This window comes from Cupressus sempervirens, chromosome 2, assembly GCF_028749045.1.
Source record: "Cupressus sempervirens isolate cs-2001-9-10 chromosome 2, ASM2874904v1, whole genome shotgun sequence".
NCBI classification, from domain to species: domain Eukaryota; kingdom Viridiplantae; phylum Streptophyta; class Pinopsida; order Cupressales; family Cupressaceae; genus Cupressus; species Cupressus sempervirens.
The window spans coordinates 436,574,482-436,862,839 of NC_143119.1; the positions used below are offsets into that span (position 1 = coordinate 436,574,482).

The following is a 288,358-nucleotide window of genomic DNA, read 5'->3' on the forward strand; positions in this document are numbered from 1 at the left end:
CAGTGACATCTTCCTCTTGCGTCTCTTTCCCAAAAGCTTGGTCGGACCAGCTCTTGAATGGTTTTATAGAATCCCATATGGCACAATTAAAAATTTTGCTGAATTATCTGAGGCATTTGTAGCCCAATATGCCCATCTTGTTGAAACAGAGCTATCAGTAGTTGATCTTGTCCACACTAAGAAAAAAGGTGGAGAAAGCCTTCCTGAATATCTGCAAAGATGGAAAACTCTTACCGCCCGCATATCTTGCACCTTGCCAGAGCGCCATTTGGTGAAAATGTTTATTGATAATGCTCATCCCAGCTTGGCTCACCACATGACCATGAACTATTTGCAGACCTACAAAGATATCAAAGAGAAAGGAATGATCCTTGAGCAAGGACTCATTAAAGATGGTGTGGTCAAGATTTACAAGGAAGCCAACCAAAATCAAACACATTCAAATGACAAGTCTAAGTATTGGGAAAAAAATAAGCACGTTGCAACAGATGGCATCACTAACACCAGACATGTGAATATTGTTGGTTCTTCTCAAAATCAGTCCAACCCACCATATCAACCAAACAATCAACAAGCTATCAACTACCAACAGTAGAATCACCAAAGCTATCAAGGCCACAATCCAAGACCCAACTTTCAAGGGTCTAGCAATCAAGCTAATGCCATCAATGTAGCTGTAGGACAAAAGCCCAGATTCCAACCTGCACCTATAAACTATACACCCCTTGGTGAGCCATTGGATGTCATTTTTTGAGAAATTAGTCAAGGAAAACCTCATCAAATTTCCTCCTACCCAGAAAATCGACCCAAGCCAATCCAAAGTTGCATCGTACAAAGACAATGAGTACTGCAAATTTCATAGGGTAAAAGGTCACACTACCCTCAGATGCATGAAATTGAAAGATTATTTGCAGGACTTCATTGATCAGAAAGAAATCATCATTGGTGCCCAAAGCTCTCCCAATGCAGGCTTACAGATCTATCAAAATGCTTTTCCTCCTCACAACAACCAAAATCCTGGAAAAGCACCTATCCAAACCAACAACAACAACACCAACAACCACCAGCCAAAACAACATCATGGGAAGAACAATGACCACACTTCATCCTATATAGACTATGGTAGCCTCATAGGTTGTATATCCGAGAAAGAGCCTTCTGTCAATGTTATCAATATCCAAGGCCCAAACAATGAGTGTGCAGTCACCACTCGAAGAGCGCAATTTAACATCGCAGGCCCACTAGTTTCACCAGCACCATCAGCTCCATCCAAAAGCCAATACAATATCTTGGAACACCTTGGGAACATGCCAACCCAAATCTCCATTTTAGACCTTCTCCGCACTAGTCCTATGTACAAGAACATCCTTGACAGTGCTCTCATAGAATTTTGTGTCCCTTCAGATATCAACACTACTGATTTTCGTAATCTTGTTAGACATCTTTCATACTCATGTGCTCTATCATTCAAACCCACTGACATATCCGTGGTCGAGCCAGATCACACCCTTCCGATTCGCATAGCCATTATGGTATCCAATTTTGCCGCAAAAAGAGTAATGATAGATAATGGATCAGCCTTGAATATTTGCACCCTAAAATTCATAAAACAAGCTGGGTATACTGAGGCAAATATCATCAGTGAGGTTATCACCATCAAAGCTTAAGACAACTTGGAAAGAACCATAGAAGGAACTATTTTGCTGCCAATCAAGGTTGGGCCAGTCATCGAAGAAACACTCTACCATATTATTGATCTAAACCTACCATTTAACATCCTCCTTGGTCGCCCATGGATTCATGCCATGAAAGTCGTTCCATCCACTTACCATCAATGCATCAAATTTTTGCATCAGGGCACTGAGGTAACCATCCATGCCGATCCAGAACCCTTTGCTTACTGCAATGCAGTTGAAGCTTCATATGCAAACCATTGCCCAGGAATTAATATCAGCACAGCCATCGCCAGCTCATCCCACACTTTTAATGACCCAGAAACCATCCTTGCCTCCACCCTATCTACCGTGAAGATCGATAAAAAAGGCTATGGAGAGTATACTCTGTCAGATGGATTTGCTGTCGTGGCACTCCCACTTGATCCACACACTCATGGATGACCGACATATCACAAAGCTAAGGAGATTCCACCTCCTCGATACAAACAGTTTGGCCCAACAACCTTTGTATCCTCAAAAATCCCTCTTCATGAGGAACTCACTCTAGATATCAACAATTGGTTACATAAGGATGCACCTCCAAGAAATCAAGCACGCCTTGATCACTTCAGCCAGAAGTATCCCCAAGAACATAAGCTCATCACTGAAAAATGGAACTATCAAGGTGGTGGTCTAGGACCAGAAGAAAGAGGCATGTAGTGCCCCATCGACGCACACAAGTGGGAATCGAAGTTAGGTCTTGGCTTTGGTATACCCACAACTGGGGGCACCAATATGGATGGTCACACTTTTTTGAACATTCACCGCGACCTTGTTAAAATCGAAGACATTCTTGAGGAACTTGAAAAGAGAGCCTATGAAGATATCCCAGACCAAATCTTCCTTGGAGACTCTATTCTCCAAGAACTATCCATCCACCTCATTGATCTACCACTTGCCCATCCACAACTCATAGATTGGGACCAACCAAGCGTCATACACATTGATGAATTCACATCAGAGGAAGCGCTTCTAAGATTCATGGGAGCTGAAACACCTCACAAGAAAATAAAGCCAAATTCTGCCTATATCTACAAGCTAGATCCCAAGGGGTATTTTGGAGAAAATCCCCAACCTAGTTCCGATACACCCAAAACTGGAACTAAAGTGAATTCGGGACTAGCTAAGGTAGTGAAGAGAACCCCTCAGCAAGAAAATCCAGAGCCACAAGCAGAACATGAGGATTTAGCATTGCCTCCTCAAGATAATTGACCAGAGGTGTCTTCTATTCTAATTTAGGATACTAGAGAAGTCAACATCGATTCTTTAGAGATCCCCAGACTTGTTCACATTGCTACATCCCTATCACAAGACCAAGTTGACCTCCTCTTTGAGGTCTTAAGAGAGAACATTGGACGATTTGCATGGTCATATCAGGACATGCCAAGACTTGATCCAAAGCTTGTAGTTCATCATCTTGCAGTCAATCCAAAGATCAAGCTCGTTAGACAAAAGCTTAGAAAAATGCACCCCAAGGTGGCATTACTGGTCAAAGTTGAATTAGAAAGAATGTTAGCTGCTAAGGTTATCCGACCTCTCGACTACTCAGAGTGGATCTCCAACATGGTCCCCGTCACTAAACCTTTCGGTGACATCAGAATCTGCACTAATTTCAGATATCTTACCAAAGCTTGTCCAAAAGATGATTTTCCCTTGCCCAACATAGGTATGATTGTAGATCTTACAACTGGACATGAAATTTTGTCCCTCATGGATGGATTTTTTGGGTACAATCAAATCAAGATTGCAGAAGAGGATCAGCATAAGACAGCATTCACTACCCCTTGGGGAACCTTTTGCTACAACATGATGCCTTTTGGCCTAAAGAATGTAGGGGCTACCTATCAAAGAGCTATGACAACCATTTTTTATGATCTCATCCATAGCATTTTGGAGGATTATGTGGATGATATCTTGGTTAAATCTCACACCTTCATGGATCATCTTGCTGACCTGGAGAAATTCTTTGATAGGTTAGCCAAATATCATCTCATGTTGAATCTCAAGAAGTGTGTCTTTGGGGTCACATCTGGCAAGCTTCTAGGATTTATAGTTTCTAAACGAGGTATAGAGATCGGCCCCAAGAAGGTCAAGGCTATCTTAGACATGCCTCCTCCCCAGACACTACAATAGCTTTGCTCTCTTCAGGGAAAGCTTCAATCCGTTCGACGCTTCATCTCCCAGCTTGCAGATAAGTGTACACCATTTGCACATTTACTAAAGAACGATGAGAACTTCAGGTGGGATCCTTTATGTCAGTGCAACTTCGATCAGCTCAAGCAATATCTCACCAATCCCCCTAGCTTGGTTCCACCAGTTCGTGGTCATCCCTTGATCTTGTACATATCAGCAATGCCTACTACTCTAGGGGCACTTCTAGCACAGCACGATGACTACGGCAAAGAAAGAGCCATCTACTACATTAGTAGAACCCTAGTTGGTTATGAACTCAATTATACTCCTATGGAAAAAAGCTTGTTTGGCAGTTGTTTTCTCAACTCAAAAGCTTCGCCATTACATGCTAAGTCATACCATCCAACTAGTCTCCAAGATCAACCCTCTCAAGTATATGCTCTCTAGAACAGCACTTACAAGCCGTTTGGCCAAATGGGTTATGCTCCTTAGCGAATTTGACATCCAGTATGTGGACAGAAAGGCAATCAAAGGGCAAGCTATAGTAGATCACCTAGCTGATGCGCCTCTAATAGATGCATATCCTTTGATCACAGAATTTCCAAATGAGCATATCTGTCTAATTGAAGAACAGCCCCCATCGAAACTTTATTTTGATGGCTCATACACATCTCATGGATTAGGGGCAAGAATATTGTTGGTCACACCCCAAGGAGATTACATTCCAAAAGCCTTCAAGCTACAATTCCCTAGCACCAACAATATAGCTGAATATGAGGCTCTCATAGCCGGATTAAAGATAGCTATAGAATGGAACATCACTGAGTTACAAATCTTTGACAATTCTCAGCTCATCATCAAGCAAGCCCTAAATGAATATCAAACCAAAGATGAAAAGCTATTACCCTACAAAGAGCGAGTTGATCAGCTAACCCAGCATTTTGCAAAGCTTCAGTTTACACAAGTGCCTCGAATGCAAAACAAAGCAGTAGATGCTATGGCTACTATCAGCTTGCTCTTGGAAATTCCTGAAGCAACTACACAAGATGAGTTTTTAGTCGAGCAGCTCCTCACACCTGCCTATGTGAATGAGGATTCAAATCGTGTTTGTATCTTGGTTGATCCCCAATCCCCTTCGTACCATGAAATTCACGCTTACCTTAATGATGGTATCATATCCCCTCACCTCACACGTACCCAACACCAGAACCTCATCCGAAAATTATCCCGCTATGTTATCATAGCCAATACCCTATATCATCGGGGTTATCACGATACTCTCTCTCGATGTTTAGATGAAAATGAGGCCACGATGGCGTTAAAAGAAGTACACTCCAAAATTTGTGGTGCCCACACGAGTGGTATTGTCCTAGCAAGACAAATCCTTAGAGCAAGCTACTATTAGCCTACCATTGAAGAAGACTCATGTGACTTTGTCAAAAAATGTCTCCCATGTTAGCAGCACGCAAATCTTGTGCACACTCCAGCACAAGATCTACAGCCTACTGCACCACCTTGGCCTTTCGCTTGTTGGGGCCTTGATCTAGTTGGAACTATCACACCTCTCTCATCTGATGGACATAAGTGGATAATAACAGCTACAGACTATTTCACTAAATGGGTGGAAGTAGTCCCCCTAGTCTCAGCTACAAGAGTTCAGGTCTCCAAGTTCATCTTGTACCACATTGTTTTCCGCTTTGGCATCCCATCCACCATCTTCACCGACCACGGAGATAACTTTGAAAATCTCAACATGGAAGAATTATGCACTTCCCTCCGCATCCATCACCACATTTCTAGCCCATATTTCCCACAAGGTAACAGCCAGGCAGAGGCAACTAACAAAACCCTCCTCAAAATCCTAAAGAAAGTTGTCAATGATTCTGGCCGCAATTGGCACCTACAAATAAATCTAGCCCTATGGGCCTATCGAACCTCCTTCTGTACATCCACAGGAACAACTCCATACTCCCTAGTCTATGGTGTCGAAGTAGTACTACCCATAGAGGTTGAACTTCCCTCCTTGCGCATATCTTTGCAAGGGAAAATATCAAATGAAGAATACAAAGTGGCTCAACTCACCCAGCTAGATCTCTTAGATGAGAAGCGACAACAATCTATTAAACTCGTCTCAAAAAGAATTTCAACAAGAAGGTGCTCCCACGACACTTTCAGCCAGGTGACATGGTCCTCAAAGAAAATATGAAAGTCCAAGCCGATCGAGAAAAGAAAGGAAAGTTTGAACCTACATGGCTTGGTCCTTATGTTGTCACTGCCTCCTTTGGCTCCAGAGCCTATTAGCTATCTACACCAGAAGGAGAACTCTTGAATGATCCTACTAACATCATTCATCTCAAGAAGTTCTATGCTTGAAGATCCTTGGTATACCCAGCTTTTGAAAAATACAAAAAAGTAGTAAAGAGAAATAAGTGTCCAATGGTGAAAACTTGGCAATTCAAGCGTGTTGGATAGTTACCTTGGTGAAAACCTGGTAATTCAGGCACCTTGTGTACTAAAACTAATCCATTATCTATCACTATCCTATCCCTCATCCATTCACCCACCATCCCATAAAACACCTTCTTGTTCCCTTGGTGTTCCGACCAAATATCAAAAATCTAATGGAGCTTGTAAATACCTCTTGTACAACTTGTAAATCTTGTACCCCAGCTTGTAAATCTTGTATTAGCCCTTGTATCATAGCTTGTATATCCAAATCTTGTCCAACGCTTGTACCATATTCCAGCTTGTAAATAATCTTGTATCCTAGCTTGTATCCTATCACATGCACACAAAGAATACCATTTTCTTTAAAGCTTTTTGCAAACCATCTACCTATCCGCCTATCAACTATTGCAAACATCCCACCCTTCACAAACATTTCCATCTCACAAAAAGAAAAACATGAACAACCTTGTACATTTGTAACATATCTTGGTCCGTCAGCTTGTACATCCTCTTTAGCTTAGTACCATTGTATCTATCCAGTTTTCGTGTCAGTTCCTCCTTGATCAGCATCTTGCACACATCGCACAACCCTTGGTTAGCTATTCCAATGCATCCTTTAGCTAGATCTCCTGTCACCAAAGTGTTATCCTTCTTCATTCAGCTTGCCAGACGCATCACTCATCCTGGTCCATCAGCTTAGGTGCTCTCCGATAGATCCTTGTAGGATATAGCTTTCCTCATGTCTGATCTTGGTCTGTTAGTACCTTGTCCTACCCATCTCATTGGCAAACGGTCCTCTTTTGGATTTTTTCTTTCTTTTGATTTGGAGTCTTCCCTTTTGGATCTTGAAATATCTTTTCCAAGTAATCCTTTTGTTCCCTCATCAAGGTTGCCACGATCTTCCATATCATGGTATACTGCGAATGGGGCAATTTGAGCGTAAGGTCTTGATTAGGTCTTTTATTTTTTTTTATTTTTTGCTTGTGGGTTACCCAACATCGATTCCACGCTGCTTCCTTTGGGAATCATGTGTGATGCTGGGGCAATCTTTGTGTGTTTGTTTTGAGTCAGTTCGTCAATCTTCTGGACAATTGGTGAAAAGGCCTTGATGTTCTTGGTAACCTTGGCAATTAACCAACAGTCCTATAGCAAATCTAGTGCTCAACTACATGGTGGTACTTCTCTTTGAAGTATCCCCTCGCTCAATAAGCTTCAATGGATTCCCTTCATCTCCATTATCCCCCATCCATATCCATCATCTCTCTCTCCTACCCCAGCTTATGCATCAGTATCTCTTGAATCAATCTTCACTTTTAGCTTTAGGGATCCACAATCCTAGTCTTAGGGATCCACCCATCCAATCAATCCACCAAGCCTCATCTTTCGAGATCCACAATCCTAGTCGTAGGGATCTCTGGAACCCATCTTCCGCCAATCTAACTATTTAAAATTCTGTTGCATTAGCTTTATAATCCCCTCATCCATCTCCCTATCTTGGATTCCTTTTTATGGCGCTCCGCTCCTTCATCCTCCACCTTCCCTAAAGTCTTAAGCTTGCTTCCTCTTGTGCCTCTGATAGCCCTTTATCATTCTCCTGTAGTGAGAGTTTGAGCTAATTCAGCCCCTTCTCTTTGCCAATCTGAGTCTCCTCACTCATCCCATCCCAGATTCTTGTTTTTTTTTCAAAAAGTCGTCGAGCCTCGCTTTCTCTTCCCACCGCCTTCTTGAGGGGGCATCTCGCAATCCATTCTCTCCTCTTCTGCTCTAGCCTTGGGCATCTTATTTTCTTATCTTTGATGCTATGCCACTTGCGGCATCACATCAAAGAGGGGCAAAATGTAGACACCTAAAATCTTTTAGAAAATAAAGCATTTTTATTTTCTGAAAAAGTTTCTGATGACATCACCATTTATTAATTAATTATTTATTTATTTTTATGCCATTAAATCCCCTTGTCTTAATTAAAAATATTTAATTAAGGAATCCCTCCCAAAAATGTTTAAATCTTATTTAAACATTATTTCCTTATTTATTAATTATTTAATTAATAAATTGATCAAAAATTCTAAAATAAATATTTAATTTATTTTTTGCTCAAAACTTGGCCAATTTCTTTAAGACCACTAACCTCTTCCAAAATCTTCTAATCCTTCTTTAATTTTGATTAAAAGCTAATCCCATCATTTTCTACCCCTAATCCCAACTCAAAATATTTAACTAAGGTTAAATATCAATCCTCATGTTTATTAAAAATGTTTTAATAAATATTTCCTCAACCCAAACCCTTGAGATAAATAAACTTTATTTATCCTAACCCTAAGCCTATCCCTAAACCCCTTTTTTAGCCTAATCCACCCCATCCACCCATACTAACCAAGCTTAGCTACTAACTCACCCACCCTCATTGAATGCCATCCACTTGCATATCTCTAACAAGCTTAGTCTAATCTTAAATCACCTCTAATCCCCCCCTAACCTTGTCACATTCCCTAAGCAAGCTTAAGACTTTCCTAAGCCAAGCAAAGTTAACAATCTCAACTCCCTCCAAAATATCCCAACCACTAAGCCTTCAATGCTCTTACAAAGCCATAAAGACTCTTACAAGCCCATTCATTGCTCTTACAAGCCATTATGAAGGGTCTTTATGAAAATATTATCCCTCGAGCCTCCTTTGTTAACTCATCTTTGCCCTTCCTTCCATCCACTCACCCTATGACATGTGTCACTCCCTGATTGGCTGTAAAAAAGCACAATTCATGTGCTCTCCTCTCATGCAATCTGAGCCCTCCATAAGATTTTCTCCATCCTTGCATCTTAGCCCTCAAACCCTCAAGCCTCTTGCCTATAAATTGAATCCCCTCCCAAGCCATTTCATCACAATCCTTGAGCTAAAGTTATAATGCCATTTTGAGAGCAAGTTTTACATCAAATCCATTCACCCAAGCCAAAATCCATCAAGAACACCATTGAAGCTAGTTTGAGAAGACTTGAGCATACATACCAATCCTCTACTTAGACTCATCTACCAAGCAAAGAGCTAATTCCTATTGGGAGAGTCCATTCATTTGGCTCACATTCCTAATTAAGGGTTCCTCTTTTAGTCTCTCTTATATGTTATATTAATCTTTGTTAGTTAATGCTTTGTTTCTTTAAATAGATTAGTATTTCTTGCTAACATATTAGTATACACAAGTGCTAATAATGAAGCGAAATTTAAGATGGCTTTTTGGAGTAGATTTGGCACAAAAGCTTCAAGTTGAGAATCTGCATCTGGAGAGTGAATCTCAAATAATTGTAAATACCATCATGACTAGAAAACCACACACATGGCGATTACTGAAGGTAGTCGAAGTCTTAATGAAAAAACTAAGTACTCTTCAAACTTAAAAAATCTCCCATTTCTAATAAAGAGGAAATACACTAGTGGACTCATTGTCCAAACTAGCAAGTGACGTACAAGTAACATAACATATGGAGGATGGTGAACAAGAGATGTAATAGGACAATTTTGAGTTTGCGAATGCATTGAAGGAAGAAAAAGGAAAACCGTTATTCCATATATTGGAAGGTGGCGCAAGAAAAACTTACTTGTGGTGTCTTCGTACGTTCTCCTATGGGTGCATTCAATGCAGGGTGTGTGGTACCCAATATACATTGTACCTTCTGCATTTCCAATGACATTCTAAGTGAGCGGCAAGAATGGTTGATGGTTGGAGAGGGTGGGGAGAGAAAGGAAGAAATGGAAGCAAGCTTTTCTTCCAAGACCATGAAGCAGTAGATGGTGTCCAAGGGGCCTCTGACAAAGGAACAGGCTGAGAAATTATTTTTCTTCAACCCATCCTTTCTTCATCAACATTGTTTGGAATCTACTTCTGGTCGAATATGCAGTTTTAAATTTCAAGGACCAATTTGGACATTACATCACTTTTTTTTGTGTCCGAGTCTACATTTTGGCTCCAAAGATGTGAAGTGTATTGTTAAGAGGTGTATGCGAACTGACAGGAGAGTGGGGCTTGACAAAAGGCTAAATTTAATGCTTGGTCAGGGATTTGTAGCGCCAAGGATAATGACTGATATTTTCTGTGTTATGCATGTATGTGCACCCATTTCTTTTTCAAGGAAGCCTTGTGGACATTTTGGCAAGGAGGCAAGGTGCAATGAGGCTGTGGGCTCTTCTAGTGGATTTTGTCTATGATTAGGAGCTCGAGATGTCAGTAGGAGACCCTGAATCTAGATGAACCCTAAACTGTTTCGGTTGCACTTTATGAGCACTTAGGAAGAAATGGAGTGAAAGAGGCAAAGAATTGGACAGGGTCACGACCGAAGAGGAGCCAGTGGAGCTTAGAGAATTGGTTAGACTCGTGGGCGTAGCTCACGTGTTAGCATCGATGGTGCCCATTCTGAGGTGGTCGAGGTTGTTGGGGGTTCTCCTCTTCATATGGAGAAGGGTGGCTGTTCTTCGGAATGGTGGTGGTGGTGGTGATTGTGTAAGTGGGCCACTTTTAAACATCACATATTAAGGAAAACAAACTAAGGAAGAAATTTAGTTTGAAAAAATAAGTCAACTTTGATTATTTAACATTATTAGCATAGGAATCAAGCATTAGTATGTGATGTTTAAGTTATGTCCACTGCAAGATAGATAGATAAAATTTTAACATCCACGAGGCCAAAAATAGCCTATGGGACAGCAAGACAACTCAAGCAGACTTAAGTAGCGCTGTTCGCCTCTTGTGTAGACTAATGATGAGCCCCCCCAATTGCTCAATGTACTCTTCGTTGAACAGGTTATGCCAAGAACTGTCACATATAGTATCCGCAAACTTATCCCTGCTATCCTTGTAGGCCTCACATTCTAGAATAAAGTGCTGTTCAGTTTCCACTTTCCCAGAATTGCAAAATCTGCAAATTCTCTCTTCCCAAGCCTCCTTTGGCCTCTTCCAACGCCCGGTCTCACAACGAAGTTGGTGAGAGTTGGTTCTCAGCTGAGCAATAAGAATTTTAGCTCTCCAAGAAATGTTGGCTCCTATGTACACTTTTTCGAGTTGATCACAAGTGGGGTTGAACTCATTTATATAATATAGTTTCTTCCTCCCAATCTCGCTTCCCCAATTTCTCTTGTAGAATTTCTCCATAACAAAGACCTTTATTTCTTTATTACTTGTGGGGCACATATTGAAATGAATATTCCATTTACTCATCCACTTGATGTTTTGTTGCATCCATGTCCTTTTTCGCTTACATAGTGTGTCACTAAAGACAACTTTCGGCCATCTATCCTCTTCCATTTTTTCGATTCTTTTTAGATAGCTTAAAAGGCGAGCCATAGCAAGTGCCTCAATAGGCGCAGCCCCCATTTCACTTAGCATGATGTCATATGGAACAGTGCTTTTAATTTTAAACTTGCTTGTAATCAAGCGCTTTTGGATTCCTTCGATTTGTTTCCATTGTGCTATAGTAGTGCTGCTGGCCCATAATTCACACCCATAAAGAACAACTGGCAGCACAAGAAGACCAAACAAGGTTTGAATAGTTTTCCAATCCCACAACTCCGCTTCACGGCACCTATTCTGAAGAGCGTAGAAAGCCTTCCATCCACCTAATGTCCTTTTATACCTGCAGCTAGACCAGCTTAGTTTTTTGTTGAAATCGATGCCAAGGTATTTATATTCCGCAACTTCTTCGAGAACACTTCCATTGTAATAAAATTCATGTTGATGCTGTTTTTTATTATTAGAGAAAATCATAACCTTGGTTTTGCTGATATTGACTTGCATCCCCACCATTCTACAAAAGCGCTCAAGAGAAGATAGATGGTCTTGCAAACCACAAGCAGATTTGGCAATTAAAATGAGGTCGTCCGCATATAGGAGTAGCTTTATAACAAATTCTCCTAGCTGAATGCCTTCACGCTCTTGCGTCTTTAACCACTCTTCCAGTTTGTCAATATATAAACCAAATAAAGTAGGGGATAAAGGGCAGCCCTGTTTGACCCCGATATCGCTCCTAAAACATTCTGAAATGCCATCTGAAGTTCTGATTTTGACTTTCACCTCTTCGTACATTCTATGAGCAGCAGCTCTGAGATGCCTAGGAATCCCCAATTCTTCCATCCTCAACCAAAGCTTGTCTCTCGGAACGGTATCAAAAGCCTTTTTGAAGTCAACAAAGCAACAAAAAACCTCTTCTTTTTTCTCCCACTCTTTTTCAATAATGTGTCTCAGAGTGACACAGTGATCCACTGTCGAGTGCTTTGGCCTAAAATCAGCTTGCCCTTTAGCACGTTTATGATTTTCTTCTGCCCATTTGCTGATCCTAGTTTCTATCATACTGCCAAAAAGTTTAGCAAAGAGGGGATTGATCATTATAGTCTTGTAGTTGGAGGGATTGTTAACATCACCACTCTTAAAAAGTGGTATTGCAAGGTTGATTGTCCAATCTTTCGGAAACCCTTCCTGGCAGATTTTGTTGAAGATTTCAGTGATGTGCGGTGCAAGAGTTTTCATACCCCACTTCAAATATTCAGCTTGAAGCGCAACAAGGTCTTTTGCTTTGCCTCCACCCAACTTCTTAATCCCTGTCTCTATCTCTTGCACAGTAAAAATATTTGTGGTATCATTGACCAAAGGTGGCTGTCCCACTCCACCCTCTTGTTCATAAAGTTTCTTAGCATAATCAAACCATTGGGTGGCAGTAATATTATTTTCAGTTTGCTTCCTCCTTGGTTGGAGTTCTTTCCAAAAACGTTTGGGGTTATTTCTGCCCAAGAAAATTAGCTCCTCTCTCCTTGTGGACATAAAATCGATTTTTTTCTTCTTTAGGATCTGTTTGTAGGTCTTAATGTCAAGGTTAGTTTTATTTGACTCCCTTAGATTTCTCCTAGCCCTCTTGCATTCCTTATCAAACCATGCATTGGCTGGAAAACAATTAGTTTCAGATTTTCTATTTTTTGCTCTCTTGCATTTTGAAAGAGCCTTGTGAATCAAATTTGATAAATCATGACTATTAACACCATGCTTATACATAGGGTGTCCCATACAAAGTTCCTCAAGAGCAGCCCTGAAAGTGTTACTATTTTCTGAAGTTAACAAAATTCTACCCTGAGAAGGTGGGTGTTGAGGGCCTTGGATTTTTGCCCCAATCCGTCTATCCTTTGCCCAATACAAATTTACGTACAGTGGTCTATGATCTGATTTGAGATCCCAAATGTGCTCTCCAATTTCAACTTCTTCAATATTGTTATACAAATGCTGCGAACAAATTACATAGTCTACCACACTTGCCCCATTGTATGTGTTGCAAGTGAAATTGCCCGACTTAGCCCATCTAGCCAAACCATTACAGATTATTAGATCAAATGTGCCACACAAAGTGATCAATTCTTCCCCAAAATGATTGCAGCCTTTAGCATCTTCGGATATTCTATCCCATGGATGATTTCTCTCTTCTGTGAGCCAAATAGGGTTATCATTTACTTCGGAGCTGAAAATACTTGCTTGCCAATTTGTTGTCCTAGCATTGAAATCTCCAACGAGAAGGACATCCCCACGTTGTGAAAAAACAGCAACATCTTTCTTTAACGTAGCATAAGGGTCATTGTGATCTAAACCACACTTTTTATAAATTTTAGATACTTGTGGAGCAAAGTAACAAGCTGCAATCCTGAGAAGAGTGTTATTTTCCACGATTTTGAGCCATATAAATTGTTTATTAGAATCAGTCTTTTCCAGCTGAATGACACGACCTTCTTTTTCTTTTACTAGAACCATTATACCTCCATAACCTTTACCATTTCCCACTGCCTCATTCCACACTGCCATCTTCCAGTAGCCTTCAAACAATGGGGTCTTACATCCCTCATGCTCATGTGTCTCTATGAGACAAATAATGTCTTTGCCTTCCGCAATAGGCCCTAACCCAGGCCCACGTCTCCACGGATAACCTCTGCAATTCCAACAAACTAAACTTAAGGACGCCTGGGTTAAGCTTGATTGCTATTTATTTTGATGTGAAAGACTCAAAGTTGAGTTATTATCGCTAGGTGTGATTATGGATCTTGTTGTATCGCTGCCTGTTAAGGTGTTTGTTGTTGCACCTTTGTTGCCTTCTTGCTACCCTTCATTGTAGCGGTGGCCAAAATGAACAATAACTGCTTTTCCCTTGAACATCCAAGCTCTTTTGCCTTCATTTCTAGCTGTTCTGATTTTTTCCATTTCCATCCTTCTTTCTACTTGCTGTCTCATAGTTAAATCCTCCTCTAAAACGAAGCGAGAACCCCACAAAAGCTGTTTTTTGTTAAGTAGATTTTGTTTGTCGCTAATGCTGAGCATGACTACCTTGATTGGCCTATTTCTCTCAGCGTGTGGTTTGCCAACCCTCCAATCTTGGCAGATTTGTCCTTGCCACAACAGCACATCTTGTAGGAAATCCCTCGTTAGGTCAAGGGTATGTTCGCCTTCCCCATAGTCTTTTATCCCCTTGATAATTATATTGGATGCCCTAAGCTGCCTTTCCTTGACCTCTTTGTCTTGCGTGTTCACACGAATCTTTGCCTCTTCTCTTGCCATATCAGGGTGTTTGTTGTTTTTGTCCCAAGTTTTGGTGACTTCTGCAAAACTCCTTCTCTTCTCTTCACCATCTGCCTTTCCTGGCAAACTAGTGTGAAGAATCGTTTTCTCCTTATTATGAGATGACTCAGTATTTGCTGTGACCTTGTTTGTTTCCAATGTCACATTCAGGTTTTTCCATTCATCCTTCATATTCTGCCATTCAAGCTTCCCGGCTAAAAGTGTTTCTTGCAACGTTGAGATTTGAGCTTTTAAAGTGTTGTTATCATCTGCAAGAGTTTTATTTGTTGCAATTAGCACCTGTATATTGCGGTAACTTTCTTGCTCCTTAGCCTCTAGGAGCTCCAACCTCCTCTTGGCCCTCAAAAGTTCTTGCAAGTGAGACGGGTGGTTCATCACCCCCACATAGCTACCCCCACCATTTTCTCTAAAAAATGCTTAATATATAGATAAGCGTAGGTGATATGGATAAAATAAAATTTTAACATTATATATCAGATGAATGCGAAATATTTTGGATTGTAAAAAGAGCATGTTTGTATAGTTTACCTACCTAGGTGGAGTTATGAATGACATCTCACTTGTGATGATTATTTTACTCTATTAATATTAATAAAAATAGTCTCTTATCAATAAAAAAAATACTTTAAATTTTATAGTGTATTTCTAACTATTTATTGTTTCATATGGAGTTTATCTAACACTACTAAGGTAAGTTAAATAACAATAAGATATTGGGCAATTTTCATCTGATTTTTTTATCCTCTTAGTTTGTTTTATTAAAAATTACTCATTTTTTCCTTCACAAACCATTTGTTGAGGAACTATGGTACATATTTTTTAATTTAAAGTTGGATACCTTTTTCTTGCCCAAAAATATCATAATGCACTAAATATGAAAATCTCATCTAATCTTGAACATTGTTAGAGAAACTCATAGAATTTAACTTTTTAAATATCTAACGTTCATAAAAACTAAACTCTAAATGTTAATCAATAATTTCATTAATTATACCTTTGGTATTTAAATCTTAAAGAATTTTCTCTTCAATGTGATCAGTTTGTTGATTCATCAACATTGTCTTTCTTTCAAGAAATATACGAGCCAAATATACAATTGTACTACTTATGTAGGCCCAATGATTCAAAGACAAGTAATGCTTATCTATTTTACACATTATGTAAAATTTTTACCTTTTGCATGTTTATCTTACCTTTGTGTGATGCACTTCAACATACACACTCCTTTAAAAAGGTGAAGGATATACAAATAATAGTTCAATGTATATGTCCAATATAGTTTATAAGAAGCCAATTAGTATTATCAATTTATTTTGGTAAGTTTTTTATAATAATAGTTCTACAATTCAAGGCCTATGTAATCTTAGTATTAGAGAATTGTTTGTTAAAAGTTCATATAAAATGGAGATCTTACTTAAGGCAAGAGCCTGCAACACAATGGTGAATTGTGAGCCTCTTAATTAGGTCGTCTTGAGTTCAAACCTACTCAAGATTAACTAATAATTGAAATAATTAATCACAATAAATAATAATAACTAACCTTGACTTCAGCCTCTTACCAATAAAAAAAAATAAGAGATCTTTGGAAATCTTACTTAAATTTATATAAATTATTAAGAATTGCAATAATTATATTATTTGTTATGCGATTTGTTTTGGATGTTAACTTAGTTCATAATAATATAAATAAGATAGAATATGATGAAAATTATAAATCATTTATGATAACATAGATAACACGTTGAAGTAATTGCTAATCTATTGTCATAAATAAATTTATGTATATCTAGTGACTCATTAAATGATTTATGTATATCTAGTGACTCATTAAATGTGTTGTGTTTTTTTTGACAGTATAAAATTTTCACTTTAGCATGTCCACTTTCACTTTTCTCTTTTATGTAATTCAATGTACAACGCATGCTCCTTCAAAATGATTACCGAGAACTTATTGGTGTAATGTGTGTGTCTTCAATGTATGTACAATGTAGTTTTTTAAGAGCCAACTAGTATTAAACATGTACAATCAATGGTCATCTCATGTTAAAAAGGGTTATTCATTAAGGATTTATTTCGATGAGGATCATCACCCATATTTATATAGGATGATTCTCTTGAAACATTAAAAATTGTGATAATATATATTATGATTCTCTTGAAACATTAAAAATTTGTGATAATATATATTATTTGTTAGTTGTGATTTAATTTGTATGCTTCTTGTTTATCTGCTATGTCATAAACATATGTTTCAAAAAGATTTAGATAACTATCAACTCATCTAGACTTATAAACATTCCAATCATTATTTTTTGTCACAAAATCTTTGAATAGAGTAATGATAAAATCCTTTAATGATAAGCATATGTAAAACTAACAATTGATTTTAGTAATTGTACAAGAATTTTATAGAATTCCATTAGTCTAATCTAAAAGCTCAAATATATAAAATTTAGATGGTTGATTCACAAATGAATTATTTTCTCCATTATTGAAAATATTAAATTAATCATTAATTGATTAATTGTATATGCCCAAACAACAATCACTTCAATGTCACTATTGCAACACATTTTTATTTGAGATCTTAAAATACCAAAAAGAAATGTACTATATTTCCATTTTATCATCATCATCATACCAAAATTTGGGAAGACACTTAGACTTCTTTATCAGATATTTGAATTTCCAAAAAAAAAAATGGAGACTGCTAGCACAAGAGTCTATTGGCCTTCATATATGCAATTGCACCACCGATATTTAGGTGTTACAGTGCTCTACTTTATTCAATTAATCATTTAAGAACAATCAAAGTAACTTCAGATCTCCAGTTACTTCATCAACAATGTCACAGGGCCCTGCAAGCACACGTTGAAACTTGTTACAAAAGCTCTATTTCCTCAAAACATAATATTAGGAAACTATAATCAGCATCTCTAAAATTATGAGAGAACGAAACACACATGCCAAGTCCCCAGCATAATTACTTTAAATGTACGGACCAATATAAGATATCAAATGCAACCAAAATCATATCAATCCTCTTTCACCTATGAATGTATGAACGTTTTCCCATCAATAATCAGAAACAAGTTACCCGTCTACATAAACTAATAATAATAATGAACTATCGCACTCCAAATAGAATTTTATAACGAGCAACCAATCTATTCTTAAAAGAAAATTAGCAATGATCAAGATATCTTATGCACTCAAACTCTTTACCAGTCCGAGTTCACCTATTAATTTCTGAACGTTTACTCTAAACCAAAGTCACGGGTAGCAGAGTTGGGCTGGGCCATGGGTTTGCATTTTGGTTTTTCAGCACCTTTACTGTTTGTGTGTCGTTAATGTAAAAATCAGCACCCCCGCTTATGTGCTTTCGTTACCTTCGATGGTATTGTGGTCTTGCCAGCCCCTTTACTGTTAGTACATTGTTATTGTAAAAGCCAGCACCCCTGTATTAGGCTGTTGATTTTAATAAACGAACATTTTACATCTTCCTCTTCCCTGGTTTAGTGGATACTTAAGGAAAGGTATCACTCTTAAATCTTTGATATTGATAGTATAAAACTTCATCATTGATCAATTATATTATGGTAGTGATAAAATTTAGGTGTCTAGGATCTCATGTTGGTCTCCACTCCCAACCCCCCTCAGTGCAATCAAATTTCTTATATGATCAGATATCTCAAAGTCCAGTGGGGCTTTGAGTTGTCCCTAATGGGTTTGAAACTTTGAGGGGCAGAAATGAAAAAAATGCATTTATAGGAAAAAATTGTGCTTTTTCAGGACTGTTCTTTCCCACTTTATCTGGCCCAACACCCTTTTATACCTACACAGCCAAGCTTTTTTTAATTTCAAAATGAAAAAAAGAATGGAACTTAAAGTTCAAATTTTGCCTAGACACATCTTGATCTGACAACAAAATGAGATTCCAAGCTCGAGCCTCACCAATCTGAGCCCGAGTCTTGATATGCTTTTGCCTAAGACTTGACTGAGTACTCGACCGGACTCCCCTCATGAGTCCTAGGCAACTGGAGGAGTCAACTCAACCAGTCTCACAACTCTCAAGTCTCAGAATCCTGCCAAGTGCTCAGCAATTCCTCAAATCTATGATGAGCTTAAGGGGCTTAAGGGGCTTTCTAATGAATGGTTCGTAAGGCACAACACTCGGTGAAGGTTTTGCAAATGGGGTTACAAGCTTTGGGTTTAACCATGGAGGAAATTCCATAGTTAAGCGCGCTCAGGCTGGAGTAGTACTGGGATGGGCGACCTCCTGGGAAGTCCCGATGCTTCACCCCTGTGAGCATCACCTAGATCCAATGAGTGCTAAGTGTTTCATTTATTCTCATGAGAGATGGATTCATGTTGAATCACTACTCATAAAACATGGGTCAATGAGTTTGACTCAAAATCACACAATTAAATCCTGATAGCAAATATCACAATTTGACTACTTGTGGATATTATCTCCTACTTATCAATTGATGAGCTTAAGAGGCTTTCTAATGAATGGTTCATAAGACACAACACTTGGTGAAGGTTTTGCAAATGGGGTTGCAAGCTTTGGGTTTAACCATGTAGGAAACTCCGTAGTCAAACGCGCTCAAGTTGGAGTAGTACTGGGATGGGTGACCTCCCGGGAAGTCCCGATGCTTCACCCCTATGAGCATCACCTAGATCCAGTGAGTGCTAATTGTTCCATTTATTCTCATGAGAGATGGATTCATGTTGAATCACTACTCATGAAACATGGATCAATGAGTTTGACTCAAAATCACACAGTTAAATCCTGATAGCAACATCACAATTTGACTTGCTATGGAAATTATCTCCTACTTATCAATTGATTTACCAACAAAACTTTCATCACAATGTGAAACCTGGATGATTCCACTTGCAAATCAACTAAGGTAGTGTTGTGACCTTTCCACATATTGCCTCATTGTAAATAGAAATCCCCTTTGTTTTATGAATAAGCTGAGTCTTTTTTAAGATCAATGTCATCTCCCACCCCTTGAAATACATAGATGATTCATGCTAAATATAGAATTGTGTGCCATTTGCCTTTGAAAATGGAAATTTTAAGAGAATCGATGAATTTGGTCAAGTATGATAAGGAATTGATCATCACAGAGAGTGCGAGTCAGATTTTGAGCATTTTGATGTACTTACTAGTTTTAGACATTTCCATTTTTAGTAAATTTCGTTGTGTCCCAAATTGGCCTTATTTTGAGTATGGAATAACTTACAATTTTTAGCACTGTCTATGTTAGTAAGTTTCATTGTGTCTCTGTTTGGCCTAATTTTGCATTTAAACTATTTAAGCCTATTTTTGGTAAATGGTGAGCACCAATAGAGGAAGAAACAAAGGATATTCAGATCTATAACTAGAAATGTGATCAAATGAGGCAGTAATCCAAAATGACCAAGTCTGAGAGCATCTCTGAAAATGCATCCAAAAGTCAAAAGGATAAAATAGGATGGAATAATGGCTAAGTTTGAAGAAAATCTTTAAGAAACCATCCAAAAGTCAAACAAGTCTGGAAAAGCATGAAGTTTGCTAAAGTCTGAAGGACATCATTGAAAAAGCATCAAAAAGATGAAAAGTCATGAAGAATCACTAATAAGCATGGAAAATTGTAATCAACGCCTAAAGGAGGAAATTGAATCAAGGAGGGAAGAAATGCAAACTATGGATACAATGGCTACAGATCAGTGCAAAAAATGATAGTGTAGTGAAGATCCTTCACCAAGCTCAAGGCCCATGGGCACTCATACTACAAGGTCAAATAATTTCTTTGAAAAACAAAAATCCTTCAAATAGTCAAATTTATGCCCAAGAAATTCTTCAAAACTTCAAAAATCCATTTGCATACCTCAGATGTGCCCAAAGTGGTGTTTTCCATAGGGTTAACAAATTTGTTCACATTGTAAAATCCTCCTCAAGGATTTGATCTACACCCACAGGCATGAAATTGCTCATGCTTTGAAATTGTTGCAAAATTTTACAATCCTTCTCAAGGCTTAGAATGCACTCAATAGCACTAGACCACAATGCTTAAGGAATCCCACCCAACTTAAAAAAAGAAATCTATCATCATGCTTTAAGTACGCCTCATAGTGCAGATTTCTCAAATGCCAAGGAATGTTACAAGTCTTTGAAAATCCTCCTCCATGCCAAACATGCGCTCAAAAGCACTATCCCTAGCATATCATGAAATTTGTCCAAACTACGAAAATTTCCTACCTATTTGTGGTGCACCCATGAGCACTAAAACTTAATGGGCAAGGAGACTAGTTTTAAACAAAAATTCCTCTGCTATCTATAATTTGTACCCATCACAACTAATCCACCGGGGGAATGAGATTTGTTACAAAAGCTAAAATCCTTCACTAGGTCTTATTTGCACTCTAATTTATATTGCCCAAAGAAATTTGTTTTAAATGTTGAAAACCTCAACTATACTTCATTTGCACCCAGAACAATATTGCAAGGAAACAATAGAAAGTGCTCAAATATTTAAAATCTGCCTATGACTATTGTGTGTTAAAGCAGGGGTTGAAAAATAAGAAATTGAGTGACAAGAATTGAAGTCAAGATTGATGGGGACATTGGAATATCAAGATCTAGCCTAAGTTGGAGAATTATGTCATGATTAAATTGGTGCCTAAGGTCAAAGATGGGGCAAATACGATTTAAATGGAAAATCCAAGTTTGATGTTGCATAAGCAAGGGAAAAATATTGAAGATTGAATTAAAAGTGGAAATCCCCTCGTGTTTGAACTTTGAATTGGCACCAAAGGTCAACGTGAGAGGTTAAAAGGAAGAGGTCAATTCGCGTAAGTATGAAAATCCAAGATTAGTATTGAGCCCAAACATCCGAGATTCTTGAAATTTGATTAAATTTGGAAGTTTTCTCACATGCCTATGATCACAAAGATTGATTTGAATTGGCCAATGCATTAATTTCCTATTTTTTCTTGGTGAAATCTGTGGAATATTCTTGTTCCCCTTGCTGAAAGGGAGTCTCAATATCAGGGACCCTTCTACTTGCTAAAATACATATTTCATTGGGATGGATAAATATGAGGTGAAAGCCCTCTATGAGAAGTTGTTCTTTCCCCTCATAGGAGTAGCCAAGGTGGACATCATATTGAGAGACTCTATGATGAGCACTTTTCCACATGTTTATTTCCACACATTGGAGTAGCCATGGTGGACATCATGTTGAGTGACTCCACGACGTTATCACATTGACAGATTTCAGGATAAACTCTTTTCCACAAGTGGGTATTGCTGTCATGTTAAGAGACTCCATGACATTAATATCAAGAATGATAATTGCCTAGCTAAGACAAAGTGTTGATGTTAAATAGGCAAGAGTTATCTTTCTCCCCTAAAATCGAAATAAAAAAATATAGGTTCAACTCAAGGGCAGTGACACTTCATTTCAACTAATATTTTACAGAAGTTGAATCATCGCAGATGACACCTCAATTTATAACATCATCTTTGCATGTAAGAGGCCAACCATTCATTGTCAAGACAACAAAGGGTCAAGACATGTTTTATATTCTTCAACAAGACATTCACATAGATACACAGATTGATGTTTTTCGCTCAAAGGGAGATGGATACTAAGACATTATAATTTAGTGCTCTACTCTTTCTTTATATATATAAGTGATATGTTTGTCATAGGTTTTTCTCCCTCAAGTTGGAGGGTATTTGTTGTGTCTTTGTGTTCATTATTTTTGTTTTGTTACTTATCTTCATTACTGGTATAAAATCAACACAAGGAAGACACTAAGTCCCAAAATCCCAATTCTAGTGTTTTAGACATCCAAGATTCGAGGGATCCAGTTCAAGGCATTCAAGGTTTAAGGCCTCAAAGATCAAAGTTCAAGTATAAATCATCAAATGCAAGATCAAAAGTCAGAAATTTCAGTGACAAAATCATCGACGAGGGAGTCAAATCCATTTGAAGAAAGTGAATTCTTATGCAAGTGCGTGTAAGGATGAAAATCTGCAAACAGAGATAGTTTTAGAGGAGTTAATCGAAGTTGGACCTTGGTTACAAAATGATGCAGTTAGAAAATGCTCGCATCTATATGGCAACCAACAAGTTGAAATGGCATTCAATCATCTTCACCAGCCAATCACAGGTCTTCAAGTCAAGATATCCAAATTCATTATATTTAAAGAAGGGAATCAAGCATAATCTATTCTCGGCAGCCAACCATTTAATGCACAATGGGAATCTTGCTTCATAAATGATCGATTTGACCACTTTCTTTGTGTTGAATGACTTCTCATCTGATTCGTCCAATGGACCTGCTTAATTATGATTGAATCTCTCTCCATTACCTAACCTTAATTAGGGTTGAGGTGGCAAAATCTAGGCCCTTGTTGTTTCAATCTGAGTTCTACCTTGTAATTTGAAAACATGTTTAGAGGCCCTGCCTTTTGATTTGTAATTATATCAGATAGGGAGATAAATAGATAGCGTGCTTGTTATAATTAAAGAGATCTTGCACCTTACAGTAGAAGTAGGATAGATCATAGGAGAATACATTGTTGTAAGACTTGGAGAAATAAAAAAATGATTTCATTGAAGATATGGTGGGTTCATGTTTATTTGAACATATTGCATATTATTCCAATTTCTCAATTGTTACAAAAACTGTTTTGGTTTCAATGGAGAATGTAATGGTATTTGATGAATTTTCATGACTCATACTTTTTGCATCTTAATAATTATAAGTTGCAGTGTAAAGTTAGTTTGAGCCTCTATTATATGGATGCTTAACTTTGATCATTAAACATGCATTGTTTGTTATGATTGTGTACTTTCTGATAGGAAAAATCTTTGCATAACCCTCAAAAGGTTACACTTAGTTCTTGTGGAGTTGTAGTTGATCATAGCAAAGAAGAACTTGGTTGTTTGGAGTTTTTCCATTGGAGCACTATGCATTGGTATCGTTGTCCTTAGTAGTAGATTTAGATCTCTCTAACCCTTTCCCCTTTTAATTTCAGTTCATTTCAATTGTGTTGATTCAAAGAAGAAGCATCACAAGATCTCCATATCCGATGAAGAAGTTCCAGCTATAGCATTGCAAAGGAGGTGTAAAACGATTCAAACGTATGTCCCTTTGTGTTAGCAACATATCACAATGACCATAGAGCTAATCTGCACATAAAAAGGAACCTTGGAATTATGTAATGTCCCCTTTTTAGCATTCATAGCATGATTTTGTCGTTAGCCTATTTCCCCACGGTCCCGTAGGCTAACCAGGACATTAAAGGGGCTTAGAGGCCATTTGGCCTAGATAGTTTCAATTGCAGGTCTTTCTAAGGGGTTTTGAGGCAACCTTGGGCATACTTACTATTTATAGTAAGTCATCTTGGACATGGTCGGACATCCACGGGCAGCGGTATGTTGATGGTAATTGTTTAAAATCGACAAGAAGACTTGTTTATCATTGATAAGATTTGTTATGCATTGATAAAGCTATTTTATAAAGTTAAATTTAAATATTTAACTTTATTAATGCATAGACTATAGTTTGTGGGAAATATTTAAATTAAAAGAGTCCCCTTTATTTTATAACACATTGGAGACATAAGTTACATAAAGGGAGTTATGTTTTATCCCACATTGAGAAAATGAAGGACGGAGCTCTTGTGAGAACACTATAAAAGAAATGGAAGAGCTTCTTTTTAGCATGGTTGGAAATATCAAAGAAATTGGAGAATTTTCTGGAGGTTATGTCTCATTAGTTTGAAGGACGAAATCCCTTCAAGCTGAAAATCTTGACGCCATTGAAAGATATGGTCTTGAGATTCAACAGGGTGGCAATCCGAAAAAGCAGAAACAAAAAAGCAGTCCGAAAAAGAGGAACCGAAAAAGCAGTCGGAAAAAGCGGAATCGAAAAAGCAAGCCGAAAAAGCGAAATCGAAAAAGCAAGCGGAAAAAGCGGAACCAAAAAAGCAGGCGGAAAAAGCGGAATCGAAAAAGCAAGCAGAAAAAACGGAATCGAAAAAGCAAGCGGAAAAAGCGGAACCGTAAAAAAAGGCCAAAAAAGCAATTCAAAAAAGTAAAGCAGAAGTGGCAGCATTGAAGGAAAATTATTACAGCCATCTACAACCAGGGTCCTTTGTTAGTATTGTATTTTTTAGGTTATTATAAGTTTCAGCTGTAAGTGTGCATTATACCAGCATTGTCATTTTGTAATCCATGTAAATGCCAAAGTCTTGGCCATATTTCATGAGCATTGTATTATAAATTTGATTGCGATCAAAAAGATAATAGTTGCTGGTGTCATTTAAGCAATTCAATCTCATTATTTATCAGCTAGATAGTTTGCATACCAACTATTTGCAAAAATGTCAGTTGGCTGTAGGTGTTCTTTTCTCATGCTTAGATCATAATATATGCATTGAATATTGTCAAAATTAGGAGCACACTCATGTTAGGTCATTGTGTAGTTCATTGTAATCTTCTATCACTAGATTCTCATTGATGCAAATTGGAAAAAAGTCATTTAAAGCAAGCTGAAATACTATATCAGTCATATGTCTCTCGCATGTGAATTGTTTGACAAAATTCTTTGAGCCTTCAATCAGCATCTTTGAGAGCAGATTTGAGGAGGGTTATTACAGTGGTATCAGAGCTTGCTTGCAAAGTGTTTGACGAAATGTCAAACAACTGAAGTATAAAGATTTTTGGTGTTTGAAGAAATTATAACCTATTGGGGTTATTACAAATTACCTATATGATTTTTCACGATCTTAGCATTCTTGGGACCTTGTCATGTCCCCTATTCAAATAATTAAAAAAAAAATAAACTTTGTTAAGGCAGGCAGGCTCCAAAAAGGTGAAATTTCGAAAAAAAAGGCTAATCTTTGGAAACCAATGGACTAATAAATAAAAATTATTATTAAATTATATTTTATTAACCCCTCTTGGACGTGAGTTAGGGTTATGCCCTCTTTAAAAGGGGTTTGGAGGCATTTTGGGCTCATTCTACATCTTGATTCTTGCTAATTTTCTTGTTGTTCTTCAGAGGCTGCCAAACCTGTGGAGAAGGAGACCCAAGAACGGGAGTTTGCAGGTTTCCAGGAAGGCTAAGGACGGGAGTTTGAAGCCATTCCATGTGCATGCTCATACAGAGTTTGCCTTTGTGCTAAATAGTGCCGATTTGGGTGTTTTCGGGGTTGTTTTTTATTTGAGTTTGGGTTTTCAGTTGAGTGTTTCATATCAGTTTGGTTTGCTGCTGTATTTCAGACTTTATGATGTTAAAATAGGGCTGAATATATGTATTGGGTCGTGATTAAACTTCTGAGATAGTTTATGAGTGTTTTGTGGTGTTTCCGGGCATTTTTTGTGTTAATTTCGGGAGCCCGATTGAGCATAGATTTGCCCTACATTTGTGGGTTGTTGTGTAAAGGCTATACAAATCTGGAAATGTCATTTTGTAGGCTGTTATGCTGCTGAAATTTCTGTAAAAATGTCCATTTTCAGATTTATTAATAATTTGTGAAGTTGTGAAGTTTTTGGCACTAATTTGGACATACCCGATTTGGGTTTTATTGGGAAATTGGCAGATCTTTGTAATATTGGTTGTTTGATTTTAAAGTTCTGATTTGAGGCTGAAAATATCATAAAAAAATCAGTAAAGGGACATTGCAGTGGTATCAGAGCCGTGATCTTGCCAGCCTGAGGGTTTGTAGAAGTTGCATGTCAGTTTTAACAACTACCCAAATTTTGCATGTCAAGTTTTGATAACTACCCAGATCTTGCATGTCATATTTTATGATTGCATGCAACTAAGTGAAAGAGAAAAAAGATATTCGCAACGAGAAAAGAATAAAGAAATTTTGATCAAACCCCCAGTTGAAAGCAAAAGTACAAAATCCAAGGAAAAAAAAAGTATGGCTGATCCAGATGAGATGGCAAAGAAATTCTTCCAAACATCCAAAATACTCAGAAGCAAACAGTGGATGGTTTGGCGGAAACTAGAGAGGCTTTGCGAATATTGACAGAAAAATTACAAGGAATTGCATCTATTAATGAGAAAGGGAGCACTTCAGAGGAGCCAAGAAATGGGAGATCTACACCATCTAAATCAACCAAATCTATTTTCTTGCCTGCAGATGAGCCACCAGTACCAAATCCAGCCATTAATCCAGTGGAAGAGGTTACAGGTAATTTGATTACATTAAGAGCTACTTACAATGGCTTAGATGATGACTTTCGTAGTTCAGTTCCTTTTAGAGAATATGTGGATATGATGAACGCTTTGATGCCCAAGAAAGAGAACAGGAGAGAGCATGACACAAGTGGAAGAGAGCTCAAAAATAAAATAAGCAAGTTTACAGCACCTACTTTTGATGGAACAAATAAAATTTCAGCTAGAGCATGGCTACAAAAATTACAAACTTTCTTCACACTTAACCCCATGAAAGAGAGTGATGCTATTCAATTTGCAAGTCTACACTTGGAAGATGCAGCCTATGATTGGTGGTATCATGGAATGACTACTCAAGGTCACGATCAAGTAACTACATTTGAAGATTTCAGTCAAAGGGTGATAGATAGATTTGACCTCAAGGATGATGAAGAGTACTTTAAAGAATTGTCAAAGTTGAAGCAAACCAAATCAGTTAATGAGTATATAGAAGAATTTCAAAAAGTGGCTGTTATAGTACCTAATATGAGTGAAAAGAGGATCGTTTATCTTTTTCTTGATGGTTTATCTGTTAAGGGTTTGGTTAAGGCTTTCTCACCCTCAACCTTACAGGAAGCTATCAAAAGAAGCTTGCAACTTGAAACTTGCGTGCCTATGAAATCAATCACTAATAAAAAACCCCCAAATCTTTGGCAACATAAGGGAAATTTTCAGAAAAAGACTTTCCCAACACTACCACCAAAAGATGTGACAAATGTGGCAAAAAAGAAGGTAGATGAAGAGACTAGGAGTGAATTACGAAGGAAAAAGCTTTGTTTTACTTGTAGAGAACCATGGGTTCCAGGACACAGATGTTTGGGGAAAGGTCAAGTGCACTATATTGAAGTTGCTTCAGAATCTGATTCAGATGAGCATGAGGAATTTCATGATACTAAGGAGGAGGTAGAAGAAGAGAAAGTAAAAGAAATCAGCAAGGATGGCACTTTAGCAGCATTATCAGGAGTCCCAAGATACCATCCCTTCCGAATTCGAGGGGTACTAGCAGGGCAAAGGTTGACTGTTCTTCTTGATAGTGGGGCAACTCACAATTTTATTGATGAGGGATTTGTCATGAAAAGAGGGCTTAAAGCAGAAGATTTTGAGGGATTCAATGTTACTGTAGCTGATGGATTCACTATGCCTTGCACATGGGTGGTGAAACAACTCAAGATGACCTTAGGAGATTATGAGTTATGTGATGACTTCTATGTGGTTGGTATTGGGAAGACAGATCTTGTATTGGGTGTTCAATGGTTGCATCCTATCGGGGGCTATTACATGAACCATCAAACTATGGAGTTTAAATTTCATTCCAATGGGAAAGAAGTCATATTGAGAGGGTTATCGAATGGAGCACCTAAGGCGGTCTCTGCAAAGAGGATGGAGAGGACTTTTCGAAGAGGACAAGTAACATGGGCAGCAGGAGTCATAATCCAACCAACAAGCTCTCCAAAGAATCAAGGTAATTTCCATTTTGAAATTCAAAATATTCTTGATAAGCATAGTATAGTTTTCAATGATTTGCCTCCAGGATTACCACCAGATAGAGGTTTTGAGCATGTTATAGAGTTAGAACAGGGTGCCAAACCAGTTATAACAACCCCATACCGCCATCCAAGAGGTTATAAGGAAGAAATTGAAAAAACTATTAAAGAACTCCTGGACATGGGATTCATAAGGCCTAGCTCTAGTCCATTTGCATCATCTATGGTACCTGTCAAGAAAAAGGATGGTACAATGAGAATGTGTATAGACTATAGGGCTCTAAACAAGAAGACCATAAAAAATAGGTATCCCATACCACGCATAGATGAACTCATTGATGAGTTACATGGTGCTGTATACTTCTCAAAAATTGACTTAAGATCAGGCTACCATCAAATCCGAATGAGGAGTGAAGATGTGGAAAAGACTGCTTTCAGATGTCACTATGGGCACTTTGAATTTCTTGTTATGCCATTTGGACTCACTAATGCACCTGCAACATTCCAATCTTGTATGAATAAGGTATTCAGTCAGCATCTTCGAAAATTTGTTTTAGTATTTTTTGATGATATCCTGATATACAGTAAAACATGGGAAGAGCATCTAAAGCACATAGACACTGTTTTGGGAATCTTGGAGCAGCAATCCTTCTATGCTAAGCTATCTAAATGTGAGTTTGGTTTGACAGAGATCCTATATTTGGGACATCTTATAAGCTCTAAAGGAGTACAGGTTGATCAACAAAAAATTCAGACAATTTTGGATTGGCCTCCACCCACTAATCTTACACAGTTGAGAGGTTTCTTCGGGTTGTGTAGCTACTATAGGAGATTTCCCAAGGGATTTTCTCAGCTTGCTGCCCCCTTGACTGATTTGACAAAGAAAGGAGCTTTTGTTTGGACAGAAAAGGCACAAAAAACATTTGATAAGCTTAAGGAGGTAATGAGTTCATACCCTGTGCTTGCAATTCCAGACTTCTCTTTACCTTTTGTTGTTGAATGTGATGCTTCGGGAGAAGGTATAGGGGCTGTCCTAACTCAAAGGGGACATCCAATAGCATTTGAGAGTCGAAAATTAAATCAATCAGAGAAAGGGTACTCCATCTATGATAAGGAAATGTTGGCAATCATGCATGCACTTCATAAGTTTAGACAATATTTGGAATGTGGGAGATTCATTGTAAAGACAGACCATAATAGCCTCAGGTTCTTCTTGAACCAAAGGGATTTGAATGATCGTCAACAAAAATGGGTAAGCAAATTGCAAGCTTATGATTTTGATATTGAATACATGAAAGGAAAGAATAATGTGGTTGCTGATGCTCTCTCAAGAAAGCCCACTTTGTGTTCCTTATCATCTATCTCTGTTGATTGGAAAGTCTCCATAATTTTAGAGTATGCTAAAGATTCATATGCCACCAAGATTTTGGATAAGTTAGTGGATGATAATGGGTACAAGGTTGTTGATGAATTGATTTATTACAAGAACAGAATCTTCTTAGTGCCAAGGTCAAAAACTAAGGAGAGGATATTGAGGGTCTTTCATGACACACCTTTGGCTGGTCACCAGGGATACTTCAAGACATACAGGGAAATTCGAGAGCGGTTTTCATGGAAGGGTATGAAGGAGGATGTCCTTAAACACATTAAGGAATGTATGATATGCCAACAAAGCAAGAGTGAGCAAAATTTTCCTGCAGGGTTGTTGCAGCCGCTTCCTATTCCCGAACAAAAATGGGAAAGTATTTCCATAGATTTCATCACTGGGTTGCCCAAGGTTCAAGGTAAGGATTGCATATATGTGGTGGTAGATAGACTAACTAAGTATGCACATTTCTTTCCTATCACATCTGATTTCAAGGCATCACAAGTGGTCGAATTGTTCTTCAAGGAAATTTTTAGATTACATGGTTTGCCTAGAAACATTGTTAGTGACCGGGACAGTAGATTCCTCAGCTCTTTTTGGAAGGAGCTCTTTCATTTGGCAAGAACTGAACTCACTCCCAGTACTAGCTATCACCCTCAAACAGATGGACAAACAGAGATAGTTAATAAATGGATAGAAGGATATTTGAGGAACTATGTTTCAAATCAACAACATGCTTGGGTGAAATGGTTACACCTAGGGGAGTATTGTTACAATACATCTCATCACATGTCTATTGGTATGCCTCCTTTTCGTGCTCTTTATGGTTATGATGCCCTTTCCTTTGTTGATCTAATACTTTCCGATAGCAGAGTACCCGCAGCAAGTGATTTCATCAAGCAAAGCCAAGACATAATAAGGTCCCTCAAGGATAATCTACAACATGCACAAAACCAACAAAAGATATATGCTGACAGGAAAAGGATTGAAAGATCTTTTGAGGTGGGAGATTTGGTATTTGTTAGGTTGCAGCCATATAAGCAAAGCACCTTGAAGAGAAGTGGGGCAGAGAAACTCAAGCCAAGGTTCTATGGGCCTTATAAAATCATCAAGAAGGTAGGAGAGGTAGCTTATGAATTGGAGCTCCCACCAAACAGCAAAATACATAATATTTTTCATGTATCTTGCTTAAAGAAGGTTTTAGGCCAGCAAACCATAGTATCTACAGAATTACCCCCTCTTGATGATGAAGGGAAATTAGTTTTGATACCAGAAGAGATTTTGGATACAAGAGAGAAAAGGTTGAGAAATAGGAGCATCATAGAGCATTTGGTCAAATGGAAAGGATTACCACTAGAGGATGCAACTTGGGAAGGAGCACATATTCTTGAGAATTCCAACCTTCATTGCTTGAGGACAAGCAATATTTGGGAGGGGAGGACTTGTCATGTCCCCTATTCAAATAATTTTAAAAAAAATAAACTTTGTTAAGGCAGGCAGGCTCCAAAAAGGTGAAATTTCAGAAAAAGGGGCTAATCTTTGGAAACCAATGGATTAATAAATAAAAATTATTATTAAATTATATTTTATTAACCCCTCTTGGACGTGAGTTAGGGTTATGCCCTCTTTAAAAGGGGTTTGGAGGCATTTTGGGCTCATTCTACATCTTGATTCTTGCTAATTTTCTTGTTGTTCTTCAGAGGCTGCCAAACCTGTGGAGAAGGAGACCCAAGAACGGGAGTTTGCAGGTTTCCAGGAAGGCTAAGGACGGGAGTTTGAAGCCATTCCATGTGCATGCTCATACAGAGTTTGCCTTTGTGCTGAATAGTGCCGATTTGGGTGTTTTCGGAGTTGTTTTTGGTTTGAGTTTGGGTTTTCAGTTGAGTGTTTCATATCAGTTTGGTTTGCTGCTGTATTTCAGACTTTATGATGTTAAAATAGGGCTGAATATATGTATTGGGTCGTGATTAAACTTCTGAGATAGTTTATGAGTGTTTTGTGGTGTTTCCGGGCATTTTTTGTGTTAATTTCGGGAGCCCGATTGAGCATAGATTTGCCCTACATTTGTGGGCTGTTGTGTAAAGGCTATACAAATCTGGAAATGTCATTTTGTAGGCTGTTATGCTGCTGAAATTTCTGTAAAAATGTCCATTTTCAGATTTATTAATAATTTGTGAAGTTGTGAAGTTTTTGGCACTAATTTGGACATACCCGATTTGGGTTTTATTGGGAAATTGGCAGATCTTTGTAATATTGGTTGTTTGATTTTAAAGTTCTGATTTGAGGCTGGAAATATCATAAAAAAATCAGTAAAAGGACATTGCAGACCTTGCTCAAGAGATAATAAGATACCTTGGTATCTTATTTTGTGTTAATGTGGTCATCAAACTCCCATCAACAAGTATATCTTTCATTAACGAATCCTCAATTATTGGGTTCATCTATTTAGACTTGGGTCCTGCTACTGGTATGGCTCTAGTACTAATTCTTCTTGGGTTCTTCTTGCATGCTTGGATTCTCTACGGGTTCTCCTATGAAGAACCCACAATGAACCTAAGCAACTAGGAAGAACTTGAGCATAATACCCAAGCAAATATACTACAATATGTGTATGCATATGAAATTAAGTATGCATTGCTTTTAAATCATTATCAAATCTTTGTATGAATATACCAAGCAAATCTTTGTAATGAGCCTTTACATTTAGAAGCAAACTATGAAGTAGATTGTGTCTGATGCCTTTGATGAAGAAAATATGAATATTCTATGTTAATTGTAATTTGAATTTTCATTGTGTAACGACATTTTGAGACTAGTATTTTCATTTTTGCCAATTATTAATATGATATATAAGATATTTTGTTTATAATTTCATTGGCAATTATGGATTTACAAGTATCACTTTAATTTATGTTTTTTATGTTGAAACATGTATGTATGTAGATACATCAGAAAAACAAAACTCGGAATTGGATCGAAACCAGCAAGGCTGACTCGACTCATGAACCGGCCATGAATTGGCAAAGTGAAAAACCAGTGAAATTTAGAGATTTTAATTATTTAAAACTTACTTCATGCACCCATTATTCAATATAACTTAACACACTAGAACATCAACAAATAGAAGCTATAGTCTAACATACATAAATAAGGAACATAAACAATGAATCCATCACATACATAAAAACTTTGGTGATTCTTGGTGATTTGTAACCAAATTGCCAATTTTTGGGCCGATTTAGTTGATTTTCCAAATGATTTTAGGTGGTTTTTGGAGAAATTGCCCAATTCGACAATTCATGGCGATTCAAGGCCAAAAATACCAATCCGATTCAACGGGTCAGCAAAAATCGGCCAGGTCAAGCGAAATCGCCTAAACCAGATGAATCACAACGATTTTTAATACTCTGATATACTTATATATATATATATATATATATACACACACACACACACAAACATATGTACGTATGTACGAACCCGACCTGTATCCAAGAGGGAAAAATTTGTCATACCCACATACCCAAACCGAAGCCCAAAGAAGTACTTAAACCGAAACTAATCTTCACCATAAGAGTTTCCATGCCAAGGCTGGAAGGCTGAGCAATAGCTTAAAGTCCCATTAAGATTTTTCACCAAAGATGAATAGACTAGAATGAAAGAAAATAAGCCTCTTCAACCCTTTTATAAGTCTTCTATGAGCAATTTCATTTTATAAACAATTTTAAATAAATAACCCTTTTTTGCTCCATAAAAAGTGATTTAATTTAATTATATTTTTTTGGCACCAAAGTCACTTTCAACTTCATCTTATTTATTAATTTAACTTGCTTTTTACTTTATAAATTTATTCTTTTCAACAATTTAATAATTACTTATTTAGCCACTATATAATTTCCCACACACCCAACTAAAGATACAAAAAATTCAAAGGTCTTAAAGTGAAATCTAAAGGTGCCAACATACTCAAGAACTCACCACAGATCCAACTTACTAAAAAAAGATATTTTCCTAAAATAGAACTTTCCTTGAAAAAACTAAAGTGTGCCGAAAAATACAAAACTAATCTTGAAAAGCATCAACAGACTCATGATCCCCAAAACTCAATGTTGATAATTTAACACCAATCTAATAACAATGTTTTAGATTGAGGTAAAAGAAAGTTTTCAAGGGATCCGAAAATCTTTACAAAAAAACTAGAGATAAACATTAAAGCACCACCAGGTTTTACAAGGCCCTGAAACCTAAAGTTTTAAACATCAAAGCCAGGTTTTACAGGGACCTGAAACCAAAAATTTAAATCATAAAACACAACCAAGTTTTACAAGGACCTAGAACCTAGAGTTTTTCTTTTTTAAAGTTGCAAAAGCAAAAAGTAAAAATTAGTAAAACCGCCCAGTCCACCAACCAGCACACCAACTTTGCAGCCAGCACCTACAGCAGCTCTTTGATAATGTTCGCCACCTCTTTACCTGCTTCAACAGTACTCTAGATTATGTCAACCGGAGTAAGAATAGGAACCTCAAGAGCCTCAGAAAACTTTTTTCGCATGCTCTACCTAGTTCTCTTACTAAGTCCTCCTGGACTCCCCATACCTACATTACTAGGAGACATTATCTCCTCATTACTCTTCTTACCCAGACTAGCCGCCGCAACACAAAGACTAGAAGTGGCCTATTCCATTTTTCGACCACTTTCCTTAATTAAGTAACGAAGCTCCTGCTCATATTCTTTAAGCTTATTAGGGATGTTACCAATTTGCACTTCCATCTGAGCTCTCTTAGTGCATTCAACGTCCAACTCTTTCTGCATAACCTCAATTTTCTTCTTGAGAACCATTATTTCATTATACAACCAAGAATCACCCTGAAGGGAAGCCTCCGCTTTAAGCTTAGCAGTGTGAAGAAAGGAACATTTAGCATCCTGAGGGTCATCCCTCCCATCTACCATAGCCTAGGCTCAGAAACAATTGCAATAGTCTCAGTATTGATCTGGGTATTAGTATTGATATCCAGCTTCTCCATCCTCTCCTCCTTTTCTTCTTTACTTTGACTGTTGTCCTTACCGGTCGGGCTTTTATCAATTTCCTTACCAGTATCCTCCATTTTCTCCTCACTAGCATTACTCTTCATGTGAGAGGGATGATCACTCTGTTTTTCTTCACCCTCCCCAAGGGCTTCCAACCCAACATTTGAATCAGTATTTCTATCCTTACTCCCCTCTACATTATCTTTACCAATTGACACCCTTTGCTCCTAGAGTAACCATCCAAGTTAGAACTATGATCCCCCATTTCCGTATTCTCGTCATTATCAAAATTCTCAGATTTTGTAATTTCCTCAACATTTTTCTTACTACTATCTCATTTGAAAACCTTTTTGGTATCACTAGTCCCTTCTTCCACCTTTATTCTCTTAGAGAGGGGATTATTACCAGATCCTTTCCTCTTCTCCAGAACCGGAGAGGACTTTATAGCCTTACTTTTACAAAAGTTTTCAATAAGTAATATTAAACCTTCATGAAGCACAGGACAAGACTCTTTCTTCCTCTGAGCATAAAGGCTTTGAAGCAGAATGTATTTAAGAAAAAATGGAAAGGAAATCCTATCTTTGTGCCTAAAATGATTTAGGAAAACAAAGTGAAATTTATGGACTCTCTTAGGCCTACCATCAAGAATAAAATACTCACGGATATATGACAACACATCCCTCCAAATAAACTTTATTTGATTCTGTTCGTAAAAGTTGCCATTCTTCTCCAAATTCTTCTCTTCATCTTCTGTCTTTGGAAATTTCTTAAAAGCCGCATTGGAGATACTAGTCTCCTTGCTAAATTTAGTCCCTTCCATAGGAAGCCCCATAATCTCAACAATAAATTCTTCAGTCAATTTCACCGTGACCCCATGCAAAGTGACCCTATCTTCAAACTAGTTTTTAAAGAAGGAATCAGTAATGTGAGGTTTATACCCATGGAGTCTCTCAATGTAGGTCGTCACTTTTCCTTTCTGCAAAATCGCCCACATAGAGGCCTTTGTCTTCCAAACCCTGCAATTGCTTGGCTCTTGCTTTCTAGGTTCCCCTACCATCTCGAAAATTTGTGTTCCCCTACAAATCACTAGAGTAGCGAAAACCAGAAAAAAGTAATAAAGTTTTGAAGATTACCGAGGACCTATTAACCTTACTTATGTGCCAAACGCAAGTCATATTAGTGCAAAAGTATTTTCTAGGAAATTTCACACTATCCTCCATAAACCTATCACTCCTCTTCATAAATTTTCCAATCTTAGGAAATTTTTCCTTCTCTAGCATGTGTCCTGTCATTATTAACTATCATCGTCAACTCCACATCCTTGCATAGGTCAACATGCCACCTCAACTTGCTTTCCCTATAGCCCACTTGGTTGGCAATCCAATTAGCAACTAAATTACCCTCTCGAAAAATATGAGTAAATAACATTATCAAATTTATAAATAAGGTTTTTGATTTCCATTATACTTCCCTCGATAGTCCAAGTAACTAGGCTCTTGTTATTAAGCATATTAATAATGTTAAGAGAATCTCCTTCCATCCAAAGATTCCAATAACCAGAATCCACTGCCAACTTCATAGTATACAGCATTGTCGTAGCTTCAGCTTTATGGCTACTGACTAGTAGTAATCCCTATAGGGATGGCAATAACATCAACAATTCTCCTAGTACGGTCCCTCAAAACCCCTCCACACCCAGCTTTGCCAGGATTGCCTTTAGCAGCACCATTGAAGTTACCTTTAATCCAACCCATAGGAGGAGATTCCCGTTTTACATTCTGCCTCTGGTCATCAATTTTAATTTTATAACCTTGAGTCTGCATAGGGTTATTGATTTGGATATCATCACTCAATTTTCTATGAGAGTTGAAGTTTTCGTTGATAGCTCTAATTATATTATGACCAAGAACCCACTCAGGAATTTCTTTGTCTCTAAAAATTTTGTTATTTCTTTCTTTCCAAATTTCCCACCAGAGATGGGGTGGAGTAATTTTCCACAAAAAACCAATATTAACCTCGTTAGAAGGATATGTCCAACTCTGGAAACATTGATCAATATTATCCTCCTGAGCCCAATCTAAATTCTAGTGGATTGGGATATAGCTCCACACTTTTTGATTGTAACTACAATTTAAGAAAAGATGATTCCTATCTTCAAAATCCCTTTTACAAAGACAGCATCTGTTAACCACATAAACCCCTCTTTTATGCAAATTGTCCACGGTTAAGATTTTGTTTTGAAGCAAGATCCAGAAAAAAATGTTAATTTTAGGAGTAAGACATTTAATCCAAGCTTTAGTCTATAAAGGTCTAATTCCCTTTTCCTCAGTTCTAAAAACAGAAGAGACTTTGAAACAACCTCTTGGTTTAGATCCCCAAACCATTTTATCTTCAATATGAGGATATAGGCTAAAAGCATTCAAGATTAACTAGATACTATAAAAAGTCATATTACTTTCAGCTAGATTAACCCATTCATTATTAATCCAGTAATTCTCCACAAAAATACCAAAAGTTTGTTTACATCTGTCAACAAGAGATCTATCCTCATAGTCCTCAATAAGAGGATGATCCAGAAGCCACACATTATCCCAAAACCTAATCTACCCATTAACCACTTTTCATATACAACCTTTGATTAAAAAAAATTTAGCTCCCTGGACAGCTCCCCAAATAGCAGAGGGAGATAAAACATTAGGATAAGAAAGAAAATCAGCCAAAGGAGCATTAAAGAGGCATTTATGTTTCCAAATAGAACTCCACTCCTTATTGTCATGATAAACTCTCCAACCCTGCTTAACAAGAAGAACTTTATTCATACTCCTGGTAGACCTTATCCCCAAACCACCATCTAGCTTAGGTTTACAAATTTGATCCCAAGCAATTAAAGTCATTCTCTTCCTATCCTCAGAACCAGACCATAGGAAGTTCCTTTGGATTTTGTCAATAGTATCTGTGAATTTAGCTAGAATCCTAAAGAGACTCAAAGCATACGTAGGAATACTTTGAAGACAAGCCTTCAGAAGAGTATTTTTTCCAACTTGACTCAATAAAATACCTTTCCAACCTGCCAATTTCCTGTTGAATTTCTTAATAAGATCTTCCCAAAAAGAATCAGAAGGATTAGGCCCCAGAGGGAGTCCTAAATAAATACAAGGAAAAGACCCTATAAAGTAACCAAGAATATTAGCAATCTTATTTTGTCTCGAAACAAGGGTATTGATAAAATACAAAGAACTCTTATTCTAGTGAATCAATTGACCTGAAGCAGAAGAGTAGAGATTAAGGGCCTTTTTGAGGTTCCTCGCTTCCCTAACCTCAGCTTCTCCCAAGAAAATTATATCATCCACAAATTGTTCATGGGAGCAAACAAGAGGATGAGAAGAGGGCCGCAAACCTTTGATATCCCCTGAAGAAACCTATTTCTCAATATATCTGCCCAAGCAATCAGCCATAATAGTGAAGATGATAGGAGATAAAGGATCTCCCTGTCTCAACCCCCTAGATGGTTTAAAGAAATCAAAGGAACGCCCATTAACCAGAACAACAACCGTAGTAGTAGAGATTATCTGCATTATTAGCTTAACCACATTGACACTAAAACCAAACAATAATAAGATCTTATGAAGAAAGGACCATTCTACTCTGTCATAAGCTTTAGCAATATCAACTTTCAAGAACTGGTTATTTGAAGGAGATAAGGAATGGATATTCTCATGCACAAAGATAATAGAATTAACAATTTGTCTACTAGGAATAAAACAATTTTGTTGCTCAGAAATAAGAGAAGCAAGCAGAATCAACAACCTCAAAGTTAGGACTTTCGAGATGATTTTATAAAATGAATTGCAGAGACTGGTTGATCTAAATTGATCCGAAGAATCTGCACCAAGCTTCTTTGGAATAAGGCAAAGGAAAGTAGAATTAATTTCCTTCAACATCCTTTTAGCCCCAAAGAATTCTTTAACAGCATCATAAACATCTTTCCCAACTAGTTTCCATTCTTTCTGAAAAAACAACATAGGAAAACCATCCGGTCCTAGTGATTTATCCCTTCTTAACGAGAAAACAACTTTATAAATTTCCTCTTCCTTAGGGATAGCACACGGCATTATATTTTGATCTTCAATAACCAAAGAAGGAATAACATCCAACAACTCAGCCTAATGAGTCAAATCAATACTAGAATCTAAGGACATCAAAGAAGAGAAAAAGGAAACCATTTCCTCCGAAATTTCCTTTTCCTCCGTTAACTTCATACTTCCTTTATTAAGACTTGAAATTTGAGTTTTTGCTTTATGTTTTAAAGTAGATAGATGAAATTTTTTTGTATTTCTATCACCTTCCTCTAGCCAGATAGATCTGAATCGGTGCCTCCAGTAAATCTCTTCTTTAGTAACAATATCATGATACTCCACCATCTTCTCATTTTCTTCCATCACTAAATCCATAGAGTACCCTTCCCGCTGAGTTCTATCTTGGATAGTTAGCAATTCCTCTTTAATTTTAGATTTGTTATCAAAAATGTTCCCAAAACATCTTTTATTTCAAACTTTAACTTTCTTTTTAACATTTTGAGTTTAGAAGCCACGTGAAAAAGAGCAGTACCTTCAATATTTATGTTCCACCATTCAACCAATCGATCTTCAAACTGTGGATGCTGCAACCACATTTTCTCAAATCTAAAAGGGAAATTCTTTCTCTTATGAATAGTCTCAGCTGTAAAAATCAAAGGAAAATAGTCCGAACCAATCTTCTGGATAGCCTTAAGATTACGCACAAAATATTTAGTCCAATCTGGAGATATAAGGACTCTATCCAAGCAAGCTTGGATACATTCATCACCAACCCTTTTGTTACTCCAAGTGAAATCAATCCCAAGAAGATCAACATCCATTAAACCTTACTTGTTTATAAAATCCAGTCTACCATCCAAATGACTGACATTTCCCCCTTTTTTTCATGCTCATAAATTAGAACATTAAAATTCCCCAAAAATCCATCTACCATAGTAATCTTTACTCTTTATGTTAGAAAGAGTATCCAACAACTTTTTCCTTGCACTCTTAATATTAGGTGCATACATATTTAACAATATACCATTCATTATTCTGGGCAATACTCTTTATCATGACCACCATAAAATGTTTATTAGCATTCAACAAGGTACCTGAGAACAATGATATCTTCCACATAATCATTATTCCCCCTGAGGCTCCTTCTGAACTACTAGCCATAATATAGTAATTAATAAAAGATTTAAGCTTTTCAGCTTTCTTATTATCCATTTTGGTTTCCTAGAGCACTAAAATATCCGATTTGTGCTCTCTAACAAAATTTCGAATAATATCTAATTTATGAATACTATTCAAGCCCCTAATATTCCAAGTAATAATATTCATCATAATTTTGTAGGGGTAAAATCCAGAATAGTTGCCTGTTTCCCATCAGCAATATTCTATAAACTTTCACTTTCTCTAGTTGTTTTTAGATGTTTTCCTTCCAGGTTTTTCTGGAGTACCAACATTTGGTTTCAATTTTGGAAAGCCCATTTCCAATTTACTACTTCAAGTCTCCACTCCTTTAGATAAAGTGTTACCTTTCTTCTCTATTTTCTTTCTTTGAGTTTGTTTCTATTTAGGTTCCTTCTTATTTGAATTCAAATCCACTCCTTTGGATTCAAGGACATTCTCAAAGGATATTATCTCTTGGCAAACGGGGGCGGCTCTTGAAATTGAGGTTCATCCACCTGTTTATTCTCTAAATCTAGAGTACGACTCCTTTCCTCAAGAATTTCTTCTTCCTCTGTCTCTTCTAAATCTTCTAAACCTTCCCATTCTAACTCATTTTTCTAATAGACAACCAACTAATTTATAGGATCTACAATATTCTCTTTAACCTGCACACTAGAAATCTCTTTTGTTAGAGTAAATAATTAATTAATTATTAATTATTTATTCTATTGCTTAAGCTTACTTAAGTTAATGCATGTAGTTGAGGTTAGTTGTTGACAACACGGGAGTTTGTTCCTTTTAGGATACTTATCTTTTCCACCTTTGTGGATGTGTGCTTAGTTGTCAACCTTATCTCCTACCTCATTCCAGCTTGTTCTACAAGCTTCCATGAGGCCTTTTTATTTGGTCTCTCACTCATTGTAAATTCATTCCAATTCCATTTTCACATAGCAATTCTAATTTCCTATTGTGAAATATTCTTGTGCGGTATTTGCTTCAAGCTCTTTGCTCCTTAGGTTTCTCTTCAGCAAGCTATTTGCATTGCAGGTGATCTTGGCGCATTATCGGAGTTGGATTCTCAACTCCTACACGGTATCAGAGCCTCCCTGTTGCTTCTTGTTCGAAAGATTTTTGAAGCTGTAATTTAGAGTCACAAACCCCAGTTTGTTTGTGCAATTTTTCTTCAAATCGGGGGTAGAGCAAATTTCTAGAGCATTTTCAGCCCAAACGGACACTGCCATTGGATCCGGAACGCCGTTTACAATTAAGATTCATATAAAACTTTTCGTTTTTGGCTTCAGGGATTTTTTTTGGAAATTTTTTGGCCTCCCAAGTAGCCGTACAGACGAACAGAGCAAAAATAATTTTTAAAAAATTATAAAATCGCACGCCACCGGCTCCAAGCTCAACCAGCGGCTCCCGCTGCAGTGCCACATGAAGCCGCCGCTGCCAGCGCACTGTCGACGCTCCACCAAACCTCCGCCAGGGAGCCACCTGCACCAGTGGCGCCGCCGGGTTCTCCCGAGCACCACCGCCATTGGCAGATTTTTTCGCTCCACCACCCTGCGGCCACTCCGGCAAAGTGACGTCATCACTCTGTCGAGTGACGTCATCTTTTAGGCACGCTGACATCATTCTGGCCGATAACGTCATTTCTCGATGACTTTTACTGACGTCATTTTCCATTAGGTGACGTCACTTTCCAACTGCTAATGTCATCATTTCATATGCTAACATCATCTTTCCGGTGACGGTCTTCTGACGGCCATACGGGCATCAAATTTAACCCAGTGTCTAATTTTTCAACAAAGTGCAATTTTGGAGCAGCAGTCAGTTTTTTGGCCATAACTTGAGCATACAAAGGTCTTTTTCCGATACGAAAGAAGCGTCGGAAAGCTGGTTTCGTAAGATTCTGAGTTCGTTTGAGCTCCCATTTTTGGCATCAAAGTAGAGGCTTGTGTTTCCTCCTATTCTGCATCAACAAATCCAGGTTCTTTTCCAGTTTTTTGCTTTTCATAGTTGTTTTTGTGGTATTTGGGAGATATTCTTGTACATTTGTGGGGGGGGTGTCTTTCTTTTCTGTAATTTACTTCAATTAAGACCCTTCTACTTCCATCTTCTTCTTTCTCTCGATGGCGGATTCATCTGTGACCCGTCTCACACCACACAACAACCACACCTAGAAGGCACAAATGACTAGGCTTCTCATGTTAAGAGGTCTATGGTCTTGTCCGGATGAGAATCAGCCTGCTCTTACGCGACCTTTTGAGGTTCTACAGCACAGGAACAAAATGGATGAAGCCATGGGACTGATTGCACTCAACATTTCAAACAGTCTGCTGTTTCACCTGGATGGTTTGACTACTCCACAGGCTTATTGGCAGAAATTTCAGACTTTGTTTGGGCAGGTGAATGAGTTCCGAGCACTTCAGTTGGATGCAGAATTAACTTCTTTGTCACCAAGCAACTTTCCCACCATCAAGGACTTTCTGATGAAGTTCAAATCTCTACGTGCAGTTTTACAGGATGTGGGAAGAACAAAACGGATAATGAGTGCATATTTTTGATACTCTCAAGCTGAAGGGGCAGTATCAGGTTTTTTCTTCTACTTTCTACTCCACCATGGATGCCCTTGGAGACAGACATAGGATGCCTACATTTGAGACATTTTGTGACAGGTTGACTAGGGAACAGGCAAAGATCTAGTAGGTGGATGGCTCTGGCTCTTCCAACCAAGCATTGGTTGCTCAAAATTCTAAGGGGAAATCAAAGAAGAAAGGCAAATTGAAGAAAGACACATCAAAATCTGATCCTAAGCCTCCAGCTAATCCTCCAGCAAACCCTCCCAAGGGTAAAGATTCTTCAAAGTCAGGTGAGTCTACCTCCAAGACCAAGAAGAAATCGAGTGAGAACTGTAGTTTTTGTGGGAAAGATGGACATTCAGTTTCTAGGTGTTGGAAATGATTAGAGGCTTTAGAGGAAGCCATGAAGGAGCATCACATTTCAGCTCCTCAGTCTTCATCTCCACTTGCAGGGAAAGGTCATGCTCTTTCTGCACGAGCTACGACTTTAGCGCCTTTATAGATTCTTGATTCCGAGGCTTCTCACCACTTAACAAACACTCCTAAGTTGCTTACTTCACTTGCTCCTTGTGCCACCACACAAATTGCAGTTGGGAACTCTTCACAACTTTCAATTTTGGGTTCTGGCACTGTTGCTTTGGTCGGGGGCTCTCTTCAGGATGTACTTTGTGTTCCTGATATTTCGATGAACCTTCTGTCTATCTATCAGATTTGCCACTCTGGCTCTGGGAAGACAGTTGAGTTCTCACCACATGATGTGGTTATTCGGGACTTGCATGATCCGGAGATCATCGTAGCTACTGGGAGTGTTGACTCTGCATCTCACCTCTATAGATTTGATGGATTTGAGTCTTCTGATGACACAGGTTCATGTTTAGTTGCACATGCAGATTCAGTAAGCAAACTTTGGCATGAACGTTTTGGGCATGTCAATTACAAATATCTTAAGCAGATGAGCAAATAGGCACTTGTTCTTGGGCTTCCCAGATTTCCTGTCCAGATGGTGTTTGTCAGGGATGTGCACTTGGCAAGCAACATAGGGATTCTTTTCCACATGGACGAGCCACTCATGCTTTAGCACCTTTGGAGTTGATTCATAGTGACCTCATGTCATTTCCTACTCCTTCCTTTTCGGGTGCTAGATATGTGCATACATTCATTGATGATTTCTCCAGACGCACATGGGTGTACTTTCTTAAGTACAAGTCTGATGCCTTCGACTCATTTCGAGTTTTCAAGGCATTTGTAGAGAAGCAGTCTAGACTTTCTATTCGGCGCATACGCACGGATGATGGGGAGGAGTATGTGAACCAGGCTTTCAGAGATTTTTGTTCTGAGCATGGTCTTCAGCATCAGCTTTCAATGCCCTATACTCCTCAACAGAATGGTGTGGCCGAGAGGAAGAACAGAACCCTTCGAGAGATGGCAAATTGCATGATTCAGTCTAGGTCCATGGATTCATGTTTTTGGGCAGAGGCAGTCAATTGTGCCAACTACATTCAGAATCGGATGCCTCATAAGGCACTTCGACATATGACTCTTGAGGAAGCTTGGTCCCATGTCAAGCTTGATGTATCGTCATTCAGAGTTTTTGGGAGTACAGCATACGCATTTGTACCTGATGCTCAGAGGAAAGCAATGGAATCGAAGAGCTGACCACTGATTTTTGTTGGCTACTACGAGGATGTAAAGGCTTATAGGTTATTTGATCCTGATTCCAGAGAGGTCCTATTTCGACGGGATGTCCAATTTGATGAGAGCCCTCTTGCAGTTCATTCCTCACCTCCAGTGCCTCCTCCAGCTCCCACTACTCCCTCTTCATCTCCACTTTGTTTCACGGATGATGAGGATGATGATCATGGTGATCCCAATATACCTCCACCACAAGATCCTCCCCAGATGCCTAAATGGGCTCGAGCTACTGTTGAGGCTGCAGGATCTCTAGCTGGTGACCCATCCACATCCCATCGCACCCGTTCTCACACTGCAGGTTCCAATCTACTCAGTCATGCTGTTAGTACTGATCCTCAAACATTTGCAGAGGCGACAGGACATTCAGAATGGGACAGTGCAATGGAGGAGGAATATTCTTCTTTGATGAAGAACCACACATGGGATCTTTGTTCTCTTCCCAAGGGGAGAAAACTAGTGCGTTGTAAGTGGATTTACCACACTAAGTATGTTGTTGATGGTTCCATTGATAAGTATAAGGCTCGTCTTGTTGCGAAGGGTTTTTCGCAAGTCGAGGGTGTTGATTACTCCGAGACATTTGCCCCTGTCGCCAAGATGAATTCTATCCGCCTTGTCTTATCCCTCGCAGCTTCACAGGGATGGTCAGTTTATCATATGGATGTGAAAAGTGCCTTCCTCCACGGTGATATCATAGTGGAGATTTATATGGAGCAGCCTCCAGGTTTTGTGCAGGATCCCACCTTGGTTTGCAAGCTTCGACATTCATTATATGTTCTCAAACAAGCCTCTAGGGCTTGGTATGAGAAGATGGACTCATTTCTGCTGTCTACAGGCTTCACTCACTGCCATTCTGATCCCACAATGTACATTCAGCATCTTGGTGATGAGATTCTGATTCTTGTTTTGTATGTTGATGATCTTATCCTTACAGGTAGTTCGTCATTCATGCTCCAGGATGTTAAGCGTGCACTGATGGACCAGTTCGAGATGACTGATCTTGGTTTGCTGCACTACTTTCTTGGTCTTCAGATTCATCAATCTCCTACTGGCATTTTTGTGTATCAGCAGAAGTATGCTCTTGACATGCTTCGTCGCTTTCACATGCTTGATTGTAAGGTTGCTCCTACACCATTTCAGTCGGGTGTTACTTTGTCTACCTCCTGCTCTTCATCTACAGTGGATGCTACTTTGTATCGGCAATTGGTTGGCAGCCTATTGTATCTGACACACACCCGCCCTGATCTTTCTTTTGCGGTTGGCCTAGTCTCTCGATTTTCTCAAGACCCTCATGAGAGTCATTGGCAAGCTGCTAGGCATATTCTTCGCTACATTCAAGGCACACTTATGTATGGCATTCATTACACTATGGGGACTCCACACATTGTTGACTAAACTGACTCAGATTGGGCCGGTGATGTCGATGATCGGAATTCTACTTCTGGCTTTGTGTTTTGCCTTGGCTCCGGTCCCATCACATGGTCGTGCAAGAAGCAGCATGCTCGAGCACTTTCATCTACAGAGGCTGAGCATAGGGCTGCAGTTCTTGCTAGTTAGGAGGCATTATGGCTTCGTCAGTTGATGACTGAGTTTGGATATCCTCCTGATCATCCCACTGTTTTGTGGTGCGATAATCAGAGTGCCATCCACATTTCACGCAACCCGGTGGAACATCAACATACCAAGCACATTGAGTTGCATATGCATTTCATCCGTCAATTGATCCAGGATGGTGTTATTGCATTGGAGTACATTCCTACCACTGGTCAAGTTGCAGACATCTTCACTAAGCCTTTTGCATCACCTCACTTTCTTCAGCTACAGTCAATGCTTGGGGTTACGGAAGTTGTCCTTGGGGGGATTGGTTGAGGCCTTCCATCCTTCACTTCATGTTTTTTTTTCAGCATCATGTTTTACCTCTTTTTGGGGGAGAGTTTTTCCCAAGTGGTTTTCTCTCTTTCCCCGTTTTACAGAGGTTGCATTTTCTTGCATTGTACTTGGGTATCTAAAATGGCCTCGTTGTCGAGACCCATTTTGCATTTTTTCCTTGTTTTGGGAGCTTAAGGCATTCCCCTAAGTTGCACTTAAGGGGGAGTGTTAGAGTAAATAATTAATTAATTATTAATTATTTATTCTATTGCTTAAGCTTACTTAGGTTAATTCATGTAGTTGAGGTTAGTTGTTGACAACACAGGAGTTTGTTCCCTTTAGCATACTTATCTTTTCCACCTTTTGTGGATGTGTGCTTAGTTGTCAACCTTATCTCCTACCTCATTCCAACTTGTTTTACAAGCTTCCATGAGGCCTTTGTTAGGATAAACCACGAACAGAAATAAAAACTACATGCAAATATAACCAATAACAAAAAATAATAGATCACACAGAAATGAACACAAGGCACCAAGATTTAATGTGGTTCACCCAATCCCTGGGCTACGTCCACCAAACAGCAAGTCCAATATTATTACAATCCAGTGATTACAACCTGATTACAGTCCGTAATCCCTTACAGCTCAATACCGCCGCAAGAAGCAATTTCGCATCACAACATAATGAAAAATACCCAACCCTAAACCCTTTTATACAAGTATTAAACCGCTTTAGGGTTATAACATGTCGGCCATAATTAGCCATAACTTTAGTGGCGAATCTACGAATGGTGAATAGTACCAAAAAAAATTATGAAGTATGTACAGTACTTTTCTGATTAGTCACCACAATCTAATAGCCTTTTTATCTGGTCTCTCACTCATTGTAAATTCATTCCAATTCCATTTTCACATAGCAATTCTAATTTCCTATTGTGAAATATTCTTGTGCGGTATTTGCTTCAAGCTCTTTGCTCCCTAGGTTTCTCTTCAGCAAGCTATTTGCATTGCAGGTGATCTTAGTGCATTATCGGAGTTGGATTCTCAACTCCTACATCTTCTAGTTCCATCTGCTTATTTGAATCTTGAATATCAAGGATATCTTTATCCTTAATCACCTTCTTAGGCATTGCTTTAGGTTTCCATACCCTTTTTTGGATCTTAGATTCTTTCTTTTTCTCTACATTAGCCAACTTAGGTTGATTTTTACTTTTCATAGGGCAAATTTTCACCAAGTGACCCTATTTTTTACAAATAAAACAAGCATTTGGAAGATCTTCAAAGATTATCTCTTGCATCCTTTTACCAAGTTTTGAATTCAATTCCACTTTCTGGGGAAAGTTCTTCAAATGAGCAACTTTCTCATAGATTCTAGCACACTGAAGTTTTGATTTTGAAGCCATGACATTGTTAATAGCAACAAGTTCACCAAAAGATCCAGCTATTCCTTTGAAATATCTTCATGCCAGAACTTTAAGAGTAATCCAGGAAGTCTTACCCAAACCGGAGTGGCTAGGAAGAAGGCATCACATAGATCCATATTTGGCTCCCATTTTTTTATTGTAAGAGTACTATTACTAAACGACCAAGGTCCACCACACAGCACCATGTTTAAATCTTCCTTACAAGTAAAAACAAAGGAAAAGAAACCATTCATCATAGAAGCAATGTCTATTTGACCAGGAATAACCCATTTCCTTTGATCATATTTCTCAAAGCATCAATATTAGGCCTAGCCCCCAAGAATTTTCCAACTAGAGTAAAGTCCATAGTCGAGACAGAGAAATCAACAATAGAATCCAGAATAAAGATTTGAAACTCTCATTTCTCCCAGCAGGATTTCGATGTAACTAGGGGAAAAGATGATTTTCCTCCAAGTCTTCTCCCAAACAAAGAAGACCACATCCGTTGATCTCTTGCCACCTTCTCCTTCATCTGGTCCTCTACCCTGCACATATTTGCATTCTTATCCACATTCTCCCAAAAATTCCTTTCTTGCAATGGGTCACTTTTAAGCATGTGACAGTCGGACAAGGGAACAGAAAGAACATTCCCGTCCCCACATCTTGTGGAGCAGGATCTTGATAGTTTCTGTTTTTCTTCCAAGGATCCATCAGACCCCGCAAAACCTGTCGAAATCCCTGCTTTCTGATTCTCTACCCCTCCTAGGTCAGTCCCTACCGCTAAGTTTCCTCCTTCCAGAGCTCCAACCATTTCAAAATCCAAAAACCTTTTAAAATATTAATCTAATAAGGATGTTGCTTTCCAGGAAAGTTGGAGCTCACTAAGAATTCTGAGAAGGCTAGCAAGGGGAAATCACAAAAAAAAAAAATCTGTACTACTCACCACGAACATGACAATGAGAGATTAAACAAGATAACATCCTTGCATGGTAACTTTTATTATTTGGTCAATATACTTCAGAATACATACAAGAACCAATAACATGTGGTATGGGCTTGAAAAATGCTAAATACTGTAATGAGAATTAACACAGACAGGGAAGCAAGCATGGTTGAGCTGTTGAGGCACAATCTTCAATATTACTGAATACAATGACAGTGACAACAGAATTCATACTCATGGTGCCCAAGCACCACTGTATTACCTGCAGTTAAGCATCAAGAAAGAAATATTTGATCTTAGCTATCAACATTAAAAAAAATTGCACCACTGAGTGTACTCTGAAAAAGTGATAGCATGGTGTTGATGAATCACTATCTTCAGACTTTTGACTGTGTATAGATGAGAACAGCAATGACTGATTTGTTTCTGCAATTTTTAGTTTGATATTTGCGTGATTATGAGAAATACTATTTAATACATGAATGTTAGTTCATAACAAATTTACATGATGAATTTTAATCAGGTTCCCTTTGTCCTACATTTAATGTCTTTACTTCTCTTAATGTCTCCTCTTATCCATAGCCATAGCCATATACTTGCACCATTATGATCCCCCTTGCTCTGTTTAAATTAGAACCAGAATTACACTAAGAGAAAAGAATTATCCTTGGAAAAACCCTCTTCACGGAAGGAAACAACCCAGCCCACAAAACCTGCAGTTTTATTATCAAAATAGATTGTTACAGAGCTCCAAAATCAGAGTATTTCAATGTCCAGAAAGATAAAGACAGAGACTAACACAATAATCTCATCCAAGCACTAATACATTTGATAATGAGTAATAAGATCAATTGAATCAGGAAATCCATCGATGTACAATACTCAGAATAGAATATCTAACAGATACTGTTCAAACTTCTGAAACATATCGAACTCCACACCTAATACTCCATCTTAAGTCATCAAAACTGAGCAATAGCTATTCTCAATTATGGAGAGAGATTAAATCCCATACGATATCTGGATGCCGACAAAAACAAAGCACAATACTGCCAAATGACCAGAGCCTAAGCCAAAAACTCATAAACCAGATCATACGGATCCAGGGATAACTCCATTCAATGAGTGTCTTGCAGATGGAATCATGCAACAATAGATTGGAACCGCAACGTTTTCAACCATGCAATGCACCTGTAGTCGTAATTGTTGTCGGTGACTCTTTGTCTCTCAAGGAATCCAACGTTCCTACATAACCATCAACATGAATCCAACCATAACGTCTCTGAGGTATACGGTTACTCAGCAAAGACAATAAATGCCATGCTAGCAATTTCACCTCGTAGAACACAACATGAGCTATGCCAGCATAGCACTGCTGAAGATTATTTCATTTAATCAAACCACGATAAACATTGACCTGTCTAGATGATATTTGAGCCGAAGTTGTAATACAATGAAGTTCTTGACCAATAACAAAATGTTGAAGTTATCATTCAATGATTCAGAAATAATCATCTCATGAACAGTAATATAAGCAGACTTATTTGAGTTAAACCAGTAAGGCTTAGCCTTTCATATGAAACTACTAAATTTAACACTCCCTCTTAGCAAATATGAAAAAAGATAAGCTGTCATGAACTCTCTCAACATGACAATACAAGAACACTTCTAAAAAATTCATGGAATCACTCAACATGATAGATAGAACAATTTATTCACAATTAATAATCATGGAATCACTCAACGTGATAGACTTGTAAGAATCATAGATAAGCCTTTAATCACGGACTCTCTCAACATGACATCCAACTCCCATCACAAAATCTCTCAACATGGTGTACACTTCCTTAGAGTGAAGAAGTTATCATAGCTCATCTTACAATCTTATTAATTCACACAAGAATAAACATATCCACAACAAAAAATGAGACTTAGTTCCATTTAAGCCTCAAAGTTAACCATACCTAACTTGCCTCTAAAATAAGAGAACTTCACCTTTGGTAAAGGCTTGGTGAGAATAGTAGTAGTTTGTTCATCAATGCTGATATATTCCTCCTCCACAGCCTTTAGTAGCACCATGTCCCTTAAGGAATAATATTTGATTTCTATATGCTTGGACTTGTCATGAAAGACAAGGTTGATAGAGAGCTTAATGCAACTTTGAATACCACAAAAAATTATTGTAGAATCCAAAAACTCTCCAAACAATCCACTAAGAAGCTTCCGAAGCCATACAGCCTCTCGGGTTGCTATACAAGCTGCCACATATTCAACTTCAGTTGTGCTTTGGGCAATACATTTTTGTTTCATGCTGCACCAAGAAACCATAGCAGATCCAAGGCTGAAACAAAAACCTAAGGTACTCTTTGTCCAAAATGCAACAAACCCAATTAGAATCAGAGAACCCAAAAAGTTGAAGATCATTAGAACAAGAAAACTTCAATCCATACTGTAGAGTGCTCCAGACATATCTCAAAATATGTTTGGCAGCGATGAGATAAAATTTCCTTGGCTCACACATAAACTGACTCAAGGTGTTAACTGCATAACATATCTTAGATTTTATGTTGACAAGATACATAAGAAAAACAATCAGCTTCCTATAAAGAGTGCAATCAATCAAATCTGAACCAACAACTTCTTGTAGTTTCTCCAAATTTGCCTTCATAGGAGTCACATTTGGTTTACAATCAAGCATACCAAATCTTTTAAGAATGTCAACAACATACTTACCTTGGCTAAGAATAATCTCATTAGACTTTTGCCAAATTTCCAAACCAAGAAAGTAATGCATTAAACCAAGACCTTTCGTCTCATAGTCAGAAGTGAAGTCTTTCTTACATTCGGGAATCAACTTAGCATCACCAATAATAAAGAGATCATCAACATAAAGAACCAGGATCAGTATATGATCATTATACCTTTTGAAACAAAAATTTGGATCAGTCTTATTCTTCATAAAACTCAAGCTCAAAAGATAACCATCAATACATTCATACCAAGTAGGAGCTTGTTTGAGACCATACAAGGCTTTTTTCAGCTTCCATACATGAGTTTCTTTGTCATGAATTATGAACCCTTCAGGTTGTTCTACATAAACTTCTTCATCAATCACACCATTAAGGAAGGTTGCCTTAACATCCATTTGATGTAGCTTCCATCTTTCAATGTAACATGAGGATGTGTCCCCCCACCAAAACTGGGCCACACCCGAGACGAGGACGCACCCAAGACAGGGGGACGGCATCTCGGGTGGCACCACTCAGAGCACCACCTCCGCCGAAGACGATGAGACATCTTCACATCCCCTGTGGGTGTGGGGCGATGCGACCACATCCCCTAAGTGCGAGGGGACGCCAGGACATATCCCGCAACAACAACATGGGGGACATTAAAAAGGGAAAAACAAGGCATTATTTTAATATTTTTTTGGTTATATTTTTGTTATAATGGGATGTAGGGCCCATTCCTTCCACCTCCTTTGTTCAAAAGCCTCCTATTCTTCATTTCTATTTACATTTGCATTTCTCATTGTTTGCAACAGAAAGAAGAAAAAAAGTGAAGAGCAGAGATAAGGGTTTGTGCAAGAGTGAAGAAAATGTTTGCAAGTGAAAAAGGAGAGCCTAGGAGCAAGAAGAAGAAGACAAGGGTCGTTTAGCACCTTGTTGAAGGAGTATTTCAAGAAAAAGGTAGGTTTTTTAACTTGTTTTCCTGATTTTCAAATGCATGTTTATAAATTATTGCTCAATGTTTTTAGTTCTAAATGTGTATTGTTTTATTTTGTTATAGTTATCATTCATTAATTGAATCATCTATAGATAATAGATTAAGATTCTTGATGTTTTATTTTGCAAATTATTGTTATTTAGTTTCAAATTTTAAAAAATTTAAAGTAGGGCATAGGCTGAAAGTTTGTTTATTAATTTTTTTTTTTCATTTTGTGAAATGCAGTGTCAAAATGAGCTCCCACATTGATTCTCATAGTGATGATGAGATGGAATTTCATTCAAATAGTGACAGTGAATTATAATATGGACCTAAGCCTGAGGTTGGGGCTGAGAATGATGATGATGATACCATTGAGAGGGGTGAACATGAGAGTGACATTGGGGCTAGGCCAAATCAGCAAGGGGCCCAAACTAGTTCCACTTCCATGGGTAGTGCATTTCAACTACCTAGTACTCCATCTATTGATTGCCCCTCCCCATCTTTGGCACAGTGTGCTAGGGGTAAGTTTAATCCAAAATCTCCTCAAAAACAAATTTCCACTAGAATAACAAGTGGATCAGCATCAGGTGGCACAAGAAAGTGGAGATGCAATATTTGTGGTTATGAATGGTATGGTAGCATCACTAGAGTGAACGCACGCCTCTTTTGGACAGGTAAAGGTATTGGACAATGTAAGTTTTTGAGTGAATACGAAAACATGAACTTGAGAATTGAATTCAACAAGGTTTGGGGAGTTCTAGAGGACTTGGGTATTCCAATGCCTACTACCTTAGATGGTAGGCAGCAGGTTCAGACTATACAACAGGTGCATGAGCAACAAATACAGGGGCAACAAAACCACCATATATCTTCTTCTAGACCATAGTATAGAGCTTCAGCTACTAAATTGCTAGGGGCAGCCTCAAAACCTTCCTCTACTTAAAGCTCTATGGGTGTAGCAGCAGCCCAGTCAAGCAAGTGGAAATGCAGGGCACAGTCTAGTGACAACAACCCTATAGCACATTTGTTTGTAGCCCAAATGAGAGAGAAGTTAGATGCATGCATTGGGAGAATGTTATTTGCCAATGCATTCCACTTCATATTTCTCAGTCTCTTTATTTTGAAACATTTCAAAATGTAGAAAAGGCGGGGTTACCATCATATGTGCCACCAGGTAAGCACAAATGGAGGACTAAAATCTTGGAGATGAGTATTCCAAGATTAGTGAGTCCATGGAGAGCATGAGGGTTGCTTGGGAGGATTTAAGGTGCAGCATTATCATGGATGAGTGGACGGACACTAGATACCATCCACTCGTCAATGTCATAGTCACATGCACAGAGGGCCCATTCTTTTTCAAGACGGTTGATTGTTCAAGGCATTGAAAAGATGTTGATTTTCACTTTTAGATTCTTTGAGAAACCATTGAGGAGATCGGGCTACAAAATGTGGTCCAAGTAGTGACAGATGCAGCTCATGTGTGCAAAGTTGCAGGGAGGCTTGTTGAGGCCACATATTGGCATATTTGGTGGGCTCCTTGTTGTATGCATGCTATGAACAATGCTCTAAAGGACATAGGGAAGATTAGCTAGATAAATGGAGTGGTGAGTGATGCTAGAGATGTGGAGATGTATATCTGCAACCACCACACCTCACATGCACCATTTAGAAGCTTCGCCAAGGAGTTCCTAAAGCTTGGAGAGGTGTACGAGTGCATTGATTCTATGCTTGAGCAAATGAGGGCAGTTGTGCAAGAGAAAGACCCCAAATTAGCCTTCTACAATGATCATATTCAACCTATTATTCAGATGGGACATCCTTAACACACCCTTACACATGGCTACATATGCAATGAATCCGAAGTGGTACATAACTAGGCCTAGTAGAGTTACACCACTTCACAATGATGAGGTCATTTATATTATTAATTTATTATATAGCACTACCCATTTTAATCATCTTTAAGACTTTATGTCTTAGACTCTTTATCATTTTATAAATTGAAATCATTTGCATTACTAGCATCTTGATTCTTATATTTGCTAATAATTTGTACTTTTTATTTTTTTCAGGTGAAGGAAGGGTCTTCAAGTGCATAGATAGGATGTATGACCTTGAGACAGCAGCTATGGTTCGCACTAAGTGGACCAAATTTGCTACTCTTAAGGGTTACAATCAAGTGGCAAAGGCAAGACTATGGCATAAGAGGATCCCATTTTGTGGTGGTCAGCTTATGGAGGAAAATCTACAACCATCACACTAGCTATTCATTTGTTGTCCCAAGTACTTAGTTCCTCAACTTGAACCTATTTAAGTTTTCAATGATCATTGTTCAACTTCTAATTCCCGAGTCTCACATTAGCCAATTATTTTTCATCTCAAGTTTATAATTCCTCAACTTCTGAGAGGAATTGGTCTACACATAGCTTCATCCACTCTCTTAAGAGGAATAGACTTACCTCTTAGAGAGCGGAGAACCAAGTGATTGTACACAGTGTGTTGCGTATCGATGACCGCAAGACACATGTGCACAAGGAGAGCCCAGCATCACGATGGGATGTAAAGCCCGAGGAGCTATTGCAAATTGATGAGGAGGATGCTTTCGATCCAGCCACGGGGCTAGTTGGTGTTCCCTTTTCGGCTCTTGATCTTGGAGAGACTAATAGTTCTAGTGGCGATGAATTTCAACTTCCAGCCTCCAAGGGATGATCATTGATCATTCATTTGGCAATTTGATTTAGATTCTTGGAGACTTGTAGGTTTTGTTTGCATTATATACTTATTTTGATATCAAGATTCATGGCACATGATACTTATTGTAATCATCTTTGTGTCATGACACATATGATCATTGATTACTATTAGATAGTAGATACTCATACTATTGATCTGATATATAGTATAAATTTAAATTTATATATTTTGACACTCTTTCATTTGCTGATGTTCAATGTTCATTGTTTGTCATTTGATCATGAATCATGATGTTCCAATTCAAAACTTCAAAGCAACGTTCAATGTTTAAGTTTTTTACATCTTTATATTGTACATTGTATAATTGTAGTACATCTTTTCATAACTAACATTTTAAGTACCATATGTATAGTATATACACCCATGCTCCCCCGCCACCCCTCCCCCCTCCCTGGTCCTTGTCGCCGTCCCCAAATCAAGGCCCCTCTGTCCCCCTGTCTCGGAAACTTGTCCCCTCGTCCCGCCATCCACCCATCCCACAGAGCAATGTAACTATGGTTATAATAGAAGTTTATCTAGCCACAGAAGCGAATGTCTCATCATAATCTATCCCTTCCTTTTGAGTGAAACCTCTGGCTATAAATCTAACTTTGAATTTCTCCACCCTCCCATCTACGGCATGTTTAATTTTGATCAACCACTTAGAAGAAATAACTGATATACCTTTTGGATGGGGGACAATCTCCCAAACATCATTTTTCATGATAGATTCATATTCTTCCAACATAGCATCTTTACAAACCTGCTGTCCTATAGCCGAGTCAAAACAAGAAGGTTCAGAGTCGATGATATTACACATTAAAGAAACATAACCATCAAATTTTTGAGGCCTTTTACTTTCCTGAAAAGTTCCTCGAGGAGCTGAATAGTTTTCAAAATCTTGCATAATATTTCTTGCCCACAAGGGTCTTTTCTTTTCATTCATTTTGACACTTTGACCAACATCTGAATCAATCTGATTTTTGGGAGGAGGGCAATCTAAAGAAGGATCCTCCCTCTCTAAGTGGTAGGGAGAAGATGGAGCAGCAAGTGGAAGATCTTGAGAATTGACTATAATATCCATTTCAAGATCTAGAGAAGGTTCAATAGAACTTTTACACTCAATATTTTCTTCAAAGGATACATCTCAGCTTAATTCAATCATCTTTTGACCCAAAATGTAAATTCTACAAGCTTTAGATGATTCACTAGAACCAACAAAAATTCCCTTCTTGCATGATGGTTCAAGTTTAGATCTTTGGGAACATGAATATAAACCGATCGACCAAATACTTTAAAGTGAATTATATCAGGTTTAGAACCCGTAAAGGCTTCTTCCAGAGTCATGTCATTTAGAACTTTGTGAGAACATATGTTTTGAATATATATTGTTGTCCTGCAAGCCTTAGGCCAAAGAACAATCTGCAATCCTTGACCATGAATCATGGCTTTAGCAGCCTCAAATATGGCCCTATTTTTCCTTTCAGCATTACCGTTCTGTTAAGGATTGTAAGGGATGCAAAACTCCCTCTTAATCCCTACTTTAACACAAAAAGATTGAAATGTACCTGAAATGAATTCACCTCCATTATCAGATTTAAGTATCTTGATTTTCTTTTCTGAAAAGTTTTCAATTAAGGCTTTAAACTCCTTAAACTTAGATAAAACCTCATCTGATTCCTTGGATTTAAGAAAGTAGATCCAAGTCATGTGAGAGAAATCATCAATAAATGTTACATAATACCAAAAACCATTTAAGGAGGCAGAAGACATGAGACCACATATATCAAAATGAATCAATTATATAATGTTCTTGGCCCTACTTTCACTGGAATGGAAAGGACTCTTGGTATTTTATCCCAAAGCACAACCTTTGCAAATACCATTAGGGGAAGCACTAAGCTTAGGAAGTCCTACAAGCAGCTTATTCATTGAAGAAAGAGATTTCAAGTTGAGATGACTGAACCTTTTGTGCCATAACAAATTATTATTAGAAGCATCATGACTTAAAACTTGAAATTGATTTGTTGAGAGTTTGTAAAGACTTTCATGAAGAACTCTAATCACCTAAGCTGAACTAAAATCAGAATTTTTGTTCCAAGCAAAGCACCTTTCCATTAGTGAAAGCCACATTAAAACCTTTATCCTCTAATGCTGAAATGAGAATTAAATTTCTTTTGATTTCCTACGATAAACAAAACATTGTTAAGATGTAAAGGAATACCAAAGTTTAATTTAAATGAACTGTTACCAGCCCCTTTCACAGAGTAAGATGCATCATCACCAATAATAACTTGCAAGTGAGAGTCCTTTTTAATCAAATTTGAAAGGTGTTCCTGAATTATGATGAAGCGCCACTATCTATCAACCAGGTATTGCAATCAGCTGGAATATTGCTAGATAAAGCTGAAATGAATAGAAATTCTTCTGAATAGTCGCTAGAGTTCTTGGATGGAGATGAATCCTTCACATCTGTTTGGATGGAGATCAATCCTTCACATTTGTGACAACTACTTGATGATTTAGTTTCAGTGTCCAATTCTTAGAAAAATGACCATTCTTTTCACATCTAAAACATTTCACCTTGGATATATCTCTTTTCCTTTTAAAATCAAAAGAAGAGGAAGGATACTTATCATCAACCTTCTTAAAATTCCTTTTCCTACATCTTTTGCTTGAAATATGAGCAGCAAGGACTTGATCCTCCACATTATGAGATTTACAAGAATTTCCTCTTGCCTCCAGCCTACATTTCTCTTGAATACAATTTGATCTTTTAATCTATCAAAATTTGGCAGCTCATTTCCACCACCAATGTGTAATGTTTCGTTTCCCTTCCAACAATCTAATCTATCAAGTATTCTTCAGATGCACAATGGGGAAGCCGTATGGAGTCTCAATGCACAATATGAAAGGTCGTACAGTAGCATTGAGGCCATACGGTGGAGTTTATGTAGGCTAGGTAGAGTGGAGGAGACTGTATGGTGGTAGTTCAAGTCGTATGTTAGCAAGAGATGAGAGGTCGTACAGTTGAAGAGAGGAAGCTATATCGTGATGTGTTGACATAGGGAGTCGTACGGTAATGGTTGGGGTGACCATACGGTCTAAAATGGCAGTCTGTACGGTAGCGTTTGGGAGATGTATGGAAGTCGTAGAGGGTCGTCAGGGGATCTACTCAAAGATGCCAAGACATATATTAGCCAAATACCTCGATTAATGCCAGTGCAAATAATTCAATCCAATTCCAGTGATATAAATATATATAGATGAATCTGTAACAGAGATGGTGTGCGGATTTGCCAAATCCGAGCAAGTAATACAGAGACGAAATAGGGTGAGGGTTTAATCCCACATAAACCAGAATAGCCAAGTAGTGAAGGTTTTTCACTTTCGAAATAGTGAACAATACAAAGAATCCCAACATGAATTTGCAGTACAAAGAATAATAAGCCAAATCGCATAACAACTACTACCTACACGCTGTGCATAAATACCCTTCGAAAGAACTCCCGAGGGTCTACAAAGATAGTTGAGGACAACACCTACGAAAAAAATTAAAATAACAATGGGTCCGAGATATACTAAATCAATCTGAATCACAAATACAAATATTATTAACTTAGGCCCCATATTAATTAATTAAACTAATTAAAGGTCCTTTTGTTATATTATTTAAATTATGGGACCAGTTAATTAATTATTCAAATTAAATTATTACATTAAAATTTGGGGACATGACAAATCCTTGCTGCCCATCCATCGTTGAACAAAATGCCAACACCTCCAAGGTCCCAAATCAAACATGCAGGCAAGACAAGTGAAATGACATCAATCCTACGCAACACCACATTTCACTCAAACTTTTACTGCGCCACTCTAATATAAATATTGTCATGTCTTGAGTCACCAGGATCCCAAACCAAACACGCAAGCAAAATGAGTGAATGGTCATCAAACCTCCCTTGCACCGCACTGTCATTAAGCATTTGTTGCGCCACTCTAATATAAATATCATCCCATCCTGAGTCACCAAGATCCCAAACTTGAAGTTCATCTGTGTAATTCATCATGATTGCCACTGGAGAATAGACTTTCATAATTAGCCAACTGTAAAGATTACTCCTGCAAATAATCCTTGATCGAATCTGCATCCACAGGAAGCTGAACAACTTCCGATTGAGCTTGCTTATTCGGAGGCTCACTAGTAGAACCCAAATTTCCATTAAGTTGATCGTCGAGCATTGGTTCAATGATATTTGTGCAAGCACCTTCTTCCAGAATCATTTCCTTCATCTTGGACTCAGGTACCAAGTAGATTTTGTCTTTGTGGTAAATGATTTCACCAACCACCTTGTATCTGTCATCATGTACTTGACCATCCAATAGTTGGCACGCAAAAGTATTCTTGGAATATTTGACTAACATATGCGCCCTCCAATCGGCTCGAAACTGAGCCATAGTGTAATCCAAGTCAAAGCTCTCTATTCTCCCAACAGGTTGGCAGAATCACCAACTCTAATACCACTGTAATGTTCATTTCCAGCAATAACCAAGGATGCCCTTCATCCACTCCAAAACTAGACCTTTCAAATCGACTTTTGCTGGGCCTAGAGGCGAAACCAATGTCCGTACGATTGATGGGGAGGATAGTGGTCGTATGGTGGCCACAACAAGGGTCGTACGATGGCAACAGGCAAGGTCGTATGGTAGGGAATGCAGGCAATACGGTGACAACTAAGCAGGGTCGTACTGTGGAAATAGTAAGTCGTACAATTGGTGATACAAGCCAGTACGGTTGGTGGAAGGCTATACGGTAAGCAAGGTAGAGATTGAGGGTCCATACGGTGTGACAAAAGGATGTCATACAGTAATGGTAGATTACCCGTACAACAAGGAATTAAAGATGTCACACATGACGAAGTTGATGCAGTACAGCATTGATCTTTAGATACGCTCAAGCTAAGTCCTCCAGGATGGATTGACAACTCAAGGAAATTGTACAAAAAGACACCAAAGTATATTATGATAACTACAAATAGATATATATATTCCAAACTAAAATGGTGTACTGGATTTGCCAAATCTGAAGCAAAGTAATACAACAATGGAATAGGGTGAGGATTGAATCCCACCGAAACCGGAGAAACTAAGTAGGGAAGATCTTTCACTTCCGAAATGGAAAACAATACAAAGACGAAATCGGGTGAAGGCTGAATCCCATCGAAACCGAAATAGCCAAGTAGGGAAGGTCTTTCACTTCCGAAATGGAAAACAATACAGAGAATCCCAATGGGAACTCATTGCACAAAGAATAATAAATCAAATCGCATAACTACTACCTACACGGCATGCTTAACTACCCTTTGGAGGAACTCCCGAGGGTTCACAAAGATAGTTGACGGGAACAGCTACAAAAACAATTAAAATAAAAATGGGTTTGAGATATACTAAATCAATCGAAACCACAAATACAAATATTATTAACTTGGGCCCCATATTAATTAATTAAAGTAACTAATTAAAGGTCCTTTTGTTTTATTACTTAAATTCTCAGACCAGTTAATTAATTAATTTAATCTAATTATTACATTAAAATTTGGGGACATGACATGATACCTTGGATAAATGATTCCCAAGAGTGGGTGACCATTCATGGAAAGCATTACAAGTTCTTTGTCATTAATGAAATCTCCATTGGAACTTAACTGATCCTTTAATTCTATTATTTTCAAAAAGAAAGAAACAACGGAGTCTCCTCTGTTCATTTCGATATGGAGAAGTTGCCTTTGGAAGGCCAGGGCTCTGCTTGTGTTATTAAACTCATATATGTGAAGATAATCACACATTTCCTTAGCAGATTTTAACTTGGAGATTGCAGCTAGATGATCTTTCATAGAATCAATAATAATACTTTTTGCCATGGTCTTATTCTTCTTCCAGGTTTCTTTCTCTGCATTATCAGCTGGCTCTGTAACTTCAGATTCCACATAACTGAGAAGATCATTTTCTTCAAGAACCAACAAAATTCTAGACTTCTAGGATATAAAATTTGAGGCTCATTCTAGTCTGTCTTCAACTTCCAGACCAAGCACCATAATGAAGTGAATGAAATTATAGGAAAAGGAGAAGGATTTTGGTTCAAGCTTGATGGCAAGAACCTTGCTCTGATACCATGTTAAAACTAGAACCAAAATTAAACTAAGAGAGGAGAATTATCCTAGGAAAAAACCTCTTCACAGAGGAAAACATCCCAGCCCACAAAACCTGCAATTTTATTATCAAAATAGAATGTTTACAGAGTTCCAATATGAAAGTATTTCAATGTCCAGAAAGATGAAGACAGAGACTAACACAATAATCTCATCCAAGCACTAATACAATTGATATGAGTAATAAGATCGATTGAATTAGAAAATCAATCAATGTATAATACTCATAATAGAATATCTATCAGATAATGTTCAAACTTCTAAAACATATCGAAACTCCAAACCTAATACTCCAGCTAAGTATTTAGAATTGAGAAATAGCTATGTCTGACTATAGAGAGGTTAAATCCATGATGATATGTGGATGCTGACAAAAATAAAACACAATACTGTCAAATGGCGAAAGCTTAGGTCGAAACCTCATAAAACAGATCATACGGGTCCAAGGATAACTCCAGGCAATGAGTGTCTTGTAGATTGAATGTAAAAACCCCTATCCAGTTATAGTTCAGCAATTAAGCCTTAACACATCAATTACCTTAACTAATCAAAAGTTTGATATTTTGTCAAACAATTAGCAAGCAATTCAGTTATCATAATATTTTATCCAATGTTACACCAATATGGGGCTACTTCGAGACAGCAAGACACCAGGGCGAGTTTCTGAGATGCGGGGAAAATGGGCCTCATTTTCGGGATGGCCAGGGGACGGTGACAAGGGGAGGATGGGCCAAAGAGGGATGTTGTATAGTATACATACAGAACTTGAAATGCTAGTTACGAAATGATATTTCAGTAGTTCACTAGAACATACCAAACTAAAATACTTGAACATAGCAAAATTGCAACATGATTTAAAACCATTAACATTCAACATAGTAACGTATTACATACCCAATAGTAACATTCAAAAATCAAAATTCAAATAGAAATTTAAGTACACATCCCAATGGCAGCATGGTTGCGGAATGGTGAAGGTGAGGGTGCTTGGGTACTCAAGTACCCGGTGCGGGGACGTCTCAGGGACGGGTACTTCAAGGTTTGGGAGGGGGGTGCGAGTCTCCAGGTTACACTGATTTTATCACAATTGAAAATACTAAAATTTCAATATTGAATTTTGGCTAAATAGACAATATTGAATCTCTTTCCTTTATTTTATAATTCTATAAACTTCTACTTGGGATTTGTAAGCAATTTGGAACCTAGCACATAAGTAGGAATGACGTGTTGACTTCCCAACTACTAACATTGCCACTGGCTGGTCAAAACAAGACCTTGACGATGGGATGCAAGCCTTGCCAATTGAAACGCAGCCTCTGCTAATTGGTTGACACACCCAGGCTTAGCAACATAGCCTTTAATTCTTCAGCACGGCCTCTAAAACAACCAATCACAGGCCCAGAATCTTGGTTGCAGGTCTGCACCATTTCAAACGCTTGATTGTAGCTATACATGCATCCAGATTATAGCAATCAAGGCACCCCTATTAGGTGATAAATGGCTGCCTTAAATGACAAATGCTCCCATAGAAAATTTGCTTGCATTTAGAAATAAACTGCCCCAATACTGTGAATGCATAATAACCAACTCAACAATGCCCTAGCGTGCAATGAATCAAATACCTGGGCACTTATATTTGCTAGTAAAGAGTATTGGATTTGCAGCAATAGATCCACTCTGCTGTCAATTATTGGACGCCAAACCTTGACAATGAATCCCAAGTATGCAAAGAGATATTTGAAATTCACTTTCAGCAAACAAGTCTTACAAGCAACATCCAATATAGTAAGGAAGACTCAACCAATAAATATTCATTCCTCAGCCACAGTTCATACAGTAAGAGGAAACAATAATGATTCTGAAAACTAAATCCACAATACCTCAGCTGTGGAAGGCACAATCAGCTTCAAACCCTTATACCTCAGCAAGGGAAAATAAATTAGAACTCATGAAAATAGCCACAAAGGCACAAAAAGAAAATATATAATCAAGTGTGATTTTCCAAATGAAATGAGCTCTCATTTATAATCCTTCGTTGGCCAAAGTTTCCTAAAAAACTTCACTTCAAAAATTGTGGAAGATTCCCAAAAGAACTCAACACTAGAAACTTTTCAACACACTTTTTAGAAATATCACTTAATGTCATTATTATAATAATATAAACATTATTATAATAATGCAACTTAATAATTAATGAATAAATAAGAGCTCAAGCAATTATTAACTTTATTTATTGCAAGTGACGACCAATTGCTAAAGCCACCCACTACACTGCCGAAAATAGCAACTGTCAAAAATAGACCTACTAAAAATAGTAAATCTACAGTTGGGACCCCTAAAACACCATGTCAGTTCACAAGGATCGTTATGATGAGCTAACTCCACCAACTACGTAGACTTGCCAAAAACAGGGGCATTACATTGAAGCATGAAACAATAGATTGGAAATGCAACATTTTCTTCAACCACGCGATGCTCCTCTAGGTGTAACTGTTGTCAGTGACTCTTTATCTCCGAGAAATCCAACCACATTGCCACACTAGCAATTTCACCTACGAGAACACGACATGACGTATGCCAGCATAGCATCGCTGGAGATTATTTCATTTAATTGAGCCATGACAAAAGTTGACCTGTCTAGATGAGATATGAGCTGAAGCTGTAATACAACAGAGTTCTTAACCAATAACAAAACGTTTAAGTTATCATTCAATATTTCAGAAATAATCATCTCATGAACAGTAATAGAAGCAGACTTATTTGCATTAAACCAGTAAAGCTTAGCTTTTCATATGAAGCTGCTACTAAAATGCCCTATCCTTTATTCCACCCCAAACAATTTGGGGGTATTCCTATATACCACCAATTACACTTTAGAGGATCAAGAAACACAGAAATACAGAAAGAGGACACCTAGAGGTACACAATAAACCCTAAAATTGATGCTTTGACAGCAGAATTGCACATAGATTAGAATGGTCGGAAGGGGAATTGACAAGAGGACTAAGAGGTGCAGATGTATCCCCAAGAAACAAGGGCTAGTGTCTTGATATGCCAAGAAGTCCTATTCTCAAGCATGCTTGATTAATGGGCCCTCTTTGCATATTTTCAGCCTAGATGAATAGCAACTCAATTATAGAGCGTACAAACTTCTCAAACATGTGAAATGAGTTCTTAGCATAAGCATAAAAGTTGTCTTGTTTCAAAATATAGTGGTTTCCATTTCCACTCCCCCTTTTCATGCATGGAACATTCCAAATAGAAAATAATACCTTTAACAAATACACTGAGAATGCTACCTGTTCATGCATGGAACATTCCAAATGGAAAATAATACCTTTGACAAATACACTGAGAATGCTACCTATTGAACATATAAAACATTTAAATCAGATAAATGAGCATTATACTTCAATATATCAACTGTGGACCAATATTTCATATTCCTACAAGAATAACTCAGGGGGTGAACAAAACTGAGAAGGATTAAGAAATAAATAAGCTCAAGTAAAGAGACGATAAGAAATGTATTGGAAATTTTTGGAACGAGGACCTGTGATAATATTAGGCTTAAGAGACAAAAGTTAAAACCTTACCAAGGATTGCCATTACAGTTCTTGAATCTGCAAGCAAAAGTAACATCAAATGAACAATTATTAGAAGTTATTATATCAAGTTTTTGACAATCAAAAGTAATTCTTTGGCCCCTCATATGGATATAAACGAAATATTTCAGGACTAAATGAGCAACATTCAAATATATAACACCAAAAACAACCAAGAAATATGTGTTTGCAAGCCTATTTCAGTTTCTTATGTCCACGGACCTAACACCCTCATTGTGATAACCAATTCCTATTTTCCATTCGTTCATGTGTTATTTAATAAAAAACATACATGCCAGGAATACTATAATAGTCTACAAATGTAGGTATTAAAGTAACATACTGGGAGCAATTTGTGTTTTGCCAGCATCAATTGTAATATGTGTAGGCAACTTTAATGTCTTTGCTCGATTCTGTTTCAAATCACAGGCCACACATATCTCGTGAATAAAATACATGCAGCATAACACCACTAGAACCATAAAAATTGATTTTAATTGAACAATGAAACATGTGCTACGGAAAACCAGTGGCAATTGACATGTTTCATCCATCCATTTTTTTAATCTATTTAACTAATAGAATTTTTCCTAGCCATGGAGAGTGCTAAAATAGCTTTCCAGCCCTTCAAGCCTTTCATTAAAGAAGATGCCAAAGCGTTATCCATTCATAACTGTTGATCTGTTTTTCCATTACATACGTACCAGGAAATAACTCGGTGAAAGTTATCAAATAATTGTTTTACCATCTAATTCTCTATGTTATCAGATGCATACTCATCCATCTTATATATGCATATCCAATCTTAATATGGATGTGATTCTCTAGAGATGCATCCGTATCTAGATGTTGCTCAAGTGCAATCCTAAGAAATAGTAATATTGAATTCTATAGACATCCAATAGATATTTTCAAAATATCAAAAACAAATTACAAGAAATACTAACGAAAAGTAAGACTTACACGGAAAGGCACAACATCTATATTTTTCACACATATTGCTCATGTTTGTATTCAGACATTGAGGATGCCCTGATAAAAAATTATTTTTCTTTTTATATTTTAATAAAAATTTCTACAAATATCACGACTCACGTGAACTCTAAAAGCACTAGAACAACATTATGCTAGCTCCATTGAGCAAATGGATCAAAAAAACAACCAAATAAGAAAAAATAACTTAGAAAGGACTAATACAAGAGCGTAATGTTAGCTCCACCTGTACAGATCTGCAAATTCGTGAGCCTTAAAACAGACTCAGAGTTGCTGAGAATGATCTTTCCAGCAATATGTATATTCAGATTTGAGAGGCAGATATCCTTATGTGCTTACCACAGGTCCAGTCCTCTAAATTCAAACTTGTGTGATTGAACAACTTTGCTATGTATCCGTGGGAAGGAGAATGCTTGTAGATCAGACTGCTTGTATTGTGTGTGTTCTCCAAACTACATTCTCAACCCTACATATATCCCATCTAGAGGGTATGTTCCTCAAGGGACATGACCATTAGTTTTGGTAATAACATAAAATTATTCCTAAGTCGCCAATTTCAATCAGTCTGAATATATTTAACAAACTAAGCATTAGTTAAGTTAAATGCTAAACAAGAACACCCTTTGGAAATCACCAGCTTCTCTAGGAAAGATATAAATGTGTTAATTATCAATCATTGGATATATATTATCCATAAAAGAATGTACAGCCCGTACTAACAGACCTGTAGCAATATTCAGGTTACGTTCTTAACACTCCCTCTTAACCTGATAATTCTGCAGAGAGATATCATATCTAGCAACATCAATACAGATGTTAAGCAAAAATTAATACTCTATATCTGTCTGTCTCTTCTTAGTACGTAGTATCATAGAACACATGATACAAATCACTGCTACTAGTGATAAGATACATGTTGTGGCTCATAGAAACTGGTATTTCTATATCACAACGAGATCTTGAGTTGAAGATCTCCCATAATACAGGATAAACTTGGAGAATTTCTAAAATTCTTCCTTTATCCAATTTGTGACCCATGAACATAGCAATGTCAATGACACAAGATGATCTAAAACTCATCTAGATCTTACAGTAAAATCTACTGTTTAATACATTATCTAAGAGATTGTCATCTCTCATAATGTCTTTTACACAAGTATTCATTATTTCAAAGATCGTCACTTCTCAAATAATGATTACACATGGTGGAGCCCATAACAGTCAATAGCCTAACAAAAATAAAATTATTTTATTAATAATCAAAAGAGTACAAATGAATTACAACTCAACCATACCAAGTCTCTTCCTGAAATGTTATATCTTTACTCTAAATATGGGTTTGGTAAATATGTCTTTTGTCTGATCTACAGTACAAATGTATTCCAATTTTACATAATTCCTATCTACCATATCTCTTACATAGTGGTAAAGAATTTCAATATGCTTGGATCTGTCATGTAAAACTGGATTCACCGAGAGCTTGATGGAACTCTAATTATCACAATGAATGATTGTAGGATTCATGGCTTGTCCAATGAATCCCACAAGTAACTTCCTCAGCCATACTGCTTCTCGAGAGGCTATTGCTGCTGCAATTTATTCTGCTTCTATGGAGCTCTAAGCTACTAAAGGCTGCTTTCTGCATATCCATGAAATCATAGTTGATCCTAAACTGAAACAACATCCTAAAGTGCTTTTCCTGTCTTTAACACTTCCACCCCAATCTGAATCGGTGAATCCATGCAAATCTACAGCAACTTTCTCATATTTGAGTCCATAATTAAGAGTGCCTTGTAGGCATCTCATAATGTGTTTAACAGCAACTAGGTGAATCTCCTTAGGTTCACACATAAACTGACTTAAAGCATGAACAGCATAGCAAATATCAGGTCTTGTATTTACTAGGTACATCAGGGACCCAATCATCTACCTGTAGAGAGTAGAATCTATTGGAGGTGATTCTGCAACTGCTTTTTTAAGTTTATGCAAATTGGTCTCCATTGGAGAAGACATAGACTTGCAATTCCACATTCCAAATTTCTTCAAGATATCTAAAGTGTACTTTCCTTGATTCAGTATGATACTATCAAAATTTTGTCGTACTTCCAATCCTAGGAAGTAATGGAGAAGCCCCAAGTCTTTCATCTCGAATTCTCTAGTTAAATCTTTCTTGCACTGATCTATAAGATGATCATCACCTGTGATTAATGAATCATCAACATACAATATCAGTATTACCATACCATCTTTATCTCTTTTATAATATAAGTTTGGATCGGCTTCATTCTTGGAGAACCCTAAGCCAGTGAGATATTTATCAATCCTCTCATACTAGGCCCTGGGAGCCTGTTTAAGCCCATAAAGAGCTTTCTTGAGTCTACAAACAAAGGCATTAGGATCACGGGTTTCAAATCATTCTAGTTGCTCCAGATAGACTTCTTCTAAAATCTTTCCATTGAGAAATGTTGTCTTTACATCCATCTGATGTACCTTCCATCCCTTAGATGTGGCAATTGCTAAAACAGCTCGAAAGGTAGTATATCTGGCAACAGAAGCAAAGGTTTCTTCATAATCAATCCCTTCTTTTTGAGAAAAACCTCTGGCTACAAATCTGGCTTTATATTTCTCAATACTCCCATCAGCAGCATGTTTTATTTTGAATATCCATTTGGAAGAAACAGCAAATTTTCCTTTTGGCCTTGGAACTATTTCCCAAACATCATTTTTCATAATTGACTAGTATTCTTCTGTCATAGCTTCTTTCCAGGCTGGATGTTTAATAGCATCAGAAGGATTGATTGGCTCTATTTTCGATAAATCAATCATATTTGTTGTATGACTAGAGAATCTTTTAGGTCTTTTACTTTGTCTGACTAATCCTGAAGGTGCAGCAAAGTCTTGAGCTGCTTCAACTGTTTTTATGGCCCAAAGTGGTCTTTTCTTTGAACTTTCCTCAAGGCTTATTTCATCTTCGACCTCTTCTAAGTTCTCCCTCTGGGATTCAGATTCACTAATTCTTTCATAACTTGATAAAGGAGAGGGTTCATTGGAACTTACTACTCTTTTGCTGCAAGATCTTCGTCAAAGATTACATCTCTGCTAAGTTCAATAGTTTTTTGTCCAGGTATGAAAATTCTATATGCTTTAAAAGTTTCACTATACCCTACAAATATACCTTTCCTCCCAGATGGTTCTAACTTGGTTCTCTTTTCTTTTAGAACATGAATATATATAGGACATCCAAAAATTCTGAGATGACTTATATTGGGTTTTACTTTAGTAAATACTTCTTCAAGGGTTTTATCTTTAAGATAGGAGTGAGGGCTTCTATTTTGAATGTATACAACAGTACAAGAGGCTTCTGGCCAAAGATAGTATTCTAGATTTTGGTCAAAAATCATAGCCCTAGCAGCTTCTATAATTGTCCTATTCTTTCTTTCAGCTACCCCGTTTTGTTCTGGGTTATAAGGAACAGTGTACTCCCTCTTGATCCCTGATTCTTTACAAAACCTTTTAAATAAGTCTGAGGTATATTCTCCTCCATTATCTGTTCTAAGGGTTTTAATTTTATGTCCTAAAAAATTTTCAATTAATGCTTTGAATTCTTTAAATCTTTGTAGGATTTCTTCTGATTCCTTGTATTTTAAAAAATAAATCCATGTTTTGCTAGAGAAGTCATCTATGAACAAGATATAATACCAGTATCCTCCAAGAGAGGGAACGGACATAAGTCCACATAAATCTAAATGAATTAACTCAAGTACATTATTTGCTTTCCTAGTATTATCATGAAAGGGGCTTCTAGTACTTTTACCCAGAGCACACCCTTTACAAATACTAGGGTGATCTTTATTTAATTTAGGTAATCCGGTAACCATCTTTTCCATAGTTGACAAGGTTTTATAGTTTAGATGCCCTAATCTTCTATGCCATATTTCGTTTGAATCTTCTGCTTTGTAAACTAGGGCTTGAATGGATCTACTGGGTTCTATATTCAATTCATACAAATATCCCTTTCTTTGACCAATTACTTTAGCTTTCTTGATGGAAGAGTTCTTAGCCCAAGTTAATACTTTGCCATCCACGAATACAACATTGTGTCCATCATCTTCTAACGCTGTAATTGAGATTAGGTTTCTTTTAACCCCTTGTACATAGAGTACATCTTTAAGAAGAAGAGTATATCCTGTCTTTAGTTTCAAACTACAGCTACCAATTCCTTCAACTGAGTGTGCAGAGTTATCACCAATAGTAACTTCACAGTTGACTTTCTCCGATAAGGAGTCTAGAGTTTCTTTTATATCCCGTTATATGTATTAAAGATCCACTATCGATTATCCATGCCTTATTTGAGATTTCATTTGATAGAGAGGAATACAAAACATGATTCTTAAGGTCATAAGTCTCTTCTTCTCTAATAACATTAGTATAATTTGCCTGTTGTTTGGAGTTTTCTGGACAATTAGATCTATAGTGTCCAAATTTTCACATTTGAAACACTTTATTTTAGATAGATCTTTCTTGGGCTTTCCATTCTTCTGATTTCCCCCTTTCTTTTTGAAGTTCTTTTTCTTGCCTTTATAGGAGTTTGCATTAAGAACGTGAAGTTCTTCATCTTCTACTTTTGGTTTTCCTCCTTTCTTTAGCTTTCTTGACTCTTCTTGAAGACAATCATTCTTGAGCTTATTAAAGTCCGAAAGTTGATATCTAGCACTTATTCCTTGTGCAAAAGTTTTCCATGATTCTGGCAATCCATCTATGGCCATGAGTGTTAGTTTGGTGTCATTAATGATGGTTCCTATGCTTGACAATTCATCTCTAATGCCAGCAACTCTTAGGAAATAAGAGTTTATTGATTCTCCTTTCTTTATTTGGATGTGATTCAGTTGCCTTTTTAATGCAAGGACCCTGGTTGCATTGTTTATTTCAAATGCATTCCATAATGCGTTCATCATATCATAGGCAGTTTGGTGTTTCATAAGCATAGGTACGATATCATTCTTAACTCCATCCAAGATGATTTGAATGGCTTTTTTATTTCCATTGGTCCATATGGATTTGTGAGGTTCAACTAGTGGCTGTTTGGATGCTCCATCAACAAATTGTTTAACATTGTTTTCTTCAAGAATCATCAAGATTCTAAATTTCCATGCTTCAAAGTGTTCCTTCCTATCGAATCTGTTCTCAGGCCTCATTGTATATGCCATTGGAAATGGAAGACAACTACTGAATATATAAAAGTTCTGATTATTGAAAAATTTGCAGAGCCCTAGATCTGGTAACTTGGCTCTGATACCATGTACAGATCTGCAAATTCGTGAGCCTTAAAACAGACTCAGAGTTGCTGAGAATGATCTTTCCAGCAATATGTATATTCAGATTTGAGAGGCAGATATCCTTATGTGCTTACCACAGGTCCAGTCCTCTAAATTCGAACTTGTGTGATTGAACAACTTTGCTATGTATCCGTGGGAAGGAGAATGCTTGTAGATCAGACTGCTTGTATTGTGTGTGTTCTCCAAACTACATTCTCAACCCTACATATATCCCATCTAGAGGGTATGTTCCTCAAGGGACATGACCATTAGTTTTGGTAATAACACAAAATTATTCCTAAGTTGCCAATTTCAATGAGTCTGAATATATTTAACAAACTAAGCATTAGTTAAGTTAAATGCTAAACAAGAACACCCTTTGGAAATCACCAGCTTCTCTAGGAAAGATATAAATGTGTTAATTATCAATCATTGGATATATATTATCCATAAAAGAATGTACAGCCCGTACTAACAGACCTGTAGCAATATTCAGGTTACGTTCTTAACACCACCGAGCAAATATATCAAAAACCAACCAAATATAACTCTTAATCTATGAAGAGTTGTCATCCCTGATAGAACAATGGAACTAATGACTAGTCATATATAGAACTTTATTTAGACTGTCAAATTCCCATAGATTTCAATCTTAATAGCAAAGCCACCATCTCCATCAGCATGACCAACCTCATCATCAACAAGTCCACGTCCCCAGTCAGTCATCTCTATCATTGCATGTTCCTCCCTCTTAAATAGAAGCATCTTAGGTCCCTTAATATCAGAATCCTCTTTGTAAAGACCAAATTCATTATTTTCCTAGCCTACCTGTTATATTCTCCACCCATCGTTATAGCATTGAACAACTATGATGAATTTACAGCCCTTATTGAAGAATTGATATTATGCAAAGACCTCCATATTGAAAATTTGGAAATTGAAAGAGATTCAGTCTTAGCAATTAATGCAATCAGATGGGTGAACACCCCAAATTTGCTCTTAGTGGATTAATTAAGAGATCCATGGAAAACCTTAAATTCTTTAGACATTATACAATTACCATATTTTCAGAGAAGGTAATGAAGTGATGCATAAGCCAGCCAATCAAGGGGTAGATGGGGTATGTGAGGGTAGGTGAGATTTTAGACTAGGGGTTTAGAGGTACCGGATCGTAGTTTCTCCTCTTCAACAGAGCATTACAGTTTCTTAGACCTTATCTGCAGGGGTTTTATGTTTGATCTTGGTATGGGTACGTTTCTCATCCTTGTAGATGACTTTAGGATAGATTCTTTGCGATTTGGTATCTTTGATGATATACTGATGGTATGTTATGTCCATATACCTCTCCCCTCCTCTTCTCCTTTCTTGTGTTGCGTTGGTTCTACTTTCTTTCTTCCTTCTATGCCTTTCCTTTATGTGGTTTGTCTCATTTTTATATTTATTCTATTATTCATACCTTTTTTGTCTTTTCATTGCCTTTATATAATTTTATATATCAATATTTATCTTTATAGAGAGAGAGAGAGGCATAGATATAAATATATATTTATTTATATATATGCACGTGTGTGTGTATATTCTTTCCTTTTTTGGATGCTTCGATTGATGTTTGGGCTAATTTTATTTCTTAGGTTGGGGCCCTTTTTATTGATCTTGCTTTCTCTCCCTTTGGCTTTTAGTTTGTCTTTTTTCCTCTTTATTTTTGCACTCTTTGTTTGAGCCATGCCTCTGGGATCCCTAGCTACTAGAATATCCCACTATGGTTTCCTAGGCCCCATTTTTTTCTGTAAGATTATTTATTTTCTTCTTCCACTCTCATATTTTTTTGCCATTGTTTGATATAATTGTTTGGCGCTCCCATTAATTTATCCAGAAATGATGGTATGATCATTCATGAGCATAGTTCACATGTATCTTGCAGTTATTTTTATTGATATCTTAAACCTTTTATACTATTTTTTATCCTTGTATAAGGGAATCTTTGAGTGTTCATTTAGGAGTAGCTTTGAAAATGGATTCTTAGGATTATAGGTAAAGAATTCTCCCTAATTACTCATAGGGCAAAAATGAATACTGAAGTTATAGGTATGTTTATTGCAATGATCCTCCATGTTGACTAGGATAAGGCAGACTTGGGAGAACAGTGCAGAAGCCTTTTCAAGGGATTCCTTTTGGAAGAGTTGGATGATGTTTTAAACAACACTAATGACAACCTACGCATTCCTAAGAGTAACTTTGGGATAAGAGATCACCCTGCGGAAGTGTATCCTATTTAAATTATAGAGAACTACAGAGCCTTTGTTGAACGAATTCCCACAATCACAAGGAATTTGCACTTATTAATGAGCATTATGCATGTCCAAGTGAGCAAAGCTTGGAAAGGGTTGAGGTGTTCATGGAGGAAGACAAAGTTGGCCACAGTGACGAAGAAACGGAGGTTGAGCTGTCCAAGTCTATTGTAGCTTGTTCAAGTGCTAAAAGCAAAGAATATGTCCGCCAAGACATATGGCATATGCCTTAGTTTGTGGTATCTCTAGTATTTGGCTGGTATCTTGTTGCATAGGCTAGGATAGGCTTATGATCATCATCCATTTTTTTAGGGATGTCCAGTATTATGGCATATGCCTTAGTTTATAGTATGTATAGTCTAGTTGTATAGGCTACGATAGGCTTAGGATCATCATCCATTTTGTCTTTTAGGAAAGGGTTGGAGATGTTCATGGAGGAAGACAAAATTGGTCACAGATGAAGAACCAAAGGTCGGGTTGTCCAAGTCTAATGTAGCTCCTTCAAGTGCTAAAGTGTAAAGAACCCTATTTTACCCCTGACTAAGAAGTGCTGAAGGATGTATGAATTTTCTGCTTTTTTCAGTTTGCTCAGTTTTTTTGTAATTTTTTGAGAGTATATAAGTCTGAATTGAATGAAATGAAATTACAATTACAATTAGCCGAAGCAAACTATGTAACTTAATTTCCAGATTCTATTGAAACATAAACAATAGCTATGATAGCTGATTTCCAAAATACAAATTCAAACTAAAGGAACCTGTCATTCACTCCTGATTGCAACTATTAACAGCTCCAGAATTTGATGCCTGATTTTGGTCCAAATTCCCAGTGTTGTATGACCAATTGCATTCAACCAAGTTGATCCAAGTACTCACGCAAGCTGGAATATTGAATTTACTGCCCCCACATGACCTACTTGCTTGCCATGATTCTGTTCATAGACAATGCTGCTCCAACAATAATGATTTGCATTTTGATATGGAGGAGTTCGCACCTAAACTTATCAATGATGGGACCTTAGATTCAAACGCACCCTTTCAGATTCAATTGCAGACTCATTATACAGCTAACAGCAGGTCTGGAAATGATTTTCAGATTATTTGTAAACCGCCCAACTCATAAACGCAATCTCCAAACCTTGGATGAGGCTGTAGTCGATATTGAAATGTGAATCACTAACTTTAGGAGCTAGACATCAACCTTCAGACCAGATTCGAATTCCAGTTTGCAGCAACAAAGTGAAATGGGAAATTCTTCAAACTCTCTCCACAATTCAAACAAGTCTCACAAATTCCATTCTACAGGATGAACAGTAGGAGATATGCAAAATACAATACCACAGCAGCAATTTGCAAGCCAGCCTTCAATGCAATTCTTAGAATCACTAGAACTTCTCAAGAAAACCCTCAGCCAGATTTTAAAAGCAATTAATATATTCAAGATTATTCTCCTTAGCCACAGCAAATACAATAGGAGATGTTGGCCAATTGTATACTTGAGCACAATTGCCAAGAACTTCTTACAATCTCATACTCAACCCTTATACTTCAGCAAAGGTCACAAAATATCAGAACTCAGAAAAAGCCACAAAGGCAACAAAAGTAAATAAATTATCCTAGTGTGCTTTTCTCAACTAATGGGTTTGTATTTATAACCTACAAATACCTTTTTTGTTGCCAAAATGTAACTTCACTCAAAAAGCTTCACCACACAACATTAATTAGAAGCTTCCAATATATTCTTTCACTTGACTTAGCTAAACTAATTAATAAATGGCTCTTTCGAATGATAACTCAACCCTCAAGTTAAGTGAAATTATAAAGTTAAATTATAACTTGATAATAAGTCATTTAATTATTTTATAATAATTTGGCCACTAAAAATATAATAACTCCCAAAATAATCATCTGTTAAATATGTCGTTTGAAATAGGAGTCATACCTACTATTTCTCCATGTGACCAAATGTACTTTCCAAAAATAGAAAGGGTCCATCTCAATCAACACCAACTTACCACAAATAGTAAGTGCGCAAAACTAAGCCCAAACTAAGTCCAATCTAAGCAAAATGAAAACCAACATGTAGCTTACTAAATTGTGGAGAAGATAAGACCCTCCCAAGCCAAGCCACTACCTCAGAAGATCCTCTATCTACAATAATTAGCCTACAAGGATCACAATAATAGGATAATCCCTAAAACTCTAGTGCTAGAAAAAATGGGGACATTAAAAAAAGGCAAAGAACATGCCCGCTGAGGCATATGACATATGCCTTAGTTTATACTTTATAGTATGGCTAGTATTTGGTTGTATGGGCTAGGATAGGCTTGTTGTCACCATCCATTTTATTTTTTAGGGGTGTCCAGTATTATGGGACTAGTAATTGTCAATATTTGTTGTTTAGATAAACATAGGTCCTTACAGTTTCAGGGTTATGGTCTATGGATATGACGTGGATCTATACTATTTTATCAAGTTTTGTTTGTTATTTCAATGTCTGTTTTTTTCTCCTACTGCAAGGCTTTATGTTTATTTTATTTTATGGTTCTCTTACAAAGACCTTCCCATGGTGGTTTTTGTTATTATTCTCATCTGCTTTCTCGATTGATTTCTAGTTAAATTATAGATATATAGATAGATATATAGATAGATAGATAGATACACGCCCACGCGCATATACATATCTACATTTATTTATATAGACATTGTACCCTCTTGTTATATCTTGTATATTAATGTTATGGATGGATCTGCTTCTTTGTTCTTATCCTCCTTGTTTTATTCATGTAGATATTAATGCTGTTATAGTTAAGCTTAGTTGTGTTGATGACTCGGTGAAGTTGTTGAGGGGTTTTTACACTTTATGGTATCAGAGATTGAAAAGATTTTTAATTTAAATAAAAATTCAGAAATGGCATCTTCAATATGCCTTTGCATTCCACATCATTTTATGAGGTTGATATGTTAATATAAACTGGTATAAATATGGTATCTGTGATATGAAATTTTTGTCAATATACTTGTATATATTATGGTTGGGAGTTTGATGTTTGTTTTGGAATGTGCTGGAATTATTAATGAAATATATCTGTTGGTATATGAAATATACAAAATGAGATATATATAGTTTATGTTAATGTTTTATGCCCAAAAATTAAAATAAACAACATAAGTAAATAAAATGCACAGAAGACACAAAATATTTATCTTGGGAAAACCCTTCCAATTGAAAAAAAAAAATACAGCCAAACTAGCAAAATAACTCTTTTATTGAAGATAAAATGTTTGAGTACAAGGCTATTCACTTAATTAATTTACAATATACCAAGCAATCACATAAATACATCGCATAAGACTTTTCATCTTTCCCATCAAGGTCTCTTTGAATCCCAAAAATAAGACCCTTCATATTTCGACATACTCAACACTTATATTTCTAGACGCATGGCTTTTCGTATGACATATGACACATGTTTGTTATTAACATAAATAATCACAAATATCTCTTTTATCGAAGATAAAATGTTTGAGTGTTGCCCAGATTTCCAATAGAATGTTGTTGGGAGAATGTTCTTCATATGCTTGCTTCGATGCTCGGAAAACCAATTGGGCCTTCAACACAGACCCTTGGTAAAAAAGTAATGACTTTTGCCTAAATTTGTGTGGAAGTGGATTTGAGCAGACCATTGCCAGATGCAGTGGAAATGAGTGCAGGTTCATATTCTTGGGTGCAACAATTGGATTATGAAACCCTCCCTTTCCAATGCCGTCTGTGTCATGAATACAGCCACCTAATATGTAGATGTCCGAAGGCCAAGGCAGTTGAGTAGTAAGCTCTGCCTCCTCCTCAGAACACTCCTAGTATAGATAAAGGGAAGAAGCCTGTTTCCGGCAAGGGTATGGATGCTGAGGGTTTTGTTCAGGTCAAGGCTCGTAACCGAAATAGAGGACAAAAGAGGACTCTAAGGGAGAGACAAGATGAGGACACATTTAACAAATTTGAGGTTCTAGATGAGTTGGGTTAGCAAGAAGTTAATCCAGGATTTACCACTGTTGATCAATTTGTGGTGGATTCTGGCATGGAGATTGCCTCTTCCATTCCTGTTCCTGTTACACATGTGGAATCTACCATGCCTATGGTCACGGATGGGCAGGCAAGTACGCAGATGATTCTAGAGTCAAACGTTGACTTGAGACAAGGAGGAGAGGGCTTGGCTCCTCCTACACAGACTATTGTCTTAGAGTTGGATAAGCGTGGAAAGTCTTCTCCTCATCTAGGTATTCTTCAGAAGGATGGCAAAAAGGGGGTCTCAGAAAAAAAGTGGTAAAAGTGGTCGTAAGAAGGACTTGGAAAAGATCAAGATGATAGGGGAGACTTTGGTGGAGTCAAGGTCTGTTAAGACATTGGATTCCCACTTTTCAACTCCCCCAAAATGATCATTATTTCTTGGAATGTACGGGGCTTGAACAGTGGCCCTAGACAAAAAGCTGTTCAGGAATTGGTTAGGAATCATTCTCCTGATGTTCTTTTTCTTCAGGAGACTAAAGTTTCTATGGAGTGCATGATGAGTATAGCTCCTAAGTTGTGGCAAAATGGTCAATGCCAATGCATTAGAGCTTAGGGATCTTCGGGGGGGTGTGGCATGTCTTTGGAACCCACGAAAGATTCAACCATTGTGGTGGATATCCTTTAGATCCTCCTTATCCATGGTCTCTCTATGCTTTGAGTCGGGAGAATCTGTTCTTTTTTCCAATGTCTATGCTCCCATTGAGTTCCAAGGTAAGCTTGTTATATGGAATAATATTCATTTTGTTCGTAGACGATTTCCTTACTTCCCATGGATTATTGGTGGAGACTTTAATGCTATTCTTGATTTATCTGAAAAATGGGGGGGTAATGCAAGACTTGAGCCCTCTTCTGTGTTATTCCGGGATAATATATCAGCACTCAATCTTGTGAATGTCAAGCCTAGCAATGGTCAATTCACTTGGAACAATAGAAGGGTGGGTGACAGCTGCATTGCTGAACGTCTTGATCGGTTCATGGTTTCCTGCTTTTGGGTGGGCAGATTGTGGTCTTCCAGCTCTAAGATTTTAGATTGGAGAGGTTCAAATCATTGGCCCATTAAGCTAGTTATTTCTTTTGCCCGGTTGCCTCAGAAGCCGCCCTTCAAATTCCAGCTCATGTGGTTGAGGGATCCGGACCTGTATGGGTGTGTGTCTGATTGGTGGAAGGATGGTAGACCTACCTTTGGTACTGAAATGTATACTTTTGCCAAACTCCTCCAATTTGTTAAGTGTTTACCGTACAGGTAAAGAAAATGAACGCATACAGACAATAGAACATGAACAGCAAAACTTATATTATTATTCGTAATAGTAGATGAATGATTCCTTTACAATGATCCCAGACGGGATATAAATACTACCGTTGAACCTTCTCGAAGGAGTCCGTCGGCCACAAATATTTTATTCGCTACAAACTATCTACAGAAACACCGCCGGACCGTCGACTACAGAATACAGAAACACCGCCAGACCGTCAGCTACAGAAACACCGCCGGACCATCGGCTACAGAAACACCGCCAGACCGTCAGCTACAGAATACAGAAACACCGCCGGACCGTCGGCTACAGAATACAAAAACACCGCCGGACCGATCCAGTCGGCTAACATTAAGTATTAGCTCAAACGGTGGAACAGGCAATGTTTTGGAAATATTTTCCATGCGAAAAATGTGGCCCAAGCAGAGTTGAATGATATCACTAGGATGATTAGGGAGGATGGGGTGTCAGAGTATTTGTTGCGAGAGGAAGCTAGGGCTTGAAAACCTTGGAGGAATGGGAGTTAAGAGAGGAAATCTTTTGGAAACAAAAAGCTCGGATTGAATGGCTTCAAGAGGGGGATAAGAATACTGCTTTCTTCTTCAATTCGATGAAGGCCAGACATCATGGTAATGTTATATCTACTTTGGTGACAGATAAGGGAGAGGTTCTTTCTTCTTCTCAGGATATCTCTAATGAAGCTGTACAGTATTTTGCTTCTTTATTTAGGGAGGATTCAAAGGGGAACTCGATTGAAGAAGCTCAAGTCCTTTCCTATATTCCTTCTTTGGTTTCTCTGGAAATGAAAGAGCACCTTATGCGGGCCATAACTTTGGAGGAGCTTGAGAGGACTGTCTTCCAGATGAAAAAAGGTAAAGTTCCCGGCCCAAATGGCTTTCCAATTGAGTTTTTCCAAGAATTTTGGGACATTATCAAAATAGATTTATTAGCAGTTGTTCAAGAATCCCAGCAAAATAAGCAGATGCTTCAAGCCCTGAACTCTACCTTTCTTGCTCTCATTCCTAAGGAGGACGGTGTTGATCAGTTAAGTCACTTTCGCCCTATTTCTCTTTGCAATGTTATATATAAAATTATATCTAAGTTGATTGCTGATAGGTTTAAAAAGTGGCTACCAGTGCTAATTTCTGAAGAACAAAGTGGATTTGTGGCGAGACACCAGATCTTGGATGGGGTGGTGGCGGCTATTGAGACTATTCATTCCATGGCCAACTCTAAGGACAAGGCTATGTTCATCAAGCTAGACATGGCTAAGGCTTATGACAGAGTTCGTTGGTCATTCCTCCAAAAAGTTCTAAGGGCCTTTGGTTTTGAGGACGAATGGATCCGATAGGTTTTGAGCTGTGTGACTTCGACTTCTTTCTCAGTTTTGATTAATGGAGAGCATTTTGAGCTTTTTGGTGCCTCTCGGGGTTTACGGCAAGGCAATCCCCTTTCTCCTTACCTATTTCTTCTTATGGTAGAAGGTTTGGGAAGATTGTTAAAAAGGAATGTTGAAGGGGGCTTCATTCAGGGCTGGCATTGGGGAGGGGGCCTTCCTGTTTAGTCACAATTATAGTTTGTGGATAATACGGCTTTGATGGGCATGGCTACCATTCAGGAGGCTTCTAATATACGCAGGGTGTTGGATGTCTATCTTGCTGCTTCAGGCCAGCTAATTAATGAAGGTAACTCTTCCATTTTTTTCTTCAACACTCTGCCTTCAATTCAAAGGAGAGTTGCTCATATTTTCAGATTTCAAATTGGGAGTCTTCCATTGGTCTACCTTGGGATTCCTATCTCAGTGGGCAGACAGTCTAGGGATTCTTGGCAGATCATTCTGGACAAGTTCCGTGTTAGAGTCACTCATTGGACCCACTGATGGCTATCCTTTGCGGGTCAAGTCCAGCTGCTCCAATCTGTGGTTCAGGCTCTTCCTCTATATAGGTGTGTGATTCAGGTGGCCCCATTGAGTTTTGTTAGATACTTGGATTCCTTAGCTAGACAATTTTTATGGGCTGGCAATTTATCTTCAACTAAGTGGAGCCTTATTAAATGGGAAGTTGTTTGTAGCCCAAAGTAGTTTGATGGTCTTGGATTACAGCAATCAATGCTTACTGGTACTGCTTTGGCAGCCAAAGTGTATTGGCGCTGGTGTGTGGAACATGACCAAGTATGGGCTAGAATTTTGACTTAGAAGTACTTTCCAGGAATCCCCCAGAAAGATATCCCCCAGTGTAGATTGTCGGGGAAGGGTTCAGCGATTTGGAATACCCTCAAGAAAGGGGTTGCGCTCATTAAAGGTGGGCTTTTCTGGATATGCAAGAGTGGGTCTGAGGTGAATTTCTGGCACAATGCTTGGGATGGCTACCCTCCCATAGTTTAACAACATCCTCATTTGCGCACATTGTCCCAGAGGTTGTGTGAAGCCGGATGGTCAAAGGTGAGCGACTTTAAGTCCTTTTCCCTTCAGGGGCAGATGGTGGAGGCAAGATGGAGGAGCCCAAAGGAATGGCCGATTTTAGGTTCGGAAATGGAGCGAGCAGAGCTACACTACATTCTTTTTGGCCGAAACTATAGCGCCCTTATGGATGATGATGTATTGGCCCGGTCCCCTAATCCCAAGGGCTCTTACACTGTTTCTTCTAGGTATCAGGAGTTGCTCTCACAGCAACTTGTGGGGGGGGAGGTTCAATGGTGGAAGAAAATTTGGAATAAGTTTTCTTGGCCAAAGTGTAACTACTTTATTTGGACTTTGGCTTGGAATAGATGCTTGACTTGGGACAATATCTGGAAGAAGGGTTTTTCTGGTCCTTCATGGTGTGTTCTCTATAATAGGGGGGAGGAAGACTCTACACATTTGTTCTTCCGTTGCTCTTTCACCTCACAGCTTTGGCATTTCTGGTGGAGTGTTTGGAGGTGCCCCTGCATTCATGCCTCATCCATGGTGGAGTTTTCGATGAGTCTTGGGAGGCCCCCCTCCTTGGCTCCCTTCTTGCAGGATATTTGGTATGTTGGACCTATCTTTCTGCTATGGCAAGTCTGGTTGGAAAGAAATCAAAGAATCTTTCGGGGTGAAAAATTGGAGATTCAACAGGTTTGGTTTAGAATTATGGGAATGATCCAAGAGACTGTTAAAGCTAAGAGTGAGATTGTGTTGCCACTTGAGAAAAGTGACGTTGAGATGGTTGATAGGTTGGAAATACAGGAGATATCTCCAGCATCAGCATGTGTCAGGAGAGGCAGACGTACAAAGCAAAAAATTCAAAGGATGGGGAGATGGATGCCCCCTCCGGTTGGTTTCTTGAAAATTAATACGGATGGCTCTTCCAGGGGTAATCTAGGACCAGCTAGGATTGGCGGGATTGGTAGGGATTCCTCTGGATCAATGGTTTATATCTTCTCAGCTAATAAAGGAGTGCAGACTGTTAACAGAATGGAAGGTTTGGCTATTCTATATGCTTTGAAACGGGCCTATGCTCTTGGGTGGCGCAAGGTGGTTTGTGAATCTGACTCTCAAGTTCTGGTTAATCTTCTCCTTGAGAGGAAGATCTCGGATGTTAGCTGGCAGTTGTCTACGATAGTGCAGCAGATATTACAGGTTAGCTCTTCGATGGATTCAATGACTTATGCCCATATTCCAAGGGAGTGGAATAGGGCGGCTGATAGTCTGGCAAAATGGGCATCTGAGAATGCAGATGGGGGGAAGATTGATGACTGGGAACAGATGGCTTGCAAGTTAGGTCAGGATTTGGAGAGGATTCTTGCGGAGGATGTAAGTGGAATTAGGGAGACATGATTTAGTTCTTGTTGTTATGTAATCTTTGGGGGTTCCCAGGGCTTCGGCCCTTTGCTGTTTTGTAATTCGTTGTTCTAAAGTTCAATAAAGTTTTTACCCCTTTTTTCTAAAAAAAAAAGATAAAATGTTTGAGTACAAGGCTTTTCACTTAATTAATTTACAATATACCAAGCAATCACATAAATAGATTGCATAAGACTCTTCATCTTTCCCACGAAGGTCTCTTTGAATCACAAAAATAAGACCCTTCATATTTCCACATATTCAACACTTGATATCTCCACATATTCAACACTTGATATTTCTATACACGTGTCTTTTCTGGTCTCGTGTTGCGGTTGACATCTCAATGGGATCTGCTTTGTCTCCCACCTTGCCTAGCTTTGTTTCTGTGCTTGCTTCGACTGTTGTACCTACTCCATCATTGACTTACCAATGCTTATACAATAGAATGTTGAAGGTTGAAGCCGAGAACCAATTCTTAAGAGATACAGTCACATCACTTTCAGATACCATAGTTGCTCTCAAATTACAGTCTAACTCGAACTCATCTACTCTTAGTAGTCTCTCTACCACCCTCATTGCAAAAACTACTGACATCAAAACTCACTTTGGCATGGTTACTGAACAGTTGGGAGATCTTGATACTTTCAGAATGCAGCAGAATGAGCTCATGGCCAAACATACTACTCTTTTATCTAAGACAAAGCAAAAGGGCAAAACTTGGGCCTCTGTTTGCACCAATCCCGATTCCACTCCTTTTGCTGGTGTCGATAAGATCATCTAGGGGCAGATTACCAACGAACATTGGAGATGTGCACGTGAGCTTAACCTTAGGGTTAGGGGTCTCCCAATCTTCACCACCGATCCTCTGATAGTTGGGCAGTCCTTTCTCTCTGACTAGTTGGGCATCTCTAATATCACTTTAGATAGGTGTTGGGTAGGACCGAATGGTATCCTTTTCCTGCGAATCCTCTCACTCACCGACAAGCAACGGGCTCTTAGATTGAAGAAGAAGCTTTTTCCTCTTCCTTCTAAGATCTTTTTGGATGAAGACCTTACTAGAGCACAAGTTGTCACATTGAGACACTCTAGAAGTTTGGTAGCTGATGCAAGATGAGTCGGGAAGTGGGCCTTAGTTTGGAACCTCAGAGCTATTATTCGAGATCCCTATCTAGTGGTTAGGAAGCAATACCAGCTCTCCTGGCTAAATGACAATCTCACCAACAGTCACATCAAGAGAAACCATCCTCCAGTTCTCTTCATGTCAACTGCTGGAACAGTAATTGCACCCATTGGTCGTTACTTGGTCTGTTTACGGATGCGATCGGTTCAACAGATATTTTGGTTGTCACAGAGACTCATGAGAGTCTGGTTTGCCCTCTTCCAAGGTTCTCTGGTTATCAATGGCTATCTACTTGTAGGGAGAAGGTTCAAGCTTCAGGTGGTGTCCGTGGCTCGGATAGCATTGCTTTCTTGATCAGGGACGACCTCGTGGATGCCATAACGATGGTTTACTCTGATACCTCTGCTAGATTCATGTGGATTCAGATCAACCATACCGGTCACTGTTCTGGCGATATCTTTCTTGCAATCTGTTATTTCCCGCTGGCCACCTCTTCTTATGCAATACACAGTCCGATGGATGGAGACCCCTTCTCAAATCTGCATGAGTATATTGCCAAGTTTTCTAGCTTGGGCAATATCATCACTTTGGGCAACTTTAATGCACATACTAGAGACCTACAAACCCTTCTCCATGACCGTACTTTAGACTCGACTTGTACTCAGGAGACTGATCCTGCCACTATGGGTCTACAGTGCCATTCTCAAGACTATCTTGGGCCCCTTTCTTGCCATGGTTGCCACCTCCTCTAGCTCTGCGAGTTCTCTAACTTGGTGATTTTGAATAGCCTCCCCTGCTTCCTGAGCTCTGATCTTTTCACTTGCTAGCCCCACAGTGGGGGTGTGGATGTTGTTGACCACATCCTTACATCGGCCTCTTTCATTCACTCAATTAGTCGCTTCAACATCACCTGTCCCCCTTTGTCTAACCACTCGATCCTTAGCCTTGTCTTCCGCTTCACCCCCCTCTCCTCTCCCCCTCCGCTCCACCCCCCGCCCTTACTCATGAGCCCCTGCACCACTTTCTGCTTCTCCGAGTGCAGCTACTACCTTTATAACCTTCACCTAAGACGGCTTCTCCCCCTAACCACTTTTCAGACTCCTCTCAGGCTTCGACCTCTTAGCCAATAGTATCTAGGAATTCGCCTTCCTCTCCATCCCCCACCGTACTTCCTCATCCCCCTTGTCCCCATTCGCCAAAAGTCCTACCCCATGAACCAATGGTATGATGAAGATCACAAGTCTTCCTATCTCTCTCTACGTGCTTCCTTTGTTGCTCGTTCCTCTTCCTACAATCAATTGTGCTCCTCTTATCACTGCCTTTTTCGCCATAAGAAGCGGTTGTTTGTTGCTTCATGCTGTAGGTCCCTCTTCAACTTGCTCATTAGGGATCTAAAAGCTTTCTGGCATATCATTTTCCCTTGCCTTCCCCCTTGACTAGCACTTTTTGGTGTCCCATGCCTCCACCCTTTACGATATTCCTGGTCAGCCCCCCATTCACCCTACCCCTCCCCCTCATTGTCATCTGTTCACTCCCTCCACCATTGGTGAGGCTATCAGATTCTTGAAATGTAGTAGAGCAACCAATGAAGAAGGATTCTAGGCAGATCTTTTTAAGCTCAATACTCCAATTCTTTGCTCCTTTCTTCCGGTACTCTTTAGCAAAGTGGTCTGCACGGGGCTCCTTGATTTGTGGTCGAGACATGTGATTTACCCGATATACAAGTCCAGTTTGGTTTCAAACCCTAGCAACTATGGGACCATAATGATTGGGCACACCTTTGCCAAGCTTTATGCCACAGTCCTGAACATTATTCTTTCCAGACAACTTGATACAAGACAGTGTTGTGCTAGAGGAGAGGCGGGGTTCCATACGAACTACTAGACTATGGATCACATATTGACTCTGCCGACTATCATTGAGGAGGCCAAACATCGTGTGGCAAAAGTCTACTCTTGTTTCGTGGCCTTTCGCAAGGCTTTTGACTCCGTTCCTTGGGGGCCACTTTTTCAGAGGGCCAAGGACATTGGTACTTCTGATATTCTCTTGACGGCGATCATGAGACTCTATGAGATAGTGATTGGCAGATTTAGGACTCCTGAGGGCTTCTCCACTCCAATTCAAAGCACTATTGAGGTGAAGCAGGGCTGCCCTCTCACCCACTTTATTTAGCATTTATATTGATGAGCTCATGACCTTTCCCAATGAGATCTACCCAGATCATTGCTGCCACTTGCACCAGCTTATGATCTCCATTCTCCTCTTTGTTGCCAATGTAGTTCTTCTAGCCTCCTCTCTGAAGGGGCTCTAGAGACTCGTTGATGGGTTGGCCTCTTTTTGCGATCACCGTCAGCTTGTGGTGAACCTGAGTAAGATTCGAGTTATGGTCTTCAACTATTTGAAGACCTCGCATCTTCACTTTAGCTTCCAGAGTTGGCCAATTGATATTTTCTCTTCTTATACCTCTCTTGGGGTCAAGTTTTCTAACCCTTGTTTCAGCATGAGACTGACTCACCTACCAAGGGTTGCTAAGGAAATGGTTTCCCTTGACCTTCTGGAGAGATAGTGCTTCCAACACCACTTTCAGGATACCAAGTCCAAATTATCTTTTCTGGACTCTTTGGTTAGACTGACAGTTCTATATAGCTCAATGGTTTGGGGGCCTTCTCTCCTTGACTCGGATTGGGCCTCGATCAAGCGGGTCCAAACTCTTCTCCTCTGCCGGATCATCAGATGTCATCGGTATACTCCACACACTATTATATTAGCCAAGTTCGGGGCTCATCCATTCAGGCTTAGAGATATCTTTGATTTGATTTGGTTCATTCACTACCTCAAATGCTTTGCAAACTCCGTTGATAGTCGCCACAAATACTCTTACCTCACCTACTGCTCCCTAGTTGATATTGCCAGATCAGTTACGTGACCAGGGCTCACTGCTGGTATACCCAGACCACTACTTCATTGAGCTAGAGCAGGATTGACATCAAGCATCTCCCGCCTTACCATTTCTCTTTAGGTGACCCCGCCCATCCTCTCCCCTCACAGCAAGAGTTGAATGTGTTGGAAATAGATGGAGTAATTGAGAGGGGGGTGAATCAATTACCACTAAATATTTCAGATCCCTTGGATGTTAACAATAAAATTGATAGCTACTATTATTCGTTAAACATACAAAAAATGTTGTAACTCAGTAAATGCAAAGTATGTTTTACTTTAGCAAATCTACCATCAATAGTAATAGTTTGCAAACATGAGAGAAAGGAAATGAACACAAGAGACACTAGATTTAACATGGAAACCCAATATGGGAAAAACCACCAGTGTAACTAGTTACTGTTTTTCACTCTTCTGACGTGAGCCCTGTTAGGTGTGACCTTGTTAGAGGATTTAATCACCCTGTAAGGAGTGGCCTTGTAAGAGGTCTTAAAATAATTCAATGAAACTGTCACCCTATTAGAGGATTTGCAACTGGTTGTTAAACCAACTCTGTTAGGAGATTTTTGATCACTACTACAATGGTAAGAAAGTAACAATGAAATGACTTGATTGAGATGCAACTAAATTGTTGATTATAGATCTCTATTCTGCTTCACAAAAGATTGATCATTTTTGATCGAATATTACTTTGCTGCTCCACAAGGATATCTGAACATCCTTCAAGTTTGCTCACAAACTTTTCTTCTCAATCAATCAATACACTTGCATAATACTAAAAATCACTTGACCTTATATTTATATCGTTCAGATTGTCAAGTCGGCTCAATACAAATTGCAATGACCAATAATCATTACCATAGTCAGTAGGAATCAATGCTTGAAATAAATAAACTTCATATCGCAAATCAACAAAATCCTTTAATAGCCGACCTAGCCCGGTAAACACCGGTCTTGAAATGATTTCCTATGTTAACCAACAGAAGCTTGGTTAACACTGCGAACTTGCAAAGTCCTTTGGCAACCGAGTTAACTCGGTTAATACTAACTCTGACCAACTTTCCATCGTTAACCATGAGAACTCGGTTAACACTACTTTTTGCCATAATTTCCTTCAACGCCCGAGTGAGCTCAATAAACACTGTCTTTGCAGAGTAATCTCTAGGAATGCTCGGTAGACATGCAAAACAGTCTTACTGACCAAGTGAGCTCAATAAGCATTGACTGACAACTGATATGACATTTGTGTAACATCAAAGACAACACAAAATTAGTCAATTGTATCCAACAATCTCCCTCTTTGACATTGATGGCAACACAACATGTCATAGCACAATGAAATTTGAAAACAAAACTTTCTCTAATAGAAAGTTTCTCCCTCTTAGATTTTATACCACAAGCTTCTCTTTTATGCAGTAATCTCCCTTTGTGAAGGAATTACATAGCTTCTTTCTGAAAACAAATTCCAGAAAGATATGACAGTAAACTTCTCCCTCTTTGACAACACATACAAAATTAGTATCAATGTACCTTGAGTATTGATTCATATGCAATATTCTCTTAACTATGCTACATCAACTAATCGATCTTCAACTTGGTTCCTGTTGATGCACCACTAAAACTTTATTTAGTGAGCTTCAGATAGGGGAATGACCCCTAACTTACCTCTTAGATACACGAATGCATCCTTAGGAATGGCTTGGTAAATATGTCTGCAATCTGTTCTTTTGTATGGACATATTCCAATCTGATTTCTTTGTCCTACACCAATTCTCTGACAAAATGATATTTTATAGCAATATGTTTGGTTTTGGAATGCATCACTGGATTCTTTGATATGTTAATTGTGCTTGTATTATCACAAAACATGACAACTAGTTCCTTAATTTCAATCTTCATACCTTGCAACAATTGTTTAAACCAAACAATGTTAGAGCAATTTACTGCTGCTGCAACATATTCTGCTTCTGTGGTGGATTGGGATGTGCAGTTTTGCTTCTTGCTTGTCCAAGATACCAACCTTTTACCAAGAAAGAATGCTCCACAGCTTGTGTTTTCTCTGTCATCAATATTTTCTGCCCAATCAGCATTAGTAAATACTTTTAGGTCCAGATTTCCTCCAAGTTTACACCATAAACCATAGTCTTCAGTGCCTTTCAAATATCTCAAAATTATTTTGATTGCCATCATATGATTTTCTCTAAGTTTAGCTGAGAATCTTGCCACTATACCAACTGCAAGAGCAATATCAGGGCTTGTATGAACTACATACTGTAATTTTCCAATCATTGCTCTATACAAGGTCTGATCTACCTCTTTTGAGTCATCATCTTTGGTAAGCTTTAATCTAGTACACATGGGGGTTCCAACTGGTTTTGAATCTTTCATACCAAACTTCTTGAGTATCTCCTTGATATACTTAGACTGAATGATGTAGATACCATTCCTACTCTGCTGTATTTGAAGTCAAACAAAGAACTTAATCTCACCAAACATAGACATTTCAAATTCTTTGTTCATTTGCTCTGAAAATTCTTTGCATAGATCATCATTCCCGGTAAATAAAGTATCATCGACAAATATTTCTACCAATACAATCTTGTTATCTAGTCCTTCCTTGATGTACAAACTACTGTTATCATTAGTTCTTTGGAAACCAATCTGTATAAGATAGTTGTGCAACCTCTCATACCATGCTCTAGGAGCTTATTTCAGACCATACAATGATTTGTGTAATTTGCAGACCTATCCTTTTTGTCTGGATCAACAAAACCTTCTAGTTGTTCAATGTAGACTTCTTCATAAAGAATACCATTGAGAAATGCAAATTTAACATCCATCTAATATGCCTTAAATCCTTTATATGCTGCATATGCAAGTAAGGTCCTAACACCTTCCAATCTTGCAACAGCAGCAAAAGTTTCACCATAATCAATGCTTTCTTCTTGAGAGTAGCCTTTACATGCCAATCTAGCTTTGTTTCTTGATACCTTACCATCTTCGTTCAATTTATTCTTGAATACCCATTTTGTGTCAATCACATTTTTGTCTTTGGGCCTAGGTACAAAAGTCCAAGTTTTGTTCTTCTCTATTTGTTCAATTTCTTCATTCATAGCCTCAATCCAACTTTCATTTTCCAATGCATCTTTAACACTTCTAAATTCAAATTCAGCAAGTAAACATGTACCTTTTAGCTTACTCCTTGTTATAGTACCTTTTGTTTTATCTCCAATAATTTGATCAGGTGTATGATGCCTTCTAACATACTTGGCTAATATAGGTTTCTTGCCTTTTGAATGAATTGCATTGTCTTCCTCTTGAATTTCAACTTGAGACTCGAGTTGTTCTGTCTACGACTCAAGTCCTTCAGACTCGGTAGGCATTGGCTTGGTAGCTTCAGATTGTAACTTGGATTCCTGCGACTCGGTCTGAACTATTTGTGACTTGGTAACTGTACTGGGCTCGGCAGATGTAGTCTCCTTATTATCAAATATACCTGGCAAAGTGTTAGATTCATAGCAGACAAACCTTTTGTAATCTTCTGGTCCTTTCTTGCTTTCTTGCTTTCTTCTTTGGCCTTTTCTGCAAACTCATCAATTCTCACATGTGCACTTTCTATGATTTTGTGAGTAGACAAATTTAAACATTTATATGCCTTGCTTTTGCCGGAATATCTTAGAAATATACCTTCATCACTTTTTACATCAAATTTTCCTTTTCTAGATTCTTTCAAGATATAACATTTACTTCCAAATACTTTCAAGTAGCTCATATTTGGTTTATAGCCATACCATAATTCATAGGGAGTTTTATATGAATCCTTCTACAACTGTACTCGGTTCAAAGTATGAACTACGGTGCTGATAGCTTCCTTCCAGTATTTGATAGCAACATTCTTTTCAATCATTAGTCCTTGCACAATCCATAATAGATCTATTTCTTCTTTTAGCTATATCATTCTACTTGGGAGTTCCAGGGCCTGATACGTGTCTTCTAATTCCTCTTTCAATGCAAAAGTTGTTGAATTCATTGGAGATGAATTCACCACCTCTATTTGATCTTAAACATTTCAGTCTTTTCCCTATTTATTTCTCTACTCTTGCCAGATACAAATTTGAATTTTTCAAATGCTTCTGACTTCTCTCTTAAATACATAACAGTCATCATTCTAGAATAGTCATCAACAAAAAGAATTAAAAAAATTTCTCCACTATAGCATTCTACTCCAATAGGTCCACAAAAATCAGTATGCACAATTTCCAAGATATCTTCAAATTGATAGTTTTTGCTTTTAAAACTAGTCTTTCCCATTTTGCCAATTTGACAGTTCTTGCATAGGCCAACATCTAGTTTCTTCAAACTAGGAATACCTCTTACTTTCCTGAATTTGCTTACTTTCACCATGTTATCAAAATTTGCATGACATAACCTTCTGTGCCATAACCAACTTTCTTCAACTTGAGCAATAAAACATGAGCAATCGCCAAGATCAAGATAAAATAGGTTACCTTTTGTTTGTTTGCTTGATCTAATCAGTTTTCCTTTGTCATCCAGTAGTCTTGCCTTGCCATGCATGAATTCTACCTTGAATCCAATGTTGATAAGTTGTGTCACACTCAGTAGATTATGTTTTAGTCCTTCAACCCAATACGCATTGTCACATACAAGTTCTTTGGTTAATAAGATTCGGCCTATCCCTTTTATACAACAAGGTTCATTGTTTCCAAACCTTACACTACCACCATCATAGTCTTCAAAGTGTTCAAACTTTGTTTTGTCTCCAATCATATGATGTGAACATCCACTCTCTATGATCCATGTATCATTCTTACTGACATGAGAGATAAGTGCCATCTTATCTTCTTCATCATTAGATTCATCTTTTACAGCAATGTAAACTATTTCATCTTCACTATTATTAGAATCCTTAGCCATAAAACAAGTTTTCTTACCTTTGTCCTTGTATGATTTATGACTTTTGAAATCCCTTTTGTCTTTGTACTTGTGACTCTTCTTTTCATCCTTATCTTTGTTTGGGCACCTAGCAACAATATGACCAACTTTTTCACATGAAAAACAAATTAGGGGAACTTTACCTTTGTATTTTCCTCTGCCTCTAGAATATTTCCTTGCAAGTAAAGCTTCAACAACTTCAAGATCACTATCAGAACTTTCCTGTGATTCTTCTTCACTTTCTGACTAAATGTCCTTTATTTTCTTGCCTTTCTCCTTAAGTGAAAGCTTGGCCTCAAATGTAGATTCAATATTCTAGGAAGCTAGAACATAATTGTCATAGTTGTCTAGCTCAAAAGCTGTCAATGTTCCTACTAAGGTATCCAAAGTTATCTTATGATTTGTCTCACACCTCCTTTCTTGAATAGCAGATACTCTAATTGCATAGATAGGAAGCAATGTTCTGAGAACTTTACTTACAACAGTTTCTTCCTTGATTTCTCCTCCAGATGCTCTAATTGCACCGACACTAGCTTTAATTCTTTCCACATATTTGGCAACATTTTCATCTTCTCTCATCCTCATCTGATCAAACTGTCCTCTAAGGCTTTTTGCTTTGGCTCTCTTCACATTGTCATCACCACCATATCACCACCATAGATGTCCTTTAGCTTATTTCACATTTCAAAAGCGGTTTTGCAGTCTTTGATTTCATCAAATTCATCATAGCTAAGAGCAGATGCAATATCTATCATCATGGTGTTATGGTTTTTTTTCTCAGCAATATCTCCAACAGATAATGTACCAGTAGGAGTTGTGTATTCTTCATCAAGGTATTTCAATCTTGAATCACTAATGAAAGCCAAATGAAGTCTCATGAGTCCCTATCATGCTGAAAATGTAACGTCCCTTCGTTGGCTACCCCATAAATTTGGGACAATTACCAATTTTTAATTACTTATTTTCCTAAATGATCCAAATTAAATTCAGACAGGGTGTTATTTCATATATATAGATATCAAATTTGTTACAAATAGGTCAGAATGTTTGATATTTAATAATTTTAAAGTGTTATGGTGTCATCAATTCATTGATTTAGTGCTTTTGTGCAATTACTATGTATTAGTAATTGGATCTTTATGTTTGTAGATATTATTTTAATCAGGATGAATAATTGTTGCACTACTATGATGGACAGGGGATTGGATTTGTAATTTCCTTCCTATTACACAAGATGCAAGTCTCTAAAGAAAGGGTGTTGGATAAGACTAAACAAAAGAAAAACCCCCTTATCAACTTTGTATCTTATTTTTTTAATGATGATGTCTTTCCTTTACTTTTCAAAGAGACTTGACCCGTGACCCGTGACTGATATGACTGGAATGATAGACGAACTCTAATGTGATTCTATGGCTGCTTCTCTGAAATATAATTCATGCACATTCCCTACTAGCCGTCTCAACTTTCTAATGAACTTTGAATTATACACTTTTGTAATAGGACGATCACGGGCAATATGTTGACTCTGATGTTCGCTGAAGTGTATTTGCAATCTGTTGATTCTTTGGAGCAATATATGATAGAGTTATAAACATACTCTTCTTGTGTTGTCTTTGATAAAACGGCTATGATACTTGCACTTCCATTAATATGAAGGTGGCATCAACACCCGATATGCTCAATGAGAAAAGAGTTTACAAGGGAACATATATAATAAAAATTCTTAATACCCCCTTCATAGCCGATCGGCTCTGGCCTGATATAATATGTGAAAGGGCATAGTGAATTGACTCCACCTTTGATTATTAGTACTGCCTTGATTAGTATAAACATAATGTAGTATGGTGATAATAATGATAAGATTAATGCAAGATTAGAACAACATGTTATGTAATAATAACAATACAATTTTAAGGATAAATAATATAGAATAGCCAAGTGCTGATAAGTATGCATTCCTTAGACTATATGATTACTTAATCCCCGATGATTATCCGTTGTCAATCACAAATATCCTCCATATAGAAGTCTTTGTATTTATTAACGACATGGATAAACATAATGACTATTAAGTATCGACCATTTCCTACTTGCGTAGATTTTATATGTAGTTGTTTGACAATGGGTTTCTGCCCTTGGGCGTATTTCTATTATTGTGCACGAGAGGTTCGAGCAAATTATGTTTGCTTACCAATCTATACTATTTTTAACGAAGTATACTTTATTATTTGTCAATTTATAATACAATATTGTATTATTATCATTGTTATATGCTAATTTTATTTTAGCAACATATTATTAATAGTTGGTCAAAATATATATATTTTTATTTGTTATTTAGTTATTAAGATGTAAAAATTATTATTACACTAATAATATATTATTATATTATATTATTACTATTTATTAATCATTTAGTTATTGTATGTATTATTTAATTAATTTGATCTTTGAGATTGGGGATATCACAAAAACGTTGTCTCTGAAGCTTTGGAATTTCTCTCTTGCAAAACATCCTGATCTTTAGCTTAGGTCCTTGAAACCTTTCCTACAAGCACCAAAAGCTCTGATACCAATTGTTGGAAATAGATGGAGTAACTGAGAGGGGGGGTGAATCAGTTACCACTAAATATTTCAAATCCCTTGGATGTTAACAATAAAACTGATTGCTGCTATTATTCAGTAAACATACAGAAAATGTTGTAACTTTGTAAATGCAGAGTATGTTTTACTTTAGCAAATCTACCATCAATAGTAATAGTTTGCAAACATGAGAGAAAGGAAATGAACACAAGAGACACCAGATTTAACGTGGAAACCTAATATGGGAAAAACCACCAATGTAACTAGTTACTGTTTTACACTCTTCTGAAGTGAGCCCTGTTAGGAGCCAACCTGGTTAAAGGTTACAAAACACACTGTTAAGTGTGACCTTGTAAAAGGATTTAATCACCCTGTAAAGAGTGGCCTTGCAAGAGGTTTTAAAACAATTCAATGGAACTGTCACCTTGTTAGAGGATTTACAACTGGCTGTTAAACCAACTCTGTTAAGAGATTTTGGATGACTGCTACAATGGTAAGAAAGTAACAATGAAATGATCTGATTGAGATGCAACTGAATTGTTGATTATAGATCTCTGTTCTGCTTCACAAAAGCTTGATCCTTCCTGATCGAATATTACTTTGTTGCTCCACTAGGATATCTAACCATCCTTCAAGTTCGCTCACACACTTTCCTTCTCAATCAATCAATACACTTGCATACTACTGAAAATCACAACTTGACCTTATATTTATATCGTTCAGATTGTCAAGTCGGCTCAATACAAATTACAATGACCAATAATCGTTACCATAGTTGGCTAGAACCAATGCTTGAAATAAATAAACTTCATATCCCAAATCAACAAAATCCTTCAATAGCTGACCCAGCCCAATAAACACTGGTCCTGAAATGATTTCTTATGTTAACCAACAGAGGCTTGATTAACACTGTGAACTTGCAAAGTCCTTTGGCAACCGAGTTAACTCGGTTAATAGTAATACTAACTCTAACCAACTTTCCTTCGTTAACCATGAGAACTCGGTTAACACTACTTTCTACCATAATTTCCTTCGACGCCCGAGTGAGCTCAGTATACATTGTCTTTGCAGAGTAATCTCCAGGAATGCTCGGTAGACATGGAAAACTGTCTTACTGACCAAGTGAGCTCAGTAAGCACTGACTGACAACTAATATGACATTTGTGTAACATCAAGGACAACACACAATTAGTCAATTGTATCCAATAGAATGGGCATGTCAGATTGGACATTTATAGACAATACATCACAATGACTTGGATTAACCCCCCAAGGGATCTTCGCTCGTAGATGGCCTTTTACTCGAAGCATCTTTTGGAGATCCGAGACGGGATTATTGTTTGTCCCTTTTAGCTATCATTGGTGTCACGCCCTCCACATCTCTTTGGGTTCGTTCAAAGTCGGCTCCCACTGGCTTCATTGTCAAACGGATCACCACCTTGCCAGAGACGATCAAATCTGTTGCCTTTGCACTTTATTAGACACTGAGACTGAGATCCATTTTATCTTCAAGTGTCCCATATACTACGAGATCAAAGGTAGGTTCCATTGTTTATTTAGAGATTGCAAATCCATTATGGCTTTTTTTAGCTATTCAGTTCAGTGGTGCTTATTGCTCTATCTCTGGGAGGCTTCTCAACTATGTAATAGTACTCTTCAGCTCATGTTTCCCCAGACCCAAACCTTGGATCAGCCAATCACTACCTTTTCTCCACCCATGTCCCCTTCCAAGGGCATGAAACAACCACTCACTATGCCAGTCTCCGCATATGCTAGATATGTTAGACCTTGTCGTGGATTCACCAGATAGCGGCACTCTAGATCCAGCTTTTGACAGCTGCGAACTCTTGTTCGCTCGGGGGTTACCCTTCTTTGCTTGATCACTTTGTTTTGAGAAAGGATACTTAGCACTTCTCCGTCTGTTGCTTTCTTTCTTTTCTTTCTTGCTGCTCTTTCCTGGACATCGTTTGGTGCTCCTATTGGGTTTATTTCCCTCTGTTGTAATCTTACAGTCCCTTAGAGCCTTTGTTGGTCTCTTGTTGGAAATTATCTTATCTATCTATCTATCTTTCAACTAAAGATGGCCATAACCCTCATAACAAACTTATTTATATCTCATAAAATCAGAGATAAAGATCTCTATCATAGCTACAATCTTCAACACTCCCTCTTAGCAAGAAAGAGATCTTTAGCTAGGCATGCACATGTAGTTGCAACCAAAGATGATAATTTCACATAACATATGTCATCTCAACATAACATAAATCGACCATAGTTACTTCATAAGCACATAGAATGGAGTCACACGCATTACTTTCACCATGCCTACTCGCAAAGGGTAGAACGAAGACTTTTACAATTTTAACTAAAAACTTCTAAAAGAGAAGGATACATTTCCACCATGCCTACTCAAAGAGAGTGGTCCACTATGGAATGAGGGTTTTCACCTGAAACTACTCCCAAAGAAGAATGCATTTCCACCATGCCTACTCGCAAAGGGTGGTCCACCATACCTACTCGCAGAGGGCGAAACAAGAGATTTTACCTCAAACTTCTCCCAAACAAGAATGCATTTCCACCATGACTACTCACAGAGGGTGGTACACCGTACCTACTCGCAAAGGGTGGAACGAGGGCTTTCACCTCAAACCTCTCCCAGAGAAGAATGCATTAATAACTAAGATTTTCTCTTAACAAAGACTCCCTCTCAGTATGGACAACTTTAATCACCATAAAAAGGAAGTTGATTCCAACTCTTTGAGTGTCACACACGATTTGTAAAGGGTTGGACCTCTCCCTCTATCACGTAACCTTCCTCTGAAGCTGAATAGTCTCTCTCTAAACATGATCTTCCTCTTTTAATGAAGATAATGTGCCACTAATTTAGCATCAAGACTACAAACAACATCGCAACATCTCTCACTAACCCATCGCACCCTGCAACCAAGAGAAGTTCTAACAACTCATAACTACACATTGATCATAACTTTATGAATGCAAAGTATCACAATACATACAATCAATATTCGTAATTAAAAGCATAAAATATTTATAGCAAATAAAAGATATTATCACAAGATACTCATCTCCAGAGAACATCGTACCATCTTGACATCACCGCCTCCCGGCCAAATGCTCACTGCCATCCTTCTGCTCAATGAAAACTCTTGATGTCATTTTGACAACACTCGATTCCTCAAACTCTGGACACACCATTACGGTGAGGAGGTTTATATTGTTGTGAGATTATTTTATTTAATTGAAGATCTTCACCTAGACACTTATCTCATCGATCACCAGCAGAGACTAAAGAAAGATCAGAAAAAAAAGCAATCTCTCTTGATGAATACATCTTTAGACAGGCCTTGGACGTCAATTTCATCAATGGCAATTAGGTATCGTCTGCAAAGGAACTAATCCGAAGAGAAAATCGAGCATCTAAGCCACTCTTATTCCACTTGAAGGATTGATTCAAAGATCAAAGGGAGAAAAAAAATTGCAGTCTAGGATCATGCAAGAGAAATGGAACTAAAGACTTCTCCAATCTCTTATTCCCGCAAAAAAACAAAAAATGCTCTATATCCATTTGTCCCTTCATGAACATGAAATAACAATGTAGAAATTTAAATTTCTTAGAATAATAGATAGAGCAATATTAGATGTCAAATACTACAAAATCGTGACATTGAAAACTTATCTTTCAAACTTAAGAGTTTATGGTGCAGAAAAGAGGATGAAGCTCTATGTTTCCCGCTACAACGTCTCTCCACATTGAACAAGAAAAAAAATATTCTAGTTTGGGCCAAATCAACCTCAGGATCATTTTGACTATGTGGAGAGTAAGCACACCAACCGAGCAACATAACTGACATGCAATACACCTTAGATCAGCTAAGCTGTCCCGGTCAAGTTGTTTGGGACCACAAAGACCAGCCACGCTTTTCAAGGTATTTTAAACATAATTGCTCCAAGATTGTACACGCCTGCCTATGGACTAGCCTTCTCTGGCTCAGGAGCTAAATACCCCAACATACCTCAATATTTCCAAGTTAAAAAAACAAATAAAGACACCTCTCGTGAGATATCAGAAATCCACCATTACATGAACCCACTGAGTTTCCATGCTCCTGAAGTTGTTACCAGGATCAGCGCTCAATGAGCACATAAAACATGAACTGACGTAACTATACAGATCTAGACGACATTAAAAAATATGAATTGGATGAAAATCTGATTGACTTGAGTTTGCCACGGTCGTCAAAACTGACATTAAGGATGAACTCGAATGCATTTTCATCTTGCCCCTACGTGATTACTCACAAAATCCATGTTGGGAAGATCCGACAGCCAACGGGTGCAACACATGTTAAGAGGAACCAACCTCACCACTTTCCTCTTGATTTTTCTTCTTCGGCCCTTCTTAGAATATTGGGGAAGGAAAACCGACAATTATATGAGGCAAAGATAAAAGACTCTTAATGATAGTCATAAAAGAACTTTCTTCAACTGATAATCAAGAAAAATCAATGCAAAGATATTCAAAACAATGCCAAGTCATTAAAAGAGAGCCAATTTGACATATCATCTCAAATATACGATGAATAGATGAAATACATATCACTCGAACATTCAAGAAGGCAAGCGAACAATAACAACAATTAATCGACCACTTAATTCGAATGAATCTTATAACACAGGCAGTGACGATTGAGACAGAGAGCCAGAACACCCCATGCAATAACAGTCATAAAAACAATGAGAGCAATCACAAATGATAGAACTGATCATTCCAAATTTGCATTCCTATGTCATGCGAATGACATCCAATAACAGAACATAATGACATGCGAAATCACAAAGATGCTAACAGAATCGAGGGTATAGCTGAAAGAACTTAAAGAAAGACAAATGATATAAATGAATGAAGGAGCTCTCTCAAAGCTGCTAGAAGACCATAAAAGAAACATAAGTCATAGCATATACTAAAGCTTCTCCTTTCACATGAGTTCTTATTGCTGTTATCCAATTAGGCTTTGATACAATGTTAATGTTTTATGGCCAAAAATTCAACAAACAACATAAGACAATTACATAACATGCACAGAAGACAAGAATGATTTATCCTGGTAAAACCGTTCCAGTTGAAGGGAAAAACCCAGCCACACCAACAAAATAACTCTTTTATTGAAGATAAAATGTTTGAGTACAAGGCTTTTCACTTAATTAATTTACAATATACCAAGCAATCACATAAATAGATTGCATAAGACTCTTCATCTATCACACAAAGGTCTCTTTGAATACCAAAAATAAGATCCTTCATATTTCCACATATTCAACACTTCATATTTCCATATGCATGCCTCTTTGTATGACGTATGACACATGTCTTTTTACATAATATTAACTTAAATATAATTACAAATATCTCTTTCAGCTGAAGATGACCATAATGGTCATAACAAACATATCGCTACCTCATAAAATCAGAGATAAAGATCTCTATCACACAATATTCAACAATTTCAACATTACTTCCTTTCTTTTTTTGTTAACAGTATGTTAGCATGATAAGTAACTTGTGGAGGATTTTATATAATTTCAATGGTTTCACCTTTGACGTGAATGTTTCTATAATGATACATATAAGGGATTCTAACCCATTACCATGTATAGAAGTAGTTGATGTTCTGGATGTCTACAGGTATGACAGGTTTATATAGCTTAAGGTAGAAAATCAGGTTCCGAAAGATGCCTAAAGGATGAGGGAAGATTCCGTAAAAGAAAATTCTGTTAGGTGCCATGTATTGGCAGCTAGTAAATACAACTGCTATGATTGTAATAGGAGGATTGTAATTGAAAGAGGATTGTTATGTTCCATATCACTATCCTATCTGTTTAGAACAGGGGTGAAATTTGTGAATTAAGCTGAACTTTCATGAGTTCTGGGCGATCCTGGAGGTTTTCTTTCCTGCAGTGGTGACACTGAACAGAGGTGTAATTTTAATCTATATTAATAAAATTTTGGCTTTAGCCTCTTACTGATTAAAAAAAATACAAATAGAAATTTAAAAAATGTATACAGAATCATCTATCTGTTGTTTTTTATTTTAGTTATTTTCTTTGCGGGATAGGGATGTCAAGGAGTTATTTTAGTAAAAAATTCAAATTTGTTTTCGATTTGTTCGGTGACAAAACCTTAGGTCAAGCTTCTTCATTTGGTGAACAAGGATAGCATGTTAATAGGTCGCCTCTATGAAGCCACAGATAGGGTCATAGAGGCCATTTCACATCATTATGATAAAAAACTAGAAACAAAAGAAAATATGAGATCATTTCCTCGCAAATTGATGAAGCAATTACACCAAGCAATATATGACTTGGCCTAAAGCCAAAACCCAAAATTCCAATTCTCGAATACATTAAAGGTTAAAGAGAAGATCATGGTAGGTGTTGTTAGCTAATTGTTATTGATGTCAAAGCTTGATAAATGCAAAAAGATATAAGAACCTGCTGTCAAGGGGGAGATTGTTAGATGTGGTGATTGATGTCAAGCTTTATACATGCAAAAATATATAAGAAACTGCTGCTGCATTAGAAAGAATTTGTTTGATACTGGAGCATTATACATGCCTACATACAGAAGAAAACCTTCTTGTGTTCGATAAAAGGAAAGCTGGCATGTAAAAAAAGACAGCAGCATGGTTAAAGCAGCTAAAAAACAGAGTGCCACCTTTAATAGGAAAAAGGGTGACTTCATAAAGAAATAAACTTAAGTGATTTCATAAAAATAAGCATTGCCAAGTAAAGAAAAAAAAGATGATAAGGTTTAAAGAAAAGTTAAGATTAAAAAAATCAGAGTTACCTGCATAGGATGGAAAGATATTTATGAAAATCAAATCAGATAAGTATCACGTTGGCCACCTAGGTGGATATGGTTTAGATAAAACAATATCAGTTTTTACAACTGCCAAGCAAGGAAAGAAAATTGCATAGAGCTGGCCGCCACTTTTAGAAGACGGCAAGAAAAGCAAGTTTGAGAATAGGACAGGATAAGCCTAATCTGATTTATGTCATAAAAAGAAAGGTTCAATGTGACATAAAAAGAATGATTTACTGTGGCATAAAGAGAAAGCCTTAACGCAGATTTAAAAGCGGACCTGATAAGGTTTCATGAACAAATTTGATCACCAAAGATATTTTAGAAATATCCCATTATGAGAATCCAAAAAGCAGTACCATTTTTCGTAGGTTTTATTCTTGAAGAGTATTGTAGATATTAATGAAACAAAAGGACAGTGAAAAAGAAAAAGAAAATATCATAAAAGATTGGCACCTTATGAATGGACTTTGTTTTTGGGTTGCTGAGCTATGTTCCAAAGCATTTTGGGGACAGGGGCAGGGGAACGGCAGAGGATGCGTTTCCAGGACATTTCCTAAGCAGCCAAAAATAGGGACTTCTAGGGATGGCAGTATACAATTTTTTTTTTTTAAAGAGCAAATATGTCTATTAATATACACGTGAAATTTTCAAAATATATTAAGACATTAGAGAGAGAGAGAGAGAGAGAGAGAGAGAGATATGATTAATTGATAACAAGGCGATATGCAAATAAATCACGGATTCACAAGTAATAGCATTATTATACCAACATAAATGATAATAGCAGCAGTATAAAAGCAATTTGTCTCAAACATCAAAACATGCCCTATCAATATAAATATCCCAATCAAACGGTTTTAAACATGTATCTAGAAGTCTCAAACATCAAAATATAACAAGTTATAGGGATAGCCTACTATTTTAACCTTCATTATTTAGTATATAAAATTTAACAATTTTATTTTTTTGAATTACCATTTTAAAAATATTTAACTATGAGTTGTTTTCCTATGCCGAACTTCATTCAAATTTTATCATCCACTAAAACCATGATTACCCCAAGTTGCCGAGACGAGGATGGCAGGGGACTGGGGGACAAGTTTCTTGGACAGAATTTTTTTCGCCACTATTAGGACAGCTACGGGATGGCAAAGTAGACAGCTATTAAAACAAATAGGGAAAATTCAAAATATTTGTATGAAAACATGGATCAAACATGCACTTATCCATTATAAGATAAGATTAAATTTATTAATGTCCAACGAAAGACCATAAAGGGTCAAAAGGACTGCCAAATACAACAAGGAGGGGACCAGCCCATAACAAGGACACCAAACGCTATCCAAGAGGAAATAACATTAAAAAAAACAAAGAAAGAGAATAGGAAGAAAGAGAAAAAAACTCCCAAGCCCAAAAAAAACCTGCTAAGGGTTTTGAACAGCTGTGAAGAGCTTCCAAACCAAAGGACAACCAATTGAATCAATCAAAGCCCTAGGCCGCCTCAAAGTGATCCTCGAAGAAGACAACTACAACAGATGGAACACAGTCCTAGGCCTCATACATTTGAAAGAAGGGGCAGTGCCAAATGGCAGCTTGGTACTCCCCGTAGAAATAATCCTTTGAAGACGGAAGTAATAAGCTAACAAGGCAAAGGCAACGTGGAACGACAGTGTTGGAATGTGTGACCCCAAAGCCTAGAGCTTCCTAAAAATATAGGGCAATGCAACTCTGGACCATGTATCTGAAGAAAGTGGAGAGAAACCGAATCTCCCTTAAGAGGTAGAAGAACCTCCCTCCCTCTGATTGTATAACTAGTTAATATATACTCTATATTTAAAATACGTCAAGATGCATTGAGGTGTTGAATTTTCTTTTAATGTATATTAAAGGTGAATGATGAAAAAATTCAATGCCTCAATGCATCTCAATGTATTTTAAATATAGAGTATATGTTAGCTAGTAGTAGTCACAGTGCACGTAACATTTTTTAATAACTTATATAAATAATTATATAAAAAAATTTATTAAATATTATTTAATAAAATACTATTATAACATAATTACTTTTTAAATGCCTAATTGTATCATGCACTACTTAGTAACCATGAGATACATTTGGGATATGGATATGGTTACACTTTATTTAATGATTAAGGTTAGGATAAATAATACTATTAGGGTTTTGGGTTAGGGTTAGGGTTTATTTCATAGTCACGGTTAGAATTAGGTTTTGGCTTTATGATATAGTTAGATTTAGGGTTATTATTAGGTTAGGGATATAGTAATAGTTAAGTATAGAATTAGAGTTTAGGCTAGGTTAAAATCAAAGTTAGGATTAGGGTTTTGATTTAGTGTTATGCTTAGAATTATGGTGGGTGTTAGCACTTCCATGATATTTAGGATTAGGGTTAGGGTTTTTATTGGGATTTAGATTAAGGTTATAATTTTGGTTATGAGTATGGTTAGGGTTTATGGGTAGGAAATAGGTTATAGTCATAGTTAGGATTTACATAATGGTTAGGGCTAGGGTTTGAGGTATGGCTGAAGTGAGGGTTAGGATTAGGGTAAGGGTTTATGGTTGAGCTTATAATTTACATATTGGTTAGGGTTTGGGTTAGCTGTATAGTTAGCTTTAGTGTCATTCTTAGGTTAGAGAAACAATTAGGATTAGGTTTAGATGCTAACAAAAACCACAATCTTAAATACTAAACCCTAATTCTAAATGTCAAATTGCAGTCCTAAGTGCAAGTATAAATGTTAATCCCTAATCCTAAATGCTAAACCCTAATCCTAAATCCTATTCCTAATACAAACCTTATCCCTAACCATAATACTAATAATGATGTAAACCCATACCCTAGCCCTAATCATGATCATAAGCTTTAATTTTACATAGAAAACCCAAATTCTTAGGCAGATTGGGAGATCAAATAAAACTCAAATTTTTTCAACCTTTAATTTTTATTAATGGTGAATGACGTAGAAATTAAACACCTCGATAAATCACGGTGGATTTTAAATACAAAGTATATATTAGCTAGTAGTGACCGCATACATATAACACATTAAATTAATTAATTTGATTACGATTACGATTACAATTAGGGTTTGCATTCAAGGTTAAGTATTATATCATTATTATGGTTTATATTATGGTTAGGGTTTAGTTTAGGTTTATTATAATGATTAGGGTTAGGGTTTAGTATTAAGGTTGAGTTTATTGTCATTGTTAGGGTTAAGTCATGGTGTTTTAATTATGTTAGCACTAGGGGTAGATTTAAGGTTACGGTCAGGAGTTGGTGTTAAATTTTAGTGTTCTATGTTTTGTAAGTTAATATAATTAGAGTTAGGGTTTAGTGTTACAATTGGGTTATAACTTTATAGTCATCATTAGGGTTTCATATCGATGTGAGACTTCTATTAGGGTTAGGGGTAGAATTATGATTAGGTTTAGGCATAGTGACACGGGGACACATCCCACCCTTTTTGCCCCATGCACCAGAAATGGGAATGCATCAGGGACTTGGAGACTCCGTTACCCTGTCCTCAATGGCGCCACCAAATTCCACCAACTCTGTCAATGGTGAGGGGACGTCCTAGTGTTAAATATTTGTTGATTTGACTATTTATGTTCAATGTTCGATGTTCTAATTCAATGTAAAGTTCAAGTATTTACTCTTTTACATATTTATATCTTATATTGCAATACATATTTTCATAACTAGCATTTTAAGTACCATATGTATGGTATATACAACCCCCTCAATCCCCTGCCATCGTCCCCCTGTCGTCCCCAAATTAAGGCCCCACTTTCCCCCCATTCCCCCATCCCTTGTCCCTCATGGTGGTCTAACTATGGGTTTAGAATTCAGTATTACAATTTAGTGTTATATGTTGAGTAAGTTAATACGATTAAGGGTTAGGGTTTAATGTTAGGATTAAGGTTTATCTTAAGGTTATAGTTATGGTTAGGCTTAGAGTTAGGATTATGGTTAGGGTTCAAAGTTATATGGTTAGAATAATGGTTAGTGTTAAGGCTTATATAATGTCAAGGGTAGAGATAGGGCTTACATGAGGGTTAGGGTTAGTGTTTAGACTAGAGTTTAATTAGGACTCATATTAGGGTTTTGTTAGGGTTAAAATTAGAGCAAGGATTAGGGTAAAATTTATAGTTTTTGTTCACATCATGGTTAGATTTAGGGTTAACTTTTGGGTTAATCATATACTTAGGTTTAGGGTCATACTCAGGTTAGAGAAATAGTTATAGTTAGGCTTATGGTATATGTTGTGGCTAGGATTAAAGATAGGATTATGGTTAGGGTTTAGAGTTTAGGGTTATGGTTAGAATAAAGTTCATTGTTAGGGTTTGTATTAAGTTTAGGGTTTGGGTTTGGGATTAAATCTACATGAGGGTTAGGGTTGGGTTGCATGAGGGTTAGGATTAGGAATATGGTTAGATTTAGTTTTTTAATTAGATTTTAATCAGGGTTATATTTTAGGGCTATAGTTACCGTTTAGGTTAGGGTTATAATTAGATTGTAAATCATTGTTAGGGTGAGAGTTAAGGTAGGGGTTGGTTTTAGGATTAGTGTAATTTTTATTATTCTCTTCATGGTTAGAGAGATGGGAAGGTTTAAGGTCATTATTAGGTTATACTTAGAATAATGGTTAAGAGTTATTTATGATATTAGAGGTAGAATAAGAATTATGAGAGGTGTTAGCTAAGGATGACAATTAGGGTTATTTCTGGGTTAGAGTGGTACTAAGGGTTATGTTATGAGTAGGGTTAGATTAGTAATTATGGTTATATTATCATTACAGTTACAATAATAATTTGGTTAATGTTAGGATTAGGGTTTAAGATAGAATTGGTATTAGGATGAGTGTTAGTTTTTGGACTATAATTAAAATTATAATTAAGGTTTTGGTTGAGAATTATAATTTAGGTTAAGGTGAGAATTATGGTTAGGGTTGGGGTAAACATTTAAATCATAATTTATTTTCGGTTCATTTTAGGGTACATGGATAGGGCTAAGGTTAGAGTGAGGGTTAGGTTTAGTGGTAGGTTTTAAATTGATGGTTTTAATTGTGATTAGGTTATATATATCGTTTGGTCAAAGTTAAGATTAAGGGAACATCTAGGATTATGGTAAGTGTAAATGTATACATTAATTCAAACAAAATACTATTTCTTTATCATTGTTTACCATCATTTTTTTCAATCATATCATTATACTAAAATAATGTAGCGACAGAATTTTTTTTTAAATTGTTATAAAATCAATCTCACGTACTTCTAGATTCATATAATCTATTATTATATAAATTTATGTGGCATATATAAATATGTGCATGTAAAAATATCGCATAATTTGCGTAGACCAATTATTTTAATTCAATTCTACTCTACAAAAATTTAGTATTGTTTGCGGTTATAATTATAGAAAGATAATTATATATCTCAATATTTTTGATAATTTGAAATTAATTAAGTCAAATCTTTCTTTATTAATAGTTTCTTTCAAATATTTCTTTCATCGGGTATTGGATAAATAGTTTCGTTGATATTATTGCCATTTATTTCTATTGAGTACTTGAGAACTCTCAATGATACCTTCGGGAACACAATCTCTCTTCAAACTTTACATAGATGGTATCTCCTGACTGTAATTGGCATACTTCAGTGATCCGAGTGGTGGATTAAAAATATTGTGAAGAGCTATGTTTGATAGGCACTCCTATTAAGCATGTGTACATAATTTGGTGGAGTTTTGTGAACCACAGTCCATCTGCAGACTGTACCAGCACTGTGTATCTGCAATGTTATCTTGAAGCAATATATCCTTAGAAGGCATGTTTATAAAGAGTTGGCCATTTCTTTTTTGTTAATACTTATGTAATCATTTCCCTTTTTAAATTAGAATCTTCATGATGTCCACTGTTAGCAAGTGTACTATATGGTGCAAATTCTCTTGTCGACTGGAGAATGTTAAATTTCTCTTGCTGGGACTTGTTGATTATCATTATAAAGGGTAGTGACTATCAAATGAAATGATAGAACAATGTATTGTAACTATTACCACTTCAAATTTGTTAGGCGTAACCGGAATGAAGATTTATTGGGCTATGTACAACTAGTATGGTCATTAGGTGTGGCACCTTCAAGATCATTTAACATATTCTCAAAAATCATCAAAAGCTCCATTGCTCGGGCTTGTTTAGATTATTCCATCTACACATTATTGTTGGCCCCTAGTTTATGTCTATTTTTCCTCTTCACTTTCCATACATACAATCCTCAACAATTGGTGTACTTCATAGAATCTCCAACATTAGTTCACAAATGGAGGCCTTTAATTTGCAAAAGTTTGGGCTTCATCACATCCAACTTGCATAACACTACCCTATTTCAAAGCTAATAAAATATTGATTTTATTTTTAAAAAAATTCAAATGCATCAACAATAAGTTTAGAATAAATTAAAATCTTATTTTTTTATTAGGCTGAAGCCAAGATTAATTATTCTTATTTGTTGTGATTAATTAGTATTATTTATTAAGCTCGAGTAGATTCAAACCCAAGACCTCCTAGATAAGAGGCTCACAATTTACCATTGTGTTGTAGGCTCTTGCCTAAAATCTTTTTTTTTTTTATATATAGAATATTTTTATTTTTTAGATACATAAAATCTTTCTAACATTTTCTACATACATATAACTAACATTTAACATTTCTGTTTTCTGTTTACTTTTAAAATTTTAATTGTTTCAATCCGAAAAATCTAGAAATATATAGAATCTTTTTTGTTTTCTTATACCTAAAATCTTTCTAATTTTATTCTACAAACATAAAAGTAACATTTTTATTTTCTATTTTCTATTTTCTTTTGGCATTCTAATTATTTCATCAAAAAATATTTCAAAATTAAGTATCTTGTAGATTGATTACTAACATGAAAATTTTAGCTATCTTAGAAATTGATTACTGATAAGATTAAACATTTTTTCTTGTTTGTAAATCAGGGAACTTCACATGAAAAAAAAAATTGATTGCACAAACATTTTTATTTTGTGGAAATGACTCCACAGAAATTACATCGCACTATATACCTATTAAAACAATTCTTATTTTGAGCAACTAAATACATAAATAGTTTTTGAAAATTCTACATTTTTAAGTACTTAGTTTTTTTCAAATTTTTGAATGAATTTGATTTGTTGGAAGAAAGTTGTGTGTTGGATTGAATGGGAGGAAGCATTTTTCAGACGGGCAGCTTTGAAATTCCGTCAAAATAGAACGGCCGAAATTAAAGTTGAAATCGAAATTGAAATCAAAATCAAAAGGCTCTGAAAATTCAATGCTTGAATTTCTTGTGGAGCTTCCCAATTCTGTAAAGATTTCAGTGCGCCTAGACACATGAAGATCACACGAGGAAAGAGTCTCCTCCTCGGATTCACCATACCCATATCCAGAACCAAAAAACTTCAATGAGTTGTGTTGGGGTTGAAAAAGGCCAAGCAAGTGCAATCGGCTAATGTGAAAACCAACTCCCCAATCATAGTTGCAATGTCTCTCATGTACAAAAGTAGAGTACAAAACACATTAAAAATATATTTTAAAACAGATTTATGGCATTCATGACATTCACTAAACACAAAAAAATGTCGTTGATAGCATGAGGAAGTGAGAATATGGGAGAAAATGCAATATGGCAATGCATCGGCAATGCAATACGGCACATCCGCAATACAAAGCCAAATTGCAGAGCCAAATTGTTGTAATAACTAACAAGAAAATTGCACCAGAAAATGACAACAGATTTTTGCAACATGCATGTAACAAAAAGCCTACAAAATAGCAACAAATAAGGAAACAAAATCTCATCACCTGAACCTTCTCTATAGGAAACAAAATCACTAACCGTCAAAAAAAGAATGAATCTGGAGAAGTGGAGGTTGAATTTTATAAAAGCTATTAACCTTTACACTACCGTGCGTTTCAAGTTAAAATTTATTAAGACAATCAAATTTATTTCGAAAAATGTTTATGTTTCCACCTCCATGCATTTCAAGTGAAAATATAATTTAAACCAATAAAACTTACTTTGGACAAGTGGTGCTTTTTACATGCTGGCAAGGGAATATGTAAAGTTTCTTTTGTTCTTACAACATTTTTTTTTTATGACCTCCTATACAAGGGTATGATGCCATTGCAGGGTTACACCTCTTGGCATAATAAAGAGGACAACAAAAGATGAAGTCCTCCATAGACTCAACCTTTCCCATACTACGAAGCTAACAAATCCTGTGCATGGTCCATAAGTGATTAGTCTCACAACGGAGCCCATGTGAACCCACCCTAAAGGAGGCAAGCGGGATTTCCCAATGGAGGAAAAGCTAAGAAGGTTAAACAGTAAGTCCATCCTTTAGCTTCAAAGAGTGCTCTACATAGAAAGTCGTCTTACAGCAAAGCCCCCCATGGGGGTTCACCTAGACAGTGTGAATGAACTACTTGTAAATGTCCTCTCTAATGTACCGATTCAGTTCTTGTCAAGGAGGAAGAAGATGGGAGGGTGCATCAAGCGAATACTGGAGGGCAAGGAGGCAATCCAACTAAGTCCCAGTAGAGCCCAAAAGGCCACAAGTCTTAGCAAACCATTTGCGAGCCCAACCAAAGGGGGGAAGTAGAAGCAGCAATAAACTCTAAGAAGCACTAGGCTAGAAATAATATTTGCAATGACCTTCTGACAAATCAACAAAGCCCCAAATGTACTTAAGGTACCAAACCAAATTGAAGATGGCTTCAAGCCTAATGGGACGAGCCTCTAACTTTGTGAGAATATTGTTGTGCGGGATGGATTGCTTACATCTGATAATGCATCAAAGGAAGAGAATATGAACTTTCTTGCCAAAAGCCCAGTCATGGTCCAACAAAAAAGGACCCCATACAATCGAGCCACAAAGGATCGTAGGTCTAATGACTCTATCCATGAGTGTCATCTTCGATAGTGTCCTAAAAATGGCGTCGGAAGCATTGTTGCTCAAGGACAGCCAACGAGCCATAACCCTTGTTGATTGGCAGAAGAAGGGCAATTCTCATGGTAAAGCGAGACCTAGTAAACTTGAACCCCAACTACATAAGAGGACGAGATATCCATCTCTATATTCTAGAGAAGAAATGAAGATGAGATTGTTGGCAGTCAAGTTTTGTCTTTGATGTCAACATATGTTTTAAATGTGTCAATTGCTTTAAACAAACTATGATTTTGGATGTTACAAGTAGTTGTGTAGAGTAGTATGAAAAGTGTACGAAACTTCAGAGTATGTGAGCATAGTTATATTGAGTGAGTATAGACCTTATGTCTAAGATTGCATGGTGTAATGTGTTGATCTGTGTGAGTTACAATTATTTTGGTGAGGATTGGTTACAAGGCAGCGATAGGGAAATATGTCGGAGATGGTTGTTGTGTTTTGAGTATAAGTTGGTTGCAAGCTAGAGGTGTGGTATGCGAGCATTATGCATGATAGAAAACTTGTACTAGAGTTTATTGTGGCATTTATGCAAAGTTGTATGGGTATGGGGGTACTTAGGTACTTTGGGTATGGGTATAGTTGTTTATCACAACAGGGGAGGGGGATATGTGGGTATGCCTAAAAAAAAAAATTAACATAATTTTGATTTTTTATAAAAAATCTGAAAATATGAGTCACAAGTCATGACATTGAGCTTTCAAAACAAGAAATCTGAATATATGAGTCGTGAGTCATAAAATATATGCTAAATGTTTAAACTTTAGATGCATAACAAAGAAGGTAAAATTTAAATATGAACAAGAAAATCACAAAGTGTATAACAACATATTGTAAATGATAAACTTCTAGTTCTAACTTGAATAGTGAAGATCAGAAAAATAAAAATTGCAGTTTACTGTTAATCAATATTATATCAAAGTTTCAAACCGATTACCTCTTGAATTAAGCTTGATAAACAACAGGCTGATATGCAAATGAAAAACTCAAACAAAAATCAGACATCATAATCTCTGTGGCATTTTTTTAACATTATGCAAGGAAGAAAAGTTTGTAAGCTGATGTGGCATTTTCAGCTACAAGGTACATACCTAGGCAAGTACTTGGTATGGGATATGCATATTGTTGCCCTGTACATGTACCAAGCGTCTAGGTACATGTACCCGTGCAACCTTGGATTTATGACTTGATTAAGTCATAAAGTGTGGCAACTGCATATTTACTCTTGGGAGCCAACTAGGTGGTGAAATGTGTGATGTGGATTGGCAAGCATTGATTGAGGATCATGGCACATGTTTTAATGATTGTAATTGTTGTACACTTATATTAGGTATCGTGTGTACCTTAGCATTGGTTGATGTAATTATTTGTGCATTGGGAAAGTCCTAACAGGCCAACCTAATTACATTTTGTAGCTTGTATAAAGGAAAGTTATTCCTTTGTTGCACTATATAGAATGCATGGAATGAATGCAAATATAGATGCAAGCCTTGATGCTCGATATCAGAGCCGAGCTAAAGGATTGGCCAAATGCTTTAATAGAGGTATGAGTAGAATCTATGATTACTTCTTATGCACTTCAATGGAATTGTAAAGGCAATTGAGTTGTCATCAGTCAGTTAATACAAGGTGGATTTGACCTTCCTCTTTCAAACAATGAGTCTTTGAAGGTGGCTTTAACATTCACCCTTCAAGCAATGTGCTCAAGCAGTCAACCTTTTGTTCTCATCAACTGTTAATAAGGTATCAGAACCTTTTAACAAGGGTTTTGTCCTTTAATAGGGATTAATGTACTAGATGAATTGTATAGACTCTTACCAGGGTTAGGTCTCCTAACAGGGACATTATTACACTAGCGCATGATCTTGTGGGTATCATCCCCACTAGAGTTTTCCCCTAAACAAGGTTTTCCTCATGAACAAAAATCTTGTGTCTTATGTTGTTGGTTTATGACTTGTTCATCTTGTTTTGCACTGCTATAACTTTCATTGGTGATTTGGTTGAAAATTATAAAGTTTACAAATATAGTACACAACTAATTCAACCCCCCCCCCCCCCCCCCAGTTGAGTTGTGTGGAGTGTTATTCCTAACAAAGATGTCTTAAGAGTAATAAAGACCATCAACTTGGTCTTCCTCAAATTAATAGTCAAATTTTGTAACTCACAAAAAGATTCAAGACTATCTAGTTGTCATTGAAAACCCTTAAGCCCTGGCTAAAAGAACTACATCATTTGTGAAGAGCGGAATGGAGATCATAATATGGTGAAGATGACAACCATCCTCTAGAAGAGTGCGATTTTGAAGACACCTCTCAAGTTCGTCAATGTAGATCCTAAAGAGAGTGGGTCATAGGAGGCAACCTTACTTTACCCCGATAGTGCTCCTGATAAAATCTGAAAACCCGGAAGAGGTCTTGATGCGGCCCAAAACCATCTTGTAGAGTCTCATATAGTCTCTGAAAAACCAATATCCGAAAGTCTCTGAAAGAGTCTTGTCCTAGGACAAAGTCAAATGCCTTGTGGAAGTCCACAAAGCACCAATACACCTTCGAAGAACGATGACACACCTTAATAATGCCCCAACGAGTCAAAATGAGTTCCATAATATGGTAATCCTGCCTAAACCACGCTTGCCCCTTGGTAGGGATATGATAGTGATCTAACTCCCTCAAAAGAAGAATCTGAAGAGCGTGGTATACAACGTGGAGAAGGTATGCCCAACCATTATGTTTTTGAAATTGTTGGAACCCAATGTAGAGTTCATCTTATGAAATGGATGAATAATGTGATGTGACCAAGAGGGGGGAACCTATTCAAACAACCTAGTTGAAGAGATGATCCCAAAACTATGACGTGTTTGAAGAACTCGGTTTGAAAGCCCTCCTCATCAGCAGCCCTACTAGAATGCATAGATCTAACCACCTCCCTAATGGTGGTGTAGAAGAAAAGGTTACAATGAGAGGGGGGTGCAACCTGGAAAGTTAGTTGGACAAGGATGTTGTAAAGCTTATAAGGTATTGAAAATCACTAAATTGCGATCAAGAGCAAGGGTAAGGAGGGTAGTATGGCACAAGAAGAGGGTATGCAATTGGCTGAAGGAGTACATTGGCTGAAGCAATTGATACACATGGAGATAGTGTTGTGGGAAAACAGGGGAGGAAATTACCATTGGAATCACTGGACGTGCTCAACAGTAAGTTAGGAAAAGACAATCAGGTGTTGAGGGTAATGCCAACGTTGGTAATGTTTGGTTAAGGCCGACATGGAATTAAAGAAGCAACCATATTTCTTAATACCGTTGAAGTTCATCCTAAAGAAGCATACTGGCGACCAGGCACCTGGGAGCACACCGTTATCGAAGATTCTTTCGTTCCACTTTATTCAAATACAAGGAGTCAAGAGTTTGCAAGTTGGTAGCAAACACTACTCTCAGTCGTAATTTTCAAGAGTATTAATGGTTAATCAGCAATTGTTTTAACCATAGAGATCTTGTTGTTGATTTGGTGCATGTATTGAATTTATTATTGGTACATTGCATGAGCTTTTAAATCAATCCTACATATTTAACACATTAAACCCTAACCAATACAAAACAAAACAAAACAAGCATCAAGCATGCACTTAACAAAAAACAGTTAGAGTAGTATTGCGGAAGTAATAGCTTATAGCCATACCAGACTAATCAGATCATTTCGGTGGTATCAGAGCAGTGATTCTTGCCATCCTTGTGGAAAAATAATTCAATTGATTGGGAACTAATATGAAAGATTGGATTGTCCAGCTATTGACACACCATCACAACTTGAGGAGAACTAGAGCACATATTAACACAGGTCAAGAAGAGGAAAATCAAGAAGAGCAATTTGTTGTAGTTGAACAAGTTGTTGATTAAATGGGGGACAGGAATGATAGGGATCTAGGAGAAGAGATGTTTCTGCAGTTATTGTATACCATTGCACAAGGACAGCAATTAGCTGAACAACTAGCATAGGAACAAAATCAGTGAATGGATGTTCTAATACAAATGACGGCTAGACAGATGGGCATTAATGTGAATGCAGGTGAAAATAATAAAGGAAATGAAGAAGGTAATAATGCTAGAAATAATGGTGGAAATAATAGTGGAAATAATGCAGGTCTGAATGGGAGCAATAACGGACTACACAACGGATAAAATGGCGGAGGAGTACAAGCTGGTGATAATTTTGAGCAAGTACCTAGACCAGCAAGGATTGTTTGCTCAATACCCACTGTAACTACCTTTCAACCCCATTTTCCAATTTGGCAATGATAGGAACCATAGATTACTGAGTTGCATGCTCAGTTTAGGAGAGACTGAGAGAGTGGTGGAGAAGAGATTATGGCAACCATTACTTTCAGAGAGTACATGGATGTGAGACTGAAACACATGCCACAGTTGGTATACGGCAGCACTTTGACTTACAAAAATAAGTCAGTAAACTTTATTTACCATACTTTGATGATTTTGATAAGATGACTGTTACAGCATGGATGCAAAAAGTGGATATGTATTTTAAGCTAAATCCTATGTCAAAGAAAAGTCATAAAATTTGTTGCATTGCATTTGGATGGTCTAGCACACAATTGGTGGTACCATGGCATGGTTACATTGGGCCATAACCAGATTAGTTCTTATATTGACTTCAATGAGATGATTCAACGATTTGATAAATAAGACCCTGAATTACACTTTAAGGAGTTAGCTCTACTTAAACAGTGGCGTACAATAGACACTTACATTGGAGAATTTCAGAGAAGTTTTGGTTACAAACATTTCTCAAAGGAAGTTGTTCGTGTTATTCATGGATGGGCTTGCGGAACATCTTAAGGGATGGACTAAGAAATTTAAATCCGGCCACCTGACAGGAAACATATAAAAAGGCTAGAGACATGGAGCCTTCATCATCTCAGGATAAACTTCAGTTCAAGGGATCTACTTCAAAATAAACAAAGATAAGAAACAAATTCAGAAAGACCTCTACCTAAAAATGAAACAAAAAGGTTGGATAATGATCAGCTTAATGATTTAAGAAGATAGAAATTATGCTTCCAATGCAGGGAACCATGGGACTTATCTCATAAATGTACATTGAAGGCCAAGGCAGCTCAAATTGAGTATTTTTCAGCAAAGGAATCACTCTCAAAAGATGCAGATATACAATCCAATTTAGAGGACAGCAAGGAAACAAAGGCTACAGGTGACGAAACAAGTGATAAGAAAATAATTGCACGACTCTCAGGTGATGAACAAGCAATAACATTTAGAGTGAGAAGTGTAATACAGTGGCAACGAGTGACTACCTTGGTTGGTACAAGTGCTAAACATAATTTTCTATCAAAGAAGTTGGTCAAGAGGATAGGACTTTAGACAAAAGGACACCGCGGCTTTATGGTGATTGTAGCTTGTGGCCATACATTGCATGGCACTCATGCTATTAATGACATGCAGTTACAAATAGGGGCGTATGACATGGTTGTGAGATTTTATTTTTTGTTGACAGAGGATTATGATTGTATTCGTGGCATGTCTTGGATGAAGTCACTACATGAGTTACTTTCAACCTTGATAGAACAGATTTGAAGCTTGAACATCAATGTAGGAAGGTGGTGATTAGAGCACTTTCAGATGGAGGCCTTAAGGTGGTGTGACACAGACGGATGGAGAGGTTGATTCAGCATGACCAGGTACAGTGGGCAGCAAGATTGTGATGATGCCAGAGTAGAGTGTGCAGTAGAACCATGATTATCACCTACAAACTCAAGAGCTTTTGACCAAACACTCTTTAAGTGTTTGAAGATATACCATCTAGGAGACCACCGGACAAGGGTATGAAGCATGTGATACAGCTGGAGTAAGGAGCTAAACCAATAATAATTACTCTTTATAGGCATCCAAAGTGGTATAAAGATGAGATTGAAAAGATAATGAAGGAGCTTCTTAAGATGGGACACATCAGGCCTAGCAAGAGACCATTCACTTCAACAGTTGTTTTAGTTAAGAAGGATGGGAATTTCAGGATGTGCATAGATTATAGGGAACTAACAATTTGTACCTGATTCCCTATATAGATGAGTTGATTGATGAGTTACATGGAGCCTTCTGATTTTTGAAGATAGATTTGAGGTCAAGCTATTGTCAAATTCGTGTCAAGGAGGATGACATAAAGAAGACAGCTTTAAGATGTCATTTTGGGCATTTTGAGTTCTTAGTCATGCCTTTTGGTTTGACTAACACGCCACCTACCTTTCCTTCATGCATGAACATGATATTTAGGGATCAGCTGAAGAGATTTGTGTTGATAGTTTTTTATGATATACTAATGTATAGCTAGACTTGGGAGAAGCACCTGAAACACATTGTTATTGTGTTGAGTATCCTTGAGCGGGAACCCTTATACGCTAAAATGTCTAAGTGTGAATTTGGGATGACCGAGTTACTCTATTTGGGACACATCATATGCGTTGAGGGTGTTCGTGTGGGTCCAAAGAAGATCTGAGCTATTATGGATTGGCCATCACCCAATAATCTTTCGCCCTTTAGGGGATTCATGGGTCTATGTGGTTTCTACCGCTGCTCCTCTTATAGATTCGACTGAAGGATGCTTTCAAGCTCACAGATAGATCGTAGCGGTGTTTTGATAGATTTAAGGAGTTAATGAGTTCTTGCCCTGTTTTAGCCACCCTTGATTTCAAAAAAGCATTTGAGCTATATTGTGATGCTTCAAGAGGAGATGGGGTAGTTTTGATGTAGGATAAGCTCCCTATCGCTTTTGAGGGTAGGAAGTTGAGGTATGTCGAGTGGAGTTACTACATTTATTAAAAGGAAATGTTAGCCATTATGCATGCATTAGCTAAACTCGAACAATATATAGTGGGCAGAAAATTCATGATTAAAACAGATCACAACAGCTTAGAACATTTCCTTGGTCAGAAGGAACCAAATGATAGACAATAGAAATGAGTCAACAAACTACAGGCATATGATTTTGACCTAGTTTTCATCAAAGGGATGAAAAGCATAGTTGTTGATGCATTATGTGGAGACCTCATTTATGTACTTTGGGAGCTATACTAGATGATTGGAGAGAGTTGATTTCAGCAAAGTATGCCAAGGATGAGTGGGCTACAAGCACCATTGATGGTACTACACAGGATAAGGAGTATTCAGCAATAAACAATTTGATCGTGCACAAGGGTTGGATTTGGTTATTACCTAGATCAGCAATTAAGCAGAAATATTGAGAGCTTTCCATGATTCACTTATGACAGACACCGGGGATACTTCAAAATCTACAGCCAGTGAGAGCGCTTTATATGGAAGGGGCTTAAAACTTATGTACTACAGCATGCAAGGGAATGCCCTATTTGCCAAGAGAATATGCATGAGCACTTATTTCTAGGTGGGATGTTACAGCCCTAGCCCATCCCATTGAAGAAGTGGAACATGTCGATGGATTTTATCATGGGCCTACCTAAGTCCCAAGGCAGAGATTGTATCTATGTGGTGGTGGATTGTTTGACAAAGTTTGCACACTTCTTTGTCATTCCATCTACACATACAATGATACAGGTGGTCAAATTATTCTTCTGGAAAATATTTAGATTACATGGATTGCCTTGGACCATTGTCAATGATCAGGACAGCATGTTCATAAGTCTTTCCTAGCATGATCTTTTCAGATAATGTGGGATTGAGCTCACTCCAGCAGTCGCATTGCTCATGTTTGTGTTTAAGCTCAACAAGGAAAAAATTAGAACAAGTGCACCAGCTGATAATAAGTGAAAAAATAAATAGTGATTAAGCTCAAAGTGCATAAATTGTATTTTTATTTTTTATTTTTCAAAAGAAGTATGTAAACAAGAATGTCAATTTAATAGATTTGAAAACTTAGGATTGCCAACAAGAATGTCAAGAATGTCTAAACAAGAAGAAGTATGTAAACAAGAATGTAGGAGCATCCTAGGATGTCTAATGTCTAATGAAGGATTGCCAACTACCCTAGGATGCTCCTTCATTAGACACCCCAGGTGCAAAAAGATGTTCTTAATAACTAGAGGAACATCTTACAAGATTCAGCACATAAACCCTGAACTGGTTCTTCACATACATGTCCCTTCAGTCTTCAACTTGTACACTCTTTCCTTTCTTCCACTTTTATCAATCATTTTCTTCAACGAACAACTGTTTACTCTGCCTCTTCACATCTTTCCACAGTGTACCACAGATCTGTTTTCCACGCTGATCTCTAACCCATTGAGAATCCTTCAACTCAACTCGCCTACCAAAACTCAGGTTCCTCCTACCAAATTCTACATCTTGCAATGAAATCAATGAAAACTTCCTACCCACCTTCACAACAGTAAATACATTATTTACACAATCATGCACTGCCCTGCAATCATACTGCCGAGGTCTATCAAGTAAAATGTGACAATTACTCATGTCCACAATATCACACAACACTTGATCAACGTATTGTGTCCAATCTGAAAATTAACAAGACACTACCCCCTTACTTCCAAAGCATGTTCATCTTACAACCAACCGATCCTATAAAGACAAGGACGTCTCACTCTCTTCAAACCAAGTTTCTTAACCATCTCCTCAACAACTAAGTTATTAGTACTACCACCATCCACAATCACCTTACAACATTTATCTCTAGACTTGCAACAAGTTCGAAACACACTCCTCCTCTGACAAGGTTACACCTTACCGAGCAACACTCATTGAACCCATAAGTTATTCTCCTCCTTCTCGCATTCATTCACCGAGTGATCAGCCTCATTTACCACAACAATTCTTTGATCACCAGCCTTCTGGAACATTCAAAAGATTTATGTCCTTCTCTGCAAGAAAAACAAATACCCTTAAATCCACCTCTACTTGTTCTTCTCCTCTATTTAACAAGTTTTGGTTCATACTCAGCAATCTGTTTATCCTTCACCGAGAGATCCTACTCCTTCCTTCGAGAACTACCTTGATGTCTTCTCTTCAATTTATCTTCTATGTTAAAACCATACTAAAGAGCATACTCAACCGAATCAATCTTCAACATTACCAATCTCATCCTAAATATTGAATCTCAAACCATTAACATATCTAGCCACTTTTTCCTTACAAAGTTTTCGATGTCCAGACCGAATGGTCAACTTGTAAACCTCCTCAGTATATTCCTTCACAGGCATATCCTTTTGTTTCAGATTCTGCAACCTTTATACAATTCAAGTTCATAATCAATAGGAATGAACTTAGCCTTCAACTTCATCTCCATCAATCTCCACCTAGTGATCTTCATTTCACCTTCCTCTTCTCTATCTCTCTGCAATTCTTTCCACCAAAAAGCAGCATGTCCTTTCAAATTAATCTGTCCCAACCTCACTCTACGCAAATTTCCAATATCCTCTAACTCAAAGAAGTCTTCTAACTCACCAATGCAATGGATCAAGTCTTCAGGATTCAAAGTACTTGAGAAATTAGAAACATCCATGATATGCTTTAGTTTCAACTGAGCGCTAGATCTATCCAATCGACCAATTCTATCTTCCATGGATCTCTTCATCCAATTGGCCCTATCCTCACCACTAGATCCAACAACCTCAAAGTCTTCAGCATCTTCCTCATAACCATCTTCTGTACCTACATTCCTCAGTACACCAGATATAGCTCTCATGGTCTCGGTGACCATATCATCCTTCATCAACTCCATCTCAAATCTGAAATCTGATCTAACCTTTGAAATTTTAATCTCCATATTATCACAAAGAACTACAATTGCCCTAGGGTCCAATCTTCTCAGAGGCATCCTTGAAGATCTTTGTAAACCCTCTGCAACAAATCACCACTAGATCAACCTTCGCTCTAATGCCACCTGACGTCACGCAAGACCTAGAGAATCCCCAAAGGAGGTGTCCAAGCCCCCAGCTAACAGCCACACAACAAAAACTCAACACAAGATACAAAATTTGATACCAAACTCAACTTCTTTATTCATAAAACAACGGATTACATGCAATGTGTTGAGTTGTAAGGCCTTCTCGGTTTCGGCCAAATACAAAGCAAGTAAAATTTCTGCAAGACCTTGCAAGATCCAATTCAATCTAGCTAGCCCAAATGTGTAACAGAACAACAATATGGTAGAAACTCCAAGCAAGACCTAAACTTGTGCTCGCAAGCCACCAAGCAACCTTCTTGTCTCCTAAGCGCACACTCAGCTACTAGCTTTGCTTACAAATCCACAACTCCAAATTCCTTCTTGAATCTCTACTACTCAAATGTCTTCACTCACTTTCCTCCTAAAACACTACCCAAACCCCTCTTTTATACTTGCACGGCCATAAGTTGGCCTGTTGCAAATAGAATCATCTAGAAACCAAATAAACATAAAATTCCTTAGTCGGCTTACAACAGTCTTTAAATGCACATAGGAGAAAGAACCAAGACCTCAAATAGGTCCCAACACATCTCACAATTGATCTATCTCACGATCATGCGCAACACATATTAAATGCACCAAGTTGGTCAATCAAATCTCCCAAGAACATCATTCAATGAGCCAAACCACTGAGCATCATACAAAGCAAGTAAAAGTTCTGCAAGACCTCGCAAGATCCAATTCAATCTAGCTAACCTAAATGTGTAACAGAACAACACTCTAATAGAAACTCCAAGCAAGATCTAAACTTGTGCTCACAAGACACCAAGCAACCTTCTTGTCTCCTAAGCACACGCTTAGATACTAGCTTTGCTTACAAATCCACAACTCCAAATTCCTCCTTTAATCTCTACTACTCAAATGCCTTCACTCACTTTCCTCCTAAAACACTACCCAAGCCCCTCTTTTATACTTTCACGGCCACAAGTCGACCTGTTGCAAATAGAATCATCTAGAATCTAAATATACATAAAATGTTTTAGTCGGCTTACTACAGTCATTAAATGCACGTAGGAGAAAGAACCAAGACCCCAAATAGGTCCCAACACATCCCACAATCGATCCAAGTCACGATCATGCGCAACACATTAATGCACCAAGTTGGCTGATCAAATCTCCCAAGAACATCATTCGGTGAGCCAAACCACCAAGCATCAGCAAAAACCACTAAGCAATCCAAGCATCACCGAGTATACCAAGCAAGCACATTCACCGAGCTCCTACAAGCATCACCGAGCACAAGTTCCACTAACCAAATCATCAACCGAGCACTTTAAGCATCACTGAGTTCCTTCAATCACCGACTTCCTCAAGAAAAACTACACCCAAGAACTTCCCAATAATGACCAAGCATTGCCATCTTTCAACTAAGTCCACTCAATAAAAGCACCTCAGCATGCAAGATTTCCAACTACGCTAGGATGCTCCTGCATCAAATATATAACTAAATATAGCAAATTTTAAATTAAAAAATCATCAAAAACTAACTTAAAGGATTTATTATAACTAAGAGATTAATCCAATAAAATCTGACAACTAATGTATTTTACTTAAAATTTAAAATAAAAATCTGTACTGAATTTCAATATTAGAGTTTTTCTGGAATTTGATTGTGTTTAAATTTTTTAGCGTCAACGTTTCGGATCACACACAGTGATCCATCATCAGGATGAAGAGCAAGAGAATAGAAAAAATAAGTCTCTAACAATAAGTCTCTAACTTATTTTTTCTATTCTCTTGCTCTTCATCCTGATGATGGATCACTGTGTGTGATCCGAAATGTTGATGCTAAAAAATTTAAACACAATCAAATTCCAGAAAAACTCTAATATGGCTAATGGATTGTGGAAATCAAATGACACTGTACTGAATTTCGCTTACCGTGATGGTATAGCAAAAGCAATGTGGGAAAGAAAAACAGTTAATGATTTTGGCAGCTGCTAACAGTGACCAAATTTGATTTTTAAAATGCAAAAGTGAAAAATCATAAAAGCAAGCACCAAATTCTAGATTGCAGATACCAATTGCAGCAAACAGCAATTGACTCAGAAAGAAAAACCTGACAGCAGGGAACATATATCAACTTGCAGAATGCAAAACCCGGAAGGAAAAATCTTTGCTGAAATCTTTGAAACTGCTGCCATTGCCCTTTGAAATAGTGATCAAGTTGTAGCGAAAACCAGAGCCTTCTTCTTTGGAATGGCCAAAAGGGAGCAACAATGAGTGCACTCATGGTTTTAAATAAAATGAAACAAAACCCTAACAGAATCCCTAAACATTGGGAATCCCGTGTTTTATAATAGGTATAAAAAGCCACATTGACTATTGTTCAATATGAATTTCTGGGTAAACTTTCACAAACAATGAGTATAAAAACTGACTTCAAATATTTTTGCTTGTCTAAAAGGAATGAAAAGTCACAAACAGAAATGGTAGAAAATTAACAAGCCTGGAAGAAGCACTGCCATTTAATCTTCAAATTCAAAAATATTACCTGCAGAAGCAGTAATTCCTCCTCACTGTCAACTCTTGTCACTACTTTAACTTGACCACACATCTCCCACCTGTATAGACAGCAGCAAAATCTTATCATTTCATTTGGCTTTGCTATACTTATTGGATTATGACGATATTATGATTCCTGATAGCACTTATTAAACTTGATGAAACAGTATATGAGCTATAGGAAATAGTTCAAATGTAAAACTTAATTTGCAATTGGACCAATTCAAAAGGTGTGGAAGAGCATACATTCAGTTTCAATAACTACAAGAATTTTACTGCCTGCCGCACTTATTAATCTAGTGCCAAACATTATGTTATGTTGGAAAAAGTGAATGCTAAGAAATCTTTAATTGGAGCATTCAAGTAGATTTTCAAAAAAAATGAAACACATAAGAGTGATTCCAAGAACATAAATCTCCTAGTGATGTTAACATTAACGAGCTAATATTATTATTTATTCATATGAATATCACTGATTACTTGATATAATTAGCAGCTTCAAATACACCAATGATACCACCAAAATTTTGCACAAATTTCAGTATATTTATACAAAAGAAAGAGCTGCAAACTGTAAGAAGGATTACACCAGATATTCAAAATAAGTTTCATATTTTAAAAGTAATATTACAAATTTTAAATCTAAAATGTATATCAAAACAATACTATAACTGAATAAAAACAAAACAAATATATATAATGAATTAGTGAACCCTAAATGAGTGTGGGATATTTATTTAAAGAAAAAATAAGGGATTTATAGAACGAAGCATTACATTATCATTCTAAAAGTGTTAACTCTTAATTCTGTATTTCTGGTTAACTCTAATTCACATAAAACTTATCTAGGTTCTAGCAATTTATAGTGTTGTCCACTAGACAGCCCTTGGTATCGAGATACATTGTACAAATGTTGAAGGACAACTGATTATATAATACCTGCTATTGCTAAAAATTAATGTGAGAGAGAACTCAATCATAACACAAAAGCCTAGAAAGGTCTAATTATCATACAGACAACTACGATCTGCTTGATGTAAGTTCTATGAAACCGCCTAACAGGTTGCAAGACCACAACATTTGATGCCTAATATAAAAAGTCCTGAAGTGGACATGCCCAAAATAAGCTATGTTTGGGATTCTTATAACCAGCATTTAGCTTTCATAAATCCCATATTACCAAGTCAAGTTGAGAACCATGATGAATGATGAAGAGAAAATAGTGGTTCATATTGATGCTGACAAAATAAGAGCAATGTTATGATAGAAACAAGACAGCACATACAACTGAGACGGGGGGTTGGGGGTGAATCAGTTGTATCCCAGAACTCAAAACCTTAACCAACTCCCGACCTTAAATCTCAGATATGAATGATGAATATTAAGAAAAAGATCACAACACATTAATCAGCACATAACACCATGACTTTTGGTGTGGAAACCCTGTTAGACGGAAAACTGCAGTAAGGATCAAACCCACAAGATGATGTACTCCAAAAGGTATTAAAAGGGAATTGCACATGCATTCAAGCACACTGCCTAGAGCTGACTGCTCAAATACAAATGAGGACTTCAACCCTAAGAAATTGAAATATCCCTAACTAGATATTTGCTCAATCTTTCCCAAAAATATATTTCGAACTAAAATATGTAGATATATTACCAAACTCAAACAAGACCAGTAGAAACTCCAAACAATATGTACCCACCTACTTCTTGAATATAATATTCAAGACTCAAACATAAGCAGAAATAATACGATACAACAATAAAACCAGCAGATTCTCCACAAGAAAATAACCGTTCTTTCCAAGTTACTATTCAGGATTTGAACATATGAAAATGCGTTACAAACTAGTAATATAAAACCTATAAACTCTTATACAACTCCATAAACTTGTTATTGCATTATACAACAGCAATATAGTAACCAGCACTAAAAGACTCAATCTTAAATACAGATTAACAGTCAGATTGGAATACTAGAATAAGAACCTGTAAGCGCATATGAAACACCTAAATTGATGTCTCCCCGAACAATGGGTTTGTGTCCACTGTTTGCCAGCACGAGGGGCTACGTCCTCACACTAGTTGAAAGCTGAAGCTTTCCAAATACTCTTGCAAGAGAGAAGCTGAAATCTGAGATAATAAATCCAAGAATGTCCAAATGAAGGAGTCTCATGTCCTTTTATCTTTACAGCTGTGACTCTTCGATTCCCCTTCCTAGCCTTTTGTCTTATCTTCTTTTGTCCTGTTTAGCCAGCTTTATAATATTAAATTGACCCTTTTATAATTTGAGTCTACGCTCTCCAAGTCAATTTTAACATTATACAATTATGTCTTTAACTTTTCTAATGTCCCAAAAAGGGGACATTACAAATCTCCCCTCCTTAAAATTTCTTGTCCTCAAGCAATCAATACCTGGATCCCATACAAGTCTGCAAGTAGCCTTGTAGCCCAATCTGAAAACAAATCCGACCATACTGCAAAGCAAGGTGTCGAACTGCAATCCATTCATCAACCAGATCCCTAGGTCCCATGTTAATCCAATTAATGTCACTGCACTTGAAAGCTGTAAAACTATGAATGTCATTGTATTCAATCTCAAACTAAGTAGAATTGGGACCCAACTCTCAACAAGCCATAGATACATACGGCCAACACCTGGATCCCAAACATTGATGGCATAACTAGATGATATGATGAGACAAAAATGTATCAACAAGCTATGTATACCCCAGTAGGTGGTGATGACCCATCCTATATAGATAATGTAGGAAACAAGCTGCCTCAAAGCTGAGATCAACACCAAGGGCGCATAAAAGATAATACTGCCATCATCACTCTGAAGAATCCCTAAATACATAGGGGTCATGAGAAAGAATGAAGCTAAAAAAGCATTCCCTATGATCAACACATAACTCTCCTCAATCCTTTGCCAGGACCTGTTTAACTGCTGAAATAAGAAATCCATCCAACCTATATATAAGTTAGAATTCAGAACCATGTAAAGGTTGAACGAAAGAGGGGCAGTAGTAGTCACTTTACCACACCAATCTTGTGACCAAAGTTCGATGCTAAGAACTATAGCTTGATCCGAATCTCTGAAATTAAGGTCATCCTCTTCTTGGAAATCAAGAGGAACTTTCTCCTCTACCTCAAAAAGTGGATCCAAACAACATCTACCTCAAACAAAGAATTGTCTATAAACTGCAAGTGATCTAAAGTAATCTAACTTCATAGATTCCTTCATAAGTAATCTGACTTCATAGATTCCAAGACTGTTTTGACCACCTACAGATCAGCAACAAGCCAATCTCTTTTGTCTTCCCTTCGTGCCCTCCTATAGAGATCCTCAACTATCTTTTGAGTGCTGTCATAATGTACTAGCGATGCCACAACTCTATCTTCATTAACCTTCAACTGGTTTTTTAAGCTATGCATTTCATTATTGTCCTGTTGAAGCGTTTCATCATCTTGTAGTGTCATCTTAGGTTGTTCTTCTAAATTCATGTCATGGGTATCAGAAATATATGGTTCATCATACAAAGACTCCAACCTACTATTACCTTGTGTGCAACCGACTTCATCAACCTGCTTGTCAACACTAACCTTCAATTCACCAACACAGAAACTTACACCCTGAGTAACATCATCTACATGATCACCAGAAGGCCGTAAATCAATGGTAGTTGATTGCTCCTCTTTAACAAGAACCTCTATTTGATGATTTTGATCTGCTGGAAATTCCTCATACACATTTTTGCCTTAGTCTTTTGCAAGGAGATCCTGAGCTAATTCAAAATACTACCTTTTTGCCATATTAGTCTTATTTTGCTGCTCTAGATGAAGACCCAAGTAATCACTGAATGATAAATCATTCTGAATTCGTGTAGGAAGTTTTTGGTACTCCTTGTAAATTATGAGTATTTCTATTCTTATACCTACTGATTGTGGCACCCATGGTCCAGAATATTCAGCTCTTTCTATATCTCTTTTTGCGTCTTCGTGTTTCGGACTGTACCATCTACGTTCATCAAATTCTATGCTACCACCTCCAACCTTCTTTACATTAGAATTACTTCTTGGCGACAATCTTCTTGTATTTACATGTCTCTTGGAATAGTTGTGAAATTCTTGCTCTGAATTTACTTCTTCACACTTATGATTTTCTAGAGAACCCATTGCCACAGACTGTAAACATGACTGGGTTATAACAATTTTTTGGTTTGTTGTTGCTTTTTCAAAAAGACTAATTGGTACCATCATTCTATGCCTTGAGCTTCATCTGTTGAATATTTTGCAGATGTGAAGGTTCTTGAAACAGACCCAAGTCTTCAAAAACATTGTTCTTATGTTGCATAACATTCAGGGACCCGTATCGGAATCCTTCCATATGCTCATTATCTGCACCGCTTAGCATTGCATTTGGCAAAAATTTGTGGGATCTGGTCTGCTCAGCATTGTTCTGCATATTTCCTCTTGCAAAGACTTGAAGATGGGTGTCCATGTATGTTTTTTGTCCACCACCAATGTCATTGCTTACATATGCTTCCTTTGCAACACTTCTCTGTGTTCTTTGGATATCCTCGCGAGTCATAGATTGCAAGCAAGGGGCCTTTATCTCCTCAGCATTAATTGGAAAACCTATTTTGGACAGCTCAAACACACTTGTCCATGCACGTGGATTGTTCTCATGCCCATTGTTAATCCTGCTACCACCTACAACCACATTCTTGGTTTGCATACTTAAACCATCAATTCTTGTGGTAACAATTGGAGAGAATATTTGCCTTCCAGAATATTCACCTTGGCCTAGTGTTAGGATTGAGTTTTCTCTATTTCTATAAGGCCTCAAAGAGACTTTTTGAAAAGGAATACCCAATGGACTGTCTTCAATTTGCTTAGAAAATTGTCCTTGTAATGGTTGCTTCATGTAATGTCCCCATTTTTAACAGGTTCCTGCAGTTGGCCAGGTCAATTCACCATTGCGACCTTCATGAGCTGACAATAGGATTTGAGGGTCTTAGTTGTGTGGTTATAGGCTTTCCAGCAGCCTATGGTGTGTTTTGGCTTCGTTGAGGGACTTACTATTTATAGCAAGTCAATCTATTGGTTCCAATGAGCTTAGTTGAGTTAGAGGAGTTGGAGGATGCTCTCAGTTTTTATTTTAGGCTTCCAATTTGGGCTCCAAGAATCTTAGAGGGAGCGTCTATTTATAGTAAGTCACCCCGTCAGGTTCATTCATCGTCTTTCATCATCAGGATCACTTTGGTTGTCAGATTTCGATTCTGATGCTTCTTCAATTGTTTTCGCAAGACGGGTGAATTATTATTATTATTCATATAAATACGCTAAGGTTGCTATTTTTGATAGTGTTGTTGGTTGGTCACCTCAGTATCATAGCTCCTTGGAATTGAGACAAAAAGTTTAAAATCATGGGAACAAGAAATAGTGGCCTTATGTGTCAGAATTTTAAATTATGGTGGAAAAGGTCATTTTTGAAGCCAAAAGTAGTTAATAAATCAGATTATAATGGCACTTTATCATATGTTAATGTTGTGTGGGACACTTCTTAAGTGAAGTTCATTAGGGAAACTTTGTGCCATTTGGAGATTATAAATATGAGCCCATTTGATGAGTAAAGCATCCAATTATCTGATTATCTTATTTTGCTCTTGTTGTCTTTGTAACATTTCTGAGTCTGAAGTTTGTGCCCTTGCTGAAGTATAAGAGTTTGAGATCTACAACTAAAGTATTGTAGATTTAATTCTAAGAATCCGCAACTAAGGTACTGTGAAATTTTGAGTTTTATTATCGTCTCCTCTTTCTGTATTAACTGTAGCTGAGGAGCATTTATATAATTGAATATTATAATTTCTCTATTGATGGACAAGGGTTTAGTCTACAAATTGGAGTTTGGTAATTATGGATATCCCAGTTTGTTCATTTTGCATCATAACTAGGGTGTTGGATTTACAACTTGAATGCCAAGGGTTCTTATATTTGGCGTGATTTCAATATCAGTTTTTGGCAGCATTTGTAAGGGTAGACTATGAACGCCAAATTGAAATTGGACCAAGCGGCTTTCAATTTGACTTTGCAATTACATTCTACAGCAAACACTAGGATCTTAATTTGTAAAATTCAGTTTATATTACATAGTTTGAAAGCAAATAGGCTGGCTTCAAATTCTGATTTATAATCAGCCAACAATTAAATTCCCTTTGCATTATATTGCTAAATGGCTTGTTGATGAATGAATTCAGAGCCTGGTGTGAATCATTTCAAAATTGTTTATTGGCATTTGGTATTTATTTATGCAAAACTTATAAGGCCAAAATTAAATAAATTTGTGATCAATTTCCTGTACATCCTAATCTTGTGTTTGAAAATTTAAAACATCATATATTCAGTGGTAATTGGGTTACTTGCCAAGTTTGACAAAATGTCAAACCATTGAAATGTGAAAGAAATTGATGCTTGATTTAGCTATAACCAGACAGGGTTATTACATTTCAGTCCTAGGGGCGGATATTGCTCAAGGCCAAATTCACTTGCATTACGTGGACTGTATCCCATTTTATCAAAGTGCAAAATTTGCAATTATCTTCTGATGTGTACAAGGTTGATATTTTGAAGAATCCACAACCAATTCCTCATTTTCACTTAGTCGTCTTAGAATAGATTTTTGGTTTGAAAAGGCACCACCAACATCATCTCCAGATTCACCTTCTTCAAATTCAAATGAATGAGTTTGCCCATTCCATTTAGATGGGCTAGCACTTGAAACATAGGCTGTTTGTGCCAACAAAGAACTCGTGTGTGCTTGATTTGGATATGGAGCTATATGTCCCACCAAATTTACTGCTTGTCCGCCTCTTTCTATATGTCCAGAACATGGAGCTCCACCTCTGTTACCCTCTTTGACTTCTCGATAATGAACAAGAACAGTATGCTCATGTCGTTCATCAAGCATCGTCTCTGAAAGTTCTCATTACCTTCACTATGGGCATAATAACAATGAAGGACATCAATACTACCAGGCAGGGCGGTGTGATTTTTTGAATCCTCATGCCACAATGTATTTTGAAGATACCGTTGTAGTGGCCCACTCAAACTATTAATATTTCTAGCCACATTTCTCACAAACGACTGTAGGTAAATACTGACACGTGTTTATATTTGTTCGAGAGTGACTGACTTAGTAGGCATTACAACTTGGGTATGCTCCATTTTTCTTTGAACATTAAATGGCATATAATGGCTTCTACTATTACTCCTAGTACCGGCAACCTTCTATATCTGCACAGGCGTTACTCCGGCATGTAACGCTCCTCTGTTGCACCAATCCCATCCATCATTTTCAATTGATCAAAGCCGTACTAAGCCAGTGTTAGGAACCTGTGTGTTCCTTCTGTTTATTTTGTTAGAGTAGTGTTGTTGGACGCATATGCTTTGTAAGTCGTCCCGTGAGTATATTTTATTATCCCACATGCATAGGTAGTATTACTTTTCTAGATCGTACCCAGTATATAAGAATAGGTTGAGGCCCTTGATGGGCACGGACGAATTTATTGTATTGAGCTTGCTCAAAGGAGGTTACCCCCTCGAAGTGGCCTGCGATCAGTAGATTCATTCTGAGTTCTGCTATCACTTTGTATTCTGTTATTTCGAGCATTCTCACAATATTGCTATAAGGAGGTTCTTCACATCTGGTATCAGAGCACTCTCTTGGGCTCGCTGGGTGGAAATTACATCAAATTTTTTTTTCTGTCGTGACCTTCAGGTTCCTCTCACTTCTAATATCTCTTGTTATTGCAATAACTCTTTTCAGTTGTTCTGTCTGTGCGTGAATTTTTCTAAGTCGACTGTTCAAAAAAAAATTTAAAAAAAAATTTTTAAAAAAAAAAAGAGTAAAAATTTTTCTATTTTTTAGTCGTAGCTTCCTTGTTTGCTTTCTGTTTCTGCTCATACTTCCGCAGAACGTCTGCAATATCATTTCGCATACTTCCTTCCTTGGCGACCCAACCCCAAATTTTACATATCAAAGCCCTAAATCCCTCATTTATCTAATTTTAGGGTTTGCCCTATCTTTTTCACCTCTCATCCAATCGCCACCAAACTGAGCCACAAGATTCAATTCCTCGTTTTGCTTTATGATAAGTATAATTTTTTGCTTTTCAAACTGAAAATATGCTATCGATAACCACCAGGTACACTTCCGTGGAGAATCGTGAATGCAAGAACTCCTTGCAACTATGGCAGATGTTGTAACCTATGGTAAGAGCATCTACAATGCCCGATTTTTAACAAACTCTGCAATTTGCCTCCCCTAAGATGCTTGTATACCAACTATAATCCTTTGATGTATATGTTACAGGATTTTTTCGTTACTCTCAAAAGATTCCTCATTTTTTACACTAATTAGCACTTGGGCTAAGAAGATGATACGACTCAAACAGCTACACATAACATTGTGAAAAATGTTTTACAAACAAAGTCGTTTCCCCACAATTGTTCTCTACTTCCAACGTCTTTCTTTTACTAATTGCCTCTCCATCGTCAGTTCACTGTGTTTCGATAAATGTATCTCGTCTTCAATTAGCATATTTTGAATGTTGCAGTCCAATTTCAGCAGTGTTTTAAGTGTCAGTCATTTGATTTTACGACACAAAGTTCAGAAAGAATAGCAGACAATAACAATAATAAGTTACACTTCAAAGGGCATAGCTAATTCATTAGTGTTTGTAAAGTTTTACCACTTGCTAATTCAATAAAACAACTAGTCTTCTGATAATGAAACATCTAATCACCAGACAATACTTCATATTTTCTCAAGGTTCAAAATTACAGATGGATTCTAAGAAATGTTTGTTCCGCAATCTCACTATCTCAAAATGCACCACCTCTTAAGATCTCAATACAGGATAAATATGAGAATTGTGATACCTGCTTTTTTTTAAAAAGTAACCCTTCTAATATCCTTTCTGTTACTTCAATCTGCACAGTTTCCGGATATTTTTCATTGAAAGTCTCCACCTACAAATTCTGACTGCTTAACTGGTCCATTAAATAATCAATTGTTGTCATTGCCTCAGATGCTACACCAATGGAAGCTTCGTAAATTGTTACCAAAATGAAAGCTACAGTCTACACGTTAATTCCACCTTCACGTCTATGGGTGTCAGCTTTATCCCCTTCTGGTGTATTTTGTATCTAAATAAAACTTCACAGGCTAGCAGGAAAACCAGCTCTGATACCACTGAAATATTGCTAACCAAATATTTGCTCGATCTTTCCCAAAGATATATTCCGAACTATAATATGCAGATATATTGCCAAACTCAAACGATATGTACCCAAAGACTTCTTGAATATAATATTCAAGACTCAAACATAGGTAGAAATAATACGATTCAACAATAAAACCAGCAAATTCTCCACAAGAAAATAACTGTTCTTTCCAAGTTACTATTCAAGATTTGAACATATGAAAGTGCATTACAAACTAGTACTATAAAACCCATAAACTCTTATACAACTCCGTAAACACGTTATTGCATTATACAATAGCAATACAATAACTAGCACTAAAAAACCCAATCTTAAATATAGATTAACAGTCAAATTGGAATACTAGAATAAGAATCTATAAGTGCATATGAAACACTTGAATTGGTGTCTCCCTGGACAACGGGTTTGTGTCCACTATCTGCCGACATGAGGGGCTACGTCCTCATACTAGTTGAAAGTTGAAGCTTTCCAAATACTCTCACAAGAGAGAAACTGAAATCTGAAATAATAAATCCAAGCATGTCCAAATGAAGGAGTCTCATCTCCTTTTATCTTTACAGCTATGACTCTTCAATTCCCCTTCCTGGCCTTTCGTCTTATCTCTCTCTATCCTATTTAGCCAACTTTATAATATTAAATTGACCCTTTTATAATTTGAGTCTATGCTCTCCAAGTCAATTTTAATAGTACACAATTATGTCTTTAACTTTTCTAATGTCCCAAAAAAGGGACATTACAAAAATGAAGGTTCATTTCCTTACAGCAAATACATGGAATATTATCCACACTGGACAAACAATCCACAAATCGTGAGCTTATTGATAGCATCTTCCTTATGTCAGGTTCAATCCCATTGGAGTACAATTTGTCAGATCTGTACCTGAATTGCTGGTTCCACTTATACCTCTTCGCACACATCCACAAATGGATATTACATTATCGCATTTAAACAATTCATGGACCTTGAGAAAGCAAGGTCAGCTTCACCCTTAATACCCAATTATAAATATTTAATCAAATATATTGCAATCATCAATGTGATCCAAAGTATGTCGACTAAGACATGGCAATGATCCACTTCTCCATCCTCAAACATGCCACAGCTCCATAAATCATGCCTTGATCCATCGCAATGCACTACTTCATCATGTCATTCATGAACATGAAGAACACCAGCACACCACAAAAAAATCACCAAACACAATCACACCAATCAATGCGATCCAGCAACACGAATAGGACATGATCTATAAAGCACCATGAAATGCCACAGAAACATCCATAACAACTGTTTCAAAACTCACCACCATCTCTGCACTGTTCATAAGAAACACTAACAAGAACCTCTATCACTCTAAGAAAGATAGTTTGCAATCCTTCAAATCATGAACCAGTCAGGTTGAGAACACACATCCATGTCCCAAACACCTCACTAGCTTGGCAATCAAAATTATTGCATAATTGATCCACACCAATCCAAAAACCGTCACTTTATCTCTTCCTGAAAAACCAAAATATCAGTCTTTGATCAATCATCCATAGCTCACTCAGATCATAATGCTAACCTCTATAAATTGACATAAGTCAACAAAAGACATCCTGAAACTATCTGTATGTTTGCAGCATCTGATCTTCAATACAGCAGCCCTACCAAACCAATCTTCTCACTGAAAATCACAGGAATCAACATAGGAACATTGTCTCAAATAGCAGAAATCTATTGACATCAATGACAAACCATCAATGTCTGTGCACATATCCATAATATTCCAACATTTTATACTTGCCTAGAAATGGTAAGTCTATGGATGTTAAGAGAGCTTTCAATCAGTTTAATGATAGCAATGATTTTTATGAAATATGTTGTATGTGGTGCTTGAATCACAAGCATACATAACAACATATACTGTCATACACGGCAGCTACTATCAACAGGAATATGTTTGGCAACATAAGCATGATAATTATGTTTGTGTTAAAGAACAGAGCATATCTGCATTAGTTCATTATTCTTACAAAATAGTGCTATTGTTTTTAATAAGCTAGACATGTGGTCAACAATTACTGCAGAGAAAATGTATTTACAAATGACCAATTTCTGACCTAATAATGAAGTCTAGTATTATTTTGCAAAGTTGTATGGCACAAATACAAATACATTATCGAATACAACTACAGCAATTTTGACGACCCCAATATGGGTACGGCTGGGTATGACATTTATACAAAATACATACACATAAATTTAACATAATTTTTGAAGTTATTAGAGGAGATTTTGACTATGTCAAAATCAATATAGGCACCTAAATAATTACAAGTTAATTTAACAATTTACGATATGAAAAAAAGTAGTGGAGTTGTATTGGAAGATAACCCAAAAAATGGGCTGCTAATATATGAAAACATTTCATTTGTCTTTCTAATTTGGTGGGACCAAAAAATAAATAAAAAGTTGCATTTTTAAAAATTGAATGGCATGATATTTTTCAGAATTGGATACCAAGGTTTTCTAGGCACACATGGGTACAATATCTAACACATATCTGGGTTTGAATAATACACATGCCCGAGAAGGGATAGAGGAACATCCTACTATTCTGTTATTTTGTTGTTGATAATTTCTTGAGTCTCAAAAGTTCAATTAATTAGGATGGTTGTGGATCCAACACAAATCTACAGTGCCCATCAATGAGGGAAACAAAGTGTCATTGTAGAAATTCATTAAAAAAGAGTATAAGTTATTTGCTTAGAGATATTTGACGAAAGTTAATGCACAGATAATCTATAAAACTATGCCAATTTTTTACAATAAGGCAAAGAAGAAAATGTATCCCTAGGACCATAAAACATTTGTCAATTGGTTTATGTTAAGGTCAGAATTTTACCTCAAAGCATTTTAGTTGGCACTCAAACATAGGCTTTGCATGATTTGTGGACAACAGGACTACACTTAATTTTTGAAATATATTTTCAATTAATTGGTTAGTCAAGGGTGGTAGTACCCACAATTGGATGAATAGGAAACCGATAAACAAATGCAAAGGATTCCCTCAAAGGAAGCTAGCAAAACAAACTATATTCAACAAAAGTGTAGTTTTATAGTCAGCTAAGTACATATGGTTATATTTTGTAATTAAAGAGATAACTTTCCAACTACAGGTGATTGATAGTTGCAATTACCACTAATTGGTACCCTTAACCAACCCGATACACTACTTATTTGTTGTTAGTTGTAGCCAGGATATCAATCTCTTTATTGATTATAATTTTTGCATATCAATAGAATGGAATACATACTCTATCTTTCTAAAAACTACATTTGTAATTAATGTTCTATGTCTTGTAACATGTCTTCTTGTTTAATCTACATATTAAATAACATAACCTTATTAGATAAAACATTTGGTGTTTTCGCCGATACAAAGCCTGGAAAAATAAGTCACAAACGGGCAAGATGCCAATGTAATGGGCCGAGATGTGGAAGAACTAGAAGCAACTAACACTAAAGAGGAATACACATCAGAAGATGAACTAACTCAAGACATGGTGTACTTGTAAACTCATACATTTGAAGGGAAGCACTCTTGCTATTGATGTTAGTTTGGTGACCACTCCAACATGCAAAATAAAATAGTAATTATCCTATCTTCTCTAAAACAAGGAAATTTCATATGCTAAACAACATAAAAAAATGTGTGATCAAATGAAGCAACCCTAAGTTTATAATGTGTACTTGCGACTTTATGTTGGATATAACTCAGATTATAAATCTCCATGAAATCGCTGGTTTAGCAATTCGATTCATGGTTCCTGATATTTTTGGAACCGGTGAATCAGTTCAGCGATTTCATGGCATGAATCACTAATTCATGTGATTCATGCAAAAAATCGCATGAATCACCTCTGTGAATCACGAAAAAATCGGCTGCACAAGTAGGGAAAATGTCAAGTCAAATTTTAATGAAAACACATTTTTTTAAATGTTTTTTTTGCCTTTCCTCTTTGTTTCAACCCTAAAGGGTCTTCTAATTGTTTATCATGAGTAGAACACAAGAAAAGTGAGAGAGAAGAAGAGAAATGAAAAAACCACAAGTTTGTAACCAGCAAGAAGGAAGAGCACGAAAAAAGGATATATTTACAAATACTAATAGACGTACATTTATAGATACTGCTAGACATACGTTTCATGGATCTTGATTCTTCATCTTACATACATTTATGATTTGATGTCTTATGGATCTTCATCTTACATACATTCCATGATTTGACTCATTATGATCCTATGATTCTATTTACTTCAGCTACAATTTACATTTTACGTGTAACGTAGTTACGTATGTGATGGATTTATCATTTATGTTCTATGTTTATGTATGTTAGCTTCTATTTGATAATGTTAGTGTATTTAAGTTATATTCAATAAAGGGTGCATGAAATAAGTTTTAAATTGTTAAAATCTCTAAATTTCAAGGGTTTTTTTAATTTGTCAATTCATGGCCGATTTGATTCCAATCCGTGGCTGATTTGCAATTCAATTCAGCCTTGCCGATTCCGATTCTCGTCACTTTGGTTTATATTATGTGATATTGTTGGTCATACACAATAGGACTTATGTAATTGTTCCTAGACTTAATCGATTCTTTCCCTTCTACGCATGAAAGATCATGTACAAAGCGATATCCTACAAAGGGACTTACGTAATTGTTCCACAACCTAATTAATTATTGATTTATTTTCCTTCTAAGCATGAGTGATCTTGCACACAATCACTAGAACTTCAACTAAATTGCCTTGAACTTCAAAAAAAGACAAAAAGGTAAGGGTTTAAAGAGTCTAAGCTACTTCCTAAGGACAATGATGATCATGGATGATGTTTGGATATTAGCATTCCTTAAATTGAGCTTTACTTCACCATACGTTAAAAACAACACAAAACATTAACCAATCTCCAGAGGTAATAAGGGATTTTTATGTTAGATATAACTCAAATTATATGATGTGATATTGTTGGTATCACACAAAGAGACTTATGTAATTGTTCCTAGAATTAATCGACTCTTCTACTTCTATGCATGAATAATCTTGCACAAAGCCAATGGAACTTGAACTAAACAGGCTTGAACCTGAAATAAAGGCGAAAAGGAAGGGGTTTAAAGAGTCTATGCTACTTCCTAACGAATGTAATAACAATGGATGATGTTGGGAAATTAGAATTCCTTAAATCAAGCTTTGCTTCACCATACTTTAACAACTACACAAAACATGAAGCAATCTCCAAAGGTAACAAAGTATTTTCATATTGTAAACATTCATCTAAATACCCAATATTGGTGCAATCCAAATGAACATCCACAATCAAACTTGTGCCTAAGTGGGGTTCAAACTAACCCTACACTACAATTTGCAATCACCAAACTACAAATGGTATGAACTAAAGAATTCAACACATTTCTCCATTATAATCAATGAACTTCAGCTAAAACCTCAAAAGTAGAAGCCATGCAAAATGTAGAAGCAACACACAAAGATCCACCATATCTTAAATGAGAAATTGTATATTAACTTTAACATAATCTCGGCAACAAGGTATGATCTCTTCCTACTATCACTTTCTCCTATCTAATGACTAACTTCCTACAAATAAGAAGGTGAAGCCTTTTATAGACCTCTCAATTACAATGAAGGGCCTAGATTGATTTGAAATCCATTGCCAAGATAATTTCAAACAAACCCTAAAACAACCACCACATATAAACATTACATGTCGTCTAACGAAATTACAAATCTTTGATACATACCCTTTCAAGGTGAACCAATGAAAAAATTCATCGAAGTAATACATTAAATGCTTTCCACACGTCAACTCGTGAATAAGTTTGATTCAATAAACTTGGACATGACAACAAAGAATCCCTTGATTGATTAAAAAAAATTGGATGCCCCCTCATATTGTGTCTTCTAATCTATATCATTCCATCACAGAGAAGAGATACTCTTGATACTCAATATCTTCAAGTCCTTTGACTAATTGTGATCGCTCCTATTGCCAAATTGTTTCATCTTCACCATGTTATTCTTCATGTTCATAGCAATCTTTTATAATGATGGCATTCCTCCTTGATGACTTGATATCTTCTTGATGCCTTTATGTCTTGCCTTGATCTTCAATTTTCATGTTAATAACTAGTTTCCTTCATGATCTTAGACTTCCAATGGAAATCCAAGAATGTAATATCATTTGTCAATTATAGTGCAACTTGCCTCAAAGTGGGAGACTTGTCTTGAACTTGAAATTGCTTTGAATCCTTCTATCTCGCCTTCTTTTTTGCCCATCAGTCCATATGCCTTTTTTACCTTCCTTGTGTCAGTCCACAAAAAGAAAGGAAAACATTTTGGATTAGGGTTATGAATAAGAATTGAAATGCAAGATTTGAAGAATCCTAAAACATTTTATTATAAACAACTCTTCAATGATGTCATGTACTGGAACATTTTGAATTGGATTTGGAAAGTTGCATATGGATTTATCCTCCTCTTTTGTCAAATATGGATATGTACTTTTGATTCTGATTTATCATTTTCTTCACCTGATTTTGATCCTGAAATTGCACTTCTAATTTGTTTTGTTTCCCTATTGGAAATCTGTCTCAATCCATGACAGGTTCTGATCTTGATAGCCCTGGTGAATGGTCAAAGCAAATGAGTATGGAAGATCAATTTTGACTTGGGTACTTGTTTCAAGTCAAGCACTAAAGCCAAGCACTATTGTTATGCATTCTTTTCTCTGGTGATCTTTCACATTTATTGATCCTGTATTCACCATTTCTGGTTGCAAAAGAGTCAGAGGCAAGTAACTTGATAATGAGATCCTCCCTTTCATCAAGTATCGATAGCTTAGAAAAAATAAGAGTTTTTGCATACTCAATGATAAAGCTGTCGCTGACTGTATTATTACAAAACTTTTTTAAGCAATTATAGCTGACAAGGGTGATAAGATTGTCTATTCTCAAATATATCTGAACAAAGAAAAAATTACATTTCTCAAGTAGAGTTGTATGCTAAGTGTTCATCTTTGCCTCTGCTGCAAATTATGAAATGATTTAATTTTTAAGATTCATCAAGTACCTTTGATGCATTTTAAATCTTCTTGCATACTTGTTGCCATATTAAGGATTAGTTTTCATTCTAAACTCAATCATGCATTGAAATAAATATTTTCTACCATCTGCATATATTCATGCTGTATACTTTGTTCTCATACTCTGAGTAGTATAAGTTTTATAGCGTATCCCATTATAAATGAAGGTTAATCTGTGCTCAGTGCTACATGAATTAGTATATCCGATGGTCTCACAACATTTATACCTACTCAAGTATATTCCATCTTCTCATAAGCCAATTTGTTGGGTCACCTTTAGCAGTTGATCTCAATCCTTTGAAAAGAAATAAAAATGAGAAACAGTGATAACGCTAAAGGGATGTGAAATCCAATTTAAAGCATTGTAGGCATGTACTAGAGCATGTATACATTGCAAATGAAATGAAATATGTAGATTGATACTGAAACACAATGAACATAAGATCAGAACCTCCCAAAGAATTGAGGAGTTAACTCCTAAGTTACCGGTTTGGATCCAAGTACAAATGCAGGCACGAGAACCCAATGCATAGATACATGGAAAAACGTGCATGCGTGCGTGCATGCGAGTGCCTATGTGCACATGCATGTGCGTGTGTGTGTCTTTTACAAGAATATATATATATATATAAGTTAGAGAGATATACAGAATTAAATCATTTAATAGTATGATATTTCATCATTGACCAATGCCAAATGCCAAAGATAAATATTAAATGTCAGTTCATAGTTCAAAAATAATATCATATATGTCTCTTCACAATTCCAATGAAAATCATTACAATTAGAAAATGCAGTTCATGATTCATCAATCAACAAAAGCATCATCAAAAAAATCATCATCTATTGGATTTTCATTTTCAGCTGCTGCAAGTTCAAGATCATTTCAACCCAAAGGAATTCCACTTAGACTAGATGCCTCATGTGTAGGGATGTCATCATCATCATAAGCCATGTAAGTCTGGTAAGATCCTCTTACAAGGCTGTTTTAAGGTGTTAGGAATAAAAATATAAAATAAACATATATAAAAATATGTTTTTTAAGTGAAGAAGTGCTTATGGGGCCCAGATGTGCTCTGAATGCACTTGATGTAGATCCACAGGCTGTGGATGTGCATCCAGACTGCAACCGGCTGCGCATCTGCATCAAATGCGGGGGCTGCTGGTATGAATCTGGTAACTAAGTTTAACATAGTGACACTCAATGCTTACAATATTGATCTCAGATGGGTAAATTTGGATTCAGTGAGTTTTTATTCTGGAAACTTACTGACCACTTATCATCAAATTGCTACATGTGCTGTGAGAAGAAAGTATTTTCAACAGAGAATGTTTTATTCAGCTCAACTTATTCAAAAAAAGATGGCATGGTTTGGATCTAACCAGCTCAAATTATTCAACAGAAAATGACACGATATTTATCTAATTAGCTCAATTAATATTGTCAACCTTGTAGAGAAACATCTCTATACTGAGTGTCCCTTGTATGCAATTCATATTTGTTGCTTGTTTGGCTATTTCTTACCTACCTGAAATAGTATAATCTTTTCTATTTCCAACATATGAATGCTTGCATATGTTATTGCATAACCTCGTTGTTATATAAGCTCAAACACTAGATGCCAATTCAAACAGATACACAAAATGAGATAACATATATGTTGATGAAATGTAACCATCATAGGTATCTTTCTATCTCTTCATTCATTGTCCATATCTATGGTTAATAAACTTATATTAGCATAAAGCACCTTGAACTTCTTATGGTAACAGTACAATAATTTGAAACAATTGCTTATCCCCTGGCAACATCAAATTCAATTTCAAATATTTTAATATTTGTATTTCTTAGATTTTACAATGTCAATTGGCAGTGAGGTCCTATAATCTCCAATTTTAAGAATTCTGAACCTGCAACACCACAAGTATAAGAATACTAGCCCTCCTGTTTGAGGGAGTCTTGTAAAGCTTGTGCAGGCACGGAGGTGAATTTAAAAAATCCTAGGAAGAGAGAGAGAGAGAGAATCACCTTTGTAAAGCTTTTGGAGCCCTGTAAAATAGTTTCTTATACAAGCCTAGAGTTGCATGACTGCAAAACAACATACAAAAACAATGTTGAAATTGATTACTTTTCATATATCTGCTTAATTTCTTTACAGGATTAGTATAACTATTTTATTACAGCAATAGTATAACTTTCAATCTGGCTACAAAATGGCATCACTGCAAAAATGCTACAAGATCCAAAAACGATTTTGATATGCTCCAACCTGGAAATCCCATATGGACACTCAATTCAGGTTGAAACCAGAGAACACAGTGTAAAGAAGAGAAATTGAAACAATTAGCCAGATAACAGATATTTAACTAACAATGCAGGTGTCATGAAATTCAGATCACAAAATCATTATACATCGCACGCATATTACATGATAACCTGTATGAATAATGAAGATCCCTAGAATCAGTACAATAATAGTACATAAAATGTATAAAAAATAAATTTTCACAGCAGGTCTCAATCAAAAGTTAATGCATAATTCTAATTGAACAGGAAAAAATATCCCTTACTGAAGATTTGAAGAATTGATAAAACTTCTCAGTTAATGCCAAATGGCTAAGTTACTGGAAACATGGGAAACATTTGAATTATCAATTTCCAATACCTTTAGCGAATACCAAACATTATTATGAATGCATAAAATAGGATGATTGATGGATTTATAGTTTCTTTACAAAGAAAACAATTACAATAGCTTTTGTATGACAAGGGAAACAGAAACTAAAAATAGACTGCAAAGAAAGCACTAGAACATGGTTAATTTTGTTTTAAGACCCCCTGGGAAGAAATTCAAAGAAAATAGCCAAATACAGCTTGCATTAAAGACCAGACAAGATAAATCATTTTCTTATTATTGCCTTACTTCAGTATTGGTTGTGTTGCAACAAGATTTATTGTCTACATTCAAATTGTCCTCATCTCCATCACTTTTTCTTAACCAAGATAATGATGAAAAAAAATTCATTTTCTTTCATCTATTTATTTGGGTGCAATTTAAGATACAAATCCAAACACTTAATGTCAGTGTGTCCATTGCTGTCATAATGTGTCAAAATTTAAGAATGAGAAATAATGTTGCAACTAACGACATGCAATATATTGAAAAGAATACGAGACACCAAAGGTTACCCTATAGAAAAAACCTCCTCACCAAGGGAAAGAACCCAGCCCACCAAACTACAATTCCTTTATTCAGATAATAATTCAAATACAAAATGTTCTCTCTGTGATTGACACCAACACTTAGTCAATTATATAAAACAATTCTCACAATCCTATATGCATATGAAAAACTGAGAATGATACATAACAAAGCCGATAATGAAAGCTTAAAGCTTTCTTCTACACCCGCAGAGAACTCAGATACAATAATATATATGTTGAGCAAATTACCAAGTATGAATATAATGCTCTCACGACACACACGCGAACTCCTCTGAATTCACATGAAGGAAAAAAAGAGCCCCAAAGGCAAGTCTGCTGAATAACTTTACAAAAAATGATGAGAATGGGAAAGAAACCAGGGGAGAAATTGCACAGAATACACATGCTGCAACAGATACAAAATTATAACTCAGCACCATACACAAGTTGAAGAGACGGATAGGAACCAACGGTCAAGAAGAGATAACTGATGCTGTTTAATGACAACTGGCTCAAAGAAACAATAAAAGGCAATCATAAAGTTACGATAGACTTATGAATCCACTATGCCACTATTATGGAAGTCATTGGTAAAATATTTGCTTGTTATTAACAAAGACCGAAAGGTCATTTTATACAAAAGAATAAAACGATGTTTCCTTAGGAAACGATCGTAAAGAATAGAAACATTCCATTCTAACAGAGAAAGCAAAAAATGAAAGCAAACTAGAGCTAACTAGATATTTACAATAGATAACCATTAACTAATAATAGACGACTATCTATTATCGTAATACCCTCTCTTAATGGCTAATCTATCTAGAACATCAAGCTGTCCTCTTAATTCGACAAACTTATTAGGACCAAGAGGCTTGGTGAGAATATCTACAGTCTGATCTGTGGTAGGAACATACTGCAAATCTATAGTCCCGTCTTCAACCAGCTATCATATGTAATGACAGTAAACATCCACATGCTTGGTTCGTTCATGGAAGACTAGATCTCGTGCTAACTTGATAACACCTTCGTTATCAACAAACAGAGTAGTCGGTCCTGCTAGTGACATATGCATATCCCCAAGCATCCGACCAAGCCAAACAGCTTCACATCCTACCTTAACAGTCCCTCTATATTCGGCCTCCGTAGAGGAGAGAGAAACCACCTGTTGCTTCTTAGTGGTCCATGTGACTGCACCGGATCCCAAACTGAACACATATCTAAAAGTTGACTTTTTATCATCAACAGAGCCTACCCAATCTGAATCTGTGAACCCACTGAGTTTAGGATTAGAACTTTGAGAATACAAAAGTCCATAATTTGAAGTGCCCTTCACATAACAAAGCAAACGCTTTGCTGCCATCCAATGATCAGCCTTAGGAGCTGTCATAAAGCATGAAATATAGCTGACTACGAAGCTGATATCAGGCCTAGTTGCAGAGAGGTAGATGATGTTGTCTACTAGTTGCCTATATGTAGTATCATCAATAGAAGGAGAATCAGACTTTGCGGATAACTTGAGACCTTTCTCCATAGGTGTAGATGTGTAATAACCCCTATTGGTTATGGCTCAAACAATCATCAATTTCCACACTAATCAGTGGTTTGACATTTCGTCAAACATTTGGCGAACAATTCAATGATCACTGTGCATATGATTTTTAACTTTCTAGTACAATACTAGGATATGTAATGAGCTACTCATAATTACTAGATAAATCAAACATTGAAGGCTCTTGTATAAATGAATACCAAACAACTGATTTACAACTTCTTCCTTATTTGTTTGCATACATAATTCTGAAAGTGTTCTATGACCACTGATATTGAATGGACAATGCAATAACTAGAACAATAAGACCAAATAATAATTATGCCATTATTAAGTTATATTGCAGTGAGAAAAAGCACAATAACTTTTGGAACCTATATGCAGGAGTAGATTTATTAACCCCAATGGCCAAATCGCTGCCAAAGTGTGAACAGCTATCCTCAAAACACCAGATTGCAGCCTGTAGGATGATATGTATTTGCAAACATGCAAAAGACAGCCTCTTGGAGAAATCGCAGGTGAGAGAAAAAGGTAGAATTGCTTTAGATTTCCCATGTGGTGCCTGGAAATGAAATCTGCACTTCTCCAAAATACCAAACGCTCCCCAAAATACCAAATGTTGCAAATACTAGTAACGGCTGCCTCTAAATAACTCGTGAGGATCCTCAAATGTAAATCATAGCTATTAAAGAATCCTCCAATTCCTTCACAAATTCATTCAAAAGTAATTTCTCCCTAGCCACAATAAAGAATGTTAGAGTAAATTATTATTATTTACGCTTTTACTTAAGTTTACTTAGGTTAATGCATTTATTTATTAGTTGTAATCTAGGAGTTGTTGACAACACGGGATTTTGTTCCTATCTAAGTCATACTTATCTCCTCACCTTGATTGAAGACATTCCACCTTTTGTGGACGTATGCTTAGTTGTCATTCTTATCTCCTAGCATCTTCTAGCTTGTTCTAGAAGTCTCCTTGAGGCCTTTATATTCGAGCTCTCTCATTGTATTTCTCAACTTATTTTCAAGGCATATTGTATAGCAATACATTTTTTTTTGCTTGCAATATCTTCTCTCTCGGTCCGTTTAGTTTCTCCAAGCTCCACCTCTTCCTTCTTTGGTTTCCCTTTAGCAGGTTATTTGCATGTAGGTGATCTTGGCAAGCTATGAAGTTGCCTTTCATCAATTTCTACATAGCATCAGAGCCTCCCTGCTGCTTCTTGGTTGAAGGATTTTTTAAGCCGCGATTTGGAGACACAAACCCTAGTTTGTTTGTGCATTTTTCTTCAATCGAGGGGTAGAGCGATTTTTCGGAGCACTTTGGGCCGAAACGGACGCTGCCATTAACAAAATTCAAAACCTCAGAAAAAGCCACAAAGGCAACAAAAGAGAATAGATTATTCAAACATGTTTTTCTCAACAAATGGGTTTGTATTTATAACCTCCAAATTCCCTTTTGTTGCCAAAATGTAACTTCACTCAGGAAGCTTCACCACGCAACATTGATTAGAAGCTTCCTCTAAATTCTCTCACTTGACTTGGCTTAACTAATTAATAAATGGCACTTTCCAATGATAACTCATCTCCCAACTTAAGTGAAATTATAAAGTTAAATTATAACTTTATAATAAGCCATTTAATAATTAATAATAATTTGGCCACTAAAAATATAATAACTCCCAATATACTCATCATTTAAATATGACGTCTAAAATAGGAGTCATTCCTATTATTTCTCCATGTGACCAAATGCACTTTCCAAAAATAGAAAGGGTCCATCTCGATCAACACCAACTTACCATAAATAATATGTACACAAAACTAAGCCCAAACAAAGTCCGATCTGAGCCAAACGAAGACCAACCTGTAACTTATTGAAATGTGGAGAAGATAAGACCCTCCCAAGCCAAGCCACTGCCACAGAATACCCTCTATCCACAATAATTAGCCTACGAGGATCACAATAATAGACTAATCCTTGAAACTATGACGCCAACAAAATTGGGGACATTACAAGATGCAGGCTTGCAATCCTACATACAGAATTTGTCTAACAAGGCCCTAGCATATTTGGACTGAGAGATGAATATACCAAAAGATTGTTGCCAAACTTCAACACCTAGGCGATAATGCATGAGCCCAAGGTCAGTCATATCAAAAGATTGACATAAATTATGTTTGATTCCCTGAATCAAAGATGTCAAACTGCCAATGATGATCAAATCATCCACATAAATAACCAAAAAGATGAAGTCATTGTCAATAGTCTTGATGTACAAATTTGAGTCTGGAGAACTCCTCTTGAAGCCTTAATCAAAGAGGTACTTATCAATTTTTATGTACCATGCTCGAGGGGCCTGATTCAAGCCATAGAGGGCTTTTACCAATCTGAGAACCTGATGGTCTTTACTAGCAACCTTGAAACTAGGAGGTTGCGTCATGTAGACCTCTTCATAGAGATCACCATTCAGGAAAGCACTCTTAACCTCCATCTAATGGACTTTCTAGCCAAACTGTACTGCCATGGCTAGGACTAATCTGATGGTGCTCATCTTTGCATTAGGAGCAAAGGTCTCCTCATAATCAATGCCCTGACGCTGAGAAAAGCCCTTCGCCACTAAATAAGCTTTGTACTTATCCAAAGTACCATCCGATTTGTATTTGATTTTGTAGACCCATTTGCAGCAAATGGGTTTCTTCCTTGGTGGAAGATCAGAAAGGACCCAAGTGTTGTTCTTTAACAGGCTCTGGTGTTCAGATGTCATGGTCTATTCCCACTCTGGAATTCCTTTAGCCTCGAAATGTTTGAGGTTCAAACACACTGTGAATGTTGGCCATGAGAGCAAAGTTAACAGAATCTGTAGTTTTGCTCTTTTTCTGAGCAGTTCCCCCATCAATGAGCTCATCATCATGAAGATCAGCAAGTGTCTTAGCCTACCACTTAGGCCGAATAGGAGAATGACCAAGATTAGTACCAAGAGATGCTTGATCAGTAGGATCCTCATCAGAAGAATCTGGATCAAACTCAAGTGAAGCATCTATAAAACGAGGTGATCCTACAAGAGAGGTTGGAGGTGTCTGTATAGGCATCACTGGTATAACTAGAGTTGCAAGAGCTATCGGAGCCCTCCCATCAGGTGGACCTAATGGAAGTTGGACTCCCAAATCATGAGCCTTCATAGGTTGGTCTGTCGGATAAGAAACAGGAGAAATAGGCATGAAAGGTCCTCGTTGTTCATCAAAGACTACATCACGAGTGTAGATGAGACGAGATGTCTCTACATCGATGAGGTGGTAGGCTTTGCCAAGACTACTATATCCAGCAAGCATGAGTTCCTGACTCTTGGCATCCAACTTGGTGCGTGACGCATCAGGGATCCAAACAAAAGCAAGGGAGCCAAAAACCTTCAGGTGACTGATTTTGGGCTTGCAATCTAACCAGGCCTCTTCTGGAGTTTTACATTTGACCACCACTATGGGTGACCAATTCAACAGATAAACTGCAGCGTTAACTGCTTCTGCCCAAAACTTCTTCGGAACATGTCTTTGTTCGAGCATGGATCGAGCCATCTCGGTGATTGTCCTATTCTGACGTTCAACTACATTGTTTGGTTGTGGCGTGTCGGGTGTGGTTAACTAGCGTTTGATGCTATGTGTATCCAAGAAGCTAGAGAAAACATTAAAACAAAATCCCCCCCCATTGTATGATATAAAAGTAATAATAGATTTCCCAAATTCTTTTTCAACTAAAGGTTTAAACTTCTGAAATACAGGAAATGCATTTGATTTCTTTTTAAGGAAATACACCCACATTTATCTACTGAAATCATCAACAAACAATAGAAAATACCTAGACCCAAGAACAGGACTGGCCATAGGGCCACAGATATTGGCATGAACAAGTTCAAGTACTTGAGAAGCTCGCCATGAATTGCCACTGGTGAAAGGTGTGCAATGTTGCTTCCCAACCTGGCATGCATCACAAACTCCAAGTTGTTAAGTCTGAATCTCTAGCAATCCAAGAACAAGCTCATCCCGAGCAAGCTATGAGAGATAATGCACATTTAAGTGCCCATATCGTTGATACTAAAGTGTGTTGATATAAGACCACCGAGTAGCCATAGCTAAGTCCTAAGAATCACCAAAATCAATAAGTCTGAAAAGACCATGATCCTCAAGACCCACTGCAATAGTAGACTTAGTCGCCCATTCGGTGATGGTGCACTAATGTGAACTGAACGTGACATCCAAGTGTGGAGAATGTCACAATAACTGACTGACTGAAAGTAAATTTAGTTCCATCCCTGGAACATAGTACATATCGAGGAATATGAGATTCCTCAAGCAGACTGAATCTAGATGTTGCTTTTTCCGACAACCGTGTACTCTTCTCTACCACCAAAAATAACAGAGTCTGAATAAGGCTAGTAGTCAATAAACCAGTCTCTGTGGTGAGTGAAATGACGAGAGGCACCTGAATCAATGTACCAGGCAGATAACTTGAAATGATCTATAGATCTTTTAGCCATGAAGGCGTAAAAGGTAGATTTTACCTACTCAATGTGCTTTTCACTATTCACTTTGGGCTGCGAACCTGATTGCTTAGATTGTATAGCTAAGCGTTTTCGACATTCAACCTTCATGTGTCCAAACTTGTGGCAGTAGTTGCATTGAATGTTCTTTCGGGAACCATCTGATGCCAGAGCAAAAGACTTCTACTAAGATGGCTACTAAAACTTGCCTTTATTCTTCTGAAAGGATTTCGCAACAAAGGCTTGCTCTGTGGAGGTGGAACTAGAGCTACTACCGAACTGTTGTTCCCATTGATCTTGTTGAAGTAGCAGGGTGCAAAGATCAATGAACTTCAAATCAACACTAGAAGATGTGATATTGAGAGTCCCAATAAAATGCTCATAGGATTTTGGTAAACTTCGAAGAGTGATAACCACAAATATCCTCTTCCTCCATCTTGCGACCGATGGCAAATAACTGATCACGGATTTCTTGAATCCAATTTAGGTGTGCCTAGAGCAAGGTGCGCTCATCCATGACAATAGAAAATAGAGTGTTTTTCAGAAAGAAAGTTCTGCTTTTGTCAGAAGTCTCATGAAGACCTTTGAGATGTGTCCAAATCTCTGCAACTATCTTGCAAGATGGAATCTGAGAAAGTTGATCATCAGCCACGGATAATTTGAGAAGATCACTGCCTCTCAATTATTCAAATCCCACGTATCTTGATTAAGACCAGGAGAAGTCGAACGCTTCATAACACCGAAAACAAGTTGATCGGTGTTTTGATATTCAAAAATTGGGATGATCCACTGCTTCCAAGTGCCATAATTTTGAACATTGAATTTGGAGTTGTGCTTGAGCAAAATGTTTGTTAGAGATGCCATGACACGTTTTTCAATGAAAAACAGTGAAAATCTGTGAAGGCATGTTCTTCGAGGCAAAAAAATAGAAGACCCAGAAAAACGGAGAGTGACCAAGAGAGCTTGAAAAACCCAAAAGGAATATGTTGTCATTTTCTAGATCTGCTGGCTCAAAAATTGAGGCATCCAAAAAAATCTGACAACAACCTAGTTGAGCTCTCAAAAAATTCACCAAGAAAATATAAAATATTTTGGAACTAGTATAGAAAATTAGGGTTTCGATCAGAACCCTAGTTGGCTGCAAAAACAACTCCAAATAATGGCAGATTTGGAGAAAATGAATGCAGAACTGAACCAAAACAATGGTGGAATTAGTAGGCGACCATAGCTTGATGAAGATCACAGCAGTTTGAAGAGAAAACCCAATGAAAAAATGCAACAGATGCCGTCCAAATTTGAGAAAAAATGAAGGCCGACATGAGGAAAAAATAAGCGAGTTTGAGGTCACGTCTTTTAGTCATTTGAAGCCCTTTTTCTGTGTTTTAATGGACATCATTTATCTATAAACTAAGGTCGAATAGGCAAAAGATATTTGCTGGTCGTGAGTAGGAAAAAGATGTCACATTTAGACACCTTTGACATCACGATTCTATAGAAAGAAACTCGCAATTTAAAGACTAAACCACGATTTCCAATCCCAAGTTGCAAATTCTTTTCATCCCAAACCCTAGTCTGAACTAGGTATAACTAAGAAAAATAATTTAGGGAAAAAAAATTCGAAAATAAGGTTCAAATAATTTCAATGAAAAATTATTATTTTCAAAAAAATTCAACCTTGCTCTAATACCATAGTATGGAAGCAATTGGTAAAATACTTGCTTGTTATTAACAGAGACCGAAAGGTCGTTATATACAAAAGAATAAAACGATGTTTCCTTAGGAAACGATCGTAAAGAATTAGAAACAGTATATTCTAACAGAGAAAGCAAAAAACAAAAACAAACTAAAGCTAACTAGATATTTACAATAGATAACCATTAACTAATAATAGACGACTATCTATCATCATAATAGCCACATAATACTTGGGAATATGTGAACCGAGTCCCTTGTCATCATTAATAAAATATGTGAAATACTATAGGCACGAACAGTCTTAGAGCACACACGAGCCAAATGCAAAGCCACTTCAGCACGCAGCATTTACACAATAAGATATGGAGAAGAGGAACTAAGCTTCATCAAGAGCTCTTACAGAGACATACAAACACAACAGGATCAGGAAGAGGTAATATAACTGAACACACATTATCTGTAGTAGACAGAGGTAGCATGATCTCTATTACAGCTACCAATTTTCAACACTCCCTATTAGCAAGAGAGAAATCTTCTGAGTGTCATCTCATGGCAAGTGCACATAGCTACAAACAAAAATAATGTCAACAAAAAGATTGCATTAAAGATTTTTAAATTAAAATGTTGTCATCTCAACATAACAATATTCACCATGGCTACTCCTAGAGGGTGAATCAGTAAAACAGCAAATTAAGTCATGGAGTCACACGTATGATTTCCACCATGGCTACCCCAAGAGGGTGGAACAAGGGATTTCACCTTGAACTTCTCTTGTAGAGAAGAACTCATTAACAAGGGATTTCACCTCAAAATTCCCTCACAAAGAAGAATTTATTAACAAGGGATTGCACCTTGATCTTCTCTCATAAAGAACTCATAATCATATGTAATAAACCACTGAAGCTAAGACTCTCTCTTAGCAAGAGCATCATTCTCAACAATACCAAGCTTTTCCCGAAAATAACAGAGCTTCACTCTTGCAAGTGGCTTGGTGAGAATGTCTGCAGTCCACTCCTCTATAGAAATGTACTTGAGTTCAATTGCTTTCTGTTGAACCATATCTCTCAAGTAATGCTATTTAATTTCCATATGTTTGGTTTTATCATGAAAAATTGGATTAACCAAAAGCTTCACACAACTTCAGCTATTGCACATAATCATTGTAGGTTCCAAAGGCTTCCCAAACAACCCTGCAAGCAATTTTTGAAGCCACAGAGCATCTCTTGCAGCCACACAAGCTACAACATATTATGCTTCAGTTGTACTCTGAGCAACACAAGATTGTTTCTTGCTACACTAGGAAATCATGGTTGAACTTAGGCTGAAACAACATCCTCAAGTACTCTTCTTCTCAAGCACAAACCCTACCCAATCTAAATCAAAGAGTCCTAAGAGTTCAACTTTATCACATGAAGAATATTTCAAGTTGTATCCCACTGTAACACAAACATATCTCAATATATGTTTGGCTGTCACAAGATGGATTTACCTTGGTTCACACATCAACTGACTCAAAGTATTAACAGCATAACATATATCAGGCCTCATGTTAACCAAGTACATCAAAGAGTCAATTAATTGCCAATACATGACAAGATCAACTAAATTTGAAGAAGTTGCATCCTCCTGTAACTTTTTCAAATTTGCTTCCATAGGAGTCAGCATAGATTTTACATTCTAAACATATCAAATCTCTTCAAAATATCAATTGCATATTTTCTTGCTCAATATGATTTCATTTGATTTTTGCCATACTTCAAGTCCAAGGAAATAATGAAACAACCCAAGATCTTTCATTTCAAATTCAAAAACTAAATCCTTACATTTGACAATGAGATCATCATTACCAGCGAGAAATAAATCAACATACAATACTAAAATTAACACTTTATCATCTCATACCTTTAAGTATAAATTTGGATCAGCATCATTCTTTAGGAAGCCCAAGCTCAAAAGATAATGATCTATCCTCTCATACCAAGCACAAGGAGCTTGTTTAAGGCCATACATGTATTTTTCCAGGCTACGTACATGTCAGTCTCTATCATGAATCACAAAACCCTCTAGCTGTTCAATGTATACTTCCTCTTCAATTATACCATTTAGGAATGTTGTTTTCACATCCATTTGATAAAGTTTCCAACCCTTAACTACTTCAACAATTTGATGAAGCTTCCAACCCTTGACTACTTCAACAGCTATGATAGTCCTGATGGAAATGTAGCGTGTCATAGGTGCAAAAGTCTCTTTATAGTCTATGCCTTCTTTTTGTGAAAAACCTCTAGCTACAAATCTGGCCTTATATTTTCTACATTCCCATCAGCTACATGTTTGGTTTTGAATAGCCACTTAGAATAAACCACCAATTTATATTTAAACCTTGGGACAATGTCCCATACATTATTTTTTATGATGGATTGATACACCTCCAGAATGGCATCCTTCCACTCTTGTTGATTTGAAGCCTCTTCAATACTGAAAGGCTTGGATGCTATAATGTTACTCATCAAAGCTACATAACCAGAAAAATTATGAGGCCTTTTACTCTCTCTGAAAGTACCACGAGGGGCTGCATATTTTTCAGCCTCTTCCATAAAGTGTCTGGCCTACAAAAGCCTTCACGTATTAGCTGAATTATTACTGTGACCTACTTAAGTGTATATGGAATCAACTGGATCAGCAGGGTCTTTTAAATTTGTATTCTCCCTTTGAAACTCTGAAGGTGGATCTAGAGCAGTCATATCTATTTCTTGAGGATGCTCAAAGTCTTCTCTATCAGATTCCATGTTAGATTCTTTGGATTTCTTAAAAGCTACATCTTCATCAAAAGAAACATCCTCGTTGAATTCAATATGTTTTTGACCTAGAATGAAGATTCTATATACTTTTGAAGATTCACTATAACCAACAAAGATGTCTCTCTTTGCCGAAGGTTCTTTGTTCTTTTCTCTTTTACAACATGAATATAAATTGGGCATCCAAAGATTTTGAAATAACAGATATCTAGTTTGAAACCTGTAAAGGCTTCTTCTAGAATCATGTTGTCTAGAATCTGGTGAGGACTACAATTTTGAATGTGAATTGTTGTCCTACAAGCCTCGGCCCATACAAAAGTTTGAAGGCTTTGATCATGAATTGTCCTACACTTTCTTTCAGCTACTCTGTTTTATTGACAATTGTAAGGGACACAAAACTCCCTCTTAATCCCATCTTCAACCCAAAAGTTATGAAAGATACTAGAAACATGTTCTCCTCCATTATAAGACCTTAAAATCTTAATCTTCTTGTTAGATAAATTTTCAACAAGTGTTTTGAATTCTTTACAATAGGGCAGCACTTCATCAGATTCTTTAGACTTAAGAAAATAAATTCAACACTTACAAAAAAAGTCATCAATGAAGGTAACATAATACCAAAAACCACTAAGAAAAGCAACTGGCATAGGACCATGTAAATCAGAATGAATTCAATCTAGAATTTATTTTGCTCTGCTTTCACTACTTTGAAAAGTACTCTTAATGTTCTTACCTAGAGCAAATCCCTTGCAGTTTCCTTCATGGTTTTGGTTCATGTTAAGTTTGATTAGATTTATAAACTTGATCTCTATAATAAATTATCTTATAAGAACTCACTTTGTGCTTGGTATATGTTTTATGAATTAGTACTTATATCTTCCCAATATCTAATCTCCTTCTTCCTTTAAAGTTTTCGTGTATCTTATATCTCGTTATATTTCTCCCATACACCTAAACTCCCCCTATATATATAAGATCGAAGTCTTATCCCTTAAAAAGTCATATCCCAATTTGAATCGGCAAGTTTAAGTAAACAAATCAAAAAGACAAGGATTTCGGTTTAGAAATGAAAACTAAGTCAAAACACTAACAAATGCCGCCAAGGTTAAGAAGCTTAAGACCAAAATCAAGGAGTAGGGGAATATACTACGATGCTCAAGAACATAGTAAAGCTAAGGACATAGGGTAAGATAATAATATAAGACATGACAAAAGACGATATATGAAATTATATATTAATATATGAGTATACATGAATACTAATATCTACATAGAATTAGGAATCCTTTTAATCAAGTTAATTCATTTAACATCTGAGATGTCCTCTTAAAGGTATGTTAAAGTTTATCTGATCGACGCTATAAACATTAACACTCCCTCTTAGCTAGGGAAGATAAACATGGTTCATACACAATATGAATAATAACCTTCACATAATATATAACAGGGAATGTCAACTCATTTGACTTTTTTTTTTTGAAAGCCAACTCATTTGACATTTGAAAATCAACTCATTTGATTTTGAATATCAACTCATTTAATATTGAGAATGTCAACTCATTTGACATTCACTAAGAGCTTAAATGTTCATAAGGTACGTGCACTCGCATTCTCAAAATGCATACCATATAAACATCCACATACAAAACATAATCTATCATGATCTGCATAGATATCATAAAATATCCATCATAATAGATTAAGTTATTGAAAGATCGTCACCTTTCAATAACTTCTGCAAATACAAGTGATGATCATAAGGAAGTCGTCACTTCCTCACGATGTACATAGGGGATAGGCCCATATAGTTATAAACAATATTTATAAATTGTAGTTCTCTTAACTATTTACAATTTATAGATCATAGTAAGTCTATCTCAACATGGCTTACTCCCTCTTAATCTGGAATATATACAAAATTTAAGAATTAGAGTTTTAGAATGGACGTTCTTCTGATTTTAGGTCTGAATCATTTGCTTCAACAAAGGATGCTTGAAGTTGGAGTCTATCAGGACATCTTATTGCAGTGTGGCCATATTTGTCACATCTAAAACATTGTACATGAGAGAAATCTTTTTGTCTCTTGAAAGGAGGTTTATCATTCTTCCCCCTTTTTCATTTAAGATTTGTATAAAGAGCTTGATTTTCTTCATTTGAAGACTCTAAATCAACTCCTCTTGATTTTCTATTACACTCTTCTTGAATACAGTCAACTTATAATCGATCAAACTTAGGAAGTTCAGGACAAGCACCAATTCCTTGTCTGAAGTTCTCCCATGAAAGAGGTAGCCCATTTAATGACACCATAACTAACTCCTTGCTATCATAGGTGTGACCAACCGCTAATAATTGGTTTCTTAAATCTGTTATCCTCATGAAGTATGAAGTAATCGTTTCTCCTTTCTTCATCTTTACATTAGTAAGTTGAATTTTTCAAAGTGAGGATTCTATTAGTATTGTTGATTTCGAACATAACTTCTAAAGCCTTGAACATTTCATATGCAAAGTCTAATTTTGTTATAATAGGTAGTAGATGATCTTTTACTCCATCTACTAATATTTCCATAGCTTTGATGTTGTCAGCTTCCCATTCATCCGTCTTCTTAGATTTAGGAGCATTTTCCACCACTGTAGTTAACTTTTGTTTTCTCAGTATCATCAACATACGTAGTTTCCAAGCTTCAAAATTTGAAGCACTTTCAAGTCTATCTTCGATCCTCATTACATTCATCTTTAAATAAGTAGGTTATAAGATAAATCTAATCAAGATCGTCTTTTAACGAGACTCCGATACCATGTTAAGTTTCATTAGATTTATAAACTTGATCTCTATAATAAATTATCTTATAAGAACTCACTTTGTGCTTGGTATATGTTTTATGAATTAGTACTTATATCTTCCCAATATCTAATCTCCTTCTTCCTTTAAAGTTTTTGTGTATCTTATATCTCGTTATATTTCTCCCATACACCTAAACCCCCCCTATATATATAAGACCGAAGTCTTATCCCTTAAAAAGTCATATCCCAATTTGAATCGGCAAGTTTAAGTAAACAAATCAAAAAGACAAGGATTTCGGTTTAGAAATGAAGACTAAGTCAAAACACTAACAAATGCCGCCAATGTTAAGAAGCTTAAGACCAAAATCAAGAAGGAGTAGGGGAATATACTATGATGCTCAAGAACATAGTAAAGGTAAGGACATAGGGTAAGATAATAATATAAGACATGACAAAAGAAGATATATGAAATTATATATTAATATATGAGTATACATGAATATTAATATCTACATAGAATTAGGAATCCTTTTAATCAGGTTAATTCATTTAACATCTGAGATGTCCTCTTAAAGGTATGTTAAAGTTTATCTGATCGACGCTATAAACATTAACAGTTCAGCTTTGGAAGACAAACTACAACTTTCTCCATAGAAGATAAAGTTCTAAAATTTAGATGTCCAAATCTTGTGCCAAAGTTCACTTGAACTTGAAGTATCATGAGACAAAGCTTGAATGAGACATGATGAAAAAAATTTCATACAAGAAACTTTCCATCAGCAAAGGTGACTTGATAGCCTTTTTCTTCTAATGCTGATATAGAAATCAGATTCCTCTTAATGCCAAGAACAAAGAGAACATCACTTAAGTGTAGAGGAATTTTGGAATCTAATTGAAAGGAAGTGAAACCAGCACCCTGAAAAGAATAACTTGCAACATGACCAATAATGACTTGAAGATGAGAATTCTTTTCTTTGAGGTTGAAGAGATGCTTTTAGAACAAGTGATATGACAAGATACTCCACTATCAATCAGTCATGTATCAATGTTTGTAGGAACATTACTAGAGAGTGCAAAAATAAATAGGAAGCCTTCAAAGTTTTCACTAGACTCTCTTTGAGGAGAAGAGTTCTCACCATTTGCAATAGTTGCTTAAAGCTTTCGCCTTGAAGTACAATCTCTAGCAACGTGTCCAATTTGGTCACATCTAAAGCACTGGATCTTAGAAAGATCCCTCTTCTTTTTCTTGGAGTCAAGAGCTGATTCAAGATTCTTATCTTTGAATCTTTTCAAATTCCCTTTCTTTCCTTTTCCTTTTGAAGTGTCAGCAACAAGTACATGATCGTCTTCATGATGATTTTAACATCCATTTCCTTTAGCTTCAAGTCTGCATTCTTCTTGAATGCAATCAGCTCTATACCTATCAAATTTAGGAAGTTCATATCTCCCACTAATACCTTAAATAAATGATTCCCAAGAATGGGGAAGTCCATTCATAGCAAGCATAACCAAATCATTATCAGCAAAAGATTCTCCAATTGCACTTAACTCTTTAATCTTCATAAAATATTAAACTATTGACTCCCCTCTAGCCATTTTAACATGTAGAAGTTGACGCCTCAAGGCTAGAAATCTGGTAGTATTGTCAAATTTGTACAGATTCTTCACAGTTTGAAACATCTCCTTGGCTAAACTTATCTTAGAAATAATGGGAACCAGATGATCCTTAACCAAATCAATTAGAATCTTCTTGGCCATGACCTTGTTCTTTTTCCATTGACCTTTCTCAACTTCATCGGAAGGATATGCGGGATTAGAATTTACAATAATCAAGAAGATCATTCTCTTCAAGTGCAATTAGAATCCTAAACTTCCATTAAGAGAAGTTTAAAGAGCCATCTTATCTATCTTCAACTTACAGATGACCCTCAACCAAATCAATTAGAATCATCTTGGCCATGATCTTGTTCTTTTTCCATTGACCTTTCTCAACTTCATCGGAAGGTTATGCAGGATTAGAATTTACATAATCAAAAAGATCATTCTCTTCAAGTGCAATTAGAATCTTAAAACTTCCATTAAGAGAAGTTTGAAGAGTCATCTTATCTATCTTCAACTTACAAACCGTTCACAATGAAAGTGCCTGCAATAGTCAACTGAAAGTAGACCAAATAGAAAAAGGTAAAACAATACTTCTAGTTCTAAATCAATTCTTCAGAGCCGCTCTGATATGTAATGTCTCCATTTTTAGCAAGTTCCTACAGTTGGCTAGGTCAGTTCACCATCGCGACCCTCGTGAGTTGATAGTGGGATTTGAGGGTCTCAATTGTGTGGTTGTAGGCTTTCCAGCAGCCTATGGTGTGTTTGGCTCCGTTTGAGGGACTTACTATTTATCGTAAGTCAATCTATTGGTTCCAATGAGCTCAGTTGAGTTAGAGGAGTTGGAGGATGCTCTCAATTTTTATTTTGGGCTTTTGGTTTGAGCTTCAAAAATCTTGGAGGGAGCGTCTATTTATAGTAAGTCACCTTGTCAAGTTCGTTCATCGTCTTTCATCATCAGATCACTTTGGTGTTGTCAGATTTCGATTCTAATGCCTCTTCAGTTGTTTTCGCAAGATGGGTGATTTATTATTATTATTCATCTAAATACGTTGAGGTTGCTATTTTTTGTTAGTGTTGTTGGTTGGTCACCTCAGTTATCATAGCTTGTTGGAACCAGGATGAAAAGTTTTAAATCGTGGGAACAAGAAACAATGGCCTTGGGTGTTAGAATATTGAGTTATGGTAGAAAAGGTCATTTTTTGAGCCAAAATCAATTAATAAATTATATTAATGGCACTTTATTACATTTTAATATTGTGTAGAGAAAGCTTCTTAAGTGGAGTTCTTTTGGGAAACTAGTGCTATTTGTAGATTATAAATATGAGGACATTTGATGAGGAAAGCATCCAATTATTTGATAATCTTATTTTGCTTTGTCATCTTTGTGATGTTTCTGAAGTTCTGATTTTTCTATGCCCTTGCTGAAATATAAGGGTTTGGGATCTACAACTAAAGTATTGTTATTTTGCTTTGTCGTCTTTGTGACATTTCTGAAGTTCTGATTTTTTTATGCCCTTGCTGAAGTATAAGGGTTTGGGATCTACAACTAAAGTATTGTAGATTCAATTCTGAGAATTATCCTGAGATTCTTAGCAAATTGTGTTGAGGTATACAATTTGTCATTTCTCCTACTATATTAACTATTGCTAAGGAGAAGTTTTATTTTTCTTGTTGTTGGAGGTTGGTCTCGAATTTGTGGAGGGATTCGCTAGAATTGTTATATCAAATTGTTTGCTAGTTAATTTGGATTTGGTGGAGTGTCATTTATATCTATTGTTGGGCATTATTTTCTATATGCACTTTGGGAGCAGCATATCTACAACTGCATTTATTTGTTGGAGAATTCTTTTATTGTTGTTAGTCTTCATTTCAAAGGGTTTTCAAGGCATGTCTACATGTAAGTTCATGGACTGTAACTTCTAATTTTTCTGAGTATTGTCGATTTAGATAATAGGGGATATTTTATCAACTGGGTTGTTGATATTTTGTGAAAATATTCAATATCTAAATTGGTATTAAAATCTGGAATTTTCAGTCGTATATTCCCTATGTAATTTCCAAATATTTGAATACAAATTATTATAGCAATATCTTTTGTTTTGCTGCTATATTGTTGTATAAAAAATTGCAAAACATCAAAAACAAAGAAATCAATTCTTCATAACAAATTTTTTGAGAGCCAGCAAGGCTCATTACAGTGTTATCAGAGCTTGCTTGCAAAGTGTTTAACGAAATGTTAAACAACTGAATAATAAAAGAATTTGACATTTGTTGAAGTTATAACTGGTTGCGGTTATTACAGCGGTATCAGAGTTGTTTCCTGCCATCTTGTGGGGTTGACAGTTATTTCATTTTCAAATCTGTTGTTGTTTGCGGAGTAACCAGCACTCTAGCTTTTCCAACTATGGACATATACTGGAGGCCTAGTAGTTCTAGGAGTTGGCGAAGTAATGAGGAAAATAGCAAGAAATTAAATGCCTTGAGAGAGAGTATGGAGAAACTTAAGCTTCATTAGCAGAGGTTGACGAAGAGCTTATCGAATCTTGAGACAGTTGAGAGAGCCGTGAGATACATAGTTTACACCTTTAGAAGGTCGGCGGGAAGAAGGCTTGAGTTTTCTCCGAAAGGTGTCCATGAAGCAGATGGATTTATATTTGGTACAACACCTACTAGTCCTATCGATAATGTCGATGATGGACTTATTTCACAGGGACATGTGGTTGTGTGTAGAGCAGAGGATAGTGGCATTGAAATTCAGCAAGTTGAGACTCCTAGAGTTGTTGTTGCAGTTAGTGTAGAGACAGTTGATATAGTCGTTACTACTGATACTTCAAACTCTCTCAAGGGGATTATTCTTGGAGATTTATATGTGAGTTGTCATAGTGTTGTTCCAGTGCAGGAGGCAGCTACTTCCTCGGGTGGGACCAAGGCATGTATGCAGTCACCAAGCTTTGATGTTGGTGATTTGGGTGATGCAACGGAGTTAGTAGATGTGGGTTCATACTCTAGCATTATTGATTCACAAGTTGACATTGAGTCATGTGTGCATGTTCAGGTGTCAGCAATTGAGGCTTTATTAGGAGATGTGGATGCAAATATTATAGACACATCCGATGATACATTTGATGATGCTATGAGTTGCACCAGGTATGATATCCCTTGCCAAGTATCAGCTCATGACTCCAAGGAGGTTTTGGATGGGTCTCACGATCAGTGTTTACAGGATCTATCTTTTGAGGTAGAAGCTGAGACATGTGTGGACATTGATATTGCGAGGGCTTTCATTTCTTTAGATGAGGAGTTGATTGAGGTACATAGTAGTATCTCGGATGCAAAGTTGTGCAAGGTTGATAGCACACATGCAGTGAGTGATCTTATGGCGGGTAGTTTTGATTCGGTTTCCTATCACAATGCAATTAGTGAGACAAAGAGCTTGCATAGGAGGCAAGGCTTACAAAGGCATCATTTGACCAGTCAGTTGAAGGTGAGTAAAAGTGACATCTCTTCAGCTTTCGAGAATTATGATGTGATTTGTCAAATGTTGGGTAGATCTGGTTGGGGTGCTCCTATGTTTGATGAGCACGATGATAGTATTCTTTCTCTAGCAGGGTTCATGCGCTTCGAGAGGCTGTCAGGATCTTGACGCATAACTATTTACAACTAATTGCTGACAAGGATTACCCTCTTGAGTGGGGTAGCACTTGTTATGAGACATTGTTAGAGAAAGAGGAAACTCATAACACCATGATTTGTTTCCGAGGAAACCCTGGCCAAGGGAAAACCCCTGTAGGGATCTTACCCACAACAATGCACTAATATGAAGTTCTTTGTTAGGAGATTTGACCTTGTCAGGAGTCATTACATGCATTTAATACATTAGTCCTTGTGAGAGGACTAGACCTTGTTAAAGGTCTCAACCCTATTAGAAGTTGTATTGCAAAGGAGTTTAGTACTCTACAAAGATATTAGATCTATACAACAGGTAATAGATACAATACCAAAATTACTATACTAATATCTACTATATCCATAGTAACATGGGGACACCTCCCCCCCCCCCCCCCCTCCCCAATTTTGCCCCACGTACCGAGGACGAGGACGCACTGGAGACCAAATTCTGCTACCTCCATCGGGGATGGGGAGTTGTCCTAGTGTTGACTATTTGCTGATTTAACTATTTATGTTCAATGTTTGATGTTCCAATTCAATGCAATGTTCAAGTATTTACTCATCTACATCTTTATATTTTCTATTGCAATAGATCATTTCATAACTAGCATTTTAAGTACCATATGTATAGTATATACAACCCCCTCGGTCCCCAACCATCCCCAACTTAAGGCCCCTCTGTCCCCCTGTCTCATAAACTTGTCCCCCATTCCCCCGTCCCCCAGAGCAATGTAACTATGACAAAATCTTATTAGTCCTTTGCATATTTTGCATCTAATTCTGATCGCATATAACCATCAAAATACCATCATAGCATCATCAATAAAGTTTGCATACTATGTCCATACCAACTCCATACTTCACATGATAGAACTATCTTCATTATATACCTTTTCAATTATGCTATCTAGTTGGCCTTGATAATGAAATGTGTAACACTCCTCCAAAACTGATTATCAAAAACTTACTAATTGAGAATTAACATCTAGGATGTCATTCCTACATTGCCAAGTAATTGAATTGACAAGAGAATTCAATTCCTTAGGCCGAAATACCCGATCTCTGTCTCAAATCCTGTATTATGCAATATTGACCTACCTTCACATTTTCCAACCAAAACATATGCTATCTAACACATTAACTCTAGCGAACATATATGAATCGTATATAGACTCCATACTATCAATATCGAAAATTGTGGCCAATAATACTAATCCAGACAAGCTCGTTGATCAAAACATTACGTCTACTGACAGTTTTCCTAAACTGTACTTAGGCAATTTTTATATTAAACCAAAACCAAAATTAAGTGCAAGTCCAAGTGACCTTACTATCTAATAGTGTTGCCATCAATGACAACATCCATGCCTTCATAATTGACCACTTGCCAACAATTTGATGATTGGATGGATAGGCAAAATCAAACGTTATTGAACTCACTTCTTTTTTCCTTAGGTGGTATAGTTTTCCTCAAATCCATTAGTCTAGTGAAAATGAAAAATACAAATTTCCTCCTTGAGATTTTTGTATGATTCATTGCTAAGTTAGGTGAGGCTAACATTGCGCAAATCATCACAATACAACAAATTATAGAGTACTCATGAAAAAGCATCCATTTACCTTTTGGACACCTTGTGTGAATTGCCTTGACCTTATATTGGAGGGTGTTGGAAAACTTTCATGAATCAAATCAGTTGTAAATCATGAACAAAATATTAGAAAATTCATATATATGTTGGAAAGGTCTCAACCTTGCCTGCTCGATGCTGGGATATCCAACCGGTTAAGACCAACTTGACAGGATTGATTGATGTGATCCAAATCCCCTGCGCTTCCGACTCTGCAAAATTGAGGTTGGTGTACCTGATCCTAGACAACAACCTTAAATCCAAGATGCTTAAAGCAAATTGATTAGAACGCAAATGTATTTAAAGTTTTCCTAATGGAAAGAATTAAAGAAAAACTTTAAACTTGAAAATTATGAATTAATGAATAAATGTGATAATATTTTAAATAAAGAATGAATGCAACAAATGAGTGTATTAATTCCTCAAAGGAAAGAAATGAATTAGTTGCCAACATATGGATTATGAATCAAGAATAAAAAACCAATGCTTAATTAAATGGGCAATCAGAGTCAGTATTATAAGTTGACACGTACAACTTTATAAAGTCTAATATATTTAAACTATAAACAATTTTAACAATTCAAATGCGATGGATCAATTATATAAATGCAATTTTAAACTAGTCTAGGATGCACTTTAACTCCTGCGGAGACAAACTTGACATAAATACGGAAACAATAAAATATTTCTCAGTATTTATGTTTATCAAATTTAAAATGCAATAATGACCCAATCCATTTATCCGAATATTAAAATACTTATAGAAAATAAATAAAAATATTTATAAAGGACACAACTTAATAATAATTTAAAACTCCAAAATTTAAAATAAATAATTATGTCGGAAATAAAATCACAATAAAGACACTCCTTACAGATGATCTACCTATTGCGCTTCAATTCTGGAATTGCATATAAATTTGCTCGGTAATCCAGAATCCATAGGCTTAGTTCAAAACTTCATTTATTTACCATTGAAAGAATAAAATATATCAAGTGCATTTAGTATATGTAAAAATTTTAATATGAATCATGAATCGTCTTTTGTATATGGAAAAAAGATTGTTTTTTAAAATGAATTGACCATATACTTATAGACTATGAAAAGGTGCGAGTGAAAGAACACAATCATTCGAGCACCTAATCCTTAAAACTATCCAATAATGTAAAGGAATTAAGGATATAAAACTTCCTTAATATGATTTTATATATATGATAAAACCCTACACTAAGCGTATGCGATGTATCACATAAGCGATGATAACACACTTTTTATATCTCCAAACTTCTTTGAATTCAACATTTTCCTCATATGCATCCGACGTTGGACTCTATCATTCCATCTGTTACACGGTTCTTCAGATATCAAGTCTTCCAGTGGAAATTATTTTCATTATGCATGCATATGCCCAGAGCTGCAAAAACAAATGGCATCGTTAGATACAGATCGCTACAGAACATCCGCCTATGATTAACGAATAAGACTCATGGCTTTTATTCAATTGCTATGCTCAGAAACTGATCCTGATGCGTGCCATCTGGAAACATTCACAAGCGGGAGTCCATCATTACGCATATGTAGATCTCAAGGATATTACTGCTTCATTGTGTCATATCAATACACCTACTCTTCTGAGAAATAACAAGGATTTTCTGAGATTTATATACCATCAAACTGCCCTTCTGCTATCAGAGATGCACAATAACGGGTTGTCCGAGTCAGATGCTTTCAATGGTATTCTTATATAATGATACATGCCCTTCATTTGTTAGCAAACAGTGATGAGAAATTTCTAGCATAGCTGTAGAATTACCCGACAATCCTCTCTCTCGACTTCTTCTATTCAACGCAATTTTTCAGAGGTTTATAATATACCACATTGCTATATTGAAGATTGGATGGCTACCAGCAAACAAGTAATGTTCTAAGAAGTGGCTTGTACTTCTTAGTGTATTGTATTATAGGTGGAATATGAAAGATGGATGAGAGGCATAGTCTCTAGGTCGCGTGGAAAAGACTCTTCTGGTCACTTCCTTCAATCAGACTGATTCTCTATGAACCTTCATCTCTATTACAGTGCACTCACATGCTGAAGTAAATGACTTGAGCCATGCCATACTCAATGAATCAAATGAACTTCTATCTGCATTCAGGACAGAAAAATGCAAGCCAATGCAACAGTAAAACATTTATCTCTGTTATCCATGAGCTGTTCATGATATCCTGCTTGCTATCATATCCACTGCTCACATATGAAGCAATTTCTTAGTTCTAGATATGTGATATTTCAGCTACCAGCATAGTCTGATTTCTTGTTGACTTTCTTTGTATTGATGTTCTATTGTTGTCTTCCATCAAAATAAATCTACACACTGGGCCATTATACTTATTACTCTTCTTATTCATGTGTCTTCTTTCAGAAATATACCATGTCTAATTTCCAAAATACTGGTTTAAGCCTTTGATTCCAACATTATTTCTCAAATGGAGAATCTAATCCTTGCAAAAATTAGAGCTCCATCACCAAGAACACAGTGCTAGTACATCTGCAAGCAATCCATGAAAATCAAAAAGGTATCAGAACCAGTTCCCCCCCCAAGCTGCGAGATTAATATAACTGTCCAAATTTCATGAAGAACCCACCTCAAATAATAATATCTCTATATATGATATTATTTGAGACTGAATAATTTTGAAACATTTACAAAGCTGAATCTAGATATGCCCAAGTCTGCGTAAAACTTCTTGTGAGACCAGTCTTTCATGTGGCTATTGTTTGAGCTATCACGCTTGGAAAGATTATTGCACTGTACATTTGCTGTGGAAGAATTCAATTCTTCAGAGTTGTATTTAAATTAATATTTTGTGCTTAGAGGAGCAAGGGTTGTCTTTACAGGCAAATATTATCAGACCATCATTTCCAAGTCTGGTAGCCTCACAGTCAATAACTTCTGTCTGGAGTGGGCAAGGGATGGTGAGTGGCAGATTCTCCTCTAATTACATGAGTTTTCTCTAATCATGTAGCACGGGTCTTCTCAGTGCTGGAGAGTAGCAGATAGCCTTTTGTTCTTTGGTAGCACTGCTTTGCTATGAACCAGCAGTAACATATTGTTTAAAGGTTGCGATTATAATGGTGCAACTTCTGAAAAGTATGCAACGATATTTGTTCTACAAAACAACATGTTATTAGGAACATCTAATATGCAGTGATATAGAAATAATCAAACGACATGAATTTGTTAAAATTTAATCCTTAACTTGTGTGCAATTTCATCATGAGATGCGACTTAAATGTCATACAATGAAGATTAGTTCAAAATGAAATTGCTTGAACGTCTTGTATTTGGTGCAGCAGTTAATGGAAAGTATTGTAATTAATGACGACAATAATATTACTGAAGCAGAAATGTTATAAAATACAGAGCCGACAACTTATTTGATTACGGCAGAAAATACATTCCAGCATATAGTCTAAATTATAGACAGCGAATAAATGTTTAACAAATGAATGGTTAATATTCCAAAGGTTGCAGACTATAACAATAAGAAATGGAGGAGGCAGTTGAATGGTCATTGGTAACTAATACTTGTTACCAGGAGATACATGAATGACATATGGGGAGTCATCAAACTGATATTCAACAGCGTCCATGAGCATTAAGCAACAATCATTCCTTGTGCATGCCGTATGACAGTAATGATGGAACTCTAGTCACAGGGCTCTTTATGGCACTAAGATTTACAATGAAAACCTATTGCATTCAGTATTTGAGAGATCAAGGTTTGGAAATTATCTGCAACTTGTGAAGAATGTATAGGATTTCCAACCCTAAGATAAATATTTATTGGGTGTTTGATATTAATAAGGGAAAGCCTATGGAAGCCAACTTTCTCCTGCCACACAGAATGTAGAAGACATTTACCAAAGCCATGAAAAACACTCTTTTACCATTATCATGGGAAATAGTACGTGGCTGAACATGTCGCATGGTTATAGAGAGTGCCCTCTAAATGAATAGGCATGAATATTAAAATATATGATACAATGAAGAAATAAAGAGTGGTATTGAAATGCCATAAAAATTGAGTAAAGGATTTAAAGCATCTTGCATTAAGGACGATGATGTACAGATAAGTATTTATTACTCAAATATTACATTATAGTCTCTTTCTTATACGTACTATTAGAGATATTTGCCTTAATTTTCTTTTCTTTTCTTTGGGATGATCTTGTAGGAAAAGGAAGATTGATATCATATTCAGAGAGAGTTTGACACTTCTTCAAAGATAAAGGAGCTCTAAAAATTGATGTTCACAGGGAGTCTGACACATCTGTCTAAAGGAGTGGATAGAGGATATGTTCCAGTTGATCTTTGAATATTTTGATCATATCAGAATAAGAAGAAATTTTGACTTTACGTAAACTTTTGGTGTCATGCGTATGACTACATAATTTAATGGGCTTACCCCTAGTGTACATCATGAGGAAGTGACGACATCTAAATGATCATCACTTGTATTTGCATAAGTTATTGAAAGGTGACGATCTTACAATAACTTAATTTTCTATTATGATGGATATCTTACAATGTCTATGCAAATCATGATAGATTATACTTTGCATGGTTGATGTTTATATGGTACGCATTATGAGAATGTGTATGCACATACCTTATGAACATTGAGTACTTGGTGAATATCATGTGTTGATATTTAGGAAGACCAATCTCATGACATCATATGTGATATCAAACCTTATTGAGTACATGGTGAATATCATGTGTTGATATTAAGCAAGCCATTGCTCAAAGTACTTGGTGAATATCATGTGTTTATTTTCTAGAAGACCAATACTCATGATATCAAAATGTTACTCAGAGTATTTGGTGAATATCATATGTTGATATTTTGTAGGCCAATAATCAGGATATCAAAATGTTGAATATCTTTCAATCAAAGTTATTCTTATATTACATTGAGATAATATATGGTCATGTATTTATCCTCCCTAGCTAAGGAGTGTCAATGTTTGGTAGCTTCGGTTAGATAAACTCATGAGATTAAACTAAAGTTATATATATTGTATATATCAGGTGATATATATGTGTGTGTGTAGTTAAATAATAAACTATTATATTAATTAAATATTAATGAATAGACATGTCCCATGAAGGGATATGTCTATCCATATCTCATCCACAATATAAAGAGAGATTGTTGCACTTGGAACATACATACCAAGAAGGCAGCGCTACTACATCTGCAAGTGATCCATGAAAATCAACAGTTACAACTTGTAACTTATGTTAAATTTAGGAACCAAAAATAAACTTACATCAAATGAAATACAAATTAAGCAATACAATCAAAGAACACCATATATTATCCTAGGAAAAACCCTCCTCACCAAGGGAAACAACCCAGCCCACCAAACGATAGATCCTTTATTGGAATTGCAAACACGATTACAAAGATCTTTGTCCCTTTGAAGTTTCCAATTCTCAATGATCACAAATGATCAGAGCTTACAAACACAACAAAGTATCACTTTACAAAGTTCCAATACATAGATATAATTGACACGGATTACAAACTTACTAATTACTAAAAATGGTGATGTTGCATATACACAAAGCATACCAAAAATGTTGTACACAAAAATATATATCAACAGCAATATTGACTCACAAAACTTTCGTCACAAAATTGTGTTTCTCTTATGATACTTACAGAGCCTTTTCCAAAACAATAGAGCTGAATAATAATGTTCATGCATAGATACACATGATAGTCAACGCATGACTTTACAAAATTTCCGTTCCAAAGAATGTGGACTATTGGGTAGATATTTTGCAACCGACAGTTCATAGTTGCATGATGAGAAGATTTTGTCATGAATAGCTCAAAACCTGGCAGAGACGTATCAAGTTGAGAAACTTGACCCTTTGTAAGAGTTGGAAAATCTTCAAACACACTTCCCAAATGTTCGTATTGTTCATTTGTTAAAATGGGAGGCGCGACTGACTAAATAGGAAGAACCAATGTGTTGACTTTTGAAGTCGGAATAGAAGATGTGAAAACAATGGAAAATGAATCCACATCATCACCTATCTCATCAAGAAAAGATGCTTCATGCATGGATGGTGCATGAGTCTGTGCAAGTCTTAGGGTAGATATGATCATAACTTCCCCTTCTTCTTCCTTATCTTCTTCATCTGATTCTTCCTCTGATTGTTCATCTGACTCCTCTGACTCCTGAACTGGTTCAGGGATCTGAGATGATTTGGATCCCTTTGTGATGTCCTCATTTTTGCCAATATCAGAGTTTGAGAGTTTAGCCTATTATTTTGATCCTTGTAGGCTAATTATTGTGGATAGAGGGTCTTTTGAGGTAGTGTCTTGGCTTTGGAGGGTCTTATCTTCTCCACAATTCAATAAGTTACAGTTTGGTCTTCATTTGGCTCAGATCGGACTTCATTTGGGCTTAGTTTTGTGTACTTACTATTTGTGGTAAGTTGGGTGGTGATTGAGATGGACCCTTTCTATTTTTGGGAAGTGCATTTGGTCACATGGAGAAATAATAGGTGTGACTCCCATTTCAGACAAAATATTTAAATGATGAGTATTTTGAGAGTTATAATATTTTTAGTGGCCAAATTGTAATTAAATCATTAAATGACTTATTATAAAGTTATAATTTAACTTTATAATATCACTTAAGTTGAGGGTTAAGTCATTATTGGAAGAGGCCATTTATTTCATTAATATTATGCCTAAGCCAAGCATTAAATGTTGCCAAAAGAGTTTAGGTTGGAAAGTTTCAAGAGTTGAGTTCTTTTGGGAAACTTTCACAATTTTAGAAGATGAGTTCTTTCGGAAACTTTTGTCAATGAAGGCATTATAAATATGAGCTCATTTCATTGGGAAAAACACGCTTGAATATTTATTTGCTTTGTTACTTTTGTGGCTTTTCTAAGTTTTTGAAGTTTGTACCCTTGTTGAGGTATAAGGGTCTGAAGCTGAAAGTGGTTCTAAAGATTGTATTGCGAATTGTTGTTGTTGTATAGCAATCTGCCATCACTCCTTACTGTTTTAAATGTGTCTAAAGGAGGGATTTGTTCTGTGGTAATTGTCTGATTTAAGGAGAGTTTGCTTGTTGGAGATTGTCTAGAGATTGTGAAGAGGTTCATTGGAATTTATTATATCAAATTGTATTTGCATTATAGCTATTTGATCTGGGCATTTGTGGCTGTTGATATTTCCTGGGAAGCAGCATTTGGATACTACAAGAAGGGATCAAACATGTCTGATCTTGTGAGCAATTTGTCATAAGAGTTTGGTGATTAAATTATGTTATTTGAATGCAAGCTATATCTACAAATTGGGGTTCGTTAATGCCTTATCAGTACTATTATAATTGTCATGAACTCTGCCGAGGATTGGACCACTAGACAGGCCCGACATCTTGCCATTCAGCCTGTGGTTAGGAGACTGCAATGCTAGCATTCTAATGAAAGCTGTGTGTGCATAATTTACTAATACATGGTGCAGCTACAGACCTATTAAATACATGTGACCAGACCTCCAAATGGTGGACATCTGCTATAAATCAAACTGAAACTAGGAGTAACAGGTTCCATCAAATTGTAAAATGATTTGTTATATTGCAGCCTAGTTAGTTAACAAATAATTTCAGAGTTAGTGTGAAGTACTAGTGATCTTCAGATTTATATATTTCAGTATTTGTATTCATCGGCTGAAATTATCTGAGAAATTGTGCTTGATGTCATAATTAGTTGTGAGCAATTTGTTACATTTCATAGCACTACGAATAAAATAAAATATCGTATTCACAGTGGTATTTGAAATTCCTTGCAAAGTGTTTGACGAAATGTCAGAGAACTGTATTATAAAAGAATTTGGTGTTTGTCTAAGTTATAACCAGGCTAAAGGGTTATTACAAATTGAATTTGTTTGCCAAGTGTTTGGCTAAATGTCAAATCTCTGATTAGTCAAGGAAGTTGATGTTTGTTGATGTGTGAGGGTTGTTACACCCTTTCCGCCCTTTAGCTTAAATTTAAGAGACTTCCTTGCATCAAAAGAAGAAGCTCCATTTTTACCTATTATTTCCAGCTGTGATTGACTTCTAGGAGGACCAAAGCTTCCACAATCCAAACCCAATTTTGGATTAACCCTTTTTAGGCTTTTAATTTTTAGCCACTTATTGGTGTTTGCTAAAATGGATTGAAATCTATCAAAGATAGATGTACCCTCCTTTTGCTACCATTGAATGGGAAAAAGGGCACCTTTTATCAAAACATGCCTGATGTATTCGGGATTAAGAACATTGCCATCATCTTCAATTTGGGAATCTGATGGGATCTCAAGCATGTTAAGATCAATGATTTGTTGCAAAGTTAATCTGCAATAATCTATCTTCATTATATCTAATTCTATCTGCATGTCAATCCAAATATCCTCGATGTGATGAACATGTGTGAAAGCCCTTTTGATTTGAGAATTCATATCTCTGTAATCAAAGTAAAATCTGGTTTTGAATTTCTTCAAAGTGATCATCTGTAGTTCTGCTTCCATATTTTTTTCTTTATGTACAAAATTGATCAAATAATTACCAATTACCAAGGGTTTGCAGAAGAAATACCAAAACCAGGCCTATGTAGAGCATGCTGATCAAACTGAACTTCCATGAGTTGTCTGGCTAATTCCATTAGAATGATCCTATCAGTAGCATATCTAGGTAAGGTATATGGCTCTCCTTTAAAGTATCCAACTCTAAAGTAAGTAAAGGTTGGAAAATGGATAAAGATACAACCATACTAATTTACCTTTTCCCAAGCTTCATCAGATGCCCTTATGATGGATAACTATCTATCAAACAAAAACCGGAAATGTCCAAAGAAAGCATCTTGAACTCTTCTGTAATAGAACTTACTATTAGCCAGAGTGATTAGATCATAGTAATCCCAAACTGGAATCTGAAGACGATCTCCTTTGGTTAAGAGTCCAGAGAAAGATCCCATGGCAGCAGCAATATAAACAAGGTAGGAATTCATCTAGAAAGGCACTGAAGTCCCTCCATTGAGCAATTGTTGACAGAGTGCAGTGCTAATCAGTTATCCCCAAAAGATATGTTATTTATTCTCCATGATCTGAAAAATGAATTTGTACATCCATGGTTCAAAATCGGTAGAATCTTAAGACCACAAACCCTACTGAGAAGAATGATAAGATCTTTGTACTCCCGCTTGAATTTAGATCTGTGAATGGTCTTTGGCCATCTCAAGAAGTTGTTTCTCTTAATATCTAACCAATATTGATTTGCATACTTTTGATAATCTCCCTTTTCCCCCTTCCATATTTCCAAAGATGATTCTTTGGTCGTATCTATGCATTCTACATTACGCAACACTTTGAAAATATGCTCAATAACTTTTGGATCAAGACTAATAATAACTATACCATCAACATCCTTGATTGTCTTTGACTTTGGTCTGAAACGTTTTGCACATCCAAGAACAAACTCAGTTTTCATGGCAGCCATGGGAAAATTAGATACCAAGTGCATATGACTTCTCTTAATATGTTTCATCTCATGACTAACAGGAGTTTCTACTCTTCATAGAAAATCAGTCATATCTACATGTCTGATCTTCGTGTCTAACACGTTGTCAAGAATGGACGTGACATGAGATGGAGTTGCATGATCCAACTCTTTATCAAACTAGTATTGCATTTTGCCCTTAGATTTAGATGGTGAGGGCATCTCTTGTGCTTGTGCTACAACACAAAAATCCCAAAACATAAACACATCATTAGAGGAAATTGCCATAAAGATTGATTCTTGATCAGCAACAAAGGTTCGAGTATGGATTTGATACTCCGTAGACCCAGTGAGATAATCTCAAAAGAGACATCATACATATGTAGTGGATGAAAATGGAAGGTGAAGCAAAAAATTTATTAAGGTGGAAATGGAAGGAGATGGATATGTTTTAAGACATGAAGGTGAAACGCATGGGAATGCATGCGAATGAAAATTGTTGATTTTCAAAAAGTGACTTAGGTTTTCAAAATGTTATTGCATGGAAAGTGGATTACGTGTATATGTGACATGTAATGACGAATGGAAAATGAGATAAGATGCGAATGCGGATGAAGAGTGAACTTACATGTAAGTACGGATGACGGATGAGATGAAATCCATATAATCACATTTGACAAATGAGATGCGCAATGTTGTGGCATGGAGAGATGGAAATGGAACATGATGGTGCTCTTGCATGAAATGGAAGGTGGAGTGAAGTGAAACATGACCAAGTTCTTGGGAAAGAACTTGCAACTCCAAAAATGAAGAAAAATCGAGAAGCAAACACACAAAACAAAAAAACAAACTTCAAAAGAAAAACGTACCTTTGGCAAAAGACTCAAACATGTAAAGAACTTGCAACTCCAAAAATGAAGAAAAACCGAGAAGCAAACACACAAAACAAAAAAACAAACTTCAAAAGAAAAACGTACCTTTGGCAAAAGACTCAAACATGTCAACAAGCAAACCACTTCAACATGCAATTTCGAATTTGGAGTTTGGGAAAAAACCAAAAACATGAAAATGAACCATTTCGTCATTTTTAAAGGAAAGATAAACTTTCCATGGCAACAAAATCAACAAGCGTAAATTATCAAGCTCAAACATGCATAAAATCAGCAAGATAAGAGCAAATTAATTAGCAAGAAGGAAAATGTCCACTTACGAGATGATTGTGTGCCAAAAATGAAGGAGGGAAAAGCTCCAATATTGAAAAATTCTCAAACAAACTTGGATCTTTTCAAACTTTGCAAGATGAATTCATAATGGGCAGCAAATGAGGCGTTTTCAATGCACAATTCCAAAAATGTGCCCAAAAAATGCTCCCAACTTCAACTTTTTAGCAAATGCAAGCTCTTGGGACGGTTTTGTGAAAAAACATGGATTTCCAAGTGCATTAAATATTTTTCACTTTCAAATGCAAAAACGTGACCCTTGATGTATTGAAAATGGATGAATATGCCACAGCACCTCTTCTCCAAGCAAAAACATGATTAAAATCACTCTAAAATGGACATTTTTGAAGAAAAACGTGAATGGAAATCATCATAAAAGGAATGCTTTTAGCATGAAATCAAACATCCATAGCATGGAAATGCCAAAGGATGCAAAAACGCCTCTCCTCTTTGGGATTTTCAAGTCATTCCATGATCAAATCCAGGTATTTGAGCGAAAAACAAGTTCTTAGAGGGCAACCGCATGAAGTTTTTTTAAAAACAGGTTTATGAAGATCAAATGCATGTATTTGAGAGCAAAACGTACTTTTTGAAGGTGTTTGCATGTTTTTAAAATGTAACATAGAGCAAAACGCACCTTTTAGAGACCATTACATGTTTTAAAAACATGTATTGGGCTCTCCCAAGGCAAAAACACACCTTTTAGGTGCATATGCATGTTTTAAAAACATGCTTTTGGCCCAAAAATGGGTTTTGGGGATGCAATTACATGTCTTTGGTGCAAAATGCACCTTTTGAGTGCAAAGACATGTTTAAGTTACATGCATATACAATTCAAGACAAAAACTCACATTTTTTATGCATATGCATATAACATATGTAGCTCAACTTTTTGATGCCATTGTACATTTAAGTGAGTTTACATGCAATGGCATCAAAAAGGTCCACTTTGAAGTGATTTTACATGCGATGGCATCAAAAAAGTCCACTTTTAAGTGATTTTACACATTTAAGTGATTTTTTAAGCACATGTCAATTTAATTTTGATAAAATATTACATAAGTGGGACATAAATTATATTTACATTATCATATTAACAATATAATGTGTAAATATAATTTAATAAGTAATATTTACTAGAGCATTTGATTTAAATTTCAGAAATTAAATTGAACTAAATAGTTAATATAGTCACTTAAGTGAAAAAGCAAAAAGCAAACTTAACTTAAAAAGATAACATAAAGTGCACTATAGTTACTTTAAGTGAAAATTTAAATGATAAAGTAACTTAAAAACATAACATAAAGTAAACTTAAGTTATATTTTTGAAAAAATGAATGTCAAATTAAAAATAGAGGATAATATTTTTTATTCATGCAATTGCATCAAAAAGGTTCACTTTTTGGGCACTAAATTGGCCATATCTTTTGACTGGCAACTCTGATTAAGCCCTAAGTTAGATCAAATCGAAAGGAAAACCAAAAGCAATGATTTGAGCAAAACCAAAGGACTAAAAACCAAGAAACACACACTCAAAAATGAAAGAAAGCACGATGAAGGCCTCAAAAATCAAGCATAGGCTTGACAAACAGAAAAAAAGAAAAAGACTTGACCAAAACCTTCAGTAAAATAATTTGCTATGTGAATTGGATTTGATTGATTGATCAACGTTAAGCAATTAAATAACAAATTCAACTTAGAGAAATGTGAAACTAGTTTGAAAAAGTTCGTACTGTGGACAACATGAACCATCTCAAGCATGGCAAATAATAAACTGATGGCAACAACTCCATACATTGTTGAACGTGGCATATGAAAGGGAGACCCATCGCACACAATGAGTCCTACATTTACTAACTTATGTGGCAACAAAAAAAGGGTGAAGCGTCACACAAATTCAGAGTGACGGATGCCTTAAATAACATAAATGATGATGCCTGATACCAAAACGGCACACATCAAACATTCTCATAACTGCTTAAGACATTTTAACGGTTGCCAGCAGAGATAATGCCAAGCCAGCAATTGTGTGGAGTCCAGACAAGAGGAGAGTGAATGAAATAGTATGAATAAGGCACTGCGGTGCCAACAAGGATCGATAGCTTCTACACATGAAACTGGATGTGAAGCACGAAAATGAGAAAATATAAAATGCTGAAGTCACCAACAGACATAAAAACACTTCCAGGACAGAGAGCAGCATTGAACATAGACAAATCACAGAATCCTATGGGAGGAACAGAGAACAAGACAAAGATCTACCTTGCAGCTATCAACAATTGCCTAGGAGAATGTACCAAGAAGATTATTTTAATATTGCTTTATTATTTCTCCTAAGTCACCATTATGACTTGCTAATAATAAAATATTACAGTAAATACTTCAAATTTTCAAATTTATTTATAAATTCACCATCTAGACTCCAATTTGAATTCTGACTGCTACACCCGGTCCACAGAGATGACCGAACACTGTAGGCTAACCGACAATCTCCCCCTAAAATTTAGGAATCCTCCTAAAATAAGAACTGCACCCAAAGACTCCAGATTGATCCTGGAGGTCCCCTAATGCATTCCAGTCAACTCATAATCAATCCCTAAGAAGTAGGGATCCCTCCTAAAATCTAGGAAACTGTCCCAAACTATTCATAATGGCTCACAGAGCCCCTATGTGAATCCACAAGCCCCTATGTGGGTGCCCTGTGCACTCTGCTGGCCTACAAAAACCTTGTAATAGCCAACCTCTACTAGTAACCGAATTGCCTGAGGGGGCATTACAAGCAATAAGCACAAACTTTCAAACACAACAAGTAGCAAAGTAGCATCACATAATAAAGTAAATGCAGATATTTTACAATCATTGGAAATTAAAAGTGTCATATGGCAAAGATACTAAATACTAGCATTTCATCCTTCATAGAAAAACCTACTCAAAAGGTACATTGAAAATTTGGTTAACTCCAATAATTGTCCAACGGTTTTGTCCCCCAACCAAAATCTCCACTAGTCGCACTATGTCCACTTTTTACAAGGAGAGAGAAATGAGGAAATTGAAAAGAAAACTCCTAAGTATTACCAAAATCCTAGGAACAGTGAACAGGAAAAGGACAATGGATCAAGAGGTGGGGATGCATCCTTGTGTACCATAGGTCAGAGATTATAACATGGAAAAGACCAAAAAGACACATTAAAAGTTGCCTCCATCTTGTAGAAGGCAATCTATCTCTCAGCCTAGAGCCAGCTACCAACAGATTGCCCACTGTAAAGTAAATAGTCTCACACCTCAACGTTTCTTACTTAGTTCCATAAGAACTTGCAGCCTAGAACAATAAAGACGTGGAATGCATGCCTCAAGGTTGTTGAGGCTTTTTGCCTGAACCTCAAGAATCAAGGAAGATGATAAAAATAAGAACTTCATCTTTTACATTCAAAGGATGTGTTGGCTAGTTGCATAAAAACCAATGACACACTTGAAAGAGGCTTGTTTGCATAAATGATACATGGCAACATTCTCCTCAAGTTGTTCAAAGAGCCTAATACCAAAATTGATCAAACTAATAAAACAAGCATCTTCTAACCAACTAAAACAAATAATAGAAAGACAGAATCTGAAAATCAATTAAACTAGCTAAAAGCAATCTAATTTCCATAAGACCTTTAAGTGCTCAATAGATAACCATTAACTCTCACCATGGGAGGAAAATTAGACAAAACAATTGTGAGCAGTGAAGTAAGAAATCATTATGAAATGCTGCCATCAATCCCATTTGAAATATTGCAAGACTAAAAAACCAAGCCCAAAACGGGACCTGATCTCACAAGATGCTTTCAACAAGAAATCCCCCAGAAAACTAAACAACATCCAACCCATAACCCTGAAAAAGAGAAATAAAAGAGCAAGAAGACCACAAATAACTTATTATCAATGAAAAGAACATAAAAAATCTACACATAAACATAAAACTAAAGAGTCATATCACAAGTAGCAATCATCAAGCTCGTAATTAAAACTAATTCAATATGAAATTTCTTTCTATCAAAGAGACCAATGTAAAAACTAAAAACAATACACACAAAATAGTACCTGCATTGAGCAGCAATCTTGCCCTTGCCCATTTTCAAGTCATTTCTTACAACTAATACCTACAGAGACACAAATTCCACATAACAATTAAACTGTAGGTGATACAAAACAATTTCATTTAATAGAAAAACTAATATATATGCTCAAGAGAACCATTCACAGTCTAAGACATGGTCATATCAGAATTTAAAACAGACGAAACATAAAATGACTTGGATTACATTCCACAGAGTAATGTTGGTGATAAATTTTACTCAAAATTCCCTTTAACATGTGTACCATGGATTTAAAACTCGTCAAGTAACTCAACCTCAAGCTAGCCAATCTATATGGCTGAATTTTCAGCAAGTTTTTGCAAGTTCTTGACAGTTTAAAAGCCAGAATGGCAAATCAATGGGCAAACTCACCAAAATCACATAATCATTGTTCAATTTTCACGTATTGTTCTTTCAGCCCACTCCTCAACATTGTAAAAATCATTTGAAACTCACTAGTCTGTAAGGTCCATGTGTTCTTGGAGGCCTAAATTAGGGATCGGTGGTGGGAAATCCATCCCTCGACCCTCATGTACATCATGACAGGGAACATGATAGGGGCACTACTTTCAAACCCTACATGGGGCTTGGCCTCTTGGCTGCACTAAGGGGAAAGCCCCTAGACCCCCATGAGGGACACTGCCCCTCAAGCCCCTGCTTTGATTTTAGAAATCAAAAAATTAAAATTTGTTTTGGACCCATGTTTTACAAAAATTAATTAGTTAAAACTTAAAATACAATACAAAATTGTAATTGATAATTATGACACTATGATGTGCATTCATCCCAGTTTTTAATCTATAAATAAGGACAAATTGCTAATAAGAGAATTACCTTACAAATTCAATGTATTTTCATGTTCAGAAATTTTGCTGAATTTTTTAAAGCCCCCATATCTAATGCAAATTTGGTTCTATGAATTTTTATTGAGCTTTTGAGATATGATGAGTGCAATTAAAAAATAAAGCATTAATAGCATTAGGAGTGTTTGATATTTCTTCCTAAACAAAGTTCTTAATTTTGACCAGCCTGTCTAAAGATTATATAATCCATGGCTTTATCACTTACCTCTTCCTCTTCATTTACCATATCCAACTTAAGTTTATATAGATCCTTTGCATGTTATCAATAATATATATCTGCTATGACAAAACTTACAAATAAAATAAGATAAAATGCTTGTAGAGACTGGTAATCGCTACTGCACCTGTGCATATCTCTTTTGGTCGATGGCCCCAATAGAACCCTCAATTGACGTTTGGTACAAACAGGCCTGGCCCCATCACACACTCTATTTTTACAATGACCTATCAAGTTTCTGGGTATAGGAAGACATAGGGAGGGGGCACTCATCCAAGCAATTGATCAATCACCCAATTTAAGCTTTCACTGGTTTCGATGACACACTTGCAATCATTTCCGTATTTGACAACAAATGAATGTCCTTGATCTCTGGAGACAACAAAAATATTTCCCTTAGAAATGCTCTGCCTATTGGGCATATCAATTAGTAGGGCCTAGACCAACAGAGCCAACCTTAATTGAACATCAACTGATAAGGCATCAATGTTGATTGAGACCAAAAAAAATTTATAGTGAATTTTCAAGATGGACCAAAAAGACCTTTGCTAGGGTTTCAAAACCAAATACATCTTCTATGTGCATGTTATCATGTTGGCAATGGAAGAATTCTATAGAGCCCCAGTAAACCCTCATCATCTTTCAAGGTAGTTCTACCTCCCCGTTCTCTTATTCTTTTGATCATGTTACTGCTCCTTCCAACATTTGAAAAATGTTGTACCCATTAAAAATTTCATTTAGTGTCAAGTTTTAAGCTAAAAGCGATCATTTTCCTAAGGGCAGAACTTATTTCAAGTCTTGTGCAATTTACTTTGTCTCGTCATCTCTTGTCCTTTTTTAACATCGAATTGAGACTTTTAAATTACTTGACATGGAGAAAGAGGAAAGGTTGTCGATTTCGAAGATCAGAGCTCATGCATGCTCTTATATGAAGGAGACTTTCAAAATTTAAAAATTAAAAATTGTGTAGTACTAAAGGGCACACCTACATGATGAGAAGCAATAATAAGATTTAATGTTGTCAAGGACACACTTGGAAAAAGATGTGCAAAGTTGCAGGCAAAGGTGGTCACTTAATGGATGGGTGTGCACTTGCATATAGGGGAAATAAATTTCAAGAAACAAACGTGAAGTCACTTTGACAAGCACATGTGATAACCAGAACACACCTTATAAAGGAAACAACTATTAAGAAGGGTGTCTTCAAACATGGATAAATTTGATTTCACAAAAAATGTTTTTGTTGCTTATATAGACATGCACTTGAGTTAGAAGCACATGCCCCACGATGAGGAAATTTGCTATGAAAATCTGCACATAAGTGTGCATGTGGTAGGGACTGGGGCACACCTGATCACAAGACAAAATCAAATTTCAAAGCTAAGTTCACAGTTCAACCTGTAGGAGCACAAGTGGAGATCAAGTGCACACCACATCATGGAAGAGTTCAGTTCAACGTCTAACACCTCACACACCTTACTAGAGTATAATGTTTAACTTAAAAAACATTAATTTAGGTGTGCACTTGAGATAAAGGCACACACCTCTATATGTGGATTTACAAATGTTGCTTCTAGGCTAGGTGCACAGGATAAAAACAGCCAATCAGCATTTGTAGGAGCCAACACAGTTCTTTAAAAAGCATCTTTTATTAATAGAATGTGATCCAAGGTGCCAACCAGTCCAAAGTAAAATTTCTTATTAATAAAATTCTATTAGAAGATGGAGACAGATAGTTAAAATCATCAAGGGAGAAATTCAATTTAAAGAACAAGACACCACTTCAAAAAGACGTGATCTTCCAATGCAAGAGATCAGGTATTAAAAAAAAGCACATATTTTAGATTTGTCATTTGTGGCCAAAGACACTAATAGTTGGCATCAAGTTTAAAAGGAAACTTGGGCATAACTAAACTCTATGTACATTCATTCTTTCACATCGACAGTTAAACAGAAAGAGCAACAGTAGAATGACGTTATCAACAATGGTAGCAGCAATCCTCCTTTATTGTTGCAGAGTTTTGAGAGTCTTCAACAGCAGTGGGACAGCATTATACAAAGAAAAAAGTAGGCATTCAATCAGAAACCCAAGATTAAGGGAGTAAAAAATAAACACAAAAATTCACAAGACCAATACCAAAGAATAGATATTCTATTCAACGAGCATGATGCATGTCCATAGGTGATTGACTATAAAGCACAAAGCCTATTCTTATGTAGAGCAAGGCAATGCTTGAATGATGGAAACAAAATGTAGACAACCATGATACATGGAGATGATTAGATGGACTGGCAAGATAAAAGAATGTAACTCGGCAAAGGCTAGATAAGTCTCAATGAAGTGCATAAGTTATGGAAAATGATTGACTGACAAAACTTCTTAAGTGAGCTTATCCTAACAACTGATATAATGCAAAAAGTAATAACTTAAATGAAAATATATACCAACATATATGGGATTAGTAAGGAAACATAACAGGGAGAGAAAGTAGTACCAATTCTCTCAATTAAGTAGATCAACCCAGGTTTGTTTGCTCGTGAGCCAAGGGATTGAAATGGCTTGGTTAGATGTTCCATGCCCTTGATCTTAGTTGTGAAGAACAGTATCCTGGTGCCCTATCGTGCTTTTGCATAAAATCCCTGATATGGTTGGCTGTTAGGAAAGAGCTGTAGTATGGATCCAAATGAATTTAGGAAATGTTTTTTATCAATAGTGAACCATCATGATCATTGGTTGATGTTAATTAACTGTCTTTTTAAGTTCAATAGCTATTATGTAATTTTGTTATAGAACACACCGATCAAAATAAAATTGTTATAGAACACTCTTTATAAATAAGTTGTGTTCTTGAAATTGTTATTTTTTGAACAAATATCAGGTATACCCCAAAAAGGCACATCACACAGAAAGTAAGAATCATTATTTTAGCAGGCGCTTCTCCAAATCCATAAATTTTCTATCTCGATATAAATTTCAAGCGTATTAATGAACCCAATCTCCTCATTTCTTCACTGACAAGGTTATAGTTGCTACTCAAACTTTATTTCAATCTCATGAACAATAATAGGGCGAACCAACCATTCCTTATCATTCAAAAATAAATGGTGAATTTGCTGGAGTTCAGAAGAAGCATAGCTCTGCTGTTTTGATCCACAAAATGAATATTTCAAGAATCCCTTTTTTTACTCACAAACTGGCTTATAGTTTGATAGCCACATTGAGCAATGCAGAAACACAAATGCAACTATCAGAATGTATATTGTTGTCAAGATGTATTCCTAGGATAACATTTGTCAAAAAACAAACTATAAATGCTTCAACATTTACTTATGCTTCAACATTTAGTCATGCAACAGGGATAGCTGCAATTAAAAAAATATAAGCCATAAATATGCAAACTAATAGACATCCACCATAAGAAAATGAATTCAGATTAATGGCTCCTGAAAGGTTTTGACAAACAAATTATCTACCCGCATAACATAAAGAATAACAGCACAGAAAAAGCTTAAATGGCAACTGTCTCCAGGGCTTGACTTACAAGAGTATATTTTCAACATCAATGCAGCACAAAAGGAGAATGGACCCGAACCAAAAATTTGCATAATATAAAACCCACCATCTTCTATCACACAGAATATGCCACATATACTTTATTAAAAAAATGGATGCATTCAGCTTTATAATATGTAATGTCTCCACTACTAGAGTTAGCTTGGGACAAGTAATACCTGCAAAATAAATGTCAGGACTCAAGATTAAACAATAACAAGTCCAACTATACTCTTCTAGCCTCTATCCTAAACCCAAACCTTAAAGACATCTCCGGATCAGGATTACTAACCCTCCTAAGGATCTTTGGATCCTAAACAATGTAATATCGATTCTAGAGCCATCCTCAGTTACTTCTTCGTCTTCTCTATAGTGCTCCCTCTACGGTTCTTCTCGGAAGAGGTAACCCCTGTCCAAGGTCCTTACCACATATGCAATGTTGACATCAATGGAATATTTTGGCATTTCGGCCATAAAGGTTGTACCTTCACTTGTATCGATCAGATGGAGACTAACCTTGCATACCAACATTAAGGAGGTGTGTAAATCTAAGATCACTCTCTTCCCTTGAAAAGGGCTCCCTTGATCTTTATAGAATATTAATCATTCAATAACCATTAATCATGTGTATTGTTCATTTAGAAAATCCACCTTTACATAAACATATATACATATGTATATGTATAAAGTGTCTATAAACATAAATTCATGAAAAAGTTCATATTTTCTATATGTGCGTGTGTCTATATACACACACACACACACATACACCTTACTCAAGACACGTAATACTCCATGTACTCCGCACCCCATGTATTCTGCACACATATTCCATGTACTGTGTATATATACACACGCATACACCTTGCTCGGAACACATAATACTCCATGTACTCCGCACCCCACGTATTCTGCACACGTATTCCACATACTCTGTGTGTGTGTGTGTGTGTATACATACACCTTGCTCGGGACACGTAATACTCCATGTACTCTGCACCCCACATATTCTGCACACGTACTCCACGTACTGTGCAGAGGATATTCCACATCTTCTTGTACTTTATTAGTTTGGCTTTGATGGGTTTGATTGGCCTTTTGTAATGAGATCTCCTCCTTATTATCCCTATACACTTCTGCGATCCTTTTCAATGTATTGTTTCAATTTCAATTAGCCCCATAACTAATAAATATGTTCATATTTCCTGATTTATGATTCCGCTCTTGTAATGATATTAAGTGCCTCCTTATCAATGTTTTATTGTTCACTAGGCATTAGCAAGACGACGATCCTTCTCATTAACACTTTATCCTTGTCTTCCAGGTTTGGTGATATAGGTATTCATTCATTATTATTTATTCTTCTCTTTAAATTCCACTTATTTGAATAGAATGATAATCGTCTTCTTTTTTCAGTAGCATGAACCCTTTGATGGAAAACATATAGGATATTTTTGTTCACTGCAATCAATTTGTATTGTCTGTGTTCCCTATCTTTCTCATGAATGGTGAATGAATATTGCTTTTCTCTTCAAGAGCCAAATCCCCTTAATGATGATTGGATACCTTAATATTTCTGCAATGTCTTTGATTTTCTACTTTTCTATCCTATTTCTCTTTATAGCTCGATAGAGGCATGTATTCTTCTTGCTGTTCCCTAATCCTCTTTGAATGAGATTGTTCTACTTTAAATATCTTATGGTGTCAAATGGTTGCATCCTTTGCTTGGGGATAGATCGATTAATAGTTTTCACCTACTAATCACCGCTAAGAGATATTATCTTTTGACTTTGAATCTGATCATTGATTGCACCTCTTCAACAACTTGTATGCAAATCCAAATCAATTTGTGATGAGTTGGTATTAATTAGACATGGTATTTAATGTTGCAAGTGGCTAATTGTAATTGTAACTATCGTTAATCATGAGTTGTGTTTTCCCCTCATATACATTCTTGATAGGAATTACGTGCCTCATCACTCATCAATGTTTTACTGTCGCTTATCATATCACTGCTATTATGATTCAATGTCTTTGTTGGCCAATATGAATCAATGATCTCTACTTTATAATATGATTAAGAATTAAATTTTAAAATTTGATATTGCTATTGATTATAATATTATAATTAAAATATTAAAATATTGTTCATCTCTTATTTATCTATCTTTATTAGTATTTGTTATACTATCCTCAATGGATATCATTAGGGTCTTTAACGTGGCACATGACATGATACTTGGTAGTTGGACCTATCTCATCTTAGAAGGAGTCTTCACGTGCATCTTAAACAAAATCCTGATCTAAAATGCTCATTCAGCTTATTACTTTTATGATAAGTCGTCTTTTGCTGATTTTTATCAGAGATAGTCAAGTGACAAGTTCAAAAGGGATCCAATAAAAATCAACAAAAATTGAATTTTGTTGGTCAAATGATTGTAGAGTACCATTTCATGCTTTCACGTTTGAAGCATAAGCACTTAGAATTATCAACAAAGAACTTAAATCTTCAAACACCAAGGCTTTCAAAGAACAAATGTCAAAAGTGCCTTACCGAGACGCTTTGTGATAGAGTTACAGAACTACAGTTGTCTGCCTGCAACTAAAGAAGACAGATCTGACTATACTTTCAACTGTAGAATGATCGAGACAATTATTAACAAAATGACCCTGGAGTTTTTCATGTTATGTTTAGTTGATAAGCTTTATTGAATTTTGTGGTCACCAGGCTTCCAGCCAAACTATAACTAGTGAAATACCTAATTAGGTTCCATTTAAATTTTGCATCCAGCTTGGCAAATAACTTTGCCCCATGTGATACTTTCTGATGTAAAAGGCTTAGGCCATTTATCAATCAAAACAAAAATAAATGATAACTTTGCCCCGTGTGAAGTACCAAATGTAATCCTCCGAGAAGTCCACAGTAACAATTACACAATTGAATGCTAACGGCTCCACTAATTGTCAGATTTTCTTGTCTGTCGAGGAATAAATCTAAACATATTTTCCATAGAATTGGGATATGGCATCCACTGTCAGACACATAGTAACCATGTTTGAAAATTTTGATCCATCCAAGATGGGAAAAAAAATTGTAACTCTCAAATTTCTCAAATAAAATCGGTTGAAATTCAAGAGCCACTGAAAAATCCAGAAAAAATCAACCAAATCTAAGCAGTCTGAAAAATCCAGACTGAACCAGATCTGCTAACTATGGTGACACTCTCTGAACTAAGACAATATAAGAAGACCCTAATCATTATTCATAGTTTCTTATGTCTGTGGTAGCCATGTAAACCATTACACAGGCAGTAACAGCGCTAGGAGCTATTTTGAGCCAAGAAGACATATTTCAGACATCCTTTCTCAATCCTAATGCTAGAAGAATCCATGTCACAGCTAAAAATAATCTATCAGATCCCCAGCTTCCTCCTCTTATCACAAAAGTGAAATGAGCTAATGTGTTACATCCCAATTTTTGCATAGTTTGAAATTGTTCATATAGCCGTTGAGTTTCATATGAAGCAAGTTGACAGTTAAGCTTACTTATGATCATGTGAAAAGATTAGATGGTTAATCATTATGATTTCATGTGAACATGACATGTTAGTTAATTTTTATGGTGTTATCTATAAATATTGGAAAGTTGGCTACTCTTTCATGAGAACTGAAACGGTAGTTAGCCATTATGATGTTTTATGATCAATAACTTTTGATAGTAAATTATGATTATTTGAGGAATATGATATTATCGTGGAGAATTTATTTTCTTGCAGGAGTACGCCGAAGGGGGGGAAGCATTCTATGAGAGGATGTGGGCAGGGGACACCACTTCAGAGTCGATAGGTATAGGTTCTAACCATCAAGGCTAAGGGGTAAAACAGCTAGGCAAGCAAGGGTATACTAGGGACTAACATGAGCTACCCAGTCAAAATAAATATGCATTAATAAAGAAGATCATTGAACATTTGATTAAAATATGTTACCTTATGAATTTGATGATCTCAGAGCTTCATGTGATATTCCCATGCCTTAGTACAATAATATCATACTATCTATATATGGTTGCATAGATATATATATCTGTGTGTGTGTGTGTGTGTGTACGTGTGTACATACATACACAAGTATAAGTAGGTGGTGTATGATGTTATTATACTAAGGTAAATAGTGCGGGTTAATATTATTCCTTGGCAATAGTTTATCTTTCATTCTAAGCGGCTATATTTCCCTAACATTTTCCATCAGCCTTATATTATTTTGTTTGGGTGGTCACATTAATATTTATTTTATTTGCCACATTGAGCCGATGGCCTTGTATCTTGTAACTCTTGCCACCTTTGCAATCTTGCTCGTAATTGAGCATGTAGCCAAGAAGGCTAAAGTCTTTTGTGCGAATGCTCATTGAGCATATACGATATTCTCATCTCTAGCAAAAGTACACCACCGTGAACAGAGTTACTACCTTCTCTCGCTCTCTTTTCTGCTTCACAAGGATCCCTGCGATCTTTATACACCCTTCTACAAACGTTGCTTCAATCATAATTCCATATTACGGAGCATAACCAGAGCGGCACTAGCCGATCATTGTTTCTATAGCCTTCAGAGTTGGGCATTCCAAGGATCATTCAAGAGCTGTTCATACCGTCCAAGCACGGCTGTCAATCAGGTCATGTTATCATCGCTGTCTTGCTTGTGTATATATGTTCAAATGAATTGTGAGGCTTAGCAGAAGCTATTGGAAAGATCATGTAATGCTAATTGTATCAAACAGGAAATGAATCGATGTTCACTCTTTATGCATACACTGTATGATGTACCCGAATTGTGGCATCTCTCATCTAAGAAAATATCTTTCAATATCATCATTAACAGGATTGTGACTTATATAGGGATATTTAAAATATACTCCCTTAGATAAGCAAATTGCACCTTGTGAATCAAGATTGGTATATGTTTTTAAATTCAGTATCATTGCATAATGACAGAGCCAGTATGGCAGATGCAATGGCTGCAAATATAAGTGCTTATATATTTAAAAATTATATTTCCATTGCCAACGCCAAAACGACAGACGTATTGGTTGTGCATATGGATGTCTAAACATTCAAATATATTTTGTAATGCCAACGCCAGAATGGCAGATGTATTGGTTGTGCATATAAATGTTTTAACATTCAGAATTCCTTTATAATGCCAAGGCCAGTTCGGCAGATACATTGGCTGTGATTACAATTGTCAAGATGAAGGGTGTGAAATAGCAATCATTGAACTATGGTTACTCCTACATGATAAAAAGAAAAGAACCGTCGGTAACTCAAGCAATTAATATGATTTGTTTAAAAACCGGTGTTAGCTCATGATAGTCCTTAGTGTAATCTTGTTATCAAGTCGAGCAGATGGTGATCGGGTACATAGTGCCCTCACAAATCCTTGACCAAGATAGGTTAGTGGCATGCTTGCAGCTATGATCACTAGAGGTCAGAGTGCTAATAGTTGGCAAATAGGTGTATGAAAGGTATCCTAAGCCTAGATGACAGTTAGTCAACACTCTACTCTAACACCAGGATGCTCAATGTCTGCACAGTGGTGCCCCAAGCCTAATTCCCAGGGTAGAGAGGGCCTTTCTCGGTAGAGATTGCGTGGGGATACTTAAGGGTCCGCAATTGAGAGGTTAAGCCTATGGCAATGCTTCTCCTCTCCTCCGATAGCCAATGCTTGCACAACTTAAGGTCAAAGTCTTCATGCAATCATCAAATATTTGGGTATTTTACTTTATGTTTATGTGCTGCATTTTCAATTATGTCATATGGTTAGATAATATGGTTATTTCTTTTTATTTGGATTTAAAAGCAGATAAATCAATTACTTCTTAATTGATTATGTGTAAATGGAAATGGAACAATAATCACACATAGGTTGTTATAACTTATAACTATCTTTCATGTTTCTTTGAAAAGAGATGTTATTTTTAAATATTTCCTATTCATTTAATTAGTATCAAATTTTTGCATGTTACATAATGATTGACATGAGCTTCACACTCAAAGAGCTGCAAAAGAACAGTAAACTTTAAAGTGAAGGGTTGTGATCATGGTAAGATGAAGCACTCATTGCTTCAATAGACTAGGTTCATACTTCAAAACATGTCTGAAGTGCCCCAACGTTTAATATGGCCTCTGTGTTAGTGTGGTTTGGTGTTAAAATGATCTCCCTAAAAATTGTTGTTTGGCAAACGTAAGATGAGGTGTTGGGCTCGTATCTGAGCTAATATGAGAAAATTGCAATATTGTACCATTGTGAATATTGTAAGTTACGGTTGAACTGTCTTCTGCTCCCACATTATAAATGGGTTGTTTAATGAATATAAAAAGACACAATGTTTGCTAAATTTCAGTTGCAACTTCACCCAAATCCCATAAAACAAAGTGCATCTCTAATTATAGATAAAACTATCACAAACAGAAATCATAAAGAATTAAAAGGTGAACAATTTTTATGCAGTCTAGTGGATGTATGATGAATGTATCTAGCATGATGAGAAAACTGACTACCATTAATATTGTAAAATATGGTCGGAGAGTACTCCGCTACAAAATCATCAATGGATTGTTTTAAACTTCAATGTATATAATAAAATGCAAAATTTGTTAAATTTCTAGTTGCAATTCACCCAAATCCCATAAAATGAAGGGTGCCCCTAATTTACACAAAGCTAACATGGACAGAAAATATAGAATGAAAAAGGTAATGCAGTTCGGTGGAGGTAAGATGGGCTGTTGGCTCGCGTCTGAACTGATATGAAAATAGTGTACCATCATGAATATAGTAAGATATGTTTGAAGGGTTACCCATTCCCCTATCATCAATAGATTGTTTTATGTATATCAAAAGATCCAATATTCGGTAGATTAAGAAATCGCAATTTCATCCCGATCCCATAAACCTAAACAATCCTAGTTTTGGACAAAGCTGTCAAAAACAGGAACCATAAAAAATAAAAAGGTGAAGAATTTTATATCTTTGCAGTTCACCTTATGGTCTTTATATTTCTTGTTTTAAGCAAAATGGTATAGAATTGTTTGCCAGTGATGAAAGTTTCATGCCCTTAAAGTCATCCAAACAACGAGCAAGCAACATGATGAATGGGACGAGCTCGGGTGATATTATTATTTGTGGCTTTCCAAAGACAGAGAGGCTGAAATTCCGAGGAGACATGATAAAGAGTTCAAATTGAGTAAAATGCCTCAAACGATGATGTAGCGTACCACTCATTAGAAGTCATGTGCAGGGGAAGTTTACGAATAAAAGTTAAAATAAAAAATGCCGTCATCATAGCCTTTTTGTTAAGCAATTGCCTCTCACAAGTACATTATCATTTTGAAAGAAATGCCGAAGTAATGTTCGCAAATGGCAGCTATTGAAAATCTTGATGGCCATCCAAACATGGAAGACGAAAGAGAGGAGTAGACGATATACCATTTTGAAATCATCCATAATCTCTGCAACCTTCTCGATCTCGTGAAGATCGGATTTGCCATCGTATGGAGGAGGTGAGGCACTGGCACTAGACTTACGAGCAACGCCTCTCTTTATGATTGCACGAATATTCAGAGGCTTGCGTCCCAGAATATAACCTATTCCAATGCATCCGCCACCGATTACCAGTATTCTCAACCACGAGTAGTCCATTTCACTACTTTCCCAAATCTTGTGCATTTTCCTCCTCTGCCTGAATATGTTTGGATTTTCGAATTGTTGTGAATTTTGGTTAGAAATCTGTGGAAGCTGCGAAACGGCTGCAAACCCCGATGAATTTCTTCATGGAAATAATTTTCACTTTTTCAAAAAAACAAAAATTGGTCATTCACCTTTCTTGTGTTATCTGCATATATTAAATTTTTGCATTGCCGAGTGTTTGTACAGATCGTTGCTCCACCATTATGAGAAGTAGTGTGTCTTTAGAGTCTCTTCCGCTGATTTAAATTTTCAATGGTCAATGTTGCATAGCCATGTCCTTTACCCTGTTCTAGACTGTTTTTGCTAAATTGACTAGTGTATGTATGTGAAATTCTAAGAACAATCTTATTTTAAAATTTCTGTATTATTTATTTTTAAATTTTGGTTGATTTTAGTATATAATTTGAACATTTTTACTTAAGATTTCTTATCTTAATATAGAATTGATTTTGGGTGATTTTCATATGACTAAATTCTAAAGTAACTAAAGCTTAATTTAGTCCTCAATTTAAGTCAAATGATATAATGGGCACCCCTGGATGTCTCAAAAACTAAACCAAATTGCTGAAAGGAATTATGTCAAACAGTTTGCATTCAACTTCTTATTTCTCCGTTTAATGTTTTAAACCCATTATAACTTCGGAAATCAAATGTTTATTTGTTTGTTGTGTTTCATGCATGGAATTGGTATCATACAACATAAGCAAGAAAGAAACTACAATGATATGCAAAGTGGAAATGAATTGCTGCTAATAAAATGTTATTTTCAGAATTCATAAAACCAAATACATGGCAGATTTATCAACTCACTAATTACTTCAGCAATATTGTCATAATACTCCAGCCCATGCTTACGAACTTGCTGCTACAATACTTTGTCCTCCAATCAGTCCACTACCTTCATAATACCATTCCCTCCAAGCGGCATAAGCGTCGGACAAGTAGTGAAGAAGATATGAGCAAAATATCAAATCTGCCTGTAGCCGGAAATGCAACTAAACTGTCTGATAATGAAGCCAATAAGAAAGAATTTCAAAGGCCAAACCCCAAGGGAATGACGTCTAGAATGTTACAAGAGAGGATAGACGTCCTCAAATGCCAAGAACAAAGTTGCAACTCACACACCAATTTCTTCTCATATTCAACCTGTCTAATGAAGCCACAAATGCTTCTTTTTATTCTATTCCCACGGGTCCGCTCAACTCATATGGGCAATGTGGGATAAAAGATGTGTAATATAAAACATATATTAAAATACCCCTTATGTCTCCCTTGGGTACACATCACCATAAAATAAATATTAAAGTAACACTTTAATATTTTACAATTAAATTAGACGTTACTTTAATAAAACTTCAGGCATTAAAATGTATTAGCAATCGGACTCTGAATAATGCGAGTGATAGCTCATCGGAAAGCTCTCACCGAGGAGTATTGAATCCAATCACCAAAATTGACCTGCACTGTGTCCTGTTGACTTACTAAAAATAGTAAGTATGCCTGAAACTGAGTAAATCAACTTCGTTTTGGCCCAAACTGGAAATGACTAGGCCAAAACACTCCAAGATCCCATTAAACCCTTCGTTAGCCCTCGGGACCATGTAGAACAAGGCTAACACACACACACTTGGTCAATTGCTAAAATGGGGACATTACAGTCCGCCCCCCTTGAAATTGCTTGTCCTCAAGCAATCTCAGTCCAGCCTGCTAAATAACCTGCTCACTCTCCCATGTAGAATCTTCCTCCGGCAGGTCTTTCCATCTGACCAAATACTCCTTCACTATCATGTTTCTAAGCTTCCTCTCTCTAGTATCCAGAATAGCCTCAGGTACTAACACAAGCTTCCCCTCCTCATCCAAAGGGGGTAAATCTGCAGAAGGCACTACACTCTGACCAATGGCTTTCTTAAGCCTAGACACATGAAACACATTGTGCACTCGATTGCCCTCTGGAAGCTCAAGCTCATAGGCGACTTTGCCCACTTTGCGAATCACCCTGTAGGGACCATAAAATCTAGGTTTCAACTTTTCAGCTCCGCTCTTCTTGAGTGATGACTGTCTATATGGTTGTAGCCTCAAGTAAACCATATCCCCTACCTCGAAGCTGCTCTCTATTCGGTGCTGATCAGCATACAATTTCTGTTGATTCTGGGCCTGTTGTATATTCTCTTTGAGCACTTTCAAGATGTCCTGACTATCCTGCAATAAGTTTTTGGCTTTGGGCACTCTACTGTCCCCCAAAACTAAATCCATGAAGCTAGGTGCTTCATAACCATAGAGTGCCATGAAAGGAGTCATCTTGATGGACATATGATAAGTGGTGTTATAACAATACTCTCCCATATGCAACCATCTGATCCAAGCCTTTTGTTGTGTAGTTACATAGTTCCTCAAATATCCTTCCGCCCATTTATTCACAATCTCTGTTTGCCCATCTGTTTGCGGATGATAACTAGTGCTAGGTAAAAAACACTCATAAACTTACTATCTCGGTCGCTGAAAATGAATCTGGGCAACCCATGTAACCTGAATATCTCTTTAAAGAAAAGATCTGCCACCTGTGCTGCTGTGTAAGTGGACGGAATAGCAAAGAAGTGAGAAAACTTCGTCAAGCGGTCCACCACCACATAGATGCAATCCCTTCCCTGCACTCGTGGTAAACCAGTGATGAAGTCCATCGAAATACTTTCCCATTTCCTATCAGGAATGGGCAAGGGCTGTAATAAACCTGTAGGAAATGTGTGCTCTCCCTTATTCTGTTGACAAACCACACACTCCCTGACATACCTCTGAACATCATCCTTGAGCCCTTTCCATGAAAATCGCTCTCAGATCTACCTGTAGGTCTTGAAGACCCTCGGATGTCCATCTGTGGGTGCATCATGAAATGCCTTCAGTATCGCCTCTCTCAAATGTGATGACAGAATCAAATAAACCCTGTCCTGAACTCTGATCAATCCATCTATCACCTCATAGCGATCATCCTGTATAGTACCTGAAATCAATCCAGAAGCCCAAGCATCTCTGACATACTCTGCTATAATCCAATCTCTCCAATCTCCTGAAATCTCTACCAGAGCACATAAGTGAGGTCTCTGAGATAAGGCATCAGCCATCACATTTTTCTTACCTTTGACAAACTCTATGTCAAAGTCATAAGCCTGCAATTTAGTCACCCATTTTTGTTGCCGGTCATTAAGATCACACTGGCTCATGAAGTATTTAATACGGTTGTGATCAGTCTTGATCACAAAACGTCCACCTACCAAATATGATCGAAATTTGGCCAATGCATGCATTATGGCCAACATCTCCCGGTCATAGACAGAATAACTTTTCTCAACTCCTCGGAGCTTCCTACTCTCGAATGTAATGGGATGCTTCTCCTGCATCAATACTGCTCCAATCCCATCACCTGATGCATCACAATGAAGCTCAAAAGGCTTCGTGAAATCTGGTAGAGCTAGAACTGGACATGAAGACATTACCTGCTTGAAATGCTCAAAACACCTCTGTGCTGCCCCTGTCCACACGAAGGCTCCTTTCCTGGTAAGATCTGTCAAGGGTGTAGCAATCTGTGAGAATCTCTTAACAAACCTCCTATAAAAACCACATAAACCAAAGAATCCCTTAAGCTGTGTAAGGTTTGTGGGAGTAGGCCACTCTACAATAGCTCTAATCTTTTCGGGATCAACCCGAATGCCATCTGCACTAATGATATGCCCCAGGTAAAGGAGCTCAGTCATGCCAAACTCACATTTAGATTCCTTGGCATACAATGACTCTCTCTCCAGAATAGATAACACCTCCTCTAGATGATGTAAGTGCTCCTCCCAGGTCTTACTGAAGACCAAAATCTCATCAAAGAAGATCAAGACAAATCTCCTCAGCTGCTTCCTGAATACCTGGTTCATACAACTTTGAAATGTAGCAGGTGCATTGGTTAGACCAAATGGCATAACCATGAACTCAAAGTGGCCATAGTGACATCGAAAGGTTTTTTTCTCAATGTCCTTTGCTCTCATCCTGATTTGATGGTATCCGGATCGCAAATCAATTTTGGTGAAGAAGCATGCCCCATGCAACTCATCAATCAGCTCATCAATCCTAGGAATGGGATACCTGTTTTTAATTGTTTTCTTATTCAGTGCCCTGTAATCGATGCACATGCGCATCGTCTCATCCTTCTTCTTTACCAATACTACTGCTGAAGCAAAGGGGCTCTTACTGGGCCTGATATGCCCCATCTCCAACAAATCCTTAATTGCCTTCTCTATCTCATCCTTGTGTTTCTTAGGATGACGATAGGGAGTAATCATAACTGGTTTGGCTCCCTCCTCAAGCTCAATAACATGTTCCATCCCTCTGTCAGGAGGAACCCCATGAGGAATATCGCTAAATACTTTAGCATGTCTATCAAGTATCTTCTGGACATCTAGTGGATGACTCTTTTCTTGTAGTTCTGGTGAAGTTGGCATAATGTGGCACTCTGCCGCCCACTCTATGTCATCATGACGAAAAAGTCTCTGCATTCTCCTCAAGGACACTAATTTGCAACCTCCATCTGAAAGCCCTCTAAGTACCACAGTTCTACCCTCATGCTGGAATCTCATCTCCAATTTCGCTAGATTGAGTGTGAACTCAACTAGTGAAGCCATCCATGTCATGCCGAGGATGACATCATAATCTCCCATGTCCACAACATAGAACTCATCCTCCAACTCGTAGCCATCTCCAAACCTGATGCGAAGATTAGATATCTTCCGAGTGCATAATAACTTATCACCGTTAGCCACCATGACTCTAAACCCATCATGCTCCTCTGTCTGTAACCCTCTCCTGGCTACCAACTGTGCATCTATGAAGTTATGTGTAGCCCCAGTGTCAATAAGAGATATCACTTTCTGCCCCTGGATAGTACCCCTGACCTTAAATGTGATTGCCTTTTGGTCCCCTGTCAAGCGTGCCAACGATCTATCATCCTTAGGAATGTTGCTCTCCTCTATAGTGTTACCCTCATCTGAATCGGAGTGTTGATCCTCCCCTTCTGACTCTGACTCTTCTGCTGAAAAATACTCCATTTGATTTGCCTTAGCCTTGAGAGAACATTTATGAGATAAGTCCCAAGGCTCTCTACAATGGAAGCACAGCTTCTTCTTTCGAAGTTCATTCAAGGTTTCATTGTCTAGTCCTTTTGATCCTTCTTTGGGTTTGCTATACTCTTTCTGAAATGATTTTTTGTCTTTATCCTTGCGATAGGAAGAATCTGTTGAATGGTTTTTTCCTTTGTATACCGAAAGGGCTAAATCTCGTGCCTTTTTAGTTGCTTCAGCTAACGTGAGTGGATCATGTCCCTTCACCCAACCTCGTAATGGATCAACAAGACCATCACAAAATAACACCACCAATCTCCTAGGAGAGATATCAGTAACAAGTACAATCAAGCGCTGAAACTCAGCAATGTAAGCATCCACAGAACCTGACTTTTTTAACTGTGCTAGCTCCTTGAAATGTAACTCGGGATCCTTAGTGTCAAATCTCCCAATCAATGTTTCGATGAATTCCTCATAGGATGTAATCTGCTTATGCCCCAAAGTCACCATGCCATGATGCCACCATTCATGTGCAACGCCATCCAAGTGCATAGCCGCATACTTGATAGCCTCCTCCTCAGGCATAGGATTTAGCTGCAAGTATGTATCTACCTTCTGCACCCAAGCTCGTGCAGTCATCTTCCCTGAAGCATCATAATAAGGTAAAAAAAGTTTTCCAACTTTCTTCTTCAGCTAAAAGTTTTGATTCCTCCCTCCTGCTTTAGGCATGTGTCTCATCCTCAAGTCCATATAATCTCTAAGAGAAATATTCGCCTGAAACTCTGGTCCACTAGCCTCCCAGTCCCTCCTAAACTGATCATGTAACTCGGTAATCTGCGGTTCGTTTACTAGTTGAACCGGATCTCTGGGTGGGAAAGTGGGTAGAAGAGGTCTCGAGCTCGCAGTCCATGCTGGGCGTGCAACGTGTCTAAAGTTATCAGCCTCATTCCCATTGTTGTCGTGTCCATTATTACCATTAATGTTATTCTCAGGACCATTGTTGTTGCCTTGGCCTTCATGGTTATTGTTTCCCCCGTTGTTATTGTTTCCCTCGTTGTTATTGTTTCTGTTGTTGGCATCACCTGGATTAATATTGACACCCATCTGTCTAGCCATGAGCTGCAACATCATGTCCATTCGCCTATTCTGCTCCTGCTGCATATGCTGCCCCTGCTCTAATGCATCCAGTAACTGTTGGAACAGTACCTCCCCCTGATCTGGACCAGCATTTCTGCCTCTGCCTAATCCTGTATTCCTGTCATCTCGATCACCCATATTATTATCCTGATCACAGAATATCTCCTCTGTGTCTGTATGGTTGGATTCAATGTCCCCCTGCACGAATGTACTAGACTGTTTGCTTTGCAAGTCTGAAATCCTATTTTGTCTTGCTCTGGTATCGCGGAAATTATAAGACCCCTGTCGCATGCTCAAACATAAATGCTTAGCCTGTGTTTTTTACTTACTTTTTCCCTCTATCCGGCTATTCCAAATTCCCTATAAGACCTCCACAGGATGGCAGGACTTATAGCTCTGATACCACTATAATGGGCACCCCTGGATGTCCCAAAAACTAAACCAAATTGCTGAAAGGAATTATGTCAAACAGTTTGCATTCAACTTCTTATTTCTCCGTTTAATGTTTTAAACCCCTTATAACTCCGGAAATCAAACGTTTATTTGTTTGTTGTGTTTCATGCATGGAATTGGTATCATACAACATAAGCAAGAAAGAAACTACAATGATATGCAAAGTGGAAATGAACTGCTGCTAATAAAATGTTATTTTCAGAATTCATAAAACCAAATACATGGCAGATTTATCAACTCACTAATTACTTCAGCAATATTGTCATAATACTCCAGCCCATGCTTACGAACTTGCTGCTACAATACTTTGTCCTCCAATCAGTCCACTACCTTCATAATACCATTCCCTCCAAGCGGCATAAGCGTCGGACAAGTAGTGAAAAAGATATGAGCAAAATATCAAATCTGCCTATAGCCGAAAATGCAACTAAACTGCCTGATAATGAAGCCAATAAGAAAGAATTCCAAAGGCCAAACCCCAAGGGAATGACGTCTAGAATGTTACAAGAGAGGATAGATGTCCTCAAATGCCAAGAACAAAGCTGCAACTCACACACCAATTTCTTCTCATATTCAACCTGTCTAATGAAGCCACAAATGCTTCTTTTTATTCTATTCCCATGGGTCCGCTCAACTCATATGGGCAATCTGAGATAAAAGATGTGTAATATAAAATATATATTAAAATACCCCTTATGTCTCCCTTGGGTACACATCACCATAAAATAAATATTAAAGTAACACTTTAATATTTTACAATTAAATTAGACGTTACTTTAATAAAACTTCAGGCATTAAAATGTATTAGCAATCGGACTCTGAATAATGCGAGTGATAGCTCATCGGAAAGCTCTCACCGAGGAGTATTGAATCCAATCACCAAAATTGACCTGCATTGTGTCCTGTTGACTTACTAAAAATAGTAAGTATGCCTGAAACTGAGTAAATCAACTTCGTTTTGGCCCTAACTGGAAATGACTAGGCCAAAACACTCCAAGATCCCATTAAACCCTTCGTTAGCCCTCGAGACCATGTAGAACAAGGCTAACGCACACACACTTGGTCAAATGCTAAAATGGGGATATTACAAATGAACAATTAGTAAATGGGTGAACAAAATATATAGTCAAAAGCTATAAGGCAGAAAAACACATACAATAAGTTATACATTAGATTTGCTTTTACAAAATAAGAGAAAAATAATTGGCTAGCAATATGTGATCCTTAACAATATTATGATGGCTAACCCATATAAAATATCTATCAATAGTTCCCACCTTATAATTTATTTATCTTAAGTTGTACCCATAATCTAATTATATGTTAATTCTTACTAAGAGATACATTTAATTGACTTCATTATGTTATATACCTAATTGATTTTCTTCTCGAATTCAAATCAAAAGATTATTCTTTGAAACAATTTGATCACATTTATAGTGTGGGGTTCCAAATTAATTAAAGATGAACTGAGATAGGTTGGGGAATAATAGTTTACCATGTGAAATGGCAGTGAAGTTATAGCATGACAATGAAGGGGAAATCAACTTTAAGATAACCATTTTTTACATCTAATGCATAGTTGTGATGATTGCAAGAAATTCTAACTTAATCGCATTTAGTGCATGTTCTTTTGACACAGAAGTTGAATTGGATGAAGAGAGTGTTAGGAATTGAGATTAATGTTGGCACTTGGATGAGTTGTAGAGATGTTGTGTTGATGGCAGGTTTTGTCATTGATGACAACATATATTCTTATGTTCTCTACAAACTTAGATTCAATATATCAGAAGTTATTTATCAATGTAGTGAGGAAAGTAGTTGACAAATTTGGATATGTGAGCTTGCATGTGTGTAGTAGAATGAGTGTAAATGTCATGTCTATGATCCCTATACTTTATGTGATGGTTTGATTAAGTTACAGATTGATTAGTGAAGATTTGTAGTTGACCAACAGATAGGAAAGAATGATAGAAACAATCTATTATGTTTTTTATATCACTTATTGGTGAATAGGGATTAATGTTGTGAGCATGGAAGGTGGTAGAAGACTTGCTTGTGCACATACATTCAAAAGTGGGAGGCATTTGGATTATTCTAGAAAGGTCGCTAGTATGTGGCGTGCAATGTATTTTACTAGCAGTCGACTATGTTATTGTAATGTATGGTTTATCATTGGAAAATGTAATATTATCATTGTAACATGTGGGAAACTTAATGTAATGGTTATATTGATGCATGTGTAGGCGTGCACACCTTAGCATGGTCTCATGTAATTAAATGTATATGGGGAAAGCTCTAACAGGCTAACCTAATTAACTATTTGTAAAGGGTATAAAAGAAAGATGTTTTCCTTGTTTGAGGTGTGTTTGATGTATAAGTTGTATGTCTTGATACATATGATGTGAGCCTTGATGCTACATTATCATAGCATAGTAGTAATGATGTTGGATGTTTGAGTGGTCAAAGAAACTATTTTGGTAAGTAAGTTACAAATCAGTTAATTCATGTTTATTAGATATGTTATCCTGGAAGAATTTTCACTTTTGTTGGAGCACTTAGATAGTGGGTCTACTTATTCTTCTCATCCTTTAACAGTGTTAGAACCTTCTAACAAGGGTTCAAAGTCTCCTAATAAGGATATGTCATTTAACAAGGATTGTTGTACTAAATAAACTATATTTGACTCCTAATAAGGTCACATCCTTTCACAAAGAACATATGTATTAGTACATTATCTTATGGGTATCATCCTCACCAGGGTTTTCCCTCTGAACAAGGGTTCATTATGTTATAGTGTATGGTTTCTTATTGTCATGCATAATTATTTTAATTATTGGTGATCAATTTTATAAATTTGGATTTAATTACATTTGTTCACTTTTGATTCACCTCCCTCCCCCCACCCATCCACTACCCCCATCTTAGTAGTGTGTGGACTTTACTTCTTGACAATTGGTATTAGAGCATCAAGTCCTCTTTAGGAAGGAAGCTTAGTAGCTTGAGGAGATCTACAAGGGCTTGCAAGGAGAGTCCTAAATTTGATGATAATAAATATGATAGTTGGAAGAACAAGATGCAAACACATATGGTCTTTATGGGAATAAATTATTGGTTGATCATAAAAGTTAAAATCCATATCAAAGCAAAAAGCAAGTTGTCTTCATGCACTAATGAGGAAAAGAAAGTATTTTAGTATAACATGATTGTAAGGGAATCATTGATAAGTGCCCTATCTGAATCAAAATTCATTGAGGTAAAGGAACTTGACCTGGCACATGATATTTGGGCTAGATTATATAAAAATATATGGAGTCAATGAATATATAAAGAAAGTAGAGTTGTAGAGTTGGAAAACTAGATTAGGGAATGCTAGAATGTAGGAAGATGAGACCATTAGAGCATATGTGCAAAGATTACTAGAATTGTGACAAGGATAAAGAGCACAAGAGGAACTATAACAAAAGATGAAATTGTTTAGAAAATTCTCATATCGTTGACACTAACCTATGAGAGCAAGGTCAATGCAATTGAGGAAGTCATTCTTCTCATAGAAAATTTCAACAAGGAAATATTAATTGCTAAGTTATAAGCTTTTGAAGGTGCAAGATTGAAAGATTCTTCACCTAGAATTGAAACTACATTTAAAGCTAGTGCACTTAAGAATAAAAGAGTACTAACCAAGAGTGTGAGCACCAATAGAAAAAATATTGGAGAATATAAAATGAATGGATAGAAATTTAAGAAAAGGAAAGAAAGATAGATGAACTTTAAACCTTGATCATAAAGATAAAACAAAGAGACAATGGAGTATTTAAAGGCAAGCTACCTATACATTGTTATACATGCAAGAAAATTGGTCATTTTGCATCAAGATGTCCTATAAGAGAATCTAAGGTTAAACCTAGACCCTATAAGTAAAAAATTCCTAAAGAATGTTGTTATGCTAGTGTTGATGAGATTGAGATTAGGGATATTAACTTTGAAGATGATGCAAGAGCATCCTAGACTAGTTAGCAATCTTGTATGTTGGAGGGATTTCTGCTTTGGAGTTGAGGGCTCAGTCACCAAGGGTCTGTTTGGGTTGTGGATTTGAGTAGGAACTAGAATTTAAAATTTTATAAAATTATTAATCCATTGTTTGGGTCTGATGAATAGGAATTGGAATTCTAGGAAATGTGGATTTGGTATCCCCATTTGACCCCCAGAACAAGAATTTCATCTCCCCTCAAAATACTTGTTATTTGGAATCCATAGTTTAAATCCCATTTTTCAAAAATGAGGATTCCAAATAAAGTGAAATGTAATTGACTTTGACATCCAACTTGTTGGTTAAATGAATTTACAAATATCATCTACTTCATTTCCCTAACAACTTTTAAACAAAATTGAAGTCCAAAATGTTTGAATGAATATCATCTGCTTCTCCACAATTATCATGCCTCCATACTACCAAATAATCAAAGAATGGTCACCCATGTTCCTCTTCTACACAACCCACATTTTTGCCATAATTTGATCCCTTTACTTGTGTATTACTACTTTATTTTGTGTTTGGTGAATTTTTTGAAGATTCATAGCTTGCAATCAGTTGGGAGGATCAAACCTGAGCCATGTCCTACATATCAACATTTCACCATAGAAAATCATGTTGCAAAAATTGTGAATGCTATAAAGAGTTTTTTTTTAAATTTACAGGCTCTCATAGTAGATAAGTAATTGAAAGAGGGTTTTTGCACAACAAACATTGTCTAGTAGATTTTGAAAAAATGGCCACTGTGATTCAATTTGTAAAAATTAACTACTTTCTCCACATCTTACAAGGGTTCTGAGATGAATTATTTGCCCCTAGTAAGACCAGCCACCAAGATATTGTATGTCGAGACTATGGTGAAATAGATCTAGAATATATACTTGGAGCTTCAGATGATGAGCTTTGTACTTCTATTAGTTTGCTTTAGAAAATATAGATTTAGGTTTTTGATTTTGGTCTAATTCCAAAGTGCAACAAAATAGAGGAAAATTCTATTCTAATTATGAATCCTTGGTAAACCAAATGGTCAAAATCAAATTCCCAAAGTAGTAATCTATATTTCAAGTTCTAGAATCCCAAATTTGGAATTTTGAATGCCAACTATCAAATCATAATCCAGCAACCAAACGGACCCCAACGAAGTGGTGTTTAGTCATTACTGAGTGTAGTGTTGGCTAAGGATTGCGGTCACTAAAGGAGCTTGGTCACTATGTTACTTGGCACTCACTATGCTGCTCAGTGTGTGTTGGTTTTTCAGCACTTGTGGAACTCGACAATGCTTGTGGGAGCTCAACAATGCTTGTGGTTTTTGTTGACGCTTGACAGTGTGGCTTGTGGGATGAATTTCTCATGATTTTTCTTATCTAACTTGAAGCATTTATTGCAAGAGGATTGTGATCATGACGTGAAGCAATCATGGGAGTTTGTGTGGACCTATTTGGGTCTTGGTTTTTTGTCCTATGTATATTTAATGGGTGTTGTAAGTCTTATAAGGCATTTGGTATTTAATATAAGGGTTTATTTAATTTGTAACTTGCTAGGCCAACTTGTGGCTTAGTTGGGTAGAAGTAGAGCATCTTGTGGAGTCTTGAGTCATTGTCATTCAACATAGAGAAGGAGTAGTTGAGAGGAGCGAAGTTTGAGCAGAGCTAATAATTGCAGCTTGGGAAACAAGGAGATTGCTCGGTAGCTTGCAAGCACAAGTTTAGATCTTGTTGGAGGTTTCTACCAAAGTGTTGTTGTGATGTAGATCTAGACTAGTTAGCATTTTGTGTTGGATTTTGAGGGATCTTGTTGAACTATTACTTGATTTGTATTTGGCCATAACAAGGAAGGCCTTAGAGCCTGACAGATTACATGTAATCAATTAATTTATGAATAAAGAGTTGTGTTTGGTATCAGATATTGTATCTTGTGTTGAGTTTCCATTGTGTGGTTATTTTTTGGGAACTAGATGACCTCCTTTGGGGGTTCATTTAGTTCTACACTACATCAAGTGGTATTAGAGTTAGTTTTCATAAATATGTAGACAGATCAGTGAATGTGAGGCAGTTTGCACTAGGACCTTGGTTGCATGAAGATTTGATCTAGGTGGTTGATCTTATTAGACCCAAGGTTTGATCTAGTTAGAGATTTATTGCATAGGGTTTGTGAAGATCTTGGAAGATGCCTCTGAGAAGATTGGACCCTAAGATGATTGAAGAACTCTATAATGATGTGGAGATCAGGATCTAAGAGAAGGCTAAAATAGATTTTAGATCTAAGCTGGAGTTGATGAAGAATGAGATCATGAGGGCTATAGTTGGTTTACCTTAGCATGTGGGTACTGAAGATGGTTATGAGGAAGCCATTGAAGACTTTGAGGCTGTTGGATTAAGTGATGAAGATAAAATTGATCAAGTTGAGAGATCTATAGAAGATAGAGTTGGTTAACTAGATATATTTGATACTTGGTTGAAGCTAAAGCATAAGATGGATATGTCTAATTTCTCAGGTACTGTGAATCTATAAGACTTGATTGATTAGATTGGCAAATTGGAAAGCTACTTTGAGTTAGAGGATATTGGAGATCCACTCAAAGTGAGGTTGGCATAGACTAAGTTTAAGGGACATGTTTCTCTTTGGTGGAAAGAATTACAAAGAGAAAGAGAAGAGGAAGGTAAAATGAAGATCACTCATTGGAGATTGATGGTGATTAATTGAAGGTTAAGTTCATACCTATTGATTTGAACTTGAATTATTTAAGACATTTCAAAATCTAAAACAAAAGGATTTGTCTATGAAGGATTATATTGAGGAATTCTACAAGTTGACTATTCGGTCTCGACATAAAGAATTGCCTAAGGAAAAGGTAGCTCAATACATTAATGGCTTGAGATTCAATATTCAAGATGAGATTAGTCTATTGAATATTTGTTATGTTGAGGATTCTTATCAGTATGCCCTGAAGGCAAAATATAAGTTTAAGATAAGAAATTAAGGTAGTTATCATGGAAAGGAGAAGCATCATCACTCAACAAAGGATAAATTGAGTGCTAAAGATGAATCAAAACCTATTGAGCCGAGGAAGAGGACACTTAGAGGTGCATTTAAGGGTACTTACTATAGATGTGGTGAAGAAGATCATATAGCCTTTGAATGTTTATAGAAGGATGGTGATAGGAGAGTTGATGTGGTGAATGAAGTTGAAGACCATGTCAATGAACCCAAGGAAGGGGAGAATTTTTTTGCTCGACAAGTATTGTTTGGTAAAAAGACATTGGAACCTTGTTGAAGGAGTAATTTGTTCAGTACTCATTGTAAGTCTAGTGGTAAAATCTGCAATGTGATTGTGGATGGTGGTAGTATAGATAACCTTGCTACTAAGGAGATGGTTTAGAAGCTTAGTTTGAAGATAATGGGACATCCTTTTCCTTATAGGATTGGTTGGTTACAAGATGAACATGCTTTGGAAGTGAGGTAGCAATGTCTTGTTGATTTTTAGATTGGGCAATATAAGGATCAAGTGTTGTGTGATATTGTGGACATGAGTAGTTGTCACATATTACTTGGTGGACCTTGGTAGTATGATTGTAGGGCTATGCATGATTGTGTCAATAATGTGATTACTATTGAGAAAGGTGGTAGGAAGCATTCCTTGATTCATTTGTAGAATGAAGAACTTGGTAGGAGGAACCTGAGTATTGGTAGTTGAGTTGAGTTGAAGGATTATTAGAGGGTTAGATATCAGTGTGGAAAGAAAACATGTGGCACATCGAGGATGGATGTGAAGAAGAAGTGGAACAAGGGAAAGAGCATGCAAGTTGAAGAATTGGAGGATATTTATGTGGAGAACTAGTTTTGGGTTTATGTGTTGAATCTTGGAAGATGTTCTTCAAGTTACTGAGATTATCTTTTCACACCTAGGGTGTCCAATGTAGGAGAATCCTAGGGTAGTTAGCAATCCTGTATATTGGAGGGATTTTTTCTTTGGACTTGAGGGCTTGGTCACCAAAGGAGTGGTGCTTGGTCATTGCTAGGTGTAGTGTTGGCCAAGGAGATCAGTCACTAAAAAAGCTTAGTTGCTATGTTGCTTGACACTCACTACGATGCTCAAAGTGTATTGGTTGTTTGAAACCCATGGAACTAGACAATTCGTGTGGGAGCTCCATGATGCTTGTGATTTTTGTTAACACTCAACAGTGTGACTTATGGGATGGAGTTCTTATAGATTTTCTTGGCCGACTTGGTGCATTTATTGTATAAAGATTATGATCGTGATGTAGAGAAATTGTGGAAGTTTTGATGGACCTATTTTGGTCTTGTTTATTTATCCTATGTGTATTTAATGGGTGTTTTAATCCTTCTACGAAAATTGGTATTTAATATAAGGGTTTATTTAATTTGTAACTTGCTAGGCCAACTTGTGGCTTATTTGGGTATAAGTAGAGGGTCTTGTGGAGTCTTGATTCATTTTCATTCATTGTGGAGAAGAAGGAGTAGCTGAGAGGAGTGCAGTTTGACAAGAGCTAGTAGTTATGACTTGGGAAACAAGGAGATTACTTGGTGGCTTGTGAGCGCAAGTTTAGATCTTGCTGGAGGCTTCTACCAGAGTGTCGTTGTGCTACAGATTTAGACTAGCTAGTGTTTTGGGTTGGACCTTGAGGGATCTTGCAAAACTATTACTTGCTTTATATTTGGCCATAATCAAGAAGGCCTTACAGATGGGTACATCGCATGTAATTATTTGATTTATGAATAAAGAGTTGTGTTTGGTATCATATCTTGTATCCTATGTTGAGTTTTTTATTTATGATTTTTTTTGAAACTAGATCACCTCCTTTAGGGGTTCATTTGGTTTTGCACTACATCAAAAGATATTAAAAATAAAGGGGTAAAATTTTTATTAAAGATCAGAAAGCACTAATACAAAGAGATCAAGGACCTAAGGTTGCAAGGAAAACAAAAGCCCAGCCCCAAACATAGATAAAACAATCAACACCATCATCTATCATCATTCTCAACCCTGTCCTCATCAAGAATTCCCCTTAAGTCAAGACGGAGGTCCTGAGGAGCCAGCTCCCAATCCTCAATTCTCCATCCCTTAGCATGCTCAGAGGCCCATTTTGCCAAACAATCAGGTTCCCTATTCCACTCCCTTGGAATAAGGACAAAAGTCACCATTTCCATCAAAGAACTAATTTGCAAAATTTGTTGCACAATCCTAGCCAATTGCCAATTAACATCTGCCACTTTCTATTCAATAAGCATGTTGATCAACACCTAGGAATAGGATTCACAAACTATTCTTCTCCAACCTAAAGCATGAGCTTTCTTAAGAGCGGCAAGAATGGCCAACCCTTCCACCAGGTTAATGGTCTGAATCCTATCATAGATCGAAAATATAAAAATCACTGAGCCCAAAGAATCTATACCAATCTTGTCGATACCAGCTAGACCCAGGTTGCCCCTTGAAGATCCATCAGTATTGATCTTCAAGACCCCATAGGGGGAAAGCTGTCATTTTCCAACCCTGTCAATTTTTTGCTTCTCACGATGTCGTCTCTTAGCCCTGGATAAGGCCAAAGAAGACCCTAAAGTCCCCAATCTCTCCACTAACTTAGTATATCATTTCCCCAAAGGTAATTCCACTTCACACTTAGCCTCCACTATCTCTTGAACCATGCCCAATAACCTCTACCAAATTTGTTGCACTAGTCTCTGTTTACCACAAAAAATCCTTTGATTGTGCTCCAACCAAATCTACCACAATAAGAAGATAGGCCCCATAAACCACACCTCCTACAGAAAGGGAGCCATAAAAGGGGGCTGACCCATCCCCCACCAAAATTAAATCAAGGAGGAAGCCTGGACACAAGGAGTTGTCCAAACACCCCACCCACCAAAAATGCCAAAGTTGTAAGGTGAAAGAGCAATGAAAGAACAAATGGGTAGAGTCCTCCTCATTAGCCCCATACATAACACAAATAGAAGGGCCATGGAATCCTCTCCTCTGAATATTCTCCCAAGTCAAACACTTATTCCAAGCCAACATCCAAATAAAACAATTACATTTTGGCCAAGATAGCTTGTTCCAAACCGTCTTCCACCACTGCATTTTAGGCAGAACCATCTTATGAGACATCAACCTGTTGTACCCAGAGGCTACTGTATAGGTCCCCTTGGGATTGGGAGACCAGGAAAGCACATCATTCTCCTAGAGAGAACAATATCTTCTATTGGAGAAGATATTTTGTAGCACAACACATTCCTCCTATAAATCAGTAATCGACCATTCATCTTGGGACTTCCACTTAGCCATATCCATCTGGCTGTAGGGGAAAAAGGACTTAAAGTCACTCACCCATGACCAACCAACCTCCAAAAACTACTGAAAAAGAATCACCAGGTTAGGAAACTGAGAAGTGATTAGGGGATATCCATCCCAAGAATTTGACCAGAATTGAGCCTCCACCCCTCTCTTGCAAATCCAAAATAATCCATCCTTAATAAGCTTAGACCCTTTCTTAAGAGTATCCCAAATCACAGATCCCTTCCCCCCAAGAGGATATGTAGAAATATCAAGATGAGGGATCCTTGAAAGATACTTCTGAGAAAGAATCATCGCCCAACTCTTATCCACCGCTAGTAAAGTTTACCAGCCAACGCTTCCCTAGTCAAAGCTGATTGCCTCAAGCCTAGTCCCCCATATTGTTTCAGACTGCACACCACTTTCCATCTAACCAAACTCCATTTTGAGGTCTCAAAGCAGATAGCCCATAAAAATTGGTGCACCATAGAATCTAGATCCTTAAGAAAGCCCATAGGAGCAACCTAGAGCATGCATCTATAAATGGGCAAAGCCTGCACAACTGACTTAATTAACTGGACACATCTAGCAAAGGATAACCAACGATGAGTCCAATGATTAAATTTCACCCAAAACTTGTCCAAAATAATCTACTAAGACTCCTTGGGAAGCCTACTCACCAAGATGGGAATGCCAAGATACTTTAATGGAAGATTCCCAATCTGAAATCTCAAAGTGTGAGCAATCCTATGCTGAATAGGGTTCAGAGTATTGAAGAAGTAGATGGAAGATTTTTCCTCATTAATCTGTTGTCCTGAAGCAACTAGATACACATCTAAGACTCTTTGAAGATTAGATGTGATGCAAGTGAGTCTGCGGGGGTAAGGCTCCACCCCACCTCTAGCCTTGAATGAAACCAGACTCCACATTCTGTTTAATCCATCTGCCCAAGCCTTCAACCAAAAGAATAAACAAATAAGAGAAGAGAGGGTCTCCTTGACAAAGCCCCCTTGAAGCCCCAAATGGCTCTGAATGACTCCCATTAATAAGCACCAAGAAAGAAACTGAAGTAACACAACTCCAAACCCATTGAATCCAATCTTCTACAAAGCCAAAAGCACTAAGAACCCACCATAGGAAGGACCACCTAACTCTGTCATAAGCCTTGGCCATGTCTAGTTTGATAAACCTTGCCTTTTCTTTTGATCTGGCCATAGAATGGATGACCTCAGTTGCAATAACAATCCCATCTAGAATTTGCCTACTAGCTACAAAACCACTTTGCTCCTCGTAGATCAAACCAACAAGCCTCTTCTTCAACTTGTCTACAATAAGTTTAGAATTAATTTTGTAGATAACATTGCATAAAGAGATGGGCTGAAATTGACTCAACCTAGTAGCCCCCTCATGCTTGGGGATAAGAGCAAGAAAAGTAGCATTTAGAGCCCTTAACATCTACTTATTGTGTTGAGACTCATGAACCACAACCAGGAGATCAAATTTGATAATATCCCAAAAATCTTGAAAAAAATCAATTGGGAAACCGTTTAAACCTGGTGCCTTCCCTTTCTTCATATTATAAACAACCCTTCAAGCTCCTCAAGCAAGATATCCCTCATGAGCTGCTGATTCATATCTTCAGTCACAAGAGAGGGGATACATGAAAGAACTTGCGCTTCCTTCGGAGACCCCCCTTGTGAGTCCTCTCTAAAAAGAGATTCAAAGTACTGCATTGCCTCCCTAAACATTTTTGGAAAGGAAGAAAGATGCTCTCCCCTATCATTCACCAACCTAGAAATAGAGTTACCATGTCTCCTAGCTTTCATAGAGTTGAAGAAAAAATTATATTTTTGTCCCCTTCTTGAAGCCACTCAATTCGTGCCTTCTATTTCCAATACATTTCCTCACACAATTCTCATTCTTCCAACAATTTCATAGCCTGAGCCTCGTCCTGAAGCAAATCATCTGTTACCCCTTCCTCACTTATCCTTCTTGTGATATCATCCAGATCAGCCTGGGCCCTTGTCTTTTCATGGAAGATATTCCCATAGTGCAAATGATTCCATCATTTGAGCTCAAATTTTTCATATTGAAGAAGCTTAGCAAAGATATACATTGCGGTGCCATTGGCTAGTCTACCTTTCTTCCACCAATCAGAGACCAAATCATACAAAGATGAGTCCCAAAGCCACATAAGTTGGAATCTAAAAGAAGGCTTCTGAAGCACCCGAGTTGAATCTATAGAAATTTTAATAGACCAATGGTCCGATCCTCTCCAATCCAAGATCTCAAAGCAAGATGACCACATCCCTCCAATCAATAACCAAAAACCAAAAACCGACCTAACCTTTTTGCAATACAAAACTCTCCACTCTGATGGTTGTTCCAGGTGAACTGACCATTGCTAGGTTTAATATCCACAAGATTCAAAGTATTGATATTGTCTCGAAGCAATAGTGCAGAAGGCTCCAATCTTCCGGTACCACCCCACTTTTTAGCCAACTCACAAATAACATTGAAATCTCTAGACAAGATCTAAGGATGAAATGGAAACATGATACAAATTAACCTTATGTGGGACCACAAAGCTTATTTTCCTTGGAAATCAGTAGGAGCATAAATATTGGACAATAATACGATGTCCCCTATCTCTAGGCTAGTAACAATCATGGTCATAGAGGATTTAGAAGAAATCCACCAAAGAGGCTAGATTTTTTGAGGATTCCATAAATAAGCCAAACCCACAGAAGCACCATGAGCCCCAATGCATTGGCACTCCCTACTTCTCCACAACCTAGGTATCAAACCCTGCATACACTCAACAGATAACTTAGTTTCCTGCAAAAAGACAACATTTGGACCTTGCCTTTTGACTAACTCATGAACCACTTTTTGTCTAGGGTCACTGTTCAAACCCCGCACATTCCATGATAGAAAAATCATTTCAATAGGCAATGAAAATAAGAATCCAGAGACTTAACTACCCCCGACTCCACCGAATTTTCACCACCAAATTTAATCTTTTAAATATCCTTTTTTTGGCCAGGTTTAGCAAATTTTTCTACCCCATCCTTCTTGATATCTTTCTGTAGAATGCCCAGTTTGGGAGGAGGCTTAACCTTCACTACCAAGCTTGAACCAATGTGCTACCCAATAGATGAAGAATCCACACCTGCTATTGTCACAATGGCCAAGGGTTCCTACACCAAAAAAGTCTCCCTTTGTAGATCTACATCCAATTGCCGACACTCATCCCCTAGAGGATCCATGGTAGAATCAATAATAGGATCCTCTTAAGCTAAGCCCACAAGCCCATGATCCAAGTTGATCAAACCCAAGTTCACCTCCTATTGGCTGAGCTCATCTAAAACCTCAAATATGTTAAAGGTATCATCCTGCCTTTCTTTAAAAGGCCTCTTTTGAACCCTGTGCCTATTATGAGCCCTGACTGGAACAAAGCTGTCAAAAGCACCTATCTCATCAGGAGAAATGTTTTTCCCTTTATCTATCTCAGGAGGATTACTCATAGGCTGTGATGACTGGGAATCTCGAGGCTTGTTCCTTGGGCATCTTCACTACAAATAACCATATTCTCGACAAAGACGACAACAAAATAGAAGAGTTTCATAGTCTAGCTACTACACCCAAGAATAAGAACCCACACACATCTCTATTACATCTGGTAAAGGTCTACTTAGATCAATTTCAACATAAATGTGAGCAAAAGTCATTACCTTTTTACCCAAGGTCTGTGATGAAGTCCCTACCAGATTCCCAATTATTGAGGCCAAAAGATGCAACACATCCTCTTGACAGCATTCCACCAAGAACCTCGGTAAACAAACCCACACTGGGACTCAATTTGGTAGCTCCTCTGTAGGGTTGACGCCAACCTACCATGGCTTGATAAACAACCCAACCTTATTATGGAAATAACGACCTCCCTCGAACACTCGATTGCGATCATCAATATAGTTAAAAGTAACCATGACATAACTATTTGTTGGCAACATTATCTCCATTTCCCCCTCTAACTCCCAAGTCCTTTGGGCCCAAACCTCCAAAAATTGCAAGGAAACCCTCATCCCCAAAAACTTACAATATAAGGAATGATGCAAATAATATTCAACATCATTTGCAATCATCTCAACTAGAATAACCAATTTTGGTCTCTCCTTGCACCTCTCTAAACATCCATTGGTCTTCAAAATCTTTGAGTCATTTGAAAACCCCACGTCAATAGGCTTAGAGTTTGAAACAAACAAATTTTTGTCAAAGGCCTTCATCCCTTGATTTAAAAACGTAGGGCCTAATGCTGCCCAAAAATCCAAGCGAGGGCTCCTCCCTGCTACCTCACCCTTAACATCAACCATTTTGCAAAAAAACAAAGGATGGGAGAGGGAGACCTCCCCCCACCCTTAATCTATTCCTTCCAACTACAAACTAGCACCTTTGATCCCCTATCCTCCACCGCAAAGAGTAAACCAAGGCCGCAAGCTGGCAAAACCACTAGCAACAACAACCTCTTCCACACAAAGCATAGATACAAGTATGCACAAAATGGTATCCACGCGCATCACAAAGCTCCTCCTCTGGATGCACAACCCAATCCATGACCCAAAAGGAAGAGCCCCCCCAAACAACAACCCTGCAACCACCAATCACCCACTGTCACAATGACAAGAACTAGACAGAGCTAGGGCACACGTGCCCTAGCTTGAGACATAGGTCAAATGCCCAAGCACCATCTACATTCCATTCTTAAACATCACCACATCAAAAGATATTGATAATAAGGATGAAATGGGATTTGTTTCTACTAACGATTAAAGTCTTATTAAAGAAGAAGAGAACTTGCTTCACATATTGAGAAAACGTGAACAAACTAGATTATAGACAATGGATGTTCACCTCACATGACAAGTGATAAATATATGTTTGTAGAGAATCAATGTTCACCTTACCTAATCCTTGCCTTGAATTTAATGATCCAACTCATCAATCTTATCTTCAACATGTTTTACATCTCTCAAAAAATCAACTGAGTCAGCTTAATCTTACGATCTTTGAATTTGATCTTTGACTATCACTCCAATCACTAAATTCTAACACTTGGTCAATACTAAAATACTCGATCATTGTTTAAGCTTTCTAGCTCAGCATCAAGTAACTTTCTCGGTTAATGCTAATGCTCAGTCAACACTAGATTTGCTTGGCACTAACTGTGGCTCGGCTGACACTAGCATTACTTAACACTCCTTATTATTTTACTCTTTTTCTTGGCCAAGCTTAGCTTCCTTGACATAAACAATCACTCTACTTTATCAAAGTCTATCTAATCAAATGACCATTGTAACTCCTTTTCATTACTTCAAGCTTTCCACTAGGTGCTATAGTGATGAGTAATTCTCAAATACTCTTCATCAATCAAATAGATATAACATTTAGATTAGGTAGCAATATGTCTCATTCATAGATTTGACATCAATGACAAAACAACAATTGTTCCAATTGTGAGTTTCCAACAATCTCCCTCTTTGGCATTGATGGCAACATCTCAAATAACTAAAATACTAACAATAACTTAGTTACTATGCAATCCAAAAAATTTCACTTCCATGAGTGACCACTATCCTTAGTTTCATTCTAATTCTCATACATTCAAACTTTTAGACTCCCTCTATTAGTTTTCTCTCTTTCATGATTCTCTCCCTTTGAGATTTTTCCTTTTTTTTTATTAGTAATCTTGTGACTTCTTAGTAGCCTCTCCTCTTTCTTCTTAAGTTTTTTTTCTCTATCATTAATCTCTCATTGTTTGGCAACAATGCTAAAGGCGTGTAGTTATCTTAGCTTCAAATTCTTTGTACATATGAATTATGTATATTTTGCATGTCTAGCTGATACTTGTCATCTATCTATGATTGATTTTTTATGATGTATTGAAGTATTCTACCTTAGGCATGTCGCAAAGTAGAGTTGTATTGCACCATTGTGTAGAATGTTTTGTTTAGCACATGTGATGCAATGCACCTTGGCTTCTTAATTAACCTTAGTTAGGGGAATAACCCCTATTTTACCTCTAAGATATTCATCAACATCTTTGGGTAATGGTTTTTTGAATATGTCAGCAATTTGTTCCTTTGTATTCACATATTCTAGCTTTACTTCTTTGTCTAGAACTAATTCTCTCAAGTAGTGATACTTGATAGAAATGTGCTTTTTCTTAGTGTGCATCATTGAATTCTTTGAAATGTTAATAGCACTTGTGTTATCACAATATATAGATCTATAATCTCTTCTTGCATGCCTTTCAATAATTGCTTAATCCACATTATATTTGAAAAATTCACTGGAATTGCCACATACTCAGCTTTAGCTATTGATTGGGAAATACAATTATGTTTCTTGCTTGTCCATGACACCATTCTTGTTCCTAGGAAGAATGCACCTCCACTAGGGCTTTTCCTGTCATCAATATTTCCTACCCAATCTAAGTTAGTCAAAACCTCCAATTCAAATCTACCACTTCTCTTATAGTATAATCTGTAGTCTTCTATACTTTTTACATATCTCATTATCCTTTTTACTTCCATCATGTGATTTTATTTAGGATTTTATGAAAATATAGCAACTATCCCAACTACCAATACAATATCTTGTATCTGGACTGTTGTGAACAACATATTACAACTTTCCTATCATGGATCTGTATAGGGTCTAGTTCACATCAGTAGAATCATCATTCTTAGATAGCTTGTGTCCTATAGACATAGGTATGCTCACTGGCCTTGAATCTTCCATACCAAAAGTCTTCAATATTTTCTTGATGTATTTGGTTTGTGAAATAAAAATACCAAACTTCATTTGACATACTTGTTATCCAATGAAGAACTTGATTTCACCAAACATAGACATTTCAAATTCTATTTTTATTTCATTGGCAAATGATTTACATAATGCTTCTCTACCTCCAAATATGATACCATCAACAAATATCTCAAATAACAATACTTCATTGTTCTTACCATTCTTCAAATATAGATTGTTATTATCATTTGTCCTCTCAAAACCAATTTTCACTAAATAGTTATGCAGCCTTTCATGCCATGCTCTTGTGCTTGCTTCAATCCATAAAGAGCTTTGTTCAATTTACATATCATGTTCCCCTTTTTTGGATCTACAAATCCTTTAGGCTATTTAGTGTATACTTCTTCCTCCAGTATACCATTTAAAAATGTAGATTTGGCATCCATTTGATATACCTTGAAATTCTTGTGAGATGAGTATGCAAGCAGAGGTCTCACTCCTTCAAGTCTAGCCACATGAGAAAAAGTTTCTCCATAGTCAACTCCTTATTCTTGTGCATAACCCTTGCATACCAATCTTTCTTTATTTATTGTTACTTCACAATTTTCATTGAGCTTGTTCATAAAAACCCACTTTGTCCCAATGATATTTTTGTCTTTAGGTTTTGGCACTAAGGTCCAAATATTGTTCCTCTCAATCTGGTCAATTTCTTCATTCATAACTTGTATCCAATCTTCATTATTTAAAGCATATTTTATTGTTTTAGGCTCAAACTCACATAATAAGCATGTGTCACCTTTGATTTTTTTCCTTGTCATCACCCTTGATTCAACAACTCCAATGATTTGATTAGGTTTATGATGTCTTCTCACATATTTTGCTAATACAGGTAGCTTTCTTCTTGGTTCTTCTTCATGTTCATCTGGAAAAACAATCTCTGGCTCATTTCCTCTTTCTTGTTGTGGTTTTGGTTCAAGTTCTAAATGTCCTACATTCACTATCGAATGGTCAACATTTCTTGTCTTTGACTCAACATCTTCAGTCTATTGCTCAACACCTACGCTTTGTTGTTTGGCAATTTGTATTTGCATTCCATCATTTCCTATCTGATGGGAACTGGTAGCTTGACTTGCCAATTCATTTTGAGTGCTGTGAGCATCATCATCCACATAGATGAATGTACTATAATCTTCAAGTTCTTCATTACATGAAGCATCACCTTTTTCTGCAAACTCATCAACTCTCACATTTGAACTTTTTACAACTTTGTTAGTGTTAGAATTTAAACACTTATAAGCTTTTATTTTTGTGGAATAACCTAGGAATATGCCTTCATCACTCTTTGCATCAATTTTTTCATTCCTATTATCTTTTAGTGTATAGTATCTACTTCCAAATATTTTGAAATATTTAACGTTAGGAGCATAACCATACCATAGTTCAAAAGATGTATCATTTGTACCTTTCTTGACTTGAACTCTATTCAGGGTATAGACAACAGTACTAACCACTTCTCTCCAATATTTCTATAATATGCCTTTCTCCATCATTAGTGTTCTTGCACAGTCCATTATAGATCTATTTCTTCTCAATTATCCCATTCTGAGGAGGGGTCCTTGGTGCTGACATTGGTCTTTTAGTTCTTCTATTAGTGTAGAATGTATTGAATGCATGTGAGATGAATTCACCACCTCTATTAAATCTCAAACACTTCAGACTCTTCCTTGTTTCTTTTTCAACTCTGGCTAAATACCACTTGAATAACTAAAAAGCATCATATTTAACTTTAAGAAACATCACATTCATCATTCCAGAGTAGTCATCCACAAATAGAATGAAATATTGATCTCCACAATAACTTTTAACACCAATGGGTCTACATAGGTCAGTATGAACCAATTGCAAAATATCATTAGTTGTATATGTCTTACTCTTAAAACTAGACTTGGTCATCTTTCCTAAGTGACACTATTTACACAGTATTGTCAGGATTCTTTAGTTTAGGAAATTCTCTCACTTTATTCATCTTATTGATATTCACCAAATTATCAAAATTCACATGACATAATCTTTTGTGCCATAACCAAGCATCTTCTTGTTGTGTAAACATACATGTTTCTCTTGATAGGTTTAGATAGAATAAGTTACCTCTTGTCTGCTCACCAGTTCCAATTAGCTTACCATCACTATCATGTATGTTGGCCTTCTTTTTGTGAAATTCAACCCTGCAACTTGATTTGTTTAGCTTTGAAACACTCAACAAATTTAAGTTAAGTCCTTCAACCTAGTAGGTTTTTTAACATGTTATCTTGTCAGTCAGTTGAATAATGCCTTTACCTTTTATAACACATGGGTTATCGTTACCAAATTTAACACATCCACCATTGTATGAAACAATATCTTCAAATTTGTCTTTATCACCAGTCATATGATTGGAACATCCACTATCAATTATCCATCCATCACTTTTGTTACCATAAGAAATTAATGTAGTTTTCTCATCTTCATTAGACTCTTCTTTCATAGCAACATAGATGACTTCATCGTCATTACTCTTAGATTCATTACCATTCTTTTCTTCAATAATATAATAAGATTTCTTACCTTTTTCATCCTTTCTTCTTCTATAGTCTTTTTCATCTCTTCTTCCTTTGTACTTGCTTTCCTTCTTTTCATCCTTGTCTTCTTTATCAGGACATCTAGTAGTAATATGACCAACTTTGTTGCATGGAAAATATATAATAGGTAATCTACCTTTGTATTTTCCTCTTCCTCTTCCAAACCTTTTTGCAATGAGGGCTTCAAATTCATCAATCTCATCATCATAACTATCACTTTCACTCTTTAAATGTTTTCCTTTCTTCTTACTAAGAATTAGTTGTGACTTGAAAGAAGATTCAATGGTAGTAGGTGTGTAGTTATCAAAATTAGATTTCTCAAAAGTAGTAAGCCTACCAACTACACCTTCTAAGGTCAAATTGTTACCTGGTGTGCATCTCAATTCTTGAATTGTAGAGGCTCTAATGGTATAGATAGGGAGTAGAGTCCTCAATATCTTGCTTATAACTGTTTCATATTCAATTGTTCCATTTGCTTCTTGAATAGCATTAACAACCTCTTTAACTCTTGCGCAGTATTGTACTATGTTTTCACCTTCTATCATTCTCATAGCATCAAATTTATCTCTTAGGTTTTCTACGTTGTCTCTTAGTACATTTTCATCACCTCCATATATGGTCTTCAATATGTCCCACATCTTCTTTGTGGTATTACAATATTTTAGGTCATCAAACTATAAGTTTCAATTGTAAGTTTCCAACACTTGCAAGGTGCACCATAGAATGAGAGATTCAAAGAGTAGAGGCAAGAGTGCTAGTATCCAAGAATCACAATGAATGGAATGTAAAATGAAGGATGTAAGAACTAAACTAAATGAGATGCAAGCTAACAAGAGAGATATAATAACCAATTAGTTAAACTATTGGAGCTATTCTAAAGCATGAAGGAAAACTAAGCTACGAAGAAAACTGATAAGATACATAGCATATAGGATAAGCAATGGAAGCTAATAAGCAAGATAACATATGGAATAAGAAATGGAAGCCAATAAGAGAGATAGCATGAAAGCATGTAGTCTAAAAGAGTAGACATGTCAAGAGGCCCAAGAACCATGTTTTTCTTTATTATGATCAAGACCAAGGTGTCAACTAGATAGGATAGTGATGGGATAGAGCAATAAGAATAAAGCTAGATATTAAGGCTATGAGTGAACAATTTAGGATAAGACAACTCATGATATCGTAAGCAATAGAGAAGATAGGCAATGCTCATGGATAGCTCAACATTGTCAAGATCAAAGAGGAAAGATATGATAGTTGGGTGATGGAAGAATTATGCATGATGCCTATTTACCGAGTTTTCATCATGGTACTTATCTAAGGCACCACAAGAAGTGGTTTTCACCATAAGATTTCATGCCTTTAAAGGATTGTAGGAGTATGGATAGTAGGTAATTGTTGGCTTGAAAATATCTCGTTAGTGTAGGTGAGAAAGTGGGCAAGATCAACATTGACACACAACTTGAAGGGTGGTGGAATGAGGAAGGAATAATGGTTGAAATAACTTAAAGGTTAGATGTATAAGGTGATAGAGCAATTTTGGACGAAGATGGAGCTAAAGACTTCTAAATATTTTGAGGAATATGTCTAGAAGAAGATGGAGTGGAAGCCTTTGGAAGCTTGAATGCCAACTTTGAAGTATTTTCAATATTCAATTCTTTCCAAAGAGACTTGGGAATCCATATAGCTTTTGATTTTTCTTTGGATACTTTAGAGCACATTTCTTCAATGATGGATTTTGGAACCCATATTTTATTTGATTTATATCTTTGGATAGTGGACCTTTGTGGTCTTTTGAATTATTTTTCTTTCTTTCCATTCACATGTCAATTAGACGAGACATAGTGATCTTCATTTTTCAATGGATTATTGTATTTATTATGTTGATCATCCAAATTGCTTCCAAAAGACTTGGGATTTGTGGATGAATAGGGTTGGTATGACTAGTTCATATGGATAGATGAATGAAGAGACATCAAGGATGAGTGTCTTTGTTGATCTTGAGGTATTATAAGAGAGCTAGGAGTGAAAGTAGGACATGGAGGAACATATGGTCCCTATATAGGAGAAGGTTGGAAGACTTTAGCTTAGATGGATACGGAGAAAGGATAGATTTGGGAGATGAAAATGGATAGTGAGTAGGGATATCAACATCTTCAGCGTGAGCAATGTGACCAAGGCCATCAATAGACTCATGAGTAGTTTTAATAGGAGAAACACCTTTAATAGGAGCATTTGAAGCTTGAGCATACTTTTGAAGTGGATATGGAACATGAGTGGACACTTTAATCTTGACATGTTTCCTTAGATAGCATAGGCTTAGAAATTTTCTCATGATTTTTAGTAAGCTCAATGGAAATAGTGGAAGTGATGTATTCATCATACTTGGGAGATGGAAAAGACATAGGATAAGGAGGGGTGAAATCTTCAAGGCGATGAAAGGTTGCTTGATCTTGATCTTTCTTGAAATTTGTAGCTTTATCCTTTTGAGAGTCCTCTTGACATAGAGCCACTTCTAAGGACATGGGAAAATATGAGGTTTACATGATAGGATCTTGAAGAGGTAGTGAAGGACTAGTTGAAGTTAGTATAGTAGGCATAACATTATATGGAGGTTGAGGATATTTTGCCTTAATAGCATTGAAAAGGTTTGTAGCCAAGTGAAGGTTAGCTTGAGCTTTTTTTAGAGGTAGCCCTTAGGGATAAGCATAGTCAATATGGAAAGCATTAGGTTCTTTCTTTGATGGAGGCATATTGGAAAGATTTGAAGTTTTGAGAGATTCATGAATGTTGGAAGAAGTGAAGCTATCAAGAAGACCATTGCTAGACATAGGTTCATCAATATGATATTTCTTAAGAGAAGCATCCTCATCACATGAGTCATTAGAGTTCTCATTTCCAACTGCCTTGTCATCAATAAGATCTTGGGCTTTATGCTTTGATTTTATGCAATCTTCGGTTTTATGACCTTTGTTTCTATGATAATTGAAAAAGTGATCATCTCTCCACCACAAAGGTTTGATTTTAGGTTCATAAGGTCTAGAGTTGTATGGTAATGTGATGAACTCATTATCAAGAAGTGTAATCACCTAAAAATGGTCATCTAGACTATTAGCCCCCTTTTCAACATTTTGGCTAAATTAATTTAATCACTTACCTAAGCCAAATTGCTAATAATCAATTTATTTGATTATAACCTATAGTTTGACTATGCTATCCTAAGTTCATTATTTGATTAAAAGAACATGTCCCCTTTTAATTAAATAAAAGACCCCATTCTTCTAACCCACTTAAAGTGCACACATAAAGTCTTTTTTCTATTTTTGCAATTAAAAGAAAAGGCTTTGTGACTTTTGTCTTATATGACAAGTCAACTTATATTCTATTGGTTGATTTGTGTGTGCACATGGATCACTCCTCTTTTCAAATTCCACCGTTGATCATCCACCATCTTCATCTTGATCTCCACCATCCATACATCTTTAAAAGGGAGAGAGCTTTCCCCCTCAATAATCCATCTTTTGAATATTGTTATGCTGCAGGTTTTCTAACAGGTTTCTTTGGAGCTTTGTGGAGAACTTCTATTTCTTGTCTACATTCTCTCATACCATAGCATCTTAGCTTAGCTTTCATTTTTACATGTAGCTTAATCTCACATAGCTTAATAATGGTATTGTAACACTCTCATATATGTTTTAGCATAGCTCCACTTTGCATCTCATTCTAGCTTAATTTTCATTTGCATTGCATTCTTGAGGAACTCCTTGGGACATTTGCATTCTTGCATCTTGTCTTTGGAACCTCCCATTGCATGGTTTACTAGCAAGAAGAGTATCTCCAAGGCTCATCTGAGAGCCCTTGAACTTGAAATACCCTCTTTTGCACTCCATGGATAGGGAGCTCTAAGCCGGCATCCAAGCATTCCGAACTCATGGAATCGTTTGGATAGAAGGGTTTAGAGTGGGACACTTTCGAGTGTACATTTTTGGTGCCCACCGTGGGGCTTGAATCAAATTTTCAGCTCCATTTGCTTTCATTTCTTATCTCTGGTTTTTTTACAGCAGCATATTGGGTCTAATCAAATGCTTTTGTATAATTTTCACTTTGGTTTTAAGGCCAAGCCATAAGTAAATTGGTTTGAAGGCCAAAAACTTAGTTGGTTTAAAGATTTGATCATATCTTTTAAACCGCTTAGAATTTGGTTCTGAAATTTTGTTTGCAGGTTGCGTATATGCTCAAAATGTCTCAGTCCAATTTCCAGATCATTTTGACATGATTTTCGAAAGTTATGATATTTTCTTTATTTTTCATAAAAAGCCGTTTTTGATCGCAAATCAGCGATTTTTTTTTAAAAACTTACATTTTCAGAAAGCTTTTTCAATTCTAATGAGGGTTCTTTCTTTGTGTTTTGAATTTTGAGATCGTATTAAGGATCAAAAACTCGATTTGATAAATTTGGCCTGTTTTGACAAAATCAATCTCTAGGGAGCAAATGAAGAGATTTTTTAAAATTTCTTGCATTTTTGGAAAGCTCTCTGATTTTTAATAGGGGTCTCTTCTTTTCATTTTCATTTTTGGATACGAAATCATAGCAAAAAAGTTCAATCTTGTTGACTAGGTCAAAACCAAAGAGTAAAAATGAAAGCATTTGTGATTAACTTGCACTTTCTTTGCATGTACTTGGTTGGAGGATAAATTAGATTTTTGAAGCAACTCACCACTTTTTATTGCAGATTTTTATGTTATTTCACACTAACTTTTGTTGCTAACAAGTTGTGATTTCAGGTTGCCATCCTTGTGAAAAAAATTGAAACATTGCATAAAAAGAACGCATGTCAAAGCTTCAAATGCACAAGGGCTACTAACGATTGTTTGCAGGGCTGCCCAAAGCATAAAAATCCAAATTTCTTTCTTTTTTGTTTTCATGTGTGGCATTGAATAATTGTTCATTTTTCATAGGCACATAAAACTTGTGATTGGAGTCTTTTGGTAATAGGAGAGTATGCTCTTCACCCTTGTGGTGAATCAGAAATCTTGACTTGCCATTTGGTTTCAAAAGCAAGGGGTAAATGAATCTTCTTGGCGTGTTTGGGAGAAAATGATTGGAATAGGAGAGTATGCTCTTCACCCTTGTGGTGAACCAGAAATCTTGACTTCCAAAATTTGATCCACTTTGTGTAGTTAGAATCCTTTAGAGGGCCTGCTCTCGGACAACCTGAGAGGAACGACCCAAGTGGGAACAAGCCGATTACCTGGCTCTTCCAACCCACTATAAACTCAAGGCTATCAAGGACACAAAACCTTGGTAGACGTAGTGTTTATCTTCGTCTAGTGTGATCGCTTATGGGATTTCGACCATAGGGAGATCACTAGGCAAGAATGCTTAAGGTACTCTTGTGATCGCGAGATCGGTTACTCATCGCAAGGTGAGGTGTCCCGTAATTGGGAGCAAGAGGAACACTATGAACGGAAGCCCTATCTAAACACTCTAAGTTAGTAACTACCCTTTTTTAGCCGCTCAACTTCTTGGTGCAAGGATCGATCCTAGTGGACTACCCGGATCACCCCAAGATTTACACTCACCATATGTGTTCCCTTGGTTATGCTTATGGCATTTCCATGACAAAGCCAATATCTCTTGTGGGCAACCACTTGGTGTGAGGCGAAGGAGCATCAAGCGTGGGCTAAGTTGTTGAGTAATGAACCATGACTCTAAGGTAGATTGCTTGGCTATTGTTTTCGATGTTTTGACCAGTGTTAACGTTCTTGCAACATAAACATTCCGATAAAGATTTGTTAGGAAGGCTGTTCTGATATCCCAAGTGCGTATTGACAAGGTTGTTTTTACCCTTGATCAATTGTTTTGAAGACATGTTACAACACTTACTGTTTGCAAACCTTGCTGTTTACTGATACAAGTTGAGACGAAATGCTGTCTGATTAAAACAACTATCTGATTGACAAAATTGAAACGAACTCCAAGCCAAAAAATTGATCCTGGCCACGTATCAGTGTGTGAAGAATTCATCCTAAGTTGAAAAGATGGGTTTAGTCCGTCGAATGTAAGTCTTGAAACGTCTTGATAAATCACTTGTCAAAATTCAGCTATTATTTTTCTAGCTATCCACTATTGAGCTTCTCGCTCGTCCGCTCGGCTCGAGTCACCCGTGCTGTAAGATCTTGAGCACTGTTTGACAAGCCATCTAATCACATTTTGACAAGTGACTAGTCCTGATCGTAAAAGCTTCAAATTTGGCTCGCTCTTCTTGTCCTACTAAACAAAGACAACTCTTTACATGCCGGTCACAACTAGATATCAAAGTGGTAACGGTAGCCACACGCCTTTCATTTTCAAACAATTGGAAACACCACCCAAACGTCCTCGCAAACAACCTTGTGATAAGAACCTCAAATTTGATCAAACACAAACAGCTAACATTCGACACAACCCACTTTATAGTTTTGAAAATCCCTTTGGCACACCCTTTGAGACACCCGAGGGTACGAGTGGTATAGTCACAATGGTGCATCCTGATGAAATTAAACGTCGCTTAGAAGAACAAGCACGTGAAACCCAAAAGACTTTGGAGGCTATATACGCTACAGAGAGAGAAAATCAACAAGCTGAAACTGACAATCAAGCACGCTACGAAGGATATAAAGGAACTTGTCCTCGAAATCCCTTTGAAAATAATGATGGTAATCACACACCTCCAAGGACTCCTATAGTTGCCACTAGTGCATGTCCTTCACCTAAACCATCTCATCATGATAGTGATGAAGAAGTAACTAGCGAAGATGTGATCAAATTTCAACAAGATGGCTTCGCCCAAAAACTAATGCTCAGAGCTTTAGAGGAAAATGGAGACCAATACTTCCGATACATGGCAGCTAGGGGATGGAAACTCCCTAAAGGTTTTAATGTTGAACATATTATCCCAAAACGAGAGCCCACTGAGGCTGAAATCTTAAGGGAAGAAATACAAGAACTAAGAAAACAATTTACACAACTGCAAACTTCAAAAGAGCCACCTAAGACATCATTTGTTGAATCAATTTGCGCTCTTCCATTTGATAGGGGTCTATACATGCTACCATTTCCTAAGGATATAGAGGTTCCTAAGTATGACAAATACGATGGAAATGGTGACCCTCACGACCATGTGAGACATTTCTATGCTATTAGCATGGACTTTATGCATGAAGACACCTTTCTTATGCGTTTGTTCCCTAGAAGTCTAAGAGGACAAGCTATGGAGTGGTTCACAAAATTGAGTCCTCCTCTTAAAACATTTGACGAACTTGCACAACGTTTCATCTAGCAATATTCGTACAACATTCAACATCCTGTGACAGTGCTAGACTTATGCAACATCAAACAAAGACCAGGAGAGTCTTTTGCAATATACCTTCAACGATGGAGATCTTTATACTCTCGGTATCCTCGGCAAGTGCCCGAGGCTGAAAAAATTGACATCTTTGTCAACACGCTTGTACCCGAATTATACTTTGATCTAAGAAAACAGTTATTCACATCCTTCAACGCCATGGTAGAAAGTGCATATCGCATTGAGGATGTTGCTATCAAAAAAGGTGATATTACCATAAACAAGGATAGAATTAACAATGGGAACAATAAAGACAAAGGCAAACCTTGGAACAAAAACAAGTATGTTGTCAATGATGGAGTAGTGGACACTCCTAAGACTAAGGAGCCTGCGTTTAACCTTTCCAATGCCATCTATGCAGCAAAGCAACAAGAAGGTTCAAAACCACAACCCTTTGACAAAGGCTCTAAATTTGTGAAGAAGCGACGTGTTTACACACCTATGGTCGAACCTTATGAAGTGGTTTTAAAAACCTTAATTGCAAACAAATTGGTTACCTTACCAGACAACTCACGTCCTTACGATCCACCTGTTAGACCCCCATGGTGGAGAGAAGATCATACTTGTAGCTATCACCAAAGTAAAGGACATAACACAGAGAATTGCTTCAAACTCAAAGATGTAATTCAAGACCTCATCGAAGCTGGAAAAGTTGTTACAGATGGCCTTGTTAAGAATACTGATCATAAGGCTTTCCAAAAACCATTACCTAAATACGAAAAGGGTGAGACCTCAAGGGTAGCTGCCAAAAAGAATCATGATGCCAAAATTAGTTATGCTTACGCTAACACTGATAATGTTATAAACATGCTTGAGCCTATTGAATACATATGTATGGCAAGCTCCAACAATGACAACTGGCCAAATTATGACGCTAAAGATGAACGAACAAGAGTGGTCTTAAGGACACGATCCACTCCTCAAGATCATACTGATACTAGACCCAAGGTGGTACTCCGAGTGGCTAAGTCTTCATCTTCTCAGGGTGAACCACTTAACGCTGTCACTAGGGGGCAATCTAAGGTTGTCCTAAAAGTTGCTAATGATCCTAAAAATGCTTCATCATCTAAGCAACCAATTACTTCCAAGATCTCCAACTATGATCTTGTTAGCCAACTGCAATGCACACAAGCACAAATCTCCATTTTTGAGTTACTAGAGTTATCTCCTTTGCACAGGGATATCCTTGAGAAAGCTTTACGTTCTGCCAATGTTCCCACAGATATTGATGCGGAACAATTCCAAGCTATGGTGAACCACATCTCCTCACCCCACTATCTCACCTTTTCTGAAGAAGATGACCGAGCTCTTAGTCATCCCCATAACCTTGCTCTTCATGTCGAAGTTCAAATCTTTCGTACCCGTGTTCGTCGAGTCTTGATAGACAATGGTGCAGGGTTAAATATCATTTCGTTCAATGTAATCCAACAATTGGGCATGTCTGAATTTGCCATCGATCCTAAGCGCAAAATCACTATAAAGGCCTATGATGAGGTTGAAAGGCCTTCTAAAGGTCTAATTGTACTTCCAATCAGAGTTGGTCCAGTTGAGAAGAATGTCATTTTCCAAGTCTTAGACATACCACTTGCATACAACTTGTTGTTGGGACGACCATGGATTCATGATATGCATGCAGTACCCTCTACATACCATCAGTGCATTAAGTTCCCTTTTAATGGTACTGAAGTGGTTGTCCCCGGTGACAACTCCATGTCTATCAACACATTATCTACTGCCGAAACGCTAGTCCCGCACAATCGCTCTTCTCATGAGCTAGCACCATCTTTCACAGAATGTGAACAAAAACTGAAAATGATGAGCCTTGGTATGGGCGAGTACACTTTGGACTCTATTGCTGCCTTACCAATTTCCCCTCGGTCTTATGGGAAACCAACTATTGCAAAGAAGTCTTCTGGTTCTGCTATGACACTTTTTGGCACTTTTGTGCAATCTTCCATACCACTGGAAGCAGAGAAGGAAGAACAAGCCATTAGGGACTGGATCTACAGAGAAGAGGAAGACGAGGAGGTTACAATGACTACCCCTATTTCTCCCAAAAAATATGGAAAAGGCTATAAATTTTTGACAAAAATGGGCTACCAGGGCCACGGGTCCTTAACTGGTTGTAAGAATGCTCTAGTTGAACCTTTAAGTCACACTCAAGGTCATGATGCTCAAGACACTGCTGGTCTAGGCTTTGGGCTAGACAATAATACACCGAACTGTAGTCAAATATTACTCATGTCTAGTGAATCAGAGGATGATGACTCTCCCATAATTGCTACTACTACACAAGACGAAGACTTTGTTCCTCTCACTTCCCTCCTTTGGGGAGAAGACATAGTTATTGCTAATAATGAAGAAGCTTCTACCTCCCAACAACAGGAACAAGAAGGGTCTACTTCTGAGGACATAAATAGAGGACGAATTAGGCAGAATATTGCTCATCTCATAAATAGGGGTCAAAGTACAGATTCTCATGAGTATGAATGGGAAAGCCTCTCTGATGCATCTTGTGAGCTAGGGGTGGATGTCATTCATGCCTATGCAACCCAACCCAATGTAGTCGAATGGTCTAGTATGAGGTCAGATGAGTTTGACTCACAACATGTCTTAATGGATCACGCTAGTTCCTCTAGGACTATTCCTGAGCTGAACTATTTTTCGACATTTTCTATAGGCTCAACTTCACAGGTCACCAAAGATGACTCCTTCCATATCAATCACATTAAAACTTCTCCCTCACTCTCACTAATTTACCCAGAACTCATAGATTGGTCTATCCAAAATCAAAAACCTGAAATACGGTCTTTCCAAAATGACTATGAGATCACTTGTTATCTAAACGCAATTGAACCTGTCATTTCTTCCACCAGCAAACCCGTGGTTAACATGACGGAATCAGATATCAAGTACCTCAGTCAAAAAATTAAAAGAAAAAATAAGCGATCAGATGGCAAAAACCACATTGTGGCGGTGTCTGACCCTCAAAAAAGTAAAAATAAAGACGTATCTAATGGTGAAAACCTCTCTGAGGCACCTGTGGATGAGGTACTTGGTAGTCTGCCAAGCTATTTCCAGGATAGATCTTCGGTTCTAGTCGAACCTACACAGCCTATCAACTTGGGAACAGAAGAATGTCCTCAGATTATCCATGTAGCTCAATCTTTGTCAAACAAAGAAAAGACACAGTTTGCTCAGTTCTTTCAAGACAAGAAGGTCAACTTCGCATGGACATACTCTGACATGCCAGGGCTTGATACAGATCTCATCATGCATCACTTATCAATCTCACCAGATGTCAAGCCTGTCAAACAGAAGTTAAGAAAAATGCATCCACATGTGGCTCTACTGGTCAAGACAGAGTTAGAAAAACTATTGAATGCAAACTTCATTAGGGCCATTGATTATGCTGAGTGGATTTCCAACATTGTACCTGTCTCCAAGCATGACAAATCCATACGAGTCTATACTGATTTTAGAGACCTCAATAAAGCGTGCCCCAAGGATGACTTTCCACTACCAAACATCGATATGATAGTGGACATGACTGCAGGTTATGAGATGTACTCGCTCATGGATGGATTTTCTGGGTACAACCAAATAAAGATAGCTCCAGCAGACCAAGAAAAGACAGCCTTTACATGTGCATGGGGTACCTTTTGTTGGAATGTCATGCCTTTTGGGCTCAAAAATGCTGGTGCTACATATCAAAGAGCAATGACAACCATCTTTCATGATATGATGCATAAAAACATGGAAGACTATGTTGATGACACACTGGTGAAATCAAAGAAACGAGACACACATCTCAAAGACCTTAGTTTGATATTGGACCGTATGGAACAATTCCAACTTAGGTTGAATCCAAAAAAATATGCCTTTGGTGTCACTTCTGGAAAATTGCTAGGTTATATCATCTCAGCAAAAGGCATTGAGGTTGACCCTGAAAAGGTCCAAGCTATCATGGATATGCCTCCACCAAAGACTATCAGTCAACTTAGAGGTCTGCAAGGACGGCTACAATCCATAAGAAGATTTATCTCTCAATTAGCTGATAAGGCTCAACCTTTCAATAAAAATCTGCATAAAGGATCTACCCATATTTGGAACAGTGACTGTCAACAAAGCTTAGACCAAATCAAAGGCTACTTGGCAAAACCGCCAGTTTTGATGCCACCCATTGTGGGAAAACCTTTGATTATGTACATTTCAGCTACGAATTCTTCTCTAGGAGCACTCTTAGCCCAAAGTGATGAGACGGGTAAAGAAAGAGCCATATACTATATTAGTCGAACTTTGGTGGCTTATGAACTAAATTATACAAGTATAGAGAAGGCATGCCTTGCTGTAGTTTTTTCCTCCCAAAAACTTCGACATTATATGTTGGCCCACACAGTTCACTTGATTGCCAAGATAGACCCTTTGAAATATTTATTAAGTAAAGCTGCACTTACTGGTCGCCTTGCTAAATGGATGATGATTCTTTCCGAATTTGACATTCAGTATGTTGAACGTAAGGCAATCAAAGGACAGGCCATAGCTGACCAGTTGGCTGACTTCCCACTTGAAGATGTAGCACCTCTACAAATTGAGTTTCCAGATGCCTCAATCATGAACATTACTGACAGAACATGGAAAATGTTTTTTGATGGATCCCATACACAGAATGGAGCAGGAGCAGGGGTGTTGTTTGTTTCCCCTCATGGTTATACGATCCCAAAATCCTACAAATTATTGTTCCCATGTAAAAACAATATTGCAGAGTATGAAGCATTAACAAATGGGATCAAAATGGCCCTTGAATGGCGAATAACTGAGCTACACATCTATGGGGATTCTCAACTGGTTGTGAACCAAGTGAATAATGAATATCAAACCAAGGATGATAAATTGATCCCTTATAAAAAGTTGATAGATGCTCTAAGGAACTATTTTACCTTTGTAACATTCCAACAAATTCCTAGAGCAGAAAACAAGGCTGCTGATGCTATGGCCACTTTAGCATCTATCCTCCAATTACAAGAACATGAATCGCGATTTGAGTTCCTGGTGGAAGAATTGTGTCATCCAGCCTATGATTCTTCAGATAACCAGGTGATCTACACTGTTGTAGGTCATGATTCCTCCCGCTATGCGGCTATTTTCTCCTACCTACGTGATCAGGTTATTCCCGAAACCCTCACGCGCAACCAAAAATGCCAACTCCTTCGTAATGCCTCACACTACACTTTGGTCTCTGGTGACTTGTATAGGAGGGGTCTAGACGGAACGTTGCTTAGGTGTTTAGAACTAGAAGAGTCCGAGAAGGCACTTGCTGAAGTCCACGATGGCATTTGTGGGGCGCATTCTAATGGCCTTGCACTTGCCCGAAAACTGCTTAGGACGGGTTATTACTGGCCCACCATGCAAGCTGATGCTGTGCGCTATGCAAAGACCTGTCAGAAATGTCAGCTCCATGGTAACTTGATACATGCTCCTGGGCGAGAGTTAATCCCTTCTGTGACATATTGGCCATTTCAACAATGGGCCTTTGACTTGGTAGGAAAGATCCATCCAAGCTCATCCAGCGGTCATAAATTTATCATCACAGCAACGAAGTATTTCACTAAATGGGTTGAAGCTGTACCATTATCTGCTGCTACAGGCAAACATGTTGCCCTGTTTATACTAAATCACATCATTTGTCGATATGGTATCCCATCCTCTATTGTTACAGATAATGGAGGACAATTCAAAAATAAAGACTTAAAACAGCTGTGCAAAAAGTTTGGAATTAAGCAACACTGGTCTTCCATTTACTATCCCCAAGGGAATGGCCAAGCTGAGGCCTCTAATAAAACGTTGCTGAAAATCCTACACCGCACAGTTCACAAGTCTGGGAAAGATTGGCACTTGCAAATAAATCCGGCACTTTGGGCCTATAGAACCTCTATTCGTACTCCTACAGGGGCTACACCCTTTTCTCTAGTCTATGGCTCTGAGGCTGTTCTCCCATTAGAAGTTGAAATACCTTCTTTGCGCATCTCCTTACATGGGTTAATAACCGATGAAGACCATAGAGCTATGAGAGTACAGGAATTAGAGACTCTGGATGAATGGCGCAAGGCTGCTTTTGATCACATGAGAGCTTATCAGAAGCGCATGTCTACACAATATAACAAAAAGGTTCACCCCCGTGAGTTCCAAGTTGGTGAACTCGTGCTTAGAGAGAATCCCAAAAATCAGCAAAATCGAGAACAGAAAGGGAAATTTGAACCTAACTGGTTAGGTCCTTACATTATCACAACATCATTTGGGTCTGGTGCTTACCAGTTGTCTACTTCAGAGGGTGAAGAACTTGCAGAACCTATCAACATCCTACACTTGAAGAAGTTCTATACTTAGAGGCTTGCTGCTCATCTATCTTGTATACATCTATGAGTCTGAAAAAATCTTAAAAATCAAAAAATGTCCTGAAAAAATGATCATCTTAGTGAAAACCTCACTTTGATGTATCACCAAAAAAAAAAAAAAAAAAAAAAAAAAAAAAAAATCTGTCAAGTGGTGAAAACCTGGAAACAGGCGCTACTTGAAACCCTTGCACCTATGTCTATCAAACTCAATCATCCACTTTGCTACACATTTCCTAGCTTGGAATTGTTTCTTGTCCTCATCTTGGGGGCATAGCTACTTAGCCTATTGAGGTATTCTTGTGGATTAGGGTTTCTTTGACAACTCACAAAATAGTGTTTCTCAACACTTCCCCCACTTTGACATCAAGTGTTTTTCAACACTTTATAGATAGTTTACCTACGGTCTCCGATGTCGTGATATTTCTCACTATCAGAATCAAGTTTGAAAGAAATGGCCAAGTGACTTACACACACGCACTTTAACACTTAAACGACTGAGCTATGCTGATCTTTATCTACTTTGTGTGTTGTCTATGATGATTTCTTTGCCAGGTGTTCCCTCCCTAATAGTCTTTCAAGGATGTCATTGACTAGAAGACTGGGGGCATGGGACATATTTTCTTGATTTTTGCTTGTGGGTATACTTTTGTTTGTCTATAGTGTTGTAAGCATTCATGCTTGTCCTATTCAACACTTTGACTTATAAATGTATCATCCTTGATTGTTTTGCAAGACCGCACTCAGGGTTTATCCTGGCGCTTATGCCTTGATACAGGTGTAATCTTGCTAAATTAAACTTAGGAAATCTAATCGTGTAGTTATCTTGACTTACATGTCTCTGATGCTTAGATTGGATTTCCACATACCTATCTAATATCGATCATATTCATATCCTCATAGTTATACTAGTGATGGTTGTATGATCTCATGATGTCCCTAATAAATGCTCAATGATGAAATTAAGAGTCTAAATGTTATGCACTTCTTGCTGGTAAACCACTTTGCATATTAGCTTGCATTTTAGGTTCATTTTCTAGCTTAGTCTTGCATTCTTGCATATGGGGAGAGCTCTCTCTTCATCTTTTTGTGGACATATCAGCTAACTCCTTTCATATATTTCTTTACTTTCTTCTTGTTCATGTCTTTTCACCTTCTTAATCTTTCGCTTCATCTCTTTTCTATCTTGTCATCACATTATATAAAGTTTTGACCTCTTAAATAATTTTGATGTCCTAGATTCATTTTCGGGATCGAAATCCAAATTCGAGTTCATCTTGATTGTCAAAATTGTCTCTTAAAATTCTACTTTCTTCTGAGCAGTTAGCTGACCTTTTGAGGTCTAATCTCTGAATCATCACTGGGGCATCTTCATTTCTTCATGTCTTCATCATTTCCATACTTCATATCTACTTAAATTCACTATTTCATGTCTAAAATCACCTTTCTACTCATTTCGACCTTATTTTTATGCTATATCCTTCAAGGTCAACTCTAGTCAAACTGGGGCATTTTATCAATTTTATATAGTCATTCTTGGGTTCTAATCATTTATCTATCATATCAGGCATTGCTATATCCAAATTTTCTCATGTCTAGCTAGTTTCTACTTCCCCTTACCTCATTTCAATTTCGATCCCGAGGGGGCAGAAATACCCTATCATTGATTGCTATAGCTATCTATTTCTTAGGAGCATTTGTTTGACCTTATCACTTGCTCTCGATCTATTCGCTTTACTAGGTGTTAGAATTCTTTTCAAATCCTAACATCATCTTCCTAGTGTTCAGTACTACTACTATTAGGCTGTGCATTCAGGACTTGCCATCTATTTCTGCATTTCATTCTTTGAAATCAGATATCTATATCTATCACTGCCTACTTGGCTTTCTATTTTCTTTGACATAATGTGTTCCCAGATCGATCACACATTAGTCAAAGAGGGGCAAATGTAATCACCTAAAAATGGTCATCTAGACTATTAGCCCCCTTTTCAACATTTTGGCTAAATTAATTTAATCACTTACCTAAGCCAAATTGCTAATAATCAATTTATTTGATTATAACCTATAGTTTGACTATGCTATCCTAAGTTCATTATTTGATTAAAAGAACATGTCCCCTTTTAATTAAATAAAAGACCCCATTCTTCTAACCCACTTAAAGTGCACACATAAAGTCTTTTTTCTATTTTTGCAATTAAAAGAAAAGGCTTTGTGACTTTTGTCTTATATGACAAGTCAACTTATATTCTATTGGTTGATTTGTGTGTGCACATGGATCACTCCTCTTTTCAAATTCCACCGTTGATCATCCACCATCTTCATCTTGATCTCCACCATCCATACATCTTTAAAAGGGAGAGAGCTTTCCCCCTCAATAATCCATCTTTTGAATATTGTTATGCTGCAGGTTTTCTAACAGGTTTCTTTGGAGCTTTGTGGAGAACTTCTATTTCTTGTCTACATTCTCTCATACCATAGCATCTTAGCTTAGCTTTCATTTTTACATGTAGCTTAATCTCACATAGCTTAATAATGGTATTGTAACACTCTCATATATGTTTTAGCATAGCTCCACTTTGCATCTCATTCTAGCTTAATTTTCATTTGCATTGCATTCTTGAGGAACTCCTTGGGACATTTGCATTCTTGCATCTTGTCTTTGGAACCTCCCATTGCATGGTTTACTAGCAAGAAGAGTATCTCCAAGGCTCATCTGAGAGCCCTTGAACTTGAAATACCCTCTCTTGCACTCCATGGATAGGGAGCTCTAAGCCGGCATCCAAGCATTCCGAACTCATGGAATCGTTTGGATAGAAGGGTTTAGAGTGGGACACTTTCGAGTGTACAAGAAGTATTTGCAAGATAGCATCATAAGAATCTTCCAAGGGAGTAAAAGTTCTCTTAGAGTATGTCTAGGATATTCTTGTTGTTCATCAACTGAAGATATTCTTGTTGTTCATCAATTGAATAACATGCATACATGTCTTCATCATATTGGTCAAAGATAGGCTTGTCATGAAAGTTTGGCATATGATTGTTGGCTAATTTCACCTTCCCACCAAACTAGAGATATTTGAATTCAAACATAGTAATGTTCACATATTTAAAATATTCAAATATTAGGGTATGATAAAATAAATCTTTTAAACATTGGGTTATGCCTCTTTCCCTAAGTGATTGTGCATTTTAAATATTTTTGCTAGCACATGTTTTATACACTGTCAAATGTGAAAGGATCAAGGGTTTTCACTTTGTCACTTTGGCGAAATGCTCATTCCCTATTTCATGCAATAAAGCAATGTTGTGTCACATGTCTAGGGTGGGTCTTCCTTCTTTGCGATCGATGAGTCTTTTGACATGAGTCTCGTTGGCAGTTTATGGTTTGTTCTTCTATCATGGGCTAGTGTTTCTTCAAAATTTTCATCCGTCGTTAAATCAAAATCATCAGAGGGTTGGAACTTTCTCACTTTCTCAAGATGCCAGGACTTTAAATTATGCGAGAAAGTGAGCGATTAAGATGTGGCAGGTAGATCCTATTTCTTTTGTGGGTCATGGGTGAAGTAGACAAAGTGTCATGAGTTGTCTTGGGGCCATGTTTCCTATTGGTTGTTGTGTTGACAAGATTAATGCACTTTTAGATTCATCAGATCTGAGAAGATCCATGGTTATCGCTTTATCGCTTTGTGAAGATGCAAGGTTGTTATGTCATGCGACAAAGTGAGAAGTCGACATGTATATACAATGAGCCCAGTTTGAAAGGTAATGACTACAATCATATCACAATTAAGATTAACAGTGTTGTTAGCCATCATAGTTAAGTTTTAAGGGTGGCGTAGTTAGTTGGTTAAAGTGGTCAAACCCGTGAAGACTTCACAAGCTAACAGAACAAAATAACATGGTTGGTCCACATGGCTCATTTTGGTTTCTTGACTGGGTTGACTTGCTGATTTTGCTGATTTGTTGAGCCAAGAATGGGAGAAGATAGGTTTTTCTTGCATGATCTAATCTTTTCAATTGATCCCAACCACCCTAGAGTTATTGTTGTGCTAGAAATGATGCAAAGGCAGTCCTTTCACTACTTGATCATCCATTTTGAGGGTATTAGCATTAATGATGCTGATTCTTTCACTTTAGGGTTTACTCCTGTTAGGGTTTACATGATATTCATACCTCTGCAAGTGTATTAGATCAAATCTATTGTTTAGATCACCTTGATTGTTCTCTGAGGCACTTAATGGTAGTGGTTGAGCTTGGCTTCTAGGAGAAGATATCTTACTTATGCCTGAGCTATAAAGGCACATTTTGTAATCTTTATAAGGGTTGATCTTTTCTCTGATTCTCTAGCCTTATATTCCATACTCGCTATTGCAATTTCATGTGCCTTTAACCAATTGTAATTCTTTATTGTGTCTCCTTTAGCCATTAACATACTGTGCAAGACTTGTTTACCTCTGGTTAATGCTCTTGTTCATATTTTACAACTATATGATTGTATCTATTTTTAGCATTTGAATGATATTAAGTGAAGTATCTTCCTATAGCATTCTTGTGTTGTTTGATCTACATGTGGTTGTTAGACTAAGCAAGGTCTAAATCTGTATTCTTTGATATTATAATTGGCTAACTATGCATTTATTGGTAGAGATAGGATCAAACACTCTATTTTTGTGCATCACCCCCTTAGGTTAGAATAGGTAGATTTTTTTTCATGCATTCCTTCTCCCTTTTCCTCTCTAGGAGTAGTTAGGTGCATCTTGATAGCAAAGGAAGTCGACCTTCTCCAAAGACTCAACCCCATAGTTCAAGTCCCAAAACTTGGAGGTTGTTTCCATGTTTCACAAGGTTGTCCTTAGGTAAAAACTTTGGACAAGGGTGAAAACTTTTGTGACAATAGTTTTTGGTATGCTCGTTGGGATTGATATTAAAAGAATCAAAACAGTTCCATAACAAGGACATCTTCTAGAGGTAAGTTTCAATACCAAGAGCTTTCATTTTCCAATCCTACAAGAAGAAATACTAGAGTATCTTTATCACTAGGTAGGAGTTAAATAGTAATACATACACCTATAAGATCCATCTCCACTCCTCCTATTGTTAGATATCAACCTAGAGTACCATCTGCTCATATTAATAGATCACTTTCCTATATGGCTAGAGCTCATGCTTTCGCCACCTTTAATGGTGGAAGTCCTCTCCTATTGGCCCAAAGACATGACATACAAGTATTAGCTCTTAAAAGTATACCTAAGTTTACTAGTGAAACTTCTATTTCTCCTTTAGACATATTCAAGAGGTTGTGAATGTTTGTAATATACATGGAAAATCTAAAGATGATTTTGCAGTCGGGCTTCTAGCCTCATCCTTGAAAGGAAAAACACTATAGTGGTATAGAGGGTTGCCTCACAACTCTATAATAGATTGCGATGGGTTAGGAGAAAACCTATGCAAACATTTTGAGGATAAAAGTGACTATCTCTCACTTTTAGAACAATTGACTACTATAAAAAGAGCCCCCCATGAATATATGATTTATTTTAACTATAGATGTCAAAAGACATGGGATAGAATACCTACTGTAGTGAAGCCTACCCCTGGTAATACATTCTTACATTACCTTAGAGCTTTTAATAGTGATATTTCTAGTACAATCCAAACCATGGGAGAAGATACACTACCTGATGCTTGTGAAATAGCAATAAGGGCATAAAATATATTGATACAAGGAGGTAAGTTAACTCCAAGACCTCCTATGCATTTCTTCCCTAGTATCCCAAATCACCAACCAACTATAGCCCCTATTCCCACACCTTCCACATCACAACCCCTTGCTCTAGCCCCTCAAGCTTCCACACCTTGAAATGGAATGGATGAAATTAAGGAGATGATATAGTTTATGATGTTTAACATAGATAAGAGATTGCAAGGTTAAGAGAAGAACTTGGAAGATAGCTTCTCTATGATGTAGAAAGTAAGCAACAAAGTGGTGACTTTAGAGAGACAACAAGCTCGGGGTATTAAGGCTCCTCAACTACAATATCAAACTCCAAACATGGTAGGCCTCCAAATAATAATCATGGGAATACTTCTTTTGATCAAGGTAGATAGAATAGTCATGCTTGCACTTCAAATGCAAATCAAAGTAGGGCCTTAGTCCCTCAAAACAATATGGCTCAAGAACAAGATTTCTACCCTTCTTGAAACTATTCCTATGCTTATTGTATGTGTTAAAAGGTCGAATCCTGTTTAGCTTTGACCACTCAAGAGTTTGCAATAGGGAAACCATACAGTGTTAGTCAGCCTACTAATGCTTCTTACTTACAACAAGGAGGTGATTGCTCCTTCATGAATCACTAGGTGGAGGAATGTTATAATGTAAACCAAGATTCCATTGCTCACAATACTAGGAGCAAAAGAAGAGTTGTTGAATATGCTACCCTTCCTCCTCCTAATCAGGCCTCAACATCAAACCCAATACCTCATGTACCAGTAGCAAATGATCAATCAAATGCTCCCCTACAACAAAGAAATAATAGTAACAAAGGAGATGTGAATGACCTCCGAGTTATTCCATCTCAACCTTCTACTCATGCAACTCCCAAGGTTCCTACCAAGACACCTAATGCATCATTTAGTGTGGTAGAATAGATGAAGAAAACAAATGTGAACATTTCCATGTGGGATTTTATTTCTACTATACCTATGTAGAAGAGGTTATTGCAACAGGAATTGGAGAGCATTGAACCAAAGGATCAACCATCAAGAGAAGAAGGTTCCACAAGCCTAGTACAACCATCAAGGGAGATAGAAATCAGTAAAAAGGTTATACTTTCTCCTTTTTATTTTTCTCTAATTATAGGATATAAGCTAGTCCACAATTGTATGATTGATTCAAGGGCTAGTAGTTTAGTGATGCCGAAGTGTGTTGTTGATGCTCTAGAAATGAAATATAAGCCAATTGTTAAGGATGTATTGTAGTTAGATGGTAGTACTATCATGACTCTAGAGATTGTTAGGAATGTTGAAATAACCCTACATGCATGCCCTAGTTGTATTCGTAGTCCAAAATATATCAGTTGCCAAGGTCAAGCCACATTTTTCTATCTGCCTTTCAAGAGATTTCACCACCTAAATAGGTGGTTACATATCCTCTGATTGGTCATACATGTATTTTAGAACAAGAAATGGAACCAAGGTGTCAATCAGAGTAGAGCCCTCAGCCCTCAATAATATTAAGCCCTACACTCCTAATCTCATCAAAATGAATTGCCCTATCCTAGAGATAGATGGAAATGACATAGTAAATGAGCCTGCTACTTCCCTAGCAGACATACTTGATTTCCTCTTGGATGAGTGGGCTAATGCATATTAGTTTGATCCTATATTAGAAACCATGGAGATAGGCCTTGGTACTTATTGTATATTAGAAAAGGCTACTCTTATCCCTAACCTTATGAAGACCAAAGATGATAAAAGTGGGATATGGAGTATTTACTTTGATGGGTCAAGGAATAAAAATGGATTAGGGACTAGACATGTGATGTTGGTTTCTCCTGCACTAGAAAGGTACTACTTCTCATTTAGGCTTCAATTCAGTTGTATTAATAATATAGCAAAGTATGAGGCATTGATCTAAGGTCTCCTACTTGCTTAAAAAAGAGGAATTCAAGCCTTAAGTGTATATGGAGATAGTGAGTTGATTTTCAATAAGGTGAGAAGCCAGAATGTCACCAAGAATGGTTTGCTCAAATCTTATAAACATAGTGTGTGGGATTTTCTTGAAGGTTTCAATGCATTTAATATTCAAAGCATCCCTAGGAAAGAGAATAGACATGCTGATAGACTTACAATAGTGGGTGCATCTTATGATGTACCAAGGAGTCTGGAAGACAAGAAGAAGTAGAAGATTAGAGTGGTGGTTAGACTTGTTGTCCTTGATAATAATGTCAATTGGCAAGTCTTTGAATTTGATGCACAAATTGTAAGTTTCTTGCAAAGCAAAGCAAAGGTCTCAATTAGAAATTAGTCAAGGCTACATGACCATTATGGGGATCATATCATCAATCTTAGTTCTAACAAACTGCCTAAGGGTCTCATTACCTTAGAGAGTGCCTTCAATCTTGATGACCAAGCAAAGGATAGAGGCATGAATCTAGCTGCCAGGAAGGATGATCACATACCAATTATGGTTACTGATGGAAAGACCTTGAACATGGGGAAGGAATGTTTTGAAATTGAGCAAGAATTTTTTGTTCATCTATGCCAAGAATTTAATGATATATTTGCTTGGACATATGATAATTTAAAGGGTTTTGACCCAAGTTTGTTTCAACATACAATATTTTTGGTTAATAATGTCAAACATGTTAGGAAAAAGTAGAGGCCAATGAATCCTAAAATTGAACCAATAATAAGAAAGGAGCTATCCAAGTTGATTGAGGCTAATATCATTTTTCCTATCAAGCATTTCTCTTGGGTAGCTAACGTTGTCCCTGTTACGAAGAAGAGTGGAGAGATCATATTGTGTGTAGACTTTAGGGATCTTAACCAAGCCTCCCATAAGGATCATCATCCCCTTCCCTCCATGGAAAAAATATTGTCTAAAGTTAGTGGTTTAGAGAGATTCTCTTTCTTAGATGGATTCTTAGGTTATATCCAAGTGTTAGTCAAAGAGGTTGATAGATATAAGACTTCATTCATAACGAAGTGGGACACCTATGCTTACAGTAAGATTCCATTTGGGCTAACAAATGTAGGTGCCATATTTCAAAAGGAAATGGAGATGGCCTTCAAGGACATTATTGAAAGGGTTTTGCTGATCTACCTTGATGATATCACAATGTATTCAAAAAATCTAGCAGATCATCTTGGCCATCTCAGGCAAGTATTCATAAGATTTAGAGAGTACGGGGTATCCCTAAATCAAAGTAAGTGTGTCTTTTATACTAATCAAGGAAAATTGTTAGGAAATATTGTATCTAAGGATGGTTTGACGATTAATCCAGAGAGAACAAAGGTAATACTTGCTCTCTCTCATCCTAGTCACAAGAAAGGGCTGCAAAGTTTTCTTGGTAGGATAAATTTTGTGAGGAGATTTATTCCTAATCTTACTATCATGGTGAAACCTCTTAAAACTATGCTAAAAAAGAATATGGTCTTTTCATGGACCAAGGAAGGGAAAGCAAGTTTTGAAGAAATCAAGGCAGCCACAGTCTCAACCCCTACTCTCATTAATCTAGATTTTGAGAAAAACTTCATTCTTTACACCTTAGGACGTGAGTCAAGTATTTCTATTGTCTTGACTTAATCAAATGATAAGAACGAAGAATAACCTATTGATTTATTTAATGAAGGGCTTAAAGAATATGAGGATAAGTATAATTATCTAGAGAAGTAAGCCCTTGCAGGCATAAGAGCTTTGAAGAAATTAGGCACCTTCTATCACACAACAAGATCCATTTGCTAGTGCCTCATACCAGTGTGAAGGATTTCCTTTTAAGAAAGGATATTAATGAGAAAAGAGTAGGATGGATCACCAAGGTGATGGAGTATGATGTGGACATCTAGATTACCAATTTGGTAAGAGGGAAAGTATTGTGCATGTAGATGGTCTCATCTTAGGAATTAGATGTGGAAGTTGCTATGGTATTGACAAAACAAAAAGAAGTAAAAAATGAGAATCCATGGAATTAGATAGATGACATGATGACCTTCTTATCAGGCAATGGATATCCTCAAGGATTGGATAGGGAAAAAAGAAGAAAGTTTATATTGTAGTCCATTCCTTATGCCATAGTTGATGGTATCATGTTTAGGAAAGACTTTGATGGATCATTGTTAAGGTGCATTGATACAAACCAAGATGATAGAATGATTAGGGAGCTTCATGATGGTCCTAATGGTGGCCACTTTTCAGCAAGAATGAGACAGAATATTATTGGCCATCCTTATTCCATGAATACCATAGGTATGTCAAAAAGTGTGAAGTGTGCTTTCTTTTCAGGTAAGCAAAGGCTTTTCACCCTTCCACTCCATCCTATCCATGTTGATCAACCTTTTTATCAATGGAGATTAGATTTCATAGGTCTTATTAACCCTCCTTCTAGTTCTAGTCATAAATAGATTCTAGCTTCTACATAATGCTTTACCAGGTGGACAGAGCCAATTGCATTAAAAGATGCTACTGAGAATTCAGTTGTTGGATTCTTAGAGGGACTTGTTACAAGGTTTGGTGTTCCCTCCACCATTATTCAGACAATGCAAAATCATTTGTAGGAGCTCAGGTTTGTCCATGGGTGGTTGATCATTTTAATTATTTGAGCACTTCTTCTAATTACTATCCCTAACATAATGATTTGGTTGAGTCCTCTAACAAAAATTTGATCAAAATCATTGAGAGGACTATTGAAGATAACCAAAGGTTTTGGCATTAGAAATTGAGAACTTCCCTTTGGGCAAATAGAATAACACCTAAGAGGGCTACTGGAAACTCAACTTTCATGTTGGTGTATGGCAAGGAAGGAAGGCTTCCCATCTCATCGGAGTTTCCATCTCTATAATAAGCCCATCAATTGTAACTAATTGAAAATGATGCTATGTCTGTAAGAATACCAGAGTTGATGGAGCTAGAGGAGAAAAGACATTGTGCCATGCAGACCTTGGAGACACATCAACAATAGATGAAGAAGAGTTTTTCTAAGAAGGCTAAGTTCATAATTTTTAGAGAAGGTGGCCTTTTTCTGAAATGGGATGCAAACAAAGAAAAACTAGGGAGGCACTCAAAATTTGATGACTATGGAGTGGTCCCTATGTGATTAGCAGTTGCAAGTAGGCTAATGCTTTCCAGTTAAGCAAGCCTAATAGCGAAATCTTGCCTATTCCAGTCAATGGAATATATCTTAATCCTTGTTTTTGATAGAAATGAAAGTTTGATGTACCTAGTAGGTTAGTTTGCTTTTAGTTCCTTCCTATTTTCCAAGAAATGTTGGGCACGAGTTGTCTCTCTATGAGATAGCCAAGTTTTGAAGTCTTGTAGAGGTTCCAGAGGTGTGTTTTCCTATTTTATAGTTGCAAAGAGTAGTTTTGAGGTTCTATTGGGCATGTTTATGCAATTTTAGGTTTTTGTTAGGTGAATCTTCATGATTTCTATGAATCTATTGCCCAATGTATGCGCAAGCTACTAGTCCATGCATAGAGGCTTGCATTCCCCCTGAGTCACTAGAATTGTTGGCTAATTTTGCCTTCCTGCCATACTGGAGATATTTGAATTCAAACATAGTAACATTCACATATTTAAAATATTCAAATATTAGGGTACAATAAAATAAATCTTTTAAACCTTGGGTTATGCCTCATTTACTAAGTGATCACTCATTTTAAATATTTCTGCAGGACCATGTTTAATCCACCATTAGATGAAAAGGATCGAGGGTTGTCACTTTGTCACTTTGCTAAAATGATCATTCTTTATTTCATGCAATAAAGTGACATTGTGTTGCATGTTCAGGGTGGGCCTTCCTTCTTTACAACTAGCGAGTCTTTTGACAGGAGTCCAGTTGGTAGTTTCTAGTTCATTCTTTCGTCATGGGCCAGTGTTTCTTCAAAAAATTTGTCCACTGTTAGATCAAAATCATCTGAGGTTTTTCACTTTCTCAAGATGCAAGGACTTTAAATTATGCAAGAAAGCAAGAAATTGACATGTGGTAGGTGGGTCTTGTTTCTTTTCTAGGCCATGGGTGAAGTAGACAAAGTATTAGATGAGTTGGCATGGGGCCACATTTACTATTGGTTGTTGTGCTAACAATATTAATGTGCTCTTGGAGCTGTCAGATGTGAGAAGATCCATGGTTATCACTTTTTTTCTTTTTGAAGATGCAAGGTAGCTATGTCATGTGACAAAGTAAGAGGTTGACACATATACATGATGGGCCTGATTTGAAAGGTAATGACTATAGTCATATCGTGGTTAAGGTTAACAATGTTGTGAGCCATCACAGTTAAGTTTTAAGGCTGGCATAATTGGTTGGTTAAAGTGGTCAATCCCATGAAGACTTCGCAGGCTGGTAGAATGAAATAACATGGTTGGTGCATCAATCCTTATCATCAATAATGATTAAATATGCCAAATCATCAATCCTTATCATCCACACATTTTGACTAATTTGAAAGTTCAACTATATCATCCTCAAACTTGAGTCTTTCACAAATTGTAACTTTTGTTGACACTCGGTCAACACTATGTATCTCAGTCATTATTGTTCTATCTTGCTTAGCTTCTAGTAGCTTGCTTGATTGATGCTATGCTTAATCACTACTCTAACTTGCTTGACCATAACTATTACTTAGCTAATACTATTTACTCAGCTAACCTTAAGTTCCTTAATCTTATGCTTCAATATCCTTTTAAAATTCTTACTTGATCAAGGTTAGTGTTTTACTCAATTATTTGTCTTCTCTTCTTAACATCAACTCAACTATCTTCCTTACTTCATATAATAATTTAAAAAATCATCATCTTTCCAAAGAATAACTGATCAAGTTCCCATTGTAATTCCATCATACTTTCTCCTCATCACTCAACAACTTTTGCAGTTCATCTAGTTATCTCTCTTTTCAAATCCTCTTCATCGATTAATAGATATGGCACTCTATACTATTAGTAAATGTCTCACCACTAAGGTTTCACATCAATGACAACACAACAATTATTCCAACTGTAGTTTCCAATGATAGATTCAATGATTTAGCTTCAAACTTCTTGTTATTTTGATAAGGACAAATTATGAATTGATTTTAAAAGTCTAATACAAAGCCATATTAAGTCAAATTTAAAAGTGAATGACATGCTCTTGCACAGTAGTGAACATTATAGAATGCCTAAAAAAAACAAATATATATTATCCTAGTTACATGACCTTATATATGACAAGAAGGAATTGCTCTTGTGATTAGAGAAAACAATCTACAACATAATATAATATAACACATTAGTAAAAAACTCATATATATATATATAACAAAGTGATACAATAAGATAATAACAATATACATGTTATATATTATTATTATATTACTTATTAAACACAACTAATATATATTAAACATTTTAAATATGAAAACATACTATTAAGCATATTTAATATATTAATAAATTTTAATATTGAAAAAAATTAAAAATAACAAAAAAAATTGCAACTTTTTTTTAGGGTCGAAGCCACCTAATCCTAGCGGAGGGGCGGCAGTGGCCACCACTGACCCCACGGTGGGGAGAGCGGGCCATAGTCCACAACCCCAATGTAGGATTCTCCAGCACATGCACGCGACTGGATACACAAACACACGAATCAAAAAAAAAGAGAAGTCTGGGGGGGTACGGGGTAACCCAAACCCCCTCTATAATAATTTTTTGTCACACACACACACACACACACACACACACACACACACACCCACACACACACACACACACACACACACACACACACACACACACACACATTTATACATATTCTACAACCATAAACATAAAATGCAACTCAATGTTAAAACAAAAATGCAACCCAACATTAAATGCAAAACCCTCGTCTGTTATAACGTCACTTGGCGATCCTACCAAGCTTGAAAAAAAAGAATGTAACCCACAAAAAGGTAAACATGCGTGGACTATGGGATGAGAACTATGTAAAACCCCAAACCTATAACAATTTTTTAAAATCTTTTCTTTAAAAAAAAACCATCACTGAATAGAGTTGCATAATGACCATTCCAAAAAAAAAAAAAAAAGATATATAATAGAAATCCTCCCTAGATGCAAAAATAAAATTAAAAAATTGCAGGCCCATGCAAGGGGAGATACAAAAAGAATTTTATTTTCTTCTCAGACCCATAAAGAGGGGCAATATTAACAAAATATTTTGAAAGAAAATAGTTCTACAACAAATGAAGCCTGCAATAAAAAGATATATGGTCATGAGGATGCCATAAACAAGTCAGAGGGCATGCATGGCTGTGGATGGCTCTCTATTTGTGTGTTCAAACCCCAATGTTTATATATATATTACACATATATATAGATACACACAAAATGTGCGTATGTATATGTCTAAAATATATACACCCATTAATCCTCCATCAAAGCTCAACCTCCAACCTACAAAATGAATGGAAATTAAAAAATAAATCATACAAGGGTTTGAAAACCCATGATTTTTTTTTGAAAAATAACCTCAATGTAAGGGAAAAATCATTTTTTTTGTATTTTCCCTCAAACCCTAATTTAAATTAGGGTTAGGAATGGGATTTAACCACATGAGTTAATTCAATTAATCATGAGCTATATTTTGTGGGCTATTAGTCATTTGAGGTCAAGAGGTCAAGTTATCAAATCCCACCCCACCGCAATTCCTTTTTATACACAATCATTAATGGAAAATTGATATTAAACTTAATGATGAGTTGACTATAAAGTTTAAATTAGTAATGGAGCTCTTAAATAAATCTAATAAATTTAACAATGGCCATATTGTTAAAAAAAACTATTAATAAATAAGCATTATTATTGTAATTAAATAATAAAATTTCATTTCTGATTAATCGCAAGACACCCTTTTTCTAAAAGAAAAAATAAAATAGATAACACACTATGATTCAGAAAACTTTCGAAGGTCATAAATTTTGACTTGTATCTGGATTTTTTCTCAAATTTTTACAATGGTTCCATTAGGAGGAGTTAGGTGGTTTTTCAATTCATCTTTTCTCTATTATGTCTAGAGAGAATTATTTTTCTAGTCCTAGAAAATCCATTTATACCCCTTAAACTCAATTTTCATAATTTCAATTTCTTTTTAGAGTTTTAATTATTGTAATAATTCTATATGGGTTCAAATTCAAAGATTAGTTGGTAGTTTAAGTGGTCATGACTTAACGAAGGCCTAATTTTCATTTTAGCTTTTTAGGAGTTGAATTGTTAGGTTACCAAAAATGAAAAATTCAAAAATTGCAAAAATATTTCAAAAAGGGTAATTTCTAGTTTTTCCTAGTATTGAGAAGTTTTTAGCTATCCAAAGGGCTTTTAAAACTTGAAAGTTACAACCTAGTTCATAATCAACCCAACTTCAACATCAAAACCATAATTTGTAACATTAGTCCATTGAAACATAATAACGTAAACTTGAGTCAGATGATAACCCAAACTCTAACCTAGTAATTTGGTTCCATGTGGGATGTTGGCTAGGGCAATCATGGTGGCAAGAAAACCACCCTAGGTTGACCTTGGCCATGATTCCCCACGTGAAAATATTCTTCTACCCACTACAACTCATCTACCCATGTGAAAGTTGGTTCACAGTTAGCTAAATGCCATCTTATTATGACTCTTAATTAGTGAACATTAAACCTTCCTTAACCCTGACATTTAAACTCTCACTTTGTGTAGGATGCCAATTGACACACACAATGACCATAGGCATGGCCAAGGTGGTAGGAGTGCATGTACTACATGGGTAGAGCAGGATGCCAGTATAGAGCATGATGCTAATATCGAGTAGGAGGCTAGAGTTGAGTCGGAGATAGAGATTAAGTAGAGGGAACCACCTCAAAACCCTAACTAAGACATTCTGGATGCCATCTAGAACCTTACCAGTGTAGTGCAACAAATATTACCTCAAATAGTTGTGCAACCTAATCAATATGTTTTAGGGGATCATGGGACAATTGTTAGACAGAGGACTAGGAGTCCTCCACCTAGTCATAGTGGGAGTCATGCTGAGCTTGAGGTAGAGTCCATACATCGACCTAATCCTAAACCAGAGTTAGAGGCTTGAACTATATATAAAGCACCTCAAGATATAGGGGATGAGATTAGAGTGTTTCTTTGTCTTCAACCACCCATTTTTGCAAGATCCACAGATGGTGCAAATGCATAATCTTGGTTGTTATGTTTGGAGAGATGCTATGGGTTGCACCCTTATGGGAGTAACCAGAAGGTCCATTTTCCTATTCACATTTTACGAGGGTCTACCTCTACTTGGTGAGATAAGGAAAAGAAAATGGGTGGAATTGATCTAGAGACCCTTACATGGGTTACTTTCCTTGAGAGATTTAGAGAGAGATATTTATCAAAGCAATACATGCAACAAAAGATTGAAGAGTTTCATGATTTACAATAGAAGGGACTTATAGTGACATAGTATGACTATAAGTTTTTAGAGATCCTCCCTTATGCTGATTACATGAGGGATGAGAAGATATAGATTAATCATTTCATCAAGGGACTTAACCCCTCTATTGTAGGACAGATATGGTTGGGAGCTCCAATGGATTTTAGAGCTACAGTAGAAAGAACCCTTATTACAAAGGATATACACAATACATCATAGGACACTTGTGATATACCTCAACATCATAGTACTACCTCTTGTACATATAGGCCCAATTGGAAGGGGAATCAGATACACTCTTTAGGTTCTTCTAGGGCCCCTTAGTCACAATATGATTAGAGGTAGAAGCCTCTACAGGGTCATTAGGGCACTAAGACCAAGTAGAGGTAGATACACAAGATCAGAGAGCACATATTTCACATATATATCCCGTTGGAACAATTAATTAATTATGTATTGTCTTTGATGTTACAAAAAATGTCATGTCATTACCAATCAATGTAAACTAAGCTCACTTAGGCATTGAGGACAATCTTCTATACGTACTGAGTATTCCAAAGTTTTTCTAGTTTAGAAGACAGTATCTACCAAGCTCACTCAGGCATCAAAGGAAAGGCTTGTGGAAGTTAAGTGTTATCCAAGCTCACTCGGTTAATGAAGGAAATATTGGATGGAACTAGTGTTAACCGAGCTCACTCAGTTACCAAAGGAAATTTGCGAATATGTAGTGTTGACCGAGTTCACTTGGTTAACACAAGAAAATCATTTCTGAGTTAGTGTCTACCAAGTAGTGTCGGCTAACAAGGGATTTTCTTGTTTTAGCATATTAAGTTCAATTGATTTATCTATTGGTTCTAGCCGACTGAAGAGATGAATATTAATTATTCTAAGTTATATTGTAGCCAACTTGACAACATCAAAGATATAAGTATAAGGTCAAGTTGAGATTTAGAAAGTATGAATGCATGAAAGATAATTGAAGATTTAATGATGCTAAGAGGAAGTGAATCAGAAGGATAAGAAAAATATCATTGTGAAGTTGAAAAGATACATTTGATCAAGAAGGATCAAGTATACAAGCCAAAATAGAGATCTATAATCAATAATTCAGTTGCATCTAAAATTAGGTCATGTCATTGTTACTCTCTAACCATTGTAGCAATGATCTAAATCTCTTAACAGAGTTGGCTTAACAACTATTTGTAAATCCTCTAACAAGGTGACATTTCTATTGAATTTTCCAAAGACCTCTAACAAGGCCACTCCTAATAGGGTGATTAAATCTTCTAACAGGGTCACACCGAACAATGTATTTTGTAACCTTTAATAGGGCTCACTTCAAAAGAGTGAAAATCAACAACTAGTTGCAATTGGTGGTTTTTCCCAAATTGGGTTTCCACATTAAATCTTGGTGTCAAATGTGTTCATGCTATTTCTCTTATATGCTTGCATCTTATTGTAATCATAGATAATATCTTAAGATTTTCATGTTAAGTATTTGTCAAGCATTTTCAGTATTTATCAAGTTACAACATTCTCTGGTTGTTTACCAAGCATTAGTCGAGTTCAGTTTTTAGAGTTTATTTTGTACTGACATCTAAGGAATCTGGGACTTATTTTTGTAGTAACTAATATGCAACCTAGGATTCTCCTGCATCAATATGACTTGGGAGAAAGGGGTAATTTCCCAATGTGAAAAGATAGTGACATAGAACACTCACCACAACCTAGGTCTTCAATCTTGGGCTTTCCTTTGAATGCATTTGTGAGCTTAGTAGGATTAACATCCCCTCTTAGTTACTCCTCTTATATTTCCAAAAATTGGTATTAGATCTTTTGGTACTTACAAAGAAGGTTTCAAGGACCTAAGATAAAGATCAGGATATCTTACAAAAGAGAGATTCCCAAGTTGAACTGAGATAATTTTACAACATGGCAAGGACTTATGAGGTTACATTTGGCAAATATCATTGATTCAGGCTATAAGTTTCTTGATACTAAATACAAGACTCTTACTAGAACATTATTAGTTGAAGATATTGGTAAAAAGAAAAATCATAGCATAATGATGATTAACATTGCATTTTCTCTTAATTATGCTGAATTTGATGAAATAAAAGACTGTACTACAACTTATGGAGTATGGATTAAATTGAAAGACATCAACAAAAGAGATGACAATGTAAGATGAGCTAAAGCAGAGAGTCTCAAAGGATAATTTGATTAGATGAAAATGAGAGAAGATTAAAACATTGCAAAATATGTAGAAAGAATCAAAGCAAGTGTGAGTGCAATCAAAGCATCTAGAGGAGATATTGATGACAAAACAATTGTAAGCAAGGTACTTAGAACCCTTCTTCCTATCTATACAATTAAAGTGTCTACTATTCAAGAGATGAGATGTGATCCAATAGCACAATATCTTTGGATGCTCTAGTTGGAAGATTGACAACTTTTAAGTTGGATAACTATGTTCCTAGTTCCAAAGGTATTAAATTTGCATTTGAAGCCAAACTCTCACTCAAGAAAAAGAGTAAGAAGTCAAAGATCAATCAATCAGGAAGTGAAGAATAAGAAGAAAGTTTTGACAGTGATCTTGAAGTTGTTGAATCCCTACTTGAAAGGAAATATTCCAAAGGAAGAGGAAAGTACAAAGGTAAGATTCCTCTAATCTACTTTTCTTGTGAAGAAGTTGGTTGCATTGCTGCAAGATGCCCAAATAGAGAAATCAAAGATGAAAAGAAAAGTAATAAGTACAAAGGCAAAAAGGAATTCAAAAACTACAAGGACTACAAGGAGAAAGGTAAGAAATCTTGTTTTATAGCTAAAATTTTTGATAATACTGAAGATGAAATGGTATATATTACTGTAAAAGATGAATCTGATGATGAAGGAGATGAGATGGCACTTATCTCTCATGTTAGCAAAAATATACATGGATTATTGATAGTGGTTGCTCACATCATATGACTGAAGACAAAACAAAGTTTGAGCACATGGAATATTATGATGGTGGTAGTGTGAGATTTGGAAACAATGAACCTTGTTGCATAAAAGGAAAAGGATGTATCTTATTCACCAATGAACTTATATGTGATAATGCTTATTGGGTTGAAGAACTAAAGAATAATCTATTGAGTGTAGCACATTTGAATAACATTGGATTCAAGGTAGAATTTATGAATGGGAAGGCCAAACTACTAGATAAAAAAGGAAATCTGGTTGGATCCGACAAACAAACAAAAGGTAACCTATTCTATCTAGATCTCAATGAAAGTTCATGTTTTATTGTTCAAGTAGAAGAAAGCCAATTATGGCACAAAAGATTATGTCATGTAAAATTTGATAATTTGGTTAAAATAAGAAAAAAGAAAAAGAGTAAGAGGTATTCCTAGGTTGATTAAACTTAATATGGGTCTATGCAAAAATTGTCAAATTGGTAAGATGGGAAAGACTAGTTTCAAAAGCAAGAATTATCATTTTGAAGAAGTCTTAGAGCTTGTGCATACAAACTTATGTGGACCTATTGGAATAGAGAGTTGTAGTGGAGATAAATTTTTCATTCTTTTTTTTGATGACTATTCTAGAATGATGGTTGTAATGTATCTAAAAGAAAAATTAGAAGCTTTTCAAAAATTCAAGTCGTATCGGGCAAGAGTAGAAAAAGAAATTGAAAAGAAAATGAACTATTTGAGATTAGATATAGGTGGTGAATTTATCTCCAATGAATTCAATGAATTCTACATTGAAAAAGGAATTCAAAGACAAGTATCAACCCCTGGTACACCTTAGTAGAATGGTATAGTTGAAAGAAGAAAAATATCCATCATGGATTGTGCAAGAACATTGATGATAGAAAAGAATGTTGTAATCAAATACTGGAAGGAAGCAATCAATATTGTAGTACATACTTTGAACATAGTATACCTAAAGAAAGACTCAAATCAAACTTCTTATGAACTATGGTATGGCTACAAACCTAATGTAAGTTACTTGAAAGTATTTGGAACCAAATGTTATATCTTGAAAGAATCTAGGAAAGGTAAATTTGATGTCAAAGGTGATGAAGGCATATTCCTAGGCTACTCTTGTAGAAGTAAAGCATACAAATTTTTGAATTTGTCTACTCATAAAATCATAGAAAGTGCACATGTGAGAATTGACGAGTTTATAGAAAAGAGGGAAGAAGAAAGAAATAAAGAGCCTAAAGATTACAAAAGATTTGTTTACTATGAACTTGACACCCTATCAAATATATCTAGTAGATAGGAGGCTTCACCTCCTGAGTCCCCAAAATCTCCAATAGCTACCAAGTTGTGGATAGTACAACGTGAGTCATAAGGACCCGAGTCACAATTAGAGTCTATCGAGCTATTACTAGAGCAAACCGAGTCTGATGGACCTAAGTCACAGATAGTGGGACTCAAGATTAATACTAAAATTCATGAAGAAATCAGTGAAACAAACTCCATATCCAAAGATCACATGTTAACAAGATATGTCAGAAGGCATCGTGCACTTGATTAGATCATTGTAGACAAATTAGATGGAACAATGACAAGAAACAAATTGAAAGGTACATGCTTACTTGCTGAATTTGAACCTATAAATTTTAAAGATGCTTTGGATAATTAAAGTTGGATTGAAGCAATGAATGGTGAAATAGAACAAACAAAGAAGAATAAGACTTAGACTCTTGTTCTTGGACCCAAGGATACAAATGTAATTGGCACAAAATGGGTATTCAGAAATAAGCTAGATGAAGATGGAAAAGTTTCTAGAAACAAAGCAAGGTTGTTATGTAAAGGCTTTTATCAAGAAGAATATATTGATTATGGTGAAAATTTTTCTCCTGTTGCAAGATTAGAAGGTGTTAGAACTTTACTATCATATGCAATCCAAAGAGGATTTAAAGTTTATCAAATGGATGTAAAATCTACATTTTTGAATGGTATTCTTGATGAGGAAGTCAACATTGAACAACTTGAAGGTTTTGTAGATCCTAGCAAAAGAGACATGGTTTGCAAATTACACAAGGCATTGTATGGTCTCAAGTAAACTCCCAGAGCTTCATATGAAAGACTCCAGAACTACTTGGTATAGATTGGTTTTCAAAGAATAAATGACAACAATAGTCTATATATCAAAGAAGGACCAGACAAGAAGATTGTGTTGGTCAAAATATTCATTGATGATACTTTATTCATAGGAAATGATGACTTGTGCAAGGCATTTTCGATAGAAATGAGTATTTTTTTTGAGATTTCTATGTTTGGAGAGATAAAATTCTTTGTTGGATTGTAGATCCAATAGAAAAAAGATGGTATCTACATTACTTAATCTAAATATATCAAGGGAGTACTAAAAAAATTTGGAATGGAATATTCAAGACTAGTTGGAACCCCTATGTCTACTAGACATAAGCTTTCCAAAAATGATGATTCCAAAGAGGTAGATCATACCACATATAGATCAATGATTGGAAAATTGCAGTATGTAGTGCACACAAAGCCTAATATTGCATTAGTAGTTGGTATGGTGGCAATATTCTCAATAAATCCCAAAGATAATCACATGATGGCAATTGAAAGGATCATGAGATATCTGAAAGGTACTAAAGAATATGGTTTATGGTACACATTAGGAGGAAATTTAGATTTAAAGGTATTCATAGATGCTAATTGGGTAGGAAGTATTGATAACAAAAAAAGCACCATTGTTTGAGCATTCTTTCTTGGTAAAAGACTAGTGTGTTGGACAAGCAATAAACAAAATTGTATCTCTCAGTCCATAATAGAGGTAGAATATGTGGTAGCAATAGTCAATTGTTCTAATATTGTTTGGTTCAAACAACTGTTGGTAGGTATGAAGATAGAGATCAAAGATCTAGTAGTTATATACTGTGATAACACCAGTGCAATCAATATATCAAAGAATCTAGTGATGCATACCAAAATAAAACACATTCTTATAAAATATCATTTCTTGAGAGAATTGGTACAAGATAAAGAAGTCAGATTGGAATATGTAAATACAAAAGAACAAATTGTAGACATATTCACCAAGCCATTACCTAAGGATGCATTTTTGTGTCTAAGAGGTAAGCTAGGGGTCATTCCCCTATCTAAAGCTCACTAAATGAAGTTTAGTGATGCATCATCCAAAGCATACTAAAGATCAATTAGTTGGTGCAATATTAACAAGAGCATATTGCAAATGAATTAGTACTTGAGGTACATTGATATTCATTGATTATTATCTTTGGCATGAGATGTCAAAGAGGGAGAAGTTTGATGTCATATCTCATAGAAACTTTGTAAAGAGATGTCAAAGAGGGAGAATGAACTTAGAAGATGTTGTAGCAGACAGAAGTTTTCTGACAGAGGGAGAAACTAAAGGCAGAAAGAGTTCACACTAATAGAGGAAATTCTCATGGACGAGAACCAGAATGAAACTAAGGATAATTCCTTACTTTATTCTTGCTCTAAAATTTTTATTGTATTATGACATGTTGTGTTGCCATCAATGCCAAAGAGGGAGATTGTTGGAACAATTGATTAATTGTGTATTGTCTTTGATGTTACACAAAATGTCATTTCATTACCAATCAGTGTAAACCAAGCTCACTCAAGCATTGAGGACAGTTTTTTTTTGTGTTTGTCAAGTATTCTAGAGTTTGCCTAGTTCAGAAGATAGTATCTACTGAGCACACTTGGGTGTCAAAGGAAAGGCTTGTGAAAGTTGAGTGTTAACTGAGCTCACTCGGGTAATGAAAGAAATGTTAGATGGAACTAGTATTAATCAAGCTCACTCGATTACCAAAGGAAATTTTCAAATATGTAATATTGATAAAGTTCACTTGCTTAACATAGGAAAATTGTTTTTGAGTTAGTATCTACCGAGCAGGGTCAACTAACAAAGGATTTTCTTGTTTTGGCATATTAGGTTCAATTGATTTATCTATTGGTTCTAGCCAACTGAGGAGATGAATATTAATTATTCTAAGTTATATTCTAGCTAACTTGACAACATGAAAGATATAAATATAAGGTCAAGTTGAATTCTTGAAAGTATGAATGCATGGAAGATAATTGATAATTTAATGATGCTAAGAGGAAGTGAATCAGAAGGATAAGCAAAATATCCTTGTGAAGCTGAAAAGATACATTTGATCAAGAAGGATCAATTATACAAGCCATAATAAAGCTCTGTAATCAACAATTTTGTTGCATCCAAAATCAGGTCATGTCATTGTTACTCTCTAACCATTCTAGTAGTGATCTAAATCTCTTAACAAATTTGACTGAACAACTATTTGTAAGTCCTCTAACATGGTGGAATTTCTATTGAATTGTCCAAAGACCTCTAACAAGGTCACTCCTAATAGGATGATTAAATCCTCTAACAGGGTCATACCTAACAGTGTGTTTTGTAACCTTTAATAGGGTTGGCTCCTAATAGGGCTCACTTTAGAAGAGTAAAAATCAGTAACTAGTTGTAATTGGTGGCTTTTCCCAAAACTTGGGTTTCCACATTAAATCTTAGTGTCAAATGTGTTCATGCTATTTCTCTTATGTGCTTGGATCTAAAGTTAAAATTATTAGTAATCATAGACAATATCTTAATATTTTCATATTAAGTATTTGTCAAGCATTTTAAGTATTTACCGAGTTACAACATTTTCTATGTGTTTATCGAGTATCAATAGAGCTTAGCTTTTAGATTTCATTTTGTATTGACATCTAAGGGGTCTGGGATTTATTTTTGTAGTAACTGATTTACCCCTCCCCTCTCAATTACTCCTCTTATATTTCCAACACTACATGGACTTAATAGTCCATCGGAGGTAGATTTAGTGGGTCTAGTAGGACAAGGGAAAAAAAACCCTAACCCCTAGGGAGTACAAATTCAGGCTCGTGGACCATGTTATGCTTGTGGTAGCATGGGCCACATTGCTAGTGATTGTCCACAAAGGAAGAGGGAAGCCACATCAAAGCTGGCAGTGGGAAATATGAGCCACTCACACATGGTATTTATGATAGTTGATGATAGATAGGCTAAGAATCAGGCTATAGTGATTGAGGTCACAAGTATGATATGAGGTAGTAGAATTTCTATATTGTTTGATTTAGGAGCTACAATTTTTTTTATATCACTATTGGTGGTGGAGCATTGTAGGCTGGTGGCAATTAGGTAGGATGTTTGCTGAGATGTAGAGCTATCCTCAGGTGCTAGAGTATTCGTTAGATCTTTGATTAGAGATCTCCCTATTTGGATTAGACATATGACCATTTGCATCAATCTACATATCACTCCCTTGGGCTCATATGATATAGTTATTGGCGTGATTGGTTATATGCTCATAACACCAAGGTGGATTCTAGGAAGAAGAGGGTGGAGGGCATTGATGACCATGGTTCACCTATAGTGATTTCGGGGAATCAAAGACCCATATCCCTCTTAATTGTATCTATTGTGAAACTTTAGAAATATATGAGGAAAGGATCTTAGTTATACACCATTACTATTAATGATAGAGGGGAGGAGGATAAAGAACCATGTCTTGAGGATTATCCAATGCTAAAGGAGTTTGCAAATGTATTCCCTTTTGAGTTACCAGATATGCCTCCACCTAGGGCTATTGGTTCCCACATTGAGCTTATTCTAGGAGCTCAACTAATTCCTACATTCAGTTTTTTCTAGGAACTAGTGTCCTTTCTTAAGAAGAAGGATGAATTCTTGAGGTTGTACATAGACTATCGACAACTAAATGTGTTAATAGTTAAGAACTAATACCCACTTCCTAGGAGTGATGACTTATTTAACCAACTTCAAGGTGATCGAGTGTTTCCAAAGATTTATCTTAAGTTAGGGTATCACTAGCTGAGGATTGTGGAGAGTGATATCCACAAGACTACTTTCTACATGAGATACGGGTGTTGGAATAACTGCCATCCTTCCCCTTCAGGATTCGTGACATGTCTTAACTACCTCCTATGTTCTATAAGTCTAGTAGTTGCATCAAGCATTAATAGGTACATCTTTTGGTGCAACAACAACTCTAGCTTATAAAAAGTGGTATCAAAGCTTGGTCACAGGTTCAAATCTCCTCAGGTAACACTGAGGGGGGAATTGTTGGAATAACCACCAGCCTTCCCCTTTAGGATTTGTGACATGGCTCAACTACCTCCTCTATTCTATAAGTCTAGTAATTGTATCGGGCATTAATAGGTCAATCTTTTGGTGCAATGACAACTCTAGCTTGTAATAATGGGCACTATAAATTTACAGTAGTTCCATTTGGACTTACCAATTCCAAGATAGTGTTTTTGGGGCTCATGAATGATGTATTTTTCTCATTCCTATATAGATTTGTGGTGGTATCCCTAGATGAAATATTGGTTTATTTACAAGATGTCTAGAAGCATGAGGAACATTTGAGATAGGTTCTACAATGCTTGAGAGATAACCAGTTATATGCTAGTTTGCTAAAGTATTTTTTTTTCTTTGAGGTTAGATATCTTGGTCATGTGATATCAAGTGATGGGATCTCAGTAGACCCATCAAAGATTAGGGCTATTATGGTTTGGCCAACACCCATGATAGTTATAGAGGTCAGGAGTTTCACGGGCTTGGATGGCTTTTACAGGTGTTGTAGAGGGTTTCTCCAGATAACACATCCTATTAATTCTCTTTAGAGGAAAGGGAAGGAATTCAAGTGGACATAAAAATGAGATAGAGCTTTCTAGGATCTCAAAAAGGCCCTCCCTAGTGCACCTATTCTTGTAGTTCCCAAAGCCTCACTAGATTTTTTAGTGTGTATTGATGCATCATTAGATGGATTAGGAATAATACTCATGCAAAATGGTTGAGCTATAGCCTATGAGTCTAGGAATCTTAAGAATCATGAACTCAATTATTCTACCCATGATCTAGAACTCATGGTAGTAGTACATACCTTAGTTATATGGTGCCACTTCCTTTTGGAACATTAGTTTGAGCTCTACTTATATCATCTTAGCTCTCACTATATTTTCACACAACCAAACCTTAATGCTCAACAACAAAGATGTATGGAGTTCTAATGTGAGTATGACTTTTATGTACACTACATCAAAGGGAAGGAGAATGCAGTTACCGATGCCTTAAGTCAGAGATGACATGAGTTATCATCTATGGTTTCTAACATAAGTTTGAGGGGGTGACTATCGTAGCACCTACTCGACGATGAGACTTATAGGGAGGTTTTCTAGATGATTAGATCTCAAAGAACCCTAGAGGGGAGATATTTCAACTATGTGTTGGAGTCTAATGGGCTTCTACACTATCAAGGGTGCATATATACCTTCTATTAGAAGCTTGTGTGATTTTATTATGCTTGGGGCCCATAGAGCACCTTATGCAACACATCCAAGGGTTAGGAAGTTATATGTAGACTTGACACAACTCTATCATTGGCTAGACATGAAGATTCATATTGCAAGGATGGTTTCTAAATGCTTGGAGTGCCAAAGGGTTAATGCTAAATATGGGCATCCTGGAAGGTTACTTTATCCACATGAGATTCTTGAGTGGAAGTGGAACACAATTTATATGGACTTCATTGCTAGTCTTCCTATGTCTTCTCACCTATTGAAAACAATTGATCAATTGTATATTGTCTTTGATGTTACACAAAATATCATATTTTTACCAGTTAGTGTATGCCAAGATCACTCAGGTGATGAAGACAATTTCTTGTGTCTGCCAAGTATTCCAGTGTTTGCAAAGTTCAAAAGATAGTGTCTACCAAGTTCATGTAGGTATCAAAGAGAAGTTTGCATAAGTTGAGTGTTAACCAAGTTGACTCTGTTAACAAAATAAATTTTGATGGAACCAGTGTTAACCGAGCTCACTCGATTACCAAAGGAAGTTTGTGAAGATGTAACTTAACTAAGTTCACTTGGTTAACACAGGAAAATCATTTTAGTGTTAGTAATAGTATCTACCGAGCAAGATCGACTAACAAAGGATTTTCTTTGATGCAATGCAAGGTAGGAGAATTCCCAAAGGAGATGTCCTAGCCCCCAACAAATAACCACATAATGGAAACACAATAACTATGCAAGATCTGATGCTAAATTACAACTCTTTATTCATAAAATAACTATTGCATGCAATGCGCCAAGCTGTAAGGCCTTCTCGGTTATGGCCAAATACAAAGAAAGTAATAGTTCTACAAGATCTCTTAAGATCCAATCCAAACACTAGCTAGTCTAGATCTACACTCTAGTAGAAACCTCCAAGAAAATCTCAACTCATGCAAGCCCACCAAACAATCTCCTTATTTCTAAATTGGAGCCACTAGCTCTTCTGACAAACTCGCAACTCCACCATAATCCTGCTGTAAACTACCTCACATTCAGTGCTCTATCTAGAGACTTAGGAAAACTCACTCCTCTACTTCCTCCTTCTCTCCAAGCTTCTACTAAGAAGAGATCACACCTTGAAGCTAGATTAGAAATTCTCACATGCATTGCTTAAATAGGCACTTACCACCCAAGATGTTATAGACACAACCAATGTGGGATAAAAGGTAAATACAACTACCTTATAAAAAATATTAAATTTCCACCTAAATACAACTAAGCACCACCATGTGGCCCAACAAATATTAAATGCATGATTTAAGGAAATGTCCACAAACTTCTAGAATTCCACCTACACACCTCGATAAATGGAATGACAACCATTTTAATTTATTTTTCTATTTACGCTACCTATGCACCTTGAAAATATAAATTCCTTTTTTCTCCTTTTTTCTATTTTTTATTTTTTATTATTTTTCCTCTAACTTCTGTCACTTTCTCTCTCCATTTAATTTTTTTTCTCTCTTTAATTTCTAATGCAAGATGCTCCTGTATCAGACTCCCCAAGTAGATAGAAAAGTGTGTTTCGCACTTTTACACCAAAAGAAAGATCTACAACCATCTTCATCTTCACCAAAGGTTTCCACTCCATCAGGGACAAGAAAATCAATTTGCACATCATACACATCCACATCATTTTGTCAAAGACCAGAATCTCAACTGTCCAATTAACATGCTCATTCCCAAGAATAAACTGAACATAATGTTTCATCAACAAACCCTCATCCACATCAGTAACTAATGAATCCACACCAACAACAACAAACTCCATATTAACAACAATATGTAACTCCTCAAAAATAAATGCCAAACTCATAACACCAGCAATCTCATTGCTCTCAACAAGATGCTCTACAACATACAAGTCACCACCAACACCAATAGAATCATCCACGATTGAGTACTTTATAATCTCCATGTCATACTCAACCAATTGATCATGAAAACCAATCTCCATCCTATCATCAACAAGGTTAAGAATATCCTCAGCAACAACCTCTAGTTTCTCTATAGGTTCTATATTAGGCTCCACAAACCTATCAACAAAACCAACCTCTTCCACCTCCACCTTGCGATGCCATCTTCTCTCTCGAACAAGTCTTCTAACTGGCCAGACAACTCTTTTTCATATTGGTAGACTCCAACTCCAATAGCATAAAAATTTCTTCTTTGGTTCCTCAACTCTTTTAGAAAAAGCAACATCCATAACAACATCCACTCAAGCTATTGTCTCATTAATCCTCCTCTCCACTATATCACATAGATTCACAATCATCCAATCCTCTTGAAGCCATCTTCCAAGATCTTCACAAACCCTCTGCAATAAATCACCAATAGATCAATCTTCCCAAACAAGCTCAACCTTCCATCTTCGCAACCATAGATCCATCTACATGTCCTCCCAAGGTCCTGCTGAAAACTACCTCAACTTTGATGACCTGTCCACACACTCAGGAACAACCTTCACTCTGATACCACTTGATGCAACATAAGGTAAGAGAATCCCCAAAGGAGATGTCCTAGCCCCTAGCAAATAACCACATAGTGGAAACACAATAACAAAGCAAGATTTGATGCCAAATCACAACTCTTGATTCATAAAATAATTTTTACATGTAATGTGCCAGGTTGTAAGACCTTCTCGATTACGGCCAAATACAAAGCAAGTAATAGTTCTACAAGATCCCTCAAGATCCAATCCAAACAATAGCTAGTCTTGGTCCACACTCAGGTAGAAACCTCCAAGGAAATCTCAACTCATGCTTGCAAGCCCACCAAGCAATCTCCTTGTTTCTAAACTGCAGCCACTAGCTCTTCTAACAAACTCACAACTCCACCAAAATCCTTCTATAAACTGCCTCACATTCGATGCTCTATCCACAGACTCAGGAAAACTCACTCCTCTGCTTCCTCCTCTCCAAGCTTCTACTAAGAAGAGATCACACCTTGAAGCTTGATTAGAAATGCTGATATGCCTTGCTTAAATAGGCACTTACCACTAAAGATGTTACAAACACAACCAATGTGGGATAAAAGGTAAATACAAATATCTTATAAAAAATATTAAATTCCCACCCAAGTATAGCTAAGCATCACCATGTGGCCCAACAAATATTAAATGCATAATTTAAGGAAATGTCCACAAACTTCTAGAATTACACCTACACACCTCGATAAATGGAATGATAACCATTTAAATTTAATTTTCTATTTACGCCACCTATGCACCTTGAAAATAGAAATTCCTTTTTTTTCTCCTTTTTTCTATTTTCTATTTTTTAAATTTTTCCTGTCATCTTCATCACTTTCTCTCTCCTCCATTTAAAAAGAAAATTTATTTTTTTCTCTCTCTTTATTTTCTAATGCAAGATGCTTCAACATCATTCTCGTTTTGGCATATTGAGTTTAATAGATTTGTTTGTTGGTTCTAGCTAACTGAGGAGATGAATATTTATTATTCTTAGTTGTATTCAAGTTGACTTGAAAATGTTAATGATATAAGTATAAGGTCAAGTTGAGGATTGAATGTGTGAGAATGTGTGGATGATAAGAAGATTCTTAAGAGGAAGAGAATTGAAAGGATAAGTAGAATATCCTTGTTGGGTGGAAAAGATTAATCTGATTAGGAAGGATCAAGTATTCAAGCCAAAATTAAAATTTGAAATTAGCAATATAGTTGCATCAACAATCAAGTCATATCATTGTTACTCTCTAACCATTGTAGTAGTATATCAAATATCTTAACAAATTTGGCTTAACAACTATTTTCCAAATCCTCTAACAAGGTGGCATTTATAGATTGAAGTGTCAAAGACCTCTAACAAGGCCACTCCTAATAGGGTGATTAAATCCTCTAATAGGGTCACACCTAATAGTGTGTTTTGTAACCTTTAACAAGGTTGGATCCTAATAGGGCTCACTTTAGAAGAGTGAAAAATAGTAACTAGTTGTAATTGGTGCTTTTTCCCAAATTGGGTTTCCATGTTAAATCTTGGTGTCAATCATGTTCATGCTATTTCTTTTATGTGTATGAAACTAAGTTAATTAAGGTTAATCACAATTAATATATTAAGATCCACATGTTCAGTATTCGCTAAGTAACAATTGATATTACAGTGCTTGTCGAGTTACAACATATTGTTAGTGTTAACTAAGTGCCTGTGTGTTAACCGAAGAACAACAGTTTCAATAGAGTTTATATTTTTTATTGACATCTAAGGTATCTAGGATTTATTTTAGTGATAACTGATTCACCCCTCCCATCTTAGTTACTCCTCTTACATTTCCAACAATTGGTATCAGAGCTTTTGGTGCTTGCAGAGAAGGTTTCAAGGACCTAAGCTAAAGATCAAGATGTCTTACATGACAGAAATTCCCAAGTTGAACAAAGAGAACTTTGAGGCATAGCAAGAACTTATGAAGCTACATCTAGTGACCATCAATAATTTAGGTCTAAAATAGTTGAATGCTCAGTATAAAGCTCCTATTGGAACAATGACTGTAGAGGAGATTTCTTAAAAGAAGAATCATAATATCATGATGATTAACATTGCATCAACTCTTAACTATGCTAAATTTGATGAGGTTAAATGGTGTGCTACTACTCCTGAGATGTGGAAAAATCTAAAGGATATCTATGGAGGCAATGATAATAAAAGAAGAGCCATGACAGAAAGCTTGAGAGGTCAATTTGATCAGATGAATATGAGGGAAGATGAAAACATTGCAAAATATGTTGATAGAATCAAAGCTAGTGTTAGTGCAATCAAAGACTCTGGAGGGAAAATTGAAGATGTGATAGTGGTAAGCAAGGTACTCAAGAACCCTTTTTCGTATCTATGTAATTAGAGTGTCAGCTATTGAAGAGATGAGATGTGATACAAATAATAAGATAACTTGGATGCTCTAGTGGGAAGATTAACAACATTTGAGCTAGATAACTATGATAATTATATTCCTAGTTCTAGCAATCTTGAGTCTACATTTGAAGCCAAGTTGTCACTCAAGAAGAAAGATGCAAAGTCTAAAGGGAAACAATTTGAAAGTGAATAAGAAGACATTTCTTATAGTGATCATGAATCCATTGAAGCACTGCTTGCAAGAAGGTATCCCAAAGGCAAAGGAAAGTACAAAGATTAAATTCCTCTAATCTATTTTTCTTGTGAAGAAGTTGGCCACATTGCTGCAAGGTGTCCAAATAGATAAGATAAAGATGAACAAAAGAACAACAAGTATAAAGGAAAGAAGGATTTCAAAAGCTACAAAGACTACAAGGACAAAGGGAAGAAGTCTTGTTTCATGGCTAAAGATTCAGATAGTAGTGATGATGATGAAATGGTCTACATTGTTATAAAAGATGAATTTGATGATGAAGAACATAAAATGACACTTATCTCTAATGTTAGAAAAAATGATACATGGATTATTGATAATGGTTATTCTCATCATATGACTAGTGATAAAATAAAGTTTGAACATATGGAACACTATGATGGTGGAAGTGTAAGATTGGAAACAATGAACCATGTTTCATAAGAGGAAAAGTTTGTATTTCTCTAACCAATGAACTTAGATGTGATAATTCTTATTGGGTTGAAGGATTGAAACATAATCTTCCAAGTGTGGCACAATTGAATACATTGGATTCTAGGTAGAATTCATGAATGGGAAGGCCAAGCTACTAGATGGAAGAGAAAATCTAGTTGGGTCCAGTAATCAAACAAAAGGTAGCTTATTCTACCTAGATCTTAGTAAAAGCTCATGTTTCATTACTCAAGTAGAAGAAAGTTGGTTATGGCATAAAAGGTTGTCATGTGAAATTTGATAACCTAGTCAAGATAAGCAAAAAAAAAGAGAGTAAGAGGTATTCCTAGTTTGAGAAAATCTGATATGGATCTATGCAAGAATTGTCAAATTGGTAAGATGGGCAAGACAAGTTTCAAGAGAAAGAACTATTATTATAAAGAATTCTTGGAGCTGGTTCATACAAACCTTTGTGGACCTATTGGTGTTGAGAGCTACAATGGAGATAAGTACTTTATTTTGTTTGTTGATGATTATTCTAGGATGATGACTGTAATGTATCTAAAAGATAAGTCTAAAGCTTTTCAAAAGTTCAAGTGATATATGGCAAGAGTAGAGATGGAAAAATGAAACAAGCTAAAATGTTTGAGATTAGATAGAAGAGGAGAATTCACTTATAATGAAAAAAATAAATTCTTCGCTGAAAGAGGAATCAAAAGACAAGTATTAGCCCCTAGTACACCTTAGTAGAATGATATAGTAGAAAGAAGGAATAAATCAATCATGGATTGTGCAAGAACCTTGATGATAGAAAAGAATGTTGCAATCAAATAGTGGAAGGAAGCAATTAGTACAACAATTCACACCTTGAAAAAAGTACAACTAAAGAAAGACTCAAATCAAACTCCTTATAAACTATGTTATGGCTACAAACCTAATGTACATTACTTAAAAGTATTTGGTAGCAAATGTTACATTTTGAAGGAGTCTAGGAAAGGTAAATTTGATGTCAAAAGTGATGAAGGCATATTCCTAGGATACTCTAGCAAAAGTAAAAAATACAAAAGTTTGAGTCTAATGAATCGTAAGATCATAGAAAGTGTACATGTAAAGGTTGATGAGTTTGCAGAAAAGAGTGAAGAAGAGAACAACAAAGAACCTGAAGATTACATAAATTTTATTTACTTTGAACTTGATACATTGGCTAATACAATTGGAAGTCAGAAGACTTCACCTCTCGAGTCCCCAAAATCTCTAGAAATATTTGAGTTATAGCTAGTGCAACTTGAGTCACAGTTTGAAGGACCTGAGTCATAGTCAGAGGCTACTAAGTTGCAGGTAGTGCAACCTGAGTCTGAATCTGAAGGACTCGAGTCACAGATAGTAGGCCCTGAACATGATGTAGAAGATCATGGTTAAGAAAGTGGAACAAGTTCTAAATCCAAAGTACTTATATTAGCAAGATATGTTAGAAGGCACCATGCACCTGAACAAATCATTAGAGACAAGTTAGATGGTATAATGACAAGGAACATATTAAAAGGTACATGTTTTCTTACTAAATTTAAACCTAGAGTAGTTAAAGATGCTTTAGATAATGAAAGTTGGATTAAAAGAAATGAATGAAGAGATAGAACATATAGACACAAATAAGACATGGAATCTTTATCCTAGACCCAAGGATAAGAATGTAATTGGAAAAAAGTGGGTGTTCAGAAATAAACTGAATGAAGATGGGGAAGTTTCAAGAAACAAAGCAAGGTTAGTATACAAAGGTTATTCTCAAGAAGAAGGTATTGATTATTGTGAATTTTTTTCTCCTATTGCAAGATTAGGTGTTAGGAATTTACTTGCTTATGGAACATTTAAAGGATTTAAAATATATTAGATGGATATTAAATCTACATTCTTGAATACAATTCCAGAAGAAGTTTACATAGAACAACATGAAGGTTTTGTAGATCCTACCAAAAAAGATATGGTTTGTAAACTGCACAATGCATTGTACGATCTCAAGCAAGCTTGATATGAAAGACTTCATAATTACTTGATGAAGATTGGTTTTCAAAGGAAAAATGACAAAAATAGCCTATACAACAAAGAAGGACCAAACAAGAAGATTGTGTTGGTATAAATCTTTATGGATGACACATTATTTATTGGAAATGATGATTTGTATAAAGCTTTTTTAGAGGAAATCGATAAGGAATTTGAGATGTAAATGTTTGGAGAAATCAAATTCTTTTTTGGTTTGTAGATTCAATAGAAAAAAGATGGTATCTACATTACTCAATCTAAGTATATCAAGGAGATATTGAAGAATTTTGGAATGGAGGATTCAAGACCAGTTGGAACACCTATGTCCACTGGACATAAGATTTCCAATAATGATGATTTTAAGAAGGTAGATCAAACCATATATAGATCAAAGATTGGTAAACTTTAGTATGTTGTACATACTAGGCCTAGTATTACTCTTACAACTGGTATGTTGGTAAGATTTTCAGCTAATCCTAAAAAAAATCATATAATGGCAATAAAGAGAATCATGAGGTATCTGAAGGGTACTAAAGACTATGGATTATGGTACAAAAAAGGAGGAAATTTGGATTTGAAAGCCTTCACTAATGCAAATTGGGTAGGAAGTGTTGATGATATGAAGAGAACTAGTGGTGGAGCATTCTTTCTTGGCAAGCAACTAGTGTCTTGGACAAGTAGGAAGTAGAATTGCATCTCTCAATCTACAACAGAGGTAGAGTATGTTGCAAAAGTAGTCAATTGTTCTAATATTATTTGGTTCAAGCAATTGTTGGCAGGTATGAAGGTAGAGATCAAGGATCCAGTGGTTATCTTCTGTGATAACACTAGTGTAATTAATAGATCAAAGAATCATGTGATGCATACCAAGACCAAGAAAATTGCAATAAAATATCATTTTCTAAGAGAATTGATACAAGAAAAAGAAGTAGGATTGGAATATGTGACTACTAAAGAAAAAATTGTAGACATATTCACACAACCATTACCTAAGGATACATTTTTGTATCTAAAAGGTAAGTTAGGGGTTATTCACCTATGTGAATCTCACTCAACAAAGTTTAGTGATGCATCAACTAGAGCATGTTGGAGATTAGTCAAGTTGACGTAGTAATGAAAGGGAAGATTGCATATGAATATGTACATTAGGTACATAGATATTCATTGAATATTGTCTTTGGCATAAGATGTCAAAGAGGGAGAGTTTGTGTCATATCACATAAATTTTTTTTGAAGATGTCAAAGAGGAAGAACTTGGTCTGATATCAAAGATGGAGAGTTTGCTATCAGAGGAAGATGTTGAAGACAAAGTTTACTTAAAGAGGGAGAAATTGAAGTTAGAGAGAATTCACATTGATAGAGGTAGTTATTTTTCTCTAAAATTTCATTGTATTATGAAATGTTGTGTTTCCATCAATGCCAAAGAGGGAGATTGTTGAAAACAATTGATCAATTGTATATTGTCTTTGATGTTACAAAAAATGTCCTATCTTTACCAGTCAATGTATGTTGAGCTCACTCAAGTGATGAAGACATTTTCCTATGTTTTTTGAGTATTCCAATGTTTACCAAGTTTAGAAGACAACATCTACCGAGTTCACTCAGGCTAACAAAGAAAATTTTGATGGAACCAGTGTTAATCAAACTAACTCAGTTACCAAAGGAAGTTTGCGAAGATGTAGTATTAACCAAGTTCACTTGGTTAACACAGGAAAATCATTTCAGCATTATTATCTACCAAGAAAAGTCAACTAACAAAGGATTTTATTATTTTGGCATATTGAGTTTACTAGATTTTTTTGTTCATTCTAGTTGATTGTGGAGATGAATATTAATTATTCTAATTTGTATTCAAGTCGACTTGAAAATGTTAACGATAAAAGTATAAAGTTAAGTTGAGGATTGAATTTGTGACAATGTATGGAAGATAAGAATATTCTTAAAGGGAGTCAATTGGAATGGTAAGAAAAATATCCTTGTTGTGTGACAACAATTAATTTGATCAGGAAGGATCAAGTATTCAAGCCAAAATTGAGATATGAAATCAGCAATATAGTTGCATCAGCAATAAGGTCATATCATTGTTACTTTCTAACCATTGTAGTAGTGTATCAAAATAGAGTTGGCTTAACAGCTATTTGCCAAATCCTCTAACAAGGTGGTATTTCTAGATTGAAGTGTCTAAAGACCTCTAACAAGGCCGATCCTAAAATGGTGATTAAATCCTCTAATAGGGTCACACCTGACAATGTTTTTTGTAACCTTTAATAGGGTTGGATCCTAATAGGGCTCACTTTAGAAGAGTGAAAAATAGTAACTAATTGTAATTGGCATTTTTTCCCAAATTGGGTTTTTACGTTAAATCTTGGCATCCCTTGTGTTCATGCTATTTCTTTTATGTGTATGCAACTAAGTTAATTAAGGTTAATCACAATTAATATCTTAAGATCTATATGTTCAATATTTTTTGAGTAATAGCTAATATTATAGTGCTTGCTGAGTTACAATATATTGTTAGTGTTAATCGAGTGCTTGTGTGTTAACCAAGTAACAACAGTTTCAATAGAGTTTATGTTTTGTATTGACATCTAAGGGATCTAAGATTTATTTTAGTGGTAACTGATTCACTCCTCCCCTCTCAATTAGTCCTCTTATATTTTCAACACTCACCATCATGATGTCATCATGGTGGTAATGTTGAATAGTAATAGTAACCATGCACAAAGATAACTCATAACACCATATTTTGTTAACTAGGGAAACCCTGGCCAATGGAAAACCCTGGTGGGAATGATACCCACTAGATAATATACTAATACATATGTTCCTTGTTAGAGGATGGACCCTGTTAGGATTCAATGAGCAAATTTAGTATAGAGAGTCCCTGTTAGGAGACTTCGAATCCTTGTTAAGAGATTCCAACCCTGTTAGGAGTTGTAGTACAGTACATGCAAGATGAGCCCATTGTCCAAATATGCACTTCCAATTACAAGAAGAGCTCACTGCCCAAACAAGTAATTAGTCCTCAGGTATATAGGTGGTATACCTTCTTTCTTGATTGATCTTAGACCTTAGCTAGATCTCGAATCACAAAATCAGATTCTCAAATCTTTGCATATATTGCTTCACAAAAGTTTGCATATCATAATACAATTGCTCAATACACCATATCACTTTTTTTTGAATTCGCAAGATGCCCTTTGCATAAATACCATGCCTTTCACAAATTGCTACTAGGCCAGCTAAGACCATAATATACTTTTCCAACTTAGAGTAAACATCTAGGATGTTAGCCCTAATTGATCAAGTAATTATTTTGTAAACAAAATAATTCCTTTACCTTTAATTTTGCTATTTTGTTTCACTGGTAAAATACAAATATGTATTGATTTTCAAGGTTATACACATAATCATATACATGTATACTATCTCCATCTAACTTCACTAATCATAATATGATGTTAGTAACAAGTTACATACAAAATAATACATTGCTATAAACCAATTTCATACTAAGACAATTTTCTGAGTACCAAAAGCTAAGTATCTTTATTTATGAGGTTTTCTACAAGCATGTACATCATGTGTTTCTACAAATGACAACAATTACATATCTTCATTAGCCAATTGTCAACAATCTCCCCCTTTGGCATTGATGACAACAAAATAAGGAAAATTGGCTAAGTATCAAAAACTTGTCAAAACAATACAATATCAATACAGTAATCATCTTTTACAACTTATCCATCTTAAATATGCTCCCCCTTTCAATATGGTTTCATACCTTACCTTATTTACAATTTTCTTATGCATCTTCTCCCCCTTTGACATCAATGACAAAGGTCAGAATGTCAAAAACTATCAAAAACTATTTATTTACTATCAAAAACTATAATCATCTACCTTTAACTGATAATATCTTCATATAGTCATCAAAACTTTCCTTAAGACTGTTTAAACCTTTTATCCATGTATCCTTTGCTATTTCAGTAGAGGTGAGAATTTCACATAGGGAATATGATGCAATCTCAATTGTATTAAGACCAGAATATAAAAAGTTTGAATAGGTGTCCCTAAATTTGAAACACTCCTCCAACTATCTCTCAATAATAGATATCTTCTGAGTAGTAGACTCTCTAAATTCTGATAATCTCTTCAAAAAAAATTCTTTCTAAAATTCTAGTTTCTTGATATCACTATGAACACTAGCCACTTATCCTTCAAAGTCATCAACTTTGTTAGAAGGTTGCTATATCTGGTTTGATAGAGCTTCTAGCTCACTCAGCTTTCCTTCAATATTACTATCAAAATCCTTGGTCAACTTATGAGATAAGGTATACTTAACGTACAATACCTTTCTATCTTGTTGACATTTCCAAAGTTCCTTGATATAAGTATCAAGACTTAGCAAATCATTCTTGATATTCTGACAATGGTGCTAAATAGATTAGTATCATGAGAAATTTGGGCCTTTGACTTTGCAAAATTCAACAAATTTGTAAATTCTTCATCAAAAGATTTTAATACTGCTTGTGCCCTTTGTTTAGGATCTACCTCTGTATGCTTGATTGCCAGAGTACTGTGTAATCTATCAGTTACCTCCATTAAGGTTCTTTGTATTCTCTTTACTTTCTTGTTCTTCTCAATAAGTTTTGTCAGAGATGAGATCAAATTAGTTCGATCATCATCATCACTTGTTAGGCTAGCAAGTGAAAGTGGAGTGGATGAAATAGATGGTTTAGATTCATCTTCCCTTTACTTCTTCTCTAGTACCTCTTTGATTCTTCTCTCTTCTTTCTCTTTCTCTTCCTTTTCTTTGCTTTCTTTCTCTTTCTTTTCTTCCCCCTCTATTCTCTTCTTCCTTTCTTCCTTTATTTTCCTTTCCTTTTATTCCTCAACTCTTCTTTTCATTTCTTCTTCAAGCAATTTCTGCTTGGCTTCTTCTATTTTTCTCTTTTCTACTTCTAACACCCTCTTCTTCTCTTCAATTTGTTTTAGTTGATCTTGAATAACATCATCTTGAGATTTAGGCTATTCAGAACTCTCAAAAGGGTCAGTATCATCAATGTTAATGGTAACATTGATCTGATTAATTTGCATTGTGTCACCACTTACTAACACTTCCAATATTCTAGGTGCTGGTGAAGGTGTTTCCTTAGACTCAGTCATCATTTCACTAATAGTTGTGGCTGTTTCACTCCTTATTTTATCCTTCTCACCCACCATAAATAGAAATGGTCTCACCTTGTTTCTCAAGTAAGGTGCTAGACTATTTAACAAATTCTTGACTTCTTCCTCATCATCAATCTTGCATATGGTCCTTATCATAGACTTCTAAAGTTCTATATCCTCTTCTCAAGCTGGTGCCTTCCTCTCCATAAGTCTATTATAGACTTTCTGATTTACTGTGCCTTCAATATCATTAAGTTTTAGATTATTAGTAATTATATATCTCACAATAGAGATATCAATCTGATCTTTCTCAATATCATTATACAAATCATAAAATTTGTTCATCTAAACAAAGTTCCTTCATTAGCAATGGTTGAGTTTATCTTCTCAATATTTTACTTCCAAGGTTGCCTTGCTTTACTTGTTGTCTGTTTAGAAATAGTTACTTTTTTTTTGCCTTTTTTGCTTCTTGTTCTTGTTCTTCACTGGATTCCACAATTTTCCACAATGTCTTTTGTCTCTTACATGGTCTAGTAGCCTATTGTTTGAATCTTTTAATCTTGGTAGTCACGACTTCCATTAATCTTTCTAATTTTCTCTTCAGCTCACTTGGCTATTCAACTGGCACTATAGCATATGGAATGTTCTGTTATGAAGATGTCTCTACAATAGACATTGATAAAAGTTGCACATACATTATTCCTTGTTTAATTGTCTTCTTAACTACCTGTGAGTGGCTTTATGTCATACCGACCTCAGTTAGAGGTTTCTTCATTATTGTCTCAATCTTCTTGTGAGATGCTTTCTCTAAAGATGCTTGATGGGATGATTGGGTAATTTCTTCATAAGTCCCAAATCTATACTCAACTTGGTCCTTCTTGGAGTTCAACAATAGATCAATATATACAATTTCTATATCATCACTTAATTCATAACCTAAGGGATCAAGGAATGTTTCCCGAGGTTCTACTGCTTGAATATGAGTTAAATCTATATCAACCATAATACATATATCATTTTTGAATCTTTCTACAATTGTAGGTGCAATTCTAAATCTTTTTCTCATCCCATTGTGAAATGTTTTCATTATCAAATTTTTGCTATCCAAGATTTTATCTGCTGGATGTCTTCTACATACATCTATAATCTTCTTGATGGTACACTTCTCAGTACTCATAATCTCTGTAACTGATAAGTATGGAAATCTCTTAAGTACATGAAAGAATATATGATTGATCAATGATTAAAATCTAAACACACCATTCTTGGTCCTCTTGATTTTCTCTAAGTTTTCAAGAAGTTGCATTCTTAGAATTTCACTAAGGTTAACTTGTTCCTTCTCAACACAAATCTTATAGGCTGCATAGATGAATCCTGCTGATAATTCAACAATCTTAGAACTTTCACAAATAGAGTAGGCAATGATTCTACTCAGGAATCTTACACCATCTTGTTTAATGGTGCTGATCACCATGGCCTTCCCATTATAAACTGCTTTTGTGTAGCTCTCGACCTTCTTCTTAACAAGTTTCTCACCCATAGGTACACTACCTTGTTTTCTAAGTCGGGTTACCTAATGAATAAGGTCAGCTGAAATCTCAACTGTATTGTCTTCCATCCAAAAATTTTCATCATGAATTCTACTTAGTATGATCTGAGTCCATTCATAAGTGTTTAATTCTTGGTAGAAGTGATATTTGAAAAGGTCTAGTTCTTTTAAATGTTCAAATTTGAGCTTTACAGTCATATCATGGTTAAAGAATATTTCCATATCCTTGTTCATATACTTGCTCCCAATAGTTTCAAACTTTTTGTTAAGATAAATTCCTATGTCTTCCAAATACACTACATTGTTCAGAGTAATGGATAATGCTAAATTAGGGTTTCCTTCTATTACCCTATCTTTTCCTTGATGTGCAAAGATACCACCCAAGTTTTCTTTTGCAACTTCAAGTTGAAGTTGAAGCCCGATTTACTTCAAGTTTGACTTTAGCTTCACTCTTTCCTTTTCATCTTGGCAAAGTGTCCTCCCCATTGACCCAGGTTTGCTTTTTTGAAGTTGAAGTTGAAGTAGAAGTTTATTCAAACTTTAACTTCAACTTTGACTTTGAGATTTTCTAACGTGTGCTTGTTTTCTTGCAGAAAGTGCATAGTGAGATTAGAAACTCATCTTTATGAGCCAAAAGAATGGGTCCCACCTTAAGGTGATATCAAAGATGCAAAAGGAAATAATTATGGTAATTAGGAGAAATCATTCTAAAGTACGGTTACTTTATGGAAAAAGATGGTGCACAAATTTTGTGACATCATGAAAGGTCAAGCTGCATATGGAATTGATGGATATTAATTGAAAATTTCATTACAAGTCTTGTCAAAGTAAAGGTGTTATGTTTGTAATAGATTTTTGCACCTGCTCTTATGTGTTCTTGGATTTCCAAGAAATCACTCCCTATAATTACCCCCTATCCTATATGAGTGCTTATTCAATCATTTTGAGCTCTTGATGCTGACTGGTAAGAAAGGAAGATGGAAGTATAAACTCAACTGAAAAATATAAGTGCATTATCTCCCACTTTGTCATTTTGTGCCTTGCTTTCATTTGAAGTGTTTTTGGTTTAATTCTGTAAATCTGTGTCTTTTAAATTGAACCATGACACTCTTCTGCCCCAAAATGCCTAAGCTTGAAAAATATTTCCTTTTGAGCTCCCTTCTCGAAATTTAGGATACTTTCATGGTAAATAAAAACCTAGGGGATGTAATTGAGTGGGCGAGGGATGTTCAGTCTAGTCCCATACATTAGAAGTTAGCTAGTAGTGGTTTGTTAGAAGCCATTGCCTTCTCACCAACTATTGAATGCCTAGAACTAGTTGTTGAGTGTGCAAATCACTATGACCTTAACACCAGATGCATAAAGAAAGTTTCAGGGGAGGTGTTAGTAAGAATAAGCAAGACAAGCGTTAGTGTAGCCCCGAGAATCTTCATAAAGAACCCTATGAACTATGGACCTTTGAGGAATCTGAGTGCCTATATTATGACAAAGAAAAATTATGACTCCATTGTGGCTCAAACTTGGTTGTTGAGGTTGGCTGAAGGAGGCTCAAGATTGCCTAAGCCATTGACAATTGAACATTTCATTAAAGAAATAATAGACATTGTGTTACTCCTGAACAGGGTAAAAGGTAATGATCATGCCTTTCATTGGGAAATTTGGATGTATCTTTTCATTCTGAAGATTGTTGAAGGTGAAAAATTTATTGACTGGGCAGATTCAATAGCTGAGAATTTACATAGAGGCCTCATAGTAGTAAGTAATTTCAGCCTCTTCTTTTTTTATTCCTTCCTAGTATATATTTTAGTGGCATCCAAAGAATGGGAGGGACTTCCACATATGCCCTGGATAGAAGAGATGACTATTTACCAATATTACAAAGACCTTCATGCAACTGAATCTTGCAAGGAATTCAGAAGGGTTAATGATGTCTTTCTTAGGAGGTTAGTTTTTGAGCTCTAAGGTCATGAAAATCATAGGTTATCAGAGGAATCCATGTAGGCTATTAAAATTTATGGCTATCTTCATATTCAATTCCCTAAATTTACATATCTTTGAATTAGAGGTTTTTCTGGTGAACCACTTAAGTTACCAAGTTACTGTTTAGATAGTATTGTTTTATTAGAGATATGTAGGCAACTCATTTCTATATTTGACTCCTCCAAAAATACAAAGAAATCTGTCTCATTCTTGTTCCCTATTTAAATTGGTCACTACAAGTGTTCAAACTACAAACAACCCATGTTAGCACAACCTGCATTGTCATGTTTATGCCTCAAACAATATACTCCTAGAAAAGAATTTGACTATGCAGAATTTGACTATGTAATATTTGCTAGGGATAATTTTAGACATGCATCCTCATTAACCCATGTTCCTCATTTGGAAGATTATTGGGCAAATTAACCTGATGAATTTGAAGTCAGAAAGAGATTATGGTCTAGATTGACAGTCAATCAAATCAATATGTTTATCAATATATTTAAGGTAGATCTCAATACCCATAGGATAAAAGAAGATTAAGTTGAGGAGGTGATTGACCCATTTTATGTTGAACAAATTGAATACATACCTATCCTTGAGCTTGACTGGACTAGGAGGGAAGATGACCTAATGCCCTATACTTCAGAGGTGTTGAAAAGAACTGAGAAATGGTTGAAATCAAAGAATGTTGAATCAACCACACTCAAAGTCCCAGAAAAATACTCAAGAGCTAAGCACAAAAAAGCATAGCCCAAACTTAAGGCCATCTCTAACCTTGATGTTGCTGACTCTGTTGTAGGTTCTCCTAAAGTTGAAGCTTAAATTAAAGTTGAAGTAACTCCTAAGCCACTTCAACTTCAAGTTCAAGAAGAGGTCCCAAAGTTTAGAAGGATAACTTGTTCTAGCACTAAGAAGGCAACATTGAGCAAAGAAAAGGAGACAATCATAGTTGAGCTAGATCCTACCAAAGCAAAGGCAAGTTTAAAGCAGTCTCCCATTTCCCTCATGGCTGATAATACCTTGGATTCTTAGAAGTCTCCTGAAAACACTGGTTCTCAAGCTGATGCCTTGGCCTTAGCAAAAATTTCTCTTATGGCAAGTAAAGAACTTACTACCCCCAAGTGGTTGGAAACTTCTATTGAGAAGAAAAGGAGTTTAGTCCCAATATCCATGCCTATTGATGACCTAGTCAACAAATGCCTAGGAAAGCCTTCAAAGACTCAAAGGGACAAAACTGAGTCTAGGTTGAACTTTGATAAAAACTCGAGACACTAGATAACTGAAATATCCAAGCCACCAGAAGGTAGTTCCCATGAAAACCTCACTCCTCAGGACTATCAAGTATGAAGGATTGACCTTGGAAAGGGGAGTCATTCTATTGATATGAAGATTTTTGATGTTTCAAACAAGAATGTAGCATATAGAGTTTGGAGGGATGCTCAGGACAAGAAAGAAATGAAATAGGCAATGAAAAGCATGGCACATTATATTAGTGCCATCCTGCATCCAGAATCCAAACCTTTGAATGAGATGTCAGCAATGGTGGATGTATCCTCTTTAGCCAATCAAAAATTTCTTAAAAATCTACAAAAGTGCAAAGCTATTGCAAAAACATCCAAAGAATGGTTGCAATTCATCCCAAAAGAAATTGAGCAACATATTAGACTTTTGGACAAGGCTTCAAAGGAGATCATTTTCATTGTTAAAATGGTGGAGTCTAGCAATGAAGGTTTTGAAAAAGAGAGAAATAACTAGGTAAAGGTGGTGCTTTGGATTGAAGAAATTCAGGGATTTGGTTTGCAAAAATTTCAAGCTAAATGTCCTATTTTTGGCCTTGATGAGAAAACCTTACATGTGATTAGGGATTGCATCAAATGGAGGAATGAGGTCCTAGTCTAGGTAGTCACGAAAATCAAATAAATCTTGGATGGCCTTAGGCTTGTGGATGAAATCATTCAAGATGATCTAAAGTGGTTCGGAAAGCATTACGTAGGAAAAGAGAGTGACTTCATTGCCCCTGTGGAAGAACTACTAAGTGAAATCCAAAGAAAGTTCTAAGAGGTTCGAGATAAGAAGACACCATGTAGGTAGGATTTCTCTAATGTTACTCATTAGTCTGTTATCTCTACATTTTCAACTGCATATGAGACATGGAAAGCCACAAGAATTGCAGCTAGTATGGACAGTTCCTCCTGATGTGTCACATGATTGATGGATAGTTGTTTTTCTTTCCTTTTTTATTTCTTGATGCTTTTCAGTTAACATGGTTGTGTTAACATATAGAAAATTTACTCCTAGTGGGGTAATTTTGGATAATTATCCAACCCTATGCCTATATGTGTAATAGATGATATTTGATGGTGTTAACCTCTTCGTGGACTAAAGCAAAAATACTTTTATTTTGATACTCTATGCTTTTAAATTTTGAAATAGAACATTTTGAATTTGTAGCAATTGAAGTAAAGTTCTATAATTTTATATTACTGAAACTTCTTGAAGCAGATACTACTTTTTTCTTTGTGGTGATATGCATTCTTGAGAGTGTGTGTTATATGTGGAAGTTGAGTTATAATTGCTGCATTCTTTTGGAATTATCTATTTTGAATCTTGAAAGCTATGGGAGGTCAAATCTTTTTTGTTTTAACACTGTTCTTTTATCTTAACATTCAATCATGTACATGATATTGATTGTTAAGATTAAGTGGTTTTTCAACATCAATATTTATCTTGTATTTGTGAGATGATTTTGAACTTTTAAGTATTTTCAATAAAATACTTCTTGGGAAGATTTTCCCTTAATAGAGGAAGAACAATTATCTTTTTATAAAGGTTAGCTGCACCTTGATTAATATTAAGTAAATCTTTAAAGCAGAGAATTCCTTATCAATAAATAGGAATTCAATTTGTTAGTTGCATTTTTCTCACTTATTCAAATTTACCAAAGATCTTGGGAAAAACTATTCACTAATAGTATTTGGTGACTCTATTGGGGATCTTGGAAGATAGAGTTATCCTTTTTAGGTTCCTACAAGTTCCCATGGTTTTATGAAATGGTACTTCCTAATATCAATCAGTTGCCTATTCTACAACCTAACGTAGGGTTTCAAGATACACAAGAAGATATTGTCTCTGATCTTAACATTTGTGCTTCGGTTAATCGATCATGTAACAAACAATACCTCCTGTAATCACCTAAAAATGGTCATCTAGACTATTAACCCCCTTTTCAAAATTTTGGCTAAATTAATTTAATCATTTACCTAGACCAAATTGCTAATAATCAATTTATTTGATTATAACCTATAGTTTGACTATACTATTCTAAGTTCATTATTTGATTAAAAGAACATGTCCCCTTTTAATTAAATAAAAGACCCCATTCTTCTAACCCACTTAAAGTGCACACATAAAGTCCTTTTTCTATTTTGCAATTAAAAGAAAAGGCTTTGTGACTTTTGTCTTATATGACAAGTCAACTTATATTCTATTGGTTGACTTGTGTGTGCACATAGATCACTCCTATTTTCAAATTCCACCATTGATCATCCGCCATCTTCATCTTGATCTCTACCATCCATGCATCTTTAAAAGGGAGAGAGCTTTCCCCCTCAAAGGATCCATCTTTTGAATATTTTCATGCTGCAGGTTTTCTAACAGGTTTCTTTGGAGCTTTGTGGAGAACTTCTATTTCTTGTCTACATTCTCTCATTCATGGCATCATGGCATTCTAGCTTAGCTTAGCTTTCATTTTTACATGTAGCTTAATCTCACATAACTTAATAATGGTATTGTAACACTCTCATCCATGCTTAGAATAGCTACACTTTTCATATTCATTCTAGTTTAATCTTTAGTTGCATTGCATTCTTGAGGAACTCCTTGGGACATTTGCATTCTTGCATCTTGTCTTTGGAACCTCCCATTGCATGGTTTACTAGCAAGAAGAGTATCTCTAAGGCTCATCTGAGAGTCTTCTTATTCTTGAAATATACTCTCTTGCACTCCATGGATAGGGAGCTCTAAGCTGGCATCCAAGCATTCCAACTCATGGAATCGTTTGGATAGAAGGGTTTAGAGTGGGACACTTTTGAGTGTAAATTTTTGGCGCCCACCATGGGGCTTGAATCAAGTTCTAGCTCCATTTGCTTTCATTTTTTATCTCTAGTTTTTTACAGCAGCATATTGGATCTAATCAAGTGCTTTTGTAGAATTATCACTTTGGTTTTAAGGCGAACCCATAAGTAGATTGGTTTGAAGGCCAAAAATCTAGTTGGTTTAAAGATTTGATCATATCTTTTAAACCACTTATATTTTGGTTCTAAATTTTTTTTTTAGGTTGGTTATATGTTCAAAATGTTTTAATACAATTTTTAGAGCATTTTGACATGATTTGCGAAAGTTATGATATTTTCTTATTTTTTCATAAAAAATCATTTCTGGTCGTACATCAGCATTTTTTTAAAAAAAACTTACATTTTTAGAAATTGTTTTCAATTATAATAGGAGTTCTTGTTTTGCATTTTGAATTTTGAGGTCGTATTAAAAATCAAAAACTCGATTTGATAAATTTAGTCTGTTTTGACAAAATTGATCTCTAGAGTGCAAATGAAGAGATTTTTTAAAATTTCTTACATTTTTGGAAAGCTCTCTGATTTTTAATAGGGGTCTCTTCTTTTCATTTTTATTTTTGGATACAAAATCATAGTAAACAAGTCCAATCTTTTTGACTAGGTCAAAATCAAAGAGTAAAAATGATAGCATTTGTGATTAACTTGCACTTTCTTTGCATGCACTTGGTTGGAAGATAAATTGGATTTTTGAGGCAACTCACCACTTTTTATTGCAGATTTTTATGTTATTTCATACTAACTTTTGGTGCTAACAAGTTGTGATTACAGGTTGCCATCCTTATGAAAAAAAAATTGAAACATTGCATAAAAAGAACGCATGTCAAAGCTTCAAATGCACAAGGGCTACTAACATTGTTTGCAGGGCTGCCCAAAGCATAAAAACTAAAAATTTCTTGCTTTTTTGTTTTCATGTGTGGCATTGACTAATTGTTCATTTTTCATAAGCACATAAAACTTGTGATTGGAGTCTTTTGGTAATAGGAGAGTATGCTCTTCATCCTTGTGGTGAATCAGAAATCTTGACTTGCCATTTGGTTTCAAAAGCAAGGGGTAACTGAATCTTCTTGGCGTGTTTGGGAGAAAATGATTGGAATAGGAGAGTATGCTCTTCACCCTTGTGGTGAACTAGAAATCTTGACTTCCAAAATTTGATCCACTTTGTGTAGTTAGAATCTTTTAGAGGGCCTGCTCTCGGACAACTTGAGAGGAACGACCCAAGTGGGGACAAGCCGATTACCTGGCTCTTCCAACCCACTATAAACTCAAGGCTACCAAGGACATAAAACTTTGGTAGACATAGTGTTTATCTTTTCCTAGTGTGATCACTTATGGGATTTCAACCATAGGGAGATCACTAGGCAAGAATGCTTAAGGTACTCTTGTGGTCGCGAGATCGGTTACTCATCGCAAGGTGAGGTGTCCCGTAATTGGGAGCAAGAGGAACACTATGAACGGAAGCCCTATTTAAAAACCCTAAGTTAGTAACTACCTTTTTTAGCCACTCAACTTCTTGGTGCAAGGATTGATCCTAGTGGACTACCCGGATCACCCCAAGATTTATACTCACCATATGACTCATCTTCCAATGACTCACTTGTTTAGAAGTTAGCCAATGATCTTATAGTAGTAAAGAAGCAACTTCCCAAAGCCTCTTTTCCCTATCAAGATATATCAATAAAGTATCCAAATCATAATGCCATATCCCAAGGGAAAAAACTCGCTTTAGCCCCTAGCCAACAAAGATTGCAAATTGAGCCTCCTCCCAACAAAAATAACATGTGTGTCTTTCACCTTACTAATGATTATGAAGGAGCCACTTGTCCTAAAAATATAAGACACCAACATCTTGAAACTAAAAGGGCAATAGCAATAAACATGGTAATAGAGGAAGCACCTTCCAAAGGACTTGGGGACTCCATAAATTGCTAGCTTGATTATGAATCTAGGTAGTTACATTCTTTTAACTTTTGAAGAAGCTTCATGTTTAGTACGCACTAGAGGATAGAGTATGGGGAAAGCTAATTCTCAGCCCAAAAAAGCTACAAGCTCAGCTCAAGAAAATGATTCTAAAGCAAGAGAGGAAGGCAAGGCTAAGACACCTTAGTTACAACCTCATATTCCTCACATAATGAAAAGGTCTAACCCTGACTCTGCATTTGATATAGTTGAATTTTGTAAAATATCTAGAATTCAAATATCTCCTGTTGAGTATTTGAGGATGAATCCTAATGAACTCAATAAGCTTATTGAATATGTTCATCAACCTTCATTTGATGTATCTGCTAAAAAAACTAATGTAGCCTCTTCCAATGAAGAAACCAAAACTTCAAAGCCTGATCATTATAAGGACTTGGTCCATCTTGATAAGATCAATCCATAATTGAGCTATCGAGAAAAGTCAAATCCATTTTATGTATCTCTTTACCTCCATGGTTTTAAGTTAGGAAAAATATAAAAGACTCTGGTGCTTTAGTTAACATAATTCTAGTTGTAGTGGAAAAGGCCCTTGCCCTTCCTTTAACTAAAACCTTTGTCAAGTGTTATTCAATGGACTCTAAATAGGTACCTTTAGTAGGTCAGATCGACAATGCTCAAGTTTCCTTAGCAACTTTCCCAAAAAAGAGAATAAAGCTCACCATCTTAGTAGCTAATATCCCCACTAGTTATGGCATGCTCCTTAGCCAAACTTTCTGCCAAGATTTTGGAGAAGTTAAGATGGACTAGTCTCAAGCCATTATACCTATAGGGAAGGAAAAAGTAACCCTGTTCCTTGAAGCCAAGTCTAAATACACAGTTTTGCCATCTGATGTCCCAAAGTCTCAAATTCTTTATTAGGAAATTGATTTTTCTAATTACTTGATTATGCCGAAAAATGAAGAAATAGGTATCCAGTTAGAGGTGGTGGATTTACCTTGGATGTTGGAATTTAATGGAATTTGTTGCTCAAGTAGGTCCAAAGCTGGTGTTGTCTTGATATCTCATATAGGTCAAACTTTTCCTTCTTTTAAGTTAGCCTTTGAAAACACAAATAATATAGTAGAGTATGAGGCTTTACTTTTGGGGTTAGAAGAGGCTAAAAAGAAACATGTTAAGTTACTAAAAGCCAAAGGTGATGCATAGTTGATAGTAAAACAAGCTAGAAATTTGTTTTTTGTGAAAAATGAAAGATTGAAATATTATAGGAATCATGTATGGGATGAAATTGAAGATTTTGAAGCCTTTTCAATAGAATCAATACCTAGGGAACTAAATTCTAGAGAAGATTCCTTAGTAGTATCAGCTTCATTACTGATCCCTCATCCTGATTTTGTAATTAATAAATATTCAGTAGAGATCATTCATAGATCAAGTATCCTAGATAACAATAATTCTTGACAAGTATTCAAGGATGATGCACATATCAATTCTTTCTTACAAAAAATGGAAAAATTCACCACTAATTATTTTGAAGGTTTTGAATTAGAATGTAAGAAATTTTGTCCAGATTTAGTAGATGGGCAAACAGAAAATATAGTGCAATTGAAAGGAAATGTGATACCTAAAGGTCTAATTGAACTATAGAAACTCTTTGATAGATGGGATGCTTTCTTAGCCCAAAGCTTAGTTCCCCAAGAAGTGGAGAGTGGCCAATATGAGAAAGTCAACCTAGGTGATAATCATAACCCCAGGATGATAAACATAGGAAGCAACTATGAGGCTAAAGAAAATTTTAGATTCACCAAATTGCTGATAGAGTATATTGATGTTTTTTCCTGGTCTTATGAAGATTTGAAGACATTCAGGAAAGGACAATTCAAACATCATATTACCTTGAAGCCAAATATTGCTCCTTTTAGTCAGAAGTTGAGAACCTATAATCCAAAGGTTTTAGATGCAATTTTGAAGGAGATTGATAAAATGTTTAAGGCTCGTATAATGTCCCCCATACATCACTCTACTTGGGCGGAAAACATAGTACCCATAAGAAAAAGGAATGGAGAAATAAGAATCTGTGTAGACTTTAGAAATATGAATCAGGGCAGTCTAAAAGACAATTTTGCTCTACCCATTATGGATCAGATCCTTCAAACAGTAGCAGGCTAAGAAATGATGTCATTCCTTGACAATTTCTCTTGCTATAATCAAATAGAGGTTGCTAAAGAAGATCAACATAAAACAACATTCACAACCCCTTGGGGCACCTTTTCTTATAAACGAATGCCCTTTGGTTTGATAAATGTAGCTGCAACTTTCCAACGTGCCATAAGCTCAACTTTTGGACATCTTTTGGACAAGTGCATCACAATCTATCTTGATGATATGACTATATTCTCAAAGAGATGAAAGAAACATTTGAACAATTTAAGGAAAGTCCTTGAGAAATGTAGAGAGCATGGCATCTCATTGAATCCCAAAAAGTCAATTTTTGCTGTAACAAAAGAAAAACTATTGGGACACAATTTTTGAGGGGATCAAAACTGACCCAGAAAGAGTAAAAGCTATTCAACAGCTCTACCTGCCAGTTAACCATAATGGCGTAAGGTCTTTCTTCAGCTAGATCAACTTTCTTAGAAAATTTATACTTGATTTTTTTGAAACCATACAACCCATGGCAAAGCTCCTAAGTGAGAAGCAAAATTTCAAGTGGGATAACTCAATAATTAAGGCATTTAACGAAGTAAAGAAAGTTATTGCAAAGGCACCTACTATTTTTCATCTAGATTTTAAGGACTTCATAATGTATTTCTATGTATTTGATCATACTATGTCAAGTATACTACTTCAAAAAAGTGAGAAAGATGAAGAGGTACCCATTTCCTTTATAAGTATTCCTCTTAAAAAGCATGAATTGCATTATTCCCTAGCTGAAAAGAAGGCATTTTTTGTTGTCAAGGCTGTAAAATATTTCTAGTATTACATTCTGCATACACATTCTCTAGTGTATGTACCATCTACTACAGTTAAAAGCATCCTTACACAGCAAGATGTAGTAGTAAATAACAAAGCAACCTGGGTGTCAAAGGTACAAGAATTTGACCTAGATATCAAACCAACCAAACTAGTTCATGGTCAAGATATTTGCAAACTTATATCAGAAAGCAAAGAGGAAGAGGCTTACCCAAATTTCTTACTAGTGGGCTTGAAAGATGAATGGTATTTTGATGTAGCATATTTTCTAACCTATGGGGAATGCCCTGATCATGTAAAAGGAAAATATAGAAGAAGTCTCCAACTCAGAGCAACTAAGTTTATGATTGTTGATGATATCTTGTATAAAAGAGCTCTGGATGGCATGTTCTTGAGATGTGTCGATACTGATCAATAGGAAAAGTTACTCAGAACTTTCCACAATGAAGCCTATGGTGGAAATTTCTCATCCATAGTAACAGCCTTTAAGATACTAAGGAGTGGATATTATTGGCTAGGTATGTTTATGTCTACTTATAAATGGGTTGGTAATTGTGAAAAATGTAAATTATTTATGGGTAAACCACAATTAGCTGCATTACCTTTCAAACTAGTCATCATAGAAGAACCCTTCCAGTAATGGGGACTTGACTTCATCAGCCCAATTAATCCTAACTCAAGTGTTGCTCATACCCATATTCTCACTGCCACTAACTACTTCACCAAATGGGTTAAAGCAATGCTTGTGAAATCTACAACATCTGAGGTGGTCTATAAATTCTTGATAGAAAATATTCTGACACACTTTGGGGTACCTAGCAAAATAGTTACTGATAATGCTCAAAATTTTTCATCCCGAGAAATTTAGTTGTTTCGTTATGATCATGGTATTAGATTATCACATGCTTTTAATTACTTACCTCAAGGTAATGGGAAAGCTAAATCAACTAATAAAAATTTGATAAATATCATGAAGAAGTTGGTTGATGAAAAATGCAGAGATTGGCATAAATGCCTGTATGAAGTAGTGTAGGTAGACAAAACTTCTCCTAAAAGGACTATTGGTATGACCCCATTTGAGCTAGTATATGGAGTTGAAGCACAGTTATCTTTGCCTCTGGAGCTTGCTACTCTAAATTTGCAAAACACAATTGAAGATGGAGTGTTCTCTACTACTATTGAAAAATTGGTACTATACCTCCAAAATATTGAAGAGGAAAGAAGAGAGATAGTGAATCACATCACTAGTCATCAAGCCAGAGTGAAAAGGATTTTTTATCAAAAAGCTAGGCCTTGAAAGTTCATGATAGGAGATTAGGTGTTGCTATGGGACAAGAGAAGAGAACCAAAAGGAGCTCATGCAAAGTTTGAAAGCCTCTAGAAAGGACCTTTTGTTATATTTACTGAGTTGGGTTCCAATGCATTCAAGCTTAAATATCTTAATAGTGATGATCTGCCCTTGTCATACAATGGACATGATCTTAAGCTTCTTAAGTTCTAGGTCTTCTTTTTTTCCTCATTGTAAATATCCATTTTCCTCTACTCTATTTTCCTTTTGCTTGTGTTGTTTTATCTTTTCCTATTTTGTGTGTCTTTAGTTTAAGTCTGTTCTTTTTGGTCTATAGAACCATAGATTCTAAGTCCAACTATGATCCCTTCTAGTCTCATTCCCCAGTCGAAGCCAATTGTTACCCTATATTTTCCTTGATGTGCAAAGTTACCACCCAAGTGTCCTTTTGCAACTTGAAGTTGAAGTTGAAGCTCGATTTACTTCAAGTTCAACTTCAACTTCACTCTTTGCTTTTTGTCTTGGCAAAGGGTCCTCCTTGTTGACCTAGGTCTGCTTTTTGAAGTTGAAGTTGCAGTTGAAGCAGAAGTTGTTTCAAACTTCAACTTTGAGATTTTTTGGCATTTGCTTGTTTTCTTACAAAAAGTGCATAGTGAGATTATAAACTCAACTTTATGAGCCAAAAGAATGGGTCCCACCTTAAGGTGATATAGAGGATGCAAAAGGTAATAATCATGGTAACTATGAGAAATCATGCTAAAGTACAATTACTTTATGGAAAAAGGTAGCACACATATTTTGTGACCTCATGAAAGGTCGAGTTACATACAGATTTGATGGATATGAACTAAAAATTTCCTTACAAGTCTTGTCAAAGTAAAGGTGACATGTTTCTAATAGATTTTTTTGCTCGCTCATATTTATCCTTCAATTTATGAGAAATCACTCCCTATAATCACCCCCTATCCTATATGAGTGCTCATTTAATTATTTTGAGCTCTTAATGTCGACTGGTAAGAAAGGAAGGTGGAATTCTAAATTCAACTGAAAACTATAAGTGCATTATCTCCCACATTGTCATTTTTGTGCTTGGCTTTTGTTTGAAGTGTTTTTGGTTTAGTTCTGTAAATCTATATCTTTTAAATTGAACCATGACACTCTTTTGCCCCAAAATGCCTAAGCTTAAAAAAATCTTTCCTTTTGAGCTCCCTTCCTAAAATTTGGGATACTTTAATGGTAAATAAAAATATAAGGAATGTAATTGAGTGGGTGAGGGATGTTCAGTTTGGTCCCATACATCAGAAGTTAGCCAGTAGTGGTTATTTGGAAGTCGCTGCCTTCCCACCAACTACTGAATGCCCATAACTAGTTGCTGAGTGAAAAAATACTACGACCCTAACACTAGATGCATAAAGAAAGTTTCAGGGGAGGTGTTAGTAAGAATAAGTAGGACAAGTGTTAGTACAACCCTAAGAATCCCTCATAAAGAATCCTATGAACCCTAGACCATTGAGGAATCTGAGCATCTATATTATGATAGAAAGAAAAATTATGATTCCATTGTGGCCCAAACTTGGTTGTTGAGGCCAGTTGAAGGAGGCTCAAGATTGCCTAAGCCATTGACAATTGAACATTTCATTAAAGAAATAACATACATTGTGTTACTTCTGAATAGGGTCAAAGGCAATGATTATGCCTTTCATTGGGAAAGTTGGATGTATCTTTTCATTCTGAAGATTGTTGAAGGTGAAAAATTTATTGATTGGGCAGATTTAATAGCTGAGAATTTACATAGAGGCCTCATAGTGGTAAGTAATTTCAATTCATTCTTTCTGTATTCCTTCCTAGTCTATATTTTAGTAGCATCCAAAGAATGGGAGGGACTTCCACATATGCCTTGGATAAAAGAGATGACTATCTACCAATACTACAGAGACCTTCATGCAACTAAATCTTGCAAGGAATTCAGGAGGGTTAATGATGTCTTTATTGGGAGGTTAGTTTTTGAGCTCCAAGGTCATAAAAATCATAGGTTATCAGAGAAATCCATGTAGGCTATTAAAGTTTATGGCTAGTTTTATATTCAATTCCCTAAATTTACATATCTTAGAATTGAGGGTTTTTCTGGTGAACCACTTAAGTTTCCATGTTACTGTTTAGATAGTATTGTTTTATCAAAGATATGTAGATAGCTCATTTTTGTGTTTGACTCCTCTAAAAGTAAAAAGAAGTTAGTTTCATTCTTGTTCCCTATTGAAATTGGTCACTATAGGTTATCAAACTACAAATAGCCCATGTTAGCACAACTTGAATTGTCATGTTTATGCCTCAGACCATATACTCCTAGAAAAGAATTTGATTATATAGGATTTGTTAGGTATAATTTTAGGCATGCATCTTCATTAACCCATGTTTCTCATCTGGAAGATTATTGGGAAAATTATCTCGATGAATTTGAAGTAAAAAAGAGATTATGTTCCAGATTGACAGTCAATCAAATCAATATGTTTAAGGTAGATCTCAATACCCACAGGATAAAAGAAGATGAAGTTGAGGAGGTGATTGACCCATTTTATGTTGAACAAATTGAATGCATACCTATCCTTGAGCTCGATTGGACTAGGAGGGAAGAAGATGACCTAATGTCCCATACTTCAGAGGTGTTGAAAAGAACTGAGAAATGGTTGAAATCAAAGAATATTGAATCAAGCACTCTCAAAGTCCCATAAAAATACTTGAGAGCTAAGCACAAAAAAGTATAACCCAAACCTAAGGCCATCTCTAACCTTGATGTTGCTGACTCTGTTGCAGGCTCTCCTAAAGCTGAAGCTAAAGTCAAAGTTGAAGTAACTCCCAAGCCACTTCAGCTCCAAGTTCAAGTAGCTCGTTCTAGCACTAAGAAGGCAACATCGAGAAAAGAAAAGGAAATAGCCATAGTTGACCTAGATCCTACCAAAGCAAAGACAAGTTTAAAGAAGTCTCCCATTTTTCTCATGACTGATAATATCCTAGATCCTCAGAAGTCTCCTAAAAACACTGGTTCTCAATTCGATGCCTTGGCCTTAGCTAAAATTTCTCTTATGGCAGGTAAAGAACCTACTACCCCCAAATGGATAGAAACTTGTATTGAGAAGAAAAGGAGTTTAGTACCAATATCCATGCTTATTGATGACCTAGTCAACAAATGCCTATGAAAGCCTTCAAAAACTAAAAGGACCAAAACTGAGTCTAGGTTGAACTTTGATAAAAACTTAGGACACTGGACAATTGAAATAGCCAAGCCACCAGAAGGTAGTTCCGATGAAAACCTCACTCCTTAGGACTATCAAGTATCAAGGATTGACCTTGGAAAGGGGAGTCATGTTGTTGATATGAAGATTTTCAAGGTTTTAAACAAGACGATAATAGATAGAGTTTGGAAGGATGCTCAAGACAAGTAGGAAATAAAAGAGGCAATGAAAAGCATGGCACAATATATCAATGCCATCTTGCATCTAGAATCCAAACCTCTGAATGAGATGTCAGCAATGGTGGATGTATCCTCTTTAGCCAATCAACAATTTCTTAACAATCTATAGAAGTACAAAGCTATTGTAAAAACATCCGAAGAATGGTTGCAGTTAGTCTTAAAAGAAATTGAGCAATAGATTAGACTTTTGGACAAGGCTTCGAAGGAGACCATTGCCATGATTAAAAAGGTGGAGTTCAATAATGAAGGCTTTGAAAAAGAGAGAAATAACTAGGTAAAGGTGGTGCTTTTGATTGAAGAAATTCAGGGATTTAGTTTGCAAAAATTTCAAGTTGAATGCCCTATCACTGGCCTTGATGAGAAAATATAACTTGTGATTAAGGATTGCATCAAAGGGAGGAATGAGGTACTAGTCTAGGCAGTTGCCAAAATCAAAGAAATCTTGGATGGCCTCAGGCTCATGGATGAAATCATTCAAGGTGATTCGAAGTGGTTCAGTAAGCATTGCATATGAAAAGAGAGTGACTCTATTGCCCCTATGGAAGAACTGATAAATAAAATCCAAAGAAAGTTCCAAGAGGTCCGAGACAAGAAGACACCATGTAGGAGGGATTTCTTCAATGTCACTCATACTGAGGCTATGCTGATAATCAATTTGAAGAATTTGGAGATGCACATAGAGAAGATGACATAACTAAAGAGAGAAAAAGAAATATGGAAACAAAGGATGACATTTATCAGATTACCTTATTAGTCTGTTATCTCTACATTTTCAATCATATATGAGACATGGAAAGCCACAAGGATTGCGACCAGTGTGGACAGTTCCTCCTGATGTATCACATGATCGATGGATAATTATTTTTCTTTCTTATTTTATTTCTTGATGCTTTTCAGTTAACATGGTTGTGTTAGCATATAGACAATTTACTCATGGTAGGATAATTTTGAATAATTATCTAGCCCTATGCCTATATGTTTAATAGATGATATTTGATGGGGTTAACTTCTATGTAGACTAAATCAAAAATACTTTTGTTTTGATAGTCTGCACTTTTAAATTTTGAAATAGAATATTTCAAATTTGTAGCAATTGAAGTAAAGTTCTATAATTTTATATTACTAAAACTTCTTGAAGTAGATATTACTATTTTCTTTGTGGTGATATGCATTCTTGAGAGGGTGTGTTATATTTGGAAGTTAAGCTATAATTGCTGCATTCTTTTGGAATCATCTGTTTTGAATCTTGAAAGTTGTGGGAGGTTAAATCTTTTTTGTTTCAACACTATTCTTTTATCTTAACATTCAATCATATATATGATATTGATTGTTAAGATTAAGTGATTTTTCAGCATCAACATTTATCTTGTATTTGTGAGATGATTTTGAACTTTTAAGTATTTTCAGTAAAATACTTCTTGGGAAGATTTTCCCTTGATAGAGAAAGAATGATTATCTTTTCATAAAGGTTAGCTACACCTTGATTAATATTGAGTAAATCTTTAAAGTAGAAAATTCCTTATCAATAAATAGGAATTCAATTTGTTAGTTTGCATTTTTCTCCCTTATTCAAATTTGCCAAAGATCTTGGGAAAAACTGTTCACTAACGCCTTCTATGGGTTTCACAGAAACAACCTTCAATTTTAGTCTCTCCTCATTCTCAATATTATGAAATATTGACAAATCCATGATTCTATCAAATATAAACTTTATT

General features: G+C 36.5%; 1 protein-coding gene across 1 annotated transcript; it reads right to left on the reverse strand.

Annotated features, from left to right (window-relative positions):
* Positions 1 to 17,344: 17,344 nt before the first annotated feature.
* Positions 17,345 to 190,113, reverse strand: LOC149572952 (Peptidyl-tRNA hydrolase II (PTH2) family protein). The gene is made up of 8 exons (XM_089814082.1): positions 189,961 to 190,113; positions 189,569 to 189,821; positions 177,422 to 177,480; positions 141,129 to 141,188; positions 122,651 to 122,720; positions 65,317 to 65,386; positions 64,965 to 64,991; positions 17,345 to 17,742 (listed from the first exon to the last, which is right to left on the reverse strand). Exons 1-8 carry the CDS (start codon positions 189,978 to 189,980, stop codon positions 17,693 to 17,695), a joined length of 609 nt encoding a protein of 202 aa, XP_089670208.1. The 5' UTR covers positions 189,981 to 190,113; the 3' UTR covers positions 17,345 to 17,692.
* Positions 190,114 to 288,358: the final 98,245 nt, after the last annotated feature.

Coding starts and splice junctions, on each gene's coding strand:
- LOC149572952 (XM_089814082.1), bottom strand. CDS start 189,980: ATGCAGATAACACAAGAAAG. Junction 65,387..122,650: donor AGGAATTACTGCTTCTGCAG/GTAATATTTTTG, acceptor GATTTGAAACAG/AATCGAGCAAAGACATTAAA. Junction 64,992..65,316: donor CAAAACACAAATTGCTCCCA/GTATGTTACTTT, acceptor TTTTGCTTGCAG/ATTCAAGAACTGTAATGGCA.